The sequence below is a fragment of the Hippoglossus stenolepis genome, chromosome 5, assembly GCF_022539355.2.
Source record: "Hippoglossus stenolepis isolate QCI-W04-F060 chromosome 5, HSTE1.2, whole genome shotgun sequence".
NCBI classification, from domain to species: domain Eukaryota; kingdom Metazoa; phylum Chordata; class Actinopteri; order Pleuronectiformes; family Pleuronectidae; genus Hippoglossus; species Hippoglossus stenolepis.
The window spans coordinates 21498836-21734937 of NC_061487.1; the positions used below are offsets into that span (position 1 = coordinate 21498836).

General features: G+C 43.4%; 5 protein-coding genes across 22 annotated transcripts; 3 read left to right on the forward strand and 2 right to left on the reverse strand.

Annotated features, from left to right (window-relative positions):
• Positions 1 to 3777: 3777 nt before the first annotated feature.
• Positions 3778 to 42888, reverse strand: osbpl5 (oxysterol binding protein-like 5). 3 transcript variants are annotated; one of them, XM_035156698.2, is made up of 23 exons: positions 42596 to 42887; positions 32254 to 32315; positions 18068 to 18223; positions 17752 to 17825; positions 16432 to 16512; positions 15999 to 16100; positions 15531 to 15734; positions 14791 to 14875; positions 14533 to 14695; positions 11741 to 11954; positions 11374 to 11558; positions 11170 to 11251; positions 10266 to 10364; positions 10055 to 10151; positions 9836 to 9934; positions 9299 to 9396; positions 9078 to 9167; positions 8770 to 8906; positions 8169 to 8348; positions 7897 to 8026; positions 7480 to 7594; positions 5808 to 5910; positions 3778 to 5515 (listed from the first exon to the last, which is right to left on the reverse strand). In XM_035156698.2, exons 3-23 carry the CDS (start codon positions 18201 to 18203, stop codon positions 5380 to 5382), a joined length of 2610 nt encoding a protein of 869 aa, XP_035012589.1. In that variant the 5' UTR covers positions 18204 to 18223; positions 32254 to 32315; positions 42596 to 42887; the 3' UTR covers positions 3778 to 5379. The 3 variants fall into 3 exon arrangements, with proteins under 3 accessions (XP_035012589.1, XP_035012590.1, XP_035012591.1); XM_035156699.2 differs by lacking the exon at positions 32254 to 32315 and having other exon boundaries at positions 42596 to 42888; XM_035156700.2 differs by lacking the exons at positions 17752 to 17825; positions 32254 to 32315; positions 42596 to 42887 and having other exon boundaries at positions 18068 to 18200.
• A 2688-nt stretch (positions 42889 to 45576) lies between these two features.
• Positions 45577 to 92214, reverse strand: ptprjb.1 (protein tyrosine phosphatase receptor type Jb, tandem duplicate 1). 6 transcript variants are annotated; one of them, XM_035157299.2, is made up of 38 exons: positions 91868 to 92214; positions 79631 to 79652; positions 78992 to 79186; positions 62744 to 62992; positions 62007 to 62276; positions 61606 to 61869; positions 60912 to 61175; positions 60405 to 60665; positions 60053 to 60313; positions 59450 to 59725; positions 58957 to 59217; positions 58602 to 58865; positions 57867 to 58142; positions 57372 to 57632; positions 57017 to 57280; positions 56282 to 56557; positions 55787 to 56047; positions 55432 to 55695; positions 54697 to 54972; positions 54202 to 54462; positions 53847 to 54110; positions 53251 to 53526; positions 52903 to 53163; positions 52355 to 52621; positions 51270 to 51419; positions 50871 to 51075; positions 49828 to 49943; positions 49632 to 49719; positions 49489 to 49533; positions 49380 to 49388; positions 49156 to 49243; positions 48771 to 48861; positions 48481 to 48557; positions 48169 to 48303; positions 47739 to 47855; positions 47467 to 47627; positions 47181 to 47316; positions 45577 to 47064 (listed from the first exon to the last, which is right to left on the reverse strand). In XM_035157299.2, the coding sequence occupies exons 1-38, from the start codon at positions 91934 to 91936 to the stop codon at positions 46906 to 46908; spliced, it is 7440 nt and encodes a 2479-aa protein (XP_035013190.2). In that variant the 5' UTR covers positions 91937 to 92214; the 3' UTR covers positions 45577 to 46905. The 6 variants fall into 6 exon arrangements, with proteins under 6 accessions (XP_035013190.2, XP_047195890.1, XP_035013187.2 ...); XM_047339934.1 differs by lacking the exons at positions 78992 to 79186; positions 79631 to 79652; positions 91868 to 92214 and adding an exon at positions 63169 to 63499; XM_035157296.2 differs by lacking the exons at positions 49380 to 49388; positions 78992 to 79186; positions 79631 to 79652; positions 91868 to 92214 and adding an exon at positions 63169 to 63499.
• Positions 92215 to 102238: 10024 nt separating this feature from the next.
• On the forward strand, positions 102239 to 116843 carry ptpn5 (protein tyrosine phosphatase non-receptor type 5). 2 transcript variants are annotated; one of them, XM_035155924.2, is made up of 14 exons: positions 102239 to 102630; positions 106142 to 106251; positions 107262 to 107537; positions 108411 to 108533; positions 108668 to 108763; positions 108888 to 109144; positions 109237 to 109429; positions 109773 to 109857; positions 110160 to 110239; positions 110405 to 110542; positions 110717 to 110827; positions 112177 to 112337; positions 112681 to 112794; positions 114360 to 116843. In XM_035155924.2, the coding sequence occupies exons 3-14, from the start codon at positions 107268 to 107270 to the stop codon at positions 114451 to 114453; spliced, it is 1722 nt and encodes a 573-aa protein (XP_035011815.1). In that variant the 5' UTR covers positions 102239 to 102630; positions 106142 to 106251; positions 107262 to 107267; the 3' UTR covers positions 114454 to 116843. The 2 variants fall into 2 exon arrangements, with proteins under 2 accessions (XP_035011815.1, XP_035011814.1); XM_035155923.2 differs by lacking the exon at positions 102239 to 102630 and adding an exon at positions 102639 to 102815.
• A 1830-nt stretch (positions 116844 to 118673) lies between these two features.
• On the forward strand, positions 118674 to 163137 carry dusp8a (dual specificity phosphatase 8a). Of its 7 annotated transcripts, none has more exons than XM_035156105.2 (7): positions 118674 to 119004; positions 125289 to 125685; positions 135703 to 135841; positions 158077 to 158243; positions 158349 to 158508; positions 158865 to 158988; positions 159358 to 163137. In XM_035156105.2, exons 2-7 carry the CDS (start codon positions 125449 to 125451, stop codon positions 160589 to 160591), a joined length of 2061 nt encoding a protein of 686 aa, XP_035011996.1. In that variant the 5' UTR covers positions 118674 to 119004; positions 125289 to 125448; the 3' UTR covers positions 160592 to 163137. The 7 variants fall into 7 exon arrangements, with proteins under 7 accessions (XP_035011996.1, XP_035012000.1, XP_035011997.1 ...); XM_035156109.2 differs by having other exon boundaries at positions 125289 to 125679; XM_035156106.2 differs by lacking the exon at positions 118674 to 119004 and adding an exon at positions 119164 to 119297.
• A 12110-nt stretch (positions 163138 to 175247) lies between these two features.
• mob2a (MOB kinase activator 2a) lies at positions 175248 to 235785 on the forward strand. 4 transcript variants are annotated; one of them, XM_035156306.2, is made up of 5 exons: positions 175248 to 175333; positions 227486 to 227646; positions 229348 to 229441; positions 233019 to 233143; positions 233921 to 235785. In XM_035156306.2, exons 1-5 carry the CDS (start codon positions 175317 to 175319, stop codon positions 234238 to 234240), a joined length of 717 nt encoding a protein of 238 aa, XP_035012197.1. In that variant the 5' UTR covers positions 175248 to 175316; the 3' UTR covers positions 234241 to 235785. The 4 variants fall into 4 exon arrangements, with proteins under 4 accessions (XP_035012197.1, XP_035012196.1, XP_035012195.1 ...); XM_035156305.2 differs by lacking the exon at positions 175248 to 175333 and adding an exon at positions 199099 to 199991; XM_035156304.2 differs by lacking the exon at positions 175248 to 175333 and adding an exon at positions 202864 to 203259.
• The last annotated feature ends 317 nt before the right edge of the window (positions 235786 to 236102 follow it).

The following is a 236102-nucleotide window of genomic DNA, read 5'->3' on the forward strand; positions in this document are numbered from 1 at the left end:
GCTGGACGTTTACCTGCTGAGAAACTGCAGAGGAGGACGGGTCAAAGTATGGCTGAGTGAAAAGACAGGTGAAGGATTAAGAGCTAAAAATGTCTAATAATTAAAAAAAACATGTGTTAGACATCTTTGTGCCTTAAATTAATGTACATTACATATCGGGTTTGTTTCAAATTCAATGCATTAGCTCAACAATTGAAATACTCCTGCAAAGAGTCAATGTGGCTCAGGAGATAGAGTGGGTCGTCCACTCACCAGAAGGTCAGTGGTTCAATCCCAGTATTCCACATTTCACATACCCGAGCAAATTGCCTCTGACGGCTGTGCTGCACATAGATGTTCTATATGAATGTGTGTGTGAATCAGTGAATGGCAGAACTGTAAAGTGCTCTATAAATACATTCACTATAATATATGTATTACATCATGTTTTCCTAATTAACTTTAATCAATTTGTGGTTTTAGGTGAGGCTTTTGTGTCGGCCCTGTCTACTTCTTGGCCAGGGGCAGTATCTTCCTGGAGTCTCACCGGGTTTCCTGACAGTTAGTCCTGGCTAAGAAAACAGTCAAATAACCAAATAACCCTTAAAACATGGGATTAAATGGGTCGTGCATGGGACAGGGATCCAGGGAGGTCAAGACCAGCTCCATGAACATGTAACAGAAAGAATAAAAAAAGAAATGCATGTAGGTTGAGGTCCTTTATTCCTTTATTTCCATCTGACTTAATGATGTCTGGATGTTCACTCACTGTGTCTGTTGAGGCCGGCTGTGAGTGGGATGGTGCATTTTGCCAGAGAGTAGTTAACACCCTTCGTTCATCCAGTGCCAGGAGACGTAAACAGATTCCAACACACACACACACACACACACACACACACACACACAAAGGGTAAGGAAAGTGTTACAAACTCAAGATGTCACACACAAGCTGAAAGGAGCTGCCTTTGATTCAGTTACTTACTGCCTGGAAAATAAACACACACATTCTCCACTGACCTAATTTGGAGTGTCACTCCTTCCGTCAGCCCCGAACACACTGTTTGACAACACAATGGTCCAGTGTGCACCCACTCCAAACATCCAGCTAACTCCAGAGAGTAGAAACAAGCTACGGAGGAGGAGATCCCCCTCTTGATCTTTACCCTGCAACTAAAACTGCCCAATCGGCTGTTTAGCCCCTCGTTTGTTTTAGAAAGACGACAAAACGTGGCTTGAGGTAGAAACATTGGTGCCCAGTTGAATCTCACCAGCTTTGGTTCAGTGGTTTAGTAAAATAGACCATAGACTGTAAAATAAAGATGAACGACACGTCTCTAATTCCTCCCACTATCCAGAAATGAAGCCAAAATACTCTGGATATGAACATCTTGTGCATTTGGAGCCAGAGTTTGAGCAGAAGCAATCAGGGGATGGAGCTGCAGTACATGTTCGACCAATCAGGGGTCAGTCTCAGTTATCAAACATGACATTTCGCAATGGTTTTATAGCATCAAATAACTGACATGCAATCAGAACTACCTTAAATGACAGAAAACCATGTTTGAGAAAAATCTATTTGACGTGTGTGCTTTGACTTTTTAGTTTGGTCCAAGTCCCATCTGTCAACATGAAGGAGACAGGGATTTATGACGTATACTGCAGCTGGCTTCACTTTTCGGGGAGCTGTCACGTCGCCTGTCGTTATATATACATGTCTGTTGCCTCCATAGACCTTTCAATCAAAGTGGAGAAAGAAAAAACTAAGAATCTACGAGGGTTCTATGAATCAGAGCCAAAAATGGAGGCCTTCAAAATAAAAAGCAGCATTGCTACAGGCTGCATATCTGGAATATCATTAAATCCTTTAATGCAGCGTGAGCAAATTCTAACACTTAACTGTGTGAAGTGACGAAAGGGGAATTCAGATCAGGTCGCGCCACGCCACACCACAGGCTTCATGCAGCAACAGTGGCGTTACTAAACCACAAACCCGTCCCTCTGCAGCACATTAATCTCTGGTTGGATCGACCTGACACTTTGACATGTCAGGTATTAACCTGATCCCACTTCAAAGACAAAAAGAACTCAATCAATGTCTGATGTGTAATCACCATCAAATCCCCACATGCAGAAGCAAGAGGAAGTGAGAAATGTGCCACATAACACACATCGGATCCAAAACCTGTGCGTGAAGCCAAACAGGTCCATAAAACACTTTTGGAGTCTAAGGGTTAAACAGTGTTGCAGCCAAATCCAAAACCATTGAAGTAACTGGTGAGTCCTTCTTGCCTCCATACTGCTCCTGTGGTGTCATCCAAGTGTAGGTGAAGCTCCTGTTGGTTTCAATGTGCTGGGCAGGTGACAGATGTGTTTACAGTGTTTGGGAGCTCTAGATTTCTAGATGGTTTTATAAACCTGGGTAGGGACATTGGTTTCACAGGGTGGGACGCACATACACTCACATGCATGCTGGGCTCAAAGCACTAGTTATTTATCCACTATATCTTTCCATAGAAAGCAGTAATTTGCTGGCCATATTAATATTCACAAACCTGCATCGATAATCTTTCAAATGTATAAGTTAAGTTCACTTCAATCATAGAGACACATTTCCAAAAGTGTTGTCAGCTTCCCATTAAGCATCATAAACCCGGCAGCTGTTTCCAGTTAAGTCCAGTATTAAGTTTTGTACAATGTCCAGCTACTGACTTTAATTTGATTGTTGCTCTTTTCTAAGCCCCAACTTATTAGAGTAGCTCAAAGTTGTTTGTTGACAGTACTTGAGGCAGTATGCAGGCCCCCGACACTGTGTGTGTGTGTGTAGGGGGGGCGCCCGGAACACTACACTGGGGATTAAATCTGTGTGTGGCAGATATGTTGATCCCCGTGTCTACCGAGAGATTTTCACCTGCTCAGGTTTAACCCTGCAGGGCTCGGGGCTCCGCACAGTTTCGGTGTCAGACAAACACTCATCGCAGTTTTCATGTAGTTGTTCACAACATCGAGTCTCAGCTGCTGTGTTGATCTTTGCTGCTTCTACAGACTCAGTAGCTTTTTTTGTTTAGTCTAATCCAACATTTCTTCCATGTCATGAATTATTAAAATAACACTAAAATAAATGAGCAGATTTCCATCAAACTTGGAAGGATGTGTTGTGGGTCAAGGAGGGAGCGGATCTGAATCACATCAACATTTTCAAAGTTCTTGATAAAGAAAATCTGGTAGATTTAGGGAACTGATGAACAGCTTGATTAAATCTAAAAGGACGGTTGAGCCTTGGCAGAGGTTCACACACTACTGAGTTGTTTGTAAGGAAGATTAAACAAAAACAGCCCGATGGATTGAAACTTGTTAGAACAATGTGGTACTGGTTAGAATTGAACCCATTAACTTTAAGGTGCAGATGAACTGGCTCATGGGGCAGATCCTGGATTTCTTTCACTCTATAATATTGTGAGCATTTTTCTAGACGTTCCTCTATTTCTCAAGAGAATAATTCATGGGACTTGATGAAAGACATCTGGTATTTTTAGGGTTGTAATATCTATAAGGAAGCGAAATTGGGCGCAGCTTGATTGAATTGAAGGGGACTGTTGGGCCTTGATGGTGGTGTTATCTAGTTATAAGATAAATACCTTGGTTGACAGTCCCAGTATAAAGACCTTACCTTAACCACATTAGCGTCTCCCTCTAGTGGTGAATGACAACACATTCCATCTGTACACTGAAAGATTTCTCGATGCTTTGAAGACCAGCAGATTTTTTTTTATTAAAAGACATTAATGAGTCCAGTCAGTGTCAGGCTTAAAGTATTTTTACTGTAGTGCTACAGTACGCAACAGGTATGCATGAAGACATCGGGCGACGTCATGTTCTCTGTAGTTTCATTCCATATAACAAAAGTATCTGGCAGGTAGAATCCCCACGGCATGGCAGTAGAGTAGAAAACAGGGAAATGAAGAAAAAAAAAAAAGAATATACAAATAAAAGGTGTAAATAAAAGCATTCAAAGAGTCGAGATTCTTCATGTGCTCTCTGATTCTACTGGCAATTCAGCGTTAGAGAAGCAAGCGCACAGACCTGGCCTCTTTTAGCACAACTTATAATGGCTTACTCGCACTCATGTGCTCCCTCACGCTGACACATACACACACAGACACACACATCCATCCATGGGAGAGCGATTGTCACCCCTGGTCTCAGTCCTCCAAACTGAATTAGATTAGGAAAGTCTAGGTTAATCACCCAATAAATACATTCTGAAATCTCATTTTTTTAACACAGACCGCTTGACAAATATATACAAAGTGATTAAAAGATAAAAGTAACTCATTACTAAGTGTTTACATCATAAAACAGTGAACATGAACATGGTGTGGACCGAGATGCACACACACACAATCTCCTTCTATTAGGCCCAAGTATCCAATTTATTTATCTCCACTCGTTCTCTCCCTCTCTTCCGCCACATTCTGCTTCTTTACGTAACTGATTGTACACACGAGTGTCGTGGTCGAGACCAAAGCCTTTTGCGTTACTACTATCCCTTCAGCTACGGCACTACAGGCACACAAATTCAAAGACACTGTTTGGCTCTATGCCCCGCCTCGCTCCCATGATCCTTCCTTCTCGCGTGTCGCAACGAACGCACACAGTGCTCCCTGTAAACAAGTACTCTTTGTTCTGTCAGATTATAAATACTGTTTTGGTAAAATCATCATCATCATTAAAAGACGAGACAGAGTGTATTTGAGCGCATATCGATACAAAACACAAAGAATTGCACTGTTGGAAGATTTTCCTTCTTCGTTTCTATAGGTTGCGTTTTACTTCTTCTTCGTCTTCTTCTTTTTTGGCTTCAGCGTTAAGGCCCAAAAATCTGGAGTGGAAGGGGAGAAGGAGAAGTCCAAGCGGTGGTCTGCCTGCGCCCATAGGGCCCTACTGTGGACACGTACAACACACATACAAGCACACTCACAGATAAACAGTATTACAGGGCGATATAAAAAGACACTAAGGAATGGTGAAACATCCTCTCTGTCATTTCTTTTTGTGAAATCATTCTTCATCATACATTTCATCTTCATATTCTAAATCTTTTTAGCCGTGCTTGTCTCTCATCCCTCCTTTCCTGTCCAAAGTGCGTGGGTGCCGGTGCTGTTTCAGTCTGGCTACACTAGGGGGTGCCGTTTCTCTCAGCAGATGACTGACAGGCGGTGGCTGTGTTTATTGCTATAATGTCTGTGCTCCTCCCATCGTGGAGGAAACAAACGGGACAAAGTTGCCCTCCTGACACTGATCTGAGGTCTTTGCCCCCACTGCTGATTAGAGTCTGTGCTTTCTGGAAGGATCTCTTGTCAAATCAGTGCTGGAAGGAAACTCCCTCCCTGAGGAGCAGGCTCAGGTGAAGACGTAGTTGAGGAGGAGCTGAGAGAGGAGCAGAACACAGAGGATGAGACAGTGACGGCCTGTTAACGACACGCCGTCCTCTGTCTCCCTCTGACGAGCCAGCTGACGACTCAGGACCACCAGGTTCCTGCAGGGAGAGAGAGAGAGAGAGAAGGGTCAGACTCAAGTGTTCACAACCTGGGGGACGGCAATCCTCGAGGAGCCCCAGGATTAAACTCTCAAGATGAGGTTATTTTATTACAGTGATCTACAGCTGTGCACTCAGATGAAGAGTATCAAGTAAACTGTTTAATGTTTTAAGAATCGTGAAGCAAAAACATTGGCAACAAGTCTAGAACCTGCAGTAAAATCACCACAATAAAAAAATCTATCAAAATCAGCCCAGTAGAAAACACGATGTGTGTGTGTGTTGCTTTCACCTCTGAATATCCTGCTGCGTCTTCTGTATGGATGTGATGGAGGCTTCCATCAGGGCCATGTCCTTTATGTCTTTACTGCACCGTGCACACTGGTTTGAAAATCCTGGACACAAGACGTGTGGGAAAATGCAGTTAGGGTCAAGCAGTAAAAAAAAATAATACAAATTAAAGTGCATTGATTACATTTTGGGAACGTGGGGATAATTTGGTTCGTCGTCACAACTTCAACTGGCTGTTTGAGGGTTAAGACTTTGTTTTATGGTTAGGGTTAGAATTAAGTTTAGAGGTAGAGTTGAGGTTAGTCATTTAGGTGGGATGGTTAAGGTTACGGTAAAGCAGTAGTCACCAACCTTTTTGAGCCCAAGAGCACTTTTTAATTCCAAACATAAGCCGAGAGCTACCACCCTGATATCTTCCAAAAAACCCACTTAGGAGGGTCATATTTATTATTTTTTGCAATTTCTGTTAAAGGCTGAATGTACAAGAAATAAATATACACAAAGAGAGGCAGTTGTGCAACTTTTTCTATTCAATGACAATATTCAAATTAATATCAATTCATATTTACAATGCAAAATATGTAGCTTCTCAGTGCCACATCATGTTCTGCAGAGGAGCTGCTACTGCAGCACAATGTTTTTACATATAGGCTTTGATTTGAATATGGCCACAAATATGATTATTGCCTTGTATGAAAGAAGTCCCTTGTACTCAAATAAATACCAGTACTACACAGTATGAAGCCGTGCATCTTTTAGGCTCCCGCAAATATTTCACAATAAAAAAACCTTTTTAAACAAGGGAATGGATATCATTAACAAACTCTGGAGTGCTTTTATTTTGAAAAGGCTTACAGAAAGTGTTGCAACCATTTGTTTGTGACATAAATTCATCAGATAAACATAAAAACTCAGGTGAAAGATCATTTTCTCTGTTTATTCTGCTGTGAACCAAAATATTTATCTGACTATGACACAAATGTATTTACAACACTTTCCGAACCCGTTTCAAAGTAAAAGCACTCCAGCATTTCACTTTCTGAATCCACTCATTTCAGCAGTCAGCAGTAGCGGACACACAGCGCGTGTGAAAAACAGACAACCGACACACAGCTGATATGCGGCGCGACGACAGCCAGTGAGTCCAGAGAGTTGGGGGATCGACAGTGAAGACTGGCAGATCGACCGGTAGATCACGATCGACGGGTTGGCGACCACTGCTCCACATTGTGCCGCTTTGCCGTCGCAACAGTTGCCCCGCAAATGAGACACACACATTTTTCTTTCACTGTCGTAAAAAATAACTCTTCCTCCCAATCATTATGAAAATAGTATGTTTTCTTTCGCTTTTCTGCCATGTTTTCTTTAGTTTGGGGGGTAAAACCCACATCTAGCTCGCCATCGTTGTTGCTCACGCTAGCTTGTCTCAGCATAGAGTGAGATGGCGTTTTGACTTTTTTTTTTATTTCAAATTTCAGTTTTTCTTTTTTTTCTTAATTTTTAAATTTTTTTTTCTTTTTCTTTTTTTAATTTAGAGCATGCCTTGCGGGCGACTAGCAGGGTCCCTGCGGGCGACCAGGTGCCCACGGGCACCGTGTTGGCTACCTCTGCAGTAGAGGATTCATTATATCAATGAATGCCCTCTAAGTAGAAATGTGTGAGTGTGTACCCACCTTCATTGTCTGAGGACTCTTGTGTGGGTTCAGGTGTGGTGCTGCTGCTCTCTGTATTCTGGCTGCAGCTGGACGGTTGGCTGCTCGCCTTCCTGTGCTTCCCGTTCACCTCGGCCTGAGGAGACGAGGAGGAGGCTCAACATCGTTAACTTGTTCAAACTTTATAGCTGACAAATTGATAGTGAACTGCTGGTTCAACACTCTCTGAATATCACTCAAGCACATACTGTATATGAGAAAGTGAGAAAAAAATGGCTACTCATACTTGTCCTGTATATTTAGAGCATCTAAATATCAGGGACAGTTTGGTATGACAGGAAGTGAAGCAGCCTTCATTTTGATTAAGTGTCTATGACTCAGGATCAATAAAACAGTAGTTCAGCTCCAGCTGAGGTGTGTGTGATTGGGCTGACTGACCTTCTGTTGGCTGGTCCAGCTGTGGCTGTACGACAGTTCACTGTGTTGTCTCTGGCGTTTCTTGTGCGTCTGAATCACTCCGTCCTTCTCGAACTGAACCAGGCAGCGCTCAGGGTCCCACGGCCGCGTGCTGCCAAACAAGACATTATATTATCTCCACGTCTCCTCTCACTACTTGACAGCTCATCCCTTGTTTTGGTGACATGAAATGTTAACTACATACTGTGAGATTGCCTCTGTTTTATGTGCTTGGTGAGTGTGTGTGTTCTTACTCCATGTGACTGTAGGTCCAGTCGGAGGTGATGGGGTCCTGATTGAAAAGTCGTGAGGTATAGGCTTTGTCTCCTCTCTCCCTGGCCTCTTGCCGCTGAGCCTCCTCCAGCACAAACTTTTCCTGGGTGGCCCTCATCTGGTCCCGATCCATGATGGCACTGGTCACATGCTGCCACAGTCTATCAACACACACACACACACAGTGACATTAGATCCAAAGGTTGTAATTTAGCAATATATTTGTAACTGTTTACATGACATTATGGAAAAAAATTAATAGTTTTTCTTGAGAAGAATTAACTAATTAATCTCTGAATAGACTGATTATAGACCAGAGAGTACATTTACCTTGTCAAACACATGTGTAATTAACATTAAGAATGACAGCATTTCTTTTAGGTGAGTCAGAACTCTGGTATTGTCTAACCTGACACACCTGAATAAAAGCCTGTATTAATGGTAGTAGATACAACTGTGCTTAACCCTGCAATGACAAATCAAAATATTTGACTGTGAAAATTTCTTTAATGCTGTTTTCATGTCTGTCGAGTTCAAACTGAGTATTAATTCAATACATGGATGATAAAATATGTGGTTTACCTTTCAGACTCGAACTCTCCCTGCTGGTCGATCTGTACCACTTGTCTTTTGAGCCGGCTGTTGCGGATGTCTGCACTCGGGTTCCACAGCGACTCCTGCTGGCCGGAGCGCTTTTCATGAATGAACACCTCACTGTCCTGATTATAACAAAGATGAAAAAAAATATCTCAGCCTTGTTACACAAATCAGTTCATCACTACTTAAACGTGCCTATCAATGTTACAGGTTACAGGCTCCCTGTGAGGCTCCTGTAGTTCAATTGTCTCCCTTCTGCTGCTGCAGGCAAGAACAGAGTTTAAAGCTCTCACCCAATGTCCATCGACAGTGGCCAGCAGCTCCTCTCCGACAACGATCTTCCCGCTGATCTGATTCACGGAGCAGGAGCCTCCAAGGAAAGGCTGCGGTCAAAGTGATCAATACTTTTATTAAAATTACTGTGAAGCATCAGCTGCTAAATAGTCAACCAACTATTATGATGTAAGAAAAACAACTAGTCAAAGTAAATTTGGTTAAGGAATAAAAATTGTACCTTTAGTTTGAACTCCAGCTCTGTGAAACATTTGGTTTTCTCACACTCGATGGTGACCTTCCCGCCCAGCTCCAGTGTCATGGTGCCGTACAGGATACCTGCAGATGGCAGAATCACAGCATCAGATCAACCATGTTGATATGTGAGCGAGTTCGTTGATTGGATCGAAAAACAAGATAATTTACAACATCCTCAGAGTCCACACTCAGTGAATAAAGACATTGGACCTGACTTAGATTCCACCGATCATCCATGTCTAGAGTAGACCGATTTCATTGAATCTGCGGTAGATGAGTTTGTAGATTGACCTCCTGTTCTCACTGTACTGAAGCTATGTTTGGGAATGTAAGTGTGACAGTGAGGATTGTTTAATGTCTAAGGCACACAAACCTCTACATGATTATTATATCTAAAGAGATGATGCTGTATGAAGGAGATCATGGTAGTCATGGAAACTGAAGCCCTGTGGTTCAGCAACAAGAATATGAACAGATTTTGTGATAGAAATCGCGTAAATATTTACTGTAGACCCGTTACCTTTGCAGTGAGCGTAGGGCATTGTGATGACATACTCCTCATCTCTGCTGAGGAACAGCAGCTTCGCTTTTCCATCAAGAATAGCAGACAGAGAGTTTCCTACAGCAGAGGGACAGAAAAAAATCACAGTTCAAGAAAAGATCCTCCTTAAAAAGCTTCCACTGACAGACAGTTACTGTGCCTCTGAAGGAGCGCTTGGATCTTTTATTAGCTACGTACCATAGAACTTGGACTTAGCCAGGATGCTTCCACTAATAGAAAAACCATCTTTCCTATTGCAGATGTAAAAAGCAGAGATGGGCGGATGGTGGGACACCTGGCAGAGAAAAGGGAGAGAGAGGTGTCAGATACCCACTGGCATGTACTACATTTTACACTTGCTGCATTTGGTAGGTGTATTCACGTGTTCTAGCTAAGAATGTGGTTTCACCTGTTCAGCTATGTAGAAAGTGCAGCTGTTGGTGTCAGGGTGAAGCCAGCAGCAGCGGAAGGTCTCCCCCAGGATTGGGTTGTAAGGCTTCTTCAAACCCTGGAAAATCAAAAACACAGACCGATGTGAGAATCATCTGCCACAAACTGTTTTCTGTCTCAAGTCAAACGATGCTGAGGACCAATTACATTGCAGGTAATCACGGGACCAAATAGGCTACACTGATGACACTTTAACAGTTAAATCAAATAAGCCTCACTATGGAATTATGACTCATAAATTGGACTCAATAATTCAGTAGGTAAACCACAGTATTGATTAAGGTTGCTCTAATGAGAGGTTATCAATATTCTACCCATCCCTCTACAGTGGGTCCGTTAGCAGTAGTCAGACAACATCATTAGTTGTAATAGGTACATGTGGGGTGTTTTGCTGTGGGGGTTGAAGACATACTGTGATTGGCCGGTGAGTCCACACGCACGCAGCATGCTCTCATGGGCAAACAGGTGGAGCTGAGCGAATCAATGCGCTGCACACGGCTCAATAATGAGGTGAGATTTTACCAATATGTGGCGTTCGATGTTGATACAGTGGCGGAACACTCGAGATAAATCAACGTATGGGAAACACTTAAAAGATGCTAAATGCTGTAAAGCTGTGTACTGGACATTGATTTATTTCTAGCTACAAACTGTAGTTATCAGAGTAACCTTTCTGTCAGATCCAGCCAGACACAGAGTAATGGGAAGCACCAAGAAGATGTTAAATACTACAAAGATGGCCAACTTGTTTATCATCATTATCCCAAAACAGCTGTTGCAAAACGAGGGCTCATCTTGTGAACAGGGTTGGCATATTTAAAAGCCATTATGATTAAACTAACAAGCCAAAGAACAAATCTTACCTTAGGCTTCTTGTAGAAACCAGACAAGTACCATCTCAACACCTGCTTGATCCGACCATATGCACTCTCCTCCAGCACAGCTCTGTGGGGACGAGCAGAGACGTCAGACACGATTATAAAAAGATTCTTCCATCTGTCTTTGATGAAAATACTAAATGTGCACACACACACACACACACACACACACAGTATACAGTTACTGACTGTGAGAGCAGATCAGCGTGGTAGTAGTAGTCAGACAGCTTGTCCAGGAAGGAACGTGGCTCCAGGATGAAGGTGGGCAGCACCACCTTGGACAGGTCCATTCCCGGCCGCAGCTGCTTGAGCAGGGTCCAGATCAGACCCTTGTTCTCCTCGGATACAGTTTCAACCTGGGACGCCTCCCCAGCCTGAGGTAACACATACAAATGGAGGGAGGGTTGCATAAAAGCCTTGTGGTGGCATTGGTGGTTCTCTGCTCAGAAACCAGGGTTCAAGCAATTATATGTAATACTAATATATGCTTACTGGGGTAAAGTGTGCTGAACTAAGGTAGAGCTCTACATATGTCACAATAATCTTGGTGCTTCACCTCAGCCATCTCCTCTGTGCTCTGCTCTACATAGGCTGTGGCCTGTGGCCCGGGGGACAGCTCATCCGATTGGTCCATGTCACTCTCCTCTGTCAGCCTACCACCGTTCTCATTGGGCGTGGTGTCCCAGTCGTCGTGAGCCTCGCGCTCTGATTTGTCCGAAAAGCCGTCATGCTCCATGTGGTGATTGCCCAGCAGCACGGCGTCATTCAACCTAATAGTAAGAGAGGACAGGTGAACAGAAAGGTTAGAACCGTGTCAAGCAATCCTGATATTGAATCTGTGATGTTATCTTGTATCCGCCTCCTCGTGATGAGCAAGTTCACTGCATTAGACACCATCCACAATAAAAACCTGGTTGACCTGGAGGGTCTGAATGTAATAAATATGACCCTTCTGGTTGCCAGGACAACCACACAACCTCATCCTCCCTCCTTTCACATCTCCCACTTACCTGGTCTGAATGAGACTGATACACAGGCACGATTTACAGTATTTTATTTTGTTCACATACACGCTCACACGCATCCTTTCATAGATTTGTGCCAAACACACAAGTTATCATTTTCAAATCATGCATACGAACACAAACCCAGATCACAGACGTGTCAGCGATTTGACAAAGAGAACAAAGTTTACAAAAAGAGAAATAGTGATAAAAACAGACTCTAAATGGTCAAAGAAAAGAGAAGTGAAAATGAGAGGGGAGAGGAAGACAGGAAGATGCATGTGATTGCTAAAAAGGAACAATGATGATTCAAATCCTACAGCCATTATACAAGGCCAGAAAATGGACACCTGGGTGCACAGCGCACATCACAAAACGCACTCAGGGACATTCAGAGAAGGGCAAACAAGAAGAAATGAAAAACAGGTCTTCGTCCTATGTTTTACTCAAAGGTTTTAACTCAAATATTTCCCAATTGCGCCACAGTTTCAGTCCAAACGAATACAGTCAAACATTATGACAGTTTAGGACGTGTAGTGTGTGTCAAATGTTTGCAAAACCACAATCAATGAGATTGAGATTGTAATCATAGAAAACAAGGAATGAGCCTGTTTATCCAAACAACAACGGCAGAGAGTTAATTTGTCAAAATGCCCGAGGGCTCGACAGACCTGAAGAGTCACATTCCTGCACGCGGTGTGAATTACCAACCGACCAGTAAGGTTATTTATTGACCCAAACACGCCTTGGAACAGTAACAGCTTTCCTTACCTCAGAGACATAGAGCACACGGACAAACTCTTTCCCAGGAATCAAAACACCACCAGTGATGTCAGCAGTAAATCCAAACACAGACGAAGCCGCTCCTTATCTCCTCTGCTCTCCGCTGGAAAGGTTTTTTAATCTACAGACTAAAAAGGTGCTGTGTCGCTTCCTTGACACCGACACACCTGCTTCCTGAATGTGCGTGTGCAGTTTTCTGTCCGTGTCGGTTTGTGTGTGCGTGTGTGTGCGCGTGTGTGTGTGAGTGTGTGTCTGTAAAGGCTGGCAACGGCTGTGTTGCTGCCGTCCCTTTCTGGGTGGTGTATGTTTCACATTCTACTCCATCTTCCTGCTCCTCTGTCAGTCATGTGATCATACAGGCTGCTATGATTGGCTGAGAGAGGAGCAGGAGAGGAGGGAGAGCTATGATAGACGGCCAGAGGGCGGTTGAGCCATGGAGGAGGGAATAAAAGGAGGAGTAGAGGAGAGGAAATGGACGTGTAATGTATGACAGCAATGCTGACATTGCACATGAAACGACTGAAATTAATTAAAAAACCCAAACAATCATGTGCTGTATATCAGACAAATAATGAAATCACCACAAAAGCAAACAGGGTATGACTTTCTATAAATAGGGCCAGTAAGAGAAACTACATACACAACGTGGGCAGGTTGTACATTGTGTTTTGAATTTGGTGCTTTTTGAAACACAACAAATAATTAATTTCACATTCAGAGGTCAGTATGGGGTTGATGGCCTTGTTCACCACCACATTTAAAGTAGTTGATGAGGGAAAACTACTGATTCACTAATTCACTTTCCCAGTCAACATTGTGATACTACTAATTCAGTATCTAATACATTTATTTACATTTAAAAGTCTGCTAATAAAATATAATATAATATTATATAATATAATATTTTAAGAAAGGACATGTGGTTTTTAAAATTGACCATTAGACTGAATGAATTATTTACCTATGATGCAGAGCTGGTTGCCTGGGGCAACTGGGCAGCTAGTTATTACAGGATGATCTGTTTTTCCTTCGTGTCTTTGTTGATATCACAGCACAGCAGACAATTATGCTAAAATTATCTTTTAAAATATGCATACCTGGCTCAATGAATACAATCTCAACTGAACCAGACATGGAATAATGCAGACGTGATTTGCAGTTGTAATTTCCAGAGACCAACTGGAAAAGAGTTTGTCTATATTCAATGTGTTGCTGTGTTTAAATGATCCATTTAAAAAATGCGGAGATTAGGTTTCATACGCCGACTTCCAAATACAATAATTACACAGGTAGATCTATATTTGACTAGAGTGCTACGCATTACATAGCTAACACACCTAACACACCTAATGTTGTCTGCTGAATTGGGGACCATCTGGACACCATTAATATGTTTGCCAGCAATGCCAACATTCAAGTGCATGAATTGGCAAACACAACAACTTGATAGTGATTACAGGAAATATAGATCCTCCAATAACAAGCAATACATTTAAAATTGTTTTAAATTATATTAGACAGGTTTAGAGTACGCAGCTGTATCTGAGTGTATTTTACTCACTGTAGCAACTCTGTCTCAGTGAGTGCGGTAGACTGCAGCAGCTGGAGTATATGGGAGGACTCTGAAGACGTGCTGATATCTCCTTCTCTCCCTGCTTTGGCTGTCAGCTTGTAGAGACTGGAGCAGCTGAGAGCCAGCTCCAGGGCATCCATCCAGCATCGGCCTGGAGAGACGGACATATTTTAGAGAGGGGAAGGAGTACCTCCAGTAATGCACGAGCGAACGCGTCCAACCGAAACAACAACACACGAGACTCACCATCCGACTCTGAGGCAGCTCTGAAGATTAGGTAGTTGCTGGGTAGAGGCTGCGTGATGGAGCCAACGGTCTCTCCTTTGGGACCCTGAGCATATGGATAAAATGGTGACTCATGCTTCACACTGTTTCAGCTTTGTTTTACCAACAGAACTAAATGCCTCTCTTAAGGGCCATATTTCAGAATATAGTAGAAAATAGGACAGTATCGGGAATATCACTTGTAGAGAACTGAACAAGAGAATTATTACTTAGAAAAGAAAAATGTGAGTAAAAAAACTGCTAACAAAACAGAACAAAACGCAATTGCTCTTGTTTTCATCTTTCAATGCAGATAAAAACCTGTATTTTCCTTTTGTATTACGTTAGTATATTTTAACTAAAAGCTCCAGTCATGAAAATATTTTTTTATAGCTTCAGTGCAAAACAATTTCATGAGCAGCTATAAACTCCTAATTAGTAACAGTACATTCATTTCTTAGCTACATTGCTATCAGCCATGTCTCTTTTTGATACTCCCACTAGGAGGCACTCGAGAATTTTCCCAATCTCGGATGTAGAGGCATTATCAGTATTAGTATAAGCATAACAAAAACTGATTTGATTGATACTAACATCTAAACATTGTAGAATCAATTTATATCTTAGTCTGTCTCAGTATGTAGTCTTAGTAATGTGGTTCTCTAGATCATTTGCCACCACTGTGTTCACAGTAGGTCAGTGAGCCTGCAGCCATGTCTGACCTTAATAGCCCAGATAGATTTGTCCAGCGGATGAAAGAGCTTGAAACAGAAACCGTCCTTCTTTGAAGGTCTCTCGATCAGCTTGCATGCACTGAGGAGGATGGTGCCCACCCAGTGGTCTGTTTTGGGGGTCTTATAAATCAAAAGAACTCCAGGCTTCAGGGCACACCACAACTTGGTCCAACTCTTTAAAGAGCCTCGGATCTAAAGAACGATGAGGGATGAGAAGAGATCATTTTAGGATAATAACACGTAGGAAACCCAAGAAATATGATGCATCTTACAAAACACAATGGGAATAAAATGTTAAATGGAAAAAAAAAATCTTCTAAGCAGCAGAACTGTTCAAGTGTTGCAGCAGTATTTGTAACAAATACAGTTGTGATGATAAATATCTAAATGACAGATGATAGATAAAAGTCGCAACAGTTTGTTTGTCCGTGTAAAACTGAAACAAAATCCACGCACCTTTAGCCAGTTTGCCATGATGACAACACTGGGGTCCTTCAGTGCAGTGAACAGTTCTTTAGCTGCCCGTTTCTTCTCTTGCCTGTAATTCTGCTTTTGGACCTGAGAGACAAAAGACACACATGAATGAGTCATCAGTCTCACTGGTCAGAGGACTGGTGTGAAAGGGCCACTAGGTGGAGGCAGAGTCAAACACAATACTTGCATTCATACAGACATCCTGTTGCCTCTGGTTTTCAGTAACATGATTCATTATTTTATGCTGTATAAAGGGGTACACAGTAAAAACATTATTCATGGACATGTTTAAAAAAAAGATCCCAAATGGTTTGTGTACATTCGACCCACTGAGCGCAGAGTGACAGAGATACTGAGCTAAACTAAACAACAGTTCTCACAGTCACGCCAAGCAAGGAAGGGATGTGTCATGTACCTTGAGAGACTCCTTCCGAGCCAGCTTCTCTGTGGGGGAGGGACAGTCCTTCTCAACACCATTAAACATCCTGGACTCAGACTTAAGGAGAGAGCAGAGAGGACGATCAGAGGGGATGAAGAGGAGGGAGATAGGATATAAAATAAAGAAACAGTTGCTGTATACATTTTAGTTAAAAGTAGTTTAGTCTTATATCAAATCTAGGTTAATGATGATTATGATAAATTAATAATGTCCTGCAATAAGACTTAACTTGTTTGATTTGCTTGCATTATAAGAAAGCACATTATTTAATTGTTTCCTTTGCCACAGAGCACATTTGTTATTACACAACTTTGAGTGAAGCAGGTGGGCGGCCCCTCAGTAAAGCAACTTAGCCGACAGTCAGTTCTGCTGTTGTGACCACAAACCCACCGACTTCCTTGGTTAGACAGCAAAGTAAAATGACTGTTTGAGGGTCTCCACTGATCAGTGATTACAGATCAGAATCTCACTCGTTATCATGTGTTTTCACTGTCTAATATGAATTTACATAACCACCTGTGTGCCCATAAACAAAATGACTCAATATTATTTGGTGAGCCCACATAGGCAGTTAGGCTGATCTGTTTGTGTTAATAGACGCCATTCTTTAAGCATAATAAACAACTGTGATCTCAGTCTCCTTTTGTCCTATTAGGGCTTCCATGATGGAAAAGAGGGCAAAAGGCCACGGATGCAGCTGCACATGTGAATTATTTGAATTGTTCCACGTGTGAATAGGCAATACTGCGAGACGGAGCCAGACAAAGGGACAAGAGGAGAAGAGACGAGACAAAATGAGATTACACAGGTTGCCAGTGGAAACATTTATTGACCAGTCGTAATTAGTATGACTAAAGAATGGAAACAGATTGTTAGGACTAATACAGCATAAGCAAGATAGGCAGCGCTGGGACAATAAATGCCTGAGCTGCCAAATAAATGGCTTGTGGTGCTACAGACACAGTTCCCACCATGGCCCTAACACATAACAATGTGTTTTAAATGTGGATTTACCCCATTGTTGTGTCATGACTTCAAAATGTTAGTTATTACTATTTTCGTAAGAGTTTTATTTTTAGCAAAACAAAGAAATATGTTGCCCTGATGTTAAATGACTTCCTCTAAAAACAATGCATCAACAATTGTAGGTCAGTCCATTTAAAAGTCTTGTTTGTGTTTTAGGTTGTCATACTGTGGTTGATGAGAATAAAAGGAATGATCACAGAATACAAAGGCGAAGGCTCCGTGCTACAGAGAAGTGTTAAGGAGCCAACCAACCAGGTACTGTGTTCTTACCGTGCTGCCTGGTGATTGGGCAGGACTAAGTTCATTACTCAGCATGGAGAGGCCGTTCCTGTCTGTCTCACTGCCTGGTGGGAACCCACAACACACATCACATACAAATGAACTCAGTGAATCAACCTGCTGACAGACAGTTAAAGCATGGCAGCCCCAAAAGCACCTAATAAGCAGCAGCTGAGGTTGGTGGATTTTTATAGAATTAGTACAGTGCAGCAAAGTCTGCTGGGATCCACCAGCATATGTCATTGAAATATCTGATTTTGTCATATTCACATCCCACGTGTCTGCTTTGACCTCTTGGGTCATTTACCTGGGCTGAGGTCATAAAGATCGTTGTCTCCTCCATAAGACAAGTTCCGGGTGAGGGTGCGGGGGTCAATTTTGGGTGGGGAGGTGGCGTTGGGGCACAGAGAAAACCTCCGATGGAACAAATTCTCCTCCTTCATCTTGACAACCTGCTCGTCCTCTGCAGCAGGAGAAGCACAAGGGGAAGAGAGGAGGGAAGAAGAAAATTCAGATTAAAAAAAAAAAGATTTCAAATATAATTCTGATATGTTCAAATATTAGATTTTACAAACATTTCAATGATGTAATTTATCCTCTAATCGTGTTTTTTCTCCTGAATCTGATCCTTGTTGTTTTCTATCTCAGACTCTGAGCTCTCAAATGCCATCCTAGATCCGTGTATCTGGACCCCCACCTTCTCTCTTCACTCCTACACTAACAAAGACCCCCACTGTATGAGGACATGTCAGCCTGTCAACATAATGGCACTGTGCGTGGCAGTGACAGGCGGTTCAGACTGCACATTGTTAGAGTATATGACAGACAGAGGCCCCACCAAGTCCCAGTGTCCACAGAGACTCACTGTCCAAGACGACACCCACCGCCTTTACCACTACTCCTCCATCCTCCACATCGTCTGCAAAATGACTTCACTCAAAAGACAAATAATGTTCGTCTTCACTCGACGAGGAGCCAGTCCACAAATAAAGCACTCAACAAAAGGAGGAAATGCAGCTACTGCAGACGTGTGCATGATGAAGCTGTGGCTCTGCAGCTTCATGTCACTGTGCTGTGGTCAATTTGCAGAGGTGAGTGGATGAGTCATATTTTCAGGTCACCCTGCCCACATCAAGTGGACAAAAACAAGTTCACGCGCACACGCGCACACGCGCACACGCACACACGCACACACACACACACACACACACACCACACACACCACAACACACAACACACAACACACACACACACGACCCTCTGACTTGCAGCCTACAGACCAGTCTAAATGTCTTCAACATCAGACAACAGAGAGTAAATTGACATCATCAAAACTGATCTACCAACTGGGAAAAACTTCACAGGAAATCATCACGTAGACGAATCGAAGCTTCCACAAAAGGTCAAGCGTTTGTCCAGCTGCAAATGACCTTCGCCCTTTTTGACCATCATAGTGCAGCTTAGACCAATCCCTCTTTTCAGCTGTGTAAACACAGAAACCAATCAGGAATACACAGACTTTACACAAGACTGCACGCACAGTCAGAGCTGTGCCAAGACAAGTCTTCTGTAAGGATGTGTTGTTAACGTGTTTATTTTTTTCTCTTTTCTACCTGAGGTACACTTCGCCCCTCTGTTCCAGTTTTTAGCTACTAACAACTTTTTAACTATCCATACAAACTGCATCACAGCTTTTTCCAGACGGATGATTATGCTTCTTCAAACAGGTGGTGAGCTGATCATTGAAAATCAGAGCTGACGGTCAAACACTGAGTTTAATGGAGCGTAGCTGTTACCACCTGGGACTGCCTGGATGGACACAATGTGCTCTGCTCTGATCAATATAATCCTGTTCATTTTCTCTCAGTGCACAAACAAACACACACAGCAGTAGAGACCCTCTGACTCACAGCCTACAGACCAGTCTTGCCTACAAGTCCTCAATTACAACATCAGGGAACAGCGTGTTACATAAAATTCATTCATAGAAGGAGTTTTCACAGACTGATTCATCTTTTTTAACTCTCCCGCATTTTTCAACTGTGATTACAAAGGTGCAAGTGCAGTGTTTATGCCAGTAAGTGATAGAGATGAAACCTGTGGGTTGACAATGGCTTGAAACTGAAATTGGAAACCGCATGTGGTGCTGCAGGAGCTGCGGTGGTTAGAAAATGGTACCCTCCCTCTAGAAGTATATACATGTTCATATTAAAAATACACAGGAACACTCACATCCGTGTACTCGTCACACCACTCCCTGCTTCCCTCTGTGACTCATTCTCTCAACCGCCACACTCTCCTCTCATTTCTGATCTTGCAATCTCCTCTGTGCATTTCTTCTTCTTGCCCTCTGCTCTTTTGTCCTTTCAAAGAGCTCCAGCAATGGAAAACCAAGATATGAGTGAAAAGGTAAATTTATTTATCTCTTCCGAAAAAAGGAGCCTTATTTGTCCTTGAGGAGCAGGTCTATAAATAGCCTTCTATTGCTGCAGTGCATGTGTGTATGTGTAGCACAGTGCTGAACCCTGAGTGGGGTGCAGGCTGCATGGAAAAGAGCTTGAGGCATTAGCATTACACAACGGTGAGCACAATGGACCGCCAAACTGTGCAGACGGACGCACACACAAAATCAATATATCAGTTACAATACAGGCTGGTCAAAATGTAGGCAGACACACAAACTGACAGGACAAACCAACCACAGCTGGTTCTCACAGCTGCAGGGAGAAAGACTGTGTGTATGGGATGAGCACGTTACGCAGTCTAGACTGAGCACGGGTGTGGCATCCATTGCCGACTTGTGTTGTGTGTGGGCCTGTCAGTTAAGGATATAGAGGACATAGCAGTAGTGTTTGGGTGTGTGTGTGTGTGTGTGTGTGTTCTGTGCATACGTGACCATGTGTGCCTCTCGTGTTGCTGCAAAACAGGAGGATTACACATGCACATGATGTAGCGTCAAGGAGGAGAGAAAAAATGCTCCTCTCCAAATAGCCAATCCCTGCAACAGCGGTGGAGCAGGCCGCCTTCATTGCGCATTACACACAAACACATGTGGATAAATGCACAGAACACACGCACACACGCACACACATATATGAAGTTGTGCTTGAATTAGAGACCGCACCAAAATAGTTAAGTGTGTGAGAGAGAAAGCATCACATTCATTCACATCTGTGGGGGTGTAAATGTGTGCGTAACAGTCTTCCTCTCACTGCAAAACACTGCCTGACTGAAAAGTGTTCAGTGCTGTGTAATTCCCACACTCTGCAACAGCCACAGCAACACTCTTTTCAAGTCGTTCATTCAAGTAACAATCTGCAATACATGAATCTGTTCGTGATGCTTAATACATGCTGGGTGCATGAACACGATGTTCTTCTTACAGGAGACCAACAGTTAAAATATTAACACGGCATGATCAAAATTAAATGAGGACACACTGAGTGGTTTTCATGTCCAGATATAAATCTTTGGCTGCCGTGAAGTCAGAGATGCAGTGTGTTTAAAAGGGAAGGAATCATTGGGAAAGGAAACATATCTTTGATATCAACAGCAAAAATCCACAGTGATAGATCAGTGGGAACCATATTAGTGTGGCTCTAATAAGTACCAGTGTTTCCCATTAATTATCTAGACTGTGGCGGACTACCATATTCAAATTTTTCTTGCCACAGTTTCGTTATGATCCACAGGAAATGTTTTTCACATAAGAGATCTGTGACTTAGTGTTTTGCTCCATTGCTCCATTGTATAGCTGTGAGCAGCGCTATTTGCAGAATGCTTGCACGTCCAAAAAACTGTTACTGAGAGACAATCCTAAATGTTAAACCCCGAAACCGCAATAAATTGAATGAATTATTTGGGAAATATTGAATTCAAATAATAAAATGGAAATAATAGAATAACTTTTTGTGACGTGTTTGGGAGGAAAACTGAAATAAAAGGAACCTCTGTTCTTTTCTCTGTGAGCAAGAATATAAGGTTTGTAAGGACACATTATAAATTAAGAAGAAAATGTGAGAATCTAATGGGGATCTTAGGAGAAATAAAGCATGATTTTGCTTAAAGTCATTAACCTTGCTCGACATGGAAACACAGCATGCAATCTTTCTACACCTTTAACTTTCAGACCTACGTGCACACAGCACATTAAGTTTGCCCAGCTACGCCAACATTAACTTCATCCGTGCTACACAGGTGCTAGGCTAATATTTACCCTGTGATAGGAACATCTTGTGGAAAAGATAACAGTGAGGTAGCAGCATCAGAGCGGTCAACAACACGCATTCCTGTGTCAAACATTAACCTTGATCTGCCGAATGAAGGACAGATAGAACAACAACAATAACACCATGTGACCTGCTGTCACATGGCACACACTTAGTATTCTCTAAAAGACGGGAGGAAGAGGGAGGGAAAACAGAGGACGTGTCTGGAAATAAACATGTTCTAACCTGTACATTGGTGACATGCTTGACTGATCTAACTTGATCAAGTCTCTCTGGGATACAAGGTCTGGCTTCACATAAACATTTCCACAAACAGTCAACCCCTGTATGAGACTCTGGCTGAGACACAGTTTACTTAATTGATTGAGTACACATACACGTGACATTGGAGCCTTGGGGAAATATGGTTTTGGCAGTAGCCCTTAACTCCATGACCCCGTCTCTGCACCGACACAGCCCCAAAGAGGAAAAGAGGATCCTTTCAGATTGACCTGGTGTGGACAAACTTTTCTCCTCATAAAACTCACACTGACATGAGTGCTGCTTTATTAGTCAACACAACGTACAGTCTAATTATAGAGCAAATGTTGCTTTACCTGTTTCCCATGTTCAGTGTCTCTTTAACTAGTGTGGTATTCTGCATTAGTGACATCATAGTGAAACACTTTCTTTAAAAAAAGAAAGAAAGAAAATATAAAAGACCAAACACTATTTTTTGTATATAAAGAATGTGGACAACTGCTCAGTGCTCATGGTTGGCTGTTATCTTCCAGACTATGGATCTATTTATAGTGAGTAAAATCTGGATATTTAGCTTTAAAAATTGATGTGAAGGCATCTGATTAAAATTAGAAAATTAACATTCTTTACACCACCTCACTTTTTCATTGTAACTTGTGACAGTTCACACGAGCTGAATGATAAAATCAACAAGAATTACACAATGCCGCTCTGACAGCTGGGCTTGAATGTGGCTCTGACTAAAAGAAAACTCCCCGACGTGTGTACGTGTTTATCTTCATGTACATGCAGCAGTATGTGTTTGGCTTATGTGTGAGAGTGTAAGAGCCTTGCAGCATCAAGCCAGCTGTTGCTAATATGATGACACAGATTAAGTCCAGACACTCCCTGCATCTTTCCATCGCTCCCTCTATCCTCCCTTCAGCACCCCCAACCCTGTTAGCCCCCTGTCTCCAGTGACGACAGGACTAATGGACTGCCATATGACCTAGATTTACACCAATAGGCTGTTGCCATGTACAGTGTGTAAATCAGTGATGAAGGAAGCAACCTGCTGTAGTGAGAAGACTACTTAAAAAAACAGTTCAATGGGGACAGTGGGTATCTGCATGAAAACAAGCAAGACGTGCAGATATTTATTCTTCCATTCGCTCAAGTCCAGTGCATTTCAAACTCTGCCTACGCTGCTGCTGAGGCAGGTTATTTCCAGACAACGTTTTTATCATCACAATGTTCACCTCTTCTGTTTGCTGGTACAATTTCCCTTTAAAATGAATTCCTCATACACTAGCACATTTTGACCAAAGCCCAAACAAGGTAGTTGGAAATTATGGTCTGTGCAAATGAATCATCACAGAAAAGTCAGAAATAAAATTATAAATTTTGGTGCCAAATCAATTAACCTAAAGTATAAAATCACTGTGAAAATGTATTTAAATTTCATCCTTTAACACAAGTTGACCCTGGGGTTGCCATTGTATGTGTAATGTTTTAAGAGGCTATGTGAGTTTTTGCTATTGCTACAGAGCCAACATTAGAATTAACGGTTGTTAATTTATCAATCCAGCCAGAAACCTTGTGGCTTCAGCATCAAAGTTTAATCCTTTATGCCAAGAACTGTCTCCAGCGATGGAAAATTACTTCTTTTCTTCTACTGAGCAAGCTAACCAGCTAGCCCCGGCAACCTATCAAATCACATTCCAAGTAGCCCTGTTCAGTGAATGTATAACTTCTTGCTTTGTAGACTCAACAATGTCTAAAGCTCTTGGTCTGCGACCGTCACCATCATCCACTCCAGCAATAAACCATGTTTAGCAGCAGAGAAAACATACGTATAGCACATTCAAGCATTATGTGTAAGGATAAAAGCATTACATTAAGAATTTGGGTCAACCGATGGCACAGTCACCCAGTGCAAGTGTGTTCATTCACCTCACTTTAGATCATAAAACTGTTATAACACTGGCCAAAGGTCAGTTCCAGCAAATATATACAACTACTTTGACTAAACTGAAGCAATAAAAAAATCACAACGGTTACATATCAACATGTGTTACAACCTATAAAAAAATGGGAGAGGTGGCCTTGAAAACTGTTACTGACTACTATTTCGAAGATGTTTGATATGGATAAGATCTAAAAATCTTCAAAGAAACAAATGAAAAGACCAAAACTAATGCGAGGACATGCAGAAGACAGAACTAGGTCTGCTGTTACTGTTTTAAAAAATTGAGACACGTGGTCTAATTCTGTGACTCTGTGGGAGGACGTGTGGTTTAGTTCTATTCTGAGTCATGTGGAGGGGTGCATGTGTATTTTAAGGACCTCAGATGGAGAAAATGCCTTCCAGCCAGACATCCCATTTGATCTTCCTTTAAATAGGAAACCCCTTTGTTCTGTTGGAGGTGCGGTGGTCAACATCCACCCTGTTACAACTAGAGTGCCCCTGCATAAGGCTGGAGTAATTAATGCAACTGCCCTGCATGCTGCTATTATATGTCCATATTTTTGTCCTGCCCTCAAGTTTTTACTCACCCAGTGGAGCACTTCAGCTTCTAAGTAGTCCACGAACATTTCGAGAGGTTATCCCAAGTTCTTGCCCAACTGCAACCCGAGCATGATGGGCCAGAGCTTTGTCAATTAAGCCGAGTGCCTTCACTATACTTTTAGCTTGAGGAGACACAACCTCCCTCTGTACACAGAGACTTCTGCCAGGGAGAAGGAAGGAGCAATGTAAATTGCTGTAAATGAGACAGTGGGTTCCCTACAAGGGGTGGAAGAGATCCTGGTTTAGGGCAGAGGGTGAAAAGAAGATTGCAAAGATTTTTCAAATTGTATCTGAAAACTGAGCCAGAGAAACAACTACATCAAAACACTATAGCCGTGTTCACAGACGTGCTCGAAACAGCATAAAATCCTCTGCATTATTCAGGCCAGAGGTGAAGGAGCTGGGTGCGGCAGACGGACGTGACGTATTAACTCTGCTGCAGAAATCATGTGATCGTGTTTACAGCACCCGAACACCGTCATCGGCTCTTATCTTCACAAACTCTCTTGACATCCTCATCGGTGTCTTCGATGTGTGTTACACCGCTTTTTCACCAGAAGATACTGTATTTTCATTTTTGTGTCTGTCGCGTGTTAGAAGCGCCTTCAACCCCCCACTCGCTCGAACACAGCAGGGGATTCCCTGCTGTGTTCTCACATTGACCGGATTTCTACGGACTTTACACTAGGAGGTCAGGCGGATTAAGTCTGCAGAAACTATGGAGCATCTCGCTTGGATGTTCGCGTTCACACGTGCAAAAATAAGAAGGAACTGCAGAGTCCAGTGCATGTTTGAAAGCAGCTTATGTATGTTATTATGCAAATACCAAACAGGATTCCCTTCTTGGATCTCTCACTGTCCACCTTAGGCTCTAATGCATGTGTCCATGTGACCTGTTCATGTTCCTACATTAAGGCCTTCGCTTTCTGCTACAAATAATCCAAATGAACAAATGTTGACCATGCACACACGCTAAAATATGTGCCTAAAATACAAACCAACCACAAAATACATCAAACTCACTGCTCAATTCGCAGCAGTTGTCATTTCAAATGTAACAGTATTATTTTTATATTCCTCCACGCGACATTTATCTAATTTACATTCCATAATTTCCCAAATTGGGATCAAAAATACATCTATCTATCTATGTCTGTTTTCATATCTAATCCTCACAAAGCCACAGACAAATCCCTGATGGAGAATCAAGCTAGTCAGACCAAAAACAACCAAGTTCATATGTTTTCATTACTGTTTTGATGAAGCAGACATGTCACCCTTTTTGATAAAAAGACTGCAACATCGTTTTTTTAAATGACCACCCATTGAGGCAGCTTATTGCCTCTACCTCTTTTATACATGGACCTTCTTTAACTCAAGAAAAAAAACACTCTACAAACGCAGCCACACTATCTAAAGAAAAGTCTAAAAATGACGAATGCAGCGCTTATTTCTTTTGACAGACTTCAGATTTGTTATTATAAACCTCATGAATGATTTGTTCACATTTGCTTTCACAGAAAACCTTTGAATTAGAGAGTAAGTCCCCAGCCACACACTGGAGTGGAGTTTGACCTGACAGATCAAGCCAGCTGGCTGTCTATATGGCTGGATCCAGGCCAGGGGTAGCTATGTGTGAGAACCAGCCTTAGGCAAGCCTAGCTGGGCTGAGCTGTTGGCCGAGAAGTGGTGCCAAGCATGCCCTCTTTGTTTACATCCAAATGTAACAACAGACAAGGACACATTGACACATTTATATATACACACAGAGAGAGAGGATAACTAAACATCAGAGGACCTCAGTTCTGTACTTTGAGAGGCTGTAGCCATGACTTTCACTTGCACTGACACATCCTCTCTTGGTTTCTTTTTTTCATGTTGTTTCTCCTCTTGGAGCATCAAGGACACAAAGTACGGCACCACTTTAACACACTTAAGGATACTCTCTGTGTCAGTGGAGTTAACCTGAACAGAAACAGATCTTAAAGCTCTTGATGTTCAAATGTCAGCATCTTCACAGTGATTTCCAAGTACAGCACATTCATGGACTGCGATGCATTGACACACAGACACACAGCCGGTCCTGCAGTAATATCATTCCGGCCATAAGGGCCGCAGGGTAAGATGTTGAGCACATCATATAACATAGACACAGTCCTGTCCTGATCAAGGTTTTTTTGGAATCTTTTCATATTGGGTATCTGCCAATACCAAGTCCAACCCCAAACTTAATTTGCATGACCTAATGCTGATTAAAAAAAGCACATGTATCTAACAAATTAATAACAAGGTCATAGACTAGGTAAACTCACACAAATAATGAAATGAATGACAGTTAATTGCAAACACGCTCTGTTTACTCGTAGTTGTGCAGTTCTAGTTCTTTTCTGAAAACTATCTTTATGAACAACGGCAAGCAGTGAGGCCACAAACTGACAAGTCATGTTTGATTCAGACGCGCCATCAAGTTAATTAGTTGTCGCTGAAACAACAAACTAGCCTGTTTGTTATTTCAACAGACGGTGCCGAAGACCAGATAAAAACGTGAGGCTGCGGCTGAATACTTTCTGCACTGCTTTACTTAGAAAACAAAATGAGCTCGTGTCCACTTAGACCAACAATGCAAATTATTTTTGCTAAAGATTATTAGTATGGGATTTTTATTAAAAATATAACCCACCATAGCAATCCCAACTGTCATGGTCCATTGGGATGTTTCACTGTCCACATCGTCACAGTAAAACGGTAAACTGCCCAACCCTACAGGGTCAACAGTGATTTACTGTCAGTTTTCATTTACTGTGTATGTTTGAGAACATGGCAGTATGTTGCTGAAAAAGAAAAACCTACTAATCTAAGAGATTTAATGCTAAAGCAGTGCCCAGTGCCTCGTCTACCTCACCGTCAGCTCTAAATGCCACAACTGCATGTCCACTCCCAAAGCTGAAAAAGTCAAGGCAAAAGAGCAACGTATCAGCCAATTTTACTCATCATATTGCACTTTGAATTATACATAAGGGCTATGCAAATTGGATTCACTGCTCCACTTCAAGCAGCAGCAGTGATTTAAAGGCCCTGTTCCACCCTGACAAGGCCTTTTTATAGAGCTGAAAAGCTCTGTGGCAGAGAGGGAAATAATAAGCTGCAGTGTTTGCAGAGGAAGAGCAACAGATATAGAAGAAAGGAAGAGAAAATTAGCTTTTGTCTGATTAGACCAACACAGGTTAGAGAATGGATAAAATGTGGTCCTTAGGGTACTGAGTGAGGACAGGGCAGGGGCTCCTCTGTCTGCTAGAGAGACAGGCGGTGTGAGGAAGATGTCTGCCAGCAGAGGCCGAGAGGCTGCCTGTCCTGACTGGACAGACGGAGGGTCATTAAGCAAAGGATAATAGATGACAAGGTGTCGGATAAATGATTTTAATTAACGATGCTAAAACAAAGAGCAGCCAAGTGGGAGGCAGGGGGTTGATGCCCATTACAGACTCTTCAGGCTGTGATATCCCATTTAATCAATGACCAGCTGCCAGATATTTACAAATTATGACTTCTATGATCAATTTCCTGTCTGTCATTTGTCCTGGACACCGTTCAAATTGGAATAGAAATCATGCAGCCCTATATCTAAGAGAAGTATTAATCTTGAGCAAAAAACGTGGCCTACACTGAAGCTATACAACCTTATGAATTAACAATCTAGGGAAAAAACAAGATCAAGAGGAAAATATGCAAAAGACTAGAGTTCCTTGTAAGTTTTGAATTGTATCCAAGTATTAGCTATTATACAAACATACATGAATTTTCACACAAGGTTGGTGGATGTTGGCGGCGAGATAGAGATAACATCTACTGTATATTTTCCGTTGCATTTTCCATTTAGGTTCTAGAAAATAAATTTGGATAGCAAAAAAAAAGGTGTTAATTTAAAATAAATTACTAAAAGATAATGTTTTTTTCCCCTTTCAAGTCTGTGTAACAGGCAAAACACTTAAAACATGTCTCCCCTGAACAAAAAAAAACATAAAGCTTACAGTCAGACACATTTTAAATGGAAAGAAATTGTGGAAAATGCATGCCATTATTAAGAAAAATACAGCAAAAGAGACTGCACCTTGTCAATGCAGCACGAGCAGACAGATGCAATTTACCCAAACTTTAACTGCATTGACTAGAATCACCTCGAGAAAACTGGTGTCATCCACAAGTTGACAACCTCCTCCCACCTGCGATCTCAGCATGGGTCTCCTTCCCAGTGAGGGACGGTGAAAGAGGGAACAAATTTAGCTCCACACCAGCTCCACTGCCTGCCTGCCTCACTTATCCTGGATAAAGAAACTCTTTAAAAACTAAAAGTTGGCTCTGCAGTGGACTGCTGGGTGCTCTCATACCCGGCATGAATTGATACTGCCACAGCGAGACTCGATGTGTAAAGCATTTAATGGAAAGTAATTGGGTCAACCTGCTAGGAGTGCAAGTTCTGCTCTTTGTCCCAGCAGCCACTTGATAGTCTTGTCACAAGCCGGCTAAAAGAGCTAAATGAACTTAATGTAATGTGGCTAGACATTTTCTGAAGATCTAATGACTGAACTGTTCTGATTGTTCTCCAGCATTTTATATTCATTAAAACAAACAGCCGGCATTTATACCATAAATAAAAATGCACAGAGAAGTGTGAACTATTTAATGGAATTAGTTGTATGAGGGTTAAGTTGTACCGCCTGTCAACACCAGGAGTCTGTTAGCACAAGTGCTTTACATGTTTTTAACAGCAGGAAATGGGAAATTTGTGGCACTGTCTGTCTGCAAGTAATGATAATTAAAAGTTTTGGTCAACAGCTCAACATGTCCCACAGCCTGTCCATCCCCCCCTGTCTGCCACCTGCCCTCTCTGTGTCCCTTCATCAACCCCACTTTGACAGGGACTTTTATAGAAGCCGACAGCAGCTCCCAGGGTTTTCACTGACAGATACCTCGACTTGTCCTAATCAGAGTGGTAATCATACACACAACTCACTGGCGTTATGTTTATTCACCTTTCCCAATCGATACCTAACCCTGCAGACAGTGTCAATTTTAGTTGCAGTGGTTTAAGTTCTCCACCACTTCCACTGCCCTCTTAATAAAATGGAAAGCTAAATCTCCACCGTGGCGAGCTGTGTTGGGTGTTTTAGAAAGAATTGTCATACCTGATTGGTTTTCACCTTTCACTAATAGACAGCGAGAGTCTCAGAGATAAAGTCACTCTCCGACTATCAGGAACACATAAATAAACATAAATATCACTCTGGCTACCTCAGAATTGACCTCATAAAATTACAATTTGCTTTTCTGATCAAAAGAGGAGGCTGGGTACTCTGCTTTCTGTGAATGGAGTTCTACTTTAGTCATTATAGGTGATATTCAGCATCACTAACATTCCCCATAATGTATTCTGCCTGACAACCAATTTGGATTACTGTTCAGGCTCTGAATGTATGAATACTATTTCATGAAGTGGCTCGAGGCTAACATTGTGTAAGACCATATGGACCTCAGCTAATATAGGGTATGACCCATAGATCTCATTATTCCATCTTACATTGAGTAATGTATTATATAGTTTATTGCTATTTTTATAATTCCTCATGTTTACAGTGTTACTATTTCATATTTCCTGATGTTTACTTGTTTATTACTTCTTATTTTATCCTCTTTGCTGCTGCAAGAAGGAAAATGTCCTTGTTGAAGAGCTAGTAAAGATTCTTCTATTATCATATCTCATTGATCAAATGATAAGTATTAGACACAGAAAAGACGAAACACAGAAGGCAGAGCCGTCCTGCTATTAAACACAATTTCTATATGTCTATTTATATTGTTATCCCTTTGTACAGCAAACTAAAGATGAAGGGAATCAAGCTTTAAACTATGAGTTTCCTTTATTTGGCTACTACAGTTTTAACATTTCAGTGCAGAAGAAAAACTAGTTGAAGTCAAGCAGAAGTGCGAGACAAAGGAACAGACATACAGGTGATGGTTGGTGTGTGTGTACCTAGCAGCAACACTTAGGGTTGAATAGCTGACACAAACAAAGCCAAGCCAGAGTGATTCACTGCTGATGTGGGAGAGTGGACACGAGAGAATATAAGACCCATGCTGAGCCAGAGGATATACTTTTTTAAAATTCTATTCCTAGTGACTGGACACAACATTGTGTGGACAATGTGGAGGCTTATTCATGGAATGTAAAAAAAGATAAGGGAGCTATGTAACCGGTCGACAACGAGATAAACTGTCAGGTATTTATGTCCATTATTTTACTATCGTAGTAAAACAGATAGTTTGAATAACCTGATGAGAGTAGCCTGGGTGTGATCTACTCGCTGCAGGTTGAGACGTTTTACCTGGTTAATGAGTAATTTGCTGTTAAACCTAATTCGTCTTCATCCTACGCCCACATGCCAAGATAAACAGCTTGAGCAAGGCTGTTTTCAAACACTTCCTGACTGATATAAGCAGGCAAGTGTTTCTTTTTTTTCACAACTGCCACAGTACAGCCTGCTACCATCTCAGGGTTGGAAGGAAAAATTAAGTACTGACATTAGCACAAGGTTATACCAAAAGAACAGACTGTTTGATAACTGTGTCACTCTGATTCCTCCACACCAACAGTAAGAAGGATAAATCCATCTGACTAAGTTTTTCTTTATGCCCAATGGACAGATGTGCTGAACAGCTGACTGTCTAGTACTGGCCGACATACAAAAAAAGACTGGTCCACTTATCCTTCCAGCAGAGACCAAAAACGCACAGCGTAATAAGGATGGTGGGCTGAAAAAAGGAACAGCAACTAGTCATTACCCTTTTTCTGCCACTGTATAAAAGATCAACACGTAGTCCAGGCAAACTGCCGGCTATGCAGCTTTGAGGATCTCTCTGAAGTATAACTCTGTAGCCAACTGTCCTTGTGCAACCTCAAACATTTACTCCCTTCTAACCCAAATGAACCTGACACACCCTGTAAGCTGCAGAGCTCTGTCAGACCGTTCCCCTCCTTTTAATGCTGTACTGTACTCTGAACATCAGCACACAACTGCTCACAAGGACACACAGAAGACACTAAAACAGCCTTGTGGTGCGACACTAAATCAAACAGCTCTAAGCAGCTATGTTAAAATGTAATAAAACCTGGCATAAACACAGAGTACATCTATTCCACACCTTAAGAGACGTGCTCTAATTCTCTCTTCTGCTCCGAAAGTAAGTTATGCCTCCTGGCAGCCCTAGGTGAAAATGTGCTCATATTTATGTCAGTTTGAAATTAGACTGACACGTGAAAGAAAACAGGTCTTCAAATCAAACCTTAACCTCTAACTCTAGCATATGAGTGGCACAAGCCTTTTTAATTAATTGAAGCTTGCAGACAGCTAACCCATTTAATTAAGCATATGTATTATTAAGACATTAAAGAGGGGGCCAACAGGTGAAAGCTCAGCTTACCTTTCACCTGAGCCGCAGGAGACACCGCATCCAGGATCCTTTGTGGGTGCAGCCTGTCTCACCTGCAGAGGTACAAAAGTAGGAGAAAGGTTTCACTTTTACTGACACAGTACAAACCGCCTTACTCCCAGTGTCTCCTCTTCCCATGCTCCTCCTATTCACACCACTATGCTAAGGAGAGCGGGACCCCACCCATTCCCAGCCCTAAGGGAGCCGCTGACGTCACCCTGGGCCAAGTGCATAATCTGTTTGCCACCTGCACACACACCCCACCCTCGGATAGTAGCAGCTAGTCACCAGCTACTGGAGATTTGGGGCAAAAGAACGACTTGAACGATCATGGATCCAAATAAATGAAAAAAAAACTCTGAGGAAGTAACAGATTAGCTGGTAGCATGTGAAATGATATTACGTGGTAAGAAACAGGATTCTATTCATTGTGTGTTTATTAAGTCAACAGAAACACACCAACGGTTACAAATAACCATATCCAAACAATGAGACACTAAGACAAAGCACCACATTTACAGAGCATTACTGCAACGCTAACACTAAACAGATACACACCTTGGTGCAATATGTATCCAGAGTAACTGGAGGTATCTGACTCCTGCGTGACAGTATAATGTTCATATTAAAAGATCATAATTGTTATTTTTATTTAAACATGGTCTCTCGTTCTAATCGGTACTTGACATATATTGTAATGTTTAATAATTGTGAATTCAACATCCCATTGTGGCCTTTTGTTTTCCTTAAAATGCCTCTTAAGAGAGAGAGAACAATGCATTCTCCAACAGCTGGGGTGTGAGATAATCAATAAATCCAAAAACAAAAAGCACATCAAATCATACAACAGTAAGCACACAAACACATATACCCCTAATACACAACATACACATTAAATAGTCACAACGGATGCCGTAACTATATTTCAGTCATATACCAATATGAAATGAAATATAAAAACTTGTATCTCTGTGGAAAACACCTCAGCTGATGACCTAACAGGAAGCCAACAAGTGTTAAATTGGTTGGGTATCATGGAGGAATCTGTGCCTTTAAATCCTATCGCTAAGAAAAGGAGGAAGCCATAACACTCGAGTATGTCTAACCTAAATCAGAAGTGAACTGAGAGAGAGTCCCAGAGCTGACGGCGTTTGAGGGACAAAGACAAAGGGGAGAGGCGGTGCAGGGGAGACGGAGCCAAACGGAGACAGCAACGAGAGGAAAACATAAAGACATGGAGAAGAGAGGGGGAAAGGGTAAGTGAGGATGGTCTCAGAGGGCATGGCATTATCAAAATAAGAGAAGACAGATTTGTATGACATGACACACATACAAGAATGACAAAATGTACAATGTGTGCAGGTAAAAAGAGAGAAAACTGAAGGAAGACACGATGACCCAGAGTGTGGCATGAATCGGAGGAAAGAACTCCGTCCAAATGCTCATACACACACTGCCCTACATTTCCTCACTGAGACCAGATGTTTAAGTAACTGTTCATAAGAGATGAACCACATGCCACGTAGAAACCCTTCATTCAATACAGGACCAAAGACCGGAGGAAAAGAGCACAGCATTGGCTCAAGAGAGCCAGTGTTCAAAACTATAATTTGGTTTAGAGACCTGTGGTGCTGTCTTTTACTTTTAAATTTTTTCTTGTAGCTTCTAGCAAAGGAGCCAAATTGAAATCAGAAAGGGAACAATTAGCCACACTGGCTCTGCAAATTGAAATCTATACAGGGTGAAACACTGCCACATGCATATTGCATAACCAGTGCTCTGCGAGCTTCTCTCCAAGCATACAACCAAGTCACATTTACATCAGAGAACCATCAGCTCGCCAACTTTCCCTGCAGAGAGCCAAGACTGACTCACAGGAGTCCAGGCCAGATCCTTTCCCACTGATTTACAGTTGTGTCTCTGGCTCAATTAGGGAAAACAATACGAAGGCCATGTGCTTCAACTGAGACAATTGTAGTGGTGAGAAACTCAGGCAAAACGGATACTAACTAATGACTAATAATCTTTTGGCAAATCTTTGGGCTACAGATCTTTGCTATGAGTTGCAGATATACTTGTACTTTGTCAGGATGCATTTATTGTTAATGTGGTTTTGAGCTACATAAATATTTTCATCACATCTCATTTTCCAATGTTATGTTGTGTATAAGAAATATCAGATAAATAAATAGCAGTCATATTTACCAACCAACTGACCAAAGTTAGCACCGAGTTTGATACTAGGGATGAATTACTGTATTTGTTAGCCTCACATGGCACTACCAAAACGGGGAGGTCTTCTGAGCACCTTGTTTTGGCTGAAACCAGCCGTGAGTAGCATCATCATTCCATCTGACATCAGACGCTTCACCAAAGAGAACAGCAGTTCCAGCCATAGCATTAGAGAGGTGAGTGTGATATATGTGTTCAGTAATTCAACATGGCCCAAGACAGATGTTATAAAATGAAATGGCCCTTTATAGAGGAAAGCTCCCCACCCCTACTCCAATCCAAGACAAAACAGACCATAAACCTAATCACTCTCCCTGCATGAATGCAGAAAAATTTGACGCTTGAGACACAGACTTTACAGGAATGGCACTGGGTCTTGGGCACCCACTATTAAGTACACCCAAATGCCCTCCCACTCTGCTGTCCTGTTGTCTTTCAAATTAGGTTTAACTCTGAGTTAATACAATAAAACTAACAACAACTGTTGAACGGGATCCAGCTAAATGAGCCGAACAGTAAACGACAACAAGGCCCGACGTCCCAATACTTTGTTCTGGACAAGAATGATGGGACATAATATAGACAAAAACACATTATGACAGATATTTATGAAGTTTAAGTCGCAAGTTGAAGTAAAGGGAGAAAAATTGTTATACTGTAACTTCAAGTGAACAACGACAATGTCATTTACGTTTACCGGGACAAGTTTGCCCTGTGTAGCCTGAGGAGTCACATACTGTAAGTAAATGTCACACTGGCCTTTACTCTAGATAATGTACTGCTGTACACTAATTATATCAGCAGCCTTTTTTAAAGCACTGGCTCAACCATTTTCACTGTGGAAAACAAAAATTATATAATGACCATTTACATTTGTCTTTTTCTCAACTTAGAGCCCACAATTCTACATTCTACTCAACTTAATGCCCACAATTGTGCATATATTAACTATATGATGGGGTTCATAAGTGAACTGTGGTTGTGGGTGGATAAAGTTTTTAAATAAGGATGTGATCACCAGGTTTATCATCAAATGTTACTGAAGAATAATAGCAAAGCAGCTTTTATTAGAGTTCGGTGCCAGGAGAGGGAGAACAATGTGTCTTAACACGCCAATACTATGGTGTGGTTCTACTAAACATTACATAAGTTTCTGTTTGCTCCATTCACTTTTATGCTCACCCTCTATTCTCTGTCACTCCCTCATGGGAGTTAATCGAAGACTTAAACATCAATAGCATTCAATTAAGTTTCCATCCCCCTGACAGAGATGTCTGTTCACTAAAGCAGAGTAATATCAACCCAGGACAGGAAAAAGACTGTGAATCCAATCAGATCGACCATCAGTCCACTTCACTGCGTCGATCTGGATGGAGTAGATATGGAAGCGCTGCATCAACAAAAGCAACATAACCTGGCACTTAAAGGAATTCTCTGACATTTTACAAAAATCCACTTGTTTGCTCACATACTGGGAGAAAGATTAGAGGATCAATATTAATTTTATCTGTGTGAGTTCGGCAGAAAGATCAGACCTGGCCGTGTCTGTCTGAGTACAAAAGAGCAAAAGCAGATGGCTCGAAGAAAGGAGATGAATACGAGAGAGATGGAGAGTGGACAGATAAAAGCTGAGTTTCAATGAATGTTTTCCTGAGTGATACCATGAGAAAATCATTGTAAAAACATAATTCAAACTGTTTATGGCCACTGCAACCCTTTTAAAGCCACCTTTCACATACACGCGGTGAGCCTTATAGATTTGCGGAGTATAAATTTAAAACTGAAGTGAGACAATGATCCCATTTCATGGAAACCGTCCATGCTGTGAAATTCGAGGTCTTTCTTAAAGGTTAAGATGATGCTTGGTTTCTTAAAGCTGCTTGGCAAGGACGGCTACATTTGAGCAAAAGTTTCCTTTGCGTGTAATTCAACGCAGTGTCTACCCCTCACCTGACTACTCCACGGAGAGACACACAAATATAACGCTGAAACTTGAGTGCTCAGTATCTAAATCAAAAGCATTGTTTCACTATATTAATAGTAATTAACTGATTTGTTTGAAGCCAATAAAATGTCATGACAAGAAAACATCAGTAGCCAGATACCAAAAATTAGAGCCAAGCTGATTCAGTCTGCACAGAGCACCAAGATGACCCTCCAACGAGGGCTTTAACAGGATGATGTTAAAACCATGATGTAATCAAGCCTCTCAGTATCACCTCTTTCATAATAAAAACTCTGATAAAAGAATGTCATAAACCTACAACAAACCTGCTGTAAACGCAAAACAGACACTGCAGCTTATCCCTTGAAACTGAAGATTATAGGCATTTGATGTGTGGTGTGTGCCTCACGGTGCCAATCATTTTCTGGGACTGTGTACATTACAAAATCTCTCTGCAAGGTCGGCCGGGCAGATACGGATATGAAACAAATGAGGATATGAAGAACGACATGTGCGTTGAGGCCTCGCAAAAGGTAATTTGTAGAATATTTGATCCCTGTTTGGGGGTCTTTAGAAAACTATACCCACAAAGTAAAAACACAGGGTCCAGAGTAAAATTGGAAGCTTTTACACAAGCAGCAGCTCCATACATTTAGCTTGAGATGAGTGAGAGGTGGATATCGATTGCAGAGGCACTAGCTACCGTGAGAATGCTCCGGCAGTAACTGCCTCTGTGAAAAGAAGAGCAGTGGATCTATGGTGTTAAACCTGCTCTATAAATACACACACCATACCCAGCAGACTAAGAACAAACGTCAAGGGGTCACGGGGTGAATAGCAAACCCTAAATTTGTGTGTGTGACATGGGTATGTAAGTAAGAGGCAGGATGAGGTGAGGAAAACACAAAATATATATGTTATCGACCTTAAGAATAGATGTGACAAAGGTTGTGGCAGGAAATTCTGTGTTTAATTTCAAATATGAATACGTGTCAGCCTCATGGATTTATATAGCAAATAAAATATCATAAATATTAATGAAAGTTTAGTTGGGAGAATGAAATCCCTGACAGTGATATGATATGATCCTCAATAAAAAAGATGTCTCAATCAAATGTTGGAATTGTTGTAATCACTCAAATCCCTCCTGCTTGTACAATGGTGACAGAGTGGCAGTTCTTCTCTCACAAACAATCTTTGATGACACTGACAACAGTGTGCAGAGAGTACACAACCAACAGGGGACTAAGTTTAATTAGTAAAAGCTGATATAGCGAACCGCTGGAAATGTTTATTAATTTAAAGGGCGACAGCAACACTGAGCTAAACCCGAGGAGCTGCAGATGAATGTTGTCTCAAATGATCTGTTAATGCTTATTACCAACATGTCTTAATGTATCTGAACTCAAAGTCACTTACTGCTGCGTCCAAATAACATTTCATATTCACACAATCTAGTTTAGACTGGCTCTCTATGGATGCTTCACTGGAGAGTAAAAAAGGTAGAAAAGGTATAAACAACACCTTTATTATACAGTAGTAAAAAGGCTCCTTAGTCCATTGAGATCCAGCGGCTATTAAGAGGAGGCTATTTTGCTCAGTTTGAGATCAGCCGGCTGTCGACCTAAAATATTGTGATTTTGGTACAGCATCATTGTTATTGTTCTGTTATCCACCGTTTTTGAAGGAAAAACATAGACCTCATGACCTTTACGTAGCAGATGTAGACTTGAATTCGCTTGTCGCTGATCAACCAAGATACATTACATAGGTAGCATTATAATCACACTGCAACCAACATGAAATCTAATAATAGAAAAGGAGTTTCCAGTTTCCGAGGCCTTTAAAAAGTAACTGCTTGTCTTTGTCTCACAGCTGTAATGAGAAAAGAAGAAGCTGCTTCCCAAGATTAATGTGGGACCGTCACAAAAGGACGGCTGTCTCCATACATTACAGGGTGTTACAGCCCTGGCATTAGCATAAGGAATAGCTAATATTAAAACAGCTATATTTGGTCCAGAGTGGGTTTGCATCTCACAAACAGGCATGACAAAATTCACAGTGATGTAATGTTGCTTGTAAAGTGTGATGTCTGTGTAAACAATGTTTGCATTTGGATACTTTATATGGGAGCATACAGCATATGTCACTTTATGTGCCTTTTTCTCCATTTAATGATACAGTCATAAAATGAAAATGTTGGCACTGGCAAAGTGACATTCTGAGAGAGAGGAACCTGTTTTTAGACATAAAGGGCAACTTACAGCTGTAAAGTAACTCAGGCGAAAACATTTTGCAGGACCAAGGGAGGGGAATCTTGGCACAATAGAAGCTGCTAAAAGTGCATTTGCTCTCTGGGGGCAGAGAGACGGATTCAATATGGGGCAGTATTAACCTAGATTCCCCCACTAGATGTCGGGGAAAGCATTTCCATCTCAGGGGAACTGGAACGGTGCTTAGCCACCCGGAGTAGGACACTTTCCCCTGTTAAGAGCAGTCAGATCCAAACTCACAGGTCATAGATCTAATGAAATTAGGAAAATTACTTATTAAGACTTTTGATACACCGGAAAAAAATTTGCCCAGAGTTTCAATTCAACTGATACCAAGAAAATAAATTAAATAAATAAAGAAACTTGAATACCAACCCTTGTGTGCTGTCTCAAAGGAAGATACATCATCTGAACATCATGCATCGTTGCTTAAATACAGTTTTCTCCTTCATTTTAAAGGTTCACAGAGAACAGTTTGCATAAGGCCCTTCCAATGCATGGTCTACCCTTCAGACAATGCATTTGAGTTTGTATTTTTCCAACAATGCATAGATCCATTTTCAGCATGAAGCAACAAGTAAAATAAAGCACTTCACATGCAAAATGCAGCTTAAAATAGAACAGAATAACAATAGACAACTCTCCCTCACATGTCCTATCTTTCCATAGCATCACAGGTTCAAATAAAAGCTGAAAGAAAGATCCAGCTAATCATTTCTAATAACAAACAATCCTAACACTGCTCAACTGAATTTAGAAAAATTAAGATCACCCCTCCCCCAGTTTTGACATCCTGACACAGGGCGGCTACTTTTCATAAACATTTTTTCTTTTTTATCCTTGTGTTCTTATAATGGATATTAGAGATTTTAATGTAAATAAGAGAGAGAGGGGAGGACGACCTTCGCTACACAATCAGTGTCTTTATCCTCTACACTACCAGGACTCCCCTGAGTGTCTTCTTCTGTAGAGCCACACGTACAGTATGTGGTTGGACATTTTCTGAGAATTCCTCACAGCACAGCATGGAAGTTGGGACATCTGTTGCTGTGTCTTCCCTGCTAGAAAAAGCAAGGATGAAACTGCACTAACAACCCACAGCATGTGAGTCAAACAGCACTTCACATTCTCACCATGCTTTCATCCCTTCACTGACAAACACTCTCTCTCCATTCGTCAGTCATGGCAGGGCAAAGCCACAGTTCAAGTTGATAGGCTTAGGGACCAATGCCATTAAATATCCCCGCCTGATTAGTCCAAGGTAGACTGTCACGTGGCATGACCAGACATGCGTGGGTGTTGACACATCACCACTGAAAACCTCCCATCATTATAAAGAATATGTATATTATAATATATGAGTATATGATTATTTGTTTTGGTTACAAAGGATTAAAAAGGTACAGTGTGTGAGAATGCTTTTCTATTGCAAATATGTGGAAAGAAGTTGTACCATAACATAGTGGCTGTCTTGCAAACCGTCAACACATGACTAGTTGCCAGCACAACATAAACTCCATGTTAATCAAACTATACTAGTCTCAAATAGTCAGACCTCCACATTTCATTTTACCGCTTTTCCATAACGCTGCTGAAGAGTCATCTGCATAGTCTATAGTCCGATATTGTTTATAGTCCAACTATAATAACTATAAAAACTGTATATATATTTAGTTACCTCATCAATCAACACGTACCGGTCAATGACATTGAGTCTCAGGTATGTCACAGCACTGCTTGGTTGCTCACTTGCAGAGTTCAAGCACATGCACAAGCAACAGGATGCTGAGTACAGTTCACTTATCGGCCACCAGTGTCATTAATAACCAGGGTTGTTTAAATGTTAAACATATAACCTGTAAGAGTCCCTCCTAACAAAGGACATTAGATGTTGACTCTTTGAAGCAGACTTTATCAAAACCAGAGGCAAATGCAAGTAGTGTCAGTCATTATTGATCTTATGACCCACTTCAGATTGCCACTCAGCATCAATGACCTTCAAATGTCTAATATGTTATCATCTGTGCTATTGGCACCACTTGCAGTCGGGCATTTTGCGGTCATTCAATATCAGATCAATTTTTGTCCTCCAATGTGAGTCTGACAGAGAATCCTAATACTGGATATTAGCCCGTTATTGTTCCGTATAACCTAATCTGAAAGATTGGGTCGACTAAAGGTGCATACAGGTCACAGAGAGGCTAAAGCAATAGCAAATTAGGACTTTGCAGAGCTTTGAGAGAAAAAGAGAAAGTCAGGAACAAGAGATGGCCTGTTAAACCGTCTTTTCTCATTCTGCAGCAATTTCCCGAATATCACCTCACACTTCACTTCCAGCAGTCTGGTAATCATTTCCTCTTGTGCTTGGATTGCCTTCTCTCGAGGGACACGTTCCAGTAAGCTTTTTTAACTATTAACTATAGTGCACATCTGTGTTACTCTCATGTCTTGCAAAGCACAACTCCACACAATGCCACACCGTTAAAGATGATGAGCTCTTCTATATTTGTCTGCACTGAGAATAGGCCGAGGTAAATGAGGTGAAGTGGCATATGTTGTGTTGTGAGTATTTAGTACTATTGTTAGTGTTTACGAGTGTTGTGAGTATTTGACAGTGTTGTTAGTGTTTAGAAGTGTTGTGAGTATTTGGTAGGGTTGTATGTATTTGGTTGTGTTTTGCGCATTTGTTTGTGTTTTGAGCATTTGACTGTATTGTGAGCATTTGGTTGTGTTGCAAGTATTTAATCGTGTTGCAAGTATTTGGTCATGCTGTGAGTATTTGGTAGTGTTGTGAGTATTTACAGCTCGTTTTCTGTTTGCCACTCATTAGGCAATGAATGTACTGTAATTTCTTCTTCTCCCTGGCTAAAATGTACGCAGACACACAGCTACAAGCCAATATTGGCAGCTTGTCTATCAAGTTCATTCTTGAAGCTGAACTTTGGACAAACACATCCCGTGTATAATCTTACAATCCATTATTAACAACCCTCAACATCCCCTAGTGCCCTAAGGAGGGAGGTCTCTGCAGAGAGAGGTGTCTGCCTGTTGACAGTCATAACGCTGGTGCTGGTGGTGAACATGACAAAAGGTTGCCGCTTTGGCATCGAACCAGCAACGAGTTGAACCTCAAGATGTCTTGGCCTGCACCGCATATGCTATTTGACCTTTAAATGTCTGCCCACCTCCCTGCTCTCCTGTAAACCACCTTTCACACCGCATTGTGTCTTCACGTTACACATGCACACAGTATGCAACACGTCGTGCGTTGCGTGACACAACAACTGAGTGTTATGAGTAATGGGGGGTTGTTTTGTTGCACCGCTGACAGCAATGCGTGTGTGGTGATTCCCTGCGATTGCTGCTCCACCACATGCCCCGTTATTTAGGGGTAGCCCCGGTCCGTTTTCCCCACATCGGTTCGCCGGTACACTCGCGGCAGGGGCGGACTAAATATGAGGAAATGAAAGTGAAACCTCGCTCCTATACATCGTTTAGGTTCGCGGTTGCCATGAAAACAAGTGACAGCCCGGCTGCAGCCGCATGCGTGCCCCGCTAACGTGGAGATGGGCTTTTTACTTTATGTAGCTAGCTAGTACCGCTAGCCACTAACCGGGGGCAGACGGCTAACACACACACAGATAACGTTACTACGACGGCTGAAGACATTCCTCCGAACAGCGCGTCGTTAAAAATGTCCACAAAGACTCTGAAATACGACACAAAACACATCCTCCCCTTTTCTACAAGTCCATGCTATATAAGCTAGTTAGCGCGAGTTAGCACATAGGGCAGACTTTAGTTGAAGTGGCTCGAATAAGAGCAAGTTATCTTTCGGCGGCGGGCGGCGGAGGAAAGACAGCGGCTACAACACCCAACTCACTCGGCGTCGGCAGCGGCGCTCCTGCGGTGGTTTCCGGGCTTCCTCCCGAGTCCAGCGGGCATAGCACGGGACTGTTAGCCGGCGGGGGCAGTGGCTGTGCTGGACGGATCAGAGTCGGCTGGAGGAGAAGTTGCTGTGTTTCAACATGGAGAGTGTGGAGGCTGGACTGACTGGATCCTCCCGCTGCTGCTGCTGCTGCTGCTGCGGCTCATCTGCCCCGCTGCCCGTCTGTGTGGCCGCCACACCGGGGGATTCTGGCGACACCTGTGGCCGCAGCAGCGCGCTGCACCTGCTGCTGCTGCTTGAATGGCGCCTCACCGCTGGAGACACCGAGCGTCGAGATCCAGTTGTTTGTGTGACGTACATTATGGAAAAACCCATTTCCGCCACTGGGATGAGAAAAAATTAAGATCCATTTTAATGACAAACTCAAAATAATGACTTCGTATCTCATAATTATGACTTGCAGTTTTTTTTTTAAATCTGCCGATATAAAGTTGATTCATCAAGTCTTTAAAAAGTCTCCAATTATTTGAATTACAAATTAAATCATATTTAGTTACAGACAATATCTTATAAACACTGTATAAACAATGTGAATACAGGCTGTAGATAGATAGATAGAGAGAGAGAGAGAGAGAGAGAGAGAGAGAGAGAGAGAGAGAGAGAGACATAGTGGCCCTAATGTTTTCTTTTTACAAAAAACAAGTTCAATTCACGCCCTTTTGCACCTTCCTTTTCATATTCATCCTACATTATATACTTTAAGATATCATCGGCAGCAATGATTTTGATAATCAATTACTGCTACTAAGAAAAGATCAAATGATCCTTTCTTCATCCCACAATGGGGAGATTTGCTGTGGTGCAGTAATAATAGGGATAGTCAAAAATAGACATCGGTAAAAGTAATAAATAAGTTAACATGCAATATAAGAGCATGGAAGTATAAAATAGAAATCTTCTAGAAATTGTATATACAATTGAAACAGAATATATACAGTGGAATGCATTGCACATTAGCCATTGAATTCCACAGCTCGGGGGGGAGTATTAAATGGATAATAAATATTGTAAAAATAATATCAAAGACAGAAAGTCTTCCATCTTTTCTTTTAACACTTTTTAATCGATGTGTGAATCATTGATCCCGCCTTTCCGCCTTTAAATACGGAAGACTGGAAGGCATGATGGCGCCTCACTGTGGAGAGATGGCCGCACAGCATCTGGTCCAGTAGCAGCTCTGTCTCCAAACAAGCAGCTGATCTTTGACTTTTGTCTCCTGTGAAAATTCGATGAGTCCAACAGTCACTTTACTTCTTGTGCCTCTAGGTACTTGTTTGAGAAGATGTTTCACTAGTGGGGGAAAAGCATGTTTATTTTTGTTGGTGTTTGTATTGTTTTGTATTCGAAAGAGGGTTCACTCTGCTCATAGTCTGAGAAACACAATGATTTGAACTGATTAGTTTGTTTGTTGTTTATCCCTGAAAGTGTTATTGTCTTGTTTGTTTGTTGATCTCTGGACTCTTTATTGTATCATTCAGACTTTTTCTTTTCTCACTACTTTATATTGTAATTCCGTGTGTTTACAGACAGAAATGTTTGTTAATTCAACATGAAAAGTTTCTATGCAAATAAATATCATCCCCAAAATATGCCAGATTTTTTTCATCAAGATCTCTGTTTTATTTCTTCGGGAATTCACAAAAATGTTGTCTCGCCATGTTAATGAAAGTGAGAACATCTGATCTGCATCCACACCAAAGTTTCACAGCTTCTTCTCTGATTCCTCTGTTGTTCATGTCTTCTTACCTTGAATTGCGGGACCATTGTGACTGCACTGTGTCTTCCTTCAAACTGAATGTCCATCTCTGCTTTACCGACCTCAACATACTTTAGTCAAGTGAGATAAAGTGACACAACCAATGCTAATATTCTGCTACAGGCCAAACACAAACAGCCACATTTACAGAACACTCAGGAAATCCATCTATGAGCACAAACCCTCATTTATTTATCATTTGTATTTCCAGAAACAGCTAAAAAAAACAATTACCACTCCAATCAGAAGCTAATCCATTACCGTGGATTTACAGGCACATTTAATTTCACCAGTCCTATTAAAATGTTCCACTTGCAGGTTAGGTTCCCGTCATAATGGCCTCAACTCTCAGTGTACTACTAGGAAACGAGACAGAGGCGGTCAAATGCCAAATCTATTTTCAACTTGTGGATCACGGACATAAAGCAAGGATGAGGAGTGTGGGGGGGGGGTGGAGCATGTGGGAAACATCAGGCTTTTAATGAAAACAACATGTTGACAAATCTCACATTACCCCCTTGTGAGGATCATCTGCTGAACCGTGTGACAATGATTGCTGTGAAAACACCATCATATTGTTCATAGTGTAGGTCTGATGGGAGGATAGAGCTGTGGAACAAGAACTTTTTGAAACGTGTGTAAGACGCTCTGTGTTTTTCCTCATGAAATAAAAAACAGAAATGGCATCATTTATTCATCCTCTGGGGGTGCACTTAGCTACCTGCAAACTTAATGGAGCTCTGAATAATGCAGAGGTGCAACCACCACCTCTCGATCCTCCTCTGCAGCACGCAGCACAGAATCCGTCTGATATTTTCCATTTGACTGAAACAACTCAGAAACTATTTGCAGAATGAATTCATCAGTTAGGGTTAGGGTTAGGGTTAATGTGTAACCCTACAGTGTAATGTCGGTTTTGCGTAGTCTTCATCATACAAACAAATGGACAGAGGTGAAAACATAACCTTCTCGGTGGAGGAATCGTTGGCTTGTACAATTTTATCCAGAACCATAACTGGCTGTATTCTGCGACATGAGTTTTGAAGAGGGGGAAAATGATATTATTACATTTAATGCATATATATTGAAGCGACTGAATTCTTATCAAGAGGAGATCGATGCCAAACTTACACAGATTCAAGCCACACACATGAACATATGTTGAGGAAAAATGTAGTAACATCTTTTAATACCATTTTATTCCACAAATTGAACAGTATACACATATTTATACCTTAATAATAACATTTTAATTTTGCATTGTACCAGCAAGCATTTCATAAAGCATCTCAAAAACATCCTAACAACTATTTGCTACTGTTGTATTTTATTCAAAATGTGCGTTCAATCATTTTAAGAACAATTTCTATAAAGTGGTTGTAAAATAATCTGCTGGGTAACTGCACACATCATTTATCTTTAGAAGAAAAAAATTAAAACCCGCCTTGTGGAAAATTCTGCCCTTTAGAAGGAAAAAAATAAAGCTTCTGCTCCTCTGGTGGTTTCAACATCACAGGAAGTTTCCCCTGAGAGAGCAGATATGCAGCAGGAAGTGATGTAACCCTGTTGCTTCTATAAGGAATTAACAATGTAGAAAAGACGGACAAAACAATGCAAAGCACCCACTGTTGCAGTAGGGATTTTCTAAACAGCACATTAACCACTAAAACATCATTTTTCATTGTTTGAATTCCTGAGTTTTTGTTTAATGATGTGACCCATAATCTTAAAAAAATGACCTGCAACAGTCAGATGCAGGACGAACAGCAAAATGTTCCGAACAGTTTCACAAAGCACAGGCATAAATATAATCAAAGACACTGACAACAAAAAAATCGTACAAAACGTAAAAATGTGGAAAGTATAGAAAATCTAGTGCATCCAGTGCATTTACTACAGGGCATACAAATACAACGTATTCTACAACAAACAACAACACAACTTTATTCAAAGACATTTTTTAAATTGGTAAAAGAGGTGCAAAAAGCATCAGACAATCTTCCAAAAAATATGATGCAGAAAACATCATGTTTCCTATGACAAGTTAAAATCTCAACAGTCCATGTTTTTCTTATTCAGAATTTTTCAAACATGAATGTAAAATGCCTTGACAAGCATCCAACAAATAACCTGAGCTGAAAATGAAATCAACAGTAAGTCATATACAGTAGTAAGCAAGCAGAAAAAATCAATCACTTATACAAACTAATCCAAGACAGATGTTTACACACGGTCTGAAAAATGTTGTGATTATGTGACCATCAAATCTCAATAAACATTCTTCCCTATTGTCAGACATTCAACATTTTTTAACAAATAAATACCAGAAGAAACACATTTAAATCCAGAAAAGTTACAAGTTCCTTAACGAGAACGACACGGGTATAAAAATAAATACAGCACAATCTATTTAGAGCCTTCCCTTTTACCAATGTCTGCTCAGTTCATTGCTAAGAGAATGAAGAGAGACCTGAGCAGCTTCTCTGACCTATGCATTGCTGTATCCGTTTTTCTGACCACCTTTTTTGGGTTTTATGTTCTCGTAAACAGACATCGCAGCGAGGTTTTGGTAGATTAGATCGACATTGGTTCCAGTTCTTGACCTGATGATGTCCATGGCGCACTGGTTTAAGAACACATACTGATCCTGCAGGAACGACAAATACAAAATGTTTTCTGAGCTGCAGCACATGGATCATTCCAACCAACATGCACAAGAAGACACATGCAATCAAAACCACAGTGAACATGAGCGTGTCCTACCTCGGTCTGCACCATAAGGGTCCGGTGCATGCGCTGATCATGGACGATGCCATAAACGTCCACGCAATTGTCCCTTTCAATCTGGAAGATCAGACGGTCAATGGCTATGAAGGTACCTGTACGACCAACACCAGCACTGGGAGTAGACAAGGTAGACAACACAGGACAGAGAAGGAGAACATCAGATTCATGTTTCTAAGACAGTTCCATAGGATTGAAGGCAGAAGTGTGTGTGTGTGTGTTTGTGTGTGTGTGTGTGTGTTTGTGTGTGTGTGTTCAGTCAGACCTGCAATGGACCACAGTAGGAGAATGTCTGGAGTACTGGTCCATATGCTCTCTGACCAGATGTCTGAAGTCGATGAGGAGCTCAGTGGTTTCTGGCACCCCGTGATCCGGCCAGGCCGTGAAGTGGAACTGACGCACAGCGCGTGTCTCTGCAGTTTTCAGCTGAGGAAGAAACAACACAAACTCAAAACAGATCCCAAATAAGCACTGGTAGGAGATGGATAAAAAGGTGTTTTTCTTGGCATATATACAGTATAACATGTCGCCACTTACATTTTTAATGTCAAAGTCCCTGATGGTCCAGTCTTCCAGTGGTATGTCAGAGGTTGTTGTCACAGTGATGTTTTCACAGTGCTTGGTGTCAAAACCCCAGTACTGCTCACATTTTACCTGTAAGGAGAAAACAGTCCCTCATGTGCGTGCATTTAATGTCAGGGGACTGTTGGGCTTTGGCCATGGACCGTACATAAAAAGGCCTTGGTGGAGGTATGAGCTCATTCTAGTCTGTTTCAAACAACATTTTCGATTTTAGATCTAGGATTTTTTCTTAACCCTATTTAGTATCGTGAGATAGTGCATTTCCAGGCATATTGAGGGATCTGATAACTGATATCTATGAGGGTGTGCAATTTGGTGATTGAATTCAAGGGCACTGTTGGGCCTCTGCACAGGTATGTATGTATAAGTTTGTGTCTGTACTCACTCGTCCCTGTTCGTTACAGCGTGTCAGCATCACCAGGGTCTGTACATTCTTCTCCCATATCATCCTCCAGAAATCGCTGACTGTGATGGGCAAAGGACCCTGAGATGCAATAAACTCCTTCCTGGAGTTGTAACCCTGCCGAACAAAAAACATCATCACAGAACACGACACATCTGTCCCATTCAGCTTTCTCTCAGATTCAATGTGGACGAAGGTGGAATAGTTTGAACATCACGGCATGAAGCAAAAGAATGAGCAGTTATGTTGTTAAATTCTGAAGCGATGACTGAAGCAGAGAGTGTCAGTACGCACCGGCATGTAGTTAGCATTGATGTAGTCATCGTATGGATTTCCATGGATGATAGAGAGTTTCACCCGAGAAAAGTCGTCTAGGAGGCGACAAAGGAGGTTAATGAATGGAAATCAATAGAAATGATTTCAGAGTATTTCCCTATAAACTCTGAACTACAAGATGCATGATAACAGTTATTAAATGTCCAAACAAAAACAGGATTATAGCAGCAGATACACCTATGTCGGGCGATGATTTAAGCAGTGTTACTGTTGAAAGCAGCGGAGGTGGAGCTGTTAAGGTGACTCACATGGAAGCACGTTGTTGTAGCGGTTCTTGGACTTGTTCTCTAAGGTCAGAGCGCTCGTCCTCGACTGACCTGTACCAACGGCCTTCAGGTCCTTTAGAAAGAAAGGGAGAAATGAATGGTTAATGATTGGATGGATGCACGATTCAAAATCTGCTGGCTTTGTTTTTTTTGTTTTTTCTTTCCCTCTTTATTTCTATTTTCTTTGCAGTTGGTTGCTGTATTGTGTATTTGTTGGCTATGAAACTATAAAGGCTATAAAACTGTTCAAAATCAATTAACAGATGTTTTAAAAAAAAAGAGAATTGCTAACTGACTAAATATTTGTGTGTCTGCTTTGAATAGCTGCATATATCAGGAGCCCTGGATTACTGAATTTATGTTTCACCTCAAACTCTTCAGCGAAGCCACAGTTGGAGTCTGCCTTCTGCTTCTTGAAGTACCGCTCGTAGTCCTCGATCCTCACAGCCACACTCCTGCTCAAACGGACACCAGAGATGAGGGGAGAAACGTTCTGAAAACCAGTTCAGCACAGTTCACGCTGTTCCAGACGTTGTGTGGGACACTTGATAAATATGATCACTTTTGTTATTTATAGGATTTTTTACTTACACTTTGGCTCTGCAAAAAGAAAGAGGAAAAAGAAACATTGACTGACAGCCACTACACTTGTCAATTTACTTTAAACTTGAAGTAAACTGGCAACGATGAAACCCCTTACCTCATGGAGTGAATCTGGATGTCTGACGGTTCTTTTCTGGAAAACCTACAGAACATAAACAGTGAGTTTAGAATTGATTTTTATTCACACGGACATAATAGTGATATTATACATAATGTCTATCAGTGATGGCAACTGCCAACCTTTTCCAGTAGATTATGAAGCCAATGAGGATGATGAAAAGAATGCAAAAAATTCCCAGCGTTGCTCCAACAGCAACGCCAATGACAGCTGGAATCAAAGGTTACGACAGAGAGACAACGGAAATTTCATGTGAGAAAAAGACAGTTTCATGGAGAATAAAAAACTAAGACACAAAACAAGGTTGTATGATTGTACCTGGGTTTTGTGGGAGTTTAACAACAGTGAAGACCATTGTTACTGAGGCCAGAGACTCCTCAATGTCCACAAGACCATCCTGCAGAGTCACATCGGTGAACAACACGATGGCATATCTGCAGGATAAGACATTTAAAATTGAACTTTAACATTTATCTTAACACTGAAACTTTGACACTTTGACTCTCAAATGCCGAATCTACACAAAACACAAATAACTGGATTGTGTTCAAACTGAATTACAGTTTAAAAACTTATTAACTTGATTTTGAAGAAACTTGGAATAATGGGACATGAGCCAAGAATGACCCAATGAAATGTGTCAAGGATTCGGACAAAGGGATTTTCTTCAACATTGGCATTTTCTTTTTGCCTTTATTGAAAGGACAGTTTAAGCAGGAAATGGGGAGAGAGTGGGGAAAATGCAGCAACAGGCCATGTCGGAAAAGAACCTGCACTGCAGGAGCCCTCAGGACTCCGTATATGGGTTGCCTGCTAACTCATCTGGTTGAGCAGGCACTACACGGATCTTCATGAAAAAAAATCGGACCTATTTAGGGGACTGATCTATGAGTGTGTGCAATTCCAAATAAAAATCTTCATCTACTGGACTGAAATATGGTTAACAGGGGAAGTGCGGTAATGAATTTTGGCAAGCCGGGTAAAGGGACAGATCCAGGAATTTTTACTATCACTTTCTGAAGCATTGTGAAGTAGGGGCCTTGGTGGAGGTATATGCTCTGCTGAGTGCCATGCTGCTTTAGACTGGAGCATCACAAACTTTCCTAAGTTATTTTTTTCACCAGTTGCTCCCTCTTCAGCTCTGGCAAACCAATCACTGCTGGGTAACACACTGCTTCTGGTTGGTTGGTGCAGGAGTGTCACCACAGACACCAGATGCATAGTAATATATAATAATAATGGATTTATGTGTTGCTCATTCAGCACTGTGTCATTTTACAATTTTACACTTTGATGCAAAAGTCTCACAGCAATAGTTAAGAAGTTACGGTATTGTACACAGTGTCATATTTAGTCCTTACTGGTATTCTCCAGTGGCTTCCAGAGCACCATTAGTGTAGTTCTTCCATATAGTTTCATCTCCTACTTCTATATTCAGAGGGTTCCCTCCGCTGCGTGACTGGGGGTTGGTCTCTTTGACTGTTGCCAAGTACATTGGAGTGTCCGCCGCCCTCCACTGATCATAAGTTTTCCCCATGTACTTCTTCAAATTTGAAGTGTCAACACCTGAAAGGACAGAAATTAAGAAATGACCAAATACAGTAACTGGCTTTTGAAAGTTGTTGTCTTAAATATATGAAGAAGAAAAAAATACAACAGTGAGAAACACTTAGGACCTAACAAATTGATCTCCAGGATACAAGTCAGAAGCAATTCAAATTGAATATCCTGACATTAAAGTAAAAAAAAGAGAAACTCACCAGCCAGGTTATTTGTCACCAGCACCCCAACATATTTGACTGGCCCTTTGGTGTTATTCAGCAATTCTCTCTTGATCTGAAGGGAGAACTTGTTGTATACCACTCCAGTCACTTCCAACATTTCCTTATAGTTGGGTGGGATGGGAGGATCTTTTGAAAATTTAAAAAAGAGAAAATATCACGTAAAAATATTTTTAAAAAACTGCGAAGAGAATACAGCAATTTTTTTTTAAAATGGTATGCTAACCATATCATTTTATTGTCAGTCTACATACATTTTGTCAAGACTCATATGAGGTCACTGTGATCTTTGACCTTTAACCTCTGAAATCTACTCAGTGAAATTTGAGACCAGTGACAACTGGTTCAAGTTTTAAGAGATTCCCTGAAGACAGACTTGAGAAATCACGTTCAAGAGGCCAAACACATGTTCTGTGAGGCTAATGTGGAAGGCAACTTTCACCACATAAAGCTCATCAGTTAATCTGTGAGTCCAAGTGAACATTTGGGCCAAATTTGGAAGGATTCTCTTGAGGGGCTCTTAAGATAACGCGTTCACAAGGAAAAAAGGGGTATTGTGAGGGCACCGTCACCTTGAATCAAATCAGTTCATGTTCGAGTTCAAGTGAACGTTTGTAACAAATTGGAAGAAATTCACTTGGAATATTGCTAAAAACTCGCACTCACAAGGTCACAGTGACCTTGACCTTTGACCACCAAATTCAGGTCAAGCTCATGTGTGAGATCAATGTGAATGTTTAAACAAAATTTGTGAGGATTCCCCTGGGGTGTTTCTGTGAGGTTAAAGTGAACTTGACCTTTGGATACTAAAATCTAATCAGTTCATAAGTCCAGCCCGACTGAATGTTTGTACCAAATTTGAAGAAATTCCCTCAAGGAGTTCTTGAGCCAACGTGTTAACAATGGGACGGTAGGACAACACAAAAACATATTGCCCGCGTCCACGGCTGTCACAGAGGCGCAGGGTCATAAAAAGGTTTGTTGTATGTGTCACAAATTCTTAAAAAACCTTGCATTAGCATTTGTATCCTAAAGCTATGCTCTCATAATGCATAACGTCCTACCTGTAATGCCTGTGAAGTTCTCACAAGACACAGGAGAGCTGGGCAGTCCACAGCTCAGCGTCTGCACAGTCTGCCTGTATTTAGTATTGTGATGAGGGTAGAACACAGTATAATTATATGAGGTGTTTGTTGAGATGTTGAAGCTTTTGTCATCGGCAGTGACCCATAAGCCGGAGTGCTGGCCCCTGGGTTTGTTCCAGGAAAGGATGATTTGTGCCTTGGGTTCGTTTGGACCTTCACATCTTAAGTTGTTCACCGGGCTTGCATCTGCAGCATCAAACAGAAATGTGTGTATGTTAGGGAAATGTAGCACCAATAATTCCTGAGTTAAACAGACAATTATATGAAAGTATATTATTCTATGTTAACAAAATATATCTCTGCATCAGAGATCACTGCCAGCAACATAAGCTTAAAAAGAGAATGAAACACTTTCTAACCATCATCACACCTAAAAAAAACCTACTACTTACATTTTTCATACATGCACTGATGAAATACATAATTATTTAAAACTGTTTCAGGAAAAAAAGCAGTTATGACCCTACTTGTGCAGCTGGAATTCATTGTTGTCTTGCCCGGCTTCCCTTCAGAGATCTCTGGGGTGACACTAAAGTTATGTCGGCTGCCAGGATCCAGGTCGGATATCGTATACGTTGTTTCCTGCGTTGTGATATTTTGGAGCCCATGTCGGTTTGTCCACTTCAAACGGTAATGAAAGCTTCCTGTGTATTCAACAGGTTCCCATGCGACTGTGATGTTGTCCTCTTGCGTCGTACGAGCCACGACAGACTCCACATGCAACTCGGCTGATGGTGTTAAAGATATTTGGTAGATGTTACTCCAGACAGTAAAGGTGAAAGGTGACAGTGCTTGGGTACAGAAATATAACTTACTTGTAGTAACCATGTAGATGTGAATCTTCTCACTCTCAAAATCCATGGGACCCACGGTGGCGATGGAGATGTTGTAGGACGTCCCAGGAAGCAGGGAGTCAAATGTGTGGTTGGTGTTGGAGGTGTTGGAGGGTTTGTATCCTCCTCCCTGAGATGGAGTGTGAGTCAGTTTGTAGAAGAACGATGGAGCTGTCATCAGAGGAGCTTCCCCCCACCTGACTTCAATGGAGCTGGTTGTTGTTGTCAGGACCTCAACTGACCCGGGGGGGTTTGGGACTGTGGGGGTGGAGGTGAAGCATGTTAACTTCAACACGGAGAGTCATGTTCTCATTCATCAAAATGTTTTATATTGCCTCTCCACACAAGTTATTGTGCACATCATCATGCCATTGTGCATCATGTCCTTAAATGCACCATCAAGATTTTGAGCTAGTATATTTAAACTAACAAAGACCTGAAAACTAAAACGGCATTTTTTCAAAAACATCAACATTAATATGATTTGTGTAAATTCAATTGTGAGGGAATTATACACAACCTTCTCTTTGATACATCACATTACTGTTGAACAAATCTTAAATATATATCATACTCACAAGTTGCGTTAGGGATGTATTCAGATGATGCATTGAAGGGTCCACTAAATGTGAAGACTCTGGCACTGTAAAGTGTCCCTGCAGACAGGCCCTCAAACAGAGAGGAGTTGCTGGTAGAGCTCAGCACTCTTTCCGTTAAATTTGAAGACGTGCTGTTTAGATGAACCTTAAAATGTTCCACCTTCCCATGAGGTTTGGTCCACGACACCAGCACTGAACTATTGGAGCCTTGACTGGAGAGACTGACTTGTACTGTCTCAGGTTCTGTTCATATACAGAGAAGGAGAGATTTAAGATAACTAAACACTTTGACGATGTGAAATAAAGAACGAGAAGTTACAGGTGGGATTCTTACTAATGTACTGTGAGGTGCAGTTTTCCTCTCCTTCAGTGCCATTCGCTGCAATGACGAAAACACAGAAGGTGCAGTTTGTCCCAGGGGTGAGCGCTGAGATCTCTGCAGCTTCTCCTGTAACGGTTTGGTTTTGGGAGCCGCAGCCTGTCGTCTGAACACGATACTTATATCCATTCTTGTACTCCAGAGGTTCACTCCAAACCAGACGTCCAGTGGTTGTGTTTAAGGTTTCAACCTTCAACCCAGTAATGCTATAAGGCCCTAAAAACAGAAAAATTGAGAGTTCATTAGAAAACAGCAACATTAGAGCAACTTTGATTTCATATCCTGTCAAATTAGATGTGCCTCTCTTACGTCAAAGGTTTTGGTCTTTTTGCATAATGAGTTTTAGTTTGGGGTCCTGATTGTTTGAAAAATATGTGAGAGATGTAAACTTTTGTCCAGATAGTAAAGGTGAAAGGTGACAGTGCTTGGGTACAGAAATAAAATCCTTACTTGTAGTAACCATGTAGATGTGAACCTTCTCACTCTCAAAATCCATGGGACCCACGGTATCGATGGAGATGTTGTAGGATGTCCCAGAATGAAGGGAGACAAGATTGTAATTGTTGTTGGAGGTGTTGGATGTGGTGGATCCTCCTCCCTGAGATGGAGTGTGAGTCAGTTTGTAGAAGAACGGTGAAGCTGTCATCAGAGGAGCTTCCCCCCACCTGACTTCAATGGAGCTGGTTGTTCTTGTCAGGACCTCAACTGACCCGGGGGGGTTAGGGACTGTGGGGGTGGAGGTGAAGCATGTTAACTTCAACACGGAGAGTCATGTTCTCATTCATCAAACTGAAACAGGTATTATATTATTGTCCTTCCAAACACAAGTGCTGTCACGCTGAAGAGCCTGTGTTATGCTAGAGAAGTGACGCATGTCCTTGTGCATCATGTCCTTAAATGCACCATCAATACTTGTGACATCATGTATTGCTACAAGATGACACGTTTATATCACACATGTAAAAGTGACGAATAACAAAAGTCCAAGAATATGTCTCTGTCGTTCCTACTGTGAAGTAAATGTGGCGCCTGTGGCTCCGGAGATAGAGGCTTGTCTACTAAACAGTAGGTCCGAGGTTCGAACCCAGTCTCCCCCATTCCTAATACTGAATTGTGATGGGTGAAGGCAAAACTGTACAATAAAGCGCTTTGCATGGTCAAATCTTAAATATATATCATACTCACAAGTTGCGTTAGGGATGTATTCAGATGATACATTGAAGGGTCCACTAAATGTGGAGACTCTGGCACTGTAAATTGTCCCTGCAGACAGGCCTCGAAACAGAAAGGAGGTGCTGGTAGAGTTCAGCACTTTTTCCGTTAAATTTGAAGACATGTTGTTTAGATGAACCTTAAAATTATCCACCTTCCCAGGAGGTTTGGTCCACGACACCAGCACTGAACTATTGGAGCCTTGACTGGAGAGACTGACTTGTACTGTCTCAGGTTCTGTTCATATACAGAGAAGGAGAGATTTAAGATAATTAACCACTTTGACAATGTGAAATAAAGAACGAGAAGTTACAGGTGAGATTCTTACTAGTGTACTGTGAGGTGCAGTTTTCCTCTCCTTCAGTGCCATTTGCTGCAATGACGAAAACACAGAAGGTGCAGTTTGTCCCAGGGGTGAGCGCTGAGATCTCTGCAGCTTCTCCTGTAACGGTTTGGTTTTGGGAGCCGCAGCCTGTCGTCTGAACACGATACTTAGATCCATTCTTGTACTCCGGAGGTTCACTCCAAACCAGACGTCCAGTGGTTGTGTTTAAGGTTTCAACCTTCAACCCAGTAATGCTATGAGGCCCTAAAAACAGAAAAATTGAGAGTTCATTAGAAAAAAGCAACATTAGAGCAACTTTGATTTCATATCCTGTCAAATTAGATGTGCCTCTCTTACGTCAAAGGTTTTGGTTGTTTTGCATTTTGAGTTTTAGTTTGGGGTCCTGATTGTTTGAAAAATATGTGAGAGATGTAAACTTTTCTCCAGATAGTAAAGGTGTAAGGTGACAGTGCTTGGGTACAGAAATAAAATCCTTACTTGTAGTAACCATGTAGATGTGAACCTTCTCACTCTCAAAATCCATGGGACCCACGGTGGCGATGGAGATGTTGTAGGACGTCCCAGAAAGAAGGGAGACAAGAGTGTGGTTGTTGTTGGAGGTGTTGGATGTGGTGGATCCTCCTCCCTGAGATGGAGTGTGAGTCAGTTTGTAGAAGAACGGTGAAGCTGTCATCAGAGGAGCTTCCCCCCACCTGACTTCAATGGAGCTGGTAGTTCTTGTCAGGACCTCAACTGACCCGGGGGGGTTTGGGACTGTGGGGGTGGAGGTGAAGCATGTTAACTTCAACACGGAGAGTCATGTTCTCATTCATCAAACTGAAACATGTTTTATATTATTGTCCTTCCAAACACAAGTGCTGTCACGCTGAAGAGCCTGTGTTATGCTAGAGAAGTGACGCATGTCCTTGTGCATCATGTCCTTAAATGCACCATCAATACTTGTGACATCATGTATTGCTACAAGATGACACGTTTATATCACACATGTAAAAGTGACGAATAACAAAAGTCCAAGAATATGTCTCTGTCGTTCCTTCTGTGAAGTAAATGTGGCGCCTGTGGCTCAGGAGATAGAGGCTTGTCTACTAAACAGTAGGTCCGAGGTTCGAACCCAGTCTCCCCCATTCCTAATACTGAATTGTGATGGGTGAAGGCAAAACTGTACAATAAAGCGCTTTGCATGGTCAAATCTTAAATATATATCATACTCACAAGTTGCATTAGGGATGTATTCAGATGATGCATTGAAGGGTCCACTAAATGTGAAGACTCTGGCACTGTAAAGTGTCCCTGCAGACAGGCCTCGAAACAGAAAGGAGGTGCTGGTAGAGTTCCGCACTTCTTCCGTTAAATTTGAAGACGTGCTGTTTAGATGAACCTTAAAATGTTCCACCTTCCCATGAGGTTTGGTCCACGACACCAGCACTGAACTATTGGAGCCTTGACTGGAGAGACTGACTTGTACTGTCTCAGGTTCTGTTTATATACAGAGAAGGAGAGATTTAAGATAATTAACCACTTTGACAATGTGAAATAAAGAACGAGAAGTTACAGGTGAGATTCTTACTAGTGTACTGTGAGGTGCAGTTTTCCTCTCCTTCAGTGCCATCCGCTGCAATGACGAAAACACAGAAGGTGCAGTTTGTCCCAGGGGTGAGCGCTGAGATCTCTGCAGCTTTTACTTCAACGGTTTGGTTTTGGGAGCCGCAGCCTGTCGTCTGAACACGATACTTAGATCCATTCTTGTACTCCAGAGGTTCACTCCAAACCAGACGTCCAGTGGTTTTGTTTAAGGTTTCAACCTTCAACCCAGTAATGCTATGAGGCCCTAAAAACAGAAAAATGGAGAGTTCATTAGAAAACAGTAACATTAGAGCAACTTTGATTTCATATCCTGTCAAATTAGATGTGCCTCTCTTACGTCAAAGGTTTTGGTTGTTTTGCATTTTGAGTTTTAGTTTGGGGTCCTGATTGTTTGAAAAATACGTGAGAGATGTAAACTTTTCTCCAGATAGTAAAGGTGAAAGGTGACAGTGCTTGGGTACAGAAATAAAATCCTTACTTGTAGTAACCATGTAGATGTGAACCTTCTCACTCTCAAAATCCATGGGACCCACGGTGGCGATGGAGATGTTGTAGGACGTCCCAGAAAGAAGGGAGACAAGAGTGTGGTTGTTGTTGGAGGTGTTGGATGTGGTGGATCCTCCTCCCTGAGATGGAGTGTGAGTCAGTTTGTAGAAGAACGGTGAAGCTGTCATCAGAGGAGCTTCCCCCCACCTGACTTCAATGGAGCTGGTTGTTCTTGTCAGGACCTCAACTGACCCGGGGGGGTTTGGGACTGTGGGGGTGGAGGTGAAGCATGTTAACTTCAACACGGAGAGTCATGTTCTCATTCATCAAACTGAAACATGTTTTATATTATTGTCCTTCCAAACACAAGTGCTGTCACGCTGAAGAGCCTGTGTTATGCTAGAGAAGTGACGCATGTCCTTGTGCATCATGTCCTTAAATGCACCATCAATACTTGTGACATCATGTATTGCTACAAGATGACACGTTTATATCACACATGTAAAAGTGACGAATAACAAAAGTCCAAGAATATGTCTCTGTCGTTCCTACTGTGAAGTAAATGTGGCGCCTGTGGCTCCGGAGATAGAGGCTTGTCCACTAAACAGTAGGTCCGAGGTTCGAACCCAGTCTCCCCCATTCCTAATACTGAATTGTGATGGGTGAAGGCAAAACTGTACAATAAAGCACTTTGCATGGTCAAATCTTAAATATATATCATACTCACAAGTTGCGTTAGGGATGTATTCAGATGATGCATTGAAGGGTCCACTAAATGTGAAGACTCTGGCACTGTAAAGTGTCCCTGCAGACAGGCCTTGAAACAGAAAGGAGGTGCTGGTAGAGTTCAGCACTTCTTCCGTTAAATTTGAAGACGTGCTGTTTAGATGAACCTCAAAATATTCCACCTTCCCAGGAGGTTTGGTCCACGACACCAGCACTGAACTATTGGAGCCTTGACTGGAGAGACTGACTTGTACTGTCTCAGGTTCTGTTTATATACAGAGAAGGAGAGATTTAAGATAATTAACCACTTTGACAATGTGAAATAAAGAACAAGAAGTTACAGGTGAGATTCTTACTAGTGTACTGTGAGGTGCAGTTTTCCTCTCCTTCAGTGCCATCCGCTGCAATGACGAAAACACAGAAGGTGCAGTTTGTCCCAGGGGTGAGCGCTGAGATCTCTGCAGCTTTTACTTCAACGGTTTGGTTTTGGGAGCCGCAGCCTGTCGTCTGAACACGATACTTAGATCCATTCTTGTACTCCAGAGGTTCACTCCAAACCAGACGTCCAGTGGTTGTGTTTAAGGTTTCAACCTTCAACCCAGTAATGCTATAAGGCCCTAAAAACAGAAAAATGGAGAGTTCATTAGAAAACAGCAACATTAGAGCAACTTTGATTTCATATCCTGTCAAATTAGATGTGCCTCTCTTACGTCAAAGGTTTTGGTTGTTTTGCATTTTGAGTTTTAGTTTGGGGTCCTGATTGTTTGAAAAATATGTGAGAGATGTAAACTTTTCTCCAGATAGTAAAGGTGAAAGGTGACAGTGCTTGGGTACAGAAATATAACTTACTTGTAGTAACCATGTAGATGTGAACCTTCTCACTCTCAAAATCCATGGGACCCACGGTGGCGATGGAGATGTTGTAGGACGTCCCAGAAAGAAGGGAGACAAGAGTGTGGTTGTTGTTGGAGGTGTTGGATGTGGTGGATCCTCCTCCCTGAGATGGAGTGTGAGTCAGTTTGTAGAAGAACGGTGAAGCTGTCATCAGAGGAGCTTCCCCCCACCTGACTTCAATGGAGCTGGTTGTTCTTGTCAGGACCTCAACTGACCCGGGGGGGTTTGGGACTGTGGGGGTGGAGGTGAAGCATGTTAACTTCAACACGGAGAGTCATGTTCTCATTCATCAAACTGAAACATGTTTTATATTGCCTCTCCACACGAGTTCTTGTGCACATCATCATGCCATTGTGCATCATGTCCTTAAATGCACCATCAAGATTTTGAGCTAGTATATTTAAACTAACAAAGACCTGAAAACTAAAACGGCATTTTTTCAAAAACATCAACATTAATATGATTTGTGTAAATTCAATTGTGAGGGAATTATACACAACCTTCTCTTTGATACATCACATTACTGTTGAACAAATCTTAAATATATATCATACTCACAAGTTGCATTAGGGATGTATTCAGATGATGCATTGAAGGGTCCACTAAATGTGAAGACTCTGGCACTGTAAAGTGTCCCTGCAGACAGGCCCTCAAACAGAGAGGAGTTGCTGGTAGAGCTCAGCACTCTTTCCGTTAAATTTGACGTGCTGTTTAGATGAACCTTAAAATTATCCACCTTCCCAGGAGGTTTGGTCCACGACACCAGGACTGAACTATTGGAGCCTTGACTGGAGAGACTGACTTGTACTGTCTCAGGTTCTGTTCATATACAGAGAAGGAGAGATTTAAGATAACTAAACACTTTGACAATGTGAAATAAAGAACGAGAAGTTACAGGTGAGATTCTTACTAGTGTACTGTGAGGTGCAGTTTTCCTCTCCTTCAGTGCCATCCGCTGCAATGACGAAAACACAGAAGGTGCAGTTTGTCCCAGGGGTGAGCGCTGAGATCTCTGCAGCTTTTACTTCAACGGTTTGGTTTTGGGAGCCGCAGCCTGTCGTCTGAACACGATACGTATATCCATTCTTGTACTCCAGAGGTTCACTCCAAACCAGACGTCCAGTGGTTGTGTTTAAGGTTTCAACCTTCAACCCAGTAATGCTATAAGGCCCTAAAAACAGAAAATAGAAAGAGAGCATTTGAAAACAGCAACTTATATCACCTCTAAGTTCATATTCTCTCAAATTAGCTGTGCTTCTTTCTGTGCCAGCTAAAGAGACAAAAAGCTTAAGGAATAATGTTTAACTAAATAAGTTTTAATTAATTGTTATTTTCTTATTTTCCTTCCTAGGCAGAATATTGTACATTTCCAGTCATAGACAGTATCTGTGAGAGAGTACTAATACACAGTACACACGTGTGAAGTAGTAAACTGTCACAGGAGCTGCTGGAGTGTGATCTGTTGTCTGAGTCGTGACAGTGAAGCTGGTGTTGGTCCCAGATGAAAGTCTGGTGCTTGTGAATGTGGTGTTGAAAACTCGAACTTCAGGAAAAGAGGAGGAGTTTTGGGTCACAAGCACCACATATGATTGGCCATTTTTGCTGTTCGGCTGCTCCCACACCAAGGTCACTGCGTTTGTGGTGATTCCTGCCTGTCTCAGCATGGTCACAGAGTCCGGTCCTGAGAAAATAAAACAGATGAGACACTGAGGATACGCAAAATAAGTCTGTTTTCATGTGAAATTGTCTGAATGACATCTTCCACACATAAGGGGTAAACAAATAAGCACATGGGTGTCAATATGCTGTCATTATTCGTTTTGTGCTCAATATGTGACTTTGTGCTTCATAGCTTTGATATGATATGATAAAACACAAGGTGTCAGCGCCTGAATCAGGGATATTTTGGCTTAATGTTTGTACAGCAGGTGGAAATAGAAAGGCATCGTCCATCTTTGTGGAAAATTGTAGGATCCTGTGTTTTTGGTGATTCAAATCCATCGGCCGCCTTTGGATTTTTAGCTTTTTTCATATGGGTCCTCGAACTTTATGGAAGAGCAAATGCATTCACATATGTATATTGACACATATCAGAAACCTTGAAGACATACTTGTATAATTTGATGTGTTTTCCCCTGTAGACATCACCTCTTCCACATATGTAAACACAGAAAAGGTGTACAGATTTCCAGGCCTCAGGTGGGAGAAGGTGTAAGTCTCTGTCCCTGTTCGATTCTGCTGAACCTCTGTGGCATTCTGGAGCGCCTTCACCAGGTAGGAGTAGGAAGGCTTATAATCACTTTGTCTGAGCCACGTAAGTTGGATCGCGGTGGTGTTCATATCACTCACGCTGAGGTTAGTCACTGCTTTGGGCACTGCAGCAAATACAGCAAAGGGTTATGTAATAAAATAAATGCCACAGTAGAAAACGCTGTCTCACAATTTTGAGTTTTACTAAATTGTTGCACAGAAACCATTGAGTTTGTCTGCGTGTAAAAATGGAAGGTCTTACTTGTGTAACTCAATGTCTGCTCCTCCGTAGATTCACTTCCTGATGCTGCTATTGTTCTGACACTGATCCTATATTTATTTCCTGGCTCAAGGTCAAGGACGTCAGTGCTGTTACTGTACACTTTTGTTGTGTTAACAAGCTCCCCTGTGGTTTTGAAGGTTTTAATCACATATTCGTAATATAGCCGGGCTCCAACTGGGTAAGACCATTGCACTGCGACTGAGGTGGTGGATCGAGGGCTGGCTGCAACGTTCAGCACAGGATTGGGCTCTAGGGTGATGTCGTGGAGAAGATGATGGAAATGGTAGTGAAAGCGAGAGTAAGAGATGTCCATCACATTCTTAATGATACATCATGTATATGTTATATGATATGCAGTTTTTGTCGGTGCTCAGCAGACAAAGTCATATATTACGCAAAAAATACTATTACAGTACAAAATTATTTAATTAATGGAAATAAAGACACATTTACTGACATTAAAATACCAGACAAATACTGTACATTCATAACCTCTTAAAAATGTCTTGATTCTTATATTTAGGTGCGTTATAAACTATATTTACATGTACTGCTGATAGATGCAACTTTTTAGTTTTAGATGTTATCAATGATTTACTTTTTGTTTGCTGGAATAACTTTAACTGCTACAAACATGAATTTTCTCAAAATGAATCAGGAAACCGCAACTGTGTATGTTTCATCGGTAGATGTTGACGACAGGAAGTGGAGCTTACTTGTGAATGAAGTGAAAGTGTAAGGGTCTCCTTGTGTCTTATTGTCTCCAGCTACAGCGACGACGGTGATGGTGTGGTTAGTACCAGAGATCAGCTCTGACAACACAGTAAAGTTGTCGGTCGTCGTCTTCTCTCCACCATCGTGCCACCTCAACCTGTACATGAACACCTGACCAGGAGGCGGGGCCCAGGTTAGAGAGATGGAGGACGTGTTTGAGGACACATTAGGTTGCCCGATTATACCTGGCTCTAATGGAGGAGAGGAGAGGAGAGGAGAGGAGAGGAGAGGAGAGGAGAGGAGAGAGAGGAGAGAGAGGAAACAATTTAAAATGTATCAAAACACAAAAACCATCAACATAAAACATAAAACATAAAGCGAAAGAAAACAGAACCATGATGTGGAAAAATCATGTTCATCATCTTACTTGTGTAATGAGAAATCTCTGCTGTGTCACTTTCTGTTTCGTTATCTCCAGCCACTGCTACGACAGTAAAACTGTACCTCAACCCAGCAGTCAGCCCAGTGACATTTATTTTTGTGTCAGTCACATTGACTGTCCCGGTCAATGTCCTGTCAGTCCAATGGACTCTGTAAAAGGAGTGTTCTCCCATTGGTTTACTCCACATCACATGCATGGAGGATGTTGTGATGTCAGTTACATTGAGGAACCAGACTACTTCAGGCTCTGTGAGGGGAAAATGGGTTAAATGGGCGAATGAAGGGATGATTTTATCTCTCATCTGCTTTGAAAATCTATTAAAGGTTCAGTGTGTAGAATTCAACCACATCTAGAGGTGAAGTTGAAGCTGAACACTGAACACTCACCCCACCCTCACCTTCCAAACATGAAAGAGAACCTGTGATAGTCTTCAGTTTAGATGATCACACACGAGTGAAAACATCACTAGGATTATTTTATATTCAATTTCAGCCAATAGATCCCTTTCAGCTAAATCTCACACAATGAATCTGTGTAAAATGAAATGATAGCAACAGTGCAAACAAGACACATGTTGCCATCAACTGCTTTCCTGCTGCACTTTTAGTTGGAAATGCTGTCCCCCAGCATTTGTGAGAGGTGAATATCCAGGACGTAGAAATATTCCTACATCCCAATTGTCAGTAAAACCGGACTCGAAACGGTGTCATTTACACATTTACAAAGTCCGCTAGCGGAAGTGGTGATGCTAGCGGATGTAGCGATGCTAGCAGATGTAGCGATGCTAATGCGCAACCCTTGCTTGCCATTATGCGTGCCCTTGTGTGTGTGTTTCCAGTTTGTGCGTGCAAACGTGAAAACGGCTGTAGTGGAGGATATCAGAGGACTTTTAGGCAAAAAATTGGGTGTAAATGACGCCGTATCAGTCAAATTTGAATGTCGGGGCTTACGGACACTTGGATGTTACCACAGGAGCAGTATGGAGACATGTGGTTTTTTTTTCAGTTTTTCTTCATTTGAAGAAGTGGTCACCATTTACTTCAATTGTATTTGATTTGGCTGCAATGCTGTTTACGCCTGAAACTCCAAAAGTGTTTTGTGGACTCAAACTATTCACCCACCCCTCCATTGGAAGTGAACTATCCCTTTAATCCTGCTTGTGATCACTGCAAAGTCTTCTCCACCACGTGTCCTCAGCAAACGGCTCATAAACGCTAACTTACTTGTGTATCGGAAAACGGTGAAGCTCTGTCCGCCAGTGTGGCCGTCATCTGCCACTGCAGTGACACTTATTTCATACTGGACACCAGCAGTCAGGTCAGTAATGTTAACATATGTTTCAGTCACATTTAAAGTCCCACTTAGACGTCCATCTGTCCAGTCTACTCTGTAGAGGGAGCTGTTTCCCACTGGTTCAGTCCAGGTCAGAGTCACAGTGGACGTGGTGAAGTTCATGACTCTGAGGTTTCTGACTACTTCAGGCTCTGTTAGTGAGTGAGCAGCGTTGGGGGGAAGAATTCAGGATTTAGACTCTCGTTACTCGTCATCAGTATAATACAGTGTGTTATGTGTTAGATACTGTATCTACAGTGTATTAATACAAAGCACACTTTATCCACAGCCCTAAAAACAACCGTCAGACACGCTGGATCTGTAGCAAAGCTGAAGGTGTTATGCCGTCTAAAGTCATTGCTGTAGATGTTCCGTTCATGTGCAGAATAAAAGTAAGAATTCAGATTCAACCAAGTAAACATATCAGCTTCTGAATTTGAAGGCAAAGTTAACAGAAAAATGAAAACTCACTTGTTATCCACTCACCACTCTGCAGATGGAGGGGTGGGTGAAGTGTTTGAGTCCAAAAAAAATGTTTGGAGTTTCAGAGGTAAACAGCTATGCAGTCAAAACCAAATTAATTGAAGTAGCTGGTGACCACTTCTTCAGACGCAATAAAACAACAGAAAAAACATAACATGCCTCCATACTGATCAGCATTTGTGAGAGGTGAGATTTCCAGGATGTACTAATATTCCCAACATCCCAAGTGTCCGTAAGCCCCGACTCGAAACGATATATACACCACGTTTAAGCCTAAAAGTCAGCTAGTGGAATTAGTGATGCTAGGTGATGTAGCGATGCTAGCTGATGTAGCGATGCTAACACGCACCCTTTGCTAGCCATTGGGTGTGTCCTTGTGTGTGTGTGTTTCCAGTGTGTGCGTGCGAACGTGAACATGGCTGCAGTGGTGGATATCAGAGGACTTTAGGCTAAAAATTGGGTGTAAATGACGCCGAATCAGTCAAATTTGAATGTCGGGGTTTACGGACACTTGGATGACACCACAGGAGCAGTATGGAGGCATGTTGTGTTTTTATTCAGTTTTTCTTCATTTGAAGAAGTGGTCACCATTTACTTCAATTGTATTTGATTTGGCTGCAAAGCTGTTTACGCCTGAAACTCCAAAAGTGTTTTGTGGATTCAAACTATTCACCCACCCCTCTATCGGAATAGTGGGGAGTGGATAATGAGTGAATTTTCATTTTCGGGTGAACTATCCCTTTAATCCTGCTTGTGATCACTGCAAAGTCTTCTCCACCACGTGTCCTCAGCAAACTGCTCATAAACGCTAACTTACTTGTGTATCGGAAAACGGTGAAGCTCTGTCCGCCAGTGTGGCCGTCATCTGCCACTGCAGTGACACTTATTTCATACTGGACACCAGCAGTCAGGTCAGTAATGTTAACATATGTTTCAGTCACATTTAAATTCCCACTTAAACGTCCATCTGTCCAGTCTACTCTGTAGAGGGAGCTGTTTCCCACTGGTTCAGTCCAGGTCAGAGTCACAGTGGACGTGGTGAAGTTCATGACTCTGAGGTTTCTGACTACTTCAGGCTCTGTTAGTGAGTGAGCAGCGTGGGAGGGAAGAATTCAGGATTTAGACTCTCGTTACTCATCATCAGTATAACACAATGTGTCTTTGTGTTAGATACTGTATCTACAGTGTATTAATACCAAGCATACTTATCTACAGTTATAAAAACAACAGTCAGACATGCTGGATCTGTAGCAAAGCTAAAGGTGTTATGCCGTCTAAAGTCATTGCTGTAGATGTTCCGTTCACGTGCAGAATAAAAGTAAAAATTCAGATTCAACCAAGTAAATATATCAGCTTCTGAATTTAAAGGGATAGATCACAGAAAAATGAAAACTCACTCATTATCCACTCACCACTCTGCAGATGGAGGGGTGGTGTTTGAGTCCCAAAAAAATGTTTGGAGTTTCAGAGGTAAACAGCTATGCAGTCAAAACCAAATTAATTGAAGTAGCTGGTGACCACTTCTTCAGACGCAATAAAACAACAGAAAAACATAACATGCCTCCATACTGATCAGCATTGTGAGAGGTGAGATTTCAGGACGTAGTAATATTCCCAACATCCCAAGTGTCCGTAAGGCCCGACTCAGCGAGGTCATTTAGACCGTGTTTTAAGCCTAAAGGTCCGCTAGCGGAAGTGGTGATGCTAGAGTATAGCGATGCTATAGCGCACCCCTTGTTTGCCCTTGGGCGTGCCCTTGTGTGTGTGTGTGTGTTTCCAGTTTGTGCGTGCGTACGTGAAAACGGCTGCACTGGAGGATATCAGAGGACTTTCAGCAAAAAATTGGATGTAAATGACGCCGTATCAGTCAAATTTGAATGTCGGGGTTTACGGACACTTGGATGACACCACAGGAGCAGTATGGAGTCATGTCGTGTTTTTATTCAGTTTTTCTTCATTTGAAGAAGTGGTCACCATTTACTTCAATTGTATTTGATTTGGCTGCAAAGCTGTTTACCCCTGAAACTCCAAAAGTGTTTTGTGGACTCAAACTATTCACCCACCCCTCCATCGGCATAGTGGGGAGAGGATAATGAGTGAATTTTCATTTTCGGGTGAACTATCCCTTTAATCCTGCTTGTGATCACTGCAAAGTCTTCTCCACCACTTGTCTTCAGCAAACGGCTCATAAACGCTTACTTACTTGTGTATTGGAAAACGGTGAAGCTCTGTCCGCCAGTGTGGCTGTCATCTGCCACTGCAGTGACACTTATTTCATATTGGACACCAGCAGTCAGGTCAGTAATGTTAACATATGTTTCAGTCACATTTAAAGTCCCATTTAACGTCCATCTGTCCAGTGTACTGTAGAGGAGCTGTTTCCCACTGGTTCAGTCCAGGTCAGAGTCACAGTGGACGTGGTGAAGTTCATGACTCTGAGGTTTCTGACTACTTCAGGCTCTGTTAGTGAGTGAGCAGCGTTGGGGGGAAGAATTCAGGATTTAGACTCTCGTTACTCGTCATCAGTAAAATACAGTGTGTCTTTGTGTTAGATACTGTATCTGCGGTGTATTAATACAAAGCACACTTTATCCACAGCCATAAAAACAACAGTCAGACACGCTGGATCTCTAGCAAAGCTGAAGGTGTTATGCCGTCTAAAGTAATTGCTGTAGATGTTCCGTTCATGTGCAGAATAAAAGTAAAAATTCAGATTCAACCAAGTAAATATATCAGCCTCTGAGTTTAAAGGGATAGATCACAGAAAAATGAAAACTCACTCATTATCCACTCACCACTCTGCAGATGGAGGGGTGGGTGAAATGTTTGAGTCCCAAAAAAATGTTTGGAGTTTCAGAGGTGAACAGCTATGCAGTCAAAACCAAATTAATTGAAGTAGCTGGTGACCACTTCTTCAGACGCAATAAAACAACAGAAAAAACATAACATGCCTCCATACTGATCAGCATTTGTGAGAGGTGAGATTTCCAGGACGTAGTAATATTCCCAACATCCCAAGTGTCCGTAAACCCCGACTCGAAACGATATATACACCACGTTTAAGCCTAAAAGTCAGCTAGTGGAATTGGTGATGCTAGGTGATGTAGCGATGCTAGCTGATGTAGCGATGCTAGCTGATGTAGCGATGCTAGCTGATGTAGCGATGCTAATACGCACCCTTTGCTAGCCATTGTGTGTGCCCTTGTGTGTGTGTGTTTCCAGTGTGTGCGTGCGAACGTGAACATGGCTGCAGTGGTGGATATCAGAGGACTTTAGGCTAAAAATTGGGTGTAAATGACGCCGTATCAGTCAAATTTGAATGTCGGGGTTTACGGACACTTGGATGACAACACAGGAGCAGTATGGAGGCATGTCGTGTTTTTATTCAGTTTTTCTTCATTTGAAGAAGTGGTCACCATTTACTTCAATTGTATTTGATTTGGCTGCAAAGCTGTTTACGCCTGAAACTCCAAAAGTGTTTTGTGGACTCAAACTCTTCACCAACCCCTCCATCGGAATAGTGGGGAGTGGATAATGAGTGAATTTTCATTTTCGGGTGAACTATCCCTTTAATCCTGCTTGTGATCACTGCAAAGTCTTCTCCACCACGTGTCCTCAGCAAACGGCTCATAAACGCTAACTTACTTGTGTATCGGAAAACGGTGAAGCTCTGTCCGCCAGTGTGGCCGTCATCTGCCACTGCAGTGACACTTATTTCATACTGGACACCAGCAGTCAGGTCAGTAATGTTAACATATGTTTCAGTCACATTTAAAGTCCCACTTAAACGTCCATCTGTCCAGTGTACTCTGTAGAGGGAGCTGTTTCCCACTGGTTCAGTCCAGGTCAGAGTCACAGTGGACGTGGTGAAGTTCATGACTCTGAGGTTTCTGACTACTTCAGGCTCTGTTAGTGAGTGAGCAGCGTGGGAGGGAAGAATTCAGGATTTAGACTCTCGTTACTCATCATCAGTATAACACAATGTGTCTTTGTGTTAGATACTGTATCTACAGTGTATTAATACCAAGCATACTTATCTACAGTTATAAAAACAACAGTCAGACATGCTGGATCTGTAGCAAAGCTAAAGGTGTTATGCCGTCTAAAGTCATTGCTGTAGATGTTCCGTTCACGTGCAGAATAAAAGTAAGAATTCAGATTCAACCAAGTAAACATATCAGCCTCTGAGTTTAAAGGCAAAGTTCCCAGAAAAATGAAAACTCACTTGTTATCCACTCACCACTCTGCAGATGGAGGGGTGGGTGAAGTGTTTGAGTCCCAAAAAAATGTTTGGAGTTTCAGAGGTAAACAGCTATGCAGTCAAAACCAAATTAATTGAAGTAGCTGGTGACCACTTCTTCAGACGCAATAAAACAACAGAAAAAACATAACATGCCTCCATACTGATCAGCATGTGTGAGAGGTGAGATTTCCAGGACGTAGTAATATTCCCAACATCCCAAGTGTCCGTAAGCCCCGACTCGAAACGAGGTCATTTAGACCGTGTTTTAAGCCTAAAGGTCCGCTAGCGGAAGTGGTGATGCTAGAGTATGCAGCGATGCTATAGCGCACCCCTTGTTTGCCCTTGGGCGTGCCCTTGTGTGTGTGTTTCCAGTTTGTGCGTGCGTACGTGAAAACGGCTGCACTGGAGGATATCAGAGGACTTTCAGCAAAAAATTGGATGTAAATGACGCCGAATCAGTCAAATTTGAATGTCGGGGTTTATGGACACTTGGATGACACCACAGGAGCAGTATGGAGTCATGTTGTGTTTTTATTCAGTTTTTCTTCATTTGAAGAAGTGGTCACCCTTTACTTCAATTGTATTTGATTTGGCTGCAAAGCTGTTTACGCCTGAAACTCCAAAAGTGTTTTGTGGACTCAAACTCTTCACCAACCCCTCCATCGGAATAGTGGGGAGTGGATAATGAGGGAATTTTCATTTTGGGGTGAACTATCCCTTTAATCCTGCTTGTGATCACTGCAAAGTCTTTCTACCACTTGTCTTCAGCAAACGGCTCATACACGCTAACTTGTGTATTGGAAAACGGTGAAGCTCTGTCCGCCAGTGTGGCTGTCATCTGCCACTGCAGTGACACTTATTTCATATTGGACACCAGCAGTCAGGTCAGTAATGTTAACATATGTTTCAGTCACATTTAAAGTCCCACTTAAACGTCCATCTGTCCAGTGTACTCTGTAGAGGGAGCTGTTTCCCACTGGTTCAGTCCAGGTCAGAGTCACAGTGGACGTGGTGAAGTTCATGACTCTGAGGTTTCTGACTACTTCAGGCTCTGTTAGTGAGTGAGCAGCGTTGGGGGGAAGAATTCAGGATTTAGACTCTCGTTACTCGTCATCAGTAAAATACAGTGTGTCTTTGTGTTAGACACTGTATCTGCGGTGTATTAATACAAAGCACACTTTATCCAGCCATAAAAACAACAGTCAGACATGCTGGATCTGTAGCAAAGCTGAAGGTGTTATGCCGTCTAAAGTCATTGCTGTAGATGTTCCGTTCATGTGCAGAATAAAAGTAAAAATTCAGATTCAACCAAGTAAATATATCAGCCTCTGAATTTAAAGGGATAGATCACAGAAAAATGAAAACTCACTCATTATCCACTCACCACTCTGCAGATGGAGGGGTGGGTGAAATGTTTGAGTCCAAAAAATGTTTGGAGTTTCAGAGGTAAACAGCTATGCAGTCAAAACCAAATTAATTGAAGTAGCTGGTGACCACTTCTTCAGACGCAATAAAACAACAGAAAAAACATAACATGCCTCCATACTGATCAGCATTTGTGAGAGGTGAGATTTCCAGGACGTAGTAATATTCCCAACATCCCAAGTGTCCGTAAACCCCGACTCGAAACGATATATACACCACGTTTAAGCCTAAAAGTCAGCTAGTGGAATTGGTGATGCTAGGTGATGTAGCGATGCTAACACGCACCCTTTGCTAGCCATTGGGTGTGCCCTTGTGTGTGTGTGTTTCCAGTGTGTGTGTGTTTCCAGTGTGTGCGTGCGAACGTGAACATGGCTGCAGTGGTGGATATCAGAGGACTTTAGGCTAAAAATTGGGTGTAAATGACGCCGAATCAGTCAAATTTGAATGTCGGGGTTTACGGACACTTGGATGACAACACAGGAGCAGTATGGAGTCATGTCGTGTTTTTATTCAGTTTTTCTTCATTTGAAGAAGTGGTCACCATTTACTTCAATTGTATTTGATTTGGCTGCAATGCTGTTTACGCCTGAAACTCCAAAAGTGTTTTGTGGACTCAAACTCTTCACCAACCCCTCCATCGGAATAGTGGGGAGTGGATAACGAGTGCATTTTCATTTTCGGGTGAACTATCCCTTTAATCCTGCTTGTGATCACTGCAAAGTCTTCTCCACCACGTGTCCTCAGCAAACGGCTCATAAACGCTAACTTACTTGTGTATCGGAAAACGGTGAAGCTCTGTCCGCCAGTGTGGCCGTCATCTGCCACTGCAGTGACACTTATTTCATACTGGACACCAGCAGTCAGGTCAGTAATGTTAACATATGTTTCAGTCACATTTAAAGTCCCACTTAAACGTCCATCTGTCCAGTGTACTCTGTAGAGGGAGCTGTTTCCCACTGGTTCAGTCCAGGTCAGAGTCACAGTGGACGTGGTGAAGTTCATGACTCTGAGGTTTCTGACTACTTCAGGCTCTGTTAGTGAGTGAGCAGCGTGGGAGGGAAGAATTCAGGATTTAGACTCTCGTTACTCGTCATCAGTATAACACAATGTGTCTTTGTGTTAGATACTGTATCTACAGTGTATTAATACCAAGCATACTTATCTACAGTTATAAAAACAACAGTCAGACATGCTGGATCTGTAGCAAAGCTAAAGGTGTTATGCCGTCTAAAGTCATTGCTGTAGATGTTCCGTTCACGTGCAGAATAAAAGTAAGAATTCAGATTCAACCAAGTAAACATATCAGCCTCTGAGTTTAAAGGCAAAGTTCCCAGAAAAATGAAAACTCACTTGTTATCCACTCACCACTCTGCAGATGGAGGGGTGGGTGAAGTGTTTGAGTCCCAAAAAAATGTTTGGAGTTTCAGAGGTAAACAGCTATGCAGTCAAAACCAAATTAATTGAAGTAGCTGGTGACCACTTCTTCAGACGCAATAAAACAACAGAAAAAACATAACATGCCTCCATACTGATCAGCATGTGTGAGAGGTGAGATTTCCAGGACGTAGTAATATTCCCAACATCCCAAGTGTCCGTAAGCCCCGACTCGAAACGAGGCCATTTAGACCGTGTTTTAAGCCTAAAGGTCCGCTAGCGGAAGTGGTGATGCTAGAGTATGTAGCGATGCTATAGCGCACCCCTTGTTTGCCCTTGGGCGTGCCCTTGTGTGTGTGTTTCCAGTTTGTGCGTGCGTACGTGAAAACGGCTGCACTGGAGGATATCAGAGGACTTTCAGCAAAAAATTGAATGTAAATGACGCCGAATCAGTCAAATTTGAATGTCGGGGTTTACGGACACTTGGATGACACCACAGGAGCAGTATGGAGTCATGTTGTGTTTTTATTCAGTTTTTCTTCATTTGAAGAAGTGGTCACCCTTTACTTCAATTGTATTTGATTTGGCTGCAAAGCTGTTTACGCCTGAAACTCCAAAAGTGTTTTGTGGACTCAAACTCTTCACCAACCCCTCCATCGGAATAGTGGGGAGTGGATAATGAGGGAATTTTCATTTTCGGGTGAACTATCCCTTTAATCCTGCTTGTGATCACTGCAAAGTCTTCTCTACCACTTGTCTTCAGCAAACGGCTCATAAACGCTAACTTACTTGTGTATTGGAAAACGGTGAAGCTCTGTCCGCCAGTGTGGCTGTCATCTGCCACTGCAGTGACACTTATTTCATATTGGACACCAGCAGTCAGGTCAGTAATGTTAACATATGTTTCAGTCACATTTAAAGTCCCACTTAAACGTCCATCTGTCCAGTGTACTCTGTAGAGGGAGCTGTTTCCCACTGGTTCAGTCCAGGTCAGAGTCACAGTGGACGTGGTGAAGTTCATGACTCTGAGGTTTCTGACTACTTCAGGCTCTGTTAGTGAGTGAGCAGCGTTGGGGGGAAGAATTCAGGATTTAGACTCTCGTTACTCGTCATCAGTAAAATACAGTGTGTCTTTGTGTTAGATACTGTATCTGCGGTGTATTAATACAAAGCACACTTTATCCACAGCCATAAAAACAACAGTCAGACATGCTGGATCTCTAGCAAAGCTGAAGGTGTTATGCCGTCTAAAGTAATTGCTGTAGATGTTCCGTTCATGTGCAGAATAAAAGTAAAAATTCAGATTCAACCAAGTAAATATATCAGCCTCTGAATTTAAAGGGATAGATCACAGAAAAATGAAAACTCACTCATTATCCACTCACCACTCTGCAGATGGAGGGGTGGGTGAAGTGTTTGAGTCCAAAAAAAATGTTTGGAGTTTCAGAGGTAAACAGCTATGCAGTCAAAACCAAATTAATTGAAGTAGCTGGTGACCACTTCTTCAGACGCAATAAAACAACAGAAAAAACATAACATGCCTCCATACTGATCAGCATTTGTGAGAGGTGAGATTTCCAGGACGTAGTAATATTCCCAACATCCCAAGTGTCCGTAAACCCCGACTCGAAACGATATATACACCACGTTTAAGCCTAAAAGTCAGCTAGTGGAATTGGTGATGCTAGGTGATGTAGCGATGCTAACACGCACCCTTTGCTAGCCATTGGGTGTGCCCTTGTGTGTGTGTGTTTCCAGTGTGTGTGTGTTTCCAGTGTGTGCGTGCGAACGTGAACATGGCTGCAGTGGTGGATATCAGAGGACTTTAGGCTAAAAATTGGGTGTAAATGACGCCGAATCAGTCAAATTTGAATGTCGGGGTTTACGGACACTTGGATGACAACACAGGAGCAGTATGGAGTCATGTCGTGTTTTTATTCAGTTTTTCTTCATTTGAAGAAGTGGTCACCATTTACTTCAATTGTATTTGATTTGGCTGCAATGCTGTTTACGCCTGAAACTCCAAAAGTGTTTTGTGGACTCAAACTCTTCACCAACCCCTCCATCGGAATAGTGGGGAGTGGATAATGAGTGAATTTTCATTTTCGGGTGAACTATCCCTTTAATCCTGCTTGTGATCACTGCAAAGTCTTCTCCACCACGTGTCCTCAGCAAACGGCTCATAAACGCTAACTTACTTGTGTATCGGAAAACGGTGAAGCTCTGTCCGCCAGTGTGGCCGTCATCTGCCACTGCAGTGACACTTATTTCATACTGGACACCAGCAGTCAGGTCAGTAATGTTAACATATGTTTCAGTCACATTTAAAGTCCCACTTAAACGTCCATCTGTCCAGTGTACTCTGTAGAGGGAGCTGTTTCCCACTGGTTCAGTCCAGGTCAGAGTCACAGTGGACGTGGTGAAGTTCATGACTCTGAGGTTTCTGACTACTTCAGGCTCTGTTAGTGAGTGAGCAGCGTGGGAGGGAAGAATTCAGGATTTAGACTCTCGTTACTCGTCATCAGTATAACACAATGTGTCTTTGTGTTAGATACTGTATCTACAGTGTATTAATACCAAGCATACTTATCTACAGTTATAAAAACAACAGTCAGACATGCTGGATCTGTAGCAAAGCTAAAGGTGTTATGCCGTCTAAAGTCATTGCTGTAGATGTTCCGTTCACGTGCAGAATAAAAGTAAGAATTCAGATTCAACCAAGTAAACATATCAGCCTCTGAGTTTAAAGGCAAAGTTCCCAGAAAAATGAAAACTCACTTGTTATCCACTCACCACTCTGCAGATGGAGGGGTGGGTGAAGTGTTTGAGTCCCAAAAAAATGTTTGGAGTTTCAGAGGTAAACGGCTATGCAGTCAAAACCAAATTAATTGAAGTAGCTGGTGAACACTTCTTCAGACGCAATAACACAACAGAAAAAAACATAACATGCCTCCATACTGATCAGCATTTGTGAGAGGTGAGATATCCAGGATGTAGTAATATTCCCAACATCCCAAGTGTCTGTAAGCCCCGACTCGAAACAAGGTCATTTAGACCGTGTTTTAAGCCTAAAGGTCCGCTAGCGGAAGTGGTGATGCTAGAGTATGTAGCGATGCTATAGCGCACCCCTTGCTTGCCCTTGGGCGTGCCCTTGTGTGTATGTGTGTTTCCAGTTTGTGCGTGTGTACGTGAAAACGGCTGCACTGGAGGATATCAGAGGACTTTAGGCTAAAAATTGGGTGTAAATGACGCCGTATTAGTCAAATTTGAATGTCGGGGCTTATGGACACTTGGATGACACCACAGGAGCAGTATGGAGTCATGTTGTGTTTTAATTCAGTTTTTCTTCATTTGAAGAAGTGGTCACCCTTTACTTCAATTGTATTTGATTTGGCTGCAATGCTGTTTACGCCTGAAACTCCAAAAGTGTTTTGTGGACTCAAACTATTCACCCACCCCTCCATCGGAATAGTGGGGAGTGGATAATGAGTGAATTTTCATTTTCGGGTGAACTATCCCTTTAATCCTGCTTGTGATCACTGCAAAGTCTTCTCCACCACGTGTCCTCAGCAAACAGCTCATAAACGCTAACTTACTTGTGTATTGGAAAACGGTGAAGCTCTGTCCGCCAGTGTGGCCGTCATCTGCCACTGCAGTGACACTTATTTCATGCTGGACACCAGCAGTTAGGTCAGTAATGTTAACATATGTTTCAGTCACATTTAAAGTCCCACTTAAACGTCCATCTGTCCAGTCTACTCTGTAGAGGGAGCTGTTTCCCACTGGTTCAGTCCAGGTCAGAGTCACAGTGGACGTGGTGAAGTTCATGACTCTGAGGTTTCTGACTACTTCAGGCTCTGTTAGTGAGTGAGCAGTGTTGGGGAGAAGAATTCAGGATTTAGACTCTCGTTACTCGTCATCAGTAAAATACAGTGTGTCTTTGTGTTAGATACTGTATCTGCGGTGTATTAATACTGAAGCACACTTTATCCACAGCCATAAAAACAACAGTCAGACATGCTGGATCTCTAGCAAAGCTGTAGGTGTTATGCCGTCTAAGGTCATTGCTGTAGATGTTCCGTTCACGTGCAGAATAAAAGTAAGAATTCAGATTCAACCAAGTAAACATATCAGCTTCTGAATTTAAAGGCAAAGTTCCCAGAAAAATGAAAACTCACTTGTTATCCACTCACCACTCTGCAGATGGAGGGGTGGGTGAAGTGTTTGAGTCCACAAAACACTTTTGGAGTTTCAGGGGTAAACAGCATTGCAGCCAAAACCAATATAATTGAAGTAGCTGGTGAACACTTCTTCAGACGCAATAACACAACAGAAAAAAACATAACATGCCTCCATACTGATCAGCATTTGTGAGAGGTGAGATATCCAGGACGTAGTAATATTCCCAACATCCCCAGTGTCCGTAAGCCCTGACTCGAAACGAGGTCATTTAGACCGTGTTTTAAGCCTAAAAGTCAGCTAGCGGAAGTAGTGATGCTAGAGTATGTAGCGATGCTAATGCGCACCCCTTGCCTGCCCTTGGGCGTGCCCGTTTCCAGTGTGTGTGTGTTTCCAGTGTGTGTGTGTGCGAACGTGAACATGGCTGCAGTGGTGGATATCAGAGGACTTTTAGGCAAAACAATTGGGTGTAAATGACGCCGTATCAGTCAAATTTGAATGTCGGGGCTTACGGACACTTGGATGACACCACAGGAGCAGTATGGAGGTATGTTGTGTTTTTATTCAGTTTTTCTTCATTTGAAGAAGTGGTCACCATTTACTTTAATTGTATTTGATTTGGCTGCAAAGCTGTTTACCCCTGAAACTCCAAAAGTGTTTTGTGGACTCAAACTATTCACCCATCCCTCCATCGGCATAGTGGGGAGTGAATAATGAGGGAATTTTCATTTTCGGGTGAACTATCCCTTTAATCCTGCTTGTGATCACTGCAAAGTCTTCTCTACCACTTGTCTTCAGCAAACGGCTCATAAACGCTAACTTACTTGTGTATCGGAAAACGGTGAAGCTCTGTCCGCCAGTGTGGCCGTCATCTGCCACTGCAGTGACACTTATTTCATATTGGACACCAGCAGTCAGGTCAGTAATGTTAACATATGTTTCAGTCACATTTAAAGTCCCACTTAGACGTCCATCTGTCCAGTCTACTCTGTAGAGGGAGCTGTTTCCCACTGGTTCAGTCCAGGTCAGAGTCACAGTGGACGTGGTGAAGTTCATGACTCTGAGGTTTCTGACTACTTCAGGCTCTGTTAGTGAGTGAGCAGCGTGGGAGGGAAGAATTCAGGATTTAGACTCTCGTTACTCGTCATCAGTAAAATACAGTGTGTCTTTGTGTTAGATACTGTATCTGCGGTGTATTAATACAAAGCACACTTTATCCACAGCCATAAAAACAACAGTCAGACATGCTGGATCTCTAGCAAAGCTGAAGGTGTTATGCCGTCTAAAGTAATTGCTGTAGATGTTCCGTTCATGTGCAGAATAAAAGTAAAAATTCAGATTCAACCAAGTAAATATATCAGCCTCTGAGTTTAAAGGGATAGATCACAGAAAAATTAAGACTCACTCATTATCCACTCACCACTCTGCAGATGGAGGGGTGGGTGAAGTGTTTGAGTCCCAAAAAAATGTTTGGAGTTTCAGAGGTAAACAGCTATGCAGTCAAAACCAAATTAATTGAAGTAGCTGGTGACCACTTCTTCAGACGCAATAAAACAACAGAAAAAACATAACATGCCTCCATACTGATCAGCATGTGTGAGAGGTGAGATTTCCAGGACGTAGTAATATTCCCAACATCCCAAGTGTCTGTAAGCCCCGACTCGAAACGATATATACACCGCGTTTAAGCCTAAAAGTCCACTAGTGGAATTGGTGATGCTAGGTGATGTAGCGATGCTAGCTGATGTAGCGATGCTAATATGCACCCTTTGCTTGCCCTTGGGTGTGCCCTTGTGTGTGTGTGTTTCCAGTGTGTGCGTGCGAACGTGAACATGGCTGCAGTGGTGGATATCAGAGGACTTTAGGCTAAAAATTGGGTGTAAATGACGCCGTATCAGTCAAATTTGAATGTCGGGGTTTACGGACACTTGGATGACACCACAGGAGCAGTATGGAGGCATGTTGTGTTTTTATTCAGTTTTTCTCCATTTGAAGAAGTGGTCACCCTTTACTTCAATTGTATTTGATTTGGCTGCAATGCTATTTACGGCTGAAACTCCAAAAGTGTTTTGTGGACTCAAACTCTTCACCCACCCCTCCATCGGCACAGTTGGGAGTGGATAATGAGTGAATTTTCAATTTTGGGTGAACTATCCCTTTAATCCTGCTTGTGATCACTGCAAAGTCTTCTCCACCACGTGTCCTCAGCAAACGGCTCATAAACGCTAACTTACTTGTGTATTGGAAAACGGTGAAGCTCTGTCCGCCAGTGTGGCCGTCATCTGCCACTGCAGTGACACTTATTTCATACTGGACACCAGCAGTCAGGTCAGTAATGTTAACATATGTTTCAGTCACATTTAAAGTCCCACTTAAACGTCCATCTGTCCAGTGTACTCTGTAGAGGGAGCTGTTTCCCACTGGTTCAGTCCAGGTCAGAGTCACAGTGGACGTGGTGAAGTTCATGACTCTGAGGTTTCTGACTACTTCAGGCTCTGTTAGTGAGTGAGCAGCGTTGGGGGGAAGAATTCAGGATTTAGACTCTCGTTACTCGTCATCAGTAAAATACAGTGTGTCTTTGTGTTAGATACTGTATCTGCAGTGTATTAATACAAAGCACACTTTATCCACAGCCATAAAAACAACCGTCAGACACGCTGGATCTCTAGCAAAGCTGAAGGTGTTATGCCGTCTAAAGTCATTGCTGTAGATGTTCCGTTCACGTGCAGAATAAAAGTAAAAATTCAGATTCAACCAAGTAAACAGACTTACTTGTTGTGATCTCTTTACAGCAGTTGAAACAATTCATGACGATTTGATAGACAGCTCCAGAAGTCAGACCAGTCAGTGAACCGTTTCCATGGATATTATCCCCAGTGGATAAAGTACAGTTTGGTCTCGATACAAGGCTGACTGTTGTTGTTGTTATTGTAAAGGTTTCTGTTCCATTGTCGTCACATGGCCGGCCTAAGACACAGAACAACAAGAAGAAAAACAAGAACAAACATAAGCTCACATAGATTCAAAAAATCTAAATTTATGTGAAGAAAACAGATTTATTATTTTAATTGTGTTACTATTCAGAATAAATATTTTAATAGACAATTGTGATAATTAACAAGCAACTTTATTTGTATTGAGTCACAACAATGTCAACAGTGGTACATTTTTATATCCACTGTACATCAGTGTGTTTTGGCTATAGTACACATTGCATTACTGTTATCATTACTGGATGCCTAACAACATTAACACCCATGAACTTTAGCCTTTTAGCTAACTTGGCACATTTGCATTTGTATGAATGTTAATGCAATTACCTTGTCTGTTTAAAAGACAAACAATAACAACGGTTTATATTAAACACAGGATTATGTGAGAACATTAAAGACACAGTAAGTCCGTACTCACCACTACATCCTGTACTCGAGTTCTGAGGAGATGAAGACAGAGAAAAGCAAAATAAATCATTTTTGCACCAGCAGAGGTCAGCAGTGAGTTGTGAACAGCATTAAAGTATCTGACACAGGTTCAGTGTCACTGGACGTCAATGTCTTTGGATCTGTTGTGATAATGCAGGATCATTAAGCTAGATTTGAAAAAGACTTTGGTCACAAGTTATTCATTTATTCTGTCACTGTTCAAATATTAACCAAACAAACCTATTGTATACTCAGTGTAAAATCCTTGATTACATTTAGTTTAACATCAATGTATTAAATAGTTTAGTATATTTTGTCAGTTCTTATAGGCACAGATATCCAGACCTTTTTTATTGGTCCATTGTCGAATTTGAAGCATCTTAACCTACAGGATTTTAAAGTCTGTTAAACACTTCTAATAGAAAAAAACACACCAGGTTTCGAAAATCCACAACTTCAGAGAGGAAAAGTTTTCTGAGAAAATGTTTTGTTCTTTCATTAAAACAAATCTTTGTCAATTGTGCAAATGTAAATACAAAAGCTCAATAAAAATCCTAATTCACCTGAAGAAAAGATCATGTTTGTGTGACAGTTACAGAGTAGGAAGCAGAAACTGGTAATTTCCTCATGTGGGTAATCATTGTGTGACCTAAACTGGGATGTTGGGAATATAACTGCATCCTGAATATCTCACCTCTCAAAAAATTCTGATTAAAGCAAAACAACAATATCACACACGCATGCACTTAACACACAACCTCACGTCCATATGACTCAAACTAAATCAACGTACTCCTGAGGTTTACTTGTGTTCTGGTTTCGGGACTAAACACACAGCTCCACATTACTTATTAGTCCAAACTTAAACAGCCCAGAGCCCCTCGCTGACATGTCGGCTTTCATTCTGTTTACCACACAAGCTAAACATTAAATACATGACATCATTGCTTAAACCTGCAAAATTGTCCCCCTCACACAAAGATCACACACACGATCAGCCATTAACTCCCAACAATGACAAACCAGACTTCACATTCATTGATTATTGTGCAATAGATATTCGGCTCTAATTCTTAAAATGTTAGGGATTGTCCAACATGCTTTTGCAAAACTGTACTTATTTGTGTCAATTGTAATATTGTTTTAGTTTGTAATTTAATATGAAATAGAGCAGAAAAGACACGGACCTCACAACTCAGAAATCGTGAGACCAGGGTTCGTCCATTCTGTATTTTACGCTGCCCCACACACCCACTTATCCCCTGGAGACGGGCTTCCTCATCTTAATTTTATCTTTTCTATTCAGAGCAGTGACCCTGCCCTTCCTCCAAATCCTCTGAGGGTCCTTTCTTGTTTCTGAGGCACAAAGGTGCCACACAGTCTTCTTTGAAAAATGTTTACATAGTGTTTGAAAATGTCAGTACAGTATATACTGTGTGTTAAATGAGACATTTCTGCTCATGTTCTGGTTCATAATTTTACTTTGTGTTATAACTTGAAAAGGTTTACATGCTCTTATTTTCAGAAAACAGGTCACTTCCCTCAGACTGTCCATTGCTGCAGCTCCTCTTCTCAGCCTCTGTCTGAAACACTTGGTTTTAGCAACTGTCTCTTTAAGGTCCTCCTTCAGCTAAGCCCACTGTGCTCTGATTGGCCAGCTAGCCCACTCTGTTGTGATTGGTCAAATGCTGTGAGCCACAGCACCGAGGTCCCGTATATTTTGAGTCAGTCTCAGCTTTCACCGTGTTTTTATATTATCAAGTGTCGAATTAAAACCAAATTTACCAGAAAAAAACAACACACAAACTAACATCAGTGTGATAAGAGCTATACCTAAAATGACTGAAACCCTCTTTGAGTATTAGATGTGTATTTTCATTTATTAGTCCATGCCCCGTCCACTAACAGGAGGAGGTAGGGTTTGTGACCTACACCGCAGACAGCCACCAGGGGGTGATCGAGAGGCTTTGGCTTCACTTTTGAGGAGGAGTAATATCGCCCGTCAGTGTTACTTACACAAAAAATACACTCTGGAGGAAAGGTGAAAACTGATAAAGCATCATATGTCTCCTTTAAGAAGCATTTTTAAGAGTCATATTGTGAAAAATAGTTGAATATATGTATCTTTTACATTTTTTAAAGGCTCGTACATTATCTCTTATGAATTGTCACTGGTAGAAACAACCCTCCTCTCCACATTAACAGGAGGAACAGCTTGTATGAGGAAGTGTACATCTGGATGACTATTCTTCTGCCGGTTGTGCAACACGTTGGCAAAGCTCAGCTTCACACTAACACCCTGTCAGAGCAAGTGTGAATTGCTGCTTGAGACTTTCTCACTATATCTCAAATTTATTCACACACTTTTCCCCAAATAGTAAATGTTTTTTAGGCGATGACAGAGCAGTGGTAACGGTCTACGCTATCAGGGGCTCACTTTAATAGATTATTACTAGTCAAGATCCTAGTACAACAAATCGATCAGAATCAAAAGCTTTATTAAGAATTAGCTCCAGAAAATAAATGTATATCTGTCACTTGTTGAAAGTAATTTTTAAGTTAGGGAAGTGGATTTATTTTTGTGGGTGTTTAAAGTCATGCTTTGTCAATGTGCAATGTTAAAAAGGCACTTTTTCATTGTTTTTTGTAGTATTCTAAACATTTTACTATTTTTCACTATTCATTAAAGTGAATGGTTTGCATGAGGGTGTCCTGAAATATTGATTCAGTGGGTGAGTTTAATTGGATTTAGTTAAAACATTATGAGACATTATGTTGCTGGATCAGAGAAGTTTTTCTTTTGGTCACGACACCTAAAAAGAATCTGAAAAGATGCATGATGCTGATGAAGATCATGTCGGATACTAAATGGACCCTGTGGTGAGACTGTTTCTCAACTGGTGTCCCAAAGCACAACAATGACCTTTGAACCTCAAAAGAAGATGTTCTTAATTTAGAATCTTTCATAAAACTAAACTGCTTGTGTCCGGACAGAATCATAATCAATCAATATTTTCCGGCTCAAAGAAAAAAATATGCTAAAGGTCAAATACCAGTATGTGAAAGCTGCCTCTTGACTATGACAAACCTCGTGTTTTCATACAAATTTACAAAAATGTTGAACTGACCTCTGGGGATACGACTTCTCTGAGCCATGACTCCCAAATGTTTTATTTCCGTTGGCCCTCGTCCTAAGAATCACTTATTTCTTCTTGACTAAATAAACAAAACAACATCTCGAGCCATTATGCTTTGGCACGGCCTCAGAAAGCAGCAACAACCCAAAGTCCCAAAGTCCCATCTGGGAAATACTGCCCCAGAAATACACTGATTAATCTGCTCCATCCATCTTAACGTCCTCCCTCCCTGCTTTTTATCCCTGAATTCCTACTCCAGCTCATTACGCCTCCTATTCATCTTCTTTTTTTACCTGGAATTTGATGCATATATGTTGTGTTCGTGTAAATGACATGATTTGTTGGAGTTTGTCGGGACCTGGTAATGCAGTTCCCTTCTGCTGCACCTACAGTATATTGACCCCAGCTCCATATGTTTCTTTGCCAAACTGTTAACTTCACACATAAAGATGGACGACATGTGTCTTGCCAAAGTGTCTTGATCGCCCCCTGGTGGCTGCCTGCGTGAGGACACTTCGGCATGCTGCCTAGGGAAGACAGGGATCGAGCTGCCGACATTCTGGTTAGAGGACGACCACTCTAACCCCTGAGCCACAGAGCCACAGGTTTGTCAATCCCGGCTGTATTCCAGTCTCGTCGCCTCGTTCTGAGCCGATATCCCAACTCTCTCTAGCTGCCCTGCTCCACCGGCTGCTCCACTGGCTCTACTCTCCAAAACTCTGCCCTCCAAGGCCTTTAGGATCTCTTGTCTTAGATCTGCTTTTGAGTTGGGGTTTGATTCATCTCAACAGGGACATTATATATTATTATAATAAGCCACTGAAAGAAAAAGAGAAACAATGTTTTTGCTGTTTTCAGCTCAAAGTCTGAAAATACAGCCATTAGACTTTCAGGAGGAGCAGCACTAGTTAAGTTTTTTTAAATATACTTGGAGCTGTGATTCAGCCAATGACCTTCATGCCCTGTGTACTGTATCTGTGCCCTTTGACTGAGCCTGTCTGCAGGAGGAGGAGGAGGAAATGGGTGTACTGACCGCTACATAAACATTACATCAACTCTAAAGGCCGGCCGCCTGCCACTCCATGATTCCACCTCATTCCCTCATCACCTGATAACGCACCCAGTTCCTTCCTCAATAATAACACTCAAACCCAAAGACAATCAAAAAAAAAAATAATCACCTTAAAAGCCGTTTGCTCACAGATCAGTCTACTTAACCTCACAGCGTCTGAAAATCTGATAAACTTGGAACAAAAACCGGAGGAAGAAAGTTGCACAATACAGCATTTCTGCTCCTTGAATTACGCAAAGTCGCACAAGGGTTGAGGGGCTTGTGCTGGTGACCGCGTCGACTTTGCTGAGTGGAGAAAGTGGATTCCTCTGCAGCTGTAAAGTCTGCAAAAACTGAGTTATCTGACTCAAACCAGTGTGTGTGTGTGTGTGTGTGTGTGTGTGTGTGTGTGTGTGTGTGTGTGTGTGTGTGTGTGTGTGTGTGTGTGTGTGTGTGTGTGTGTGTGTGTGTGTGTGTGTGTGTGGAAGAATTTGAGAATGCATACTGTTGGCAGTCGTCACCTTTCCTTTATTGATTTTCTTTTTTTGCAGCTTTATTCCAGTCATCAAGTTTTTCAGTGCTGATGACTCTTCTCTTTATTCCTCATGTATTTACTTTTTCCTACTTGTTATCATTTGTGTGTTAACATCTCCTGGTCCTAACGGCGTGAAAAACATGTTTTTGTGCCAGTCTGTTGCTGCAAATATCAGTGAGCTAGAATATGACATTGATATTAGTGACAGTGATATTTATGCCACATTTGGTATGTTCATTTTAATATGATTTTAATAATCTTATTATCTTATCGCTGGTGGTTACAGGTTTGTAGGCCATTTAGTTACCGTACAGTGGCTGAGAAAACCCTTCTTAATAAAAACTAAACTGAAACTGAATTTAAAATGTGTGCATTTGTTCGTGTATGAAAACAAGTGACATAACAAGGTCTTAATACTGATCAATGTGATAATACCTTAAAATACACAGTGAATTCAGTGTGTGTGTGTGTGTGTGTGTGTGTGTGTGTGTGTGTGTGTGTGTGTGTGTGTGTGTGTGTGTGTGTGTGTGTGTGACAATCGTGTTTGATCAATCATATTTAATTTCTCTTGGTGTATAATAGATCAAACTATTTTCCCAAAAGAACATTACTAACATGGATGTTCTGTGTGATGAGATTTGTCAGGGTTGTAACTCTCACTGACTGGCTTGTTCTTTATTTAAAGGTCATTACCTCCGGGGTTTCTCATGGGCGACCTGCTCATTGTTCCTGCTCTAACATAACTTCCTGGCTCTTGCTGAGCCCACCCACAGACCCCTGATAACACATCAGAAAAAAACATAAAGGACTTTTAAGTTCACTCACTGCGGTTCATTTGTTGCACTTCACTCAGGAAGACAAGAGCCACACGACAGGGCCAGGCTCAGGTTAACTTGTTCCCCATTTGAACCTTAGTCTTTCAGGGGATCAGATTGTTATTGGATGCCATTTGACCACATAAACCTACAGGTGTAGATGATGTATTTACACCTGTACTTTGGATTGTGATGTAACAGGCCGAACCACCTCTGGAGCTGGTCAGGGACCGATGTCGGGGGAGGCATTGTGACCACATTTAACACCAGTGTGAATGCAATTCCTTGTCAATCCACACACAACAGCTACATGGACAGAAATACATGATCGTGCTTGACTTCTAAACCAGCGAGGTAGCACTAGCTCAGCAGCTAGCAGCTAATAGCCATTAAACACACAAAGCAGTCCTCTTCTAACGTATATGGACGTTACTCTACCTAAGGCCACCAGGTTCTTCTCTTCCTCTATCTTTTCTTGTTGATATTTGGACCCGTGCATATGTGATGTGAACTTCACTAAACCAAACTACAACTGGTGATGTATTGAAGTTTGTTTCTAACTGTGACGGAGTGATTCTGCCAAGCAACACTCACATCTCTTTTCCAGGAGGTGCAATATGAAGCTGCTTTCAGACATGCACTGAACTTTTTGTGGACTCAAACACTTACACCCAACCTCCCATCCGCATAGTGGTGAGTAGATCATGAGTGATGTTTTATTTTTGGGTGAACTATCCCTTTAAGAGAGCCTGCAGTGTATGCAGGATTTATCCTAAAGGGTCACTTCACATTAGTTGAAAAAATGAAGTACTAAAATAAAATACTTCTCTTTGCCCAGATTTTTAGAGTGAGACATTATTGTGACATTATTTATTTTGCTGCTATATTAAATAATACCTTATAATTAACCTACACTTGAGTTTTTATATTACTCTACTCAGTGATTACTACTCAATATATAACTATAAATTTAAGATTTGATTTACTTACTCTGCAGTACATCATTTCAAGTCAATTAATACACTATATATTAGTGTTATTCAAATCCCTAATTACCACTGAAGGAACTCCAACTGTTTGACAAAGCTATAGTCTAAAAAGAAAAATAATTTTGTTCTACATGTCAATGATCCCTTTATATATTTGTATTCCATATAGAAGCTATACAGCATTTGGATGTCATAGTATGTGGGAATACAAATGGCACAACTCTCCACGAGAGTCCTTCTGTTGAATGCTATATGGAACATGAATCATGAATCAATGCCAAAAGCCACATCTAAAAATATCCACCGGCTCCAAAAGCTGCGCATGACAGCTTCAGCGGTTTGTCTCCAGGTATCAGCCTCCCACACCACAGTCCTGCTGCTGCTATCGTGGGCCACATCTGAGGCTATGGAAATGAGTGACGCTGTACTCACTGTCTCCGGCGCTGTTTGGAGCGCCGAGCTGCTGATACACATCACACTTGCCATTAGAGCTTCCTCTTGATGTGTGTGTTGAAGTGGAGCGTGGGGTGTGACGTGTGGCCGTCTGCAAACTATATTTTAGGCCTTTTAACAATCCCCACCTTTTATTTATAAGGTTCTATTTGAGTCTCCTCGCTGCAGCGGTTCATAGTCTGTGCCTCTCTCATATTTACAATGCAAACATATACACTGATGTATTGATGGCATAGATTTTGTCCTTAACTAGACATTAAATCCTTCACTTTATTAATCACTATCAACAACAGCAAACATGAAACCTATTTATTAGTAATTACGTCATTAAAGACGTTAGGTCTCAATATCACATTGAATTATTATTTCAGCCTGGGCCAGCATTACGTGTCGTGTCCATAGACTGTAAATCAACATGACTGCTCCTAAAAGTGAAGCCAAATTACCTGGTGGTTGACTGCAGTATAGGTCATGCACCTCACATCCATGTTATGGGACATGGGTCAAACTAAGAAGTCAAAGTACCATTTAAAAATATTTTTCTCAAAGGTTTCTGTCATTATATTTAGTTATCATCACTCTGTTTGTATGTCTAAGGATTTAGATTTCGGATAAATTTGGTTTTAGTCATGATTGACAGCTGACATTGACTCGTGATTGGTCAAGTGCGTGTATCAAAGTGACCTTGATACCGCATCTCCACTCCATGATCACAACTGTGTAAACTCTGGCTCCAAATGACATTAAATAAAAGATGACAGGGCCGGATCTGAGGAATTTTCAGAGTGGCCTCATCAATCTTTATATACAGTCTATGGTTGAGTGGCTAAAAACCGAGTACATCTGGGCCGGTGAGTTTTTTCAAACCAGATACCTCAGCACCTGGTTGTCAGCAGCTCACTGACCAACAACAACCCTGTGAAACTGCCACTAATACCCGTCTGTATATTATGGTCATTTTGTACCAATGGGCCATTTAAAAGAAGAATTCCAGCAGCACTCCATTAGGAAAGGCTGTAAGAGCGAGCGATAGAGAGACAAGTAAGAGAAAAATTAATAACTCTCATCCCCGCTAAAGCCTTGCCTGGCCATGATTTGCTCAGATCCCACTGATAAAACGATAGCTGTCTGCTGACAATAAGGCCTTTGAGGATGAGAGAGGAGCCTGTGTCTCATTTACATGGACTGGGGAACTGTGACTCTTTGTGATTCAGCTTGTGCACGCTGAACTTCCAGCTGCAGCCCTGGCTGAGGGCAGCGTGTTTGGGGATGTTAATTTGAATGGTCTTGATATGGTTGAATGGGGGTGGGGGGGATTGCGAGTGGGTGGAAGGTGCATTCTTCCACAGAGGAGGACTTGATTTGCGGCTTTTGCACCAATAATGGGATGCAAAACAAGGAGTCTTACGCTTTCAAATGTGAAAACAGTGTGAGACAAATACATTTTGGAGAGAGGCACTTGTGTTCTGACGAGTATCGCACGTCATCCACATTTTATACTAGCGCAAGGCATTAAAAACGGCAGCTAGTCGAAAAGTTACTGTCCGCAGCCACAGACGGGCCATTTATTTTAAAACGTCACATTTCCTTGTTCCGTGATGTTTCCGACTGATAGCCACGTCACCATGCTCTCCTTTCTGTGAGGCCGCCACGGACAGAAAGAGAAATGTACGGATGAATGGAGAGAGAGAAAGGCTGCATACAATGATAAACACATGCAAAGTGTTGTACTTTTCCTTGTTCATTAATATGGGACAGTTCTGCCGTAACTTTGCATGCACTCCTTCTGAACTGGCAACTTGTTTCAATCCCATGTCAAAGTGATGTGCAACGTTTTGTAACAAAATACACATTATATCAACTATCAATCAAATTAGAACGACTGAATGGATCTATAGTTAAGACAGCTATGTTTAATTTGTGTTATATATTTATTAAAAAACTTTAATGGTCCCAACAGGTAGTCACATAAAAATTATACGGAACAATATTTTCTATGTAACCAAACTGTTCCAGACAATTTAACTGAACCAGGAAATCAATTCAATCTAATTAATAACTGTGGTTCTCTGATGTGCTGCAGACCACAACAAAATTACTTTATAACTTACTGGTGATTCAAATATTTTGTCCGAGACCTTTTCAGAGATCCTGGTGGTTTATGGGGTTTGATGACGTCACGTTATTCCCTCACAGATCCACTCGATTACAACCTGATCAGAGGTGGGTTGATCCTGAACGTGTGGAAAACATCAGTGTGGTTGTGTAAGCTGTTCTCTTTCTCATTGTTCTCTATTGTTCAGTCGGCCTGATCAGCCACAGCCCTTTTAAAGAGGAACTGAAATTTGAACTGATGAAAACAGAGCGCCTTTACTTGATATAAGCACTATAGACCAGTAGTTAACACCCTGACTCTGATGTGTAATTCAGGGAAAACACTAGAAATAGTACTTGTCAACATGTAAAAAAGTTTCATTTCAGGGAAGTGAAGTATTTCCTCTTTTTCTACATTAACTTCCGTCGAACCATGTTTTTTCTTTGAAAATCTCAACGTTGGATGTAAACATTTTACATCTGATGTACCCTGAAGACTCAAATCTATATGACGACCCTGATCTAAGTGCTGGTCCTGAAGGAAAAGAAAGATCCTAAATTTCTGTCATTTATTCTAGATTTTTTAATATACAACTCTCTGACTTGTTTCCATCAGTAAAGAGGAGAACAATGGTGTGACGCCTGAGCCTCATCAGCTTCCTGTCAGTGCGCGACACCCAGACTCAGTGATGTATGTTAAAATGACAGCTGTGAGGAAAAGGGAGAGTGATGAGAAAGAGAAATGTTTCAATGGGTAACGCTACATCCATACTACTACGTTTCATTTTCAAAACACATCAACTCTCCTTCGGATACACATGGCGTCCACACTTCTCCGGAGTTTAAGGTTGAAAACGCTTCTACTTTAGTTCAGGGTTCGTGTTTCAGTCTGGACTAGCAGAGACAGGGATGGTTGTTTACGATGACGCAGGCACAACTGCTTGCTGATTGGGTCTTTGTTGGGCCTTCGCTGATTCCTCAGTCTCCTATCACCCCTTTCCAGAAGAAAACAACCGGCGGTAGCTTCGGCTACCAGTGAAAAACATGAGTGAGACAAGCTATTTTTGGGGGCAAATTCTATGTACACCAGCAAGTGCATGTCCAGTGTATGTGTGTGGTCACATGATATATGTTTTCAGGTGTGTTAGTATGGACAGAGATCATTTTAGTTTCAAATGAAAACTAGCAGTATTTGATGTGGCCTAAAACAACTTCAATGACGCTGCTCGAAAGGAGAGGAAAAGAAAACAAGGAGGAGAAGAAGAAAGAAAGAAGAAATAAAAAAAAATCCCAGCTATGTTTTGTTCCTCTTATTTCGGGTGTTTTCTGTTGCCCTGTGCCAGCTCACAGAAGTGTGAAAATAAACTGTTTCAAAGGTGTGAATGCATGTGCTTGTTTTCTACCAGTTCATTAAAAAAGGTTCCCTAAAACAGGGGTCAGCAATCAGACGTCTAATCTTTCACTCCATCACAAGATGCTTGAAGTGCAGCAGGTTTGGAACAAGAAAGTCCTGAGATCGGTATCTGACTGTCTCGTCTGACTTCTCTTCGAATCAAAAGTCTAAATCAAATTATCTCAAATTTAAAGGAAAACAACATGAGATTCTTTCATTTTTGCCTTAAAAATGTGTTCAACACAATTTTAATCTTCAAGACCTAGTCGTTCAATAATAGACAGCTTGTGATGTGAGTTCTCATCAGTCTGTGAACCTGCCGTCCGCCACAGTATTAAAACCAGGGGCCGACTCTTAGCTCACTTCATGGAGCACTCCATTGTATATCCTACTCTTCAAGGTCAAGAATGAACTTCCCTACTTGATAAATAAGGTCATCACAGTTCACAGCTTTTGCCGTTTCATTTCGACAGAACAAACCAACATAGGATCATCCGTCAAGAACGTGCTTTTGAAAATCTGTAGCAATTTTTTGAAGTTTTTGCTCTTCAGTTCAAGTAAATTAAAATCCTCTCCCATCCACAAAATGTTTTCAATATCAGATATGATGTGAGGTATTAGCGATGCAGATGATTTTATTTGAGTTATAACTACTTTATGGTTATAATCTGATATCTGAAAGGTTGTGGGTACCAGGTTAGAAGTGAGCCGCCTGTACATAAATCATTAAGAAAGATATTCGACCATTTACCTAATGTAGAATGAATGTGTCCTCATTTTATTTACTAAATACTGTTTGGTGTCAAAATTGCACATTTCACATTCTGAACCGTAAATATCCACCGAGACATTTACAGACTTCAAGGTACAAAAACGTCACACGGCCCATTGAATATGACGGGCAAATTCAATCTGTCTGTTTAGTGTCTGTTTAGAGGTGAGGGTTCTGTCCTGAATGTTCCTACCGCCAGTCAATCTATCTGGACTAAAGAACCTGCACATGACAAACTAACCCTCTAAGGTACAACTAAGTCACTGTGTTTGAGGTCGTCCCTTGTGGCTGCAGGACGGACAGGGACACTGGGCTGCACCTCATTCCATTCCTGACCCCTTTGTGTTGGCCACACACATCCTCACATGCCATTCTCAACCTCCCTCAGCCACTCTCTCTCTCTCTCTCTCTCTCTCTCTCTCTCTCTCTCTCTCTCTCTCTCTCTCTCTCTCTCTCTCTCTCAAGACAGACGAGAAAGACCAGTGGGACAAGGACAGGTGGTTCAGAGTGTCTGTGACTGTATGTGACCTGTTGCTCTGATGGATGAGCGGCACACACTTTTCACACACTGGACGATGAGCGGTGAAATCCAGATATAATAAATAACCAATAAACCAATTTGAAATGTTAAGAATCTCCACTGACTATTTTCTTTAGGTAGGAAAATGTGCAAAAAAAAGTACATTTTAATTCCCACATCTTCCTCTAAATAGGCCACGATTGTAAAGCAAAAGGAAATTGTTGTTTTAAGTTCTTGCTGACATACATTCAATTGTATTAATTATATAATAAGCAAAGACCAACTCTATCTCCCAGTCTTCACAGAGGTTGTTCACTTTGCTTCAGCAGCAGCAACCTGCGCAACAGGTGCAGTCCCACACTGACCATCACCATCCAAGCGAAGCGGCCTGTTCGCCCGAAAGAAGCCTCAGCAACACTTGTTTTAAATTCCCGAGCACAGTGCATGTGAATGGAGGTTTTTCTCACCTCGGGGAGCGCGCAGAGGAGCAGCAGAGTCCACAGAGAGACGCCGGAGCGCCGCAGTGGCTGCATCATGACGCGCGGTCCGGGAGACGACTGAAGCGCGTTGTGTTCTATCCGCTGAGTCCTGTCATTGTCCAAACTTAGTTCCTGCTTCAAACAAAATGCAAAAGTCTCACTTCTGTGGTAAACTGTCGCTACTTCACGAGAACTCAGTGGGGAGAAAGTTGAGAACGATGAGCTTTACGCGCGGTTAACGGGGAGGAGCGGCGGCAAGTTCGGGGAAGTTTTGGTGAAGTGTGCCACTCCTCCTCCTCCTCTTCAGCCCAGCAGCTCTGTCTCAGTTATCAGCACCCGAAGAGTCCCAGCTTCAGCCCGAGGGACCCAGCCCGATCAGGGGGGGACTATGAGGAGGAGGAGGAGGAGGAGGAGAGGGCTGTCCGGTCAAGCAGAAATTAAAAAAGAGAAAGGAGTCATCCCACATTCTTGACATAACTTGGCCAATCAGGGTGAAGGAATTCATCTGTCTGTGTAGCAACTCCACGCAAAGACGAGCAGCTAATAAGTTGTAATGTTTTTTTAAGAAACTTCCGTGAAGTTCAGTGGCTGAGTTTGGCTGATGATTATTGTCATCATTGAGTGATTCATAATCACTTTTTCAATTTATAGGTTTATCTCTATTCCAGAAATGTGTCTGTCTATCTGTCCGTCCATTTGTATGTCTGTCCGACCGTCTGTTCGTCTGTGTGTGTGTGTGTCTGTCTGTCTGTGTGTCTGTCTGACTGTCTGTCTGTCTGTCTGTCTGTCTGTCTGTCTGTCTGTCTGTCTGTCTGTTTGTCCTTCAGTCCATCTGTATTTCTATCTGTCTGTCTGTCCGCATCACCACAGGACAAACAAACTGCCCATTCCAAACAGGCAGGATTAGAACGAGCACTCAACTAGTTGTTTCAATGGCAAAATGGTCGTCACATGTTTTCCGACCCCCCCAGGCAAACATATTCAAATAACAGTGATATAAAAAGACACATGTTTGTGGTATGCAAATCCAAATAAAGGTACGTCAAGGATACAGTAGAGTCTGTTGACAAACGTGTTTGAGTTACAAGTCAAGAGGGACTAATGGTTGAGTCCACAAAACATATCAAAGGACATTTCAGTGTAGTTAAATGGTTGAATCAGGAAAACAACTACAATATGGGAGTGTGCATGAAAAAGGCTAGTCATGTAAAATGTATTTATAGAACATTTTTTATCAGCTTTGTCACAGAGCGTTGTTTAGGAATCGTGGTACGATGTCTTAAAATAATAATAAATATGTGCAGATATTTCTAAATAAATTGGACTGAGGCACCATTATCCTGATTTGTCTCCTTCCCTTTATCTCCCATGTTTGATTCCTGTTTGCCCTGATACATTCAGGTTTTTTGTTTGTTTGTTTATTCGTTTAATACACTGTATGAGTCCATGTTAAAGCTTTAAATGTGTCCACATCACCACTTACATACGTGTGATAAGAACAACCTAAAATGAGATAAACCATCTTTTAGAAACAATTATTTTGACTTTTTAGTTAGGCCTATGTCCCATCCACTAATATGGAGGAGGCAGGGTCTATGACCTACATTGCAGCCAGCCACCAGGGGGCGATTGAGCCCCCAATGTTTCATTTTGGGGGAGCAGTCATCCATCTTTATATACAGTCTTTGTCTCTGCATGATAGATATAGATCTTAAAGGATGAGTTCACAATTTGTCAATCCTGTCTTAAAATAATCAGCCCAAATCCATATATGGTAACAGGTTGTTAACAATCGCCTTTCTGGTCTCAAAGGGAGAATTCCAACCATGTTTTTTGGTTTTTCACAAACCAGTTCTTCAGTACAACATGGATTCTTATCTGGCTGAGAATGGTGCTGGTGTGCTCACGCAGCATTAACACCTCTGAATACTCGTGTTGCTTTGCTGAAGATGTGCTGTGTTAAGTGGCTGATTCCTCGACCTTTAAATAGAGCACAGGACGCCGAAGCTGCCACGGCTTTGTGACGGACAGTTTCATAATGGCTGTTAACAGAGGCCTGCTGATGATGGCTAATGGAGATAGAGATGATATGAACTGGTCATTATGACTAACCATTCCCAAGGAAATGTTATGTAATCCTCTCAGGAATGTTGCAGCGTGTTTGTCGCTTTTTTCCCTTTTTTTCCCCAGGCCTGCTCTGTACATTAGGGCTTTTGTTGCTGTACACAGTTTATATTTATTTAGACAAGTATATCTACTGCTAATGTTTGTCGGATGCAGTCCGATGCTCAAGAGTGAATAGAGATGATGCTGATACTGTGCAGGCAGAGGGGATTTTATCTTATCTGCATGAAGTCATAAACATCTACACAGATTTAAACATGAGACCTAAACTTCGAAGCCTGACTAAAGTCAAGTTAAAGGTGCTGTGATACATGTGCCACTCACACGCAGCTGGTTTGTATTATATTGTTCTATAAAGTGCCGTAAACCAACCTGTGAACTGTGGCATTTTGGCCAAAAAACAGATGTAGCTGCTAGCCTAGCTCCCCTTCACCTAAGCAAGAAAATAAGTATACTTTTCCTTCCATGCTGAAGTGTAATTTTATTGTTCATCGTAAAGATATAAAGGTTTTATTTGGACTATTTAAAAGCTTGTGTCATGGATATAAGGGATGTATTTCATTTGCCTACAGCCCTAAAAGTAGAAGTGCTAACACCAACATAAAAGGAATGTTGTTTACTCACATGCAATGCAAATCAAATGCAAACGACTGATTTAATTGTTTCCTGTATTAGACGTGCCTGAGTCTCGATGAAGGCCTGAGTGCAAACTTTTTCACGTGTCAAGCAAGTTACGATAGAAATCAGTCACAGAGTCATTATATTTCTACAGAGATTCTAGCACCCGGTGTATTCGTAAAGTGCAGGAGACATAAAGTCACAGCCAGTCACATTATAGTGAACAGTGTCTTTTTTTTTCATCTGAAGATTTGCCACATTAGAACCTGTAATATTTGAAGAACAAACAGAGGGAATGGAAAGAGAAAAGGAAAATAAAACTGTGTCCTGTCCCTGTGATGATTGACTGTGTTATGTGATTACATATCTTCTCTGTGTAGCTGGACCCGGCTTCAAAGACGAGAGCAAGCAGACACAAATAGACCTGGTTCAAGTTCAAACATCAATCTGAAAAGGTGTTCCTCTCGGTGTTTGTTCTGCCTGAAAGAAGTTAGAAGCAGGAAAACCAAAGTTCCAGACCAAATCATGAAGACAATGGAGAAGTTTCCTATAATCAGGATAAAATATATACATATTGGCCAGCAGCCACAAACTGTAGGTGTTTGTCTGAGATTTCAGTTGATGAAAGTGTCAAAGAATTAATTTATTAAACCTAAATGGAGGATGTTTCATTTCGATGAACTTTTAATTTGCGTCATATTCGTTTTAACCGTCTCAGCTGTAACCTCGGGGGCAAACTGCATATGGTTAATTTTCTACCACAGTTTGTATCACTCACTCGTAATGGATAACAATTATTCAGTGCTGCACAATGGGAGTAAAACTTTAACACAATACCTCATCCATGAGCATGAGTCACGTCAGGTAGATTTGCATGATGCTCAATGATGGTGAAGACAACGGCTCCCAATGATTCCACACTGTTTTACATGATCAAACTAAGTGCTTTGCTGTTGTTTTGATTGAGAGGCCCCTATTGGCCAAAGTTACGTTTTGTATGTCTAATGCATTGTATTGTTTTTCTTCTGCTCTAGGCTGTGGTTGACCATGACATATACGCGTATATTCAACCATATTTCAGCTCTGACTGGCTCTAAGTAGCAGCCAGAGTGGGAGGAGGGAGCGTCACTCTGATTGTAAATTTATCACGAATCATGAGCGACAGTCTGACGGGATTCACGCTGGGAGTTTATGGAGAGTTGTGATGGAGCTTCCATGGAGATTCAGTCGCTGGGTGCAGAATGCTCCAAATAAAAAGCTTAGTGTTATTCCCTTTGTGCATGAAAGACCTGTTTTACAACACTGAGACGCTACAGCACAGATATTAACACAATTAATCATGTCATCTGAGCAGGTCAATTTAAAGCTCCTACAAGGAACTTTTCATTTTGGTTGATTTTAGCACCTCTGTGGACAAAAGCATGTTTCCACCATTTGAGATCTGCATGATTAAATACCCCTGTTTGTTGATGTCATGCAGCTTTTCAAGCGCTACCTGAGCCTTAGCTTGTGGAGAATCCTTCCAAAAAGGCTATTTTTATATGAATTTCCTAGGAAGAAAAAATGGTCAAAAACACAGACGTTTACGGCCTGACTGTCGTACATTCTGGTGCAGTAGGTGGCGCTAATGCACCTTAGGCAGGATGCCAACCGCCATCAGACAAGACGAAGGAGAAGAAGACTGCAGTAAATCGTTGCTCTGACCTGCTGCTGTAGGTCATAAAGAGGCAGCGATATTAAAATGAGACTGTTTCAAAACCAGGTAAAAACTCTTCGTAGGGGCTTGAATATAAACATTATATTGCTCTTTAAAAAATAAAAGGTTGGTAACAGCTGATGTACAGAACGGTAACTTCCATATTTCTCCTGCCCCACCAGTGACCCAACGCCTCTTACAGCTGTAGGCCTACTTTTGCACTTCCCCCTCCACCACCATCCGCTCTCTCGCTTTAATTCTCTCTTCTTCTCGCTGCCTCCACAAGCAAAACACGCTCACTCTAACTATTAACTCTAGAGAACATGCAGAGCCTTTACACATCACAGGAGCACGAACCACACTCTCTGTTTGTCTGTGTGAACTGAGATGTCCCCCTTTACATGTCTGTGTACTTTTGGTCTGAACAGAAAGTTTCTGATGATGTATAAGCCAAAAAAACAACAAATGATGGTCACAGCCACTTATCAGATCAGGATCCTCCCTCTGTAACTCTGCTCTCATCTCTTCATCTTCATGACTCTCATTTCGTTGTTTATTCTGGGTAAATGACCATAATCGCCGCTGTGACCCATGAACATGTTGATACATCTTCACTGTCAGAGCTTGTTGTTTAGAGTTGGACACTGGAGTAAACAGGGATTTCTAATCTAGCATTTGAAACTGTCCAGTCCGAAGTCTCTCGCGGGGGTCGTACAATGCTGAAAAGAGGTTGGTAACAGCGCTGGCGTGGCGAGGTCGCTGTGACAGAGCCCTGCAGCGAAGGGCGGAAATGCAATGGAAAGACGTTATCTTTACACACTCCTTTACAAACTCTTTTAAAACATCAGATTCCTCAGTATTTTATGCTTCCCAGATTAAATTGTGGTAGAGTCTAAATCTGGCCCACGTAGTGTCCTTTGTCTGGCCTAGCAATCTCACACAAGCGTACATTTATACAACAGTTATAACCATAGTCTGAATATAAAGATGGATGATATGTCTCCACTTCCTCCCATTGTGCAGAAATGGAGACAAAATATCCTGGATACTAATGCTGCCATTTTGTGCCGAAGATGGAGCAATCTGGAGCCAGTTTCTGCGCAGTAACGATCAGAGGATGGAGTCGTTGTATTGAGGTCCTGCTGATACACACACTTGACCAATAGCTTTTTTTACGCATGAAGAAATCATTTTAACCAAACTTATAGAAACTTGAACAAACCTAACCCCAAATGACAGAAACCATCTTTGAGAAAAATTTATTTCACATGTTTTGACTTTTTGTTTTGGCTCGTGTCCCATCCACTAACATGGAAAGGCATGGCTTATGACCTATACTACACGGCAGCCACCAGGGGGCAATCAAGAAATTTTGGATTCACTTTAGGAGAGCTGTCATGTCGTCCATCTTTCTACACAGACCCTCTAGTTAATGTCATTTAGTTAAAATATGCAAAAATGCTCAAGTCTCTGCTCGTTCATTATAAAATAAAAGCAGTCCGGTAGCATCTTCCCTGCTGCAGCTGCACATTTTCCTCTTTTCATTTGTTGCGATTTTACTTCCATGTGTGACTTTTGCTTTTACTCTGTATAGATTTCAACTATAAACATAGCAAAGAAAAAACACTTATACCATTTTTTCTTCTTTTTTTGAAGTACCATACAAGTAGGCCATACAAGTAGGCTACACAAAAACAACTTGGTTACAGTAAAGAGAGCAGCTTACTTTCACTCCCACAAATAACATATTACACCAGGTTAATAAATGACTGTTTCCCACCACAGTCACATGTCTGGTCCACATGCAACATCTAATCTGGTTTTATTGATAACATTTTAACATCAGGGACACAGAAGTCTGAGTGGTTAGAAACAGTTAATCAGAAGGTAATGAATACCCAACAAGCACCAGAGTTACTAAATAACTGAATCAATACCTGCATAGAGTTAACTATTAGATAGTGATGAGTTTAACAGCTGATGTCTTGATACTGTACGAATGAAACTGTCACTTTAACACGGCTTATAATCAATTAATAATAATCAGGATCATATCACATATTACTTGATATTTTCAGTCCGCTCAAGTAAAGTGGAGGTCATTCAACCAAACTGAGCAGCAGCCACTACTGGGAATGAGACGCATTATTAGTTATTCAGGAAGTGCTTGTCAGCTATTCATTAAGAGAAGCCTCCTCCAGCAATTCAGCATATCGCCAACATGAGGTCAGAGGGGGTCACACAAGATAGATTTAAACTACACATTAAATACAGCAGAGGCCAAGATTGGATTAGTCCCTATAGTGTGGATCAAGCTTAAAAAATCCAGACCTTCCCTCGGCGCTCGCTCCCTGATAGAAATACACGTTTTTCCACGACTACAAGTTCCCTCTGTGTGTTATGTGTAAATCAGTTGTAGAGTTCCTCTTTAACTAGTGCCTAATTTGTTTCTTTTGTGCACATAACTGGTTACCATGGTATCAGTGCCAAGTTATCATTTTCCTTTTCATTGTGATTCCTGACACCTGAACACTTGTTTCATTTATCATTCCAGGAGATAGTGTCCCTCTCTTCAGACCTAATGCTATGTAACATCACATGGAAACCAGCTGACTGCTGCAGCCAGCGGACATCAGATGAGCACTTTACCCTTTACAGCCCCCTGCCCCCCTTCCCCCGGTGCTCAGCAGGATCAGCTGCCTATCTGTGTTAGACTGTGTGTCATGGATCCTGATAGCCGGGCTTGGAACGGAGCTGCCGTCTGCATCTGGATGTGGCGAGATGAGTCACAGTCAAATCTGAGATCGGCATCGGTTCGGTAACAGACAGGAAGGCTTCAAGTTAGAAGTCTCTGCACTAAATATCACTTCAGAGGTGTGTTTCCATAAGCGTGTATCAATGAGACAGACTCAACCGGCCACTAGTCATTCACAAAGTTGCCCGCAGTGAGCCATCAGTACCACTAGAGGCCTCCATTTGTTACCAGGGGAATGTTGCTCCTGTGTATAAATTCTCAATTTACAGTGTTGGTGATTTTTACTGTATCTTAGTCACTCTAACTAAAAAGAAAAGAAATGCTATTACACTTCTATTAATTTACAGTCCCATACTTAATGAACGTTCAAATTCCAATATCACATCAGAGCAAAATGTTTTTAGAAAAATGCGCTGTGAGTGAGTCTCGCAGAATATGAGGAAGTGATGTAACAGTTTAACGTTCCCAGTGTAGCTGTCAATGAAACAGACAGCTCAAGGCCACTGGCTTGTATCATTAATTGGGTTACATGATGCTTTCACTCTCACCGTTTATACTGAGTGACAATGACCTTGTGTGTGTGTGTGTGTGTGTGTGTGTGTGTGTGTGTGTGTGTGTGTGTGTGTGTGTGTGTGTGTGCGTGTGTGTGTGCAGAGGTGAGATCATCTTTTAAAAGGGACGAGGAGGAGAAGATAAGGAAGTACAGAGGAGTTCATTTAGTTGATTGGAGTGCGGTGGGGAAGGCGAGGATGTGTGGGAGAGATATATAAGCAGAGAGGATTGGACCCTGAAGTGGGTCATAAATAGTGAAGAAAGATGGGGGAGAGAGGGAGAGAGAAAACGAGTGTACAGTTAGAGGAGACGTAGTTTGTCCCTTGGCTTTTATGGAAATATACTCACACAGCAACGTGCTCTTGTTACATCTGTGTCAGTATTTTTTTTCCAGTTATATTCAGATAGGTGTGCGCATGTACGGTTTTACATGTAGGTGTACAGGAGCTTATGTTTCTGTGTGTCTGGACAAACTTTATCACCATGATGGCATCAACTGTGCATGATGAAGTCATAACATGTTACAGTTGTAGTGGAGGTTAAAAGATGGATGTGTAAACCGATAACTACAAAGTAGTCATGTAATAATGTAGTAATGACTACTGAGTACTCATGTAATAATGTAGTAATGACTACTGAGTAATTATGTAATAACGTCTACTGAGTACTTATGCAATAATGACTATTGATCATAATAATAAAGTAATGACTACTGATTACTTATGTAACGATGACTACTAAGTACTTATGTAAAAATGACTACTGGGTGCTAATAATAGCTAGACTACTGAGTACTCATGTAATAATGATTTCTGAGTGCTAATAATATAGTGATGACTAGTGAGTACTCACGGATGTGAGCATTCACACGTGGCATCGACTGGTGTGATCTCTTTAAAATCGGTGTTAAATAGGAAGCCAGCACCATTAGACTCAAGCATAATTCAGCATGAAGACTGGATGATAGAAACATCTTGTTTTCAAAGTAAAGTAAACGTTCAGCAGCTGAGTCAGATATTTCCATCAGGAGTTGGTGGGGGCCAAACCCAGAGGTAAAAGGAGGCAGAATATGTGGCTTACTCTCTTCAGGTGGACACAAAAACCTACCTCCAGATGATTGATCACGTTGCTTTGTGTCTGCGGGAGGTGTAAATAAGTAAATTGCTGCTAAAAAAACTAAGCTTAACTTAAAAAGTGATGACGTGTGTTTGTGGTGTTTGCAGGTTGTTTCTGCTGCCCCCAAGTGGCTAAGAAAGTGTGTTGTGTAGTGTAGTACTGTGCATTCCATTCATTCCCCCTTTTTTTTACCATCAGAATTATTATACTTAAACTACATTATGAAGCTTACGCAATCTGCTTCGGCAATGCTGCATTACCATGAACATATGAATGTGACATAGTGTTTGTGCCCCACCCCCCCACCCGCCTCCCAGTATTTGTGTTGATCAGATTGGGCTGTTTTCTGCTGGTCAGTTCAGAGAGCTGACAGGGAAAGGCTACCATATGGCAAGACAGGAAGGAGGGAGAGAGAGAGAGAACGGGACACACTAAAGGGGAGAGAGACAAGAAATGAGGCGGTTGTAAGAGAGAGAGAGAGAGAGAGAGAAAGAGAGAGAGAGAGAGTGGGAGGGAAGAGAACGTAGGACGTGAGAGGGAGAACGCGAGAGAATAATCAGGAGCAGTGAGAACATGGGGATGACAAAAACAATCCTGAATGGAAACAGGAGTGTAGACCTGGGTGATGCTGAGTTACAAGGGTGGGTGAGGCGGGCGAGGGGGGGGTGACTGAGATGAGAATGAGGGTGAGAGGCAGAGGAGGTGACAGCGGGGGGTGTTCACTGCTCAGTGATGTGTTATGATCCGACTCCACAAACACACACAAATATATTTGTGTCACTTATGAGGACACTGCTTTGACTTGTATTTCTTACTTGGAGACTCACAAAGTTGGGAATGTTCTATTCTGTATTTTTTCATAATACAGACAACAGCCGTACTTTTCCACATCTTTACCGAGACCTTGGGCCAACACACATTGGTTTATGGTGCAGAAATCAATTTTTAAAAACTAGAATACATTGTTTTGATTTTGAAAAAAGACTTTCAAGCAAATGTTTCACACACAGGTGTAAATTGTGTGGTTGTATGTATGGCTGAATACACATTGATGAGTATTCATGGGTTCAGGACAGGAGCCTATATGAGAGATTGACTGAAAACAAACTAAAGTGCCTGTGTTGATTGTGATACGGGAAAATGTGATTCATTGGTGTTTTTATTAGCTTTTGGGCACATCGTTGAATTTGCTATATTAACCTATTGGCGACAAAGTAATTGTTCAGTGATACATTTGTCGCTGATTTTCGCATTTTCAGGGTTTGTTGACAATTATTACAAAATAGAATATCACCATCTTTAACCTTAAATCCCTAAAACATAATGGTTTACATTGTGAAAAGCATCTTTTGGAGCTGAGTCCCCAATGTGGCTGTAAGAATAGATTTATATCCCCACAATGTGATTAATACACACGCAGAGTCTCTCTCTCTCTCTCTCTCTCTCTCTCTCTCTCTCTCTCTCTCTCTCTCTCTCTCTCTCTCTCTCTCCAGGTCCCTTGCTCGCTCTCCCTCATCCTGGCTCTGTTGCCAAGGCTACCGTACAGCCTCTTGCTGCATATATAGACGAAGCTGCCGCCTGTGGATCTCGGTCTCTCTCCTCCAGGATACTAACAAAAGAAAAAAAAACCCATCAGACTTTTATACCTTTACCTCTCTTCCACACACACATTTTAAACACACACATTTAGATCCTGCCTTTCCAAACCTCGCACCATCCTTTTGCTCGTCGTTGTCCCTCACTGTCAGTCTGCCTCCTTCGCCCATGCAAACACGCTCCCAGACAGAGGAGCAGTAAAGGGATTGGCGTGGTGCTTGGCGCTTGGCTCCTGGGTTTTTGGCTCCGAGGGTGCAGAGCAGCAGATGGCGGTGTGAAGACGGGCTCAGCCAGGTAAGAGGACTTATCCTAACCAGACTTAAGGCTCATGGGCGAGTGACTGTTCCAGCCTCCCTCTCCTCCCTCATGTCTCTCCCTCGTCTCCCCCCTCCGCGGCTGTGCGACATGAGGTGAATACCAATTCCTCAGCAAAGCACCCACGGTTCATATGGCTGCTGCGCTTCTCTGGCTGTAAAAAGGTAGGGATGTGTGATGTAGGCTCTGTATGTGTGTGTGTGTGTGTGTGTGTGTGTGTGTGTGTGTGTGTGTGTGTGTGTGTGTGTGTGTGTGTGTGTGTGTGTGTGTGTGTGTGTGTGTGTGTGTGTGTGTGTGTGGTTTTTCCTCAGAATATGAAAACAGATCATTTTCCAACAGGTTGGTCCTTTGATGCTGGTAATAACACTTTCATCTATTATTATTCCAAGCTTGATTTCCTCAGCGTTGTATCAAGCCTGTGTGACAGTGTGGGAGTTACCAGAGAGAGATGCAACAGTCCACCTCCCTGGGTGATTCATTACTAATCCATCCAGCTCTGCACTGTGTGGTCCCTCTAGCTCACCGTAGCCATGTACGTGATATGAATGGTGTTTTGTCTTATAGCATGAATGACTGCCAGAGAGTGCCATTCCTGCACTGGTGTTTTTGATGCAGTGCAATCGTGTAACACAAGCCTTTGTCACAGGGAATCCAGATTTATCTCCAGCAGCCTGTAAATCAATTCGCTCTGCAGCATATTTCAATTATTTACACAACACAACTTAGGCTGAATTGTAGGTTTATACGTGTGTTAATGAGATTTCTCTCTGAAATGGCCCTGGAGGTGCTGCTAGAGATTGTACGAGTGTATGTAAACAATGGAGCTGATTGATTATCTGTCTGTGTGATATACTGGAGGAGGCTGCAGGCTCGCTGGGTGTTTCATTTTAAGGTCATTTTGAGCCTATGTGTGTATTAATGTCAAGGTTTTATCTCATATGTGTGTGTGTTGGAGAGGACGGCTGATGAGGCAGGTCTCGGCCCCCGTGACTTTATCTCACGTTACCGTCCCATCATCACTTTCAGTAAGAGCTTCCTCTTCCCTCGTCTCCCTGCCACATGAGCTCTTGCAGCAGCAGCACGCTCGATACCTCACTCCTCGTGCACTTCTGTTCACCTGGAAACAGGAAATGCAAAACAAATGCTGAGAATATAGAGTCAGAGTATGGAAGAGCAGATTTGGACACATTATCTCTCCAGACTGGACACTGGAGGCATTAGGAATATCCATTAACTTGGCAGCCAGCTGTTGCCAAAAAGAACAAAACACGTTAATTCCCCCTTGTCCCTATAACTGAGAGCTTTTCCACAACTGCCAGTGATAACAGCCATTCGTGGTCCTGGGACAGAGGCCACAGGTTTGTCGTCTGTTTAAACTCAGCTGGACGTCGGATGCTTTGAATGGACGCAGATCAATGTAAACGATACACACGTACTCCATTTGAAGACTGAGGGGGCGGTGCTTGTAAAGAACCAAAGACAGTAGAATAGACCTTCAGTGTGAAATGTGGCTGAATCAGCTGTCAGGTTTGACTTATTTACCATCAGGCCTGGTTGTACGTGCTTCTGAAAACACCGTGTTCAAATCGAAACCGCTATTGATCATTGATTTTCTTCTGTTCTTGTCAATCATTCTAATTGTGAATGGGCAACTTTTCACCACTTACTATGTATTCCATCATTCCAACCATTAGCATTCAGCTTTCAGCCAAATGTTATGGGAGATCCTCGAGTATCCAGAGATGCCAAGTTTGTCATATGAAGCTAAACTGTGAGTGATTTTTTTACAATAATTTGCCAAACAAACAAAGATATTCAATTAAATGGAACTGCATGTCCACGAAAAGGAAAGTGTTGGTTTAATTTTGACAACGTTAACATCATAAAGCTTTAATGAGGAGCTCAGGTTGAATAAATATGAATCTGTAACACAGTGAAGGTGTTACATAATAAAATGTTAACAATCTCAGTGCTCAAAGGGGAAAACTGCCGTCACAACTAAGGACACTAAGGTCATGTCCTCAATATTTTTCTGGCTATGTTGAATGTCAATGGGTATGTTGTATTTTATATTTGGATTCCAGTGTTATCTTTTATCCCTTATTTATAACCTGTGCAACCTTTAGGCCTGAACATTTTATTAATAAATCAAATATACATTTGGAAAAATATGTATTTCTTGTGTCTGGTCAGTATTTCCTGACTCTGTCAGGACACATGACCTTAGTATTTTTAAAACCTGAGCTTTAGCCCTGGGTACATGTAAGAGAGTTCGCCAACAAGCACTAAGCTGCAGAGGGAAGTGACTGACAAACAAACTTATTTGCTTCAAAGAAGAAGAGCAAAGAGAGGCAGATTTTTTTTAGACAAAGGTGAATATTGTCACTGCTCTCCCAGTGCAGATGTATGTTTGTGTATTTCCTTTTTCATGCTGTGTGTGTGTGTGTGTGTGTGTGTGTGTGTGTGTGTGTGTGTGTGTGTGTGTGTGTGTGTGTGTGTGTGTGTGTGTGTGTGTGTGTGTGTGCCTGCGCACACTACAGTATGTTCGTTGCCACAGTAACCAAAACGCCGACCTCACTGCGTCATTGCTTCAGACAACCTTCACACAAAAAAGAGTTGCTTTTCCTCCCATTCATCCCTCCATCCACTCATCTACCTGCATGTCCATCAAACATTGAAAAAGAGGAAGTACGTTGAACTTTCTCTGTTTTGTCTTATACAACAGTGTGTGTGTGTGTGTGTACATTGTATGTATGCACGTTGCCATGGCTATGGGCCAGGCTAACTGGCGTCATCACTTCAAAACCACCTTCGCAGCGAGCAAAGAGAGATAGAAAAGGAGTCAAAGCAGCTCCCCTCTGTTCAACACCTGCACTCACACACACACACACACACACGCACACACACACACACACACACACACACACACACACACACACACACACACACACACACACACACACACACACACACACACACACACACACACACACACACACAGAGGCTACTGGTGTGGTCTCATATTCCTCTGAGCTCACCCCACTCGTTCAACAGGGTCCAGTGGAAGAGGAGGAGAGGAGACGAGAGGAGACGCGAGGGAGAAGAGAGCATCTAACGCTTGACTTCATGCATACTGATTCGACTGAGGCAATCTGAATGTATTTCTGAGGGTGTCTGCTTAGTCTGGCTCAAATCATCCTCTGCCTCCGAGGGAGGGAGAGAGAGGGGGAGAAAATATTGACAGTTTACTGTGTCACCTCAAATCTCCATCCTCCTCTCATGAGAGCACAGCTGGGAGCTGGCTAGGGTGCTACTCTGATCCATCATTAGATGACGCTGGTTTACTAACATTGTCTTAGCGTGACCAGTTGAATTTTGGTCACAAAGTGTCACTGATGGAGCATTTGGGGACAGACTTGGTGTTTGAATTACCTGTAGCTCCTGGTTTTACTCCTGAACACATGAGATGTGTTTGTTTCTTGTCCTTCAGATTCGACTCTGCGGCACAATGGCTGAAAACGGCTGGTTGCCTCACGATGTTGGATTTAACTTGATCATGTGATCTGACTGTTTCCCCCAGTTCCCTGCCATCTATCATAGGTGAGTCATGTGATCCAACGTATATAGTTCTTTTTGACATACCAGTAAGCCAACTGGGAAATCACTCTCTTGTGCCGTGTTGGTTGGAAGTCATTGATGAAAACTCAAGCCAAAGTCAGCTGCCCCAATTTTAGCAATCGGCATCACATTCAGACAAAAAGAGATATGTGAGCAAGCAGCACAGCACCACTCACATAAGACCCCGCATTCACACATCCGCACAAACCATGTGGCCGTAATCAGCCAATGTACAAAACACCTTTATTAATGGTTGAAGGACAAAAGAGCGGGGAGGAAAAGGGCTTTGAATACACTGCTGACTGATACAGAGAGGGAGTGTGTGTGTGTGTGTGTGTGTGTGTTGTTAGATGATAATGCTCAGGATGGATGAGAGGGATGAGAGCCACTCTGTTGCCAAGGCGACGGACAGGGCTGTAAACAAGCTACCCCTGACTCATCTCCCTACAATAGAGGCTCTCTCTCTCTCTCTCTCTCTCTCTCTCTCTCTCTCTCTCTCTCTCTCTCTCTCTCTCTCTCTCTCTCGCTCTCTCTCTCTCTTGCACTCTGTCAAACACACACGCGCACACACACACACACGCATGCATTCACACAACAGACTCCAATCTGCGAGAGACAAGAGTATCCGGAGATGAGAGCCACTTCAAGCCGCTTAGCCATACATCTGAATAGACCTGTGGAATAAACATAACTCTCTGTCAAACACAAGTAGCACATCATGAACTGCCGATCAATATGGTCACGAGGGCGGCTGTGGCTCAGAAGACAGAGCGGTTCGTCCACTAACCCAGAAGGTTGGTGGTTCTATCCCGGTTCCTCCATTCCACATGGTGGTCCTTGAGCAAGACCACCTCAAACTATCCCTTAATGGCAAATGTACAATTATTTAAAAAAATAACAAAAAGCAAAATCAGAAATAGCTGTGAAAACCTTGTGATGACAAAGAGACGACATGTGAATTACCTTTGTTAAAAAGGAGTCTTGTTTAACAGGGGATCATGACCCGCCGGCTGAGCAGCTCCACCCGTTCCCACACCGAGGACTCCATCTTCCTGAGACCCGACGAGGACCCGGTATGGCTGGATGAGCCCACCAAGACTGAGAAAATAGGCGACAGAGCTCCAAAAAGAGAGAGACTCCCAGGGCGCAGAGATGGACCTGCGGGGGGCCAAAGCCCACAGGGACAGGAAGTGTTCATGCACAAGGTGTACGCACTCTTGATTGAGATCCACTGCTGGGCTGCACTGTTTGTGGTCTCCCAAGTCACGGTATGTGAATGGACGTAAACTAAATTGTGAAGTAAAAACTTGGCAAACTCTTATCTCATTTGTGTTTCATTTAAATAGTTTCAAACAGTTATTTTCTTTACCCTTGAATGGGCCCTTTATATTTAAATACTTTATATTTACATCAGGAGCGGGTCCTCTCTACGGAGGCCGCCATGTTTTTTTTTACAGTAGCCCAGACTGGACAAACTAAACATCTTTTGAGTTTTTGTGACAACTGAAGCTACCACAGGTTCTCTTTCATGTTTGGAAGGGGAGGGTGAGGTGAGGGGTGTTCAGCTGCAACGTGCAACTTCACCACTAGATGTCACTAAATCCTACACACTGAACCTTTAAATTAGACTATGTGTGTTTATTTATTTGTTTGCCTTGCACCTGCTTTGGTTTCCAGCTCAGCATGATGACTATAACTAAAAATCCACAGTGCAACATTAGCCATTCAAATGACAGTTTTAGACTTTTAGGCCACCATCTCCCTTATCTTACATATAGTCTTTTTTAATGTGCGTCATTACATTGTTTTGGGGCTAAGTTGGACACATCGTTAGAATTCCCAAGCTCTTTTCTTCACTGTCTCTGTTGACTTCATGTATGATTCATTCTAGAGAAAAAGAACAGGTGCAGTATTACCATATGTAAAAAATAATACAGCACCGTAAATGCAGCCATGATTATGACAACAGACTGCGTTTGGCCAATTTACATATCTTTCTATGCGAGCGCAGTAGGCCATCTTTTTTTTTCTTCGTCTTCTGTTTGCTTTTCACCTGAGAGCAGCTGTAGCGCTGCCTGATTACCATTGCAGAAGTGACTGGGTGACCGTCGGTGACAATCTGCCTTCCTCTCTCCTCCCAGGGGTACTGGGTGTTTTTTGTGCTGGAAGGAAACGGGCCACTCTCCTCCATCTACAAAGCCCTGCAGGTCATTGACTTCTACCTTGGCTTCATCTTGCCCTGTCACCCGATCTTTGGGATGGATGTAAGTGTCACTACTGGACACGTTTCAGTTTGTTTTCAAAGGATGACCCCAAAGAAAATAATCCCGAAGATGTGATGCATCTGGTGTTGTCTCCGTCTATTTACCTTTTCCTCTCTGTGTCTCTCTGTGGCCAGTCCATGGTGCTGGTGAGTGAGGTGGTGAATGCCCAACAGCACAACTGGATCATCCAGGGCACTGCTGGCGTCGGTGTGGCCATCTGTGTTATCATGGTAAAACTCCTTTTTATGTTAAAGTTGGATTGAAGGCTCTCAGTCTGGATCATTCAAATCTTAACTTGCAGATTGGCTACTTGCTTGTTTATTTACTTGATTTGATGTCTGTTCATATCCTCAGGTCATCCACATGGTGTGTAAGTGGCGTTATGGCACCGGCTTGTGGTCATCGGGTACTGTATCGAGGGACATTGGTGATCGGCGTCAGTCGGTGAGCCGCCAGCCCTCCTTCACCCTGTCTGAGTGGACGGACGCTCAGGAGGATCTGCTGGACCTCGACCTTATCCCCCAGACGCCGGTCTTTGACATCGGCACTGACACCAGGATGGAGGGGGACGCCACCACCCTCACTGTCACGCCTGTGGGGCTTCAAGAGAGGTAAGAAAAGAGAACATGTTAACATTCACATTTTAAATCTGTATCTCCAGGTATCCCTATTCATCTTGTCTGATTCTGCATGTATCATACAGGAGGGGCTCCAACGTCTCCCTGACCTTGGACATGTGTACGCCAGGCTGCACCGAGCCCTACGGCTACGGAGCCCAGCTGTCCCCGAGAGACCAGTCGGCCCAGGAGTATCTGCGACAGGGAACGCACACCCTGACCCCCGCCATGCTCCACACACGGGCCATGGATGACCAGAACCTGCAGGCTGAGTTTTATGTGAGCGCAGCAACAAAAGTTATTTCACGCCTACTCACCAGAGAAGATAAACTCTGACACACATAGACACGGCCACAAATGCACAGGCACACAAACACCCTGTAGAACTCTGCACAATCCTTTAAGCCTGCATGTCAGTGGGCGAAGGAAGAGAAGGTGCAGTCATATTTGCATACATAAACCTACAGAGAATACCAGTGTCTGCTGTTTAGAGTGAAGGGCAGCGGTGACTTCATGTCTTTGGACATACTTTCATAATGTTCCGTTGCCTTGGCGAGGAGTTCCCCTCCATTTCTGCAAGGACTGATTGTTGTTGCACCCATTGTTCTGTGTCCATCGGCAGGAAACTCCCATGAACTTTGTGGACCCAAAGGAGTACAACTACCCAGGGCTGGTGAGAAAGAATCGCTACAAAACCATCTTACCCAGTGAGTAAAGCTGCAGCAGCACCACCACCAATCACTAAAAAGAGATCATGACGCTATGAATTTTGTAAGAAGCTTTTTTTATGCTGCTACTCTTTAATAATTTCACACACTCATCTTCTATTTATCCCAGATGTGTTTGGGAATGGTCGGTGTATGTGCACCAGATATTTGACATTCACACAAAAATACATTGTTATAAAACAAAGCTGTAATACAATATGTATGCATAATTATTCCATTCTCCTTATAAAATTACAATCCATCTCCATTTCTCATGGTAATCTCGTACTCTCCATCTGCAGATACACACAGCAGAGTGAAACTGAATTCAATGGATGAAGAGGATTTCCTCACAACCTACATAAATGCTAATTATCTCAACGTAAGTGAAACCATGTGTATCTTGCCCCAGCTCTGCAGCCGCTATCACTCTATTTGTTCTCAATGGCTCTGACCTCATGTGCTCCGTTTCTCCTGTTCACACACACTGGAGACATAAAGCATAACTGTATATCATAAGCTCGTGTGTGTGTGTGTGTGTGTGCAGGGATATGGGGGTGAGGAGCGTGCATACATCGCCACCCAGGGTCCCACCGTGAACACAGTGGGGGATTTCTGGCGGATGGTGTGGCAAGAGAGAACCCCAATCATAGTGATGATCACCAACCTGGAGGAGAAGAATGAGGTCAGTGTGTTGAAAAGCAATGATGATGATGATGATGATGATGATGATGATGATGATGATGATGATGATGATGATGATGATGATGATGATGATGATGATATAAATGTACAGATAGGCTAATAAAGATAATGGTAATTAGTAAAAACATCCACCTGTGGGTCCATTGTCCTGCAGAAATGTGCAGAGTACTGGCCCGAGGAGACTGTGAGCCATGAGGGCATCGAGATCACTGTCGTCACGGTAACCCAGGAGGATGACTACAGTCTGAGGGTGTTCACGCTGAAGGTAAAACATGAAATCAGTTAGTGTGTCACACAATGTATGTTTATTTATTGCTCAAATCAATAAGTTAAAGACAAAATCAACATGTTAACATATGGCAATATACTGATATTTAGCAGGTGTAATATTTACCTTGTTGACATTTCCACTTGTGTTTTATCATACTGCCCTAAACAGAAGGTACATTTGTTCAAAACACTGTCAGTAGTTTTGGTCATAAATCAAAGTACTGCACAAATAAATATATAAATGTGACCTGGTGATGGCGCTAGAAGAAAAGTTCTGACTGGTATGTGTCACCAAAGTTCATGTGAATCCATCCAATAATTGTTCAGACATTTTTCTCAAAACCACAAACATGAACCTACAGTTGGTGATGGAGAGAAAGACATGAGATTAACAGTCATTTTATATATAAATGTAGTTTATACAATAGGCCTATATAAATATGTCTTTAATTTTTTTAATTCCATTAACTTCCATTGTATTTGGTTGAAGTATGTGAAAACACTTCACACCTCTCAAGAACGTGTGTGAACCAAACCTTTAACACACATTGGATCAGCTGCTGTCATCTGCAGTTTATCTGTTCACAACGTCGGCCTGAGCCTGTGTCAAGACACCGTCCACACAACTGAGCTCAACACAAATATGAAACCACTTAAAAAAAACATGACGGGAAGATTTGTCTGCCATCACACAAGATTGTGATCTTAGGTTCTCAAGATACAAAGTAAACACAACTGGGTTTTTATTGCCAAAGTAAATGTTTTGACGAGACTTTTTCATCAGACTGTCGAGGCGCATTGACAGTCTCACCGTGATGTTGACTCAATGTTCGGATCCGGCTCCACTTTCCAGTTCCATTCATGTGTTCATGATGGCTGCTTCATATTTAATTTGGGTTCATGGTGACATTGGCACTCAGCGAGCCAAACATGATAATTCAGTAAATGCAGCCTGCGACTGATTACTAAGCACCAGGGGATCATTACATTACTGTGCTGTGAGTTAAAAGCTTGTTGTTTATTCAACTCCACTGGTTTATGTTGTTTATCGGTAGCATTAATGATTATTGTCAGACGGACTCTCGGGGAACGGAGGCAGATGATGGATTCGGTTATGTCCAGTATAGACAAGTGAAAAAGAGACATCAGCTTTTTCTTTAAACACTCTCTCTTTTGTCTTGCTCTGCATTCATTGTTGTCGTAGCAACAAACACCAAGGTAACGATTTAGATGTAAACGCAGAGCAACGGGCTGATGATCAAAACGCACCCTCGGCCTGTTTGTGTCATGTGTGCACAACATGATGGCGTCTACATTTCATGCCTGTCTGTGTGTTTGCACCAGTGTGGCGGGGAGGAGCGCAGCCTGCGGCAGTACTGGTACACGTCGTGGCCCGATCAGAAGACCCCGGACAAGGCTCCACCGCTGCTGGAACTGGTACAAGAGGTGGAAAGAGCCAGAGAGGAAGCCCCGCCCTCCAGCGGCCCTATAATTGTCCACTGCAGGTATGAAAGTGGCTCATAATGTGATATAAGGTGCAATAGTTCATGTTAAATACATTCGATATGTGGCTCGAGTCAAAAGGCCTCTAATAAACCCTTGTTGATAATATGAGTACATAAGGGGAAATTGCTGCTGTTTTTACGATAGAAACCACTTGGCACTCTTTCTGCAAGCAAAGCATTTGCCCACTTCCAATCCTCCGCTGTCTGATTTCCTCAGGGAGGATTTGGCACCAATCTGATTGGTGGTATCAGTGCTAATCAATACATTGATCCATCTATTTTCTTCTTCTTTACTCCACCCTCCTCCATCCCGTCACCCCTCCAATGTTCCCCCCCACAACAGTGCTGGAATTGGTCGAACCGGCTGCTTCATCGCCACCTCCATCCTGTGCAAGCAGCTGAGGACCGAGGGTGTGGTCGACATCCTGAGAACCACCTGCCAGCTCCGTCTGGACAGGTGAGATAATGATAGACTGTTTCCATTCTCACGTCTATAGCTCTTGGCGTAAAAGCCCAAGTGACGTTGTTTGAGATTATTTTCTTCCAAATTACAAGATAGTTCTCTGTGGGCTTTACCACAAAATTAAAAGTTAGTGAAAATTAATATATATGAACAACTGTCAACATCCGTAACAAGTCAAGGTGGAATCTAATAACAGCTGGTGTGATAACAATAAACTAATACTTTTATAACTTTATTTGTAAGGTTCAATTCATGAACTAGAATGACATTCAATGTCACCACCAACACTCACCTTATGAAACGACATTTACATGAGCTATATCTGGATTTCTATTTGGATCTGCACTACACCACACACTCATAAATATCAGTTTCAGATCCACACCAAAATGTAATGGGTTCTTCTCTGACCCACACCGCACCCTGTCACCAATTTTCATGGTAATCTGTCCATGTTAATTGCGTAATCCTGCTAAACAACAAACAAACAACCAGATAAATCACAGATGAAAAAATAACCACCTGTTGCAAAGTGCTTCACAGAACAGCAGTTAAAAGCATTTATGATAAAACAATAGAGATAAAATGAAATCGAATATAAACAGTTGGTTAAGACAAAATCAATCAGGATAAAACAGATACCAGGTAAAACACTTCAGGAAAAAGCAGCATATCAAATAAATAAAACAGATTTAAGACAGCAGCAGAAGACAAAGACAACCATTGGATAAAAACATGTCAGAATGGTCTTAATATTTCTGTTGAAAATGTTAATAGATTTAGAGTGACAAAGTTCATGTTCTCTGTATATTAAGAACAGTTTTCACAAGAGTGTTAATGATGCAAATATTTCATATTTAGGCTGTAGAACCCTAAACTCACCATCATTCATATTACTATTTGATTTGTCATAGTTGGAAAAGCAGAGGTTCACCTCAATAGCATAATGTGAGGATATTACTCCAGTCGGCCATCATGCACAGTAGCTTTCCCCTGACACGTGCACATCTACGTGGAGAGCAGCCATTATTAATGTTAGTTACATGCGTGTTTGCTGAGTCACAACGTCTATTGTGTTGCATGACCTGTTTGAGAACACGTGATGAACACTTTATTCTTCCCTGCGGCTGGTGACCCAGTTTTATTTCTATATAGGTACAAAATATTTTAAGAGCAAATTCAGTGCATGATGCATAGGTGTAGATTTGACTACAATTAAGATAAGCAGCTAGTTACAATCAGAATGGTTCAGCACATTCAACTGTTGTGTAAAGGTGAAAAATAAAAAATAAATCCAGGATCTGCGACCTTAATTGACCTTTAATTTGAAATCCAGCCAAATGTTTACACATTTAATCGAAACCGTGAAAATCAACCCCAGGATCACATTAAAGGAAAAGTCAGAGGATCATGAAGGTTAATTCATTCTTGGGGGGGACATGAATGTCTGTGCAAAATTTACTGATATTGCATTCATTAGTTGATAAGATATTTCAGCCTGGACTAAATTGGTGGACTCTCTTTCTATCTGAATGATTGTATTTGTCTTTCCGTAACAGGGGCGGGATGATCCAGACGGGTGAGCAGTACCAGTTCGTGCATCATGTCCTCAGCCTGTACGAGAAGCAGCTGTCTCACACTGCTGAGGAGTAGTAGAGTGAGCGCTACAGCCAGACCGAGACACACCACTGTACACTGTACCGCCTCTGGTGGTATGCACCACTGTACCTATAGCGTCATCTCAATCTCACCCTTTAACAAGTCCAAACCATGGTAATCTCTTCACCCCACACAGGACTGAAAGGCTGACAGGAAATCGTGTTGTGTGTCTTTGAGCAGGACAGACATTAGGAAGGTGGGATTTCAGACAGTCCTCCAAAAATTCTAATCACACACTTCAGTGTTATTGATCCACACAGTCCTGGAGAGTCACAGCAGTCAGGCCCATAATCAAAGCCTGTGCTCATGACATCATTTCATCTGCACTGCTAAGGTTTTTTAAAAAGTATTAATCATATCACTCAGACATCAAGGCCTTGTTTAGTTATTTGTGTGACTTAGCCCCTCACACAGTATATGTACAGATATCATAACGGTTCAACTGGAGCTGAAGATCACCTGCAGTGGTGTAAATTCAAGTTTCAGTCCCCGAAGTCAGTAAAAAGGGCCCTTCACTGTACCAGTGCCAGCATAAACGAGATATAGGGAAATTATCAAATGCCAGCCCTATATTTATCTCTATATAGATTCAAAAAATTCATTTTAGATATAGGTTATGTGACATCTGGCTTTCTCTTCACGGACTCGACTTCACGACTCATTGAATTTTAATGTAAAAAATCATCACACAAGGCCCGTTTCCACTTTTGATGCATTCAGGAGCCGCCTCATCTTAAGGTTGCATGGTGCTAAGTGTTCATTAAAGGCATGTGCAATGTTATGGAACATAGGAATGTATAACAATTAGGTTATTGATTAACTAATCAGGATATCTGTGCAATCTAAGATATTACAGTTTTTTCCATTCTGCCTGTGCAGTCCTCACGGCCCATGATGTTTACAGTCAACAACTCCTGCATTACGGCCACATAGATGTACATCCAGAGGCGTCACAGAGCCGGCAACACCAAGGGGGGGGGGGGACGGAGGCCAGGAATAGAATCAGGCCATCAGAAAAATCAATGCAGACCTCTGGAGACTCTCACACACACACACACACACACACACAAACAGGAGAATAAAGCAAAACGGTGCATTAAAAATAGGCACAACAAATGGATTTTCATATACAATTTAACTTTCTTGTACATTTTCCATGACTATCAAGACGCTTCCCATCCTCTGAGTAACCACGCTCTGTGACACCTCTGCTTCCAACAGTAGCTTGAACACATCCGTGACGTACGAAGCCCATGATTGTTGTATAGACAGGCCAGGCCTCCTCTGTATGAAGCACAATAGACCAACTAAGGTTGTCTCTCTGATGTTCAGCTGTAAAAGTTCTTTTTATCTGTGTCGTGTTTTTGGTTGTGTTGAGTTTTAATGGATTGCATGTGCTGTATGGGACTCCATAGGTCCACAATCAAAGCGACGTGATTGGTTGTCCTGCTTTTCGTTGTGTAAAAGGGTTTAATTGCCTAATATTATTATTATTGCTTGCTCTCGGCCAATGCTTTTGATACAGTTTGCTTTTGTGAAACCAACCAGAGATATTTTTAGAACATTTTGATACAATCCTTTCGAGTAGATGCCTTGTGTATATTTCCGTTTACACCATGATGGAATGTAGCTCATACTGTGGATCAAACCATTGGTTTCTATTGCAACATTTGACAGAACAAAATGTGACGACTACCTAAGTTACCTTACAGTACGGAGAATAAGTAGGTTACGTTCAGTCCTCAGTATTATTTATTTTCGCCGTCAGGCTTTGCTTTAATATGCTTTGCTTTCTGTGTATGTTTTTATCGTTTTTCTTGGAGAATTTTACCTCAGACTGAGTTTCTACGCAGTCCCCACTCGAGTCCACCTGTGACTGTAGGCCACTCTCAGTTGACGACACAAGAAATAATTGCTATGTGTAAGGCAGCTAAAACAGTGAAAACAGTTTTCTATGTAACACAAATCGAACAACTTCTATCTTAGACTTTAAAATGCATCAGATACAACAGTTGTGGACATTATCAGAGGATGGAATTAACTGTGTGGGCTCGGACCAATTTACAAACATCAAATCAACTAGCAAATTAAACTGCCAAAATAACCTTTTCCAGGACTGAGATCAAGACGAAAAGCTGCAGACTATTGTCAGATATTTGACGTAATCCTCTGATAATGTCCAGTGTACTTTGACTGTGAAGCTTTTACTTTGAGTGCTTGTTTTCAGTGCTTACCTGGTCCTCCTCTGACACTCGAACTGGGGCGACGACACACGACAAACAGGCAGACATACAACCAACCAGCAATCAGTATTCCTCTCCTCTGCTACAGTATTGCTTTACGTTGTGAGTTTTTGCATCCAAATAAAGGTAGATTTTCATGAATCTGTGTTGTTGTCTCAACTTATTCTCGGGCAGCTGTTCTCCCGCTATCCAGAGGGTCAGTGGTTCGATTCCCTGCCTTTGGGCAAGATACTGAACCCCAAATTGCCTGCGGAGTGAATGGTGTGGAGTAGAACAAGTGCTGTGTACAGAAGCACCAATGGGAGTGTGAATGGATGAATACGACTTGTACAGTAAAGCACTTTGAGTGGTGGATATTACTGGAAAAGTGTCCAAATACAGCCGTTAACCATCTATGAACACACACACATGATTTGTGTGAATGACATCTACCCCATAATCACCCTGCTGTAAACAAGAAAATCATTTTGCAGCACAGAGTGCAGTTCAACATCTGTACCACTAGGTGTCAGTATATACGACCTTATCACACAGCTCCATCACCCTGCATTCATCTGCCCACACACACTATCACACTGATGCACAGCAGCAGAACAAAGGCTTTCAATCAAACAAAAGACAACTGATGATGCTGAAGTCAAACACCTACTTACTACAGCTTTTATTATTCAGTGGATAGTAAGAATGGGATAGTGATGAATCAATGTTTTCCACTGTATGTCTTGAAACATCTATTTCTTTTGAAACCTCTATAGTCCAGCCTCACACGGTGTTTTCACTTATGTTTTGCTCTCAGGACTGTGTGAGCTGCACAGACGAGGCTTGACTGGCATCTTTCTTGCCCCCCTGTTGGTCCTGTTGTTTGAAATTATATGTATTTGTCTTTCTTCTTCGGTGACGGCTTTCCCCAATTTATACCTAATTAGCCAGGCTAACTGAAAATACTGTGTGGGTGTGCAGAGCCTTTAATTCATAATAATAATTATCAAAAATATCAATCATTGTCAGCATGTCTGCCCCAGCTTGCAAATTCACAGTCTGAAACAAGCAGTGGGTCTCGTTTTGATATTGTTGTTTTTATTTATTATTTCTTTCTTACCTTTTGTATTTAAACTGTGCAGCAGCTGCAATCGCAATATAGAATCTTACTACTTTTGAAAAATATCATTTTTATGGTTTATGTTTGTCATGTGGCTATTTTAGCCATATGGTGATTTGGGGTAGAAAACATCATAGATTTTCATATACAACATACTCAAAATTTAAATAATAAATGCATGTCATTCAAATAAAAGAAGCTTAACCTAAAGGTTCATTGTGTAAGATTAAGGCGAAAGGGATCTATTGGCAGAGATAAAATATAAAATAATCCTATATGTTTTCACTAGTTTGTGATCATCTAAATTGTAAGATATTATTTTCTTTACTCTAGAATGGACTGAAGTGAGGGGTATTCAGCTGCAACATGCAATATCACCACTAGATGTCACTAAATCTTACACACTGAACCTTTAATTTTATTTCAATCACCAAGTTGCTGGACTGCAAAGGCTTTGTTGCGATATTGGTGAGAAAATCTGATTTCTGATGTCTTTAAAGCAATCTTTGTGAAACGGGTAAAAATCCAAAGCATTGTTCTACTAAGTGATCATGACAACAAATAGAGGGATAGATAGATAGATAGATAGATAGATAGATAGATAGATAGATAGATAGGTTGTATAATAATAATATATCATATTATTATCAGAAGAGTTATCTGGGCCATTTTCAATTCCAAGTGCGTCTCCTTTAAAAAAAGAAAAAAAAAAAAACTGTCCCTTTAATCTGCAGGATCAGAGCGCTGACGTCACCCAGCCCCTGAGCCGTGTGCGCTGATTGGCTGGAGGTGACGTCAACCCCTCGCTCTCTCTCTCTCTCGCCCTCTCTCTCTCTCTCGCTATGACCTCATCGCTTCAGTTCATCAAAGTGCACCTTCTGTAGCCCCCGCCCCCTCCTCTTCCTTCAGGCAAACTACCCCGGTTTAACTTTAACTTTAACTTAGCACGAGCTAACTCAACCCTGCACGAGCCAAACCAAAGAGGAGCCGGTGTGTGTGTGTGTGTGTTTGTTGCCGCGCGTTCATGTGTAGTGTGTGTGTGTGTTCGGTTCCCCTCGCGCTGTCACCGTCCGTCAGCTGCACCGCCCCCCTCCTCCTCCTCCTGGACCCCAGGTAAACACCGGGCTCATGAAGACCCCCCCCCCTCTCCACACACTCATGGAGGCCCGCTGAATAACACGCAGCAGCCGCGTGGAGCCGTAGGTGAGTGGGTGTGAGTGTGAGTGTGTGTACGTATCGATTCGTAGATTTGCCTTTTAATCAAGTGCGTTGCTATCCACGGAGCTAGCTCACTTTAGCGATCCCCCACCCTCCTCCTCGTGCCCCGCTGCGGCAGCGAGACTTGTCAGGCGCGCACCCCCTCTCCGTGGTGCGCGCTCGTCTTATGGGAATTAAACCCGTCCGAGCTGAACTCATCCATCCTTTTTTTTTAATTTCTTTTTTTAATTTGATTTCTGTGCAAACACCCCTCCTGTGTCCGTCCAGCCATTTTAAAGGTACGTACAGAAAACGCGTTCCTCTTCGTCCCTTTGCGTCGCTGCGCTCTTTTTTCTTTTTTATAATAACCATCGCGATCAATGGAGAGTTTTCATTTTCGCATGCGGTCACATCCACGCGTCACAACAACACGGGGGCAGGTTTCCCACTAAAACAACGCGACCCCCTATCCCCCCCCCAGCCCCAGCCCCGGTGACTTTGTGCTTGCTCGATGCTGATCTCGTGTTCAGCGCGTTCTGTTCTTATTTCTAATCCAGGTCGGTTTGTTCTAGTGCGCTGCGGCCGCTCAGCCTCCATCATTGTTATTAACGTTATCAAACAGGCCGCGGTGTCACGTCTATCTCTTTGTGTGCAGCATCGCTTCACCGGCCATGTTCAGCTCCTGAGGAACGATTTGTGTTCACTTAATACACATTTATATTTTATTATTATTATTGTGTTAAGTATGTAAGTATTTGTATTGTTGGTGTCAGTCATTGTTGTTATGGGGTAGTCCCGTGTTGTTATATGACCCCAGAGTGTGCAGCAGGGTATTGATCATGCAGAGGACAACACAAGGCTTTATACCTGTTAATGTTATTTACAGTGTGATTATGCTTCTGCTCCACCAGGGCCAATCAGGAATTGATTTTATTTTCAAAATTACGCCATCACCACTCACGTTGCACTGTTTATTTTCGTATGCACACTGGGGTTCACTGTCTGCCAGTTTTGCAAGAAACACCAGGCTTGTCTACAAAGTACAAACACATTTATACACACATTGGGTGACACATTCACATATTCACTGGAATCCATAAACAGTTGTTTTTAAGGGTAATGCATGAGCTTGAGTCCGGTAAACACTGGGTGAAGGTGTTATTATCTGGAGACCTAAACTGTAATGATACCAGTAAGTGATGAGACATGTGAGCAGATCTGTTAGGAGGGGCCACTCTAGATGTTGTTTATTTAACTTTTTTTTAAACACAAATTGGAAAGAATTTTCTTGTTCCAGCTTCCAACTTGCTTTTCAAAGCTTTAAGTTAATATTTTTATGCTTAAAAATATTAAGCATTATGCTTATTGAGTTTTTCTTTTAACAGACTATAGAATTTATGTATATGTGTACAAAACTAAGTGGAGACCAATGGCAATAACCAATTAATAGGAATTAATAGGAAGCAACAATTCAAATAACATAGTCATGAAAAAGACGTATAGATAGACAATAGAACATAATCTGCAAATTAAAATTATTATTAGTAAATAGGTCTGGAAGATGAGGCCAAAAAATTCATATCAGTCAATGAAAAAAATTAGCATATTATTATTTTATTTATTTAAAGACTGATTCTTGCTCCTTGGTGACAGTTGTGGTTTAAAACTCTTCTTTATGTGCAGCAAAATATCAATTATGTTCTATATCTAACCGCTTTGGTTGTACAATGCATTAGCGATGTATGTTGACATACTTACAATATAATGATTATTATTTATATAATTTTATTGCCCAGACCTAGTTACAACTAGTGACATAATTTGTCTTGAAATGAAGGGAAGTGTGAGGGAAGTGGGTTAGACATAATTGAATCCGACTTGTTATCTAATATTCAGGAATCAGCGACGCTGTCCTCCCCCAGCACTGAACCTTTCTGTTGTGTCTTAAAGTGTAAATGACACATGAACTCTCTGAAGAGGCCGACGGAGCAGATGATAACCGCTTGTGACGGAGCTTGTGGGACAGACGAGCGGCTGTGAGACGCTCCGATGATGTCATTGTTTGTGGTCTAAACAAAACCTCCCCTGCCTCTCATTGTATGGAACTAAGAGCTGTTTTTTTGTGTCGGCCCAGTCGAGGCTGTGGCCACAGGTGACGTTATGCACAGAGTTAATGAATAACCTGTATGGTATTACATCAGCGTTGGTCGCCCTCCAGTTGCTCCCTTTGTGTTTGCCTGATATGGCGTTATTGAGCTGGCCCATCATGCTTTGCTCCTGGTTTTATATGAATGGGCTCATGAACGTGTCTGTGTGGATTATCTGTTCTATGGATAACAAAGTAGTTACTTCTTCAGATTTATATTAGTGATGCAGTACAAAGAAGTCTTTTTATTATTAGAATGTTTGTTATCAGCTGAAAAGAGAGTAAAGTCTGTAGATGATTAAGGTGTCTGTATTTTACTCGACACTCCCTGCAGGGGTAAATTTACGTAGCTCTGGGATTTCCTCTTTCCTAGGAAGCCCAGTGCTGAGGTCATGTTTCAACGCGCCTCTATATCCCTACATTAATGGTATTCATGTTGATTATTAATTTATCTGTGGAATCATTTTGCTCATCGTATAATAAGATAACAATCATCTAATCAGCTAGTGTTTAAACCTGCTTTTTTTGTAGTTATGGGCAGAGTAGACATGAAATAATAAAACACATAATTTATACTTTTTCTTTGATTTCATCTGCTTTTACAATCTGTATAAATGGGGGTTTATTCACCAGGTGCCTTTGCATACATGGTTCTTATGGTTTTAATGACACACAAATTAATTTTGCAGTAGCTTTCCCAAACGAGATGATAAAAATATCCTTTAAAATTGACCAGTCAATCTGGTTCTTCTGCCTTCTTCCAGGAGTCAAGGTGTAACTGCATTTTTTTCGACTTGAAAGAGGCGCCCAACCTTGTTTGGCTACATCTTTGAACCTGTATGTTAGCACTGCATTTTTGGAATCGAGATCAGAAGGATGTAGTTTTCCAACCATCTCAGGACATAGACGGAAAAAGTGATGCTCAATTTTCTGTCTCAGACGAGAGAGAAAAATGGGCCAAACTGAGACAGCAGAACAAATCAGTATTTTATCTTTTACATAACTTAAACAAAGGAATCTCCTGAGGGGAACATGATAACTTCAGCCCAGTCACTCAGCTCAAGTTGTCACAATCTATTGTTCATGTGTCTGCACCATTGTCAGTTTTAGCTCTCGCCACTCTTTCATCCTCCATCCAGCATCAGCACCAGTAGCATCTCATCACCCTCCCCGTGCCCCCTGATCGCCCCAACAGTGCTGTTTCTATGGTAACAACAGAATCTGCTCCGGGCCTGTTCACGCTGTCTCTGTCTCTCTGCTTTCTCTCCTTCTCGCCTTGTTTTTCCTCCGTGCAGCCGGAGCCTCACAGCGAGCTCCTGGCTGCTGCCTGTTCTAGTTGTTTGTTTTTGCTCCTTATTGTTCCTGCCTGGATGCAAGATGGAGGAAGACGGATGGTTTTGCGTAAGGGGACGGTTTGTGCTGAGTAAACTCTCTGTGGCGGCTGCTGTCTGTCGCTCCTATCCATCATGCCGCTCTCCCCCTGTCGCCGCTCTTCCATATCCCCCTCTTCTGCGCACAAACAGGTTCCACCGAGCGAGGTTACCGTAGGATTATTATTGTCTGGCGGCACAGAACGATGCAGAGCACCAGCACCCACCCCCCACCCCCCTTCTCACTACCACCACCACCGCCACACATGTAAACCTGCACACTCCTCCCCTTCCCATCCCTGCTCACTGCAAAGAAAGAGAGTGATAGAGAGGGGAAGGATTCAGAGAGAAAACGTGCGAGAGGCAGGGCGAGTGGCGGAGCAGTCGCCATTAGACATTTGCAGTGTCAGATGTTGTGCTCGGCACCAAGGAAAGGGGCAAAATATAAGAGGGAGAGAAAGATTCAGACCCCTGGAAGCTGTGTTGTTAGCCACTCGGCTAAAGGGCTCGGCACCATATAAGGTATGGTATAACAGGTGATGGGGCAGGTCGTAATGTGGCAGCCGCTGTTTGTGTTGGGGGAGCGCTGACATTGCAGCAAGGCTTAGTACTTGTGCAGAATGGCTGCTGGGATGTGCATGATGGGAAAAGTGAAGGAATGTCACCAAGTTAGTGTGATGTGTTTTTTTTAGATTTATTTGTCTGTGTATCTTTTTTAAGATGGAATTTAAGAGACATACACAAGTCCTTCAGTTATCATTGATTTTTTTATATAATTCTGTATTTATGTAAACAAGAATTTGGTTTTTTTTGGTCTGCTTGCTCGTGTCTTGCACACACCTGTGTGTTTTTCTGATGCAGCAGCAGTGTGGCTGTGTTTACATTTGCTAGTTAGTTGCTCCTCTCCATCCAGACTTCCCTCCATGTTTCTGTGCTGCTTCCCTTGCATCAGGCACGTTGCCAGGCAGCAGGAGCATGTGTACGTGTATGTTCAGGTTTGGCCAGCAGCCTGGAGGACTCAGTGTATGTGACAGAACATGACTATTTTGAGAATCTGTGGCGGAATGACGCTGTTTGTCACATTTCATTCCACATCATCGACTCCGCATCTGTGTCTCAAAAGTGATGCTTTTGTCTGCAAGTTTTTGTGATCAGCCAATTTTATATGAGGACTTAAAGCGATTTTATCATTCCCTTTTTCCTCGGCCACTCCACTCCTCCCTCATTCTTGCAAACAGTGACGTTCTCTTCATCTCTTGTCCTCCCTGCTCCATCTTCACAACTGTGCCCTCCCTTGCCTTGAACTGGCTGAGTTGCTAGGCTGGAGAGATCCTGGTTGAATAACATCCATCGCCTCCTCCCCCCGTGCTCCATCTTCTCTCCTCTCTCCTGTGTCAGAACAGAGGAGAAAAGCAGATGTGCAGGGCTACCTGGACGACACGATCAGATCAGAAGACACCAGTCTCTCCACCTCTCCCTTTCTGTCTCGGGTTTCTTCCCCACCTGCTCACCACTTTTCTGGTGTGCAAAATGTTTTCTTGTTCAGCTGCATATAGACATTTCTCTGCCTTCATAACTTCTTATTATGACACATTAGACATTCAAAGTTTTTGTGATTTTTAAACTTAAACCCCTCTCCACTATCCATCCATCTTGTACTCTCCCTTTTCAACCAAGGTTTAAACCTCCGTTTAGGCTTCGGGGTAAATGAGAAGAGGCCCATTCATTTTTCATGACACCATGTGCCTGGAGATGAATAAAACAACATGACTGCGTTCACATTCTGACCTTCTCACTTGTCGCTTGACACCTGGTTGACTAAGAAAGTGCTCGTCAACCTACATGTGTTTGTTTTTTTCACATTCTCACAAACAACCGGTGCTGTGTCTCCCACACACACACACACACATGCTGTCATTGATCCTCTAACCCTGATAAACAATTGTGTGTGTCTCATGTTAAATGTACAAGTGCTTTGGAGAACATGAGCACCAGGAAGATCAGAGTGATTACTGGTGATAGATGGGAGGAGGCAGTTCATCAAGTTTATGGACAGCTCTCCGCAACACACACATTCACACATTCACACACCCATACACAGGATATCACACAGGCCGGTCGCCTCTGTCCAGACCTGCTCTCTGAATTCCCCCGGCTTAATTTATCTCACGCCCTCAGTTTCCTGTTTCAAGAGCTGCCGCGCAAGAGACCCCCTCGATCAACAACAACCAACCTTCGCACACACACTTCTACAGACACACGCACACACACACACACACACACACCACTGTTTAATAGTCACGCATGTCTAAGTTAAGTCTTTGGCTTTGTATTTGGACGTGTGATATTCCGTCAGATCTTTGTACTGATGAATCCCAGTTGGCTTTTCAGTCTTTAAATAACTTTTCTTTTCATGTTTAGCATCGTAGCTATTTTAATATCCAAGGTCTGTCAATAAAAGATAATACAAATGTCCCAAAATACACCGCGCACGCAGCTTTGGTTTGGAAATTTATGCACCTACTCCATCACTGTCGCTTAGCAGTGGGGTTTGAATTGTTTTAGTTGCTGGAAAGTTGTGGAATGATTGGACTGAAGCGGAGGACGAGAGGTGATCATGCCCTCGATGTCTCATGATCAGCAACTGACAGTGCTAGTTATGAATATCGCAGCTGTAATGTCATTCCAATAATCCAACAAATGCCATGAAGAAGACTGTAGTTGCAACGTGACAGTGTTTTAACTCGTTTTCTTCCTCCTCCTCCTCTTTGCAGGCACCATGGATCTCTCAGCGCCTGCTCCGGTGGTAGCCCTCCTCCGCTGACCTCGCCTCCTCCTCCGCCTCTTTCATCTACCCCTCGTCGTCCTCAACCCAACCCTTAACACCCCCACGTCTGTGACCCAGGGTTACCACTCCGCCTCTCCTACATCGTCATGGCGGGAGAGAAAGGGCCGACAAAGCGCAGCGCCATGGACATCAAGCGCCTGGCGAGCCTCATCCAGAGAGGAACGGGCCGCCTGCTGGTGATCGACAGCCGAACCTTCTCTGAGTACAACGCGTCACACGTGCAAGGGGCGGTCAACGTTTGCTGCTCCAAGCTGGTGAAGAGGCGGCTGCAGCAGGACAAGGTGTCTGTTACCGAGCTGCTGCAACTCAACGGCAAGGTGAAGGTGAGTTAAAGCTCAGAGTACCTGAGGGGTGACGCTCTTCAGGGCGATAAGATGTGAGGCAAGTGATTAAAGAGCCTCTTTATCTAAGTGCATGACTGGATTCAGAGCGTGTGTGTAGTAAACGTCCACCTCGCTGATAAAAGCAAACAGCGGCTGGAGCTTCAGAGCTAGTTTTGTATCTCTCTCCGTCTTGTGAGAGGGATAGATGAATTATCAACATCCATTAAGGGATCAAGGGGATATTGATCTTCATATTGATATATATATATATATAATATTGATTAATCCACTTTCATCATCAAAATTTGATCCCGTTCATTCTGTTCCCTGATTCCACAGACCAACAAAACATAAGTTAAAAAGCTGATTGTTTGACTTTAATTGTACATTTGTGCCAAGTAAAATTTGACATATGGAGAGAAACTATAGTGAGTCCTTTTGCAGATGAGGGTGGGAAATTAAAAGTGGTGCATTTACAGTGCAGTGCGTTAGGACAAGTGAGCATAATCGTGCTTGTTTCAGCAGAATCAGCGCTGGAGCACAAAAAAAAATGACTGCAGAAAGGACCGCTGTGACAAAATATCTTGTTGACTAATTCTTTCTTTAAAAGGACATAGAGCCACTTGTTTTAAATTCAATAGGTACCACTGGAGTATAGCAATGCTTTTTTATACCATGCATGTTCAGTATTATACAGCAGATGCAGCAATTTGTTACAGTAAGATTTTCCTTGAACCAGACGTCTCAGATTCCAGTTCCCACGTCAGCAGGTGTTCTCACCCTGCATCTCCCCAACATCTCCATCTCTTTCTCACAGTCTGATCCGTGCACCAATGTGGTTCTGGATCGATCTCTTTTTGCACTATAGCCCATGCCTGCACAACATTAGCGGGCGCTATATTTGGCAGACAGAGCGGCTTACTGTAGGTTTGTTGTTTATCAGTGGCCCTGAAATCGGATCCTCCCGTTTTCCATGACTTCTCCTCTGAATATGACAGCCATTTTTTCCAGGGCCCGTCCACCTGTGGCATGCTGACTCCTGTATTTTTAGTCGCTGTGTGAAACTGAAGGAACTCGGAGAGGGGAAACCTAAGCGGAGGGCGGTGTGTGTGGGGGTGTATGGGACTATGTATGCGATGTGTTCTGGGCCCTCATCACTCAACAGATTTACATGACTGGACAAATTGTCCGTTTTATGTGGTGTCGGAATAATCGGAAAGTTCCCCACTGGAAAAGTTCAGGAACAATATCTCCGGAGAATCGTTGCGAAGTTGTAACATGATTTTACAATCAGCTCTAAATTGTAGCTTTTAATGTGAACTTGTCAAATGTCACTGTATATCAAGCTCTCACAAGCAACACCAAACTTTATAGCAAATACAGACGTTTTCATGATTAACATGCACATGTTTTATTATCATGTCTGTCCTTTTTCTTTGCTCTTTGATATTGTGCAAATATTGGAAAGAGGTGTCAAGTTGATATTTAAACGTTTAAACACATGAATGCAACACATTTCGTTGACAGCGTCCGTGTTTTTCCACATTCCGACATCAAAACACACTGAGCGCACCAAAGTCGGAACGACGACTTCGCAGAGACTTTCCGAGCAGCTCGTGAATGCACAGAAACACAACAGCAGACAAACTGCAGCTGTTGCAGATGAGATTCCTCTTCCTGTCTGCACTCTTTCTCCAGATGTTATATTTAGGTATTTGTTTAACCTCTTACTTTTAACCACGACACACCCAATGCAATAAAACACGGACCCCCCCCAGAAGCCGATGACTCATAAAAGTTGACTGAAATTCTTCCCTGAGGTGTGACACACTGGGTTTGAATAGCATCGTCTATAAAAACCATTGCTTTTGTTTTTGTTGTTTCACTTCCTGGTTGCCAGGAGCAGGTCGGAGAGTCTGACATGCCTCGCATCTTATTCTGTTAAACCTACTTATGAGACTGAATTATGAGCTGCTGCGTGTATTTATATACTGAAATATCAGCTCTGGAGTTGAGTAGCTGACAAACTGAGTCTGTGTTTCCATCTGGTTGCGCAGCGAGAGAACTTTAATCAACCCAAAAAACACGCCCTGCCCATCAAATGGCAAATAATTATACATTATTGCTGCAGATTATTGCTTTGCCACTCCTGTTGGATTACAGTTAACGCTTGTAGGTGACGGACACTTTCCACATGGTCAGATGGTAAAATGGATGAGAACTGTGGATTATTGTTACTTTCTCAAGTCAAACGACCTTCAGCTCGGCTAATAGCGTCTGTATAATTGCTACATTGGCTGAGAGTTCCAATGCGCCTGCTGTTTCTCACAGACTCTGTTATTCCAATTAGTTTTAATTCTGCTTTACTGCGAGGACTTCTGGCAGTCGTCCCCACATGCCTTTCTTCTCACCTAAAGTTTACCACTGTTCGCTGGACAAGGATCTTGTGTAAAAGCCTCTTGTATTGCTGCATGTACCTGGATACAAAAGAAGCTGCTGAGCCTGAAGGCCACACGGGACGTCCTGTAGCGACTGTGTGATTGACCCCGACCAAACGATGCAGCTCAGCTCAGATAATGGTTTTCTGTTGGCTTGTGATGGTGCGTGACCTCCTCTCGCCGTCTGCAGAATTAGACAGCAAAAAAACAACAACAAAAGAAAAGCTGGAGAAGCTGAAAAAGTTGGAGCTGGGGGAGCTGTGAAGTGTGAGCGTTTCATTACTTCTGTCAGTGCAGCAAGCTCCAGTGTGTTTCTATACTGTGTCTATTGGGTAAATCTCAATGTGGGGGCCCTGTGGTTGGCAGATCTCACACTGCGGCACCCTGTAGAGCCCTGCTTCCTTCTGACTTCTCTCGCTTTCAGTCTCATGACAGCTCTGTCTGCGTGTCTGTCTATCTCCCACATGCATAGCCTAAAGCCTTCCTGCACTGGCCCCTTCTTCATCATTTATTCCTCTCCTCTTCCTCTCTGTTGCCCCATGGCTGGTTTGTTATTATCCATTTCCCACCCCCAGTAAAGAGGATAAGGCGTGCGATTAATGCTAGGCTGGATAAAGCTGGAACTAGCTGGGTGAAAGAGGAGGGCCCAGCGGAGCCAGACTCTTTTGTTATTGGCTAAGCATGACATCATCCCTTTTGTGCGGCCACTGGCAGGCTGCGGGCTGGGCACGTGCAGACAGGCTGCGTGGTGTTAAAGCCGACTCCCAGCTAACCCCTCGCGCGCGCGCGCGCACACACACACACACACACACACACACCACACACACTTTACCCCCCACATGGCTCTAAGCATCGCCAGGAGAAGCTTCAGCCAGCCAAGACAGCAAAGGACACCATTGTGGCTCTTTGTTGGGGAAGTGAATGCAGGAAGCGGGAGAGCAGCACTGAGGGTATTCATGGATGGGCTGCTGCCTCCCTCCTCCCCTGCTGCCTCCCGCCTCACTTCCCATTGAGCACTAATAGCCTGCATCCCCCAAGGCGCTGCACTCACCCTTTCATAGAAGCTCCCAACGCTTCAGTTAACCGAGCTGAATGAACATCCATGACCAGCACAGCGGCGATCAAATTGGTGGCGTCTTTCTTCTCCCCTTTCATTCCCATCCCCTTCATAATGTCTTTATTAATGCTGTGTATTCATGTAGGTCAGAGGCAGCTGGATACAGTAGGTGAGGTGGTAGTGGATCTCTGATGGGAGTGGGATGGAGCAGGCTTAGCCAGGCTTCCTTATGCCTCTTCTGACAGGCTGCAGGGCAGGTGGCTGGTTTCTTGGCTTAAGCCCGGCTAATCCCTGCTGCTGTGACGGGGACAGTGGGCCAGGCAGGCCCTGACAGATGGACCAGAGGTTTTTACTACAAGCAGTCAGCCCGGGGAAGCCCCCTTCCTCCTGTATGAAGACATGGAGGCAAGCGTGTGATGAATGATGACCCAGAAGAGTAGAGAGAATACATCAACCTACTTAGAGGACACAAATTGTTTGGCCCTAAACTCAAAAACGCACTTGATGAGCATACTGACCTAATTAAATGGACTGGGTATCATCCAGATGTGACGCAACACTGTTTATTTACCATTAAATTTGGGGAAAAAAGAACATGTGTTCTGATCTGGAATCAGTCTGATGCTGAAATCATCATCAAGAAAGAAGAAGTTTAATCGGTTTATTTTTTTTTGTGGTAATTGACAAAAAACATGAATTAAAAGTCCTGAATCAATTCCACTTATTTAGCAGAGAACAGTACTCAACAAATCAATACTCTGACTGACAGGGAAATGGATCGAGAGCAGTTTAAAAAAAAGACAAAAATCAATCTGGTAACATGGAAAAAAAACAGCTGTTTTCACATTTTTCTGCTGTTTTTACCTCCACCGAGGAAGATATGATTTCACACAAGCTACAGGACAGATTAGCATGAAACTTGGTGTAAGGATGCAGTCTGAGTGAAACCCATTTAATTTTATTTATTAATTTATTGACATTTTCACTCAGAAAATATTTTATGGATCGAGATTGAAAAAAATCTGGTATATTTAGGGGACTGATATCTGTGAGTGTTTCTTGGTGGATATACGTGCTTTGAGTGCCATTGTAGATTTACAATGAAACAATATATATATATATATATACTTGCACATTTAATTTTTGTGCTTTTCAAGTCTTAAAGTCTCGCACTCGTAATTACACTGTACTTTGTCTTCAAGTGTTGTGATACAACTTAATTGTCATGATAATAAAGTGCAGCCATTGTCTGGTTTAATGGCCACTTATAAATAAAGAGAGCCAGAAGACGGGCGTGTGATGTCGACTGTGATATTAACTGTCAGGATTGAACGAGCACAGGAGGAAACTCCATTTGACCAACTGGAGCATTTATGCAATGATGATGCACCATGTGTTGTGTTTATCCTCCATCAGACTTTCTGTAATGATAAGTTTCACGTTGGGAAATTCACAGATGGCTTTGAAGAATCGAGTGCGAGTGTTCCTGCTGCGACTATGTTGAAGGAAACAATGATGAAATGTCTGTCAGACGAGGTATAGACACTGGTCATGTGTTTGGGAAAACACGAAGCAGTTTCCACAATAGTATTGTTCTGAATACAGAAGTTTCCAGTAATTGCAGTACAGTATTTCAAAATAAAGGACAGCACACAAGTGTTTCATGTGTCATTGGCCTTGACAGTAGCTGCAGAACTGGGAACTTGATGACTCACTGCGTGCATTGTTTGCCAGATTACCCGGAGGGCAAACTCAAGGGAAATTTTTTTTGTCCTTTTTTTTTTGTGTGTGTTTCATTCACATTTTTTCCTTTTGCCAAGTTCAAACAAAAACACTGTAGCTGCTGGTGATTTTTCTCCAGAGCCGGATATGTCATGTGTTTGCTCTGATGAGGTCATGACATGAATCATTGTTTGTTTTAAAGATCCGCCTGTTTGATATAGACACATGCTCATGCAGTGTGTATAGTTTCAGACATAACGTACGGCACCGTGAAGCGGGAGTGACATGTATATAAAAACATTTTAGGATGTTGAGGAAAAACAGAAAAAGAGTCACAGATGATTTGCAGATATAAAATGTGGTTTTGATTACATTCAAAACGAGGAGGATTAGCGCGGTAGAACCGGATCTGCAGCATGCATGTGCCCTTTTACTTCAGACTGTGTGTGTGAGCCCGGGACAGAACGGCTGAGAAGCACCGAGATATTTAATACTTCTATGTAAATGTATGGAGGCGTTACTTGCGTCTGAGTGTGTAACCTGTGTGGGACCTGGTGTGTACATGTGTGTGTTAAAGGTCCTCTGACATTCAGCGGTGAGAGGGTGTGACCAGATCAGGTGACCACGTCTCCTAAATGATCCGTGGTGACCTCACACTGCACACACATCGGGGACTTTCACCACCCTGCCACATCTTCACATCCTTGTCTGAAACCCCCCCACACATACACACACACACGATTGTAATACTGTACTTTCCACCGATGGCCTTCATTCCTTTACCCGTTCATCCAAATCCTCAACTTGCTGCTAAACCTGTAACCTAACTCTCATTTTGTAGTTGGTCCTCATAAGGGTAGGAGTATAGGAGCTCCATGACACACATCACACCTACTGAAGCATGCATGGAAGTGGCAGCTGCCAGTGCCAGTCAATGACATCATCTGGCCCCGAGGTGGTATCTTTACAGTGGCGAGTCGTATATGTCGCACTCCGTCTTAAACCGAAACATGAACTGCTCGGAGAGGTCACTGCCTGTTGCAGCAGGTCCTCTATCAGTATGCAATGTACTGTATGTAGCGGGAGGTGTGGCACCTTGTGACCCTGTTAAAAAACGATTGTGACAACAAAATGCACGGTATTTTCCTCTCGTGTTTATTATCCGGCTCCGCACAGTTTTATATGCATAGTTTGAGCTGGAAACGCCGTTGGTCAACGAGAGTTCAAACTGCACTCGACTCGTTTTCAGCGGGACTTCCCGGAGAGGACGCACTGAGAGGTCCCAGGCTGCACTTAATGAATGTGCTGGGCCATTTTTAGATTGTTTGTGCTGATATTGTGTCACAGATCACAAACACACACACACACACTGTCCTGCTCAGCACATGACCTTGTCACTGGTCAGTAGCATTGCTGGGGTCAGGGGAAACCATGTTTCTCCCTCTTACACAAGCACTTACTGTATGCGGAAGCTGCAGGCTACCACAATTCCACAGATAGCTTTTGTTGCCAGGCTAACCATCATTTACTATCAAGACCAGAAGTATGTGTTCTTTGTTCAGTCATCCTTCAGTGTGCCTGTCATGGAGTGTGTATGTGTGTATGTGTGTCCCTACAGAAGAGCCTTGACTTTTACATTTTATGACACGGGGTCAGTGAGAAAGCTGCAGGGACTTCTCACTGTTTCTTGTGCAACACGTCCATTTTTTTCATATTTTCTCTTCTTCTAATTTCACATAATCAACACAAAACCGAAAGGCACTTTTCCTCCAGTAACTCATCTGCTCTGTCTCCTGCGTTCCTTGCAGTTTCTTGTTGACTCCCTTTGCAAATGACAGGAGAAAAATAACCTCTCCCTCCACTGACCGCTCCTTGTTAATGACCCGCTGAGATGCCAGCCTTCACATTGTTAAAAGTAAATCTTGGCTGCAGTGGGATTGTCGCAGTTGGTCTTGCAGTGCCACCTTCTGTCCCTCTCTGCACCCTCCTCCTCCTCGTTACCCCTCCCTCCAGAGCTGATCCTCAACCTTCCTCCATGATCCCCTCCTCCCCCATTTGTTCACCTCTGTTTCTCTCCATCGCCTCTCCCTCTCTCTCTTTGCCATGGGGCATTCCTTGTTTTACCTGCAATGTGCATGCATCAGAGCGGTCGGGCCAGTGCAGTAGTAACAGTGGTGATGCTGCAGCACTGCAGGGAGGCGCTGCTGCAGTCTGACAGCCAGTCCCATGCTCCCCTGGGTCATTGACCTCTAACACTGCATCATAGTCTTAGCTTTAGCCCAGCAGCATTCACACAAAATCTTATGTGTAGCTCATCTTCTACTATCTGTATTCATACACACACACTTAAATATAGACTGCTATTTATAGGCTGCTATTCTTTTGTATTCGAAGAGGATGAGAGAAGTTGTAATTTAATTCTGCCAGAAATAATCTTCCAAGGTTCGCAAAGGAGTTTTAAATATACATTATTTTAACCTCTTAGGGCTGATTTTTAATATTATTATCATCATAAACCTAAATACAATGCTAGTTAGTAAGTACATAACGAGAAAAAATACTACCCCTTCCATATAACAATTTCGATACCTAGACTTTCCGTCATCGGCTGATACCAAGCACTGATCCAATACTGGTGTATTTAAAAAAAAAAAAAAGGAAAGATATGTATTTCAAAAGTGACGATTGCTATCATTGTTGTGAGGCCTGGCTCAGGTTAAACCCTTTGCAGAGAATTAGATGTAGATCTCTCCTCTTGAAACTGAAGCCTTCCACATGGTAAACTTCAATGTTTCACTTGTGGGACTTTCCAGCATGAAATATTGCTAAATTGCTGACATTTTGACGAGATCTGTCTAATGCCACACTGCCGGAAATCACTTCTTCCCATTTCTACTCGCTGGTGGCAGTACAGCGCAACTGCTGTTGAGGAGAGACAAAGGAGAAGTGATACATAACATATACTTAACATACGTTTTGAAAATGTAAAGCAGGAAAGAAAGACTCACTGTTGAACCTGAACACGTCACCCATTACTTGTTCGACAGTGAGTAACAGAGTGATTAACTTTTCTATTTTTACATGAGTATGTGGTGTGTGCATTTGCATGTGCAGCCTGTTATCCTCACACTTTGAGATCAAGCTCCCAAAGTAGTTCTGATCCCATTAGGATTATTAGCCAAAATTATCCAGGGTTAGTAAAGATGGATGGGACTTAAAACAAAGACACCAAGATGAATATTTAATAACAAATAAATGAGTGCTATAGAGATTTAAAATAAGAAAACAAAGGGTAAACTTTTTGTATTTTAAATTAACTCAGCATTGATACCTTTCACTGATAAATACACACCTACATATCCATATCTTGTACGTACATGGTGCCTGATGCTGCAGATCAGAGTTTCCTCCTCTGCTTTTGATGTTCTCTTGTCAGATTTGGTGTTTGACACGGGCAGATAAGTCGGGTTAAGTTGGACCTGAGTTGCTTCCATTCAGACTTTAGAGGCTGAATGTCTGAATTATCTGCATGGCTGTCTGCCAAGGCGCTCTGCTACTGCTGCTCTATAAGCAGAAAACGTAATCAGTCGCACTCCATGCATACCGCGTCGCCGTGTATACCAAGAGCTCTCATCCCCGATGTGTCTTTCATCACACAGAGGGTGAGGAACGGGCTGGGAAGCGTTTCGATTTTTGCCTCTAAGCTAATGGCTGTTTTTTAGTGGAGGGTGGTTGTTGAGGTAAACAAAGACAGTGGGTCGTCCTGTCTCATCATGTCTCCCCTCCTCCACCTGCCCCTTTTCCCCACCTCAGGTTTTTCTTTATCCTTTTCTTCAATTCCCTCTTGTCTCTTTCTCCATCTCATCTCCATCTTCCCCTGCCCCACTACTCCACTACCCCCCCACCCTCTCGATCCATCCCTCCCACCCTCCTGCTCGCCCTCCCCTCTCCTCTCCTGTCCAGTGGCGGTTCAATGATGCAGTGATTCATAGCTGCAGTAGGCGCTGCCTCATGGTCATGTGACCAAAGCCTGCCTGACAACATGGGGGAACAACACACACACACACACACACACACACACACACACACACAAGCCTGGATGGCTGGCTTATGTGCACTAGCACATGCACGCACTGTTTCTTGCAAACACACACACACATTCATCACAACGGCGCATGCTCTTATCCTCTCATTTCTCTCAGAAGCTGATACAAACAGCATCACACTGATGCAGCGATGGACAAATGTACAGTGAAGCCACTTTTTATGATTTTACTGTTACAACAAACAATTCTCTTTGCAGTATCGCCACCTTAAACATTAGAGTCACAGCAGCATGGTGCAATACACAGCGCTCATGGATTATTCATGAATCTATCTGACTCAAAAAACCACCTCTACTTCCTCGTGCTGACGGTTGTAATCACCAACATCAACAGAGCCAGTGTTTTTTCTCAAAACTCCCATAGGTGTGTTTATAAGTTCATTTTCTTTTCCTTGTTGCTGCATCCGTGTACTAATGCAGCAAACTGGTCACATGTTCAGAGAAACTTTCCCAGGGTTAGAAAACTGTAGGTGTGATCCCCGCAGCAGCTCAATTGTGTTTATTGCCAGAACGTCTTGTAACAATTTCACTGCCTCACTCAGCCAAGACAAGACATTTCCAGTTCCTATGATGCACTACAATAACATAAATGCCACATAGATGTTAGATCCCTGTTGGTGCAGGATGCATGACATGTTTTCCACTTATGAATAATCAACGTGATTCTCTTCCTTGTTGTTTATCCTTTTGTGCAGGTGGAGCTGGGCAGGAAGCAGGAAGTGGTGGTTTATGACCAGAGTTCCAAAGAGGCGGGGCATCTGTCCAAAGACGGCTTTGTGCACATTCTCATGGGGAAGCTGGAGGGCACCTTCCACAAAGTCTCCCTGCTCACTGGTACGGGAGTGTGTGTGTGTTGATGATGGTGTGTGTGTGTGTGTGTGTGTGTGTGTGTGTGTGTGTGTGTGTGTGTGTGTGTGTGTGTGTGTGTGTGTGTGTGTGTGTGTGTGTGTGTGTGTGTGTGTGTGTGTGTGTGTGTGTGTGTGTGTGTGTGTGTGTGTCTCCTTCATCCCTGTGCTGGTTTGAATGGAGTTGTTTGTCGTGGCATAGTTTGGTCAGCAGATGTCACTGTTGAGCACGACAAAGCGTTCCTCTCCTCAGTCACATTATTGTTGTTTCTCGTTTCTTTAATCGGCAGACGTCAGACTTTCACAGGTTTACAGGTATATGTTGAGACAGGAGGAAGAGGAGCAAGTATGAAATCACGCTGCATGGATACAAAGCCTCTCTGATGACTCTTTGATGTTTAAGCTTCCCCGGAGTCTTTCTCTTACACAGCGTCACTGAAATGAAGCTGAAGCTTAACTTCAATCCTCTGGACTTATTTACCACAGATATTATCCTGTCATAGCGTCCACTAAGCACTCTAAGACTTATAATTGAGCCCCGGCAAGACTTGTTAATAGCCTCGTTGAGTTAATAACATCTCGATTTCGGTGGCTGCAGCTTTTTGAGGGATGACATTACACACACAGTCACCAGCGGAGGCTTATGAATCCACCGCAAATGTGTCAGCGCAGAAAGAGCGTAATCTGCCTCAGTCAAGATTGGAAATAAGACGGCAGGGGCAATGCCGCTCGGGCAAATCTCTGCTCTCTTCTCCGCATCCCCCACATCCCCATTCTTCTGCCGCTCCTCTCAGCCCTCTCCCTCTGCTGGGAGATTAGCGCGTTTTTCATGAGTCATTCATAGATGCTGAGGAGGATTGCCTCAAAGCACCCAGGCTCCACAATTAGTCGCAGTCACAGAGATGTACTAAGCACATGCTTTGGCTGGGGCACACCCACACATACTGTATGCACACACACAACCATGTTCAGTGTCACACACACGCACACACACAACTACTCTGATTGTCTCTGAAATCCTGGATTTTTTTTTTATCGGATATCATTCCCTTCTTAATGAAAGACCCCTTGTCAGCGATTACCTCCTCCTCCTCTTCATCAGTCTCCTCCGCTCACTCATGCTACATTTTTCTTGTCAGGGAAAAAAAGAGATTTTTTTTTCCTTCCATTTCTGTCCCCACTTTTCTGCTGTTTCCACGACAACAGTGGCAGAGAATATTCCCTTAGAGGACTCAGCCAATGGCATTGGCTGTTGTTTGGGTTGTTGTAATATTGGGGTCAGTGGAGCTAGCAGCCAGTGTCTGTGCAGACGTGATACTTTATTTGTGTATGCGTGTGTGCGGGTGGGCAGATGGAGGGCGTTGCGTGTACACGTCTGCACGCTTGCTTGCTTGCATGCATGCGTTTGTGCATCATGACGTCATGTGGATGAGTGCTGCAGGATCTGCTTGTGTGTCAAAGGCAATGCAGAGTTTTCACGGGATGATGTAAGTTATGGAAAGGGCAAATTATTTATGAGGGATTTTGAACAGTTGCCTCGTGATCCTTATTAGAAAATGCTTGAGATACACTATTTAACATGACATGACTTTAAGTTCTTTGCCCAGTCTGGATTTCTTGCAACCAAGAATTTGTTTTGCAAGGGAGCAGGCACACAGTGACTCGGACCAATTTGCGTCCTATGTGAGAGAAATACTGGGCAGCCACGGGCAGGTCCTATGTGACGACAGGTGAACGCTTCTCGCTCTTCCCCCCCGACTGCTTTCAGCAACTGTGGTAGACGATGGCACTCCATCCAGTCACCTACCAGATATTTATTGAAAGCACTTTTCCAATCAGTTTCCAATGAAGCGTTCCCTGATGGTTCAGGGTAACAGTTCCCTGATGGTTCAGTGTAAAAGTCCACACATGTCAGGTTCCTGAAACGAGCAAGCGTTGAGGTCCGGGGTTGTGTTCCGACCTCAACGCTCAAACATGCAGGGAGAATATTTTTATAAACAAGAATTTTTAATGGTCATATTTCACTATTTTATGACATTTAATTGGCAACAAAAAACCAGATAGATTAACTGATTAAAAAACATCACTTATTGAGGCTCTCCTTTTTTCCATCCTTCCTTTTTGTCTCTTTCTCTTCATCCCTGGCTTAATTTGGTTTTATTCCTCCTCTCACGTTGTTAAAGTTTCAAGGTACCATAAAATATCTCTCTTTTCTTTACCCTCCCTCTTCCCCCTCTTCCCCTACCGCCCTCTTTTCCACCCCCCTCTCCCCCCCTCTACCGAGCCTCTGATTTATGATGCTAATAATTCCTGTGATGACTTCATATCTGACTGACGACTTATTTTCAGCCTCACACATGCAGACCACACACACACTCAGACACACAGTACACTCACACTGCAAATCATGCAAGGGATAACACAGTGGGGACGGGGAAGGGGAGCGGGTCAGATAGAGTGGAGAAAAGAAAAGAATCCATAAATGGGACGGATAGGGTGAATAAAACAATTATTACTAAGTTTGCTGTCTGAGGGGAAGAGGATTTCCAAAGAGAGTTGAGTTTCGCAGAGAAAAACATTTCTAATGTGGATTTTTGTTTTTCATCTGTTTACAGCAATTTTTAATGAATTCAACCAGTGTAAACTGGGACAATTAATCAAGTGGAGATTGGCAGATAAGCTGCTTGAGTAGCATGTTACACAACCTAAGTGCATGTACTGGGAATGTATTGATCCAAAAAACAATCACTGGCTCCTCTAAGATTTCTCTCCATTCACAGATAATCAATAAATCAGGCTCCGAGAGCACGCCACCTCCGACATGTAGATGATGTCATGGAGCTGTGTCCCAATAGAGCCATTGTTGTTTTGTGAATGACTCAAGTAATGTGTGTGACCAATGACTCTCCCTCTGTGTTTAGTTTAAAAATATATATATATATATTCACACCGGATGTGGCAGTGAGGGCTGTTGGTAATAATTTATGTGCACATGAAATCACGTGCACGCTGGGATCATGCGTGTTTGCATGTGTTTGTGTTACTTCTTCATGAACTGTGTGAAAGTGTTTGTGAGAAACATGGTTCTCTAAGGACATGAAGGAGGTTTTTATTTTTTACCACAGCAATGATCTCACCCAGTTGGAGCTCAGGCTGATGTGTCTTGCCTTTTTCAGAGCTCTGACTTTGTGTGTGTGTGTGTGTGTGTGTGTGTGTGTGTGTGTGTGTGTGTGTGTGTGTGTGTGTGTGTGTGTGTGTGTGTGTGTGTGTGTGTGTGTGTGTGTGTGTGTGTGTGTGTGTGTGTGTGTGTGTTTTGTAGAGGAGGAGAACATCTCTTGGTTGGAGCCAGCTGCCTCCCCAGTGGCTCTAAAGTTTGCGTGTTTCCCACCAATCTGCAGCACACAGTCCCACAAAAAAAGACGACACTGTGTGCTCGTCTGTAGCTAGGTGGTATGTTAGCTGGTGCCAACTGTCTAGCTTTGCAATGCGTCACATCAGCTCTGATGCGTTCCTTCCAAGACGAAACTTTTTGATGCTGGCATCCGAAACTCGTGTAGCAGAGGAAGCTGCGGTGACCGAAAAGAAAGTATAATAATCAGAGAAAAGAGAGAAGGAGAAAGAGTGGAAAATGTTGTGACGTTCTTCAGATGAAGAGAAAGTTGGATAATAGTTTCAAGAGGACGGGAGGTGGTGATAAAAATACCATTTTATTCATAGCGCACATATTTTTGTCAAAGTGCTGTAAGCTGACAGCCGAGAATTTAAAAAAAACTAATGAAAAACAAGTATAAAAGGTTCTTGTGTGTTTGTGTGTGCGTGTGTGTGTGTGTGTTTGCAGATGTGCAACACTGCACCCAATCTTCTCTAGCACCATCTGCCAGTGCTTTTTGCAGGATTACCACCAAAGTGTCACAGCAGTGGGTCACAGAGACGCAGCGAGTGGGGGAAAAAAGGCGACACACAAGGAAATGAGATAGAGATGAGGGATGCAGTGATGAAGGCACGAGCCGGATGAGTCTCCGCTTGGCAGAGTTGGAAGGCAGCATGAACTCATGTGACTTCACATACGCTCCAGCATTATCTTTAATTATTAGAGCTGAAACGAGCATTTGATCCACAGATTTATTTTGAAATGATTTATTGTTGAAAAAAAAACAAGGAAGTATGCAGAACTTCCTTCACTCTTTCCTGACATTTAAAGACCATATGATGAATCAATTATCACAATAAACCATTAGAATAATAGTAAACAGTAAAACTAGTTAGCAATCAACCAAACTATATGTCCACAATGTGTAATCCAGATAGACAGATAGGTGTGTAGTTGTGACTTCTGACCTCCACCTGTCATGCATAACTTAAACAGGTTCAGTGAGAATTGAGCAGTTCCACATTCCATACTACATAGTGCCGACGACTAATCGGATTTAAATACAGGTGTGCTAAAGAGTGGCAAAAATAAGTATAGGTCATTGTGCATATTAGATTCATGGTGTTGATGTAATGTTTTTCCAGATGCAAACATCTGGACAGACTTTATGGACAAGGGTGATGAAGAGGGAGAAGATTCAGTTTAATAGTTGTATCATTTCTTGTCCAAGTACATTATGAGGAGCAGTAAATCGTATTTACTGCAGTGTTTGTATGCTGAACGTAACCGGGACACTGTTTTGTTATTTTACGGCTCAGCATGTTCACTCTCAAGCTGTCAGGCCGCCAGCTCAATCATAAGAACACAGGACGAGACATGGCGATGACACACTGATGAGAGGTATTAGGAGATGAAAGGTGCCTCTAGTTCTCTCTCACCTACACACACACATACTCGCACTCAAAACACACAGGAGCTGCTGTGTACCCAGGGGCTTTGATGAGATCAGGTTAGGGTGTGACTGCACAGACAGAGGTACAAAGGTCAATTTAGTTATGTGTCATTCTTCTGTGCCGTTATACAACAGGGAGACTGTGTGCGTGCGTGTGCCTGTGTCCGTGTGTGTGCGTGTGTGCGTGCGCGTGCATCAGAGAGAAGCTGAGGAGGTGAGGTAATGGTGGGAGACCGAATCTCACAATGCAGCCGTTCACAGACACATTCCAATGTGCTGCATGAGGAGGTCTTTTTGTGTCAGTGTGCGTTTGTGTGTATTCATGTTTTTGTGTGCATGCGCATGTCTGCATGAATATGTGCATATGAAGTAGCGCGTGCATGAGGCAAAGCTTTAAAGTGCATGGAGGAGGAAACAAACGAAGACAAAATAGCCAGAGGAGAGCTTTTGAGATGAGGTAACACACTCACTTGTGTTTGTATGGAGGCGTTCAGTTGGCTGCATATTCACGTCCACTTGTGTGTGTGTCAGTCGGAGTTGTGTGTGGTCGAAGAGGTTTTTCTTGACTGAGGCAGGTTTTTCAGTGAGACAGACGGTCATGCTGACCTGTGCAGTGTTTGTCAGCCTCATCGGAGCTGAACGTCTCCACATCCTCTGAACCAGTCCGACAGGAGAGACACAACTCTACCATGACAAACACACACACCTGCATATTGGTCCACACAACACACATACACACATCACTGTTATAGCTGCCGTACTTGTAGAAAGTATGATTTTGTTGCTTTTCCTGAATTTTTCAGTCTCCTGCATTGACTCGACGCCCAGATGTGCTGCCTGTGCATCTGCATCTTGAGTCTCTGCCTTGTGATCAGGTTTGAAGTTATCAATTGAGCTGTAAATAATTTGCGAGTGATTATTTAGCATATTACTTCCTCCAGGTGTGTTGTGTTTAGCCTCAGTGCAGGTCAGAGAGGTTGCACAATAATAATGGACGTGCGTGCCTGAGGTCCACGCACAGCCCCTCCTCCATTCGTTGCCTTTCCTCTTTCCTCCTGCGTCTGTTAACCTCCCAGCCTGCCCTTTCTGCACCTCCTTGCCCCCCCTCCCTCCCTCCTCCCCTGTTACCTTCCATCTGACCTCTCTCCATTATGCTGTGGGGAGGTCCAGCAGATCAATGATTTCATTGAGAAGGAGCCAGTGGTGCCATTAGGAGGTGAGCTCACCTTCCCAGGGGAGATCTGACACATTATTCTCAATGACCTCGCCTTCCTGTCCATCCCTCCTTCCACTTCTCCTTCAGCCTCTTTTAACCCCCACCCTCCTTATTCCTCCATTTCCCCTTCTTTCCTCCTCCTCCTCCTCCTCCTCCTCCCTCTCTCCTCTCTCCTCTTCTGTTTCACGGTGCTGAGAACAGAGCTCTATTTTTAGGCCCAGACTCCTGCGGTCGTCACATCTGGCGCCAGTGGCCTCGGTGCTCTCACCCCGACTTGTAGATACACAAACACACACACATACACACTCACACCAGGCCCACCCCACCCCACCCCAGCCAGCACTGAGGGAGGACAAAGGTCAAAGAAAATGGCCCCACAAAAATATCTATGACATCACCTCCGTGCTCTGAAAAGTGCTGCAGACTTTAAGAAGCCACGGAGACGCACTTAATGCTCTGTTTTCTGCAAACAGTCACTCTGCAAGTATTTAACGAGCTCCGATTTTCTCCGCACACCTTGATGAGGTGGTGTGTAAATGCTTAACTTGCACACGCACAGTCCAGCAGGCGAGGAAATGCATGCCCATACGGACAGACTCACTCAGTCACACATACACACACACAAAATAAAGTAACGGGGCCCAGACTGAACTGAGATGATTTTTTATGTAACAATGTTCTGTTTTTGCCAGTGTTCTCACCCCCTCCGTCTGTCTCACTGGCCTCACATGATGAGCTTGATGTCATTTTCCCCTTCTTTCCCTCAAAACCGGAGAACAAAAACAGGCCAGCGATTGTGTGTGTGCGTGTGTATGTGCATGCGTGCATCTGTGTGCGTGCATGCTTGTGCGTGCGTGTGTGTTTATGTGAGCCGTTGCCAAATGTTTCCAGCATGATGTGATCTCACTGCTCCTGCTCCTCTTTCCCTTCTCCTCCATCACTAAGGATCCCTTGCTGAATCTGAGGGCCCACACACACACACACACACACGCACACACACACACACACACACACACACACACACACACACACACACACACACACACACACTCTAACCTTAAACTAAATGTAAATCTAAAACTATCCTTAACCTAACCTTAATACATGCTTCAGCTTAAAATTGTATGATTTTTAATGATGTGGACTTGCTTTTTGTCCCCATAATGTGACAGTGTAAACCAAACACCTTAAGGTCCCAACAACATGGGTAATATCCACACACAGACAGACACATGCACACACACACACACACTCACACACACAAACACAGTGAAACATAGTATTTATAAGCAGGATAAAATGTTCTCCCAGGACCATGCATATGTGATATGTGCACAGTCTAAGTAGTCCGGACGGAGACGAGGGCTCGAGACGTCAGCACAGACAAACACACTTGAAATTTAAGCTTAGATGTACTTAAAGGCAAAGTGCGCACCATATTTTTCATTTTTAAACGTATTGAATGCAGACAGAATAAAGAACATGCACATTTATGCCATCAAACACGTGAAATGTAAACTTGCAACATAATGAAAGTGAAATTAAGTCTCTGGTGAAGAAAATACAATTTCAGGAAGAGGGTGTAGTTCCCTGAAAAAGTTGTCAAGTGGCACTTTTGCATAGCATTTACAAATTTGGTTGATATATATATAACTATGAGGCTCAGGCTCATAAAATAATCCATAAAATGTGAAGTATTTGTTTGTTGTTGGATACAAACATACATGGTGCATTGGGAGAAACATTAAATATAGACCTTAGGCTTTAATCCAGAACATGCACAACAACCTTTCATCTCCTTTCATTCGAGATCCAGTTTTATCGAGAGTGAATGTGGTTGAAAAATCCTGTGGGACGGTGCTTGTTCCACACTGCCCTAAATCCACAGTTGTTTAAGCTGCTTTGTGTATACAGTGCATTCACAGTGCATACCTCCGGGCTCCTGCTGCATTCGAAATCTATCTAGAGACCTTTTGAAGATCCCAACCCACCCCTGTCATGCATTCATGCAGGATGGAATAAAAATAGTTTGTTTAAACTGTTACCTAGGCAGTGTCAACACATCGGGTCAACAGGAGCTGAAGCTGAACAGCGTGCTAACCCAGGCCGTTCCCCCCACCCCTCTCTGTGCTACACCCCCATCAGCACCTCATAACTCGAACCTCACCATGAATTTGGGCCAAGGGCACGGTAGTTTGGTTGCAGTGCCGACAGTTTACAACGGAGGCATTTTCTCCTGATGTCTCTGACACACATGTGGAGTGGAAATTTCCAAAGGCAGAAGAAAGGGGAATAGGAGCAGCTCACAATTATGCTCGTTTATCCTACTCGGAGCTGGCCCGCATCCACCAGATTCCATTAATGCTCGGACTGCCCACTGCCACTCCTGTCATACCGTCATTCCCGGGAACAATGGTGGATTCCTGTTTATCGCTGTGTCGTCTTTGATGCACTTTATCTCTGGTATGCCGCAGCGCTGCTTCCTTAGTTACCTCCTTGGTTGCCATGTTTTTTTCTTCTTTTTCATCTGATATAGACTCCACCACCGCCATGTGGATGAAGTTGTGTGTCTTGGCAGCCATTTGAAGTGTGTTACAGTCTGAGAAAATCTATTTAAATGTGCAGTTTACTAATTATTTTCCCCAAAAAAAGGAGGGGATTTTCTTTTCCAGGCTCGCTGGTAGAGGGGTGGACTAGTTTCCTGTAGCAGAGCGAAAAGTTCTAATCTTCGCCAGTTTTAACACTTTTCCTGGTATGTACACAGACTTGTAACCGAGGCCCTATTACCGTAAATACGTGCTGACCACACACAGACTTTTGGACTGAACCTCAGGGGCTGCTGCCGCTTCCTGATAAAGGCGGGAGATCTTTCCATCGCCATGGCAACAGGCTAATTTTGGCATTCCAGGCAGGCCCAAGGCCCCAAATTAAGGATCGTAACAGTTTGTGATCGTTCCCGGTAATTTCTGATGTCCTCCCCCTCTGCACACACATTAACACACACTGAAGAGTCTCTCAAACACAAACAGATACACAGATGAAGGCAGCGCAGAGACAGGCCACTTCCCCTCGTGTTGTGCAATCATTTCCTGTTTCTGATAAAAGTGACATCAGGGCTCCCTGGGTTGAACGGAGCAGATGCCCAGGGATTTCAGCATGTGTACAAGCATGTGTTTGTTTCTTTATATTTCAAAAGGCTTTAAAAATCATATTAAATCATCACGAAGGAGTTGGCAAGGCGCACACAGCAGCAGCTTGTCCAGTTCCTCTCATGGCATCACGTAATTCCTTCTCTATTGTTCTTCTGTAGCTGTCGGAGTGATGTCACTGTCGGGTTGTGGATGTGACACATTCACACACACACAAACATGCACACGTACACACACACATACTCGGTCCCAAGGGCCTGTAATGGCAGGAAAGCTGATCCAGTGTAGCGATAGCCGCTGTCACCATGTCTTGTATGCCTAAATGCTGGCCCTCCGGGTGTAACGCCTTTCATCTGCAGAATGTGTGAGAGGACGCTGCTGAATGACTACGAGTTCAGTAATGTGTTGTTATAATGTTGTAAAATTCTTTAAATAGATTTTTTTAATTGTGTTTTTCACCAAAATCTTTTTGTATAAATTTTAAATTTGATCTTGCTGGAAAATGAGCACAAATCTTATAATTAATCTTCCTTTTTCAAGGAAAAAATAAAAATAAAATAATAGTATTAATATCCAGTAGAGGGAAGTGGAAAAACTGAGTCCGTCACTTCTGAGTCATATTTCCTTCTCCCGATGCGATAATACGTGTTGTGTAAAAGAATATTTGGGGAAACTCATGGTAATGCTCAGCCACAGCCACAGACAGCCGCCCTACAGAGGACAGAGAAATACCCTGGTACTGTCTGAGACAGGCTGAGCTAATTGTGAGACAGGTAGACAGGACGCTGGTAGACACTGAGGAGTGCGTTTGTGTGTGTGTAACTAACAGCAGACCAGATGGCTCGGCCTCCAGCACTGTTGCGCGGGCAGCGTGTCTGTCAGCCTGCCTGCTGCGCTGATAGGAGCTAATTAACACTGTACTGATCTGAGACCTGCCTGTTGTTCCGTGTGTCGCAGCGGCACAAGCTCATTAAACACAAACTGATCTGCAGTCAGCTCCTCTCTGTCAGAGCATCATGGTTGTCGCACAGCTACGGTGTGTGTGTGTGTGTGTGTGTGTGTGTGTGTGTGTGTGTGTGTGTGTGTGTGTGTGTGTGTGTGTGTGTGTGTGTGTGTGTGTGTGTGTGTGTGTGTGTGTGTGTGTGTGTGTGTGTGTCAGAGTTTCCAACATGCGAGAAACAATGAGAGATGCTCGATGTGTTTCTAGTGTGTCACTGCATTCGAGTGCTGCAAGGAAACCCTGTGCAAGCCAATTTGAGCGATTAGCATTCAGATTGAAACAACCGTTCATCCATTCTGCTCAAGTGAACCTGTGAAGACAAACTCTCCTCTGGGGAAATCAGACGAGAGCAGAGTGATCATTTCTGCATGCTAATACACATGGTTCCTGCACAGTGCAATACAGAAACACAATGTATTACAATATCAGTGTATATATATATACATATATACACAATATACACAACCTCTGTTGTGGGTGATAATGAACATTCACTCCATATGCTCATCGGCAATGAAAAGGCCTTATATACATGCCTGAGGTAACCAGCAGCATTTCATATTCGTCTTTACAGTGCCCCTACAGTACACACACACACACACACACACACACACACACACACACACACACTACTGAACATATCCAACTGGGATTTTTAAGTAGTTCATCTGGTTTATGAAGGCCCGTCTGGTCCTGAAAACCCCCTTGGTGTGTTTGATAGCTCACCCTCTTCTTTCCTCTCAATGTGTGTGTGTGTGTGTGTGTGTGTGTGTGTGTGTGTGTGTGTGTGTGTGTGTGTGTGTGTGTGTGTGTGTGTGTGTGTGTGTGTGTGTGTGTGTGTGTGTGTGTGTGTGTGGGGGTCTGCTCGACTGAGTGTATATATTTTTGTGAGTGTAAACCAATTTCTTGCCAGTGAGGCAGATTTACTGGTGCAGTAGCCGCGAGTGCTGAGCTCCTCCGGGGGGTTAAGTTGCGTGGAGGGCAGGGGGTCTGCTGCATTACTGATGCAAGCAAGCCTCCCTCCAGGCTGCACAGATAGAGATGAAACTATCTCCTGCATGAACACACACACACACACACACACACACACACACACACACACACACACACACACACACACACACACACACATCACCAAGTAGTTGCTGCCTTAAATCGCATTAAACCTCCCTCCGGTATAATCTTTAGATCTAAAAAGCTCTTTCCTCAGTCATCCTCAGATTTCTTCCTTGTCTACACCTCCTTGACCTTTCTCTTTGACCTTATCTCTCAATCAGAGCTCCTGTTATGTGTCTGAAAATGTGGTGAAGGGGGAGAGGGAAGTCGGACAAAATATTAACACTTGCCTCCGTGTTAGATGTCAGTGCAATACTTCATTTTGGTGCATTTTATAACCTTTGTGTTGCAAAAGTTTTCTGTTTTAGATCAATAAATATCAAATCCAACAATAAATTAACTATTGATCTTGTATGTAGTGTATGTGCACGTGCCACTTCCCGACTAATGTCCCCTTGAGAAATGACCCACATCATTTCAGCTACAGTTTCCCCATGGATTCAATCAACCCCCTCTCCCCTCCAGCACCCATCACCCACCATCTCACCCTCCTCTGTGCCTCCCCCACACTGATTTGCTCCATCCCCTCCATCCATCCTCTACTCTCTCTCTCCCCTGGTGACTACCTCACCCCCCAGGCATGGCAGCTGTGTTCGCCTGTGGGCATTACATCACTGCAAGAGCAGCCTTGTTACTGATCCCCTGACAACCAGCATTATCAACACACAGACCACCAATATGCATGTACCTACAGAGATAGACACACACTTGTGCACGGGCACATATGCTTGTGTTTATGCATATTAGTGCAGATAACGGTCTGCCAGGTCCCTAACCCCTGCAGCAATGTCCTCTGTGTCTTCATCTCACCTTGTAGGGATCATCCTCCTCACACATGGTTGCAACACACACACAAGATGAACCCACACACACATTAACTCAGTCTTCATCACTCTGACCTGACCTATCCGGAGAATGACGTCTCTCTTTCCCATGGTATCCTGACAGATGATCTGTGGTGTAGGATGGCGCTCCTGTCGCTGCCTGTCTCACTCGGGAAGGAAGTGGGGAACTGCCCTGATTAAAATGTTTGAATTATTTTATGACACTAGTGCAAACAAACCTGGCACATTTGACTTCTAATAAATATCTGTACAGGGTTTTTGTTTGTAATAATTATTTGCATTGGTCGGATTAGCTTCATTTGATCGGGAACATTAAATCAGAACTAATAGTGTGTCACTAGTGTTGGTGTAGAGAGTAGATGTTATATGCATATATACTCAGCAGATTAATCTATAGTAAAGATATTCATTTAATTATAGTCCTCAATACAATAACATGTGATTTCCGTGTTAGATTAGATACAGTAAAGTCCACTGTCAAACACAGATGGCTCTTTACAATGATTGGAGTCCTCTTCTCACTCTACTATTGAGAAGGTGTTTAAGATATTTATTCATCACATTTGCTGTATAACTTCAATTCTTGGAAAATAACATTGGAAAAAAAACTTGAATAAGTCAATAATTGTATTTTTTGCCATTGCAGAGTAATAATATAAACATTAAATAAAATAGGGTTATTATTGTGTTACTAATGTACAAAACATAATATTAAATACCTGTAAGTACATACAGATACTTATAAGGTATATACAGAGAAATAAATCATACAGTTTCCATAACTCACCTGCTATTTCCGTATATAGAAGATTTACATTCATGATACTTGCACCATGATTTAATAACCACACATAAGTAGATGCTCTTTGAACCCAGCAGTTGTCTGGTGCAGAGATAACACTGACTTTGAAAGAGAGACGGACTTTCTAACATCTAAAAGCTTTAACTTTCATTGCCTTGTGCACGAGCCACGTCCAGACCCTGTTTGCACCATTTAAAACACACCTTGTTCGGAGCACTGCTCCATGTTTTTCTGGTCTCTAAGGCCCCTCAGGCATCTTTTCCCTTTCTATCTTGCTCCTCTATCTCATGCTCATCTCCCTGTCTGTTTTGGCTGGTCACCATGTGTATGTGTGTGTGTGTGTGTGTAAACTCCCCGTCGTCCCAGTAACAAGCCCTCTACCATAAAAGCACGCTCTAAATCTAAGAGATGTCAGAAGTGGGGGGTGTCCAGAGTGACTGTCCCACCTATTTCTGTCACAGCGGGGCACACATGTGCCGTCAATAAAGAAGGCCTGGCTGTCATTTATACCGTCTTGGCTGTAATCCTCTAATTAACACACCTACTATTCTGAGCCTTGTTACCCTGCTGAGGATTAGAGGAGGAGGAGAGGGGTAGAAAGAGACTGGGGGGGGCGGGGTATTTACTTTTGGAGTTTGACCATTAAAACATCAACCAACAGCTACTTTGTTCTGTTGCTGTTGGCAGGTGTGAGGAAATCCTGCGTTTCAAACCTGCTTCAGGGCCGCACGCACGCACACACACACACACACTGACACACACATAGAGCAAACAAAGTGTGGACACAAACCAGGGCGACTATTTGTGTTTTTGAAGCGCAATAACCCAAGTTGACCACTATGGAGTGCCACACCTGCTGCAACCAGCTGCAGAGGAGGAACAATGTGTATGTTTGTGTCTGTGTGTGTTTGCTCACAGTCATGACTCGCTCCCAAAACCAAAGTCTGGATTTGTATTTTTTTTTTCTACAAAGCCCATCTTATTTCCTCTCGCTGCCGCTCTCAGTGACCCGTAGTCAAACAGAAGGGTGACGTAAGGCTGTTCTCACCCGTGTGTGATCATCCAGGGGTCTGTGGCGATGAGATGAGGTCAGTCTGTCAGCATGCAGCTGGCCCCCTAACTAGACATCTTGTGTAAGCTTATTTGCCTTTTTTGGAGCATGCAGGGGCCGGCTGCACGATGACTTGATTTACTCGCAGCTCATCTGACCTGGTTTGAATGTAATCAGCGTACTGTGATCTCTCAACCTTAGACTGAGCAGACGGTCAGACGGGACGTTTGACCTACTAACGGTACCTTTTCACTTCCTAGTCCAGTGACAGCCGTGAACAGGGACATTATATGTTTGCCCCCCTGTCACGGACCTTGTGATATTTCAGGAAATCTTTGAGGAAAGTTCTTTAAATTTGGAGCAAATGTTCTCTTGGACTCGGGGGTGGACAAAGGTCAAGGTCACTGTGACCTCACAAAACTTTGGCTGTAACTAAAGCATTCATGGACTAGTTATAATAAAATAGACACAATAAATTCAATTCAATCTTTTCTTCACTACATAAATTATACGAGTCTTATGGATATGTTTAGGCCTTTTTGTGCTTAATGCATAAAAGGTTTATCAAATTAAATTAATTTCTCTTTTGTTTTCAAGGTTATTATTGCATTTGCGTCTTTAAAATGTTTTTACAGCCTCTGGATTTGCATTAAAACTAGTTAACATTCAGTTACCATTGAGTCTCCCCCAGCGGTTATGTTAAGTTGAGTGCTGCTTTGTTCCCATAGCCGGACTTGTGGCCGACATGTTTGTCATTCCATAGTAAAGTACCAGGAGTCTGTGGCCTGTCAAATGGATGATGGCTGCCAACCACAAGCTTGTTTGGTCTTCTCATCATCTCTAGTCTTCCCTTTGTCTGCTTTTTGTTTCTTTCCCCATCTCCTCCCTCTTCCACAGCTTCACTTTCTTTAGCTCCTCTTCTCCTCTCCTCTCCTCGCGACCTTTTCATCCTCAACAATGAGAACACAGTGTCCAAACACAGGCGCGTTAGACATGAACCAGTGCAGGAAGCGTGTTGAGGTCGCTCACGTTCCTTCATCTTCAGAGACAAGTAAGCTTTCAACACACTGGCACAGTCTTAATCCAACCGGAAATATGATGTGCTTCACAGCAACGGCAATCCACCCATGGATCTGCTCACTGATACCTATCTGAAAAACAAGATTCTGTGTCTCGTGTTGCTTCGAGAAATCCAGTTCCCAAACATGCAAACCCTCGTTCATGCTGAGGAGCATAATGTCAACACTAGTCTCTGTTTATCAAGCTAAGCATTTTACTTCTCTGTAAGAAACAGAAAACGGAGACTAATCCGTCCTGCAACAGTGTTATGTATAACGATAGCTGCTGATAGATCCCTGCTTTGCAGCTAGGCCCCTGAGGTGGCCGCATATTTGTTGGGTGAGTAAGGAATGTGGTTACATGCCTTAGACATTAGCTATGACGGAGTGCTGGCTCCGCAAGAGAGGGAGGGTGCAAGGGTGGAAGCAGAGGAGCAGGAGGGAGGGAGGGAGGGAGGGAGGGCTGAGTCTGAGCTCACGGCAAGTGAGCTCATTCACCCCCAGAGCTTGAGGAGAGAGAGTGCAGCTCCGTCATCCTCTTTGCACACAGAGAGAGAGAGAGAGAGAGAGAGAGGGAGGAGAGGGAGAGGGAGGAGTGTAAACCAGCAACTGAGCGAATGAGAGACGAGGAGAGAGAAGCAGCACAACAATAGTGGGCTGCTCTTCTGGCTGTGCACTCAGAGACAGATAGAGGGCTCAGAGAGACACACAGACGCTCCGTAAACCAGCTGCAGGCAGATTACAGCTGGCGGTGGCATACAAGCGACACAGGATACTCACTTTTGTTTTTTCTGCTGGCTCGCTCTGCGGCAGCCATTCTTCTGCAAAAACCACAGAATTGCTAAATATTGACGCGGGAGCATTTTGCGGATTTTTGTGGTGATTGCATGGGATTTTGGCCTCAGTTGGACTTGAGGAGCGTGTCCAGAGACATTTTTGGACTAGTTTTTGTTGTGCTTGGGTGAATTCTCTGAGGGTCACCGCCTGGACATTGGAACAGCTGACGTGCACTTGGGCGCCAGTGGGAGTTTTGTCAACTGTGGGTTCACCTCCGTCAGCCCTTTGAGGAGAACTTCTGTTTGTTTGCTCTGACATTTTTTGTGCAGCCAAGTGAGGGGAGGGGGCTTTGATAGCTCCATCCCTGAAGAAAAAGAGCACCAGAGCATTTCCATCTGTGTGCATTTGGGTGAGACGAGCGTGTGTTCTGGGGGATGCCGCTGGATGTGGTGATTGCCCAAGCAGAGGACTGCTTTTGGCCGGACCTCCAGGACACAGACATGAGGCTGAAGATCAGGGTCCGCCGAATGAAAGAGGGAAGAGAACTACGAGGTGTGTATCCACCTGGACACAAAGGAGAAGAAGTGATGTGTGTGTGTGTGTGTGTGCGTGTGCGTGCGTGCGTGCGTGTGGGCAAGTTCATGAGAACATTCCTTTCTGGAGAGTAACATGTTGAGGATGTAGGCCTTGGTGGATTGGGGCTAGAGAGCTATCATACATAGTGAGGAGGGAAAAGATGATTCATTATGAAATTGTCGGGGTGTAAAAACATGAAAGTGTGCTTGCAGGGGATTAAACTGTAAAATGCACCGTTGTTAAATGCAGGTGTAGAAGATGAGAAGGTGGGGAAGCCCCTGATAACGGTTTGTGCACTGCAGATGAGTACAAAGGCTCAGCGGCCACACAGGTATTGAGGTATTCCAGTCCAGGCACGCTGCAAATGAGGGATAGATGTGAAGTGAATTTTAAGGACGTGCACTGGATCAATATTATTTACCACAGCGCACTATAGAAGAAAACATCACAGGGCCAGAGCCATTAATTGTTCTCCCACCTTTTTGTTTTGTGCAATTGATGTGTTTAGAGACGCAGAATAGCAAGAAGGGGGATTAAGAGGATGACATCATGAAGACAAGAAGCGATGAAGAGGAAAGAGAAAGAGCTCGGGATGAGGGGGGGGGCATGAGAGCCGTATGACATAGTGTTCATGCTCTCTCAGCCTGTGGTCATTGAGATGTAAAACCATCACAAAGGCGCTTTCTCTCTCTCTCTTTCTCTTCCTCTGCTCTTGGCTTTTCTCTCTCGCCCCTGCACACTTTCTCTCTGCAGAATGGCGTCTTGTGGAGACTCTGTTATCAATATGTGTGCAGCGTGCACTGCAGGTGTTGAGCGCAACACCTCTTCACACAGAGCGATGAGGCAATGCGAAGCAAAATGCACCAGCGCACATACCTGCACAAAATATCTACTCATGCATTCATTCATTCAAATTTTAATTATCTGGTTTTATAGTTGAATCCTCGGGGGTCATAAATGTGTAAGGATGTGAGAGTGAAGTTTGCATGTAATTTAAGATACTATATGCACACACCAGGGCACATCAGAGCCTCTTCAAAGCAGTTAGCAGAGCAGATCTCCACACCTGCCACCCTTCACACTGTTAGGTGTGTGTGTGTGTGTGTGTGTGTGTGTGTGTGTGTGTGTGTGTGTGTGTGTGTGTGTGTGTGTGTGTGTGTGTGTGTGTGTGTGTGCGTGTGCAGTTCCTCTCCGCACAGCCAGGTTTTGCTGCTTGAAGTGAAGAGAAAGCTAGCAACAACCAAAAGAACGAAAAATCACACATTTGCCTTCAGCAGATGAAAATAGAACAGCGTCTGTCACATGTTATTTTGAAATAGATGTGTGAACGCAGGCTAAATTACAGGAGGGTTTATAGTCCCATGTTGCAGTAACGTGACACTGCTGAAACAGCATCTGATCAAAGTGACATATTCCTGCTATCTGCCTCTGCGAGATAGGGGGAACAATAAACGGTTTAACCATCAGCCAGGATGACACATTACAGTTGTTCACGGCCATTGAAAAGCAATGACCTCATCCCACTAGCCTGTCAATCTGCGTGTTCCTGACAGACGCTGCCCTAAAACAGACCCTCTCCTATCGTCTCTCCAGGCTGCAGCGCGGCCTTTGTGAGGCTGAGTGGGGACATGTGTGCAATGATGTCATGTTGGGAGGTGGTGGGCGGTGGGGGTTCACATTGAAATGCTAATGTCCCCCTCATAGTATAGGGGGACAGCTGGAGGGGCACAGAGGATGGCGTCATGTCTCCCCTGATATGAACCACAGAGAGGGAGCGATTGAGGGGTGCGGGGTAGTTATTCAAGCAGATCAATGCCCCCAGGCTGTGGACGGTTGTACATGCCTGCCTGCCTTTGTGTGTGTGTGTGTGTGTGTGTGTGTGTGTGTGTGGTGTGTGTGTGTGTGTGTGTGTGTGTGTGTGTGTGTGTCTTTGTGTGTGTGTGTGTGTGTGTGTGTGTGTCTTTGTGTGTGTGCGTGCGTGTGTGTGTGTGAGTCCTCGCCATTAACAGACGAGTTAAAGAGGCCAACTGAAAGCCACACAGAGGCGGGATGGATGGGGGGGTGAGCTCGTATTGATGAGGCAGTCAATTGTAGCAACAGCAGTGATGTAACAGCACAGCTCCCATTAACCACAACAGCCAGGCAGGTGTTGTGTGTCTCCGTCCATCTGGTCAATATCTCCGGGATCCCACTTCCATTCATCTTCCAGCTCCCCACATCGATCTGCTTGGCGGGCACGGCTCCAAGAAAAGAGCAGAATTTGATTCAAACGTCTTCTGCTAAACACGCGCCTGTGTTTCATGTGTGTTAGAATAATAACCTGCAAAACGTCCTACACTGAAACGTGAATATTAGATTAGTGGAAGGAAATGATTGATGAGGAGAGAGAGAGAGAGACCACCGGCTCGCTGTAGCAGCAAACAAAGGAGGCCTGAGTGCTCGGCTGTGATGGGGCGAGAGAGGAAAATAAGCAGTTGTATAAGTGATGAAGTGGGCAGAGGAAAACGGAAAAAGGAAGTCACCGCTGGCGAGCATTTTGCTGCTGGCGACACAGTGCCCTCCTTCCCGGTTGTGTGTTTTCTTTCAACCCGAGGTACTTTTTTTTTTTTCAAGAGCATGTGTTCAAAATTGGGTTAGTCACATCCTGTCCAAGTACATTTTCCAGAAGTTGGAGATACATGACGTCGCGAAGTGCAAGAGAGGGGATGCAGTTGCCCAGAAGTTAAAGTTATGCGGCGCAAACTCATGACTTCGGCGCGACGGTTTTTCCCCACAGGAGCTCTTATTTCTGCACAAGTTCATTTTCGAATCACACCGCAGTGGAGGCTTCAGCTTCGTAGCCACTTTTTCCAAGTGGTTCTGTTTATATCTTTAGTTTAATGTAGCGGCGTGTTAAGTCTCCGCTGATTATCACGCCGCGCTGAAGGTGAACTCATCTCTCCCAGTTGACTCTCTGATGTCATCTTTGCGGACAGCTGGGCTGGCGTGTGTGTCACAGGGTATTTTCAGTGACCTCAGTGTGAATGTACACACTGTGTTAGTTTATGTGTGCTCTTTGTGCGCCTAGATTGGAATGGACAGATGTGTCATCGTTTTTCCTTTTGAGAATGTGAGGCTATGGGTTATTTAGTGCTCACTGTATGTCTGTGTGTTCATCTGCCCTTTGGACGCTCAGTATTTGTGTTTTATTCACTCTTGACATCACTCGGGGACGCGATGAGCCAACTGTCATCAACATCACTGCCTTTCCTCGTCATCGTGACAACCCTAAGTAGAGCGGGGTCAGTTGACAAGGTGACAATAACATGCTATCTCCTCTGTGACTGACGTCCATTAGCGGTTGCTGTGCAAACCTCTGACTTCACAGTAGGTGTTTGTAATTGCATTGACGTAATGTGACTGTTATGTAAATGGCCCTTAAAAAACAGGCAGGCAGACACACACTCTTATCTCTGACTCCAGTCTCCATTTATGCCAGTAACCCCTTACTCCCTCCCAGTCGCACACTGGCTCCACAGCCTTGCTGCCATTTCACTATTTATTTAACACAAGATAAGCTACAGTAATCACGTCTATAATTATTAATACAGACGCACACAAGATTAAAAGGGCGAGAATATCTTTAGGAGATTATTTTCATTCATGTGTTCACTTCCCCCTCGTACACACAAACGCACTTTCTCCTCAGCGTTAAATACACAAACAGCGACTCTACCGTGGAACATCCTGTCTTCGGCCCTTCTAACAACTTTCTAACAATGTCCTTGCATCGAAAGGGAAATGGTTGAAGTGTGACGTGAGGCTTTTCCTGTTGATTTAACAGCTTCCTCCTCGCAGAGATACAGTATATATGTAGCACCATTTATTTTCTCTGCATGTGTGTGTGTGTGTGTGTGTGTGTGGTGCGTGTAGGCTCCATAACAGCAGCTTGGGAACCAGGAAGAAAACCTTCAAGAACTACCCTGCCTCCCTCTGTTTTATCAATCAGTGACACTGTAGCACCGCCCAGAGGATCACTAGAAAGAGGCTCTGGTGGAGATTTACAGTGCCAGTGCCGTCTAAAGCCAAAACTGCAAATGTGTGTTTAGTCTACTCTATTAGAGGCCTAAAAGGTTAGATCACAGAGTCACGCTCGCACAGCAGCGATCCCTCAACGTCTCGCTCTTTGCGTTAAGCTTTCCCTCTTGTACCTTGTAAGTTATCTGATCGCTCTCCCTGCATCTATCCATCTATCCTTCCCTCCACTCCACCCCCCATGTGGAGCGCTGATGTCATCGCTCCGCTGGTAGCCATTAATAGCTGGAAACAGACGGGCCTTCTTCGCTTTGCTCTTAAAGGGGCAGTGCACCCAGAATAGCACTGGGTCATGAGGATGCATCCAGCTTCAGAAGCTGCGTTGTTCACAAATAGCTCCAAACGCCAGAGCTGCTCTCCTCTGACTACTTGCATATCTTTTATTTTGCAGCTTCTCATTATTTGTCCCAGATCTCTTATCTGTAGAAGACACACTGCAGTATATTCTGCTGACATTTTGTGTGTGTGTGTGTGTGTGTGTGTGTGTGTGTGTGTGTGTGTGTGTGTGTGTGTGTGTGTGTGTGTGTGTGTGTGTGTGTGTGTGTGTGTGTGTGTGTGTGTGTGTGTGTGTGTGTGTGTGTGTGTCTGTGTGTGTGTGTGTTGGCCAGCCGTTGCTACATGATCAGTGCAGCTGGGTGTGTGTTACAACGGAAGGCAATGTCCTGCACTGTGCTGTGTGTGCTACTTTGGAACAGTGATGTCATGTCTCACTTACTCTCACTCTGTGATCGCCCAGTGTGTGTGCGCGTGTGTGCGTGTGCGTGCGCGTGCACTACGTCCCATGTTGGGTCAGGCAGGGCTGAACGTAGATTAGGTTCTAATCTCCTTTCTGGGGCTCAGTGTTTCCTTGAAGCACTTCCCTCCTTCCCCGCTGCTCCTGAGCGAGGTCATTACCCTCCTCAACACACACACACTCACCCCCACCTCCCCTCATCGGCCCCCACTCTAGTTATACAACCGCTGTACTACAGATGTAATGATGAGTTTGGCTATTTGTGTGTGTGTATGTGTGTGCACGAGCAGTGCAGTGCTCATATGGTGTGTCAATGTGCATCAGAGTTATAGTTAGTGAGAGTGAATATTGAGCTTATGTTGACTGCAAGATTATGTGATCATGTCATCAGATTGAGTCTTTTTGGAGTGTATCATCTTGTTAGTGTGTGTGTGAGTGTGCGTGTGCGCGTGCGTGCGCGTGCGTGCACTATGCTGTTGTCGGGGGGATGTTACTGGGCCTCTGTCCTGGCCCTGCACCTGTGGCCTCTTTCATTCCCTCAGCCTGACGCAATGCTCTGCTACAGGACATGAGCTCATGCAGGAAACAGAGCCCCATACACACACACACACACACACACACACACACACACACACACACACACACACACACACACACACACTCATGTACACATATGCCAAAAGTGGAGCCGCCCGCCTCTTAAAGGGCCAGACACGCATTCCTAGCCGCCCAACATTTAACCTAACTCGCACACAGAAGCCCAGAGAGCCTCTTTTTTGTTCCTGTTGCACTAAGCAGGACCCAGACACTGTAGCCCAGATTCACCTCTGAAAGTCAAAAGAGCGTCTGTATGCTCTGCTAATGGTGGTGCAATGTTTTTTTTTCAGTGCTCTTGGTGAGCTCATGGGAGTGTTTGCAGAGTTCCCAGTTTGTTTTGTAACTGCTGTGTGGAAAACCATTAGTGGACCTAAACCCCTCTCTACTCGCTCTCTCTCTCTCTGCAGGAGGTTTTGCTGCTTTCTCCTCCTGTTTCCCCGGCCTGTGTGAAGTGAAGCCTGCCACCGCTCTGCCTATGAGCTTGTCCCAGCCCTGCTTGCCTGTGGCTAATGTAGGGCCCACTCAAATCCTGCCACACCTCTACCTGGGCTCACAGAAGGACGTCCTCAACAAGGTAGGTTTACGATTTATTTATTAGTTTTATTGCCATCAAGGAAACATAACTGACATAAAAAAAAAATATATATATATATATAAACCCTTGTATCTTCTTCTGCAGGATCTGATGGCTCAGAATGGTATCACCTATGTGCTGAATGCCAGCAACACCTGCCCCAAGCCGGACTTCATCAGTGAGAGCCACTTCATGCGAATCCCGGTCAACGACAACTACTGTGAGAAACTGCTTCCCTGGCTGGACAAAACTAATGAATTCATAGGTAAGAGGATAGAAAATAACATAATGTGTTGGTGAAGTTTAGCACAATAGCCTCTAAGACGACTATCTTTTCAACAAAGTAAATTCAGCTCAAGTTATGTGTAAAAGAATGCACGATACTCAACACGACACATCCGCTCATTGTCACGGTTACAAAACGCTCACGTGCAGCTTAAGCAACAATAGCGTCAGGTATAACACATCCGATGACCCCCTGTGCTCTTCCAGGAAATGTCAGTTTGCTTTCAATAGAGACTTTGTGCTAAAGATGAGACCTGTCAGGGATATGCAGTGTTGTGCACATTTGTGTACGATTGTGTGTATTCATATCTTTTTCGTTTCTCCTCCCCTCAACAGACAAAGCTAAGGTGTCAAACTGCAGAGTCATTGTGCACTGCCTGGCTGGAATCTCGCGTTCAGCAACCATCGCCATCGCATACATCATGAAGACAATGGGCTTGTCATCAGACGACGCCTACAGGTACGCTCGCTCCTCCCATCCACCACCAGCTGAGCTAAGGTGTCAGCCTCAGTAAAAAGACAATTTTCTCCACCCCCACCCCTCCAGTCGTGAGAAATGAAATTGTTAGATGGCTGCTAGGGAACAGAGCGTGTACAAAAGGCTTTGAGTTGCCTTGTCTGAACAACACTAGCACAGGATTAGGTATTGTGCATCAGTAAAACTGTTCACACACTATGTCTAATGCATCGAAGGTAATTCTCCCCTTGAAACAGTTCAAACAGTCATGAATTCATACAGTTCATTAGACATAGTGCACTTATCACACAACAGTTGCCTTAAAAATCGTTTGTTGTCACTAATATTTTTCAACTTTTTTCCTCCTAACAGGTTTGTAAAGGACCGGAGGCCGTCAATATCCCCCAACTTCAACTTCCTTGGTCAGCTGCTGGAGTTTGAGAAGGGCCTGCAAATACTCCAAGCTTTAACTTCCACCCCTGACGACCAAATCTCTGGAAACTCAGAGGTTAATGGAGTTGATACAGGTTTTGAAATGAACGGTCACCACAGCAAATATGATTCATCGGTGGCAGAGCCACACATCCCAGCAGAGCCCAAGCTACCGTCACCCACTTCCCTCCAGCAAGGCTTCAACGGCCTGCACCTCTCTGCAGAGAGGATCATGGACACTAACCGGCTCAAACGCTCCTTCTCCCTGGACATTAAATCTGTCTACTCCCCCAACAGTCCCCGCTGCCCTAGCCTGGCCCCCACACACTCTGAAGACGTCCCTAAGCTGTGTAAGCTTGACAGCCCAGGAACAGGCACTTCCAACGGTGTCTGCTCCCAGTCGCCCGTCCTAGACAGCCCCAGCTCCTCTGATTCACCATTCCCCTCACCAGGCTGCGGGGGCAGCATCGGAGGTTTGGGGTTCGGAGGAAGTGAAGTCCATCGGTCGAGTTCTTCCTCATCCAGACCCAGAAGAAAAGCTAAGCACAGCTCCAGCAGTTCACCAGTCCACTCCCAACCACACCAACCTCCTCAGTCCCTCAGCTTGTTGCTGGACCACAAGAACCCCACCCTGGACGAGAACCTAAAGGGCTCCCTGCTCCTCTCACTACCATCCCTGCCCACCGTGGGGTCTGGGGCCATGTGGACCAAACACAGAGACACTGTCCAGGCCACCACTCCTGTCACGCCTGTCACCCCCACCACAGATGCTCCCTGGCATTTTGGGGTAGAGGTGGGCGGTGAGCGAGAGATGGAGCTGGGAGGTGGCGGAGATGGAGGAGGAGAGGATTCGTCGGTGAGGTTTGGGAGCAGCTCGGCGTATGTGGCGTTTGGGTGTAGCGAAGGTGTGCGATTACGAGACAAATCCCAGAGGGAGAAGCCCTCACCGCCACAGACACAGAGAGACCACCGGGAGTCCACGTCGTCGTCCACGGTGTCCATGTCCAACAGCTCGAACAACAGCGGAGCTGCGTCAGAGAAGCAGTTCAAGCGACGCAGCTGTCAGATGGAGTTCGAGGAGGGCATCTCTGAGACACGGTCCAGAGAAGAGCTGGGGAAGATTGGGAAGCAGTCAAGCTTCTCTGGAAGCATGGAGATCATCGAGGTATCCTGACAGATAATGGGCATGAGCAGAGCTGTCCCCTGGGGACAAAAATGGACCTGGTTAGAAGGAGTTCAAGAAGAGGACAAATGAGGAGGAGCAGAAGAGATGTTTTTGTGCTCCCCTCTCAGACAGTGTTAAAGACTCCAACTGAGAGAAGGACAAGTAGATACACAAGCAGAGAGTTAATGTGAAAAGGTTAGCAAGCTAACTAGCATTTGCACCTGGACAGAGAGAGCCTAAGATGTGGTGCTTAGCTGACCATAACCATCCTGAACTCTCGTACAGATCTGAAGAAAGCTTGGGTACAGGGGGGGCTGACTATACTCTAGGTACTGAAAATCTTAACGTTTCTGAGCTCTGTCCCAGACTCTGGGGAAAGTGACATTTGCATCCTTATTATATAGAAACCCCCTGTTTTGACAGAGTTCACACACAAACTGCTTGCCTGTGGTCAAATGTTGTGTGCTTCAGTGGGTGTATAGCTTGTGATTTGAAACCAAGCCCCGTGTTTCCTCCCAAAAGCTTCACCCCAATGTCGTAACGCCTCGAAACCTTCGCACGGCAGCATCCACACCCCCCTCCTCCCCAGTGGCTCTGCCCGCTGCAGCCTCTGCATTACGATGATAACAGACTCCTTAACGGCACCGTCTCATCACATCGCTCACAGCACAAGGCAGAGAGAGATCCCAGGGACTTGATGGACAGGCGGTACTGCATCCAAACAATGAAGGATCCTCAACTTTTTTATTAAAGAAAAGACTTTTAAGTAGTGACAGGCGGTGTCATGTCTCCCCCTACAAAGCACAGTGTGTCTTTCCTGACTTTGGCTCCCTTGTTTCCAGTGTTAACGGTGTGTTGGGACTGAGATTTTTCGGGACGGTGACAAGGGTTCAGTTTAAAGGCCCTTCAGCTCCTCTTCAGACCCCACCCCGCCCCCTTTGGTCACCACTGAGCATGCACCAGAAAGGCTGACAGACAAAATACTATATATACAATACGGATATATATATATAGCAATTTTAATGGACTTCTAATGGACTTTTTTTGTTGTTATCGTTTTAATTTATTGTACTGGTTCATTCTGGTAATGAGAAATAATATAATGTTTTGTGGATTTATTTCCTTTTTTTTTCTTTTGTTGAATTATTATTATTATTATTATTATTATTATTTGCTGTATGGTATTTATGAACACACACTCATACAAATACACACATTCAACAAATTCAAGAAAGCAATATGTTTTGTTCCTTCTTTGGGGAGAGTGATGTATGACCTTTGAAATGCACTTTTCTGGTTTCTGATGAACAACTTTGATTTTCATTGACACCCAAGCAACAAGATACTCAGAAAGCCAAGTGTTCAACAGTGCACGATCCTATTTTGATGGAGGATGGTGCAGACGTCCTTCTGGTGAGATCTGATCTGTAAGAGCGGGCGTTTCTGTTTTTGGCTCGTCTGCAGTGGGAATACATCCATTTGTCACGATGGAGGGCTCAGGCGTTGATTAAAAACACCTTTTTTTGATCGTGCAGAGAACGACAGAGTAGCCAAACACGCAACGATCGCTCTTACACAGCCAATCCTTTTCTGCCACTTCCAGGAAGTCTGGCATTACAACAACTATATGCAAACAGACACATGCTCTTTCACAGGTATACGATTTAAACACTCGCACCTCTCCCAGCAAGCACCAGTTCATCAGTCATCATCGCAGTGCGTCCCACCAAAGCTGAAACCAACACCCACACAGACACACACACACACATACAGTATGCACTTATATTCACACATATAAAGCATAGGCCCTACACACACGCCCTTTTTTCATTCTCAGGGGATCTTTCAGTGAGCCAAGCCCGACACAGGGCACATAGCTGCTGGTACATCAGCACAATGCATGTCCGTAAAGCTCCCTCGCTTTCTCTTTCTTTTTCTTTTTTATTCTTATTTCCTATTTTCCAAAGCTTTGATTAAAAAAACAACAACAACAGCGTAACAAATAGAAAAGGGGGGGGAAAAAAGAGGATGTTCACATCCTGAGGGGGAAGAAATGAAAACTTTGCGCTTCTGGTGAGAGATGGTTATTTATTTATAATGTAAAATGTGTTTAGTTTTTCCTTTGACCCCGTTCTCTCTGGCGATCTTTGACCTTTGACCTTGTGCTGCTGCAGCTACAGTAAGTTCGGATAGATTCCTGTGTTCCCATGAGGCTCGAGCAACCTCTCCGCTCCTCACCCCTCGTCCCTATATTTTTAAGAAATGTTGTTAGAATTATTTATGACATGTAACAAAGATGATGCAGGCTGTCCCATTTGCTAAAATTGCTGTTATTGAATTATTATTATTATTATTATTATTATTATTATTATTATTAAGTGTAAATAGCAACGCATCTAAGAACACTGATGAATTTAGATGAGTTTTTAAAAGAAAATCCTGATACCTTAGGCTGCTTGACGCAAAAATACCTCAGGTTCTATTGAAAGGCTTTTCCTTCCCCTGTACATGTTTTGTGAAAATGAGACAAAAATACAGACATGACAAAATACAAACTCCTCTCTGCTTCTTCTTCGTCTTCTTCTTCTTCATCTTCTTCTTCTTGTGTGCATGCATGCGGGGTGAACAGGGCCCGGGAAGGGAAATCCACCCAACAGATGAACAACAACATTACAACATCCCTGAGTCCTGGAGTCTTGCTATTGATTTTGTGTTAAACAAAGTCCACTCTGACCACACAACACAGCTTTATTGATTTTTCTCTTCCAGACACTGGCAATGCCACATGCTTCCCTACGCTGATGGGATGGTGAATTATTTAGCAGAGAAGATGCATTCAAAAACTTCCTAGAAACACACGCCCACCTTGTTATGAAATCAACAACAAAATATTGCTAATGATGCCCAAAGCTTGGACGACAAATCAACATAAATATTAACAGTGGGGGGGGGGGAAAGATAGGAATTAAAGGTAGCAATTTAAATGTTGCTAGCTGTAGCTTCATATGTAGCATAGATACATTATAGTCAAATCTAAATAGTAACTAAAATACAGTAAGTTTGTGGGAAGCTGTGGAGTATATGAACGTGTAGCAGAAACTGAAATGAAACAAGTGTATAATGCTTACAGTACTATATAAATACACAACATTTAATTGGTATAATTATTACCTTTTTGCATTGGTTAGAGGGTCAGATTAGCAACAACTTCAAACGAGTAGTACAAAGGCTTCTGACATTGTTAGCATGCTAGCTACTGCTGAAGATATGCCAGTACACACAACATGGGTTCGTGAATTTTCTGTGCCTCCATCAATTCAATTAAATTTTAGTTATATAGCATCAAATCATAACAAACCTTATCTTAAGGCACTTTACATAGTAAGGTTAAGACCTTAAAAAATTATCGAGAAACCCAACAGTTCCTGCCTCGACCGGTTGGAGTGAGCGGAGAAAAATGGTGAGGAGAGGTGGGTGGTTTTAAAGCACCATGAAGGACAAAGAGGAGGACCTGCGAGACATGATGGACAGGAGCGTTCCGAAGGACTTCAAAGGGCCTAAGGCAAAAGGAACCTGGGCGGGGGGCCCTACATCAAACTGCACTGACTCCAAACCACATCATTCCAGGCTTCAAACTAATTTTCAACAAAATTCCACACAAAGTGCATAGAGAACCCCCACAGTCGTCTCAGGCACATGTGGACGTGCTAGTCTTCAACTCAACCTCTAAAATTACTAAGCTTTTGGCTGACAGCTAGCGGCATGGGGCCTTGGTAGGGGGTTTCCAAACATGGTGTCAAGGCCAATCGTAGAATTTACGTGGTTTCTCACAAAATTGTTGCTTTCAGCCTTGGTTATGGAAGAATATGAATGTGTGTGTGTGTGTGTGTGTGTGTATGTGTGACAATAGGAAAAGGACGTGTACAACCACGCCTCAAAGGAGCGTCAGGCAGTTGTTCCCTGTCTTCTGTCAGACTGACACATTATCCGTCTGCTTCCTCTTCTCTGTGCCAACACACACACACACACACCAGGGGTTTTCTGGTCTTTACCCTCCGTCTCACCCGCTCCACCTCTTCCTTATCCGACTGTGTCTGTGGGCACAGGCGTAGGAGGGCAGTTGGTGAGGGTGTGGTGTTTGCCGATGATGTGATGTGTTTGAACAGTGCTTACCTCCAGGGTATGAGAGAATGAGATGACGTTGTGTGTGTGTGTGTGTGTGTGTGTGTGTGTGTGTGTGTGTGCGCGCGCCTGTGTGTGTGTGTGTGCGCGCGCCTGTGTGTTTGTGAGAAGGAGAAAGACAAAGAGAGGTATTTGCCCCCCCAGAGAACACAGTGTACACCGATGTTACAAAAAAACAGCGTCCAAATCCAGCGGGGGGCCAATTCATCGACTCCTCTCAATGGGGGCTTGACAACAAAGGCAGTTTTGGTTTCATGATGTCATGGTGGAATTTCACCTCGTGCAATCAAAGTACATCCACAACTCCACAAACAAAGCATCACTCCCAAAGCCCCTCTATTTGGTTCAATGTAGCCAGGAGAACCAGTGTGTTGTTCTGGGTCTGACAAGTGAGGTAAGGAGGAAGATGGAGCAAATCCTTTCAACAGACACATGCACACACATACACACACACACTCACATATACACACACTCACATATACACATGCAAAACCAGATGGCCCTTGGCCTTTTTCAGTGAGCACAATACTGTCTTAATGAGCGTTTCACTGAATCCAATAGGACACCGGCGGAGGTAATGGAATTACCAGCATCTCCAGCTGAGTCCCCCTGCTTTTCATGTGCATGCATACATGTGTGTGAGTGTGTGTGTGTTTATTTTATGGTCATCAAGGGAATTCTCCCTGACAAGACCACCACGGTAATGGAATACATAGCAAATCCCACCTTCTCACTTTCATTGTCCCTGTAATGACCGGCCTGCTCGGCATGTTGTCGTGTGTATTTATCACCTGGATCATAACGGATAATCCCATCACAATATGCTCCCTCAGTGTATACACTATATATATGTGTGTGTGTGTCTTTGTGTGTGTGTGTGTTTCAAGGTGCCCTCAGCTTGTATTATACGGATCTGTATCTCGGGTAACCTGTCCGTCTGCAGTCTCCCCTCCGCTGTGCTGAAGTCTGCACTTCTCTGCAGGTTTCCTGTTGCCATTGTTCTGTTCTCCCTCCTCAAATACCTTTCCGATGCAATATTTCATAAATTTCCTCCGGCTCTCTTTGAATGAAGTTCCTGAATGCTACTTTGCTTGGCGTGTTTTTTTCATTAAAACAAATATATGGGAGAGTCAAGGTCAAACAGTCAGCCTGCAAGAAAGTAAATGTTTGCTTTTGGATACAAAGGAGTGTGTGTGTGTGTGTGTGTGTGTTTGTGTGTGCAGATATCGGATGTGTGCATTTCACTGACATCATATATTTACTTGCACATGTTTATGATGTTAGTGTATGTGCGTGTGTGTATATGAATGAATGTTTTATGTATGGCTTGGCACAGACTGCTCAAGTCAGCATGAGTTGTCTGGAAAATACACAGAAAAACTGAAATGCTGCTTATTGCAGTGAAGTATTTTGAAGACATGATGACCGCACACTAAGTTCCAATGATTTTATTGGACATAATGAGAACATGAACATACCTTCTCAAACCACATGGGACATTAGTGCACATGTAAATGTAATTTACATAACTTATAGATGATTTTGATGATGGTGGTGGAGAGCTGAATGTCTGCATTTGTTTTGTTTCTCGACTCATTTATTCCGATTTTTCCTTTGATATATCTCCTGTCTGTATGAACTCTATGTGCATGTTTGCATGAATGCTTGGCATCTGCATTCGTGCATGCATGTGGCATTTATGTAAGTGTGTGTTTGTGTTCCTACGTGGATCCGAGCTCATGCATACACACATGCAGTGGGTTGCATGAATGTCGGTTGCATGTGTGTAAATGCACGACTGTGTATCCTCCTCCTCCTCCTGGTGGCTGATGGGTACCAGACACATGCTGAGGGGCTGCCTGGCGCCTGCTCCCAGGCCTTCTATATGGAAACAGTTAGGAGCCGTTACGTCAGCAGGCTGCGGCACTCTCTCTCTCTCCACTTTTCCACTCACACACAAACACATCTAAAGTGCACTCACACACGCTACATGCACATATTTTTCACAGAACATGCCTGTTTTCTCTTTCTCTCTTTCTTCTCTCTGTGTTGCCCCCGTTTTTTCACACACTTTCATCTCAAACGCACACTCATTACACACCAACGCTGCTCGAAAGTTGCGTCAGCGCAGCATTCCACTCTTTTCCACGCGTCACCAAGGATGGCTGACTCCAAACAGCATTTCTTGCCCTTTTTTTTCCATGGAAAACGCTTGTCCTTATATAACCCTGTTGTCTGGCAGCCTGCTCGTTCTAGTATTTGTCTCTGTCTGTCTCCCTTTCTCGCATCCCTATCCATCTCTCACGCAAGTGGTCGAAAAGTCGAGCTCTGCGGGCTGAGGGCCTGTGGTAGCTCCTCTCTCCTCCACGCTAAGGCCAAGAGGAGCCTTGGTACAAACACATGGGTCCAATATTCTCCTCCTCCTGCTGCCCTCATGCACTCATCAGTGCATTCATAAGTCCGACTGAGTTGTAACTCATGTTGAAACGAACGCAGGGAGATAATTAGTGCATTCTGTGCAGCAACAGGCTGTGGAGTGTGTGCGTGTGGTGAAGAGGAATCCCTGCCTGACTCTGGGGCTCACCAGGCCTCAGGTAATCCAGCTTAATGCAGTTAGCGTTGTCATGGCCACCTGTGTGTTACACACTGCAGCGTTACAGCAAGACAAGAGGGGGTGTCTAGACGGGCAAATCAGTGGAAAACAAAGAAAGTCTGCGAGAGGCAAACCGTGCGGTCTGGGGCCTCTTACATGAACAACAACAACAGAGCTCACAGAAATGGGTCATAGTAACAATTACAGATCCACCCTGTTGATTTCTATAAAACCACAAAGGCTGATTTATTATATCTTCCGAGGATGAAGGTGATGAAGCCCCCACACAGAGGTTTGCACCAGGAAACAGACGCTGTCATCCTGAGAACTCACTGCATAACTGACTGCTGCCACCTACTGCTGGCTCCCAGTCAAACTCAGCAGCTCGGGTTTGTCCTCCGACAGGAAGGTGAGAGGCGATCGATACTTTAGATTCAGCAGACAGGCCGGCAGCAGAGTGAACGCACATCAGTCTGTCCGTCGTCAGGTTTCATTTCAGGAATCAAACTAAATGAATGGACAAAAAGAAAAACTGAGAGAGGGGGGGGTTTCTAACTTCTTTTTTCTCTGTGTATGAGTGAGGCACACCCTCTTTACTGTCAGTCACTGTGTGCGTGTTAGTGTGTTTGTGTGTGTGTGTGTGTGTACTCACACAAAGTGCTGACAAAAGCAGCTGTTGGTGCTGACATCTGTCTCTGTCTTTCTAATGGTGGAACAAACTGCCTCTCTCTCAGCGTCAGCCCCATCAGCACTCTCTGCTCAGGTCCAAAACCCCATCAATGCATCAACACACAAACACACACACACACACACACACACACACACACACACACACACTGTCCCTGCAGCTACAGTCAGCAACACACAGCAGCACATATCCCATATCCCAGCGTCTGCACCTCCAAAAAACCACATCCCGGACCAGCACAGAAGAAGACAGTGCTTCAGGTGGATGTGGCTCCGCTAACTCAAGGTCAGACACTGCCTCATCCCTCTGAATGATGGAGGCGAGTGAGGGAAGAGGTAGACGACCGTAATCGTTGGTCTGTGGTGGTGACACACACGTATGTGTTAAGAGTTTCCCCTCAGGTTGCAGAGGCTGCAGGAGTTTTTGAACCAACATCGAAAGACAAATTTGATTAAGAACCACAGCTGCCGCTTCGCAGTATTTCAATGCCCGGACTTTTATATTTGATCTGGTTTAATATTCCCCTTTTTTCCCGCTGCCTTCAAATTAAAGTGATAAGATGACATTATCAGTTGTGAGATATGTGTTCCTGACTGAATCAACACTTTAAAGAGCAGCAGACCAATTGTTGTCTGGATTGGGGGATTTATTTTATTTGAGCTTGTCTTAATAAAGCCTAAATATATCTGTATATACGTATATATAGATAAGGCCATATATATACAGTTTATTTACTGTATGTATGTATGTCTTTATATATCAATACTCAGTATATATAGGTAGCTAGGTAGATGGATGGAAGTATAGATAGATAGATAGATAGATAGATAGATAGATAGATAGATAGGTTGGTATGACTTTAACTTGTTATCTTTACCTATTAAAATTTGATAGGTTAAGTTAAAATGCTGATATTTGTTGATTAATTATTATACATTATTATTATTGATTAATATAGATGACATTTTTTCATTTTTTGCTTTATTTTTATTTTTAATTATAGACAGTTTTTAAGCTGGGCCCCAGAAGTCACATCTGTAATACACCATGCCAATGTGGTGCCTCTCATCAAACCATTCATTTTGATGATGATTTATGTTTAAAATAAGAGAGACAAAGATCTGTCACACAGCAGATTAACGCTCACACACACTCACACACACACACACACACACACACACACACACAGTGTATTCTCTCTTCGGTTATCTTTTCTCCTCCCTGTGTCTATGACCTCAGAGCCACATGCAAGCTATTTCTGTTCAGTTGCTTCTGGCTGAAAATGACTTCATGTCTGATTTTGTTTGAAACAGTCGGGTGGGGGGAGGGCGCTCTGTATCACTTGTATTCAGGGAACATGCATTGCATTGACACAACATGCTTTGACTGCTCACTGGGCCATTTAGGGGTTTGATGCACCTGGGGCAGGACTGTGCTGCAGCTCGTCTCCAACTTCCCCTTTTGTTTTTTGGGGAAATCCCAAATGGTTCTCCGGGTCTTAGATCAGCCAATCATTCTGGTTTCACTTCCCTGTCTTGTTTTTATCAGTTTCCCCCATCTCTTTCTCTCTCTCTCTCCTTCACCCCAATAAACAACAACAGTGTACTCGTTCTCTGTAGTTTCAGATTCATTTTCCCTCCTCCTCCTCCTTCTCCCCATGACTGGAGTCACTGGAGACAGGTAGGTCTGCAGACATGAGTAATGTGGCTCAGACTGACTCATACAGCGAGACATCAGCCGTCAGTGTGGAGCCAGAAATGACACAAGCACAAGAACAAACACACACACATACACACACGTTATATACTGCATTGACACACAGGCAGACTTGTTGGTGCCAACAATATGAAACCCAGTCATGCAATTTTCCATTATCATCACCTTATATTGTGTGATCATTATTGAGAAACTTAAAATGAAGCCAGCAGTGATGAGATCAGACTGTTAACAGTAAACAGGTCTGTGACACAACACACACACACACACACGCACACACACATATCTGCCTGTGTCTGGAGCCTGTTGGGTTTTTACATTAAAATATGCAACAAAGTGCATGTTGACAACTCATAGTTTTCTCTTTTTTATATTTTGCAGAACATTAACAACTGAATTATGTTGTGTTTTATTTTTGAATAATCTTCAGTTCGGCTGAAATCTACAGAAAAACAACTTGAATGATCTTCAAGTGTAAGTTTATAATCATAATCTACACTTAATTAGTAGTTATTGTGTGGTTTATGTAAAAAAAAACACACACAGACAGACATTCACAAACGTAGACTCCTCACTGCGTTTATTAAGCATTTATTATTTATGCAAGAGTAATGTGAGGTGTCTCCATTTTAATGCCTACTAATGGCTTTTTGAGTTACCGCTGCCAGCTATGAATAAATCATATCAGTCATGCTGCAGCCAATACCTCACTCACCCTGGCAGCACTGAGCTGATCTATAGGTATGTGGTGTGTGTGTGTGTGTGTGTGTGTGTGTGTACGTTTACACATTATAATCTCTTTCTGATTCACAAAGAAACTTAAAAGGGTTTAAAGAATAATAAGAAAGCCTGAGGTCTGTTTTGTTGTTGTTCTTATCTTGATAACACAACACATGTAAAGTGTATGAAAGTGTGTGTGTGTGTGTTTGTGTGTCTCACAGCAGGTTATAAGTCACCCTTAACAACATCAAACACTGGAGTGCACATAGATCTTGATAGATGATCATAAGTGTGACGATACTACACATACACAGTGTGTGTGTGTGTGTGTGTGTGTGTTTGTGTGTACAGCAAATCATGCATGTTCACATAATAAGTAACACACTGTTGAGACGGCAGATATTCTGACATTATCTGCTGTGTGTGCTAAGAAAACATATTTTAATACACATATTATAATGTTTTCACCATTAGGAAATAAAGCTTCATATATGCAATTCATAACAACACATCAAACACGGTCCAGTTTAATAAACGTCTTTGCAGTCTCATCTAAATTCAATCCTTATATCATTGCCTTTGATGGTATTTAATTGATGGCAGTCGGATTTTTGTCTGTGTTTTTATTTCAGCCACTGACGTCATGCAGATCTCTCTCTCCCCCCCCTCCCTCTCTCTCTCTCCCGTGCACTGCACTGGCTGGGCTGAAGTGGAATGGGAACATATCGACCCCTGGATGGCTCAGTATTGACGACTGGGTGGATTTCAGGAAGTGACCTTGGCTATCTCAGGCGAGCACATGACCTGAGGCCGGCTCGTTTTCCCACACAGCTCATCTCTGGCACCAGCTCTGACAACACATAACAGCTTTGTATCCGAACTGTGGTCGCTGCAGTCTGATCATAAGTCGCTGTCGTCATCCTTAAAATGCAGTCATGAAGTTGGTAATGGGAATGTGTCCTTAGCTGTGGGGGGGAGTTTTTGACAGCACACATTGACTCTGTAGGTAGAGCTCTGGTGTCACTAATGAAGTTATCGATGACACAGTTCAACTCGAGTGTCCCTTTGTTTTTTAGATGGAGAGTCAATGTACAAGGACCCTGAAAGTGAAACACATAAATGGACCTAAGTCGTCATTTAATTGTTATATTTGCTCTGGAGCTGTTTCCAACTTGTCTTCACTGAAAAAAGCTTATTCTCAATCCACTTATCCACATATCAACACAACTACCCAAACATATATTTACTGACTCAGCTGAGGTTTTATCCAGATGTCTTTTAAAAGGCCCCAATCAAATGGAGATGAATGGAATCATGTTTGTAACAGGGATATTCTTTATGTTCAGAAATGGGTTTCTTTCCTTTTTTGAATATTAAGAGCACCACGAACAAAACTTCATTCACTTTCATGGTTTTGGGATGGAGGCCGAAATCAGAGTGGGCTCTTGGGATCCCTCTCAGAATCAGCAGGAGTCGAAACGAGAACATTTGCTCCATGTTTTGGGCCTAAACGCTGTGATCCACACACGAACGCGGCTCCGGAGACAGATACCAGTGGACATTTAGGCTTAAAACATGGTTTAAATTACGCTGTTTCGAGTCGGGTAGATAATGAGTGAATTTTCATTTTTCGGTGAACTATCTCTTTAACAATCTGTACAAAATATTAACAACATCCATGAGAAAAGACCAAGTGGAACATATAAAGTATCAGAAGTATGAAGAAGTATCATAAACATTAGTAGTGAGTGTAAAACTGAGCCCACAGTACATTCAGTGCAGTGTCTGCACAGGCCTGCTGTCAACAAGCATCCCACACCGCCCCCGGGTGGCTGACAGAGGCATTACATCACTTTTGACCAATTCCAATCGATCCCACCAGCCTCCTGTCACTCATCACCGTGACTCCGCCTCTCCGTGAGCTGATTGGAGGCAGGGTTGTCAACGAGCCAATCGCGTGGCTCTGCCTCCTGTTAACAGGGCTCCTCTTCCGCGTGCCCTGTGTGGTGCAGCTATTTATAGAAGCCTGGGGGGGCAAGGAGGAGGGAGCAGAGAGAGGGGGGAGTTAAAGAGAGAGAGAAAGAGAAGAGGGAGGATGATAGGAGCTGAGAGAGAGAGAGAGAGAGAGAGAAGAGGAGAGCAGTCATTTTCTCAGGACACTTTTCATATTGATCTCATCTTTCCAACTGCATCTGGCTGATTGATGCTCTTCTATAACAGGCTGAAGAGAGAGGAGGGACAGAGCTATTTAAAGTCCCTGTATACAGAGGGAATGGACAGCAGGAGGACACACCAGGAATTATATGATTCAGTGTAGTCCTGTACCAAGATAAAACTCCCAGATTAGAAAGAAGGCAAATTATGTGTATATCAAGTGTCACTAAACACACTTTGCATTTTTGTACTTAGTTATTTTAGAAATATTTTGACACGTTTCTCTTTAGGGCTGCGACTATCATCTACTTTCATGATAAGTTATCCCATCATCTATTTTTAGACGAATATCTTAGTCTATACAAAATACAGAAAATTGTGAAATCCCCTCAGGATTGATAAAGTATCTATCTATCTATCTGTCCATCTGTCTATCTGTCTGTCTATCTATCTATCTATCTATCTATCTATCTATCTATCTGTCTGTCTGTCTGTCTGTCTGTCTGTCTGTCTGTCTGTCTGTCTGTCTGTCTATCTATCTATCTATCTATCAATCTATCTACTATTGTCTGTCTGTCTGTCTATCTATCTATCTATCTATCTGTCTGTCTGTCTGTCTGTCTATCTATTAACTTTCTCCTAATCAATCAACTGGATTATAAAAATGTGATCTCACTTTGTATCCAAATCTTGTGGAAAAACATCAGTATGGTTAATTTGTTTAGAATTCTTATTGGCTCTGCTAGTTTTTTTCTAAATAATGATGTCTCGTAAGCATGTTGTGCACGACACAATAATAAAAAATCAATCAATCATCACCTTAACTGATCGAACGCCGTCTTCTCTCACTGAAGGAGGAGTGGAGTAGAAGTCAGGTCATCAGTGAACCTGAGAGCGGATGCAATGAAACAAATAACCAAACGTAAAGTGCAGTTTCTTCTGTCTGAGGACAGTGGGTTTCTAAGAAGTAGAACAATGGCCGACACTGTCTTGTAATTCCACCAGTGATATATTGTTCATTACTGTAACTGCCGTGCCTGCACAGCCTCGCAGAGAGGGGTCAGTGCACATGAACGCCTTTCCTGTTGAGATCTATGGCCTCCGATGACGTCTCCCTCTGGGTTTCGTTTGAGGGCTTATTTATGGTCCGTGTCTTCTGGTGGTGAAAATTACAGGAGACTGAATTAACTGGGGGACCCTGGCCCCATCGACCCCATTGACCCCATCACCACCACCACCACCACCGCCAACCTATACCGCTCTTTATGAATTGTGCACGCTGCGTATGTCATCTCTTAAGTTTCCATTAAGTACAATGGCCTGCAGCAGACTGCACATGGCATCCAAAGACTGTGAAATCAAATGACTCGTGTGCCCGGATGATTCCACCAGGGCCCGAAGGTTTCTCTGTGTCAGTTAGTTGTTGAGCTTAAATAATAAAGCTCTTGAAATTAGATTTTTTTGCACATAGCACTCTACAAGTCAATGTAGGACCTAGTTTAGCCGCTGTTGCATGAATCCCTGCAACATTTGCAATCATTGAATTTAGAGAAAGCTGCTAAAAATACAGTAAAACCGGGTCATTTGGTGCCTGAAGATGAAATTTGCACTGAAGGAGTTTGTCCAGTCGTATAAACTCAAAGGTTCAGATGAAAAAATGTGTTAATGACAGAAAAGCTATTAAGCCTTGTTATTAAGTTATGAAAAGGGTTGTTAGAAGGATTTTCCTACGACTGTTTACAAATGTTCTTGTATTCCTTTAAAATAAAGCATTTATTTATGACCCCTAAACTCACTATGGGCATTTTTCTTTCCCTTAATGGATTTGTCTCATTTGAAGGTGAAGGTTTGTGGGATTTCACAAGAAAATAGCAAACAACACAGAAACATATTTGTTTGTTTTTCCCCCTAAATGATCAGCTGATCTTTGATCATTTAGTTGCAGTGGAAGAACACGACATGTGATTAGAGATCTACATCCAAACTCCACTGTGATGCAAAGTGCAGATGTAACCAGCTTCATGAACGTGCTCACTTGTGGATGTCTGCTTGAAGCATGAGCCCGGATCTCATCTCCTCTCCCCGGATTTTGTCTCACTACAGCCCCCCCCCTGCGTGACACGCATTTTACGCACGGGAGAGACCGAGTGGGTCGGGTCTGTGTTTACTTCCGGACTCGGATTTAGACTCCGCTCAGAGAGCAGCAGCCCCAGTGGTGGTTCAGGCTGTCAGCTAGCACGGTAGCCATACAAGGCTGCATGACAGAGGTTACAGGGTTGACCGGCGGCTCCCCCCCGACAGACCAGCCTCGCTCGGCGCCTCTGCAGACCGGACACCGCGACTCCGGGCGGACCCGCACCGCTCGCCCCTCCGCGCCTCAAAGTCACCCGATGCTGCGCTCCCGCTGCCAGCTAACACGCCGACCGGACCGTGCTCCTGCCGCTCCGTGATCCCCGCTAGCCGCGGATCAAAACAAGGACGATCGCTCAAAGTTTAAGCGGCGTTTCGCATTCGACCGACCCGGGATCCAGCATCTGGGAGAGAGACACGGGCCCCGGGGGACAGCGACGGGACTCGGGGGGGGTCCAGGCGGCCAGGGCAGTGAGGGTGGCTCGCCTCCAGCTCCTGGTGGATTTATCCCCTGCCGGCTAACGTTAGCTCAGCTAGCTGCACACAGCACCATGGACTGGCTGATGGGGTGAGTACACACGGCTAACTTGCTGAGCTAGCGTGCTCTCGTCTGACAGGTCCAAGTGCGCAGTCCGCCAATCCACCGCGCCGGGACTGACAGCGCCGGGGTCAGCGTGAGACGGGTGCACCATCGCGTTGGACACTGTTCGATTCCCACTTTGACGCGTTAATCTGCCTCTTAAGCGGGTAGCGTGTTGCCTAGCGTAGCTTTAGCATATGCGATGCTAGCTTGGGAGCGAAGCTGGGCAGCGGCAGAGCGACCCAACGTTACCCCCGGAGCAGGCGGCTTTTTGGGGCACCTGTGTGGCCCGCGGGTAACTGTCCAGCCTGAGAACATTGATGTATTGAGGGTCTTATTTATAGGAATGGTAACACAGCAGATGGGCTGACGGCAGCCGCCTGTCACTGTGGCTAACGCGGCTCTGCCCGGTTTGAGTTTATTTCCTGTGCAAGGTGCGCCGGGGTCCTGGAACTAGCGTTAGCCGACATGCTAACCTCCCAATGAGCCACATTTGGGGAGACGACAGAGGCTCCTGTGTCAGAGAGAGATCACTGATGGAGAACATGTCTGTCATCCCTGAAGGATGAACACAGGTTACACAGATGTTATGTGACCACACACACACACACACACACACACACACACACACACAGTCTCTGGGTGCACTGTGGTTAGAGGTTAATCTTTGTGATATTCTGGCCTTGATGTTGCAGTTGACACAAGCTGATGATGCTGTTTCCTCACTTTATTCTGTTGTGGTCCATGTCAGGAGTTTGGTGGCCATCACCAGTGGATGAGGGGGACCAAGTCTCAGAATGACACCTGCTGTGAAGCCAAAGTTCGAGGCCTTTGGGTGCAGCCGTGACATCAGTAACCTCCCAACAGCTTAGTCTGGAATCGTAGACCTCACATGAGTTATCTAAGCATTTGCTATGCAAACATTAAAGCCACTGGATTGTCTTGTCAGAACGAAACTCGAGTTTGCATGAAAGGAATCACAGTGTTTCTTCATGCACATCGGTGCTTTAAAGGGATAGTTCACCCAAAAATGAAAATTCACTCATTATCTACTCACCACTATGCTGATGGAGGGGGTGGGTGAAGTGTTTGAGTCTAAAAAAACACTTAAGGAGTTTCAGGCGTAAACACCAAATGCCTCCATACTGCTCCTGTGGTTTCATCCAAGTGTCTGCAAGCACAGACATTCAAATTCACATCAGTAACTAGGAGAAAGACAACAGCGGGTAAATGACGCCGTTTCGAGTCGAATTTGAATGTCAAACTCCTACAGTGTTTCGTGGATTCAAACACTTCACCCACCCCTCCATCGGCATAGATGTAAGGAGATAATGAGTGACTTTTCATTTTTGGGTGAACTATCCCTTTAAGCTTTAATACACCCTGTGATGCTTCATTCTCAGACACAGACTTGGACTTGCACAGACAGGTGGGTCTCTGTGACATTATTATGTTATTTTTCCTGGCTCCTTATCAGGTCGCACTTTTAAAAGCAGCTCAGGGTTTAGGAAGGGTGGAGGCCTGCCGTCGGGGGTGTTGCTTCACATCGTGACATTTTGGCTGAGAGATAACCAAGCGGGCCCCAACCAGACTATGAGCCAGCTGCCACCACTGTTTCTTAAATGTTACCACTGCCAAGGAGGTGCTGTTATTGGCCCCATCGGCTGGTCTGTTGATTCGCAGGATATCTGAGAAACTACTCTACAAACTTAAAGTAGAACTTTGATTAGAAAACTCTTAACTATATCTGCAAAGTATAAGAGTTATCCAGTGTTTTTGCTCACACCGATTTTTCACCATATTTACAAAATGGCCTTTAACCCTAAATATTATATCTCTGTATAAGATATTAAGATGAAACCTTTTTGGTATTTCTATGCATGTCCTATTTTTCTGCAGCTTTTTGTGTCACACTATGAGTTCTTCCTTGTTCTTCCTTACTTTTAATTTCCCCCCCCTAATGCTGACACTTGTTTTCCTGGTTTTGGTAACTGCTTCTTGCATTGACTTGTCTCAAGTTGCATCAGTTCTCTCCGTTGTAAATGGGATTAGTATGTCTACACCTCCTCTGACATTTTTACTGAGTCACCCACATAAAATAATAATGTCTTTGCCCCAACAGTTTGCGGCGTCAGATCTAAACTGGTTTGCTCAGTGATCTGTTTGGAATTCAAGAGCAACACCCAGTTGCTTCTCGGCATTAAAGGAGCCGAGGAGAGTGAGGAACCACGTCTGAGTAAAAAGAGGAGGCCCTAGTATGAGTTTGACAACAGCCAGGATAACCATTAATGTTAGTGAATGAAGTCGGTATTAAGTCACAAATCTCCACCATAGGAAATCAGTTTTTTATGGACTAAAACCCTCTAAGTAAATCAGTGTCATTTCCTAAAAGCTCCCACAGGAAACGTGCTCACTCATGACAAGGACAGTAAGGTATGGCGTATTACAACTGTCAGGTCCGTCCAACTAACTGTCACCCATTGATGGCGCTTGTGCGTGTGGAGAGTTTGTGTTTACCTGCATCGTAAAGGAGCACGTTGTTTACCGTGTATCGGGTGTGGTTTGTATGTGAAGTAAATGCGTTAGGAGCACACTGACAAAGCGGAGGCCATGAATGAGTTAACCAACCGTGTAATAACTGAATACAGACCCACGCTGAAGGACGGCCGCTGCCGGGACGTGTGGAGGGAGGAAAAGAGAGAGTGAGAGAGAGAGAGAGGGCCTGATGATGATGATGATGATGATGATGGAAGAAGGAGAGATGGCGTGGTGAGACCAGCTGATTTGGGGAGAAGTGTGCAGATGTAAAGAGAAAGAGAGTGAGAGATGGGATGGAGGAAGGTGAATGAAAGAGGAGAGATGAGGCATGGTTATCTCGATCTTATTGGATGGAGGAATGGGACATGATTTTGACCAATAGATGGTAAAGAGGGGTAAGAGGAAGGAGATATAAATGCTCCTGATGGAATGGTTGGTTTTAGATGAAAATAGAGGAAATTAACAGGTTGGGGGAAAGATTGTGGTGTAGTTTATAGAAACTTCTCTGTTTTAGCACCTTTTTAAAACTGTAGTAGTGTGGATGTTGCCCGAGGTCTATAGCAGATGAGAAGCCCATGACGACCTGCTAATGGTGGATGGAGAGAGAAGATGTGCAGACAGCGATATGGAAGCTTATGTTTGCGTTTAACAGAAATCTCTTTTCTGCAGGAGGCTACAGAAGAACACTTCTCGGCATTTGTGTGTATAACCTGTGTGCTTGCCTGAAACAATGCAAGTCAGAATGTGTTAGTGCACCACACACAGCCCGGCCTGCGTGTTTATTTTGGATGGAGCGCATTATTTCAGAGCTCAGTGACCTCATCTGTCCGGACTCAGAATCAGACAGGATGCTAAATCACTGGGGAGATGTGCGACGCCTAAATGCGTTTCTTCCTGCTGGGTGAAATGAGCAGGCTTTGACAGATGTTTAATCCCCTTTTGCTTTTGAGTGATGGATTGGTAATGCTGAACGAAGCGAGAGAGGGAGACAGAATGGAAACTGCAGCAGCTAAGTGGAGTGTTGTTTTCGTCTGCCCGACCCGACCTGAGATCTAATGTACACTTATCTCGCACTGCATCACCTGAGACTTAATGGTATATAGGCAGAGTATCATTATCCTGCATCTTTGGAGTAATGCTAGTAATAGTATGGAAGATTCCAGTAATGAAGGGCCCTCTGTGGTCTCATTTCGTGGAGAACTGATTTTTGGGGATGATCATTAGAGTGGTTTTCAGTTTCTTATATTTCATTAGAAGATTCTTGTTTTGTTTTATGGTTTTGGACAGCTGTTGGCATTCGCAGACTTAAAGGGAACACACCCGTGAAGTCCACCCGTCTGCTAGTGCTGTCCGGACATTAGGATACAGCCCAAACCACGAGGTCGAAGGAACTGCCTGCACAGCTCATGATCATATGTAAGATCAGATCTGGGGAAAGCTACACAAATATGTGTGCCGCATTGAAACTGCCCAGGAGCACAGTAGCCTCTATAATTCATAAATCTAAGAGGTGTGGCACAACCAGGACTCTTTCTGGAGCTGACCGCCTGCATGACCAAATCTGAGCCACCGGAGGAGAAGGGCGAGGGTAACGGAAGAAGTGAAAGTTAAGCACCCAGATCGTGACAAACAAGATTCTGTGGTCTGATGACATTAAACCATGTGGCTTCAGGTCTGGTAGAAAGCAGACATGACACTTTGCTGTCCTCGCGTCTGAAGTAACTTCCAAACTTGTGAAGACGTCCCCATAAAAAGTGGAGTGCCAGACATCTCAGCTGTCGGTGGTGTCAGAGCCGCTTACTTGCAAACAAAGTATAAAGTTGACATCTGATATATTTTTCTCCCTCATCTCTCTCCACAGTGTCAGGTGACTGGTTTGATGGTGGATAGAGAAGGGGAATTCACAAGAATCGCATCTAGGCTGAACTTCCTCCTCGGTGGGAAACGTCTATTTGCAGTGTTACCACCGGGGCTCATATCTAAAACAGAAGTGTGTTCTGGTGTCTTACAGGTGTGAGTGTTCTCACGTTGTGATAAATACGTCAGGACCGTTCACACTTGAGTTTACTGTGGGATAAAATATTTTTGCTTCTTCTTATTTGTCACAAAGAACACCACACCTCTACCAAAGAAAAATGCTATCAACCAATAATGATGTCTTTCAAACCGACTCTAAAAATATATCCAAACATTTCCGTACGTCATTCTTAGAAATGTCCTATTACCCTTTTTAGATATGAACTGATGACAAAGTGCCGCCTGAACCCAAACATGGGAAACTCAGGTGATGATGGTTGAAGAGACAGTTTAACCTTTCACACATGCATAATGCAGCAGGAGGTTCTCTGCACAGACGCGTTCACAACAGCATCCAATCCTTCACATTATTCAGGCGAGAGGTGGTGAAGCCAAGTGCAGAGGCAGGAAGTGATGTATTAACTCCGCTGCAGAGATCATGTGATCATGTTTACACCACCCGGACACCGACGTTGGCTCTTATCACCACAAACCCTCTTGACATCGTCTATGACGTCTGTCATTTACGTGTGTGTCACCGCTTTTTCACACAGGAATATTTGTTTTCTTTTTGCTCTTTCATCTTTTGGGTCTGTTGCGTCTTAAAAGGGTCATCAACCCCCCACTCGCTCGTGGTGAATCCAGCGGGGGATCCCCTGGTACTTTCACACTTTGACTTCTCCTGGATTTCTACGGACATTATACCAGGAGGGTCAGGCGGAGAAAGTCCGCAGAAACTGCAGAGTATCTCTGGAGAAAAGTCAGAGGAACTGCGGAGTTCAGTGCATGTCTGAAAGCAGCTATAGTTTGTTTGTACATATTCCCAATTGGGATTTTGCACACTGCAACCGTGTCCTCACACAACCCCTGTGCCTTATTTCCATCTCCTGCACTTAGTCTCAGCCCAGATGGTTGCCTCCTTTGCCCGTTCCACAGAAGCAGGGCTGATAATAGACTGTGACACATGAGCAGACCTCATCTCAAAGCAGTCACCTGCTGCAGAGTAGAAACTAACCAGCGCTGTCAGTGTGTTTACCAGATCTAGACTAGGAGGGGGCCTCTATCAGCTTTGTAATCCCTCAGTGTGTCTCTGCTACGGTGTTTGTTTTTTGGGCCTGACCTGAGGGCCGGGCAGCCGTCTGATCAGCATGGAAACAACCATTAACTACCTCATTACTGTGATGGCAAGAAGAGCCTCTGTTGGCTTCCTGTGTTTCAGAGCCGACGGTGAGAATCTCCTCTCTATTAACGATCAATTTATTATCAGGCACTAAAGTTGCTTTATGACTAAACACTCAATGCAGCACAGGCCAAGATTTTTAAAGCCATTTAATCCAGCCGAACCTTCAATGGGCTGTAACGTGGCGTGTTTTCACAAATTCACCCCGTGTTGTGAGTGGCAGAAAGCCCAGCATCTCGACACACATCACACACACATGGCACCCAACCCCGGGGAAAATGACTCCATGGTTCACATCAGTCGTTTTGCAAAAGTGACGTCCTTTGACTGACGGTGTTCGGTACATAACTCATTCATAAACAGTTTAAGTTTTCAGTCAGTTGGTCAGAAAAGGGCGTCTGTGTCGGCGCTGGAGCTGAAGTCGTTATTAAACTGGAATCCAACTTTCTGTGAGCCTGAGCTTTGGTCCTCAGCAGAGCCTATAGAGCTGTGTTAGTTGATTTAATCGGTTAATTAAACACAGAAAGCTGATAAGAACTTTATTGCTTTATAATCGATGAAGCAACAAGAATCATTTCATGTAAAAATGACCCAAAATGTCTGCCTCTAGCTTCTTAAAGGTGAGGATTTGTTCGATCTGTTTAAAAGTAGAAATTTGAAGATGTTTCCCGGAACTGTAAAGGGTATTTTTCACAAATTTCTGCCAGTTTATGGCAGATATTTATGATTTAATGAACTCCAGCACTGGACGAATGTAAACCAGTGTGGTTGCCCTGTACCTGCTGACTTTGAGAACCTGACAATATTTTCAGTGTCTCAGCTTTTGGGATTTTTGTTTTCATATGTGAACATAAAAAGTTCACATCTTCATGTGCTGCAGGACATTTCTAATGCATCACTTCTAACTCTACAGGGATTAATATACATATATTTCTCCTCACTGGTTTACACGCCTCAGTTTCCAGTTGGAGCTGAGATAAACTCTGCCCTGCTTTGATGGAGCTGGACCGTGGCCTGGGGTTTCAGCGGCAGGCTTCAGGCCATTCTACCGTGATGTGCTGCCGTGCTGAGGGATTGGCTGGATGACAAGGAGGCTAGTTGGTTTGTTTACTCCCCAGAAAAGGGCATTTTAGTCACTTTCCACCCTCCTGACTCCTCAGTTTGTGTCGCCCCCCTCCTCCACACACACACACACACACACACACACACACACACACACACACACACACACACACACACACACACACACACACAAACATCCTCTCTCTCTCTCTCTCTCCCCCTATGGGAAGCTGATGTGCAGAGACGTTCGCGTGCTTGGCTGCTGCCTGAGTTGGACCGTTGAGCCTCAGCCCTCTCAGAGAGATGTTTAACAACAGAGGCTCTAGCCGGGTGGTAGCTGCATATTAGGAGCTGTGTATGTAGGAGGGTCGGCTTTACGCTGAGTAAACCGTTTTTTCAGACGTGACCTACGGGTAAAATACGGAGAATTGGCTACAGAGTTTACTCACAGTTTGCCTTTTACACACGTAATGTACAACGCAGCAGGAGGTTCTCTGCACAAACGCGTTCACATCAGCATGAAACCCTCCGCATTTTTCAGGCGAGAGGCGGAGCAACCGGGTTCAACAGACAGAGGCAGGAAGTGATGTATTAACTCCGCTGCGGAGATCACGTGATTTTCTTGACAACACATAGACACCGGTGTCGGCTCTTATCACCACAAACTCTCTTGGCATCTTCGTCAGTGTTGCATCTGTTGCGCATTAGAAGCGTCATCAACCCCCCCCCACTATCTCGCAGTAAATCCAGCGTGGGTTCCCCTGCAGTGTTCCCCCTTCGACTTCTCCTGGATTTCTACGGACTTTATACTGGGAGGCTAGGCAGAGAAAGTCCACACATGCTTCCAGAGAAAATACGGAATGTCTGAAAGTAGCTTAACATTGCACAAGCATGCAATTTTTGTGTACTGGCCTCATGTCTTTGGGTTAGGGACCATGGAAAGCAGAGCTGAGACTAAACAAACATGTCCTTAGCTCCCCTCTTTGACCTCTGCCCCTGTGTCGTCATTGTGGAGCAACAGTAGCAGATTCCTCTGCTCCCTCAGAAGCAAAAGAGAGCAGAAAGTGAGCGACAGGGCCACAGCCACACTGTGAAAGCTCAGCTGTCATAGTTCAGAGGTATCAATGAGTTTGGGTTTCACATGAAGGGGACACCTTCAGCGAGTAGTTGGTCTGGTAACAGCCAGGACCAGCAGCCCTGACAGGGCACGAAGAAGTCGACACAGAAAGATCATACAGCAATACTCCTCTTTTGAAATTGCTGGCATCTAAAGAAAAGCTTTGAAAGCTTTTCTCGGGCTTGAAGTCACAATACTGTATCATGGAGGGTTTCAAGGACATCAGTGTGCATCATTCAGGGAGATATAAAGGCTCTATTGAGAACCTTTTTTGGAGGCAAATAGCCTGGGTACAAGAACATACACAGACAAACTCCTGAGTAAATACTGCTGTTCTCTCGGGTTTGTCTCCCGAGACGCCGCTCTACTTCCCTGTCTCATTCTCCGAGGCAGGGACAGGGAGAGGCCCAGAAATGAACGTGATACCAGAGTGACTCAGCATTTTGCCTTTCACTGAATATGCATAAGTGGATAATTGGAAAACCTAAATGCACGCGTGGCTGTATTAAGCACTTTTCCTCAGCACTGGAGATGAGAGCTTATGCTAGGTGTGGTGTTTTTTTTGTGCCTTTTTAACCAGCATGTTTAAGTGAGGATGAGGCTTCAAATGCCACCGGACAGTGCATGCTGTCTGAGTGTGGTGCAACCTAATGCTGTGGTGGATCAAGAGGCTGCAAATGCAACCAAACTTAATACCTGGAGCTGGCTGTGCTTATGAAGCTTCCTCGCCCACTCAAATGGGTCTTGACCCGTTCAAAAAGCTTGAACAGCCTGCGCAGTGTGTCAACAGCACAGATTGCTGACATTTAACCCACAGCCTTTGAATACACATGATGTTGAAATCACTGAGATGCAGTCGATCTCCTTTTATACAATGTGACCATATAATATTATCTGCCGAGGAGGTTATGATTCAGCCTCAGTTGGTTTGATCGTTGTTCGGTTTGTCAGCAGGATTATGCAAAAACTACTTAACTGATTTCCATAAAACTCGGTGGAAGGATGGGAGGTGTTAGTTTGGTACAGATTCAGAAAAGTCTTTCCAATTTCTGTAGAGGAGAGTTTTTTTTTTTTACATTTTCCCCAATTGAACAAGAAACAATGCATGAATCTTAATAAAACAAATCAGGCATATTTAGGGGACTGATATCTATTACTTTGTACAATTCAGTGTGTCTTTATATAATTGAATGGGTCTGTTGGGCCTTCGTGGAGCTATTTGCTCTACTTAGGGCCATTCTAGTTGAAAATATATTGATCTTCACATTTATTTTGTTGCTCTCCCTTTCACAAGATGTTCTGCTCATCCGGGCCACACTGTTGTGTTACTGCTGGCATGGCCCAGGTTGTCAGTGTGTGTGTTTCCTCTCTCACATGGCAGGAGAGCGGCACCATGCTGTGACTGTGTTTACTGTTTCGTAACGCTCCGGGCAGCCCTGCCCACTGCAAACAACTGGCACTGCCATCGGATGGAGAGAGCAGGATGAAGGGGGTAGAGAAAAGACTGACAGAGAGCAGGAACAGTCATGACTAATCAGCTGCTCTTTCTCTCTGTCTCTTTCTCTTTCTCTATCCCGCTCTCAAATTCTCGTCTCTTGTTATGGGTCAAAACAGAATATTTGATCCCAAAACATGTTATTTAATTTCAACCCAACGTTGCCACACTGATCCTAGACTCCACTGTGTTCTCCAGTGGCAGGACTGGCTGCCACAGGCCCGGGAGCAGGTACTTTTCTGTCAGAGAGTATCACAGTCATGCAGCGCTGTGGGCTAGAGCTGTCTTAAGATCAGCTAAAATAAGTTGGAACCCCCTGCAGAGGGATTTAGGGTTGTTGTTGCCATCCACCCACACAGGATGCCCTGCAGAACAGTTGGCTGCATTCTTTTTTTTTTTCAGATTCAGTTTAAGCTGCAAATTACATGTAATTTTACCACTCGGCTTTAAAAACAAAAGAATGTTTAATCTGTTGGTTTACATGGTTGCTTTCATTAGATTTCTATGTTCCTCATGTATTTTATTATTATTTTATGATTTTTATGCCATTTTATTTCATCATGAAAGGGGCACATTCTTAATGTTTCAGTGTAAATGTGGCTTTAATATCCAATAATGTGACATTTTGATAACCACACAAATAATTTTCACGAGTAAACAAACCTAATAACTATTGATAGGAGTACAGCTGTTCAATATCCAAACCTGAACTAATGTCAATTTAATACAATGTTTATCTGGCTTCTGATGGGCTATGCATCTATTTCTTCTGACATCCCCAAATTGCTATAACAGGTTTTTAAATATGTGAAACACTTTTATTTTAATAGCTTGTTTTTCCTGAATCTATATATTTAAGAAATTAAAAAGAATTCCTCCTGACTTCAGCAGAGGCTCTCTTTATTCTCTGTCTTTATTTCAGGCAAGGCTGGTCACCCCCATGACCATAGCCGGCCTATGGCAGCATTTGTTGCACAAACAACACATTACATCTGATTTTCTCCACTGAAATTTGTTTAAACGTTTTTTAATTATCCCAACTAACTTCAGACAATAAGTGACTAACCCCAAATCGTCTCTGACTTTGGCAAAAGGTGGAACAGTTCACTTGTACAGAAGAAAAATAAATGGGAAGATGAGGAACTGGAGCAGTGTAAATTGAAAACACCAGAGAAGAAGAAAGAGGGGGACAGAGGAGAAGAGGGCAGCTGATGAGGAGGAAGAGCAACGGGAGAATGTAGAAAGTGCGGGTGAGGATAAAGGGACGGAGGGAAATGATGTTGGCACAGAGGCGACGGATGAGATATGGAGATAAATGGGAAGCAGCAGCGTGGGTCAGAGAGCTAGATTAGAAACGGCAGAGGTCTGCAACGGAGGACAGAGAGGGAGGTTTAACAGCAGGGGCCTGGGCCGCTGGTGGCAGAGAGGGAGATTGAGTTTGGAGCTGTGTGCTGGTCAGAAAAGAAAAATTCAACTGAAGGATAGAGAAATAAAAACACTTGGAATTCCCTTCTTGAGATCCTGCGTCCATTGTTTTGATTCCCAAAGCCTTTAAACCAAGATTTGACTGTATGCCCAGCACATCATTAGCTCCTCATTTAACCAGTGAGATAAGAGGCCTTAATTTGTTTTGGAGGAGGACGCCTTCAATTCTTGGTGATTTTATTTATATGTGGCTGGCACTGCTGGGCAAGGCTTCCAGTGAGCTGGTAAATCTGTGCAGAGCCGGTGGGCTGCTGGCATCGCTATAAGCTAGCTAGGTTTGTCCTTGGTGGCTGAGGCTGGGCCACTTGGCCGGTCTGAACTGTAATTGGATTAGAGATCTCTGCATCAGGCAATTGAAGCCAAGTATACGCACACACACTTTCGAGAACCAAGTTCACCACGGCGCTTAAGGCTCTCTTCCTCCTCCTGCCTCAATTCCTGTACTTTCTCCGCTCCTCAGCATTCTGCTATTTTCTATATCCCCCATTTAATCAGGGACCGGCCTCCTTTCCCTCTCAGCTGGGTCGTGTATGTGTAGGTGTGTGAACACATGTGCATGTTTCTGGATCAGCCCTGTACCATGGTACCCTCTTTAAATGGGATTACAGGAGTTGCAGCGGAGGCCGTGCTGACAACACCCTGGAGAAAGAGAGCAGGAGAAACGTGCAGTTAATGATGTGAGCCCTCATACTCAACATGATGGATGTGAATTTGATGTGCTCGGAGTGAGAGAGCTGCTCTTGACCTCCTTTTCAATTGTGAGCTTCCTGTTTAGCAGCTTCAGACAAGAAGAAGATGGTGATGTAATGGGTGATGTGCTTCCATATCGGTGTGCGAAGACTTAACTGGTGAAAAGCTTCCTTCACTTTACCAAGAACTGGAATAAAGCTCGTGATGAGTTCTGCTAATTTGTTTCAACTCCAATGTGAACTGGATACAGCGTGTGGCTTATTCTTGTTTGTCTCTTTCACTCGTGTGTGATTCAACTGATACTCTCTTTGTAAGTGAAAGAGCAGGGGGAAGCTCAATTCCCATGTCGTTGACATTGCCAGTAAACAGGAAATGAAATAAAAACAAAAGCTACAGTGACAAATAGCCTTAATTTCTCTGCCAAGGAAGACATTATTTACTAAAGGATGTCAGGTGTTACTGATCTCTGAAACACTCGAGCAGGAGGTGGTGAAGTGTGTGCGACAGGTTTAAGTAAGAGACTGATGTCGCTTAAGATGAGGCATGAAGGAAGTGAGGGGATCAAAGTTCAGCAGCAAGCAGGAAGAGAAACAAGAGAACCAGCATTTTCCTCTCACTGCTTCAGCCTTGAGTTGTCTTGGATGTGTTTTAGTGCATGCACATGTGCATTAACACTCATGGAGTGCATGTGGCTGCGGTTGGTGGGAGTTAAAAAGCAGGGAGGCAGTCAGTAAAGATTAGAGGGAGACAGTGATGGAGGTCGCTTAATCGCTGACAGGCCGGCGGCGGTGGTGGCCATATGTTTCATATGTGTCCTCTGACAGTCACATCATGGCTCTGATCTGCCCATATGGCCTGTACCTCAGCTTCGTGACAGTGAAGGTACAGAGCCGACAGCATGGGGACATGGAGGGAGCGGAGGGGAGGTACAGCTTTGACATGGACTAACGGTGTAACTGATGTGTTTCAGACTTTAGACATGAAATTACACAATTTTCTAAAAAATAAGTGTTTTATAGTAACAAGTTGAAATAAAAAATAGTTTTCTCTGGGAATAATTCATGGACCTGAATGGAAAGAAATCAAGTATGTTTAGTGGATTGATATCTGCGGTTTTGTGCCATTTGGTGCGTCTTGATTGAATTGAAAAGGGACTGTTGAGCTTGGTGGAGGTGTTAGAAGGTGTTAAAATTGCAGCAGCGTTTTCTTGTCTCACATCAACATCTGCAGATCAAACACCGGCTCCCTCGAGGATGATCAAGTCTGCTAAACATGAGCCTGTGAGTTTTAGAGTGCTACAGTCCAGCTCAACAAGGTGCTTCACTTCTAAAAAAAAAAAAAAAAAGGGTTGTGGAGGAGGAGGGACATGTTTTTTTGAATTTGGAATCAAAGCAAAAGGAGAGAACAGAGAGGGAGCTGGTGCTCTGGGTTGTCTGGTTTACGCTGCCGGGTAAGGGTCACTGTTTGGGAGCTGCAGACTGGGCCTCCCAGGATTTGGGCAAAAGAGCTCGAGGCTGGACACAAGACACCCAACTGAGTATTTGACCCCTGTAAGGCCTCTGATATCCCCTCGAGGAAGTGTGTGTGTGTGTGTGTAAACACTGATAAGTCCAACTGACTGAGGGTTTACAGAGGGGCACGTAGGGGAGCATGCTCTGGCTGTGTGCTGACCTCTTCACACACACACACACACACACACACACACACACACACACACACACACACTGCACCACAGTCAAGGTCACGCACACACAGCTGTCTGGCATGATGTCACAACACTGGCCTTTTCCTCTCTGTTGTGTGCTTCCAGCGGTAGACCTGCTAAACGTGACCTTTTCTAAAAGCCTTTTTAATCACTGGTGGTCCCGGGGCCGGACGGCTCATGGTAAATGTGAACACTGGGCCAATAGCTCTGTGTTATTAGGGGCCAGGTTGCGAGCTAGCTGTGCTAAAGACTGGCTGTTAACACGCATGTATTTTGAGGAGTCTGGGCGTGGGAGCGAGGCCAGCAGCTCACTAGTAGAAGTCATGAGTTGGCATGAATGTTTTTGTCTGTTTATTTTAATATTTACTAATGATAATACTTGAGATTTCATTGTTTGAACTGGGAAAGTTGTTTCCAAGTTAAGCTAATATTTACTTAGGGAAAGTTCTTTATTTAACAAAGATGTATGGTTCAGGTTTTTTTTACCTTAGAAATCGAGAAAATAGCATTTTTATATTATTACTGGGACGTAGCTACAGTATTCTTGCAGATATCGAAACTTCCTACTCAGCCATAATTATCTCTAATCGGTAATTACAAAATATGTTTCTAAGGAGACCAAGGAAACGGTTCTAAGTCTGTTCTGCCTTTCCACTGTCATCCTTAAATTGAATCTGCCTGGCTTTGTTTTTTGGTTGATGTCTAGCTCATCCTCCCATCACAGGTTTTCTACCCGATCTAATATCAGCCTCGCTGTGGAAACCGGAGTGGACCAAGTCATATATCAGCGGGAGTGTGCGGAGACTGCTACAGATTAGATGGGAGAGGAGTGTGCTGCTGATTTATTACCGGCCGTTAGCTGGTTAAATGAGGCTAAGTGAGCTGGTCAGCTCAGGGAGGTGAGATGGAAGAGATTAGCCTACATAAAGAGTGATGGAGCGAGAATATCTGTGAAGCAAAAGGAGACTCCTGACCTCCTGTCTTTTCCTTCCTCTTTCTTTTTTTATCTCACTCTCATCCCTCCCCTCCCCTGCGCTTCTGCTTCTCGCCTTTCGTTTATCTTTGTATCTTCCCCACAAGTATCTCGTGTTTCTTCTGGTTATTTTTTACGGAGCTTCTACGATCAGTTGCTTGATGAATCGTTTACTGTAGCTTCTTAAATGTGAGGACTTGCTGCTCTTTTTGCAACAAACAATCATTGAATTTTGCCTCAAATACAACAAGCTGTTTGAATGCATGACCTTGAGCTGTGGGAAGAGTTAAACATTTATTAAATCCGTAAAAAAAACATTTTATTCATTTGACAAAATGATTAAGTGTCTAATTGCCTAAAGAGATCTTACCTTTACCATCACAATGCGACAAACAACCCTTATTTCAAACCTGAAAATCCGTCTTTCTGTTTGATTGAACCTTTTCATTTTGTTAATTTCATTGCCACTGCCTTGATTATCATTATGGTATCTACTTCACACGTAACCATTTGACAGGAGAGACGAATAGTAAAGGTCAATCTATGGCCCCGGACGAGGCTATATGCGTCCAAACTGTGGTGTGCTGAATATCTGCTCTGTCAGACGTTTCTGTGGGTGATGTGTCAGTTTGCACGTTTGTTTCATGTGTATGTGAGAATCACTCATCTCCACATCCGTTTCCTCTCAAAGAGGAGCAGTGGGCCGGGGGTTTGTTCCGCTCTGCTGTGTTCATGTCTAGCTCAGGGATAAAGAGAGGGAGGTAACGAAAGATAGTGCACACACAGATGGACCATTTCTATTTCATGAAAAAAAGTGTTACATTTGGTTGTTTTCGTAATTTTTAAGTGAGGTTTGGTGTATCTGAGTGAAGTGGTTTTGTGCTTCTCTAGGGTACTTTTTTTCACATTTTTCTCCACCTGTGTCTGTCTTTTCTTTTCAGTTTCTCTTTTCCCTGATTTCATGTCGTACTTGACATTATCTGTTATCTCTGAGTATGTGTGCTTGTTCAGCCTGGGTGTGCGTCCTCATGTTTGCATACGGCTGCGTGCTTGGCTCAATTTGTGTGTTTCCATGCATATTGCTCCTTTACACCTCCTTCCCTGCCGCACCCTGCGCCTCATTGTTCAACTCCTCCGACAGGCCAGGGAGTCTGGAGCAGAAGCTCACAGGAAGTCTTTGCCACTGTAGCGCTGAAGGGAGAGCAAACAGTGAGATGCACAAACACAGGAAGTTGCCGCTTTCCTCTCATTGGCTGCGGCTGGGCTTCATGTCACTGTGCTCGTTTTTATCAAAAAGCAGCAACATAAGCTTCGTCTCTAACCGCAAATGTCTCTCTTCGTCTTTCGGTCTACGTGTCCCCTCCACTGTCAGCGATAACCGCTCTCTGCAGCTGCACTGCATGTCTCTGAATGCTCATAATTAGCCTTTGTCATATTTATTAACTTCACAGTGTAGTGAAGTGGACTCTGGGAAGAAGATGTGATGTCGTGCCATGTGCTCTCATAGGTTGGGTGGTTATTAACAGGAATAACAAAATTTCAATATGATTAAGGTGGAATTCTCCTTTAATACTTTTATTGAAACGTCTCAGTGGGTCAGTATGCGTCTATATCCTAGAAACGTTATTAAGACACAAATTATTCATCGTGCCTCCTCGCTGTCTTGCTCGGAGCAGCTTACCTCGCTATATTACTTCCTTTCGTCGTATATTACAGTGAAACCTCCACCGAAGCTACTATATTAGAGATATCTATCTGGATAGCATCTCTCATATGGATTTTCTTCCCCGTCTTTATTCAAGAGCGTGGGGTTTCATTCTGAGAGCATTACTGCTTCATTTCACGTTCAGATTTTGTAATCCTCTCCCTAAAAACCCTGCCCTCGCTCTCAAATAGCACCGGCATGCAGATTTGCTCTGCTCCTGCTCTAACTGTGCGTCTGCTTCAGTTTGAGTCTTCTTCTTGGTTGGGGGAATTTTGAGAGGATAATTTCACCAAAATTAAATTACTAGCATAAAAACTGTGAGCACTTGTATTAGGAGTGCACAGAAGCAGCCTGAGTGCGAGGGGAAGGACTCGAACTGAAACACGGGACAGTTGTGCAGCGACTGTATCTGAGCTCTGACAGTTTGAGCTGGAGCAGAGCACATCTGTTTTAAAGCAGGGTCTATTTGAGACCTAAAATGGCACTAGTAGAGTGCATACCTCCACAAACGCACTTTAACGCGACCACTTAAAGATAAAATATGTCACAATTCTTCATTAAAATGTCTGAAAACCACTATGTTATATCCTTTTGTTGACTTGTGTTCTTACGTTATCCAAAATGCTTCCAACAATGTTCAAACCCAGGGAAATCCTCCATTTTATTCAAGGTAACGTGACATTTCATTTCAATCCGTGAACCTGATTTGCGCCTGAGTCGAGTCAGGTAGATTTTCATCGTCAATGGTGATGAAGACTATGATCAAACTAGGTCTTGAAACAAAATCCTGCATCTGTCCCGATGTCCAGATCTGCACTACAATTTAATGGTTTCTTTCCTCCATCAAGTTTCGTGAAAATCTGTATAATCCTGCGACAAATAAATACAGTAAACAAACGGACAGGGGCAGAGGTAATAAAGTCAGTAAAGAAACTCCATATTAGCTGCAGGATGAGCATCTGTGGTCAAAGTGGTTGGAGGTCACTCGTCTCTTAAAAGACTGCGTAGAGATAATACACAAGTTTACACATACACACACACCACTGCTCATACCAGCTGTTACATAACCACTGGCGGCTGTGGAGTACAAACTGAAGCAGTGAGTGTACTAACTCCTGTTTGTGTTTGTGTGTTTGTGTTTGTAAGGAGCTGTTTACTGTGTGCAGATAGATTAGATACCTGGGCAAGGCCTTTTCTATCCTCAGCTCAGAGCTGCATTTACTCACGACACTACTTCCTGTTGCATGTTCACACAAAACCCAGAATCTGGAGATTTAAAGATTTGAATACGTTATGACGAATTTCACTGCAAATGTTTTGAAGGTGGTATCTTTCTTTGGATTTGGATCACGTTAACACTGCTGTGCAAACAAAAGAGAAATAATTCATCAAGCAGATGTCTTGTTTGTTTGTTCTCATAGGCCGTATATCATTCTACATCTATCATTCGGAGTGGGGCTGTGGTCACAGTGATTTAGAAACTGCTGTTGTAGTTTTGACACCACAGTTTGTTGTGATTCATGACTTTGTCTTTGGCTTAGCTCCATAAAGAAAAGCTTGTATAATACCACTGTGGAATTTTGCTATAATAAGCACTAAAAAACACTTTCTCCCTTCTATGCAGCCTCAAGGACAGAAGATTTAACTATGACATTAAAGTCCTTAAACTCAAAATCCTTATTTGTTTTGAATTATAGTGTAATGACATTGAAAGAGGGAATCATTCTCCCATCTTTCCCGTCTCTATAGGGTTTTAGCCTGATCCATCTTTCACTCTTTCCTCTGTCGCTGCAGCTGCTTATGTTACCACCTCAATAAAAGAGAATCCACAACACAGTAACTCTGTCTTCATTGTGTAAAACCCACACAAATCACTGGGTTAAAACTCAAGACTCCACCAGCATTACCAGCTTGATTTCAGGGAACAATTCATTGGTCTCTGAAGGCAGAGTGTGGCTGTTGTTTCTCTTCAAACCACAAGGTGGCAGCACGTGTCCAGTCCAATTGATTGTTTAGTGAGTAGGAAGTTGCTCCTGTGTGAAAAAGAAGCACCTGTCAGCAGTTAGATGACTTGTGTTTGCTCACACATATTAATTTAAGCAAGTCATATTTGTGTGTGTGTGTGTGTGTGTGTGTGTGTGTTGAGACAGAGGAAGCAATTCAAAAGGACACAAGATGTTGACGACACTGGTGACAAGGACAAAAGCAGACAGACTATGAGAGTAGAAAGAGGAGAAGAGAAAGAGGGAGAGATCTGTCCATTGAGCATGAAATCATATCTTGTTGCATAATCGTGGCTCGCAGGTCTTCCCAGTGTGTGTCGGGTTCTGTCGGCACACTATCACATGACGTTATCTAGCGGAGCTGCAGCATTGAACCAGCGCTGATGGTCCGCCACCAGCCAGAGGCAGACGCAGAGATCAATAGTTCTGTTCTTCTCTGAGCTGAGGCCCGTTCTTTGTATGCAGCAAATATTTCCAAGAGGAAGTTTTCTTTTTAAAAACCCAGGTCGTAATATTTAGATGTTCAAATGGTGATTTATTTGTGGTTGCACAGTGCAGTCTTTCAGTGTTAGGGAAACACTGGTGGTTTATGTCTTCATCCCCACGGTTTCATTTTAGTTAAAGGATTTTGTCAATGTGGGAAACCTGTCGTCAGCATTTATGTTTCTCCACCGAAGGAAAAAGCTGAGGAGCGATAAAATATTTTTAGCATGGGTGGATCCAGGTCAGGTGCGGTTTACATGTGATTGGCCCCTAGAGTTCCCCGGTCCTGTCACATGACCAATGAGTAATTATCACCAACTCTGGCACTTATATTTAATTAGTATTCTATACATTAAATATGTATTTTGTCTTATGTAAGTTTAAAATGTAAAACATATCAATATTTCTTTTTTTTTAATATATATATATTACATGTGCAAGGAACATATTTTAACACATTTTCAACTCAAATGGCACTTAAGAGAGCGCAAACCTCCACCAAGGCCCCGCAGTCCCCTTATGAAACCTTATTTAAATTCACACGATCTGGATTTTTAAGTTGATCAGCACCAAATTGCAAACACTCATAACTATCAGTCATCTAAATGTGCCAGATTTAGTTTTTGCCACATACCAGCAATACCAGACGTCACTGAGGAATCAGCTGCTGCCCTCCCCTCCTTCTTCCTTTTGTCTGTTTCTTCTTATTTTTTAATCATCTGTCCTCACCTCCTCCCTCCTATCACTGGTGTAGAGCCCCTTTTATTCACATTCCAGTAATGCCTGACTGCATACCAGTCATCAGTGCCTGGCTCCACCTCTGGCTGCAGGTCCTCTGCCCTGCCTGCCACCGCTCTCTCATCACTGCTCCTCAGCCCCAGCACAGCTCATTTATTAGCAAAGCAGCCTCGGAGAAAGGATGAGCAAGTGAAGGTGCTTGTCTCTGTGTGAGACAGTAGGTGGCATCAGAGTACCACAATCAGCAGCAGCTCCCACATATCAGCGCTTCAGTCATTAAAATGAAGCAACTCTCAGTCTAACTAGTGAATGGTTTTCTCTGTTCAGATCATTAGATGTGATTATTTTCTTTTGCAAGGAGGCAAAGAAAACCAAATTCTGGACAAATGTTATTTTTACACATGAAAGTCTGAATAGTGTTTAAAGGCTTCTCCTCACTGCCAGGAATCAAACCTTCCTTTATTTATTTAGCTGACCTTGGTTTGAAAATACTCTAGTTCAGCTATGTGTTTTTTTTTTATTCATCCATCGACCCATCCATCCATTATCTATACTGCTTATCATTTGAGGGTTGCTTGGTGATTGAAGTCAATTCCAGCAGACATTGGGCAAGAGTTTTCAGAATAGTTCCCTGCCCGAAAAAATGTGTTCCGCGACTTCTCACAGCTGCATAATAATTAATAAAAATTTGAAAAATGTGGTTTTTCATTGTTGAGTCCGAGCTTCACGTTCTCTAAATGCCTGAGCTTTTTTAAGGCTGCGTCTCATTTCCTCCCATCGGTTAGAATTTGAACTGAAACCGAAGCCCTCCAAAATTAGAAAGATAACAGATTGAGTGCAGAAGTCCAGAAGTATTCAGACATAACATTTGGCTTTTGCGGGGCATTCAGGTTCAATTTGATAAATTCCAACATCACTGTCATTTTTGCTCCAATTATCTATCACATGATAGCAAGCCAATAAAACATTTTCAGTAATTATCATAATTTCCACCAATAACAATCAAACAAAAATCTGATATCTTGATAAAAATGTTTGTCCCCCATCGTCCAGCCCAAACTGAAAGGCCCTCAGCTTGGTGCTAACAGTCAGACATAGAGACGGGTAGCAGGAGCCTATAGGACAGACTGTAAAGTGTGAGTTACAGTAGTGTCCTCTCACTATACACCAGACTGTATGTGGCAGACTGACCGGCTCCTGGCGTCGCCCTGCCTGTATATATAGGCCCTTTCATACTGCACTCTTTGGCTGGGCCCCAGCTCACATATACTCCTCACTGTGCTCAGTGTGTTTGTGTGTGCTGAAAAGTATTCAGGGTGAAAACCTTGTTTGTGCTTGGATCTTTGCAGCAAAATCCTCGTGAATTAAATTGCATAATACACATGTGAGCAGTTTCATGAGATTCATTTTTTTGTTGTTGTTGGCAGGAGTGTGTGTGTGTGTGTGTGTGTGTGTGTGTGTGTGTGTGTGTGTGTGTGTGTGTGTGTGTGTGTGTGTGTGTGTGTGTGTGTGTGTGTGTGTGTGTGTGTGTGTGTGTGTGTGTAACTTGGCACATGTAGTGACAGTCTTTCTAGTTGGCGTCTCCTCTCATACATGCACTCAAGTTGCTGGAGCCACAGTGGTGTGTGTGCTCTGTGATCCTGAATTTGACTCTGTGCAATGTGTTCCTGGAAAGCCTGTGTAGGAGTGCAGGGTCCAGGGCGATTCCACAGCGGCAGCCAGCAGCGACTGTGTTCTAGAAGCGTCCCACGTCACTGGAGAGAAAAGAGAAGTTTATTGTTTTTACATTTATTTTTATTTTGTCCTTTTTAATATCAACACCTTCTGAGAAAATCTGCAGCTTTCTTCTGAAGGCATCACACACTGACACCATTAGTATGCACTGACACACGCTTTGAGTTCACGTCGTTCTTACACAACATGCACCAGGAAGAGGGTAATAAGGGGAATGCGAGGGAAATGTGTGAGTGGAAAAAAAGAGGCTTCAATAGAAATAAGGATTGCGAAAGAAGCACAAATTAGCTTAATGAAGGGGCTGCAAAGGGAGCAATAAAATCAGGGGCGGTGAAGGTGTAGGCGATGAATGAGTGCAGGAAGGAGGAATGGATTCAGTCTGAAAAGGAGGAGGGTGAGAGTGGGGGGGGTTGTTTTTTAAGTTCGTCAATAAAGCTCGGCCTGATTGTGCCTCTGTGGTCCGCAGTGGTCTCCTTTTCTTTCCCCCATCCTCTCCATCTCGTTTTTTTAACTCCAAGCCTCCTATATCCTTGTCTTCTCATCTTCTTTTAACCCTCCTCCTCCCATTTTCTTCCTCCTCATATCTGTGGCTGTTGTAACGCTGCAGTGACGGCCTGAGCTTCAGCAGCAGCAGCGGTGGCAGTGGCTGTGCAATTGATCAGCAGTTCTGTTGCCAGGCTGCTCTCGTTGTAATAAACGAGCTCAGAGCCGTCGAGACCGACCCAGAGTGCCTTTCGCGGGAGCAGGGGAATCGTGCACATGCTCACGCTCACACATCCACTGCACCACACTTCCGCGATGTGATGCTGACTAATCCTGAGTGCTCTTAAACGATATGACTTTCCTGGATTCATAATTTTGTGCCTATCCTTGCTTTAGTCCCTCAACACCTGAGTTAATGAGGCATTTCATTTTGCTATTAAAGATGTTTGGGGGGCATGATGCTTGGGCTTCTCTGAACTGGATGTTTGCTCTAAGATGAGCTGGACTTGATGAGCTGACCCTATTCTGAAGACACTATTTGGATTATAATGTTTACCTGAGTTGCTAATAGAATATATCATTCATATTCCTGTTTACATGTGACAGAGCAGAGTCTGATTATGACTCAACATTACATCCTTTTACTTGTCAAGCAGTTAGTAACTGAAGTATGTCAATGTTGCAAATTGTTGTGTAGGATGTAATTGTGATTAAGTCATAGTTTCTACATGATGCAACTAAGGTCAGAATACATCACGACTTAATTCGATTTTTGCGTATTCAGAGTACGTTATTTGTCTCTAATATGAGAATATTGGTGTCCATGTAAACACGTCTAATATAGTGGATTAATATATGGGACCCCTATTCGTTTCTCATCTTCACCTCCCAAAGCTTCCTCAACTGGCAGTGAGAAGAGCACCTCTGCTCTTTTGTATTTTTCAGGACTTTGTTGTGGTCAAAACTTCCTCTCAAAACATTCCTCCTCTCTCTCCATCCATCTTGTTTAGTCTCCAACTATACGAACCATGTTTCTTTAAATCCAAAGTTGACAAAACAACAGCTTTGCAGCTTTAGTTGGTGTTGACACACACTCTCACTCACACACACACAACCATTAGGGACAGTCCTTCCTTGCCTACACACTTGAGACTTGCTGGAGGGAGGCGGCTGCTGCTGGTGCAACGATAAAGATCAGACGACGTCATTCCAGTGTCACCTCTTAGTCTGTTCAAAGTCACCGTGAGCGACTCCGACTGTCATTGCTCTACATTTAAACATTCCTGGAACTTCCCCCTCACCGTCACTTCTGGCAGTGGTTGTCAGAGATGATGCTGAAACATCTGCATAGCATAGATATCATTCACCAGCCGATGAGCTGGAGTTGAACCCAGTGTTTTCTTCATACCTTTGTTTGTTGGTTGGTTTGATTATAAGCAAGATTATGCAAAAACTACTGGACGGATTTCTACGAAACATGGTTAAAGGATGTGGTAGGGGTCAAGGAAGAAGGCTTTTTAATTTTGGTGTGGAGTCAGGTTTTCTTTTCTTAAACATTGGGAGGTAGGGCGATTCCCAGGGAGCAATTCATGGCTTAATGAAAAATCAGGCACATTTAAGAGCCTGATATCTATGAGTGTGTGCAATTAGGTGCAGCCTGATTGAATTTAAGGGGACTGTTGGGCCTTGGCAGATGTATGCGCTCTACTGAGTGCTAATCTAGTTTTTCTCTTTATTAAGCTGCAGATCCAGGGATGCATCAATCTAAAAGCTTTAAATCTGCTCCTGCAGTTTCAGTATGTTTTCAGCTTCCGGTGTAGTGAAATATAAAGTGAGTATGAGTGTGTGTGTCCACCAGAAAGACACAAATATTCAGTTTTATCATCATTCTAGAGTAATTGGAATGAAACCGTATTGTTTGTCTCTTTATTAAGCTGCAAATTCAGGGAAGCATGCCGATATTTGATCAATATAAAAGCTTTAAATGTGCCTGTGCACTTGCATCATTTTTTTCCGCTTCCTGTGTAATGAAATATAAAGTGAGTGTGTGTGTGTGTGTGTCCACCAGAAAGACACAAATACTCAGTTTTATCATAATTATAGAGTAGTTGCCACAAAAGATAATCACTTTTCTCTTTTATTAAGCTGCAAATCCTGGGATGCATGCTGATAATTGATCAATATAAAAGCCTTGAATCTGCCCCTGCACTTGCATCATGTTGGCCAGCTTCCTGTGTAATGAAATCTAACGTGTGCATGTGTGTCCCCATCAGAAGAGACACACTTGGATTTAAACGGCATTAATGGATCCTCAGCCCTATTCTTAGCCTTAAATCTGTCTCACCCTTCAGGCGGTGACAGGAGCCGAGTTCTGCTGCTGGAGTCTGGTTTGTGTTCCGCCTATTGACGAGTAGAAATGTGTGTATGTATCTGTGTGTGTGTATATATAGCGACTCAGATAGGAAAAGGCTGAAACACGAGAGTCTCCACAGGAGCGTGGATGCGCTGCCTCGCATCGATCACCGTTTCCATAAAGGGACCGCGCACGTTTCCTCTTTTTTTTTTGCGGTTCTTTGTGTTTTTAAACGTGGCGCATTTCTCGGGTTTTACAGCAAGAGGAAGATGAGGACAAGTTGAAAAGAGAGGGGTTCAAGTTTCATCCGGGTGTGTGGTTTTTTTTTTCTGAGGGAGGACTGGGAGGAAAAAACCGCTGGTTTGCGTCAGCGAGTCTGTGGAAAACAAAGCGGAGCTGCAGCCTCCACCAGACTCCATGATCGTTTCTACACATTTTAACTTTAACCACGCCGCGCGCGCGCACACACGTGCATGTGCACCGATACGAGGTGTGTTTTGGGTTTAATCGAAACGGCTGCAGTGTGTGTGTGTGTGTGTGTGTGAAGACTCGTTAACCCTGCCCCACGGAAACTACAACACGCGAGGAGGAGGAAGCGAGAGACAGAGAGGAAGAGGGTGTAGGAAGAGTGAGGGAGGACTGCAAGGAGCAACTCCTTATTGTTCCACGTTTGTTTTTTTCTTAAAACACACACTCCCTCTCTCTTTGTCGCTCTCTCCCTCACACACAGACACACTCTCTCTCTCCCTCACACACACTCTCGGTGGGGTTCGGTTCTTTCGAGGTGCGACAAGAAAAAAGAAAGATCGTCAAATCTGGATTTCTTTATCCGCTTCCTTTCGTCCAGGATGAGGTTTAAACGGAACGGATCCTACACGTTGAATAGGTAAGAAAGAGACTGGTGTTATGTGATGTAAAGCAGAAGTTATTGATGTGTTAGCCTTATGGAGGAGGAGGAGGAGGATGATGAGGAAGAGGAGGGAGCATGTTTTAATACACATTCAGCTTATAAATCACTTTTTCTGGTGTTTTCCACGTGGAGCTCACTCTATTGCATTTTATTGCATTTCTTTTAATTTCCCACAATGACCCTTAATATTGCTAAAGTGACTTTTTTTATTGCAACAGTAGCAGCATCAGGCTCATTCAGCTGCAACTGGACCCCTGAAGGCTTGTTCCTCATTGTGATGGATATTAAAGTCTGTCGAGGCTTCACATATATACTCACATTGCCGTATATATTTCTCCGTTTTGATGACGGCGTGTGTTTTTAGGCAGTGGTCGTTGTAATGTCATTTCCTGGGCGACCAGATTTCACCCACGTGGATTTCAGTCTGTTCAGCTCCATGAGGAGAAACCTGTCTGTCTTGCTTTGAGGTGGGTGGAGGGGGTGGGCTTTCTCTCTTTTGTCCTCCCGCTCCCATTAAGAAAAACGATCTCTATCACCCCCCTCCTCCACTGAAATACCCCATCATTGAGTCCCATCACCTAGCAACTTTGTATGTGCATGAAGTGCGTCTGCCTCTCTCCCCCGAACCCACTTTTCGCTTGACGTGATTGCAACGGCCTCTATTCATAACCAGGCGTTTCTAAACCCGGTCACGAGTTGGGTCTGTCCCCTGCCCAGTGGTTTCCATCCCTCTCTGTTTCTTTCCCTCTCGCTCTCTCGCTCTCTCGCTCTCCTCGTTGTGCAATCTCTCCAAGTCACAAGTTTGTTAGAAAAAAAATAATCTGAAAAAAATGTCTTCCACCAATAGTGTTTCTCATATTCATCCTGTGTCCCTGTTTCACCGGATGTCTTGCTTTTGTTGTTTGTCTGGATTTCATGATAAGACCGTAAAGTCTGAGGAAGCACACACACACACACACACACACACACACACACACACACTCATATTGTTGAAAGTGACAGATGATTTAGAGCCAGTTTCGTTTCTTCCATTTTCCCTCTGCTGCTCCTTTTCCCATTTGCCTTGTTAAGGGGCACACAGCGTTCTGCTGTACCTGACACACACAAAACCCACATCCTGACTCTCGGGAACTGAAAACACAAAGGGAGCTAATGAGCACCAAACGCCCACCTCACCACACAGCTGAAAGTGTGAGAAACGTCTATTGCCATCTACCCATTGTCCACTTCTTTATGATTTAGCTTAGGAAGCATGTGTTTGTGTTGCTATCCCCTCTGCTCTGTTGAAAGCATCCACCCACGTGTGTGCGTGTGCAGGTAAGCAGGATGAGGTAATTAAACAGTTAAAGCGGAGGACTGTTAGCTGCAGCTCCTGGTGACAGGTCTCCAGGGAGCCGCAGGAGGAGCTGGTTGTGGCGGTGGAGAAGGAGGGATGACGTCAGTGGATAGGAAACTGCTTCGCCGGCGCTGCTGCAGTTCTCCTTTGTCATCTCTTTATTTTCAGAAAGAAGAGACGAAGCAGAGAGGGAGTTGAGTTTTGTCGTGTAGGACGTTCAGTGCAGCTGTGTTATAGGTGAAAATATCAACTTGTTATTGTTAAACCCATGTCCATGTTCGGGGCTCATTTTGATGAGTCGGCGACAGAACAAGCAGAAGCGTCCCCCCCCCTGCAGTTGTTGCGTAACTGTTGTCCTCTGAAGGTGACTGGCTCGGCTGTCTCTTGTCTTTCTTGGCCGACTGCAGTGTTTTGTTCTCTCTGAACTGCAGAGCTGGCCTGCTTGACGTCAAGCCTGGGTATTCAGTTGCTGCCTTTTTCCTGGTCCGTTAATCCTGTGTCCGTGTCTGTCGAGTCCTGCAGGCTTTAGTTACAGCTTCTCACACACACACTTTCACCTGCCTACCGCAGTCCTCGTGTGTGTGTGTGTGTGTGTGTGTGTGTGTGTGTGTGTGTGTGTGTGTGTGTGTGTGTGTGTGTGTGTGTGTGTGTGTGTGTGTGTGTGCGCGCGTGTGTGTCGCGCCCGTGCGGGCCGTCCGTCCGTCCCTGTGTTTTGATCTGTAACGAGGCAAAGGGCAAGACAAAGTGATTGCTTGTATTGAGTGATGAAGGGGAGAGATCGAGAGAGAGAGACGTAACGAGGTCCATATTTCACTTTGTGTCCTTCGCCTTATTTGCCCCACACCATCGCCACAGTGCTCTGCAGTGATTGGCTTGCCTCCTGGGGGCTTGTCTCTGCGCTAGCCCCTCCCGCCCCGTACCTTTGCATCATTTGTGTGAATGAAGAGTCCACGTCATTGTGTACGAAATGGCATATGTACGTCCCCCTGCCTATTCACAATTTGATCCCTCCTCTGTGTTGACATAAGAGTTGACAGTTAGCAATCTGCTGTTATGGCTCGGTTACATATAACTAACGGTGGTAAAGCTGTCAACCTGCTGCAATCATTAACTTTACACAGAGGTGTGATGGGAATTTGGGGGATTTAACAAACAGAGAGTGTGTCTGCTCTCTCTGAGCGACGGGTGGAGATGGGATGTTTAGACCTTGTTTAGGATGTATACAGATGGCTGAGATTGATGCCTCCCAGGGATTGTTTCCTATCTCTCTCTCTCTGTCTCCCTCTACGTCTTGCCATCTCTCCGTCCATCCCTCTCCCCTGCAGTCCACCCTATGCTGCCCAGCCGTCAGCAGTTTGTTTATGGGACTCTGTTTGCCAAGCTAATCTTCCCGCCTTTCAAGTGGGAGCCAGCTAGAAAAAGTGAGAGGGAGGGAGAGAGAGAGGGAGGGAGGGAGAGACAGAGAGGGAGGGAGAGGGAGAGACAGAGGGGAGGGAGAGAGAGAGAGGACAAGAGTGTGAAAGTGAGGCAGTTGCAGTAGTTGGAAGCAAGAGCGAGAAAGAGAAACATGCTCAGAGAAGTGAGTCTGGCATCGTGAATCATTTAAAAACAAAGTTGTTTTGAAAGTGCTAGTTTGTTTGGCTGAATCGTCAAAAGGTCTTCATGTGTGTGCATCCGTCCGTCCTGCACCACCTGCGTTACAGCCGAAGGCCGTTTGAGCAGCCATATTATTACGCAAGGTGCTATGCTGGAGCTGGGAACTGCCGTCCTGGTGCACCCATAGCCGAGCAGAGACGGGGAGGTGAAAGGGAGGAAGAGGGTACTGTGGTTCGGAACCTCGTCAGCCCGGCTCTGCTTCACCGACGACTGGATGGGGGTTCTGGTGTGCTGCGACTGCTTCTTCTATAGGTAGTTAACCGAGTCACCGATACCCTTATTTCCTCTCATGACCCTTCCTCCCTTCCTCTTTACTGCTGTTGACATCATCGTACTTGGCTATTCAGCACTTCTGTGTATTTTTTTAGACTTTCACTAACTTCTCCATCTGATCCCTCCCTCCTCCCCTCTCCCTGTCCTGCCCATTCACCTCTCTGTTGTATTGCTGCGGTTTTGCTGAGACATTTGAGGACAGTGCTGCTGTAGCAGGGAAGAGATTGTGCTGTAGTCAAACGCACGGGTTGTCTTGACTTGTGGGAGGGGAAGAGGAGGTGGGAGGAGGGGAGGGAGCCGAGGACAGACGGACAGCGTTGGCATACAGCCAGTCTCCTGTAGCTGAGCGATGGTGACGAGTTGGATGTTCCTGGTAACAGGGTTTACTGGGATGGCAGGTCAAGACTAGTTGGAATGAAATGGCGTGTAGCCAGAAGGCAGATGATCAGTCAGGCTTGCCCTGCAGCCTCTGCTCCCATCCTCCCGTTTGCCTCTTTGGCTCTGCAGCACTGTTTGTTCGGACACACAGTTCCCTCCGAAGAGGTCAAGGGTGTGTGTTTTTCCTTTTGTGTGGCTCTGTTATTTGCAGAGCCTTGCACTTCATAGACTTTGCACTTTTTTCTGAATTCACTTTTTAGTTTAGTTCCCTTCAGATGGACGCGGTACACCAGCTGTTTTGGAGAGTAGCTAGTTATAAGACCCGATGACTCGCTGGCCCTCATGCATGTGGTTGTTGTGCTTGAGAGGAAGGTGAAGTTGATTTAGGGAAGTCTCTTGCTCTGGCAGTTGGAGCAGAAAGGCTCTGGTCCCCCTCTCTTGTGGTTGTGGGGTTGGCAAGCCAGAGCCTGTCCTAACTGCTGTATAAAGTCTAAATATAACTTCCTAGTTCTCTAAGGAGCATTTTGATGGTGAGGGTAAAATTGTAGCTTTAACACAGACTCGCACAGCTGGATTAGATTAGGCCTCGATGTGATTCAGGACTTTGTTTGCACTTCACTGCTGCTCTTAGTATGAATAACAGCCTTCCGTTTGTGTGTGTTTCATGTATTTGTGAGGCACCACATGTTATATACTGCTGGCCAAATACACACAGAAGCCTTATGAAGACAGGGCTTGTGCCAGAGGTACTTGCCTTCATGATCAAGGCAGGGGTGGGACCTACGCAGTGATGTCTCATGGGCTCATTAAGCCAAAATGGGCCGTCACGTCTATTTTTAGCAGTTTCTTCTCCCTCTGCGTCGCCATCAGCCAATCAGGTGGCTCAGCGATGATGTTATATGGCTTGATTGATGTGTGTTTTTGGAGGCACACCCATCCAAACAGGTCCTCGTTGACCTCAGCCCCGGCTAGCCCTCCTAACCCTGGGCTCCGGTGTTTCGGCTTTCAACAGTAGCATTGTGTGGAGCAGAAACTGCCTGCCAGCACGCTCCAAAACAGACTCCATGTTTAATGTGTAGAGTGGAGCCATTGAACAGTCATTCATCAAATGACACAAAGTAAAATAGATTGGAATCGACCTTGAGTTTTTCTACAGTCTGAAGCAAAGACCAGATTTTTTTATACTCGGGTGAACTTCAGTAGAAGCACTAAAGCCAAGTACATCTGAGAATCAAGATTATTATAACATTTTTAACCATACATATACCTTTTAGACTGGAAATGATGAAGATCATTGCAGCTGTTAAATAGTCAAAGTTCATGACCCCACTTTTGACCTTGAGGAGAGACGTAGGGATAATATTGTTTGTGTTGTTACACTTTGTTTTAATCTCACGTATTTGTTGTTGACAATCAAACCAGTCTGGTTGAGATTTAAGGTTCAGTGGTTTGAATATACTAAATGTTTCATGATTATGGAAATCTTGTAGAAGCTCTCCGCACTAATCTGTAACCAAGAGAGCAGGAAGTAGTAATTATTTTTAGTCAGAGCTATTCTGATCCATTTTACACTCAATAAGAAGAGAAGCTTCGAAGTTTTACCCTTTGGTCGTCATTGAATTTTGTCCTAACTGTGATCGCTATGTGCCGTATGTACATTGTCATGTGAATGCGTTCTCTCCATCTTACACACACACACACACACACACACACACAGGATCAGTTTTCCAAGGCCTCCTCTAACTGTGGTAGGTGCCTGAGGACTGTTGTTTGAGTTGAATCCTAGGTCAAGTTCTCATTCAGCTTTTAGTCAATTTTGTGTCTTTTCTTTCCCCCCAACACACACACACACACAATAACATCAGAGGTTTAAGTTGTGGTCATCATTTCATCATACACAATTGCAGCATGAATGAAATCCAAATCCAATTCTCCTCTCTGTTATGAGGTTAACTGTTCCTCTACTCCTGTGATGGATCATCGTTGCTGATGTGCTGCAGGAAAGCAGACACACACAGACCCGGAGTCTCCGTCACATGACAAAAGCACATGTGTGTGTTTGTTGCCAGTGGATCATGTGGTAACTTTTATAATGTATGCTGTGGAACAATAGCTTTGATTGTATCATCGTAGTGTGGGTGTGTTGTATCAGCAGCGCGGGCCATACTGTTTGCCATGTGTCTCTCATTACGCCATCTTTGGCAGGCCTGGCTGCTTCCACAGAGCTGAGACGTGCAGCTCAACAAGGGCGCCGTTCTCCACCAACAAACCCCACCGCGCTCTTTCCCCCGCCTCAGCCCGCCAGACTCCCTCCTAGCACGGCCGCCGCCTGTCACTCAGATGGGGCTGAATTGAATCAGTCTTAGCGGAAAGTTTAGTTTAAGAAAAAGTGGGATTAAGTTACAATTAGTGCATAGAAATCCCATGAAATCATTATATATTCAACGTTCTGCTTGGAGGAGTTGGATGGGATTATTTCCTGCGGCTCTTGCACTGTACAACAGAGCTGCTTTGTCATTCTGGTTGGAGAAAAAATACCAGACGTCTAACTAAACCGCGAGACCGAAAATGTGTTTCTAGGAAGGAGCTTGCGGATAGTAGCAATATTTGCTAAATATACAGAGGTGCTTGAGTTAACTTAATCTAAGCAGGACATGTGTTATGTTACACTCAGATAGGAGTGACACTGGGTCCACAAACACAACAGTTCTGAGCTAATCTGTCCCGTAGTTGTTGTGTAATCCTGCTGACAGACAAAAGATTAAAACATAACCTCCTTGAGGGAGTAACAAGTCTGTCAGTCTTGACCGACTGGTCTTCTCAACTTTCACCTGCCCTCCAGTCAATGCAGAGGGCAGACCTCGTGTGTGTGTGTGTGTGTGTGTGTGTGTGTGTGTGTGTGTGTGTGTGTGTGTGTGTGTGTGTGTGTGTGTGTGTGTGTGTGTGTGTGTGTGTGTGTGTGTGTGTGTGTGTGTGTGTGTGTGTGTGTGTGTGCGTGTGTGTGTGTGTGTGTTCAGGAGCAAATGAGTCCTGCTGGCTCAGGAGAAGGAGAGAGAGATGGCCTTGCACTAACCTCACCTCTGCATTTAGATCCACACAGTCAGCACTTGCGCGTGCACAGTCATGCACACGCCTAATTAAAAGGAAAAACAACCCCACCTGAAATAACTTAAATCTAAGATCTTAAAGTGTAAAACTACAAGAAGGTAAAGAAGGAACCCAGATCTTTAACACGCTTCTTGCTGTAAATACATTAATCTGAGCTGATCAGACCAATATTCTCTGCAGTGTGTCAGCTGTCAGTGTGTGACAGCAGGTGCCCTGTAGGCATGGAAAAACTCATTACAGCTGCTTGGTGGCCCAATTGGCAAGTAGATAATGGCTTCATTGTGTTTGGCTCAGTTTGAAGGGTGGTCAGGTGGCAGGAAAAGGGTTAGACAGAATTCAGTACCAAAAGCAAACGGCCCTGGAGGCTTTGTGAAGGTGGCAAATTGGTTATAGCAGTTGTTGCAGAAGCTCTGCGCTGCCTGTGGGAACAAGAAGCCCATTTGGGAGGGAGACAGGAAGTGCTTGGGTGCCTCACTTCCTGTTTATCGAGTTTGTCCCGGGCGAGAGTGAGAGAGGGAAGGTCTGGTGCAGTCTAATTGAACAGAGATGGTAGTGGTAGGTTAGACTTCCTTATTTGCTCTCCGTCTCAAGCTGAAACACACACACACACACTTGCCTGCATAGCTGTGTAATTGCCTCTGTGCTGCAGTGCCTTTGGCAGCTGTGCCCCCTCATTTGTTTCAATTATCTACCATCTGACATGCATGGCGGAGAGGAAGACAGGGGAAGAACAGACGAGGAAAGTTTTAAATAGCTTTTTAAAAATTTTATATGTACAGATTTCGCACACCTTTAAAATGACCTAACTGCACATGCATCATGTTCAGAGTCGCACACGCTCACTGAGCAACCTATATTTAATCGGTGAGGAGCTGTGGAGGAGAGGCTGCAGCGGAGTGAGTGGGATGCTGCAGAGTGCTGACTCCAGTTTGTTCTAAAGTGACGTCGGTAACATTTATTACGCAAACTGCCGGAGCTCAGAGGCTGAGGGCCAAACCAGAACTAACCTTAAATGTCCTCTGGTATCATGGGCGTTCTCCTGCCTTCTGCCAGCCTGGTACTTTAGCAGCAGTATTGTTTTGCTTTTAAGTTTTTTGCAGTGGCAGACAGATGTGCACTCTGCATTAGCAACCCTCCCATCCCCCTCCAGGAGCGATGATGTCACCGCATAAGCTCATCTTCCAGTTACTCCTCTACCCGCAGCCAATCCCGGACTTGTTTGCACCTGAATCCCCGGGCGACACATGTATGAACCGCCGTTGATCTCATCTGCTCATAAAAGGTTCAGGTTATAGTGTCCTCACCACAGCTCATCCTTTACCTATAGGATGTTATCTGGGGAGGGCGGAGGAAAGTGTGACGCTTTGCGACAGCAGCAGAGGAGGGAGCGTGCACGTTCATGCTCTCGCTGCTCCAAGGACATCTATTGATTTGACCCCTTTTGTGTCTCCTTTCTATCCAGCTCTCCTTTATTTTCTGACTCTGGCAGCAGCTGCCTCCGCCCACTTCCTTCCCTCACTCATTGACGCACCATCTGTAGACGGCAGGCACGCTTTTTATTAAGTAGCACATGTGTGTCGGTGAGGATGTTACCAAACGGGGGAAAATGTAGCCATAATAGTAATTGTTTCCCCCGCGTTAAGTGTTTTTGTGACTCCTGTGTTTCTCTCAGCGGACTGACACAGACACGCTGTGATATTTCCTCCATGCCAGTCGCTGACAAAGGGCAGGGCTTCGCTGTGGGTTCACTGACATCCTAGCAATTCCCCCAAGAAGCAAAACACGCCGTGGCTTTTTCCAGGAATTTCCATAACATTTGCTTCCTTTTCTCTTTGTCTCCAAGCTCCCCCCCTCCCCAGTCTGCCTCTTCCTCCTCTGTTTGTGGCCATAACACAGAAACACATGACATTACTGTGTCTTGCCTAACAACACTGCACAGCTTTTGGCCTGTACCAAACATGTAGGCTACACACGGGATGTTTTTCCTCCTGATTAGGCCCTAGAGACTGATATCTGCTGACATCCCGACAAGATCTGCTGTCGTAGCTAATTACCGGAAAACAAGTCAATGAGTGGAACATGTCTTCTGTCTAAAATATGAGTTCAGCTGTCACAGCTCTGGGTTATGGGACTCGCTGTGGGCTAACCATCACTCCGTCTTGTTGTTGAGCGGCTGTTGTTGTTGTTACGGGTGGATGTTCAGGTTAGATCATGTCTGCCTCTTTTTCAAGTATCTTCCTGGGAGAGATCCGACTTCCTCCCTGGGCAGGAGAGCTGTTGCTTCTTGCCTCTCTCTCTCTCTCACACAGACACACACACCTCTAAGCCGATTAGAAGTTAAAAAGCGCGTTGAGGTGCACTTACCAGATCTTCCTACAGGGAGCTCTCATTTGCTCACATTTTCCACCGACTTGCTTTTTGGTTTGTTAATCTGTCGGCCTCCCTCAGTCACATGCCTCTCATCACCTCTTTGCCCAATCCTGGGTGTTACCACTTCCTCCGCCTTCATCCACTCCCATTGTTAATCAAACTCACACAATGGACCAGAGTTTCCTCTGCTCTCACATGGTCGAGATCTGTCATCTGCTCAATGGAGGGTGAATTTTGTTTCTCCTTTTTGTTTCTGTTTGGGAAATAAGAGAGATGCATTGGTCAGGTGCAAAAGTCAATGCACTGGTTAGATCTCTGTAAATCCTGTTTCTTTGGACAACGCTAGTTTTTCATTGAAGCACCTTGTGAACTGTGTACTTGGACTGAATGTGTAAACAGCACTTTTGTATTTTTAAAATGCACCACTTGGGGTTTGTGTGTCTTTGTGTGGTGTGTGGTGGGAGGGGGGCGCACTGGCTGTACTCTTCTTTGAAAATGTCCTTGTCCGCTGTGTCTGACTGTGCGGTTGTTGTGATAAGCGGAAGAGCAGATGTGAGTCGGCTGTTTGAAAGCCAGCCAGATTCTCAGAGACCTTCTGCTGCTGCTCCTGCTGTGACGACTCTGGCAATTCTCTCCCGAGATAACGGCTACTGTACAAAACAAACTGGAGCTGATGGCTGCATAATGTTCCTGTACTCAGTCACATCTGTGGAGGACAGCGGAAGAAACAGAAAGTCACTGCCCACGTCATCAATGGAGCTGAGGATTAAAGGGAAATCTAACAAAGGGGCAAGGAAAGAAGAAGTTAAATCCATTTTCTTGCAGCAAAAGTTCACAAAAGAATACTGACTTTGTATGAAAATAACTATTTGTTGTTTTTATGTCATAACTTTTCAACTTTGTAAATACAACCAGAACAATTAATTAAAAAAACTGAGCAAAGCTTTACCTAAATATTAAAATAAATAAAAACTACCCAAACATTATTCAAAATAATTTTCAAAATGGATGGTACTAATGTGCAAAAGTTAAATGAACCTTCAAAAAGACACCTTTTAATGGATTTAATATGAAAAATAGGTACATTTGCTAGATTTTTCTTCAAATCTCCAGTGAGAACATCGCAGCCTAAGATCTTTGAGCTCAGCGAGTTTAGACCTTGTCAGTTAAGTCCATGTTCTCAGGGTTAAAGAGCAAACGGGGCATCAGCCGGAGCGAAATAACAAATCAAACTCCAGTGTTGCCATTCGCTCACATGCCAGACAGTCTGGTGGAGCTGTGCTCGGTTACTGCTGATGCAGGAAATGGAGACATGTTCCCCTGGGAAAGGGGTCCCCCCACCCCCCCGTAGATCTTATCAGCTGGGTTTTACCTCATTATCATTTCTGCTGACACGACTCTATGCATTCCCGTCTTTATGTCGTACATACTTTACACATTTTTCTCACGGTTGCCTCTTTTTATGTTTCACGCTCTGCTTGAGTCGGTGATATGTACGATATGTTGACACAGTCACTCAAGCAGTGATGAAGCGGCTGCTCGACACTGATCAGTCACTCATTCCTCGTTGCCGTACAGCAGAGTGGTTCGTCAGGCCGTCGGCACCAATTACTCCAGCCTATATTTCCATGTTAAAGGAACAGTCTGTACATTTAAGTCTGTGTGTGTGTGTGTGTGTGTGTGTGTGTGTGTGTGTGTGTGTGTGTGTGTGTGTGTGTGTGTGTGTGTGTGTGTGTGTGTGTGTGTGTGTGTGTGTGTTGTGGGAAAGCGATATACATTATATGCAGCCACATTCCCCTCGGTAGAAAATCGGTGACTAAATGCCCTCAGTTAGGAGTTAATGAGCTGGAGCAGGTATGTACAGCCTCGGAGCAGGAAAGAGAACCACCCAAACTCTGTATGTGAACCCCACACCCTTTATTTATCTCTGCATCATTTGCTTTTAAGACTGAACCATCCCCTTTGAGCCGTCCTTCAGTCCCACCTCCCAGAGAGCCTGCCAGTAGACTTCCCGGCTCAACTGTGCTGGTGCCCATTTTGTGGTTGCGCCTGCTTCACTGTCCAGTCGGAGCTGATGTACAGTCCGAGTTTGACTCTGCTGCTTTAACTGAGGGCTTCTTCTTTCCATCATGCAGACCTGAAAGTCCATGCTGCCGGTGCTGTCTTGTTTTATTCTATTTACTTATTTTTCTTCCAACCATGAAAAGAGATCTCTGTTCAACGGTGAAGCCCCATATATATATATATATATATATATATATATATATATATATATCCTGTGTAAACACGGGGCACAAACCCAAGCCTTTTCCCCCACCTCATCTTCGCCTCCTCCATCTTTACCTATATTCCATGACGCTCTTTCTCCTCTGTCCAGCCCCCTCCACCTTATATACCACACATGCTCACACCACAAACACACAGGCTGCTTCTTGTGCTCCAGAGCAAACAGTAGCATATATTGGACCACAGCTCTCCCCCTTTTCTCCTTGCACCTCGTCTTTACGTCACAAACCCCCCTTTCTTCCCTCCAAACCTTTTTTTATTTTTCACACTTAATATTAGTTTCTGTTCTTTATATTACTCTGCAGCACCAGAAGTAGTGGAAAGAAACCTGTTATTTTTTACAGTGTTGGCACAGTCCTAGCTCGCTTTCAAGTCACACACACACACACACACACACACACACACACACACACACACACACACACACACACACACAGCCACACAGCATAAAACCTGAAAAGGAGAAGTAGGATGGAAAAACTCTGTCCAGCTGTACATTTGTGTAAGTTTCAGACAATGGCTGCAGTCAGAGATGTGTCCTTCTAAGGGTGTGGACTGTGTCATAATGTCGCCCAGTCTCCGATTTCTTCTTACTCTGATGACATTACAAAAAAATGCTGTAATTGTATCTGACGTTCTCTCCGGAGTCACATTGCTGCCCTCCAGTTATGGAAATTATGGAAATGTTTTCCTTTTTTGGCGTTATCTCCGATTACAAAACACATTAGGTGACTCTTCGACCCTTTAACTAAATAACAGTTGTCATCATAACAAGTTATGGTATCTAAGTTAAAACCAATTATTTGGCTCAGAGCCCAGGTAACTTTTTTACAGACAGTGAGAGAAGAGAATAAAAAGACAAGCAAACAGAAAAACCTAACAGCAAAAGGAATATTAATTATTAAAGTCCATAAAATGGGGCTGTATATGTAAATAAGAGTCCCAACTTTGTAGATCAATTTGTAGGTAAAGTGAGAAAGTAAGTTTTCCCCAGTAACAACATCTTGTGGGGACTTCACCTACCTGATGTGAAAGCTGTGCGCGCCTTCATTTTCTCTGCCAGCAGGTGGCAGTGTTGGATTCACACCTACCTTCTACCCCAGTGTGTGAAAAACAAGGAATGTTCCTCTCTCATGTCCAGAAGAACTAGAGCCAGACCACGCTACGCAATGTTGTTCCACTAGAGCTGTAATCTAGGTAATAATTTTGGTTTTTGGTTCAGAAATGTTCTGAATTTTATCTGCAGTTGGGAGATCAACAGGTTGTGTAACTGTGTGTGTCTGTGGGTGTGTGTCCTTGCCTCAGTGCCAAGGTTATCACAGTCTTCCAAGAAAAAGACACATTCTTTTCCTTTAGTTGAGGTTTATTAGAGTTCTGGGAAGACGTGTAGCCTCAGGGAATCTTTCAGCGTAGCACAAGACATGACACATCCACACACCTTTACTGTGCAAGTGCAGCTCCTTTTTTATTATGAGAGCTATAAGCGTGAACACCGCAGTTAGCTACGCGCTGTACTCGCATTCTTGTCCCTTCAGTGATGGGATCTCTCGCTCCTCCGTCACTGGTTGTAACAGACCAGAACATCCACTCTCTCACACTGAGTCGGTGCCTCACTGCTTTTGTCGTGTGATTTATCTCGTGACACTGATGACGGAGTGACTCTGCCGCTCAGCTGCAGTTATTAAGAGGTCGTCCGACCTCATTACCATTCCCCTGTTAGCTGCAGGCCCCGGGACAAGCTGTGTGAACACCTGTGATGCAGCAACATGTCAACGGTTATTCCCAAGGTCAGCGGGCTCACCTGTCTCCTCCTCCCCCCTGATCACTAATTCATAACGTTGTTGCCTTATTAGTTCGTTGAGCACTATATCAAAACTTGACCTTGCACCTGAGCCCGAGCTTATACCTTTCTTATCATCTGTGAGTGTGTGAGACAGGTGTTTAGCTGGCCAGGTTGGGATGGATGGAGACTCCTCTGTGAAGGAATGTTGGGAGGAGGAGTGTAGCAGGCAGTCGGCCGGGGCATGCTGAGACAGCCTCCCACATCGAGCCAAACTCTTTCACTCCTCTCTCTTCTCATCCAAAAGTTCTGTTATTACGATTGCTTCTTTTTATCTGCTCTGTTTTTCACGTCCCTGCCCTCCGCCGCACACCCCTCTCCATTAACTAATCTCATCTCCCATGCACTCACTTCCTTCCTTCCTCCCTTCCCGTATCTTCTCCCATTTTATCTCTCTTCATATTTTCATTCTGGCCTATTCCCTCTAATACGATACGTGGTTAATCTAAGCTGTATCCATGGAGATGGTGATTTATAAATGTCTGGATGCGGGTCTGGTAGTTCTCATCTCCTGTCATCCATCTTGCTCAAGCCCTCTCGTCCCTCGGTCATCGACTAGTCAGAACACGGCAAACATAATTCCTTTCTTCCAAACTTCCTACACGCGAACCATTGCCTGAAAGGTTTTTTAAAACAAATCCAGACTAACTTGACTTCTAATTGGATTAACACTGATGTGACAAATCAAGCAGGCCTGTATTTTCCCTTTGTGCCATTGCTGCTGTTAAATGCAGCATGTAGACGAACCCTAATATGTTTGCTCGTCAAGTTCACGCCGCTGCCTCGCAAAACAAGAAAAGCAACTTCATTCCAAGCTGAAAATGATACTTCTAAGATCTGCTGCTCTTGACCTCCTTTTGGTTCACTGTGCGTGTTACTGTTCTTCCTCCTCAGCTTTCCTCCTCTCGTCTTTGTTTAGCCAGGCTGTGTGTACAGAGAGCAGTGGCATGTCTTTGCATGCAGCCCTTCCCCTACAGGAATGCAAAGAAGATATGAAGCCAGGGAGAAACAGAGCGCGCACGCAAAGAGAGAAAGAGGACTTCAAGGCCTTAAAGGTGGAAAGGAAAGAATAAACTGATGGGAAAGAAATAGTTAGGCTTGATATATTAATGTGACATATTAAATGTCATATATTGCCTTTTAAGAAAACTATGATTATTATCGCAAATATTTCCACAAATGTTCAAACTTGGAGAAATCCAAAATTTCGATCTTGGCAACAATCTGTTTCATTTGGTCGCCTGTGTGTGGCGCATGTGCCGGAGGCTAAATTTACTTTTCATCCAGTTTTAGGCCTGATAATACACTTTTTAGTTCTTCATTGTTGTTATAATTTAAGCAAATTAAGGATTTTTGTCATTGGACGTCATTTGAGAAATAAGATGTGAACAGTTTAGCGAAACAGGTTGGATCACAGACCCTTGAAAACTTACTTTGTCCACTGAACAGCATCAGAAAAAATGCTGATTTTTAAATAGAAACTGCTTCATTCAGTGTTTTTACTGGATTTAAACAACTGGTCCATTTGTTTTGGAGAGGAGGAGGTTCTGTGATTAATTCGGCTCACTGTAAAAACCTCCTGAACGATGTACACTAAAGGAATCCTAACTGGGTACAAGCTGACTGCAGTGATGGTGGTGAAGACATCACCTCCCATGATCCCACATTACTTCACAATGTTACCAAACTCGGTCTTTTGAAAAGTCAGTAAACACAGAGGTAGAGTCCTGCTACTTTGCCAGGTTAGATGCTGCCTATCTAACTTTGTCTGCACATGCACAGACACACACTCTACACTCTCACACAGGCCCTACACACTCAGTATTTCATGCTGTGCAGTGTTGTAGAAATGGAAGGTAGAGGGGTGGAGTTAGTTTAACTGATTTTGTTGTTCTAGACTCAGTTCTCTCTTTTTTTAGTCGCAGAACGTGTTAGACCGATGATGCATTTTTTGTTGTATTTACTTTTTTTCTCGCTGTGTCAGCACACAGGACTCTTTTGTCCGTCTGAAGAGGTTGGTATTGCAGGTCGCTGGGTTCAGTGTGCCGAGTGTCTCCTGGCCCTGCTGACCTTTATCCGGGCCAGTAGAAAAACCCCTGGCTCCAAAGTCCTACCGTGTGCTCTGTTTTCACTGGCTAAGACCTTACCTAAACACACTACACACTCCCACACACCCAGAACGCAACACCCAACCCGAGGGACTTACACAGCAACTTAATGTCCGTGCTGTCATTTTGGGTTTTAACGCGTTTGGACGCCGGGCCTGTCTGTCATTTTCATCTCGACTGTGATTGGCTGGAGATTTCCCTCTGGCATGAGCTGTTGCCAAGCCCCAAGGCACATCTGCTGTGGTTGTGAGTCATTTACTGCTGGCCTGGGATCAGTGTTTTCTTTGTCTCAAATAGGTGGAATGTCGACTGACTTTCAGACCCAACCTGTTGGGCCAGCGATGTATCTCTCTGAGCAGTGAGGAGAGCTCTGCAGGCGAACACGCCAAAATGTCCCACTCAGTTTGAATGTTTTCATGTCAATTCGGTTGTAGTTTAACAATCCAGTGTATCTCGTTCCTGAGTTTTAACACATTAATACAGCACATTTCTTTATCGAACGCCTCCTACCTTTTGCGTTTATGACGTCAACGCGCTAATAGTTTGAATAGCATGAATTTTTACCCAACGCCGTCTTATCTGTCTCTCTGGTCGGTTTGCTTTAGTTATTGTGCTTTCTTTTATTTCTTCACTTATCTGATTAAGACGTAACGCATCCGTCACAAGATCTGTGACGTCACAGTTTCCATAAACTGCCTGTAGTTCTTCTGCTCCCTCCTTGTGATGTTTTCGAATTAAATCTGGGCTTTTACTGGTTGTATCTCCGGGGTGGTTGTTTTTTGATGAGGTTTGCATACTTGAATCAGTCCTGATAAAAACTTGTGGTTTGTGTTTTTACATAAACCATATTTTTTACGTAAACCTTACTGTAACCCAAAGTATCCCTCAGTCTGTTTTAACACAGCACACATCCTGTCTTTGTTGGGCTCCCTGTGAAACGCCGGGTATATGTTCTGCCAGTAATCTGTGCCCTGCAACAACATCTGGTTTGGTGAGAGCAGGTGGCGGTTGAGTGATGTCTTGTCTGCACAGTGTTAGGGAAGGTGACTGTGACGTCCGCAGGGAAGAGAAAGAGTAAACCTCTGTCTGCCAGACGATGGAATGCGACCGTTGGTTTCCATCCACGTCAGACGTTGCGTAAGCGGGGTCTAACTTGCGCGGCTGGATGGCATCGTCTCTGTCTCCACCTGCTCTGTTAGGGTGAAGCTCGTAAATCTAGAGGCGTGCCGGCATATGACCTGTTCGACCAAGGAGAAGGCCACTTTATGGTGAACGCCACCTGCTCTTTAACTTTCACGCCCGATTCATTAAAGCACTTTGTCCACAGTAACACAGCAGGGAGCGCAGAGGCCCGGGTCCAGGCCAAGCCCCAGTGATCTTGAATGGATGTCTTCTATTTTCGGTGACCGCACGGATCCAATAGTTAGACACAAATTAATGGAAAGTTCCCTGAGCACAGGTTTTCCATTACAGCAACTTTTGAGTGGTCACAAGCAGCACGGGCAGAGAACATGTATCAGCTATTACGGCAATGTTACACTGTAGTATATCACATATCAGCTTATATACAGTGTATATGATGTACAGTAGTATATACAAGCAGGCTTTCTTTAGTGTCGTAAAAATTCAATGTCCGTATGAGAGTACTTAATACCAAACACCAAAATAAGCTTTTTAGATGCGTCACTAAAATAACACGCACATTTCTATCTGGTTACAGGTCCTTTCATCTCCCCCCCAGCATTCTCTCACCCGCTTAGACAGTCTCTGATTAAGTCGCCAACTCATTTATGCATGTCCACACACACACACACACACACACACACACACACACACACACACACACACACACACTGCACGTTCCCCCTAATGCCCCCTCCCGTTGCACTCTCTATTCTTTATGGCAGGCTGATGCTATATTTAGCATGAGGGGGGAAAAGTCAGTGCTCTGTTCTGGTGTCTCTCCCCTCTCCTCTGCGCCTCACCACCGCCACCACAGCAGGAGCCACTCACAGGGGCCTCTGCATCGCCCGACTCCACCCACCACCCAGCCAGAGTCCAGTGTGCAGTCCCAGTGCATGTGGTGGGCAGAGGGGCGGTCGGTCACGCTGGGTGAGGGTGCAGAGAGGCGCCTGTCGGACCCTCTCTCCCTGTGATTCTTTTTGATGGTTTCCTCAGATCACACAGGGGCTTTTAAACATAAACAAGCGGCGCCTCAGAAGGTCCCACAGTAAACATGCTCCACTGACATGCGTGCAGACTCCACACACACACCTCTGCACACGCAAATTACACACTACCATACACAGTCTTCACACACCCTCACAATCTCTTTTATCTCTGTCTCCTGATTGCTTCCCCCCCACCCATATACACAGAGTGCACATACTGTAGCTCCGCGGGTCCCCTTAGATCAGTGCGTCCACGCTGCAGCAGCCTGGTGGTCCTGTGTTTCCCAACATTGCCTGGGCCCCACCAGTTTTTGTCTGAGGAGGCAGAGAGGAAGATCAGACCTGTTCAAGAGGAGGAGACGAGTAAACAAAACAAAACAAGAAAGGCAGGAGAAACCTGTGAAGAAGAGAATAAGAGGCAATAATTAGAGGGCAGACGTGCGAGGGAATGAGCTCTTTTAACAGCAGCTGTAATCTTCTCATGAGTTGCACGACTCCCACCATCCACTGTTCATTTCCTCTTGTTCACTCTGTACTCAAGTGTTGCTGGCTCAGCTTTCTGTTGACAATTTTATTCGAATTTACAACATTCTCGAGCTTTAAATCAAGTCCACGATATGAAACTTGACAAATTGATTTGTTTCAAAGAATTTCCCCGGGTGAAGCCTTGCCCCACAGAGTCGTTAAAGAAATCTCCAGATATTCTAATGAATCTGTCAGTGACTCTGAAACAGGCTTTGTTTGATTCTCTCTCCGTCTCTCCGGCTCTGACACTCGTGTTTGAACATGCCTGACTGCTGCCAGCCTGTCATAGTTGGACTGCAGGTGAAGTTTAGAATCAGCAGCAGGAATGTCGCCCCACGGTCCCATCACCTGGCACCGTCAAAACTTTTTTTACTGCAGGTCGTGTGTAAGGTGTGGTGAAGTAGTAAACCTGCTGAAACACACAGGCCAGCTTTTGAGGCTGACTTACAAGTCCTTATAGTACAATAAGAATGATTTTGTATAGGTTTTGCCTTCATTCTCTTTTGATTTTAAATTATTTGCTTTAATGCCTAGTTCAACTACATCTACAATTGAAAATAAAGATTTGCACAGATTTATTGGTTGGATGATAAAACTTGCCAATATGAGCCTTTCACAGACGTATGCTGCCTTTATGTTTGGAGTTAGCAACATAAAATCTTTTAAATCCATTTTAACAATGCAGAAAAGATATGCAGTTATGATGTGCATGTTTATGTACTTAATTCAAGTTAACATATTTAGTTTATGTTCTTTTTATTTATAGTTCTTTAAGTTTATGGTCAAACTGTAAGATATGAAGCAGTTATTATATTACTTTTTCATAAGAGCTTGATAATAACATGGTAGGAATCATTGCCAGGTTTTTTGGGGGCCCATATATTGGCATAATTTTCACTAATTTCTTCACTTTGTTTTATTTACCAGATGAAGTTTACTCAGTTTGATAATTACTGTATATATTCATTGTGAGTATAGATTAAGATAGATTTTTTTTTTGCTTTATTTGAATACACTTGTGTGAGTGTGATATATATAACTCACTTCAGGTTAAACTTAAATTGCTACAACATTGACATTGATCCATTTTGAGGGCTGATTTTGTGTGTGGTGTGTGTGTGTGTGTGTGTGTGTGTGTGTGTGTGTGTGTGTGTGTGTGTGTGTGTGTGTGTGTGTGTGTGTGTGTGTGTGTGTGTGTGTGTGTGTGTGTGTGTGTGTGTGTGTGAGGTTTTTCTGGTTCAGCTGAAGTGTAAAACCCTTTTCAAATGCACCGTCGTGCACAGTCACGAGCTCGACCACCTGTTGCTGCATTGTAACAACACATGAGGTGAAAAAGCACAAACCACGTCCACATGGGCAGGCTGTGACGCCGGCACGCCCCGCCCACTCAACCCCATCCCCTCCTCCGATTGGCCCAAACAGCCAGATGGGGGCGGGCCTGTGGGTAAAGTCTCCACTAAGTTTGTCTCTTTTTTTTCTTCTCGCGGAGCTCAGAGACTCTGAACCTCTGCTGCGTCCGGACGTGGCGTCGTGTCTTCATGTTTTAAACTATGGTGGGAGATTACTGCTCCTTCTCTGGAGATAAGACGGACATGCACTCTCAGAGAAACTCCAAAAACGGACTAAGTTGCAAAATGGTTCTTCAGGCGGTCGGGAAGGTGCTCAGGTAAAAGTTCTTCTAACTTAGTGATAACTCAGATCAGCTTAAAACTTCGCCTGTACTGCAAATGCGACTAAAAAATTGCCAATAACAACTTTATTACTAACTCTACAGTCCGAGTCAATGGTGTTTTACTGTTATGAAGATGTCATAGACTTAAAAGTTCGTCTTCTGTGTATTTGTATGATGGCCCGACGTCATATTTGATCCTCGACACATATTTTAAAGTTTTTACAAACGTCTGCTCACTTAAATTATAAGTTGCTGCGTTCACGTCCCGTCCGTTGTCTGAACCCTCTGGTTTATGTTCAAACCTGCGGTTCCACACCTCCGCAGCCACACGAGGGTTAAGTCATTGTCTCCTCCTCGGTCGTGGTAATTACACGAGTCCACTTGAGGACCCGCAGGTTCCGGGGTCACAGCAATTTAGCAGCCGGTGGTGATGGGGACGTGTCGCCCGAATTCCTCATTCTCCCTTCCTGCAGCTCTTCGGTAACAAGACTCAACAAGAGGAAGAGAAATGTGACACTGACTTCTCATCCTCAGTCTAATAAATCATGCAGGACGCCTGTAAGGGCATTATTACAAATCACAGGGATTTACATGTACACAAGAACTTGGGCTGTTTTAGTAGAAACAGAAGAAAAGTTTCTGATCGTGGATATTGTGAGCCCTTGTGAATGAATCTGTAAAAACCCAAGTTGGAAAATATATGGAAGGGGATATGATAAATAACCACGTAAAGATAATTTAAGTTTAAAATAAGAGCATGTTGTTTTCAGGGTTAAACCCTTTACACAGAGGCTATATTTCAACATTAGGACTCGAAGTCAAAATGTGTGTGATTCTCTATTTGCTCTTTTTTTTTAATTCAATCAAATTTAACATACTTTATCTCAAGGCACTTTGCATAGTAATCAGCGGGCATTTGATCAATGACCATTTACGCGGTTATCCAAAGGCCTTGCTATGACCGAGCAGACGTCAGACTTGAAGAATGTATGACCCAAAGAGGAGTGTTAAGTGTGTTTATGTGTCATACAATTGGTCACAAACAAAAAAAAACAGTCGTGATTAACCTGCGTGGAGGCAAGTGATGCAAGTCAAAAATACATCTGCATTTCGCAATAGTGTATTAACTGTGTCACGTGAAAATGACGTGCAGTCACTATAGCTGCCTTCAGACATGCACTGGACTGCGAAGACCGAGTGAGACGCTCTGCAGTTTCTTCTGGCCTCCTAGTATAAAGTCCATAGAAATCCTGGAGAAGTCGAAGTGAAAACACAGCGGGGATTCACCACGACCAAGTCGGGGGGTTGATGACGCTTTTAACACACGACAGACGCAAACATGAAATTAAAGAAAACAAATATCTCCCGGTGAAAAAGCGGTGCCATACACATAGAAGACACAAACAAAGATGTCTAGAGAGTTTGTGGTGATAGGAGCTGACATGGACATGATCACATGATCTCAGCAGCAGAGTTGATACGTCACTTCCTGTCTCTACCTGCTGCACCCGGCTGCTCCACCGCTCGCCTGAATAACGCAGTTATTGTGTTGTGAACGTGTCTGTTCAGAAAACCTCCCGCTGCGTTGTGCATGTGTGAAAGGCAAAGTCTGGGAAAACTTTAGCAAATTCTCCGGATTTTACCCGGAGATCCTGTGTGAAAAGGGCTTTAGAGTGTGTTCCTCCAGGGGACAGAGCGTCTTGTTAATGCTCTGCTCGGAGTTTCCTCTTACCTTTCAAGTCTAGGGACAGGTGTGTTTTCAAGCGGCAGCAGCTTATAGGGCACATGCTTCAAAACCTGTTGTGGTGTGTGTGAAGATGTGGGGGGTGATAGTGGGGGAGAATGTCCACCATCTTAGGATCTCTTAACAGACTGTAAGCAGGATGTGAAGAGGAGAGTGTTATTGTATGTTATGTCTGTTGCAAGAGCTGTGACAGGTAAAGACAAGTCCTGCTGCTCCTTGATTTTTTTTTCTTACTTAAGAAATCGTCTGGTTATAAGGAAATACACCTTTAATTTGTCTGGCGGGGGGGACAAAAGGGGATTTTCACAATCATCTTACATCCTGAGGAAACACTGAACAAAAATCACTTCATCAAAGTTAACAAGGATGCATAGTTTGGGGTTTTGTGGGGGGCGATGGAGACCTGTTTATAGCTAGACTTTAAAACTGTTTCTTCCTTCAGTGAAGGGTTGAATTCCTTAAGCTTGGAAGCAGATATTAATACGACAGACTATACTGTAAATAAAGATAGCTGAAATAGCTATCGGCAGCCTAGTCCCCTGAGAGTGGGTATATAATCTTAAATCCTTTTTTTAGCCAAAGCTGCTTTTTGCTCACATTGGCTGCTTGACTACTATGGATCAAGCCCCCCCAACACACACACACATCGCCTCGCTTACTATTTGATCCAGTAACCATTCAGGAGAAATCTCATTCAGCTCCTCAGTCATATGATCCACATCAATCGCTTCCTTTTGAACCAAAATCAATGTAGGAGCCAACCCACTTCCAACAAGGTTACGTTTGCCAAGTGTTAAACCAGTAGCTCGGCCTTATCCCCCCACTCCTCCTTTTTTTCCTGTCCTTGTCACATGTGCGTTGTGATGTTGATGAGGCTCCATTATGATGCTGGCAGGGGGTCCTTACGTACTCTGCAGGCCTGAGAGCCACTCAATGGGGTTTAGCACAGGATGACAAGGGGAGAAGGAGATGAGGTAGCCAGAACTGCTAGGATAGGGTCAGTAGTTAAGGTGTGTGTGTGTGTGTTTGTGTGCGTGCCCTGACTCTCATTTACTGATTTACAGTTCCGCTGCAGCCCCCGGTGATGCTCCTGATTAACTGGTGGCAGCTGGACGTTCTTTGTTTTTCTTTCCCTCTTATCTCTCCCGATCTAAAAGTGACGAGTATTTGTGTTTTAGTGCTTTAAATATAAAAATAGGGAGCAACTTCAACAGAGCACTTACTTTGTGCACTAAAGCATTGCAAAGCCGAACCTCTGGTTTAGTCCATCCTTAACTCTGTCTCTTTTTAGCCCTGTAATGGCTGCTGTGGTTCAGCTTTGGTGTGCGTAGACTGCCTGCGCTCCTCCGTCTGTGGTTTTTTTGGGGGGGAAAGAGCCATTGCGTCTATTTAATTTGAGTCCTGAAATAGATCAGGAGGCCAGGCCTTGGAGAAAACTGATCCTCCTGACTGAAGCTGAAGCCTCAGTCACTCAGTTCTAATCCTTGGCTAATGAATGGTGAGATATCCTCTTGCTATTGATGTTTTATGAATGCTAGAGTGGAGCGAGCAACTTCCTGACATTCGATTGATTATTTTTCTAACTTATCAGCTATTTGTTTGAAAGTCAGTTGAGGATAAGGTGTTTGATTTCTCTGCGGTTCCTGAGTAGACGACCTCTGATTGTCTGTGGTGCTTCTTATCTCTCGTATCCTTATCAAAGACGCTGGCACTGTATTGGAAACAGGTTGGGACTAGAAGAGTATATTTTTGCACTTTGGACTTCCTCTTCTTGTTCCTGAGTGATTGATTGAGAAAATGTCCTGTAGTGTAGAGATGTTTTCAGTATTCCTTGAAAATTAGGCTCCTTTCTGTCTGTAGCTTGATCGTATTTGCCTCGTTTGAGTTTAGATCTGGGATCATTTAGCACCAGCTAAATGGTTCATTTTGAACAGATACTTTACTGAGAGCAGACTGTACATGAGTAGCAGCTGGATGGTTTCATTTGCACCCTTGCAGATCGTATTAACTCCATCCATATGCCAATAGTTAGATTCCTTTATGATCCAGAAGGCACCACTTGTGCAATATGTGACTTGGCAGGAGCTGCAGCCTAAAGGGGAAAGTCATTACATGGGTTTTTTATTTGAAGAGGTTTCACTGTTGAGTTTTGTTCAAATCTCAGAAAGACCCAATAAAAAAGTCCAGGCCCACATTGATGGAATCCGTCCATGATTTGGTGTTTAGGTGATAACTATGGGAAAAAATCACTCAGCGTGGTTTGATCATTTCCTCTGCAGAAGCATTGGTGTGTGTGTGCACAAGAGGGAGAGAGAGGGAGCTCTGTAGTAGCAAATGATCGTATTTTAGAGATTCTTCTCCAGCAGAGCTCTGTAATGTGGCCCAGAGTGATTCCAGGATTAATTGGAAACAGGTTCTGGTAATGAGATGGTATTGTGGTGTACCTGCCAGAGGCCCTGCTCCTCTTTACACGTGTATTTTAGAACCAAGTGTTCTTTCAGTATTCTGCAGTTTGAAGCCAAATCGATGTGTTTTTCACACACTCAAATCAAATCTTGGTGAAGTCACGTGCTCGCACAAACACACATTCTCTCTGACCAGACAGGACTCGCTTCTTCTGGATTTTCTCGAGGTCTCTGGTGGGATCAGGCTCGTGACGCAGCTGTTGTTGGACCAGCTGGGTTGGCCATGAAAAGGGAGAGGGAGCTATGTGTGTTTGCGTGTGTTTAGGTGTATATGTGTGTGACAGAGTGTGTAAGTGGGATACTGGTGGCATTGTACAAGAGGAGTGGTAGTGAGTGAAGAAGGCCTGACAGTGGGGTGGTGGGGGTAGTGTTGCCGGGAAAAGTGAAAGGGGTAATAGAGTGGCTAACAGACGGGGTTGAACAGCTGTCAGGTAAGTCACTCCTCAACTCAGCGCCGCTGACCTCCATGTCACCCGACTATACAGCCCCATTTCCTTATTATGTTTATTGCAGATAAACATCAGGCTGTGTGTCTTCCTGCTCCCCAGCCTCCACGTGAGCTTCAGAGGTTCAAATGGCATCAGTTTTGCACATGTGATGTTTTATTCCACCAAGCCTGACCAGGGTTTTCTGGATTGTGAGCCTGTATCACATGGACTGGTTCCTGTTGGTGCCAGACAGGCTGTGGCAGCAGCCCCCCCCCTGCCCCAGCCCCAGCCCAGAGACATGTGCCTGGCCCTGGCCTCACTTCCCCTACACTCCTGCCTTCTGGCCTGCCATGATCTGCCCCTGATCTGGTGAGGAGAAAGAAGCATCTGTTGCCTTTTATGGCAAAGACTTGCCTGGGAGAACTTTACCAAGAACAGACGTGTGTGTGTGTGTGTGTGTGTGTGTGTGTGTGTGTGTGTGTGTGTGTGTGTGTGTGTGTGTGTGTGTGTGTGTGTGTGTGTGTGTGTGTGTGTGTGTGTGTGTGTGTGTGTGTGTGTGTGTGTGTGTGTTGTAGTGAAGGCAGACTATGTACGTATGAGGGGAGGAGTGTTGGCATAGAGGAAGTTTTCTTTATCCTAAAATAAACGAATGGCTCCAGAATTTCACCTCCCCTTACCACACAAATGTTCGCAAGAAGCAGAGAAGGCATTTCTATGGAAAATTATGAAATTACAGAGGGAGGGAGAGTCGCAGGAAATGGCTCAGTGCAACAGAATGTTTTCAAAAGGAAGGGGTGGGCGGGGGGCGAGAAAGAACTGACTTGAACCTTTCACGGGAACGGAACAGTTTTCTGAAGTGCTTAGCGAAGCCTTTGAAAAGTTGTGAGAGCTGACGGTGTCTGTGGATGAGGCGCTTTCCTCGGGTAAAGCTCTTTCACATGATGGAACATGTAGCTCACAGCACTAAACTACACAGACCTCATGAATCTGTCTGTGGCCTTATGAGCAGGAAGAAGGGTTTGTTTTTTGGAGGGGGAGAGGAAGCGGACGGCGATAAGGAGAAATGAAAGAAACCGTAATTAATAAGTGAGTAGAGTTCATGGAGGGAGTTGAATAAGGAGCTAAGGGGGCAGGGGGATAGTTAAGGGCAGAAAGATAAAGAAGAGGGTGAGTATGAGACTGAGAGGCCTGAGGTTTTGACCCTGAACAATAGTGTTTGGACAGGTGAGCCAGCTGCCATGAGGAGGAAAGAAGGAAAGGAAATGTCTGAGCAAGGGACAGAAAGAAGGCAGAGCAACAGGAGGTGAAACAGAAAGTGGTCATTAATAATTCGACAGCAGTGCAATCTGCAGTGTCCTCGTTTTTTTTAAATGAGGCCTAAACAAGCTCAGGTACTGCCAGATAGGAAGAGTCAAATACCTCGATGAGTCATTACCCAACAAATGAGAACCTGAGCCGTGTCGAGTGCGTCTGTGAGCGTGATTCTGCGAGTGTCTTATTCAGATTGTATCACTTCTATAAGCGGCTCAAAGGCAGCATTTCTCCTGATGGATAAATTAGGACGACAGCCGACATGTAAAAGAGGGGGAGAGGGGGGGGGCAGTTTTAAACATTTACAAAGTATAGGGCTGTGTGCTCTGTGTGCATCCGCCTGTTGACTCTCCTTCCCTTGTTTGCCGAGGAGGAAAGCAGGGCGACGCTTCCTGGAGAGGGGAATTAAACTGCAGAGGGCTTTTGAACACTGTTCTGGCCAAGAGGCCTTGTGCTCCACAGTCCTGTCATGTTTTGTAAGTGTTTATTAGTTCCCATGGATATCAGCTGGGCCTGTGTCAATCTACCTCCTCTCCTCATTCCTTTCTCCCCCCTCTGTCCCCACTCACCCCTCTGTTCTCTAGTCTTTCTAATATCTCTGGCTCCATGTCATCCTGCAGAAAAACAACCTATTTTCTGGGAATTCGTCAGTTACTTGCTGCAAAGTCCAAGTGAAAATGAGAAGGTTCTTGGCTGCTGCTGTTAGAACAGCTTCGTTCGGTCCAGGAGCGGGAGCTGGTGTTTAGACAGAGGGTATTGAGAGGAGGCATGAGGACAGGAGATGGGGGGGGGGGTGTGAGTGTGAGACAAGCGGAAACTAGGGTCAGCAAAGCTACGATAAATTCAGGGAGCAAACTGAAACTCCCCTGTCCTTAAGCAAACTTAAACAACAGTAGCAGAGGAAAGAAGGAGCTAAATGAAGATGTAGTGGACAAGCTGTGAAGAGGAACAGAGTCTTTACAAGATGAGGATGAGGACTGACAAAATACTTTGACTCTTTATAGCTCTAACTTGTCTAAGCTCCTGATCACATTAGTATATATTTTGTTCCCGACTCACTCTCAATCGTCTGGTGTTTATTTGCCTCTTGTATCAAGCCTTTCGACTTTTGACCACAGATTGCACTGCCTCCAATGATACAGACTTGGAGCAGGGGGCTGGGGGGCGAGGTTACAGCCCCTGGAAGTGCAGGAGGAGTGTGATATGACATCCCTATGCTAAAACTAGCAGTGGAAGTACAAGGCGCTGGGGACGGCTGTCTGTGTGGAAGCTATAGACCTAGCGTTAGGTCAGAGGTCAGATTCAGGGGTCAGGTACAGCAACAGAGGAGTCTTTGTTTGCTTTGATCTGTGTTTCGTTGCGCCGATTCTGTTTTCTATGGTGTACAGATATATCTGGGTTGAGAGCTCAGGCCAAAATACATTTATAACATTCTGTCTGCAAAAAGCTTTTTCTATTGACAGTGCATTAACTTTCTTGTTCATCAAGTATTTTATTGCACAACCAACTTTTGCTCATTCGTACTCCACGGCCAGTGTTGGCTCAGCATTTTCTTGTCACTCCGTCAGTATCTGGTTGGATACAAGATGTTTTCACAGTGGCATCATGTAAGCCTGTCTGGAAAAATTCTTATGCTCGTCTTTCATTCTTTACAGGATCCAATTAACTGGTCAAATCTGGCATTTACGTCGCCCATGGGGGCTTTTTAAAAACCTCTCTTTTCCCTTTTTTTTTTTATTATTACCCTTGTCGAGTCCTTTGCATCTCCTTAACCTTTCCTCTTTTCTTCTGTGTTGCAGGAAGTCGAAGGCGAAGCCAAATGGAAAGAAGCCTCCGACAGAGGAGAAGAAGCAGTACTTGGAGCCAGAGTTCACGAAAATCCGTGTGGTGGACTTTGACCTCAAGGAGCTGGTGGTGCTGCCCAGAGAGATAGACCTCAACGAATGGCTAGCTAGCAACAGTGAGTGACTGACAGTGGTGGTAGTTGAGGATGATGAACACAAGGCACTTCTGCTTTTACTTAACCTGAAAAAGTTGTTGTAACTTATCCTTTTTTGGAATAATCGAAGGATTTATCATCGTACTTGAGACATAAAAACTCCTTAATGTTACTGTTAGACTTGTCCTCAGGAGTTAGGAATTGTTTTTCCAAGTTGGTATGCACATGTCATCTGGAGACAACGAGATGTTCCAGTGGTGCTGCAGAGCCAAGCCGTTAACAAAATCCAGGCATGGCACAACGCTGAGCCTGTTCCAATAACACCACACACACACACAGCTTCTTTAAACATCATCGATTACTGACAGATTTGTCCGGGTGCAGTGGTTCAGCTCTTATATTTGTCATTCTGAGGACCCATTCTGGAGTTTGGTAAACTAACTGTGTCCCTTCTCACGAGGGTCTTTATTTTGTCTCCCTGACTCTGTTTGGATTTCGTGTCCAAACCATCCAGGTTCTCCTAAGGGAAAAGGAACACAACAAACTTTCTACTTTCCTTTTTATTTCAGGCTTGGGAAATGGTGTTCTAAAACAGATGGGACATTTTTCAAAAATGTAAAGTTACATAAGCTGGTTTCTGTCAACCTCTCACTGGAACACAACCACTAGGGCTGAAAATGTTTTGATTTAATCATTTTTTAATCAAATCAGTTATGACCGAAGTCATTTAATTTAATTCTGGCGATAAGTATAAACCAGCAGTACTTTCACTGAAGGCTTTCCCTCTCGTGCCTATTTTTTCTAGCCGGAAAAGACCAGATGAGTCCTGTGGATGGATTTGTTCCATTAGGAAAACTAAGACTTTGGTGTGGGGAGGAATCAAAGTCATTGAATGCACCGCAACCATTTCAATATGATATATGATTATTTCCTCAACATGACGTCAAGAAAATCACAGGCCTGTTCTCACAAATTGGAGCTAGACCAGCAGAGCTGCTGCTCAGAGATGCTCAGCACAGAAGCCTAAACAATATTGTGTTAAATGTTTTTTAAGGGTTTTGCCTGTGGTGTTCAGACCTCCCAACGTTCTGTAGGTGTAGCAGCTAATCAACGTAAGAAAGTATTTATATAATAAAAAGGATTGTGCAATAGAGGAGTTTCCCCAGACATGCTGCTGCAAGCTTTAAGTAAATTAACATTTTCTGCCGAACACATACATTTTACAGAATGCGACCATACCAGAAAGTTCCCACATATCGGCATACATCTAACAGAGCTAATGCCTAATGCTTTGTTTGCAGTAAAACGAGCTGCAAGGGAGTTTCCCCCACGGCACAAATACCTGTACAAGTCTTAAGTGACTGGAGCAACAACTTAAACTTGCCAAAGCTCTGGCCACCTCCTACTTTTCTGATTTGTATTTTTTCTGAAGTTCGCATACACAGACACACCGTTGAAGGATGTAGTGACTTCACGGAGTATTGCATGTGACTGTGACTGTTCCATGGATCACTGCGACGGATAAATAGGCAGCAAGCATTGCTGTAGGCGTTTCCTCGTCATCCATAGAACATGACCTGACACAAATAGTTCACTGATATATTCTCACAGGGTTTTAGTCATTCATTAACGTCATTCTCACATACGTATTCACGTGAGCAGCAGACAACATGCACTGAATAACGCTGTGATCTCTCTCTCTCTCTCTCATTTCCTCTACAGCGACAACTTTCTTCAATCTTATCAACCTGCAGTACAGCACCATCTCAGAGTTCTGCACTGGGGACACCTGTCAAGCCATGACGGCCTGCAACACGTAAGTTACCTCTGCCACTTTTTGGTTTATTCATCACTCACCTGCTCAGCCCCATTGGTTTATTCATCAGAAATCCAGTGTCCCATTGGTTAATTAATCAGGGGACGTCTTCCCCAGTCAGCGACGGGCGACACACAACCCGCAGAGTGCACTTGCATTAATTTAGGTCTTTGTACAATCTGCACAGTCCATCTAGGAATGTGCATTATGCAGCTTTAATGCACTGCAGCAACCTGTATATTTGCATAAGAGCTGCAGGACAGCGAACACTGCATATCTGCATCTGCATTCTTGCAACGTCTACTACTGTATGTTAAAGGATGGTTCACGTCTTTGTCTGTTTCCTGACTTTTAGTTTTAGAAAGTGATCTGGTTTAAATGCAATTCCAGTGGATGTGATGCAGGACAAAATCCACAGTTGGTGGTTTAAAGCTCAGCTGTAGCTAATGTGAGACTACCAATATATATATATATATATATATATATATTAAAAATGATTCCTAAGATCCAAACCTTATGACAGAGACAGGTAATTGAAGCTTGATATTTTATAGTTTAATCATAAACTTTATTATTAATAACTATAAATGAGAAGAAAGAAAAGAAAACACAATACAATATAATATATAGAGCTTGAACAAATTAAAATATTAGCATCTGCATTGTTTTATTTTGTAAAATATAAGTTTTCATATCTGCAAACAAAAACGCAGACAACGATATTGCTGTGAAATATCTGCCGATATACTTTACCAGCTGATAAATCGGTCATTACCTTGTTCCTACCTATGTCACCAAAAGAGTTCACGTTTAAAGTTTGGACTTTGTTCCGCGGCTGAAACTGGCTCTGCAGCAGAGAACTCATGAGACAAATTATTATTAAAGTGTCTCTGATGTTTTTAGAATCAAGTTGTAGCTGCGTTTTTCTCCAAAGGTGTTTAAACGCTACTCTGAGCAATAATACCTCTGCAATAGTTTGAAGACAATCATGACACGGAAGCCAGTTCACGTTAACAGAGGGGAGGTGACTAACTGTAAGTGTTTATCTAACTAGTTTGCCCGGGGTGTGGTGCCGTCTATATACGTGAGCCCTTCATTGCCCCTGTGTGTACTCGAGGCTGGAAAAACTTGATTACCCACAACACTCACTACACAGCTCTTAACACATACAACAAGCAACCACACTTGCCCACATGCTCACCGTGGAAAGAAATGTGTCAGTGACATCCACGCCAAACAACACAACCGTTGAGAAATGACATGTGACATATCTGCTGAGAGAAAGAAACTTGTCACGCGTTAACCTCTTAGTCAACAGAAGATGTTTCCACTGCTGTTACCTTAAGCTACTGCCACTAACCCACACCCTGAAAAATGGAAGAAGCAAAGGTGCTTTGCCTGCGGTATGTGAAGAGAGGAGGCAGCAGAGCAGATTAACACGTTTTTTGTTTGCGCTGTCTGTTGATCTGTGGAAAACACACTTAATGTGGTAATGAAGGGGAAAAACAGAGTTAGACTAGTTTTTCTCAGGCTTCTCCTCAGATTTGACTAAAATGTTTAATTAATTTTAGATTGATTAAAACTCACTGTCAAAGCTGTGTTTCTAAGACAAGGCCCACCATTTACGATTGTAGCTTACTCCGCTGCCCACTACCCAGAACCCCACCCTTTCCTGCCCGGGCAGGACCTGGCACCCCCACCTCCTCTGTGGTGAAAACTTGACTGAGCCACAGCCGCGACAGTGCCCCGGCCCGAAGGCAGAGCTCAGCACTATTTTTGGAAGAAAATGTTTCCATGAGCTATGAGGGAACGGAACCATTTGGTAGCTATTTAGACCCATTTTGTGTGTGTGTGTGTGTGTGTGTGTGTGTGTGTGTGTGTGTGTGTGTGTGTGTGTGTGTGTGTGTGTGTGTGTGTGTGTGTGTGTGTGTGTGTGTGTGTGTGTGTGTGTGTGAGGCAGAGTTGGTAAAACACTTTCACTGTTTATTAGCTGGATTTCTTGGTAAAATAAATAAGCACATTAAGCTTCAGATTCAGGCGGTTTTATTGATCCCAAAGAGGACTATTCATTTGCAGCTTACCCCCGTTCACGATCACACAAACAACATCCAATGTTATACGTGTCAAAAAGCACAGGTCCACAAACAAACAGAGGTTGATGAAGAACATCAAGATAAAGATGAATAAATGATAAAGGAGGTAAAATGAATGGCAATAAAAGACAATAATTAGATAATATATAGACATGTGTTATCGTGTAAAAAGCACTCTCAGGCTCTCTACTTAGAATGGATTTAAAAATATTCAGGATAAATACATTTAAACATAAGATTAAAAGGAGACAAAACACTTGTCGCTTAAGTCAGCCATGAACCCAATTAACCCAATTGAAACCTCAAGGGAAATTAAATTCAAAAATTAGAGTTTTCTCAAATTAAGGCAGAACTGCACTAATGTCACAAGGAATTTGTGAAGACTCATATTTACCAAAATTATACTGGAGAGGCCGCAGGTTTGGTTCCCTTTGCTGCGTTCCCTTTGATTTGTGTACGATCACAGGGGATGAATGTCCATCTGTCACTGGGCGAGAGGCGGGGCACACTCAGGACAGGCCTCCAGCGAACCAAAGACCTGACACCACCTTGTGTAGCAGTATTTGTACTATATAATAATATGTATGTCCGTAGATAACTCTCGTCTGTGTGTAGGAGTGAAGGAGACATGTTTGTAGTTCAGCCAGTGTCTCTCCCACACATAAACACAAAGGCTAATCCTGTGTGAGTAAGAGTCTGCAGCCGGTGCTGTGGTCAGTAGGTCTCCTCCTGCAGGGTCACTTCTGTGGACGCTTTACATTCCTCAGGATTCGTAACGTCTGCTCCACTGACTCGCTCGCCCACGCTAATAAAACCCCGCGTTTATATTCATCTCCAGGTCACTGAGATCTTTCTTTAGTCTGTGGCCTCCTCACCGGTCCTGTCGCACCCCCCCCGCCCGCTGCTTGATCGTCTGCTGATCGGACGTTTGACTTTTTGTTAACCATTGCTTTGTGCCTGCACTCCAGCTATCTGCGTCAGCTATCTATCTGCCTCCGGAAATATTTGACCAGCGGTGGTTCAAGCTTGAGCACTGAGGGGGCGGTTGGTGTCCTGTTAACTCCCTTGACTGCAGGGAATTTGGCCCAATCAGGAAATTGTAGCATCTGGGCACAAGGGTTCAGCAGGTTCACTGAAATGACAACATAATAACTGAGATGTTATGGAGTGTCACTGAGCCATAATGGGTCTTAACAGGTTTTTATTCCTGCTGCATGAGGGAATAAAGCAGGTGATGTCTCATACGTCATCTTCTTTCCCTTTTCTGTTTTATTCCAGGAAATACTCCTGCTCATGTCTGAGCTGCTGCTGCCTTAGCTACAATTATTCATTTAAAAATACTTATTTTGAATTGTTATGATTCATTAAAAACCACTTGAGTTATGTAATGACTTCCTACTCCCCAGTAATTTGTCTTTTGTTATTTTGTAATGACTCAGTGACAACAGGCACTGACGTGTTTTCTTTCTCTGTGTCTGTTCTAGAATATACTACTGGTATGACGAGAGGGGGAAGAAGACGAAGTGCACTGCTCCACAATATGTCGACTTCGTAATGAGTCTTTGTCAGAAACTGGTCACAGACGAGGAAATCTTTCCTACAAAATATGGTGAGTGTCTCTGTTTACAGGCCTGTTGGGTGACACGTGAGGTGCTGCTGCCCCCTGCTGCATGTTTAGAATACTGTAAATAACTGATGGTCCAACAATTAAGTCTCCAAGTGCTCATTGTAATTTCTCAGAATGTCATAGAAAACTAATAAAACCGGCAAATATTTACATCTTAAAATTATTTCATCATTATGTAATTTATAGTTTTTGTTGCTTGAAAAGTGACTGAAATGATTTATCCAGATCAAAATGATTTGAAATGAATCTCCAGACATTTGATTAATACATTTAGATCTGGTGTTAATATTCTGAGTTTTTGTTTCTGTCAACAACTCGCATGTAAAAACCAATAATGAATTGATTGAGTGTTTGTTCACTGATTGAACCACATACTTGTTTCACTGTGTTCTTTCATTACGAGGATCACACCCTGTACTTTATTTAAAATTTGTTTTAATACATCACGCAGCAGCTTTTAATACTCACAGGTGCAACAGCTGTTTAAGAACCTGCAGCACAAAATAGATATTATATATTAGAACTATATTTGTCACTTGTTTTCAAATATTTACATTATCTGTACCTATAGAAAGTGTAGGACACTGAAAGGTATTCAGTCAAAATGGGGTCACACTGCACTGTTGTTGGTTTTAGTCTTTTCGATAATAAAGAGCAACACCAGCCTTGACTTTTAAATCATAAAGTATTTCTTCCTCAATGTGAATCCTGTTTTTAATCCCAACTCCTGTCTGGTTTTGTTTCCTTTTCTCTTTTCAGGCAAAGAGTTCCCCAACTCCTTTGAGTCCTTGGTGAAGAAGATCTGCCGGTACTTGTACCACGTGCTGGCTCACCTCTACTGGGCGCACTTTAAAGAGACGGTGGCTCTGGACCTGCAGGGCCACTTGAACACTCTGTATGCACATTTCATCGTTTTCGTAAGGGAATTCAACCTGGTCGACCCCAAGGAGACCTGTATCATGGACGACCTGTCCGAAATCCTCTGTGCGCCCGCCCCGCCGCCTGCGCCGGCCCCAGCCCCCTCCAGCCCAACCTCAACGCCCTCCCCTTCCTCACAAAACCACGTGACGGAGAGATGAGCAGGGAGGGCGTGGCGGTGAGACGACAGCCCCGGGGTGATAGAAGATAGAGGAGACAAGGAAAGACAGTCTGGCCCCCTTCCTCGGTGCCAGCAGGACTTAAGAGACCTTCCACTACCCTTATATTTCGCTATGACATCAACCAACCAGCCGCAAGGAAGGGGGGAGGGTTTCCGGGGAGGGGGGAGTTTGAGGTGGCGGGGAGGGGTTTGTCACGCCAGCAGGAATTGGCGTGAGCGTTCCTCCCAGGGGCAAACCCCTCCCATCTTCTCTGCAATTTAAACTAGGAACAAAAAAGTATGTGTATGTTTTATTTTTTTGGTTTTTATTTCATTTTAATTTTATTTTTTTGTTTTATCGAGTTTTATTTTGTGTTGTGGGGGGAGGGTGGAGGGGGAGGTGCGTCTGTTGGCCCTTCACGTCCCTCTGTCCTCTGCCTGACATACAGTACAGGAAGGGGGCTCTGCTTTGCTTTGACCTACTATTGTACAGTGCTGATGTGTGGAGAAGAGGCGTCTCTGCTCACCCGCGGGCCCGGCCGCTCCGCCGCTGCCGGCCCGCGGGCCCATGGCCACTGCGCTGGCCGGTAGGGAGCCATGTTACTGCCTGATGGGGCGATACTAGCCAATCACTGTTTGGGTTGTTTGTGCCGGGGATGATTAAAGCGCTTCCTACTCAGGACCTGAGAGAATACGTCACTGCTGCCAGAGAGAAGTTGCTCTCTTTCTCTTTTTTGTTGTTTTTTGTTTTCATTCTCTGTCCCTCGTTCTCCAGACTCCTCTGTACGACAAATCATGTTTAACCACAGTCACATAATAGCACCTGGTGTACCCCCAAACAAACGTGTCCCTGAGCCTACCTGTAGAGGGCAGCAAACTCATAGAGAAAACCACACAAACAGGGAAACGGAGAAGAAAATCTTAAGATTGTATGATAGATTTCTAATCTGATCAGGGGGCGAAAGCTTTGTGAGACAGACTGGTGCCCGTCTGCAGCTGAGTCAGAGCCGTTTCCTGGCGTTTCGCTCAGCAGCCGCCGCTTTAAAAACGCCACCGCTACCACACACTGCAGCAGCACAGGAGGACAAAGACATGAGGTAATGTCTGCAGGCCCACAGAGGGGGAGAGGGGTGAGAGTGATGGGGGTGGAGCTGCTCTGCTGTTTAACACACCAGTGCTCACGGTGTAAAACTTTAAAAAATAAAATCTTTTTTTTACCTGTCCCTTTAAATTTGCTGTTAAGATTATCAGAGGAGAATTAGGTCAGAAATAATAACAATAAAGACGTCATTACACATGTATAGAAAAATGCACAGTCTGCTTGGACTTTACTGTACAAAGAATCGCAAGCGGGTTCTGTCAGACATAGCCTCTGTATGGAGGAGGATGGGTTTATAATTCTCCTTTTTTATTTATTTTAATTCTTTTTTTGCAGGGTTCTTCAGTTCTGGCTCTCGTTTTTATGTATTTTAATTATTAACTAAGTTAAAAGCAATTTAATATTTTAAGCTCTGCGGATTATAATCTAATAAAAGAGAGAAATGCCGCCGTGTCTCAGTGTCTTTTTGTAAGAATGTGTTTGTGTGAATGAATCGAGAGGAAAGAAACATGTTAACTGAACAGATTTTACCACTCAGCAGTTTTGACTCGTGTGACTCGGGAGGCGATGTGTCATGTCTGAGGAAACAACACATGGTGTCTGAGTGATGTCATCGGGCTTATCTCACCTTTAGTGTGGAGAGAACAGATTAATAACAAAGGAAAAATAAGACTGCATTAAACTGGGGTCATTAAATCTGAAAGGAAAAGTCAATGATAAGTCAGCTGATGATATTCGGATTTCAACATTTTGGAAAAGTTTAC

Coding starts and splice junctions, on each gene's coding strand:
- osbpl5 (XM_035156699.2), bottom strand. CDS start 18,203: ATGAAGGAGGAGAATTTGTTCCATCGGAGGTTTTCTCTGTGCCCCAAC. Junction 14,876..15,530: donor AATCTATCTGGGCTATTAAG/GTCAGACATGGC, acceptor CCATATGCTCAG/GGTCCCAAAGGAGAGACCGT. Junction 8,349..8,769: donor GGAGAGTTCGAGTCTGAAAG/GTAAACCACATA, acceptor GTGTGTTGATAG/ACTGTGGCAGCATGTGACCA.
- ptprjb.1 (XM_047339934.1), bottom strand. CDS start 63,484: ATGAGAGATAAAATCATCCCTTCATTCGCCCATTTAACCCATTTTCCC. Junction 58,866..58,956: donor CTGCACCTCACAGTACACTA/GTAAGAATCTCA, acceptor GTATATAAACAG/AACCTGAGACAGTACAAGTC. Junction 52,622..52,902: donor AATGAATTCCAGCTGCACAA/GTAGGGTCATAA, acceptor TTGATGCTGCAG/ATGCAAGCCCGGTGAACAAC.
- ptpn5 (XM_035155924.2), top strand. CDS start 107,268: ATGACCCGCCGGCTGAGCAGCTCCACCCGTTCCCACACCGAGGACTCC. Junction 109,145..109,236: donor CCTGTGGGGCTTCAAGAGAG/GTAAGAAAAGAG, acceptor TGTATCATACAG/GAGGGGCTCCAACGTCTCCC. Junction 112,338..112,680: donor CCTATAATTGTCCACTGCAG/GTATGAAAGTGG, acceptor CCCCCACAACAG/TGCTGGAATTGGTCGAACCG.
- dusp8a (XM_035156105.2), top strand. CDS start 125,449: ATGGCGGGAGAGAAAGGGCCGACAAAGCGCAGCGCCATGGACATCAAG. Junction 135,842..158,076: donor CAAAGTCTCCCTGCTCACTG/GTACGGGAGTGT, acceptor CTCTCTCTGCAG/GAGGTTTTGCTGCTTTCTCC. Junction 158,509..158,864: donor CAAAACTAATGAATTCATAG/GTAAGAGGATAG, acceptor TCCCCTCAACAG/ACAAAGCTAAGGTGTCAAAC.
- mob2a (XM_035156303.2), top strand. CDS start 219,617: ATGGTGGGAGATTACTGCTCCTTCTCTGGAGATAAGACGGACATGCAC. Junction 219,733..227,485: donor GCGGTCGGGAAGGTGCTCAG/GTAAAAGTTCTT, acceptor TCTGTGTTGCAG/GAAGTCGAAGGCGAAGCCAA. Junction 229,442..233,018: donor GCCATGACGGCCTGCAACAC/GTAAGTTACCTC, acceptor TGTCTGTTCTAG/AATATACTACTGGTATGACG.